At 42.6% G+C, this 263819-nt stretch overlaps 5 protein-coding genes, 2 long non-coding RNA genes and 1 pseudogene across 10 annotated transcripts; 6 read left to right on the top strand and 2 right to left on the bottom strand.

Annotated features, from left to right (window-relative positions):
* Positions 1-25880: 25880 nt before the first annotated feature.
* On the top strand, positions 25881-56366 carry ABHD17C (abhydrolase domain containing 17C, depalmitoylase). The gene is made up of 3 exons (XM_039723158.1): positions 25881-27151; positions 49282-49461; positions 52584-56366. Exons 1-3 carry the CDS (start codon positions 26619-26621, stop codon positions 52801-52803), a joined length of 933 nt encoding a protein of 310 aa, XP_039579092.1. The 5' UTR covers positions 25881-26618; the 3' UTR covers positions 52804-56366.
* A 7531-nt stretch (positions 56367-63897) lies between these two features.
* LOC120509133 (cell migration inducing hyaluronidase 1) lies at positions 63898-162885 on the top strand. 3 transcript variants are annotated; one of them, XM_039723462.1, is made up of 29 exons: positions 63898-64133; positions 114457-114564; positions 117398-117547; positions 118190-118328; positions 119104-119340; positions 119705-119884; positions 123888-123958; positions 124645-124740; positions 125393-125514; positions 127686-127827; positions 128663-128854; positions 136665-136840; positions 137405-137614; positions 142332-142537; positions 144431-144500; positions 145265-145393; positions 146083-146168; positions 148846-148977; positions 150868-150903; positions 150986-151141; positions 152563-152743; positions 153950-154165; positions 155080-155291; positions 155744-155929; positions 156627-156831; positions 157576-157662; positions 157970-158127; positions 158506-158606; positions 159232-159359. In XM_039723462.1, exons 2-29 carry the CDS (start codon positions 114489-114491, stop codon positions 159357-159359), a joined length of 4080 nt encoding a protein of 1359 aa, XP_039579396.1. In that variant the 5' UTR covers positions 63898-64133; positions 114457-114488. The 3 variants fall into 3 exon arrangements, with proteins under 3 accessions (XP_039579396.1, XP_039579394.1, XP_039579395.1); XM_039723460.1 differs by having other exon boundaries at positions 117395-117547; XM_039723461.1 differs by lacking the exon at positions 63898-64133 and having other exon boundaries at positions 114489-114564; positions 117395-117547; positions 159232-162885.
* Positions 64917-107340, top strand: LOC120508927 (annotated as a pseudogene).
* LOC120509134 lies at positions 158626-164294 on the bottom strand. Of its 2 annotated transcripts, XR_005629166.1 has the most exons (4): positions 164161-164294; positions 163340-163536; positions 159437-163006; positions 158626-159333 (listed from the first exon to the last, which is right to left on the bottom strand). It is a non-coding gene; the product is annotated as an uncharacterized LOC120509134 (long non-coding RNA). The 2 variants fall into 2 exon arrangements; XR_005629165.1 differs by having other exon boundaries at positions 158626-160436.
* Positions 164295-169812: 5518 nt separating this feature from the next.
* On the bottom strand, positions 169813-174919 carry MESD (mesoderm development LRP chaperone). Its single transcript, XM_039723596.1, has 3 exons — positions 174698-174919; positions 170905-171137; positions 169813-170213 (listed from the first exon to the last, which is right to left on the bottom strand). Exons 1-3 carry the CDS (start codon positions 174890-174892, stop codon positions 169949-169951), a joined length of 693 nt encoding a protein of 230 aa, XP_039579530.1. The 5' UTR covers positions 174893-174919; the 3' UTR covers positions 169813-169948.
* Positions 174920-184781: 9862 nt separating this feature from the next.
* TLNRD1 (talin rod domain containing 1) lies at positions 184782-186736 on the top strand. The gene has a single exon (XM_039723595.1). It carries the CDS (start codon positions 184899-184901, stop codon positions 185964-185966), a length of 1068 nt encoding a protein of 355 aa, XP_039579529.1. The 5' UTR covers positions 184782-184898; the 3' UTR covers positions 185967-186736.
* An 11844-nt stretch (positions 186737-198580) lies between these two features.
* On the top strand, positions 198581-202264 carry LOC120509203. Its single transcript, XR_005629186.1, has 2 exons — positions 198581-199012; positions 201076-202264. It is a non-coding gene; the product is annotated as an uncharacterized LOC120509203 (long non-coding RNA).
* Positions 202265-245073: 42809 nt separating this feature from the next.
* CFAP161 (cilia and flagella associated protein 161) lies at positions 245074-249494 on the top strand. Its single transcript, XM_039723533.1, has 7 exons — positions 245074-245136; positions 245306-245395; positions 245551-245804; positions 246437-246521; positions 247371-247529; positions 248132-248205; positions 249138-249494. The coding sequence occupies exons 1-7, from the start codon at positions 245074-245076 to the stop codon at positions 249313-249315; spliced, it is 903 nt and encodes a 300-aa protein (XP_039579467.1). The 3' UTR covers positions 249316-249494.
* Positions 249495-263819: the final 14325 nt, after the last annotated feature.

Raw genomic sequence — 263819 nt, 5'->3', positions numbered from 1 at the left:
CTTTAGAGCTAATTCATGGTCTGGGGCAGTATGTATGCACTCCCTGGGGTGGTATCACAGTGGTTTCCTTGTCTACCTTTTGGTCTCATTGTTCAAAGTTAAAAAATACTCGTATCCTTGCCACAAACATTCTGGTGACCTTTTCAGATTGCCTATGTAAGGCACATTTGCCTTTCAGTGTGGGTCTTCATTGCATTTATGTTGTTATTTCTTTGTCTACTTGTTACTTTGTTAGGAGGACATACCTTGCTCATAAATCCAAAAAGCTGGTGACTGTGCCATGGCAGCAGCTGAGGACACTGCTCCAGGGCCTGGCATGGGGTAGGTGGTGTTTCCACAGCTCATACTCCGTTTTTAGGGCTCTGCCTGTGGAGAGCAGGCGTGGGCTCTGCTGGGACCTGGCAGGGAACTGGGGCACTGGGAAGGGATTAATGAGATGCAGCCAGCAGCCCCCCTGCTCTGCTGGGCTCTGCTCACTGTGTGCTCATCCCAGAGACACAGGTTGCTCTGTGAAAATGGGCCATTCGTGCTGTTTTGCTGTGAAAATTGGGTTTTCAATGAAGTGATGTTCTCCTGGCGTTTGCTCAGGTGCTGCTGAGCCTCTCTGGTGAACAGGGATGTGCCAGACCTCGAGCCCCATTTGGGAGTGCAGCCACTTCCATCCTGGCAGCTCTCTGCTGCTGTTCCAGTGCAGTTTAATAGGCTTGCAGTTTAATAGTTGCTTTTAAGAGCATTATCCAAACAGAAAGGCACACACAGAATGGGTGTTGCACCCGTGCCAAGCAGGGCACAGTGTGGTTGGGCTGGAGATCCCTCCTAGCACTCCTTTCACGTGGGTCATCATTAGCTGTGCTCTCACGTGCTAAATCAAGTGTGCTTCTGGGCACTGTGGTGACAGCAGGGTGTGGGAGTGCTGGCAGGTGCTGATTTTGGTGTGGAATCTGGGTTTGGAGATGCTGGATGTGGAATGGAGCCACATCTTTGGTGGCTGATGGTCTCAGCAGGACACCATGGTAGAAATCCATCCAGGCTGGCACGCAGGGATAAAATGCAGCTAAGGCTCACTGTGTTGGTACACTCACCATCCTTGCCTCTATCAGCTGGCACTAATGAATCATAACAACAGGTCTTCATTATGATGATAGAAATACATTTTTCTTTATTTTTCTATGGGAGTATTTCTTAGCCACATTTCTATCAAAATGCCATCATGGTTCAGGAAGTATTACTCATTTAATTTTCCCAGTTTCTCTCTAAGTTGTATATGACAGGGACAAATACAGGATGAATTTTTCCATCCTTTTTTACCAAGTTTCAGCATATTCCTGGTTGAAAATACTTGGCAGCATTTTCTTCAAACTTTGTGGTCTGTCCCAAATAAAATGAAATGGAATCACTTGAGCTGTATTAATGGATTTGGGATCATATCCAGGGGTTGCTAGGGCATCTTTTCATTAGCTCTGGAAAAAATGATCTTCTAATTATAGACTGGCACTAAATACTGATATACAAAATGTGCCATTTGGGACCCAGTTGAAAAAAATGTCACTGCTAGGCTCACCCTGGACAGTGCAGAAGTGCATTAAAATAAAGCTATGGCTTTTGCAGACAAAAGTGTAAGGGCTGTACACACAGAACTGCAATGAGAACTGTGCAGACACAGCCTGGGGACAGAGGACAGCCCCACTGCTGCCTATTAAAAATAGCAAGCACCTCTTTCCAGTTAGGAAGGTGAAGTTTTAAGTACTTGGAACATTTTTGAAAACAAGAAGCAGTGCAAGGTTGAACCACTTTGGTGCACTCTGTCATCCCAGACATGTTTTGGGTGGCTCTCAGAGCCTCCCCAGTCGTTGCCCATCCCTGGCTGGGCTGTGGATGATGACCCTTCCCTTGGAGCTCAGTGCAGTTCTGTGTGTGGCCCTGATGGGAAGAGGCTTCAGTCTACAAAATAAAATAACAGCATAGTTATTTTCCATTTAGCACTGGAATTGCTGGCCTGACAGACCCATTGCCACTGAGGAGCGAGGATTTTGAAGACCAAGAGAAGACACTGCCCTGGCACTCGTAAACACAACACACTGCCTTCCCTGCAGTGCATGTAGCAGGGGGCAAAGGCTGGGTAGTAAAACTACCCACTCAGTGGGGGAGTTTGTCCAGTGGAACTGTCTCAGAAGCAGCCCTCCTCTCTCCTCAGCACCTCCTGGATGTGATGGACCAGGGATACCAAAGCCTGACTCACAGAGGTATTGTAAATGCTGTGGGATTCCATCCTTCACATAAATCATGCTCAAACAAATGTTACGTTGTTTCTGGTTCACATAATTCAGAGCAAAAGTCATCGGGAGGCAACACTGCAGTGCTCCTGCTGCTGAATTAAATTATATTTCATTTTTAAATGGGACTGCTAGTGGATGTATCCCATCCTTCATCCTGCTCCTGCCTTCTCCAGCCACCAAGAGAGTGCAGAGTACTCTGAAAATCTAGAGCTGGTTGAGGTAATTCAGGCTGGTCCCTGGGTGTGAGGGACAGATGGAGTCAGCTTGCTCCAGCACGCTCTGCTCTGGGAAATGGGAGTGACGTGGGGCTCACCTCCATAAGGGTTACCTGGAAACACCAGCTTGTCACCTCCCCAGTGTCCCCTTGGCACAGCTTGCAGAGGTGGCATTGCCTTCCTGGGCCCCCTCCCAGTGCTCTCCAGTATGTGACTGCTCAGCCCACCAGAGCTCCTGCTCAGCTGCTGTTCCAAAATGGAAAAAATTGTGTTAGAGTGAACGAAAGTCTGGGTTTGGACAGTGATTTTGTGCAGTGTCAAGGAGTCATGGCCTCTTCCATACCAAGCCCATGTGTCATCGTGGCTGTCCTGTGTAGTCAGGAGAAGTTCCTGCCTGATGATTTATTTGGTGACGTAGGAAGGGATCTTTGTCATTTTACCCACAAAGCTCAAGCACTGAATGTTTACATCCATACTGATATGGCACGGAAAACTACCAAGCCCTCTAGTGAACAATTTTAATCTAGGAAACCTTGAAAGTAGATGGTTGCAGTCCTGTGAAAAAATTGCAGAATTGATACTTTGGTAACTTGAAGTGCTTATCTTTGTGTTTGTCTGTTTAAAAACTGCATTTGGTGAGGTTGAGGAAAAAAAGTATTCAGTGAAATTTGTGAAATTCCTATGAGAAGTTTTAATTATTAAGAAGCTATAGAGCATTGTGCACTTCCTTCAAGCCATATTGATCCCCCCACTGCACAGAGATGCTTAATCTAATGGAGTTCTGAATTGGAGTTTATTTAGATTCTTCACATATTTTTTGTGACCTCCGTGATTTAAGGTCAGAGACCTCAGCAGGGAATCAATGGAAGTTGTCACTTTAATCATTTTAGTTCTAAAGGTTCATCAAAGTTATGCGAATTGACCTAAATTTTTGGATCCTGCTGAGGGAGTGGGGTTCTGCACTAACCTGCCAAGGCTGACCTGGATATATCAGCTGGTAATGAAATACTGGAGCAAACCCACTGAAGCAACTGTCAATTATATAAATAAGGCTACTAAAAGGCAGAAATCTTAATTCAGTGAAAGGTAACATTTGATATTTATAGATCACTATAGATACACAACACTTCATCGCAGAGCTGTCGAGTCCTGGAAACAGATTTCCTGTGACAGGTTTGTAAAATCCCCATTTTGTCCCTTGCACCACCGTGTCAGTGCAGGGTGGGTGGATTTTTGTACTAATGTTGGTAAGGTGTCAAGGCAATTTTACCAGACTCTTTTTAACACCAAGACTCCAGCGTTGAAAAAGAGAACTTTATGGGCACGGGTGGGAATGTCAGATAACAGATTCCCGTTTTCCTCTTGGTTTTGTGCTTGTTCTCCCATCAGGAGTATGTTTCACAGCCATTTAAAACACTGGAGCTGAGCTTCCAGCAACAAGTCCATTAATAGCTCTGACTTCCAAGAGGTTCTAAAATTGGGTTAAAGATACCCTGAAGGCACAAATTGCTTTGCTGTTTAAGTCTGCCATCCAGAAGAGAAAATGTTTCGCTGAGAAACTAAATGCTGCTTGTCAGATCTGTTGATTCCCTGTCACCTATGAAATTGAGGTAAAAATGGTACTTTTCTCAACTGTGCCCAGAAATGCCACTGAAGTGGTTTGCATCTTCCTCTGTTTCGTCACCAGACTCGGAGCTGGGCATGGAGGAGGAGAAGGTCTGATTGCTGAATCACACAGGTCACGGCAGGGCTTTGCAGGCACAGCCGTGAGTGTGCAGGAGGAGCAGTTTGGACATCTTCTATCAGAGGGTTTGTGAGGAAAGGCTGCCAGATGTCCTGCTGTCTCCATCCTTGGCTGGACAGAGCCTTGGTTGACCAGGTTTCAAGCTGGGAGAGCCCTGCTTTCCCAGGAGGTCCATGTGGTGCTGTGCCTTCAGTGTTCCTGGGATTCAGAGGGGTCACTCCAGCCCTCAGCACAGCCACAGTGTCAGAGAAGCACGAAGACCCAGAGGGGGTTGCTGACCCTGGGCCAGTTAAAAGGTCCATGTGGCCTCCTCAGCCACGCAGGGCTGGCCCAGGGCTGACCATCCACGGCCATGAGACTGTGACCACCTCCTACCCACTGACTCATCCTTTCCCCATATCCCAAGCCCTGAGAAAGTGCTCTGTACCACGTCACCTGTCAGATGTTGTGCTGCTGAGCTGTTCTCACACCATCCTTCTTTAAAGAGCAGACCAGTTCTCCTCCAACATGACTCAAGTTGTTGACAAAAGTCCCCTGAGGTTGCTGACAGAAGCCCAGACAGAGTCTGTCAGCATTGCCAGTCCCTGAATTCTGCAGGCAACTTTTTATTACAGGCCCTGAGACACCGAGAAAGGAGAGACCGTCTTGATGTAGCACAATAGCTGTTGCCTGATTTGGAATGTTGCTTTGCTGGAGAATCTCCAATATCCCATCAAATAAAACCCTTTTTAACAGCAGTCAAGCACAAACACAGCAGTTGCCAGACATGACCAGTGGGAGAAGTAAACAAGGAGGAACTTGAATGGGTAAGATCACAATTTAGGTACCAGCTAAAATGTCCTGTAGGATTAATTCCATGATCATCACCCAGAGCTGTGGATTGGTGTCCATGCAGTTTGTAGGACAGATGTGAAGGCTACCTTGTAACCTTGATGCTGTGGCAAAAGTGTCCTGGATTGATGGAATCTAAGAAGGCAGGCTGTAAGTTCAGTGGTGTCACAGTGTAGGCCCTAGTTCAGTATCATTGAACTATCAATTACATCAATTTAGGTTTTATTTGATTTTTAACCACCTGAGCTAGAACTAGAGCCAGTCATTCCATAGTACTTAAAATCCTGTTGTTGTACAAGCTCCTATTCAGATGTAATATTTGATAGGTTCATCAGCTTTTTGGAATTTGATGGGTTTTAGCCATTAGTATTCCTAAAAGTTGAGCTAAAAGTTAGCGCTGCTGCTTGGTGACTTTTTCACTTCACTAAGGATCTGCAATGCTCTGGGTGTCTCTCCAAGAAGGTTGTGCTCATTGCTGGGAAGAGTGCTCATGGATGATCTCAGTTTGGATCAGGACAGCCTGCACAGGACCATGTCAGGTGCATCATTTCTGACTCAGGGACTGCCTGAGCCACCCCACCAGAGGTGAAGATGCAGAAGCATCTCCAGCCCCTCCCTCCAGAGGGATTTGTGCATTTCTGACCCTGGGGGCACATCAGGGCTCTGATCCTCTCCCACCCCAGGACTAACACGTGGATCTTCAGCATCACACTGATAAGGAGGTGTGATTTTGGGACACTGACATGCACAGGGGTTAGATGGCTCTGTGCACCAAACCAAACCACTGGTGACCCAAAATTGCAACGTGGGAGTTCCTGACTGCTAGGCCCGTGCTCATTCCACTAGACCACACTGCCTCCTGAGAAAATATGTTTTAATGGTATCTGGCCAGCTGTGTAAACATGTCAAGAGACAACCGTGTAAAACAGAACTGCTCCCATTAGGCAAGTTATAGTCTATTTTATTTGTAAGCACAAATCCTAAATCCCTCCTCTAGGATGATATTTTCACAAACAAAAAGTAAGGAAATTAAAAACAAAAGCATTACAGAAAATGTTGATGTCTGGGGCTATGGGTGACATGACCAAGTTCATTTTCCCTGGAACAGTGAGCCTCTTCCTCTCTACCAGACTCTGCTTTCCAGCCTGGTTCTTGATTTGAGAGCTGGTTTTGGGGACAGATGGGTTGGTGTCCATATGGCAGGTAGGAAAGGCACCTCTTTTCACCTTATGAGATTTCCTCAGCTGATGACCACTTACCTCTGCTTTAAAATATATTGCTGTAGGAATCAAAGCTGTCAGTTAATGAGTCTGAGCGCCCTCAATGCTCAGTGTTGTGTTTTCTCATTCTGCCTGTATTATGACAAGACAAAACTGCCTGGTGTAGGACACGGCCAGCCACCCAACAAGTGATCTTTATTCTTTTATTAAATGCCTCTTTTCTGTCTGTGCATTGCAGGATGCAGAAGAACAAGGGGTGTATTTAACACCAATGTGGACCCATCCTCCCAAACGCTGTTGTAGCAGTGTCCAATACAATGAATTTTTGCTGTGTTTTGTTAGAAAAAACAGAGGATGAGTTGCCATTTACTACCACTCTGAGGATAAAAAGCAGTGGGTTTGGGTAAGTAAAGTGCCTCAGAGCCTAAATGAGCTGATTCCTCTGACAAAATGATTCAGTTTGCAGTGGGACTCACATCTTAAGAGGAACACCACTGCTGTACTCACTCCCTTGTTCACTGTTAAGGGTTCTTCTCTTGGCTGTGTAGGTGGCACCAGCATCCCAGGACTCAAATCCCTTCCCTTTGCTCCAGCATGTGGGCACAGCTGCACCAAAAAGAAGTGACATTTCTCACTTCAGACAGTTTGGTTCTGGTTCTTGTGTTAATGCAGTTGCTAAGTGACAGCATTTCCCTGATCCCAGGGCTCCACTCTGCTCTACAGCACAGGAATGCTTTCGCCACAGGAGCAGACTCTGGCTCTCAGCTTTGCTCTTCACATATGTCTCACGTTGTTTCTGCAGTGTTTAGCACTAGTACTTTCTCTGTTCCTCTCCAGCAGTTAGATGCAGAGCCAGGTTCCCCAGGGAGGTGGACCCATGCAGGGCTGGAGATCCAATGTTGTTCCTCTGCTGCTGACTGCATGGTGACAACAGGAAAGAGAAACATTCACCTGCTGTGTCACCTGCAGCAAACTTGTCTGACAGTCTTCAAGGGTCCACTGAGGTTTTCTGGGGCTGCAGTCTGAATGACAGCAGTAAGTAATGAGCCAAGCACTGCAAAAAGCACAGCTCAGCTCAAGCTGGGGCTCTGAGCATTGGTAAGGAATTATTTTATTCTTTATTCAAGGGAACCTGTGTTGGAGCCTGCAATCCCCACTCATGCTATCATGTTGGGCAGTGGATAATAGAAATCAAAAGGCACTCTGTCACAGGGAGAGAAATCACAGATGATTCAGAAATTCCAGGTGTTCTAATGAAGCAGGAATGCCTGGTACAGGCAGGAAGAAAGTTTGAGTGTTGGATGTTAAAGAAAACGCCCGGGTTGGCAGTGCTGAGAGCGGATATTTCTCACAGAGCAAATCATGGGTAGGGAGTTCTCATGACTTATTTCTTATCAGGGTTTCCTGCTGGGACCATTGCTTCAACGATTTCCCCCTTCTTCCTTGCCCTTCCCTTTCCCATCCCCAGCCCTCTCTGGGGTGGATTTCCCTCCAGGGGGTGACCCCACCCGGGGGCTGAGAAAATGCCTCTGTGGATGTGTTGAGTGTGGTACCCGCCCCATGTACAGAGATTGGAGCTGACAGCGATAGCAGTGAGGTGCATTAACCTCTTACCTGGCCTCAGTGCACCAGCAGAGGTGTTCTGCTCCCTGGCTGGGCAGCTCTGGGTCTCTCCCACACTCCAGGAGTGAGGATGAGCTGTGCATGGGAATGGAGCCCTGCACGGAGGGGGAGAGCTGGGGATCCTGCCAGGCTCACCTGGGGATGCTGCAGCAGCCCTGTCCTGAGCAGGCAGCTGTTGGCAGCTGTGTGAGGCTGCAGGTGGGTCCCTCAGACCTGACTTTCTCACACAGGGCTCCTCCACTCTCCCTGCTGCTGAGGCTGGAGGAGGAGATGCCTTGTAAGCTGTCCGAGGTGATGGACTGGCTGAATTCTGCTGACGAGGACTGTGGTGGAGGAGTTTTGTAGAGGCCTCAGCTCAGGGCAGGATTTTAGCAGGTGTTGAGGTCTCCCTGAGGCCAGTTTCCGGCAGGCTGAAAGCAGCCTTTCAGCATTACTGGTGATGACATTGGATGAGAAAACATTTTTTTTTAAACAGTAGTTTCTTCAAAGCAAGATGTGAAAAGCAAAAAGTCCTTCTCAAACTAGAATTTGCTTTTGCACATTCAGATCAGGGCACCAAAACTAATGAAATCCAGGTGTCTTGGCCTGTCCCAGGAATGGGAAAGGGAGGAAAAACCAACCTCAGCAGCCTAAAAGTCTGCAGTTACAGGGAGCTGCTCCAGCACCCAGCGTGCCCCAAACAATAGAAAAGCCCAGGAAGAACATGTGTTTGTGACATGAAAACATGGTGTGTACAGGCAGTGGAGGGGACTAGAGCTGCTGCCACAAAATGAAACAGCTTCCAGGGGCTGAACTTCTTCCAGGATTTGCCAGAAGGGGAGGGAGGGTGCTGAAAGCTGCTTCAGGGCACTCGGGTGCACTAAGCAAAGCCCTGATGAGCCAGAGCCTGGCCTAAAGGCCAGCTGTTGCAAAAGTCATGTAGGTGTTCCAAATCCTGCCTGGATGGGGACAGCCTTTAGGAGCTGAGCTGTGACAAGCTGTGTTACACAACCATCAAAGCAGTTTGGCCTCCTATTGCCCCCCAGTTTCACGTTGTGGTGTGAGGCAGCACTGGTCTGGCTACACTGCCATGGTGTGTTCATCCTGTCCTTCTGTGTCATCATTGTGCAGGAAAAACGTTGGGAATTGCTTGCTGATGGAATTACTTGAGCATGGCAGAAATGAGTCTGACACACGTTCTGATGGACCAAGGTCACCATAAAAATGTGTGCACATGCAGGAACATAGATCTAAAGTAGGTCTGTGTGCATGTGTAAATGTGTACACATATGTCTGGTGTATATAGACACTTGAGCTCCACTTGAGCTGGAAAATACATAAAAGGGTTACAAATAATTGCTCTGATGGGCAAGAGAAGAAAATGTCCCCTTTCCCTGGGTTCCCACAGCCATCCTAGCTCTGCCAAAGACAACGGCAGGAAGCCAAGGGGAAAGAAAGAGATCAGGGGGAGCAGAACCTGGCTGGGCATCCTCTGTTTCACACTGGAAGTACAAAAACTCAGAGGCTTAAGTCTTTTTTCATGAACCTTTCATCTGGACCAAAAGTGCTTGTACAAGCCTTGCTCACTAGCTGTGCCCCTGGGCTTACTTACAGGACTGCAGATTTTATCCAATCCTGCTGACTTTTCTGGGTGGAGATGAAACACTGATTTCCTTTCAGGAAAGCTCATCTCTTCCTGGGAATGGTTAAATAGTGCTGACTGCACGTATACCTCCTGGGAAGAATAAGGGAGGAACAAACCCAGCCAGTTCCAGGTTTTGCAAGTGGTGCAGACATTGGAGAATAATCTTTACTAATGAGGGACTGATAAGCACTTTGTTACAATTATTAATTAAGATGCATGTACTTGACTGATCCCAAGGTCAGGTATTTCTGCCCTGGTGTCCTCGTTTAGTCCAGAGAAGGATGCCAGATCCAGGCAGTCCCAGGTCTGTGTGTGTGTGCAGGATCTGGCTCACACTGATGCTGCCTGCAGGGATGGAAAGCAGTGTTTGGTTTGGGAAGAGCCTCTGCACATCCCTGCATTGTTGTCTGTGCACATCCCTGTGCAAATCCCTGTGCAAATCCCTCTGCACATCCCTCTGCCTGTCCCAGCCAACTCCTCACTGCACCGTCCTGGGCTCAGCTGCCAGGTTTTGATTAATGATTGGTCCAACACCACACAGGTCATCCAGTTCCTGCTGACTCCTGATGGCACAGAGTCCAGCAGACACATGTGCATTATTAACACTGCAAGAGCAAACAGCTCTTCATCATATATGCTTTTGCCAAGATATTAAAGCACAGTTTCCACTTCCTGGCAATTAACTTCATCTTTACCATTCAAGAACAAGAAGCACTCTGTTCCAGATAGGCTGCGCTGTTTGGAAGCTTCTTATTCCAAGTTGAAAACCCCAGGAAATTACTTTGATGAAACAATTTTTCTGTCATTTAAACACAAGAAGATAAAGCATGAAAGGTGGTGCTGCTCAGCTGACTGGGCACAGGGTTGAGTTTCAGATGTTGAGTACAGCACTGGGCTGTGCTGTGGACCTGCCTGCTGTGACCTTGAGTTAAGGTCCTTGTCTCTCTCCCAGCTCTGGTGTTTGTCTCACATGGTTACCTGTGGGAATTACTAAAGGTGGTGGGGTTAAGAGTGAAACCATCCATCAAATGAGGAGCTGTTGGGGAGGAAAAGGAGGCCTGAAAGGGACTGCATTTCCTTCAGCTTTGCTGCTCTCCTTCCAAGTACTCAGTAGCATCCTCCAGGTTAGGGATGGGTACGCTGGGCTTGGAATAGGCTGGGCAGGGTCCACAGATCACTGGTGGTCCTGGCTATAAAGGAAGAGCCAAGCCCTTAGCTGCAGGTCTGTTGGTAGGGCAGGTCTGGTTTATTCACATAGGTGAGTTCAACTGCAAAGGCTTTGCAGCCAGGACTGTTTTCAATGTGATGATTGTGCCCAGAATAACAGGAGCAGGATGTCAGTGGGAGCCCCCAGAGCCACTGCAGTACAAATACTGATCAGTGCCTAACAGATAATGTTTCCTGTCTCCAGCTTTTAAGAGAGCCTCATGGGCCAAGGGACTGGAAATCGTCCTCTCTGTTTTACTGGTTGTGGTCTCCAGTTCAGGCAGGTAGAACAGGGAAGCGCCTGTTCACTGCTCCATCAGCTCTGGATGTTCTCCAGATGCCATTGGGGAGACCTGGTGACTCCTGAGAAAGAAAATATTCTCACAAAGGCTCACTGTAGTGATTACTATCTGTCCCACACCTTGGGAAGCCAGTGCTATCTGTGGCTCTGCCCTGATGAAACTGGGTACCGGATGGATAAGAGCCAGGCCTGGACCAAATAGCCAGGCAGAGCACGGCAAGGGAGGCAGGAGGAAGGAAATGAAGTCAGCCCTGTGATCCTCACCAGATGCACACTCACGCTTTGCTACGAGCTCATTACCCCTGACCATTACCCTGAGGTGCTTCCCTGGTCTGCAGCCAGCAGCTGCCCAACTTGGCACGGACCCAGCCTGCTCCCAGAGGTCTCTTTTGGGCCAGGGCAGCCCCTTCCCAAGGGACCCGTGTGGAGCATGGTGGCTACATGAGTTACACACAGCTATCCCTGCACAGCCAGCCACAGCACGGCGTGGGAGCATGGTGGTCCATTGGCACTGGTGTCATCCTGCTCAGGCTTGTGTGGGGCTGATGGATGGCCAAGGCTGAAAATGTTGGGTGGGTAGTAATCACAGAAAATATTTGCATTGTTTTTCAGGCCATGAAAATCAGGGGGTTTAAAGGATATATTCATGGAGTACAACCAGCAAGTAGTTGCTTAAGACAGCCTGCTGCTGGGACAGGCAAATCATGGCCTCAGGACAAACTGGGAAGAAGATCCTGTTCCCAGCAGTCTGCTGGCAGCAGCCCTGACTCTGTCCTGAGCTCTCCTGCAGGACTGAGGTGACTGTGGGTCCAGTGCCGGCGGCTGTGGCTGAGCAAGGAGGAGGAGAGCTCGGAGAGGCAGCTCCACCGGAGCTTCTGACAGCAGGAGGTGAGGTGAAAGAGTAGGAGCCTGGCCTTTTCGTGACTCAGTAGCACTGATTTGTTCAAAGAAGTAGCAGTTGGAAGGAGAGGGAGCAGAGCAGATACAGCTGTGGGGTAGGAGGCCAAAGGAGAAGCAGGCAAGACAAGGGAAGACCACAGCTAGGAGACACATTCAGCCAAGCCAGCTGCTCATATCGTGTTTTGGGGTTTCTTAATTGATTTTTACACTAACAGACAAGCTGATTTTTTTTGGATGTTTCTCTAGAACTGAGTCATTTCCTGGGGTGGGGGGTGAGAATAAAATGGTGTTTTTCTTGAAGTTTTTAAACAGAGTTTTAGCGTTTGGATTAAGGATTCTTTCTTTGTTTAGTTATTCTCTTTATTTCACTGAAACAGTTAAATTTTAAAAAGCATAAAAACAAAAGCCAGCAGTTGACAACCCCTAAATTTGTGCCAGAGCAGCTCTTTGCTCAGATTGTCCATACCAGGTAGCCCACAGCAGTGTATGGGGTGGAGGCTGAGATGGCCAAAGAGGCCCAGCTCCAGACTGCCTTGTCATCGTGTTCACCCGCAGAGGTTGATGCTTTTTCCAGCTCCTGCACACGTCACGGGTGTTGGTGCCTGTCTGCTCCTCAGCACAGTGACCTTTCTTCTGGTTTACACATCAAAATGGACTGTTTTGGCAGCAGTTTCCAGTTCAGTGTGAGCCACGTGCACTATAGTGGATGTAGGGCAAAGCTGCCTAAAGCCACCAGAGCTTATGTCTTGACCTGGGGAAGCCTAATGTGAAACACTGGTGAGTCTGGATCTTTTTTTGGCCAGAAAGCTGTAAATACAATGTGTTCATTAAATCTTAAATGGACATTTAAGATTGCACTCAAGCTTATTTGATAGAGTTTAGAGCCTAATTAAAATGTAAGAGGCAAATGGGCTACCAGCCTCAGACCAGGTTTATTTTTTTAAATAAACAGGAGTTAACCACCTTGAAGGAGAAGTCACACTATCCACGAAGCTCCAAGCACCAACTTCACTCTGTCCTGTCTTGCCCGTGGACTGGGGACAGGAAAACCATTGGCCAAGGTGAAATGAATAGCAAAACTTCCATTGACATCAGTGGGTCCTGGACTCATGGCGTTTTTTGTTTGTTTGGTACGCATGTCCTATAGTGGTTGGTTCCTGGAATGCTGTGTGCGTGGTCTCTCGATGGAGAAGGAGGCAAACATTCCCTTTCAGAGTTATTGCCTCTACGTCACACAGCTGGCTGCAGAGAGACCATTGCTCTTGGCATAATTTAACTGGAAATCAAACAGAATCACTGCAGTTACCTCATATCCAGAAAGCTTTATCTCACTGCACTGTTTAGCTGGTTATCCTCCCTAAATAGTGTGAAGTGGGAGAAAACAAAAGCTTTTAAATGTGTGCTCATTGAATCCAGCAGGAAACCACAGAAGATATGTTGGGATCATGCACCAGCTTGATCCAACTCTACCCTCAGTTTCTCATGTCTTTCTTTCAATGCTTGCAAGGACCCGTAGCACCACATGATGTGCAGAAACATCTGGAAGTACAGGCTAGCCTGGAGCACTGACCCTTGGAAGTCGACAGGCACATGGTCAGCAGCAGGCAATTGTAAAATACAGCCTGGCCCTTGAAAACAGCTTGATTTCTTATCCTCAACAGATGGTATTAACCCATTCTTATCTAAACTGGTGAGCAGCAGTGATTTAACATTTTAAAACAAAAGGAAGCTAGAGAATACTGATGACTAATTTCCTCCAAACAGCGTCATATGGGTCATCTTCCTTGTGTGTTGTTTGTATTGCTGATTAGCCTTTAGGTAGATATTCATATATCAACTATTATTTTCCGCTGTGAATTGTGGTTTTCTGCCCAGCAGCAAGTCCAGTTTCCAGGGTAATTGGGAAGCCAACTCCTTTCTAACTACGCAAAAGATGAACTGTGTTTCCTGCAACTTTAATGTCTCTAATGTTAGTGGTTGAGTAATAGCCGGACACAACAGTGTCTTCTGTAAGGAAATATGCCAAGAGCTGCTGCTTAGAAGTGAATAAAACTTTTTTTTTCCTTTTTTTTTTCTTTTTTTTAAAAAAAGTGTTTTGAATTATTTGAAGCTGCAAAAACAGCCCTTTTCAATCAAAGCTTATCCTTCACAACAACAGGATGCATTGCTCTATTTAAGCAAGTAATAATATTGTTTTTAGTCACTGGACATGCGTCGCTTCCTGTTGGAAGGATTGCACAGAAAACTAATTTATTGTGTATCAGATCACTAATTTATTGTGCGTTTGGAGAATTTATATACAGAGTTGTTTTTGAATACCATCTGTGTGTAAGAAAATATATCTTTGGAATAAGCCAGTGTGATCTGTCTATTGGCTGTACAACATAAAACAAATTAAGGTAAGCAGCCTCTGAAGGTCTGTGTTGCTCTGTTAGCATTAGCAAAACCATGAGTGTTTGGGGTCTCAATGCTTCTGATTTACAGTCAGAAAAATTCAGTCACTATCTGCTCATTCTAGTTGTACAAGACCTTTCACCTAAAAACTCCCAGTTGCTTAAAAGGCAATTACTGGGAGCAGTGGCAAAATTTTGCCCAAGGACTTCTTCATTGCCCCCTGCTAATGATCTGCTGGGATTCTGCCTCTCCCAGAACATAACCATAGCAGAGTAATTCTGATGTCTGTCATTGCTCCCTTACTTATATTAACAGTGTATTTCATGGCTAACTTCTCATCTTGCAGAGTTGGTTTCTCCATGTTAGGCTGTACTAATGAAGTGAGAACAGATTCTGAGCTCTCACTCTTCCAGGGGAAAAAGCCCAAATTCGACTGAAATTAATGGAGTTGGTCTGCTTTGACCTGGCATAAGGAGGATCCTCGTCTGCCTTCAGGTAAATGCCCTGGGGGTTTTCTTTCAGCCAGGCAAGGCTGCTGACACTGTCCTGGAAGCAATTAACATGTCAATCATCTTTGGGTTTCAGCAGTGCAGTTGCTGTCAGGGTGCTGAAGAAGGGACTGACAGACAATGCCCCCATGCCCCGACCTGAGGGGCTGTAATGAGATCCCAGCATTTCCCTGGCAGGGGAGGACAGGCTGGATCCCTGCCCTGCACAGTCGGTGGGATTCTGGGGAAGGAAATTCATATCAAAGCTGGTGACAACCTTCTGTGTGCATACATAAATCAAGGTTTTGCTGTGCTTTTAAAGAATTATTTTTTTAATCTATCTCTATGTCAGTAGAGGATTTTCAATCAGAAAACTATCAACATCTGCAGATCCAGGCTTTCCTACATCATCTGAAGTCAGACTGAACATCTGTCAGCCCAGCCAATTGTTTTACCATTTTCCTGCTGAGCTATTTGCTGCTGGGAAGGGGAAGGGGGTGTTGAGCCCCCCTCTAACCCCAAGGGCCCAGTTACCTTGTCAGTGTAAATTGGGATCCTCCTTTCAGTGCAGTGGGCTTAGAAATAAAATCCTGATCAGAATGGACCACGCTCTCCCCAGTGCCAACAGCCAAGGGGAAACTGGGTCACACTAAAGAATGCACAGATGGGGGAAAAAAGAGGATCCAGGGAACCTTGTCATTGAACTTCACCTTTATCCTCTGGCCACATGAATTGTGGTCCCTGAATACTTCAGCTCAAGCTGTGTTTAGCTCCTTTATCACTTTATCCCTTTTCCATCCTGTTTGTTCCTTTGGCCAGTTCTTTCACTGTGGTTAATTGACCTGGTTTCACTGATTTCTGTGAAGACTGGCCAAGCCTCCCAAGCTGGAGAAGTGGGTCACTGTCCATCATGTACACTGAGGCTTCAGCAGGAGGTTACCTCAACTCTCTCTTAACAGAGGAGCCTTTTTGCTGACACATGAAGCTGCATTTTCATCAGACTCATGATTGGTTTTTGAAGGAGGAACACCTGGGAGGTGCTGTGAGGAAAAGGAGGGTCTGGTGCATTAACATCTGTGCGAATCATGCTTGTGTTGGTCCAGATAAATTTAACTTGGGACTTACTCTGTTTGAGAAACTTCAGACAGAAAAAAAACCCAACAGACTGTAATTCCCCAATGAGGTGTTTATTGCCAAATGGATGCACTGCATCAAGCATTACAAGAAACAAATGTATCCAAGAGGGAGAAGTAATCTTTCTGTTAGAAATTACTGCAAACAAAACTGCAAATGTTGCCATCACTGTTGAAATTTGAACCATGAGAGTAGAATTCCATACCTCAAAAAAAATTGCATTTTGGATCCCAAAGTGGGAGGCAGAAAGCTTTGTCTTAAAAACCCAAAAATTACAGAAGCCAAAGGATCTATCCTTTAAGCACCCTTTCTTTTTAGATCAGACTACAGTTATGCTTAGATTAGTATTTACTAAGCTAACTGTTCAATTCTAAAAGAACACAGTCCAGAAAAACAGGAAAGTTACTTAGCTGGATGTGGACAATTTTATTCACGTTAATGGAAGTACTGAACTGTTTCTAGTTAAGCACCAGATTAAGTACTTAATCAGAGCTAAAATTCATCCAATTTCTGTAAGAAAAAAAATTCCATTTCAGTGCAACTAAAGCAATGCATTGTATTAGTTTCCCTTTTGAAATATAGACAGTTATTGCAATTTGTGAACACAGATACCTCCCTGGCTGAATCACCAAAATGCCTGGAAATGAACAACAGCATTCAGGTTGCAATATTTGCTGTGAAATGAAAGAACCTGACTTCACCCAAGTACTCCGTTATCCCAGTGCAATGCTACTCCCTGGAGTACAGTTCCAAGTGCTTTTCTTAGTATAGTGTGAATGACTCGGACAAAAGGTTTTTTTCCTCTGTTCTCCCTGAGTGACCAATGCACAGGAAGAGGAAAACGCTGCATTTCACAAGGAACATTTTCCTGTGTCTTACTGAATTGTCACACCTTCCTCCTCTGCTTTCCAGCTCTGCAATACTTGTCCTGCCAGCCAAGAATGGCCTTGCTCAGGCTAAAAAGAGATTGTTGGACCAGCAGATACACAGAACAATGAGCCAGTGTTGGACCACCTCGTGACAGTCCCTGCACTGCAGAAATCACTTCAGGGCCCAGAGGAGGCTGGTCCAGGATGCAGCTCTGTCATCAATGCAATCTCTGAAAGCCTTGCTGATGTGAACCAGGCTGAGAGCTGTGGGAAGGAAGAGTTCATCTCTTGATAACCAGTGCACAAAGATCTGTCAGCCTGATCACAGCTCTGGAGGGTTTCGAGGCATCATCTCTTGTGGCATTTGTGGAATCCAGTCTTTATTACCTGCTGACAAACATGAGCACCAAACTCTTTTTGATACGGATAGAGTGAAAGCAGTGTGATATTCCTGTGTCTTGGGAGAGTAAGAAATGTGTGCTTAGCTATAGGATGGTGCTCATCAAATTGTGACTCACAGAATTGTTCTAATTACACCATCAATCCATATAGGATTAATACATGAAAGCCCAGGCAGGGAAACATATGCTTTGGGGGTTTTATCTTCAGCACAAGCCTCTAATCTTTCCTCAGGAAATTACCATGTATTTTATCAGTGCCTTGGTGTTAATTCTTAAAACCTAAATACTTCAACCAAAAGGAACTGACCATCTACCTTTTTTTCTTTCTTATAAATGTAGTTGTTGTTACCTCATTAACTATTTAGCATCCTGGCAGGTTTGTGCAATAAGCTGAGCTTGGCAGAACCACCAGGGTTGTAGCCCTGAAGGAAAATGTCATAGCTCTCCATCTCTGATACATTTTGTTTAGCAGAGATTTAAAAGCAGCAGTAACAGAACCGTAATAAGATATATTTGGCAAGAAGATACAAAATAACTATTAAGCTGGTTTACATCTGTTCCCTTTTTCATTCATTTTCCCTTCTCTAATTACTTACTTAACATCAATCTGCTATCACAGTAGCTTGGATTATTCTCTTTGGGTCTAGCCTCCACGTCACTGGATTTCATTGCTGCTGCTTCATCGGTAAGTAATGGGTCTCTTTGTACTTACAGACCCGGACTCCTGCAGTCAAAGTGATTAGCAGCACATCTCTTTAAACACCCCTGTCACACAAAGGTGTGGAGAACAACGAGGCTTGCTCTGTATTGCCAGCACTCACATATGTACAGTCGGATAATCACATATAACACAGTGTGAGATTTTGGAAGATGGGGGACAAATCTGTGGAAAGCTTTATATACATCAGAAAAAAACTATCTTTTGAGTAAGCACATATTCCCTGAAGTACCCCATATATATCAGCAGATGTTGCATCACAGGTTCAGCAACAAAAGGGAAAAGTTATTTTTTCATCACACAGTAAATAGTTTTTATGGTTTGTTTTTTATTTTCAGGTACTGTGAGTAAAAAAGAAAATAAATGTTCTCTTTGGAGGAATGTGAGATTTGCTCCTGCCTGTCATGTTTCAAAGCTCAGGAGCAGAGGGCTGGCTCATGGGATGTGGGTTGGGCTAAGGCTGGCACTTTGCCCCACAGCAGTTGCAGCGTAAGGGGCTCCCAGGGAAACCTTCTCAGTCATCCTGGCTGGCCAACAGCCATGGCAGCATTTGTTCTCTCTAGACAAGAAGGGTTCTGAAAATAATATTAAGTGCTTCCTAAAAAGGCTGGGCTGACCTGAGCAAGGCTGTGTGCTCAGCACTGTGTTTGTTTGCAGCCCTGCAGGTGCCGAGTGTGTTGATTGTGTTAGAAGTGGGTAACTGCAACCTGATAAGGACAACTGCCATGGTCTGTGTGTGGGTAGGAATAATCAATTGCAAAGAAATGGAGTAAAGAGCCAACAGAGCAAGCAGGAGTTAGCTGGAAAGGTATGGGAGAGAGAACTGCAGGCTCAATGGGAAACAGCAGTGTCATGCAGCTCTTACTTAAAAAAGAAAAAAAAAAGGCAAACATCACACTGGGGTAGATCAGTGAAAGTGCAGTCTAGAAGCTATGAGCTCATCCTACTATCTACTCACCATGAGTAAGGCCACAGTTGGGTACCATATCCAGCCTGCAGCATTTGAGAATAGTTGTGGGTCAGCTTGAGAGAGATGAAGAACAAGAATGACTCAGAAATTGAAGGAAAAAGTAGAAGGAACTGCAATAATCTGAAGAAATTACAGAATAGAGGCAATGATAAATATGTAAATAACTGCAGTAAAGAGGAAAATAAATTATTCTTAATGTTGATTGTGGGAATGTTGGATGTAATTGTGCTGCTTTTTTAGACATTAGGGACCAAACATAGAAGACTTCTCTAGGAAATTTCCCCCTAGACAATGAACACCAGGTTCTGACGTTTTGAAACCACAGTGACTAAAAGGCAATGTGGAGGAATTGAGTTTGCCCACAAAATTACTCTGAGACAGCACAGAGGACTCTCAGCTCACTGTCTCCCCTTCTTCTCTTCTCAGAATTTGTCCTTGAGCTAAAAGGAAAAATATTTGGTTTTAAGTAATGGTAATAGTTGTAGGCAGTTGGTGAGGACTGAAGCCAGAATGTGTCATTTCTGCTGCCTCCTACCTCTCTTTTCACAGAGAGGAGCATCTCTGCTCATCTGTCTCTAGCCCTGCTGCTTCCACTGGCCCCACGTGCCCAATGCACTCAGCCAGTGCTGCATGTGGAGCATACACTGGTTTACTGCAGCAGTTTTGGTCACTTCAGCTCTTCCCCCCAGATTCACTGTGACAAGGTATCTGTTCAAAGTTTTCTCTATTTGCTTTCAGAACATCAGGGTGAAGAATTGCAGATGAGTGCCACAAAATTGAAGATCATACTTGGGGCAGGCAGCAGTTCTTGATGCTGTGCTGTTGTTGCCATAGAAGGCAGAAAGTGTCACCAGCTCCAGTGACTGGTGAAGTAACCCCCAGCAGCACCACCAAGGAGGGAATGTATTCCACAGATCAGTTCTCTGCTTCCTCATGGCACTGATAAAAGCATGTTAACAGACCAACAGGCTTTATCCAGGATTTCTAGGGAGAATAGGGGAGATAAGAGCTTAAAGAGAAGGAAGGGAGGAGTAGGTAATGCTTGAGAGTTAGGGTGTCTGGTTGTCAGTCTCAAATGATGTTTCAGGTGAAAACCTGTGCCCTACTTTTCAAATTGACATCTCTCAGGAAGTCCAGGAATGGTCTCAGACTAATGGTGGTTTTGGTTTGTATGATTCCAGAAATCCAAGTGATTTTAAAAACAAACAAAAAATCGATAGATCTTTGTAGATTTTAAATAATGACCATTGCCCTTCTGTGCTTGTGCTTTTTAGAAATTAAATTCAAGCTGATTATCATAGGTTTATTCCAGCTGAAGATCATGGTTCAGACTTTGGATATGAAGATTGACAGGCAGTTGAAAGAATCCACATGCTTCAAGAAAGCATTGCTGATTTCTGACACACAGTAGCATGCAGAAGCCAAAAAATGTTTTTCTATTTTAATTACATGACCAGTACTCATGAATGGGAGCCTGAACTCCATCTCCACTGACCTTGAAAATGCCTTGGAGGTTTATGATGAAATGAAGCATATGTTTTCTGATGATTTCTGGAAAGTGAGGAAACACAAAAACCAGTTGGTCTAGTTTAATTTTTTTTCAGGGAACAGTGTGATATACCATCAGAGCTCCCACATGACTGCAGGAGAACTGGCAATTTTCCACTTCAGTTCCTGTAACATACATGGGATTTGGCAGTTGTATGCAAATGCTCAGGTCAGGATTTCATATATGACAACCTCAGCCCTGAATAACTGGACATGGGTAAACCATGCAAACAGCCATTCTGGCTCTTGCTGATAAATCAGATCATCTTAATAGCTGAATTATTGTAGTGAATGAAATGTATGTCTATGCCTCAGTCACATTAATGACTCCGTAATGCTGTAGACATGCACAAATTGACTTTTAATTGATAGCTTGATTATGGGTCTGGCCACAGTGCCACAGAGCTCTGCCTCTGTCCAGATTTTGTTGAGCAGTAACGCCTCAATGCCCAGATTCAGACCTGAATGAAGGCACCACTGACAGGTACAGGTAGAGGTCCTAAGGAGCCTTTGGAATGCACTTGTTACACCCACTCTGAATGCACGGGTGGGAGTGGAGTGTGCATCAGCTGCTCTCTGAAGGTCACCACGACAGCTGGGGCCCAGCTGCAAGGGCTGGGTGAGCATTCTGGATGTATCAGCAAACTAAAAATTCTCACCGTGACATAGGCTGGAAAAATGGTGGACAAGGACAAAGAAAAATACATGTCCATGAAAGTGCTCAGCGGGAGCTAGTTTGTATTTCACGCCAAATATTAGGTGATTGCAAGGTAGGTGGATAAAGTGGGTTTGATATTGTTTTGTACAATTAATATTCATTTTTTTCCCCCCAGTTCTCAGTTTTCTATTGTCTTTTTCTTTTTTTTTTCCTGTCTCTCATGAACTGTCTTCATATCCATGTCTTACTGTTTTTCACACTTCTTTTCCCTAAGGCTTTCACTATGCAGATTTATAACCCCTTTCATTTCCCAGGATACTGCTTACACACAGAGGGTGAAAATCAGCCTTTTCCTGCCGCATTATGTGGCCACCCTCCCTGCCACTCCTGAATGACTCCAGACTGCTATTCCCTCGAGGACTAAACTAGGTTGGGATTTATTAAACCCTTAGTCCCCGGTTTGAATGATATATGGCCTCAGGCAGTAGGCACTAAGGTGAATGCACACTGTTTCTTTGTAAAGGCACAGTAAACCACCACAGAGTGCACTGCCCCAGGCATTCCTAAACTATCTTGTCCTGTGTCAGCAAGATGCCTTAAAGAACTCTCTACAGAGCTTTCATTGCTCCATTCTCCCTCTGCTCCCACCCTGTGCATTTCAATACAGTATGGAAAAGATTTCATCCTTAATTGAAATTCCTTTCATCAGCCTAGATATAGCCTGAACAAAGATACTGACATGAAAAAGCAGTCAAGAACATATCTTTAAAATGTCAATTTGCCAGTGACAGGCATAAAGTGCAGTCACTGCAAATCAAGGCTCTAAACCCTCATTGTATATTATCACATAGCTGCCACTTCTTCCTTCCCCCACCACCCCTCCCATAAGTTTTGATGCTTGTACATCTTTGTTTTCCTTTCCACATTCTTCTCATACTGTATTCACAGCAAATCTGAGGATAGCTGAGTCTTGACTAAAACCCTGCAGACCTAGAAGAAAGCTATTTTAAACTCTGAAGAGTGTCATTTGTCTTAGACTCATATTTCTGAAGAAATTGATCATTCAAGCTCCATGAGTTTTCTATTTTAACCTTTTTTTTTATTCACTCTGGTAAAACAATTGATACATTTTTGTCCATATAGACCTGTAAGTTTAATGCTACATGGGTTTATGTGGCAGAAAATTGCTACAGTCTCACTCAGGTGCAGAAAGAGAAATAAGTAATCCAAGTTCTTTCCACTGGCATGATGTAGGGAAGGATACACCCAACAGAAAAAACCTTTCTGGTATGGGACTACCAAAGGCTGGATTTAGCTTGCTTACCCTGGGTGATTAATTTAGGTGTTATATCTTCAAGTTTTGGCTACAAAGACACCAGAGCCTGGAGAAAAGGAGGCTCAGGAGTGACTTTATTGTTCTCTACAGCTATCTGACAGGAGGTTGTAGCTGGGTGGGGGTTGGCCTTTTCTATCAACTAACAAGTGATAGGACAAGGAAATGGCCTCAAGTTGCACCAGGAGAGGCTCAGATTGGATATTAGAAAAAAAATTTCTTTGCTTGGGTTGGGTTGGGTTGTCAAGCATTGGGACACACTGCCCAGGTTCAGTCACCATCCTTGCAGGTATTTAGTAGATGTGTAGACATGGCATTAAGGGAGATGTTTTAGGGATGGCCTTGGCAGTCCTGGGTTAACGGTTGGACTCTGTGATCTTAAAGGTCTTTTCCAGCCTAAATGACTCTCTGGTCCTCTCACTAGCACCAAAGTGGTCTCCAGTAAATTCTTGATGTCACCATCTGTCACCCATTCATTCTTTTACAGACACATCACCTCCCACTACCCTTGATTCTCTTGTGTTGGGACCGTCTTCCATTCCCAAAGCAAATTAATTTTTCTGTTTTAAACACCGTTAACGGTTGGACTCTGTGATCTTAAAGGTCTTTTCCAGCCTAAATGACTCTCTGATCCTCTCACTAGCACCAGAGTGGTGTGTCTCCAGTAAGTTCTTGATGCCACCATCTGTCACCCATTCATTCTTTTCCAGACATGTCACCTCCCACAACATTTGGTTCTCTTGTGTTTGGGATGGTCTTCCATTCCCAAAGCAAACTAATTTTACTACTACACTTCCTTCAAGCAGACCTTTTTCCAGAAACTGCAAAGAACTTGACAGTGATGTAGCTGATGAGAACACAGCCACGTGTGCTCATTAATGTGCTTCATTATTTGCCCTGCACCTGAGTTAGGTAGATTCCAGTGTGATCTCTTGCCTTGTGTTTCAGCTGACAGAGCCATTGCTTGTCATTGCTGCTACTGCTTTAGCATTTCCTGGAACAGACCTGGGATACACAGTTACTAAATTACATGAGCAGTAATTTGTGCAGGAAATAGGAAAAAATGCTTTGAGGAACTTCCTAGTGTGAGTCTGGTGTTTGTAACCAGTCCTGCAGCAGACGACAGTTGCAGGTGTGCAGGTATGAGTGTTTATCCAGCTGGAACAGCCTCACAGTCGGCCAGCAGCAGCAGGAAGTCAGGCATGGTTAATGTTCAGGATACATAATCTTCACAGAGCTGCTGCCAGGTGTCTTCTTTGGCTTCAGTCTCTCTGTCTTCTGGCCCATTCTTTTGTCTATCCAGTGTTCAGGAAAAGGAAGTGTGGTGCAAAGTGCTCTGCCCTTGAGGCAGGCATGGTGAGGCTACAGGACATGGAAATAACCAAGACATAACCAACTACAATGTGTTCTGTTTATTCTGTTTGCCTTTTTGGTAGCTATTTGAAGATCCTCCCTGCTCCCCTAAGGCATCTTTCCTGGTCCATCAAAAATTACTTATTGGCTGATAGTAAATGTGGTTTGCACAGTCCTATTAGCTCAAGGAGCAAATTCATAACACTTCCCCTTTGATTCAAAGAGGACACTTTAATTCTTTAATTTCACTACTGCGAGCATGACCTAAGGAAGGGCCAGGGTGGCACATGGGAAATATTGTCCTTTTAATTGCCTATTCTGTGGAGTAGTAATCTACTTACAATATAACAACTTCTGCTGTCTGGCTCTGGGCGAGTCATTCAGCCTTTGAAAGGGTTCTGAGTTAGTTTCAGTTGGTGCTGATGCCCAGATTCCAGCTCTTATCTTAGTTTCAGTGTGTGTGCAGGGAGAGGGACATGGAGAGGCAGCTCTTAGCCGCTCTCCTCAGCCAAATCACTTCTCAGGGTATATTCAAGTTTTTCTCAGAGTTCTATCAGTCTTCCCACAGATTATCAATAGTGTGTCTTGTAACAGCTGAGGTGGAGCTTGGGGGCGTTTGTCATCCTCAAGGCATTTCACAGGGTCCTTCATTTACATATTCTGTGTTTTTCTATCACAGTCTGTGGAGTGGGAGTCCCTTTGATCATTTCCTGACCCTGTCTCTGCCACCCAAAGGAACCCAGCATCAAGTAGGTGGGACACGTTTCATTACCCTGCCTGATCTCTGGACCCTGTCACCCTGCCAGTGGGATATGCCTGGGACATGTGTAATTAACTGGGTATTCTGTGTTCTCCGGAGGAACATCCTCTCCGTGCCAGAGGCCACAAGTTCAAGCTGGATGGAGATAACACATTTCTCCCTTTCATTTTCTCACTTAACAGTCAGAATAGACACAATGTGCCGACTGATTTTAGCATTTCTAAAATTTTCATTGTTAGCAAAATAAAGACTGCTGTGGAGGGGGCTGAGCTCATTTTTGACATTCCAGTTCCAAAGACAAAGGACTATCACATATGACCACCTTTCTGTAAACAGGTTAGAGTTGGCAAGTGTTTCCCAATGAAAATGAAAGGGAAGGGCATCTCAGGTTTGTAACTTATGAAATTACCCAGGTCCTGAGTTTTTGAAATTTTGTTCCTCATAGGTAGCACTTAGGGTAATGGCCAAACGTGGGAGATCAGCACAAAGGGGTGAACATGCTCACCACGCCTCAAGTCAGGACACTGGTTGGAAGTGTAAGAATTGCAGGGTAAGTGCAGTTGCACGGGTGCAATTTTCTTTATATTTTCACTTTGGCTTTGTGACTTTTTTTTTTCAGTAAGCATGCAATGCTGGTTAATTAAGGGCTGTAGTTATTCCCTGTGTTACCAACAGAATGTTACACATAAACACCATTTGCCCACAATCTTTGCGCTCTGCTCTCAGGGTCGAAGCACACGTTGGAGATGCAGTACCACTTATCCATGGGGCCTGCCATATGCTCTAAGCAATTTGCTAATTTATTCAGTGAATTATTTGGGATACGGATCATCACCCTCATTTTCTAAGGAAATGAGGCTTCTCCAATCGCACCATTTTAAGTTTTCCGTGCTATCTCTTGAAATTGTGGCAAATCCGGAGATCCTCCAGAGCTTTTGAGCCTGGCGGGCACAGCTCGCTCGGGAGCGCCGGCACTGCGGAGGAGCAGCTCCATTGGCATTGCTGCACAGCTTGGGCAGCATGCTGCCCGAGGAGGAGCGATGCCCAGGGCCCGGCCCCGCTCCGAGGGCTGGCACTGCCCGCGGTGCCACCCGAGCCGGGGGTCCCCTCACGGACCCCTCTGAGGGCGCCAAGCGGCCCCGCCGCGCACGCGCGAGGGTGGGCGGCCGGCGGAGGGCTTGGGGGGGTCCCTTAAAGGGCCCGGCGGCGCCTCCCGCACCTCGGCCGGCGCTGCGGGACCCGCTCCCGCACCTCCGCACCTCCCGGCGCCCCGCCCGAGACCGCTCCGCGCCCGTAACCCGGAAGCGCTGCGGCGGCGCGGAGGGGGAGCCGGGACATGGCCACTGCCCGCTCCTGCCTGCGCGCCGCAGCCGGCATGGCCCTGCCCGCGGCCGCGCGCGGCTGAGCCTCGACCTTGCCTTCCCCTTCTCCTTGGACCCTCCTCATCCTGCTCCTCGCGCTCCTCTTCCTCCTCATCTTCCTCCTCCCGCGGACGCGGCCGGGGCCGGGCCGGGGGCGGTGGCGCTGCGGGGGCCCCTCGCTGCCTGGCGGGGCGTCCCGGGGGCCGGGGCGGAGCGGGCGGAGCCGCGCGCGGTGCGGTGCGGTGTGTGCGGGAAGGTGCTTCCCTGGATCCTGCATGTTCCCTGCGGGAGGCCGGCTCCGGGGCGCCGCACTGAGCCGCGGCATCGGGGAATTCATTTTGTAAATGTGTACGCGTGGCTCATGTGCGGTGAGGGGGCTCTAGGGTCGTGTTTTAGAGAGTTGCATTTGCTGTAGCGTTAGTTGTGGCGGGGGGTGGGGGTTGAGGGCTGGTTGTAGCCCGTCTGTATTTCGTGGGGTTGTGTCTTTGGTTTGTGTAAGCAGTTTCCAGGCTTTGAGGAGCTGCATTGCTGTTGCTGAACTGTAGTTCTTCCAAGGTTGTCATTGTTTGCGTTCTGGGAGGGCAGCTGGTGGCCTCGCAGGAAGGCGGCAGGTCGCGTCGGAGGAGGGCTCTGGGTCGGATCCGTGTGACTTCTTTCCCAGCAGAGGTTTAGCTTTTCTCCGGCGTCTCTGATGCCAGAACAAGGCCCCAGAATGAACGGTTTCTCTCTGGGCGAGCTGTGCTGGCTGTTCTGCTGCCCGCCGTGCCCCAGCCGCATCGCTGCCAAGCTGGCCTTCCTGCCCCCGGAGCCCACGTACACCGTGCTGCAGCCCGAGCAGCAGCAGGAGCCCGGGGCGGCGGCCGCGGCGGGCACCCCCACGGGATCGGGCACCTGCAGCCTGCACCTGAGCGAGAGGGCCGACTGGCAGTATTCCCAGCGGGAACTGGATGCCGTGGAAGTGTTCTTCTCCCGCACGGCCCGAGATAACAGGCTGGGCTGCATGTTCGTTCGCTGTGCCCCCACTGGCCGGTACACGCTGCTCTTCTCGCACGGTAATGCTGTGGACCTGGGCCAGATGTGCAGCTTCTACATTGGCCTTGGCTCCCGCATCAACTGCAACGTCTTCTCCTATGACTACTCTGGCTACGGGGTGAGCACCGGCAAGCCCTCTGAGAAAAACCTGTATGCAGACATTGATGCAGCCTGGCAGGCCCTCAGGACAAGGTAAATGGATATTGGGGACAAGGTATTTCGGTATCTCCCTTTAATCCTAATAAGTCTGCACGGTTAACCTTGCTGGGTGGAAGGGAAGGGCTTGTAAATGGTATCAGTTACTTTGGTGGCCTCACCAGATGTTCCATGAACAGCTACAGTGTGATTTACTGGATGGCTTCATTTGCTAAAATGATGGGCAAACCTTCATCCTCTGTTTTTTTCTGGATTTAGAGGATTATTCAGTTGTAATTTGTGTTAGCCATTGCTTCACCATTGAAAATCTCCATCTTGAGTAGGACATATCGGTTGCAGTTTGAGTTCACAGAGTGCAATAAACCTGTTGTTTGAGACTTGCCTGCCGCTGTCTACACTTAGAGGTAACCCAGGTGAGCCCAAGCTCTGGCTGAATTTGGCAGTAACCTTGGCTAGGGCTTACCAGGAAACTGCTGGTGTTGTGTGACATGTTTGGGGTTTCGTGCAAGCTCCTGCAACACAGACGTCTTTCTCCTGTGGCCTCCCAACAACTGCTATCCAATGCTTATGGTGGGCTGGAAGGAAAAAGCATTGACATCTGGAAGTAGAGCTGGGGCTTCTGCCAGGAGATGCCAAAGTATGTGGCATCCAAAGGGATGGAGCAACAGTAGAAGGTTCTGGCAAGAGGCAGCATGGTGAGTGGAAACAGTGAGCCCTTGGCTCCTAGAAAATCCTGAGCAGAGCTGCTGGCTCTGGCTCCTTGCTACAACTGATGGCCATCCCTGGGCCTCTTGCTTTTGTCCACAGAAACCATGAGCTCCTTTTGCTGTTGCATAAGTGCTTCTTAAAGCATGACCTCACAGAACATGTCCTGAAAGAAAGAGCTTTAAAAAGCTTAAATTGTAGTAGGCCAAGAGAAAAGAGCGATGAACGTTTTTAGTTCTTGGCTCTGGCACTCATAGACAAACTTGGCTTGCATGAAATGCGTATTTAATGTCTATCTTGGGGATATGTGCCAGCTTCAGAAATAGTGACAGGAGTTGTTACTAATTTAGATAATTGGCTTTGCAAGAATCCAGGGATTGGTTAGTTGTGGAGTCCAAATGCCTTTTGACATTGCTCTGCCTAAGTCAAGCGAAGAGCGGGGGGAGAAAGGTGTAGGGAGAAGTTACCCCTCCATAGCATGTGTTCTCTCTGCTTGGAGAACAAACCAGATTCTGGGCTTGTTTTCCAGGACTTTAAAAAAGATTGTTTCCTTGAATATAAATAACATGGTCTTATGTAAAGAAGTGATTTTGATATGGCGTATGCATAATAAATTATTAAGTGCCACTCCAGCACATATGGGTGATGTAAATAAGATTCAAGGGAGGAAAAGTGCTACGTCTAAACCAAGCCTAGGTAAGGTTTGTCCTTCAGTTGCTGTGTTTTCTCTCTTTCACTTGATGTTTAGTTGATGATATTGTTTCATTTAAACCTTCTCAAGCTCTGAAAAAGTGCTTTCACATCTGCCTGGAGGAGCTTCTTCTATGCTGACAGGCATTTAGGATATGGTTATGTTCTACATAGGCCCAGAAACAAGGGGTTCCTTCACTTAAATCTTAAGAAACCTGACCCAGTAGGTGATGCCACCACATGCCAAATTTGCTCTGAGAGGATTTGCCTTCTTCAATAAATGTGTGACTGGACAGGTTTGTAGTTTTCTGTTAGTGTCCCTTCAGTGGTTTATACAAGATCTAGGCTCTGCTTTCCACCTTAAATTGAGGAGTTGAAATTTCCCAGCTCTTACTTTGCCATGTTTGTTAATTCCACATTTTAGTGTACCTTGAGGGTACAGTTAGAGTAGGTAGCATTGGTTAGGTTTTTAGGAGCCAAAAGCCATTGGAATTGAATACCCAGGGAAGCAGTGGCATCACCACCCTTGGAACAGTTCAAAGGGCATGTGAATGTGGCACTTGGGGATGTGGTTTAGTGGAGAACGTGGTGGTGCTGGGTTAATGGTTGGACTTGGTGCTCTTTGAAGTATTTTCCAGTGTTAACAATTTTGTGATTTTTATGATTACAGTATTTTAGGTGCCCAGTAAAGAAGCTGGTCACTGTAAAGTGTAAGCTTCAATAGAAAGTTAATCAAATCTATTAACAGATGACTGTGTTTGTAAGAGGATTGAGCTGAAACCTTTGCCTTTCTGCTGATGAATTCTCCAAGTAACAGTGTGAACTTTACAAGACTGATCATTTGCTAGTCCTCAACCCAAGTGGCTCACAATTAGTGAAATATTCTGCAGCAGAAATAGAAGTATGCCTCTTGAGGTAAAATGTCATGTTGTAGCATTCCTGCTGCAGCAGTTCCTTGGTAGCTCCAGGAGATTGTGTATGCTTTCATTCTTAATGCAAATTCCTGGCGTTTGGCCTCCAGTCATATGGTAGTGAACTGTAATGCAAAGTTAAAAGTGAAGTCTTAAAATAGAGGTTCACTGTGCCATCAAAAGCATTTAGTCATCTGTGCTAAGTTCCGTGGGAAGCTGTTGCTCTTCTGAATCCACCAGATGTTCCACCTGGCAGCAGAAAGGAATCATTAAAATGTTAGAAGTCTGAGACTATTCCTTTTGAATTGTACCTCTGAAGTACCACTGATACTTAGCAATTAATTTACCTGCATGTTTTGCAAGTTGCCTTGAGGAAGGTGGGAATTGACCCTGTGCTTGGTGAAAGCTGTCAAATTTTAGAAACGATGGTGAGCTGGCAGCGATGCCTAAAGTTTTAGCTTTCATATATTTTACATTCTCTGCTGCTTTAGTTTGCAACTCTGAGCTTCATATTAAGTGTTATCAAGTTCCCTTCACAGGGTAGGTAGACAAAACAGTCCTTTTCTATCTTGAGACCAAGGACAACTGTTTCAAGCTCCAGGCCCAAAAAGTATAAACAGCAGTCAATTGAAGAGAGAAAAACATTGAGGATGGAACTTCATAACCTGGGGCTATAATTGGACAATTAACTCCAATGTGCAAATGGGCCAGAACTCAGAAAAGTGTGAGACCCTGTGACCAGTTGTCCATTTTGTGACCATTTTGGGTTCATCTTGGGTGTAGCCCTGGCCAGGCTCTTGTACTGCCCAAGGTGTATCCATTAAGGCCTTTTAATAAATTCCTCCTTTATCCTTTAGCTCTGTCTGGCCTCTGTTCTAGGTCAGCCTTTCAAGGCATCAGTTCATTTTGCCATCACAGTTGCAGATTGTGACTGTATTCTTTCAAGGTCCTGAAACAAGGATCTTGCTATCACACACACGTTTAGAAACCAAACCTTGCATAACAAATGATTATAAAACTGTCTGAAAACTGTGGATGAAAAAACAAAATCATCACATTCTTTTGTTCAGTTTCAATTATCATCCTGTCTTTGTAAAATCAGTCTCAACTATTCTCCATTCTTTTAGTCTTTGTAAAGGAAACTTGTTTTCCCTAATTTAAAGGAATTTAGTATTTCTTCTCATGAATAAATTGTATCTTAAAGGGTAATTTTACTAATTTTGATTTCTGTCTTTCAGCCCAGTAAAGATGTTGACATACAATTTTGTTCCCTTAAAATAAATTTTTATAGATTTTTCTTCAGAGGCTGTAATTGTAGCATTGGTTGTTTTCATTCCACTATCAAGTATTGATCAGTGATTAATTTGGTCTTTTATATGTGGGGTTTTTTTCCACTTGATTAACAAATTTCCATGTGGTATCTTAATATGTCTCAGAATTTTGTGTCTTATTGTTACAGATATTTTTTAAGTGTTTTATTTTAGGCAGGATTTTGTTCTGTTTGTTTCAAAATCAGAACCAAATTGAAGAGACTGTGTATGAGACTGTCTTCTCTCATTGTTCATGTGGTTTTAAGTTGCTGCTTTTTGTTCAGCTGTGTCTCTTATCCTAATATCTGATTGTCTTAATGCAACATCTGTGCAAAATGATTTGATTGTCCTTCTCTTCCCCCCCTTTCCTGCATCCCACATGGGAAGGTTGAACTTTCTAACACTTTTACATTAAGACAATGTACAGTACTTAAAAACAGGATGCACATGTAGGGCTTGGGTTCAGTGCTCAAGCACAAAACCATGGCTGCTTTGTCAAGCACATGCTATTTATATTAAAATCAATTTGTATGTTCACTAAAAATTTGAAGAAGGTTGGTAAAGTCTTTTTTAAATCCCAGTCAAAAGGTGAAGTATTTTAAAATCACAGTCAAAAGAAAGAAAGCTCTGCTGCCTCACTCCCTCTGCTTCTGTAGTAAAGTATCAAATAGCAGAACCTGTTAGTCCATCCTTTGGATCCTGAAAGGAAGTGAAGAAAATGTAATTAATAAATAGCTTAGAAGAGCTGTTCTTGTTGCATTTAACAAGATAGTAAACAAGCTGAATTTGTTTTTCTTGATGCACAATATAAATTAGTATTTTTAAAGCTTGTAATAAATGATAGATATTATTGTAATGTTTAAGTCCTTAATTCTCAAAAAGGTGCATTTGAATTTGTCTTTCAGTCCATAGGAGAGGATTGGTTCACTTTTAGTTTTCCTCGTGCTTCTTGGTCAATATGGTATGATGGAAGGAATTGAATTGTGAAATGGTGTAGTAAAATCCACAGGCCTTGACTGTAAACTCTTTTGCCAAATGTAACGTTAAAAAAATGCACACCAAACTTTCAATTATGCAGGAATTTTATTATTTGTGGTGCTGATCATCAGGAGATTATTGCTGTTTCCTGTGTAGGAGCTGGTGGGGAAGTCTTACATTGAGTAAAATCAGGAACACACCTAATTGGATTGGGCCAGAGTGGTAACTAATCTTCTGAGGTTGTGTCAGTTTAGTTTGTCTCCATTCTTCTGTGATGAGGTGCTTACAGCTTTCCAGGGGAATAACAGCTTCAGGGGTTTTTGGCCTTGCCTAATCAAAGAAGTCAATTTCTACTTTAATTTTCTTTGCAACAGAATCTTGTTTCACTAGCACCATATTTTGTGCATGATCTAAGCCAAGTTCTTTAGGTTGGATGCTTAAAGGTTTTTATCAAAAGTTACCAAATAAATCCTGGCATGTCAAAGGGCAGTGCTTGGCAGAGTCACAATTAATAGTCCTGGAGTAACAGGGTTTCCTTTCTTCTTGGAGCATCACCTGGTAGATTGTTCAGTCATACCAGCTTTTCAATAACGTTGTTACGATGTCTCCAAAGGATTGTTTAAAGCTACTGCCCTCCAAAACTTTACCTGCCATGGCCAATGCTTCAAGAAAGGCTGCATATAACTTTGAACAAAAACAGATGCATGCACAATCCTCTGCTGTCATTGTCTGTGCAATGTGCAGAGATTAATTCAGATGATGAGTGTCCCTGGGACAAATACCAACAACTGTTCAAAACAGGTGCTCTGATGTTCAAAGTTATTCAAAATGTTTACTGAGCTTTGGTGTTGTATTGCGTCTTTTAGTCACTGAAGTAAAAGTAGTTTTGTTAAATATTTCCCTGTTTCTGTCAGGACTACAAGATCAAAGCTTGTTTAAAACGGGGAAAAAAAGGAAACTTTTTGCTGTCAAGAATGTTTTGCAACTGGTGTTATTTGGGAAGTAAAATAAGCTGCCAAGGAGCCTTTGGCTAACAGTACACGCTCTCCTGAGTGTGGATAGTCCTGAAATTCAACTGTCTGAACTGGATATATTGGTTTAACCTGGTTCTCAACATCATCAGAGCATTGAACATAAAAGATTCTTAGAGGAACTTATTGTTAAACCCTCCATGCTGAAGTAACTGTCTGCTTTTTAGCACTAAATTATATGAAGTGCAGAGGAAAGGCAGCTTTTTCTCTGGATACAGAATGTCACCTTTGGAGGCTGAGCTGTGGTTGCCCTGCCATGGCTGTTTGACCTGTGCATGTTGCTGGTAGCTCTTAGATTTGTTCAGTTTGTTCTTCACAGGCGAGTTCGGGCTTTGCTCTGTGGCTTTGCTCTGAAGCCAGGGTCAGTCTCCAGTCCATGACAACCTCAAAACCAAAAAAACTCCAAAATTCACACTTTACCCTGTTACTCTGCTGCTTAGAAACATTCCAAAGTGCTGGGCTAAGTTTACACTGGTTCATTACTCATGAACATAAGTAAAAAGACAAAAGAGAAAAAAGGTAGCAGTGCTGTCCAGGACTGCAGATAGCTGTGGGAATGGACAGGTGGAAACCATTTCAGGGTATGCAAGTGGTTATCTGCTAGCAACTGGCTTTGTGGGAAAAACTGACAGTCAGCAAATGGATATTTCTGTTTCCACACTGAATGAAGAAAACAGGTCCTTTTCAGTTTTCTGGGGTTTTTCAGTCCTGTGATGTTTCCTCATGTGGAGGTAAAGCAGTACAAGGGCAGTGCCAAGTATTGGCTGTTTGGAGTCTCACTGCTGGGACTATGGTCTGAATTTCCTATTTCCTTGTAATATGATGTGCCAATGTGATGATACTAACTTTTCATCCTTGCCCCAGACCCACTTCTAAGTTCCACAGTTCTATTTTCTGTGGTTTTAAGGCCAACAGTCTCAAGATTATGCAGCACTAGTAAAGAAAATGAACAAATAACATAGGGGTTTGTTTTTTCCCCAAAGCTGATAATAAATTTAATTAATAACTGAGAATTATTTCTGCCCTCCTTCAAAATGTAAATTAATTACAAGGCTTCATTGGAAGCAGTTGAAATGAGTCATAAAACAAGGCTCAGATGTCTTGTACCTAACATGCTTGTGTACATATAGACTTGCTTTTCCAAGTGGCCCCTAAGAAGATCAGAAATCTTTTCCTGTGGATTAGGACATAGCTTCAGTTGCCCCTGAATTTGAGAGGAATTAAAGCCACTTGTACAAGATGAGGAACTGAATCTAGGAAAAAAATATTTTTACAATTCTTGAGTGCTGATGGCTCTTAGGTGTCTGAAATGAAGTGATTAAGAGTTGTTTTTTGTCTGACTCTTAAAGCTTGGGTTTGTGTGGCCTAAAATACAAAACTAAACCAATAGACAGTATCTCCCTGTATCTCCCGTGTCAGTTGGTGGTGGATAACTGAGATTGCTGCAGATGAGCACTGGTGAATTGAATGAGCAGTTGCAGTGACCCATTTGCTGCTGCTTCCTCTTGACTGCCCTGCTTTCCAGTTTTTAGATGAATGACTTACACTGGTCTTGCATGCTCAGCCTGACATCTGATGATGAAGCTCAATTTCATTCCTGACTAAAACTGAGTGTTTTGTTGGCAGTGGTTTTTTTCAGTGTGTCAGGTTTTGGGAGCAATGGGAAATGTGGGATTGTAAACCCAGGAAATGCTGTATGAACACAGCAGAATAAAGATGCTTTTAATAGAAGGCTAAGAATGAAGAATGGGATGGATGAATAGTGCACAGTGTCAGCTTAAGGACAGAGGAACATATTTGCATTCTTTATTCCAGGGGCTAATTTGAGAAAAATGTGTTACTGTTATTTGCACATTAAGCTCTACTGCCCACAGACAATCACAGAAAGGTGCAAGCATAGGTCAGTTGTACAATGACAGATTATTATTGTTAATAGCATTATCTGTATCCATATCTTTATATTTGTAACCACTATGTTAGCTTTGCAGAATGAAGGTTTTCCTGTTAGAATTAAACACTGTGGTTGGATTTGCTGACTGTGAGACCAGATAATACAAAGGCACAAAATCGGGTTAAACAGCAGAATCTGGCTCAATGCCCACTCACCTTCCCACCCTTGGTTTCATGTCGCTTGATAAGCACATGCATGTCTTTGGGAAAATCCCTATAATCATCAAATAAATGTGTATCTTCTCAGCTTTCAGAAAGGGGAATTCCATGTGGGTTAACAAATGAAGAATGGTATTGATGTGGAAGATGAGGTTTTAAGTTAGTATACTTGCCTCAAAGTCTAGAGGGAAAAATTTAAATGAGAGGTAATCTCAAAGTATTGCCTCTGGTTTTTATTTTGTATTGTAAATTTGTTAGAACTTCATGTATGCTTTTCTGACAGTAATATTATTTATTGGTGTGGTCTCTTGAAGTTCTTTCTATATGTACCTTCAAGATTAAAATGCTATTTTCAGCTATTGAATAGGAATTGATTGTCACGTTAGACAGTTTGGGCTATGTTTTTAGGAACATTAGTTTTACTGTGCCTTGTTCAGAAAGCCTGCTTACATATGGAAATGTTACTTTAAGAACTTTGACTCATGGGAGCCTTATTTATCAGCCAAGGCATGCTGCTGACTGAGCTGCATAGCTCAGTGTCTGGCAAGTGACCCTTTCCAAGGCATGCAGTGCCAGCTAGAAGCTCTAAGATACTGTTTTTTGTTATTCTTTTTTACAGGATAGTGCCACATTTCTTAAGATCCCAGTCTCTTAGACTACTTAATTTTAACTTTGTGTTATGGCATGGCCATTTCTTTCTGTGTGCAGAACTGTGGAGTAATGGATAATGGGAATCAGCAAATCTGAAAGGTCTGAGGCCAACTTCAACTCTTTTTTTCAGGAAAGCACCCTTTAATAGTATGACTTGAAATGTTTCTCCTGTAATAAGGTTCTTTATAATGGGTTTTGCTCAGATTAGAGAATCTTTCTAAACATTCCTCCTAACTTCTCGTTAGATTTGCTATGAATGTCCTTACAGAGCTGGAAAAATGGTGTTCAACATCAGCAAAGAAGCAAAACCAGCTGGTTATTTTTCCAGTGTGCAGATAAACTGAGATTAGGTTTAGATTATTTTAGCATTATTCCATGCATCTTAATAGTTTTTTATAATAAATTAAACAAGATATTTTGTCAGTTACACTATATATTGCAAGTCTTAATAATATGCAACATATAAAAACCAACAACAATACAAAGTTAACTTCTTGAGCACTTTATAACCAAAATGGTGTATAGAACCATTTATACTTTAAAGGAAAGTTTGAGAAGTTGACTTGCTCCCTTAAGCATTGGACCAGTGGGCAGAATTTAATCATTGTCCCAGCTCTGTATAGTCTTCCCCAACATCTGATGAATTTGTTTAAGTGGGATTTTGGCTGTAGCACAGCCTGGGGAAAGTGGCATCTTTCAAGAAAATGCTTTTGGTTTTGGAGCATGTTGTCCAGGGCAAATTTACAAAAGTCTTTTCCAACATGCTGTTTGTTGTTTAGAACTTCATTTCTCACAAAGGTGTTTGTATGTTTTAAGTGTTGGTTTGGATTATTTCTAAAAGAAGTAGCTAATTTCATATAATATTTACTTTGGAGGTGTTCCCTGGGCAATTCTTACCTTCAGGCAGCTACTTAAGAGCCAGTCAGTTTCCTTCTTCCACTGAGCCTGAAATGTACCTCAACTTGTATATTTAAGTTGTATTGCACATTTTGTTTGTGGAATATTTTGTTGTAGCTCCCTACCGCAAAAAGCTTGTCTTTTGGGCTTTAATGTGTGTTAATGTTACAGAAAAAGTTACTGTTTCAGTGGGGGTACGGCCATCTCATCAAGTTTAACAAACTGTAAAAGTGCCAGCGTTGTGGGAAGAGGTGGGGTAGTGTTTCAGCTGCAGTTTTGCTATTTTTATGTGCAGGGGTTTATGAAGGTGTAACCTTTGCTCACACTGGTTAATAAATACACTGGCACTTAACCATGTGTTGCAGGCAGCACTTTGTGATGCGAGAAGCAGCACCCTTTCAGGAGTCACTACAGCAGTTTAGGATATCAAGTGGGGTTTCAACCTTAAGCCTGTCCAGTGTGCCTTAAAGGTTTTCACTTGCTCTATCTCTGCCAGTTTCCAGCCTTCTGTTTCTCTGATAGCAAAACCGTGTGCCCTCTCCCCTGAACTCTTGCTAATTATTCATGTAATGTGATGTTCACTTCTAAAGACTGCTGTGCATAGGCCCAGTACAATTAGTTCTTTATCCTCTCTTTGAAATTTGTACTAAAAATCAATCTGATAATGCAGAAATGACTGTCTGTAAAGGAATACATGGCACAAAGTTGGCTTTTAGAAAAAGAAATTGTTCTGATTTGTATTTACATTAATAAAAAATGAAGGTGATGGAACATACTTGAAGATAATTTGGATCTGAATTTTTGATAGATCTTGAAAGATAATATTGTCATAAATCCCTGATGTTCATAGAGTTTTGTAGAGAGTGAGTGGGTTGTAAAGTCTCCTCGATTTATTGAGTTATTTTCTATCCTGAGATGAAGGAATCTGGTGCCAACTATCCCACCCTTCCAAACTGGATGTCCTTCTGTCAAAGCTCATCTAAGATCTGTAGATCATTTTGTGTAGAGCAACATATACTATTGACACAAAGAGGATCTGGCACCTTCCATTTATTTCAGGAAATTGCTCTTTCCATCCAAAAATCCCCTTTAATCTTCATAATAAAGAACATAAACCCTAAGTATTGGTACTATTTCTTACCTGGATATAGTTCTAAATTTGTTGCATTTCAGCAGCAGGAGAAATTGCATTAAAGATTATTATTTTCTTTCATCGACTTTCACAACAATTTCTATTTTTCTTTTTAGTACATTAATTTGTGTTTTAATTTGAAATAAAGGTAGCAGTGTTAGCTTAAACTTCCTCATTTAACTACTAGAATTTTGAGGGGCAGAGGAGGATTTAGCAGGCATCATTTGTTGTCTGTTGCTGTTTTTCATCTTTCCACTATTCTTGGTGTTTCTGGGCCATGTGAACCATGTTCTTTCCCGTTCTTCACTGTAGAACTGGCCAGACTTCCTCCTTAAAAATTTTGTAAATTCTCATTTCTTATTCCTATTTTGCCTCTCTCTTGGAAGCTTTATGGTATTAGGAGAAAGGGAAACACTATATCCGTTGGAACTGTAAAATGGAACTGTGCAGAGCTAAATAGGAAAAATGTGTTTTGGGGGAGTAAAGAGTAGTAGCTTGTAACTGGAAGTGCCCATGTTGTGAAATGGTGAACTGCAGAAAACCTACATGGCCAAATGCCAACTTGAGTAGTAACACAGACATTAATACACTTCTTTTCCAAGCACTGTGCTGTTATCTTTTATTTCAAAAATAGAAACGCCAGCACTAGAAGACTTCTTTATGCTGTGTTGGTTTATTGGGAGGCAGTGAAGTGCTGGTGTGGCATGGGCAGGAATTGCTGACATTTTTTCCTGCATAACCAGTTGTTCTGTGGTGATCCTGCCAAGCAGGGAGCCTACATGCTTTACAAGGACTGCATCAGAGACAGAGGCAAATAGGGGCGTGAATAACTTCAGAAGCTGCTTTTCTTCTCATTTTTATTCTTTTTAATTTCAAAGATGCAGCTGCAGATCAGTTTCTACCTTTAGCATCAGCTGAAATAATGACCTTAAGTGATTACATTAACAGTTGTCCTTGATCCACTTTGAGGTACTTCTGTTTCCTGTGACATAGCTGTTAATTGCTTGGTAAGCATCTGTTTTTGAGAGGAAAAAGTTGACTAGCAAGAAATCTTTCACAAAAAGACCTACAAAAGCAATTGGCCGTGTTAACTAGGTGTGTTGGCCAAAAACAAAGTCTCCGAGTGTGCTGTTTGATCATTCCTGAAACCTCTTGATTTACACAATCTGGGCAAAAAGTGTTTTACTCTTTTACTCCCCAGACTCTGATGATCCCAGATAAGACAGCTGGATAAGCTGAACAAGTACATATCACCTGGTTTCAGGACTGAATTTTCTCATCTGAGTTTCAGAAAATTAGTATTTTTCTAGATGTACAGGTGTATTCTTCCCATTTTTAGAATAACATTTGTTGCTTTAAGACAGGTTAAGTTTACTGATGCTTAATGTTTCTGTATATCATTAAATGCAGGTGTATGCGTCTGTAAAAAATTACTTTTTTTTTCAGTTTCTTAGTGAGCACAAGGCAGGTTTTATAAGCCCTTCAACCAAACAAAAGTACACAGAAGAAACTGACTCTGTGCTAAATTTTATTGTACAGAATTCTAAGTAGTATTTACTGGGAGAAGGGAAGAGGGATTTAGCCCCTGGGTTTGTGGTGATAAAGGCTGTGGCTAAGAAATTTGATTTTTAAGCTCTGAACTAGTTATCTGTGGTCTGCTGTTCTGAAACATATGGTACTGTTAATCCTGGTGATTGCTATATATTTTTTTAATCATCTTAGGTTTATATTGACTGTTACTGGGGGTTGAACATTGATTGTGCTGAAAGTTCATTAAAGGAACATGTGCAAGATGAGGATGCTTGGGAAGAAAGGAATAGATGAGTCTGTTTTAAGTCAAGAGTGCCAACATAAAAATGGCACAGAAAATGCCAGAACACTGAGGTTTTCTTGTCTCTGAAAAGATACTGGATGAATCTTTTCAGGTAATAAATTGCTTTCATGAAATGACTGTCATCTCCCATTTGCCACTTATCATTCTTGGTATTTGCTGGAATATTTAATGAATCCACTTGAAAATGGATAATTGAGAGAGACAGGAGAGATGCATCAGGAGAGTTGTGTTTTTCTGTAAGGCTGTGAATTTGGCACTTTTTGAAAGCAGATGTTTAAACATATGCAGATTCACACTGTAACAAAGCTCAGTGTTGTGAGCAAATAAAAAATTGGTATGTGTTTTCTCCCTTTACCATGGGGTGGGGGAAAATAGAGGTTACAGTGTCATTTATCCAAGTAGGACTTTTTCCTATTTATGATTCACAAGACATGTCATTGCAGAGGAAGAGCCTGTTGTTTTGATTCTTAAATCAAAAGAAAATACTGTCTTTCTTCAAGGCTGTGGAAGTGGTTAGAGTAACAGAGAAACACAAAATGTTTCCAGGGAACTGAAGGAGGGCTATCCAAGCAGGATGTATGGCCTGGATAGCACAAACCATGGCACTTCTGCACTGGTGTTCTCTACACAGCCCTTCAGTGTTTGAGATACTGCATTTCTCTGAGAGGAGCTCATTCCTACCTAATAACTGGATTCTTCTACAGTGCTTGAGCATATTAATGTGAGTTTATAAAGGAGAGAGAAATCCTGCTGCCAGCTGAGTCATCTTCATACAATGCTGGCTGCTAAAAGACTCATGTTCTGGGGACAGATGCCTTCATCTGCTCTTGGTTCTTTTTAGGAACATTGGAGCAGTTTGCTGTCATGGATCACTTTTGTATCAGGACCTCTCTGCCATTCTTGTTCTCCATCCTGCCTTTCTGCTCTCTCATCTCTTTTCTCTTGGAGACTCAAATCACTGCCTGAGCTACACTAATGCTTCTGCGTGGAAGAAATGCTGCATCCACTTTGTCTGCTTTGCGTTCCTGCAAGGCCTTATCCATTCCAGCTCCTGTGTAATCCTCTTGGACTCCAGCTCTGGTGCTCTGTGGGAGACACAGCATTCAGATTTGCAGGGGTCTTTGAAGAGCAGTGTGAAAATGTTGGCTGTAATAGGATTTTGGATACGAGCACCTGCTGTTTGTGTAGACAGTTCAATTTTTTCTTTGTTTTCCTGTGTTAGCATTATGGAGGTAACACTTGGATCTTTTTTTTTTTTTTAATACCAGCTTGTGTTTTAGATACAGCTACAGTTGTCTGTAAGTGATGTAACAAAAATGCTGTATCAGTGCTACACATTTCACATTTAATGGCTTGTCAGCTATATAAAATAATCGTAGCACAACCAAGTAATTTAATGCTGTTAATATTTGAGATTGTGAAGATTAGTAAAACCTGGTGATGAAATAGCTTTTACTTAGAGACTGAAACATAAACAAAATTACAATAAACAGATAAAAGAGCATGCAGAAGGAAGGCAAGAACGGAAAAAAGCACAAGCAAAAAACAAACCACAAAACAGAAGCCCCCCACACAAAAGAAAATATTTTGAATTCAAAGAGTGGTGGGATTCATTACCTGAGCAGTTCAAGTTCTATAGATACCAGTTTCTGAGTGCTCTGCTTTGAATTTTTTTCACCTAATCTTCCAAATATTAGTCTCCAAAGTATTAATTCCATCATGAGAAAACCATTTAATGCTGTTATAGCATCCAGGCAACTAACTGCCTTCAGCCAGATTTACAGATATACTTCTAGTTTAAGATCCTTAGGTCAGGAATATATTTTTTTATGAAGTTACAGTGTGTGTGACTAACCAGCTGTACAAACCTTCTGGTGAGACATTTTTGGTGAGCTTTGCAGTTTGATCCATTACAATCTAGGTTTAGTCTTGTTTTGTTCTGTGCTTATACAGTGATAGCTACTTTCAGATCCCACAGCCTGATACATGGAAAGGAAACTTAACTGGAGCCATTTCTTTCTGTCTTGCCTGTCCTGGTTTGTGCACTGGAGCAGTTATTCCCTGCTTTGCGGGCAGCTGGGCTCTAGCTGCTGGAAGGGGAAAAATATCAGAGATGGGTGGAACAGGCAGCAGCTCTGGTCAAAAGCCACTGTGCTCCTCCCAGGAATAATCCCAGCTCATGAGTCAGAGGCTAACCTTGCCTAGGTGCAGCTCATGGCAATTAGTGCCACAGCAGGGTGGCCTCACCTCAGCTGGGCTTCAGGTGTGTAGGGGGAAGGGAAATGCATCCAGGAGTTGGTGTTTGATGTGAAGAGTCCTGGCAAGAGCATGCTTGAGTCACAGGGGCTTCAATAAACACATGGAAATACCAGAAGAAGAAGACAGTGCTCCTGAACAAAAATGGTTTGAGAACTGTGGCAGAGCTGTAAGATTGTTGTCTCCAGGGTTGTAAACCCTCAGTGTCCCAGTGCTGAGCCAAGGCTGGTGAGGAGGGTTATGTGATGGGCTTGGGAGGTGAGCCAAAATGCATTGGCTCACTGTGCAATTTCAGCCTCAGGAATAAGGCAAGGCTCTCCAGTTTGGAAGCAGCTGAAATCGAAGAAACAGCTATGAAAGCACAAAACCTGTGGGAATGGGTAACCAGTATTAGTATTTGTACTCAGGTTTCCTTAGTGTCTCCTGGAGAATCAATTTCTGTGTTAATTGACACACACTTGTTTTAACTGAAGTCTTGACAGTTGAAATAATATGTTAATGTATGTGGATATCTTAAAATCTTGTTTTTCATAACAACCCTTACGAGGTGCACAATTATAGGGAGCAGTTTACCTTATATTTCAGGTTTTGAGTGTAGGATACCTAAAAGTGCAGCCTTTTTGCAACAGTAAAAAATGGTTGAAATTTTAATGTCACATCAAGCATTGTGAGGAGTAATCATTTATCTTAGTTCTGCTGTATTAGAGCATAGGCTATGTGGGCAGTTGCAGTAAAAATGCCCCAGCAGGAGAGAGACAGAAGATACTATAGACTGAACTGCTCTGTGAAAATAGCTGAAGTTTTTCTGCTGTCTCAGTTTATTTAAATGTTCCTCAGAGAATGACTGTATAGGTTTTGCACACCACTTGCAGTGAAGAGTATATACTAGAAGTAGCTGATTGAGTATTTGTGAATTATTTATGCTGTGGTCATAAAGATAGTGCTCAGTAGCCAGCAAAAGTTTCCAGTCTTCTGTATTCCAGGTTTATTTGCTACAGAGCATCTTAATTAAATGCAAAATACTTCATTAGATTTAACTCCAGTACTCTATTTTTAAAACAATAGGAGTAAAAAATTAATTTTATATGCCATTTACCTGTTGTGTCGTGGGACTAAATGGTATGAATCAAGATTGGTCTAAGAAAGCACTTTGGAAGAATCAGGAAAACTACGAGTTCCCATGTTTGTTCAAATTCAAAACTATAATCTTGTGCCAGTGCTGTCTGCAGAACTCCAGTTGATTTTTAAGGGTGCCAAAGCAAAGAAAGTGGGGGGCACTGGGAATTTTTGAATATATCCATGTATTTAGGTCCTATTTCCATTAGCTTCTTGTATTTCAACTTCCAGTGGGTTTGGTCTGTATTTGCCCCTGTGATTAGAGAATAAAACAACCCCCAACATTTAGAAGTGGTTATTTAGGAATTAATTTAGGAAGGTGCATGAGTGTGCACTGAGTTTGGAGTGTGATTCTCCTTTTGTAATGAAGCAGTGCAGTGGTGAAGGTAGGAGTTCAACAGATGCCTGAGCCACATCATTGCTCATTTTTCTTGGATGTTTTTTACAAGAGTCCTTTTTGCTTGTCAGTGGCCTTCTTGCTTTCATCCAATATGAAAGAATTGATGCTTACAGGGCTATGTTATTCTATTACATCAGCATGCCTGTGGCACAAGTTCCTGCTTAAATTTCAGTGCACATTTCATGAAAACTCTATTTCCTGCTTCCCTGCTATCTAGGGAAATAAAAAAAAAATAAACAGCCAAACAAAAGAAACCAACAAACCCCCAGTCAGGCAGAAACAACTGTTCCAAATGTATTTGTTGTTTATACATAAAAGTGCTAGTTCATGTGCTAGACAAATGAGCAATCTCTCCTAAACCAAACACCAAAATCAGTATCCTGGGTTATTGTGGTGGAGAAAAGTTATGTTATAAATACAGTTGAGTCCTCAGTACAAGAGAAAACAAAGGAGGTTTTACTTTTTAGTTCCTTAAAAACATAAATAGATCTGCAAACACAGACTGCCTATTTTTTGCCTGGGGGAAAAGGAACTTCCTGGTAAGGGTGAAGCTGGGAGGGGAAAAAGAGGGGTGTGGATTTACTGTTTGAGAGCACATGGCTTGCTTTGAGTCCTGAGCAGTTTTACTTTATTCAGAGAAGGTGTTTCCCACTTTGAAACATGATAACTTCAGGAGCTGATGTTCGAGGCAGGTGAACAAAAGGTGACTTAAGGCTGTATTTCAAAAAGGAACAATTTTTAGACAAGCTAGTATTATTTGGATTTAAAAAAAAGTCATCCAACTGTCACCCCAAAGCCACTCAGTGCAGATTAGCATAATTCAGTTAATTTAAAATCTAATCTCATGACAGTTTGTACTGGAGAATGCAATGAAATACCATTTGCCTTTACCTGCCCTGGTTGTTCAGGGCACACTTGCAGTGGTTTCAGCTCCCAGTGATACTCAATATCCTTGTCAGGACTTGGTTGAACTGTGAGCACAGTTCTCAGTGTTTGATAACAGATCACTGATTGTCACAGGGCAGTAATCAAGAACCACTTGCAGTGATTTCATGCTTTGGTATAATTAAGTTACTGCAGGGCAAATGGTCATCCTCAGAAGTGCCTAGAAGTTGCTGATACTTCATCCATTTATTATTGATATGAAAAAAGGAGCTGGTACATCACTGGATTAGTGCTGCAGTCACAGAGTCCAGCAAGCCTGCAGGAGTGTGATATTTGCTAATAACCTCCAAAATTGCCTGTAAGAGGGCATTTTCAGGGGTCAAAGGTTCATTCTGTAATTCCACTATCAGCTTATATTGGTTAGCACTGGTGTTTCTCCATGGCATAATCAAATGACTCTCTGGTGTGGTAGTAAAAGTAATAGTGATCTAAAGCTGTGGTGGAGTCCTTGATTAAATTTCTCTGCCAGCCATTTAAATTATTTTAAGGGAACACATTTGTGGAATTACTTGTGACAGTGTGCAGGAACATAGGCCAGAAAAATTGGTCTCTTTCTTTTGCAGCTTCATAAGCCAGAGTAGAACCCAGGTTTGGCTCTCAGCTCCATGAAAATGTGAAGTGAAATAGAGTGTGGTGTACCTGAACTTGAATTACATAGCACTTGTAGGCCTGGAGAGGAAGAAGGTAGAGAAGGAGGAAATCTCTTGATTTAAAAGAGTCAGTGTCAGTAAAACAGTGAAGAATTTAGACCTGTGTTTGTGTGAATTCAAGGAAACTGGAGAAACTGGCACAGGGACACTTTTTGTGTGCCAGGGTTTCCTGTGAATCCTGAAATCTGATTTTTCTCATTTGACATTTGTTACGGTTAACTCAAAAAATCCTTAATCTAATGCCTTCCTCTCAATTTCATGTTGGCATTTAGACTGAAAATCTGCTGTAATTTCTCTGGTATTTTGCCTGACATGCTGGAGTGGTACTTGCTGAAGCACAATGCAAAATGCAGTGGTTTGTTCTGATACTGTAAATTTTTGCAATAATCATTATTGACTAAGTTGCTAGTGTTGATTTTATTTTAATGTAAAAATCACACAACATAAAATCATAGTCATTTTATGCAATCTGCTATGTGACTTGCTTAATGGAGGATTTTTGTTTTTCTTTCTAGCCCCAAAATTAGATTTTTAGATTCATACAGAATTAAATAGACACTTATTTATGAAAATATACATGGATATCTTATGGAAGTGTATAATGATGCTAGGAAATACCTATCTGTGGTTCTTAACAAGTGATCTAATTTTCTCTGGATTATAAACTTAGAGATAATGCATTTTGGAAAGATGATAAATAGTATTTTGAGACAAATGGGTTTATGCAAACAGAAGGAAATAGACTTGAATAGATTATGAAGAGCTGAGTACATGTATGTTCTAGTAAAGCTACTCTAAAAGTCACCATTTCCTCCAAATTGGAGCATGATTTGTGTTGTTCCTGATTTATGCTGGATTTTCTTTGTGTCTTGAAAATTATTTATTTAATTGGTGTTTGCTGGAGAAGGGAGTGCCCAGTTTCAGACTCAGTCCCCTTGTGAGAATGCAGGAGCTGCTTACCTCATTTTCCTGGCCTTGTAAATTTATGTATTTTGTGTGTTGTAAGAAAGAACTCACCCATCAGTCCCTGCCTTAGTTCAGCAGCAGTTAAACACTGAGTCTCAACAGCATTACAGAGTGGGGTTTGTGCCATCCAAGTACTCTGCATAGACAGTTTCTGAAAATTAATTTCTCGCTGTTGCTGTATACAGGCTGCTCTCTATTCTTTCCTGTTCAGGTAATGGATAATGGGACAGAAAATATTAAAATGCAAACTGAAAATGCAAAGTGAGGTTGACTTCATGGACTCAGTAAGCCTGGCAAGAGGACTGGCCTCACTAATGAATATGTATTTGGCACTTTTGAAGACTGGCAGCCTTGACCGTGAACATTGCAGGGCTTCAGCTGTGACACTCTGGAGTCCCCGCAGCAGCATTCCACTGGCACTCTGCACTGAGCAAGGAGAGAGTAAAAATAGCAATGGTAAACTTTCCAGCTCCATGGCTCAAAGCTGGAGCCCTAGGGGCAGCAGGGATTCGGTATCTTAGGCTCATAATTAAAGATGTTTGAGATAATACATGGTTTGCACATAGTGCTGTCATCCAGAAAGTCTGAGGTACTTCGCATGGCAGGTGATGCCATCATTGGTGTTGTATGAGGAAACTGAGGAGGGACTGAGCCACAGCCATACAGCCAAGCAGGGCAGCTAGAATAGTGTCTCATCCTCCTTTGCTGTGCTCTCTGTCAGCAATATTCCCAGTCCCTGTATCCCACTGATCTGCTGGCATGACTGAGGTCTCTTATTACTCTGGGATAAGTAGAAGAGTCTGGGGTGTGGATTCTTAATAACCAGCTTCTGTGCACGTAATTCATGCTAGCATGGGGAGACCAGAATTGCTGGTCAACCTCATTTGTATTTACTAAGGCAGAAACACAGGGTTAGAAAAAACCCCCAAACTACTGTTGTTATAGACTGTGGGGTGTTTTGGGGCCTTAGCTAGACCTGGCCTGAAGCTCTAGGTGTGGGCAGCTTACTGCTTGTGAGGGTTATTGTGGAGGTTTCTGCACACACAAATGGAGTGTGTAAGCCACAGTGTACTTGTGGGTTATTGAGATCTCAACAGGTTGGAGAACTTTGAGCTTTGCCACCTGTGTTTGTGGGTAAGGGGGAGCAAAAATGCTTGTATCATTTATACAGCAGTAGTTGCTGTTCTGGAGTTCCATTTGGGAAAAAAAAGTATGCCTGCCCCTTTTTTGTCTCTTTTTTCCCCCTTTGTCAAAGCAGGGTTTTGCATATGCCCATGGTAACTGAGCTGTTTCCTGCTTTGGCTTTGCTGAAGGCTGATTTCCACTTTGCTGTGTTGCCCTGCTTGTTTGGAACTCTCTGATGGGGTTCCACAGGAGAACGGCCCAAGCATATCCAGAAATTTTCCTTGGCTCTCCTGCTCTGTCGGATAGAGCTCTGTTTCCACAGAGACCAAAGCTTGTGTGTTTCAAGGAAGTTATTTTTAGGGGCTGCTGTGTAGTTGGTGGAAAGACTTTCTTCCTTAATAGGAGAGCAGACTGTAACAGGATTCCTCTTTTTCCAGAGTGTGTCTTGCCTTTTTCTACCATATTCTTTCCCTTTTTCTGTGTCACGCAATTTCCCTTTCACTGCTGCCTTCTTACCCATGTCTGCTCTTCCCTTTTCCCTTTCACTTTCTGTATCACTGCTCCTGTTGTGCAAGGTTCTAACACAAGGAAGTTTGCAGAGAGTGAGGGAGGGACCCAGCCTCTGCTTGAAGAACGTTGTGTTTTAAAGATAAAGCCCCGAGGTGGGTTGGTACCTGGGCTTGCTGAGTCACCACTGGGCAGTGTTTGTGAGAACACAGAGGAGCACGGAGCCAAGCCTGGCCTCAGCTCTGAGGACCTTGCACAGCTCAATTATTCACGGCCTTCACTCATGAGTTGTCCTGTGTCCTTTGGCCTCAGGATAAATAAATATTACATGTAGCTGTTTCTGCTGATGTAAGTAAGCTCCATGTCTCGCTTGCTGAGTGGTGACCTAATGGTAAAGGGCTTAAAAAGATAAATCTGTTACAGTAACTCTCCTGTCTTGAAAAGGGGAACTGTCCCTAAATAAAACAGCCCCAGAGATTCTTTTAGTTGTCAGTCAGTAGGAATGTAAAGCAGAAAAGACATTTGCTCAAAGGATAGGCTAAAAGTGCACTAATACCCTTTAACAATGATTAATTTTGTCCAGATTGTCACATTTCCTTTCTGTGGAGTTGGATACTGAATAGTTGTAGTGATGAAGGGCTACTTTAAGTTCAGACGTATCTCTGGGCTTTTTAAATGATGCTGTAGCCTGTATCTGATGTTATTTGGCATACTCTGAAACAGATTTTTCTTTGGAGTACCTACTGTCACAACAGCAAGTTTCTCCCCTTACAATATGAGATGTTTTAAGAAACAAAATAACATCAAAAGGAGTGAGTCTAAAGCTGATAAGTGTTAGAGAAAATTGCCATACTCAGGCAATTGGATGTGTTGAATTCTCTTGCCACCCTATGCTTTCCTGTTATCCTGTGATTCTCATTCAAACATCTGTTTCCACATTCTGCTTATATTGTAAACCTTTTAGAAAGGAAATTTCACATTTATTGTGATACTGCAGTTCAGGATGGCATTGCAAAACCTATCAGCATTAATTCATTCCATGTCCACTGAAATGCCATGTAGGTGATCATGTTCCAGTCCTGTTGTCTTGTGTATCCCTGATGCTGTTGCATTTCTGCCTGTCTTTAATGTGATGCAACAGCTGGCAGATGGGCTGGATGCATGTGGTGCCTTTGGGGTGCATGCCTCCAGCCCTCCCCACCCAGCAGCTGGAACAAAGTCTGTGATGCCAAGATTTCCTTCCAAGGTCCTTTTAACCGAGTCAGCCAGGCTCTGCTGTGTGCTGGACCATGTCTAACACCAAGGGAGAAAAAAAATCTGCTAAAAAAGCTGCACGTCTCTTTAAAAACATCAGGCTGTGGCTGTGGTGTCAGACTGCCAGCATCAGCTGCTGCTTGGTTACCAAGAGGATAAAATTTTACTCCTGAGAGATATTTTTATACAGTTGCTTATTCATATAACAGTAGATGCCAAAAGCACCCTTATGCTCAGCAGTATAAAAATATTAAGAAAATTTCAGTTTCACAGAGGCTACAATCCAGTCTAGTTATACTTCATCATGAAGCCAGCCCTGACAGCCTGTAATTGGATGATTAGTACTGGATTATTCTTAATTTTAATTATTAATTGATATTTCTTCTACTGTCATTTTAATTTTCTCTTTTGGCACATACCAGCTGCTTGTAAGTTGAGTATTCTTCAGGCCTGCTATACACTTGCAAGCAGCTTTGTAAGGAAATTGAAACCTTCCAGGTGTACATGGGGTATAGCCTAAACTGCAGGGTTTGCTTTTCATTGTCACAGCAGTGACTACAGCACTGTAGATGGTGTAGACTGTCAGAAAGACATGTTTTACACAGATTATTTTCTACTAGAAATGTGTTCCTTTCTGGACGTTCAGTATGTTGTGTTTTGGCTTTTTTTGATTTAAAGGCATCTTTCTTTTCTCTGCAGGTATGGTGTCAGCCCTGAGAACATTATCCTGTATGGCCAGAGCATTGGTACTGTCCCTACAGTAGACCTGGCATCTCGGTACGAGTGTGCGGCTGTGATCCTCCATTCTCCCCTCATGTCTGGCTTACGGGTGGCTTTTCCTGACACCAGGAAAACCTATTGCTTTGATGCTTTCCCGAGGTATGTGTCACTGCTGCAAGGGGGGTTCTCTATCACCATGCTCTGTAGGTGTTTACAAGGGACTGGTGGTGTAAGTAAATACTGAGACTTGTATTTGTTCCTCCCTGGTGGGGATCTTGTAGGATCCTGAAGTTGTGACCAAAACAAAGTCCCTGTCCTATCTTTTACAAGATACTAAGCTTGTTTTAAGAAGCTCTAGAAAATTATATACAACTGGTTTTCAGACAAAACTAAGTCTAGTTTTCACAGGAAAAACAATTGCAACAGACCTGGAGTACCCAACTGTTTGGGAATAGTAGAGGTCATGGGAGCAGCAGATATTCTAGGAATCTTTTAGAACTTCTCATTTGGTCCATCCAGTTTAAGTTATGGAAGAATATGAGAGGGGAAGCCAGTCTCTCATATCTCATGGCAGGGGAAAGCACGAGTAAAAAGCTTAGTGGTCCATGGAAGGGAGAAGATAAAGCAGACACTCACTGAAGTCTTGGTCAAAACTTGGCTTTACTTCAGAAAGTCATGCTTGTGATAAGTATAGTAAGGAATATTCATTGCATTTATTTTATTTTTTGTTTGTTTTATTTTGGTTACAACAGATTAAAATTAGCAGCTGTGGGAGGCCATAGGTAAAAATCCATATGCCAGAACAGCTAGAAGGAGCAGTGATGAAGTAATAGTGGCTCTCACAGTTCCCATGTTTAGAATCCTTTCAAACATATTATTAGTTAATTAATTAACTTGTTGGAGGTGCAGACTGAATTTGAAGTACTTATACTCCAGCTCATTCATCATCCTCAAACCTGAAATCCAATATTTACAAATGCTTCTGCAAGAGAGGAAAAAACAAAGCCTTAAACATAGCTCTGATTACAGAAGTAACAGTGATTAGCTGTTCCAAGCCAAATCAAATAACAGTTTTAAAAAGAAAAGTGGGAAGGGGAACAGTGACAGCAGATGTGCTGTAGCACTTGAGTATTTTGTTCTTGCCCTCCTGAGCTGTTCATTGCTGTCAGTCTGACTTCCCTGGTACTGGGAGCAGTGAAAATAAACAGCAGTGCTCAACTGTCTGTCTTCACAGTGGGAAACAAAATAGTTCTGTGTGCACCTACAGTGAGTTGCTATTATGTGCATTTTATGTTGGGACTCCATGAGAATTTGGTCTCTGTAGATTTTTCTAGCTGCAGAGCTGTGTGGCTGAGAATACTAAGTAAGGCTAATGTGCAGTTTAAATACTGCTTTGTGAGTCGCTGACTTGGCAATGGGACTCCTTCCAATTTTCTGCAAAATATAAATATTATCTGGATTAATGATCTGTGAATATATGTGAAAAAAAATTTCATTATATGAATACTGAAGTGAAAGGGGTTTCCTACAATAAATGAGAATTTAGTGTCTAGCCACAAAAATTATGCATGAACATCTCTGTAGCTGTAGCTGATAGATCTACTATACCAGATCTTTCATGGGCTTAAAACTTCAGTTTATACAGCATATTGGTTGTAAAGTATTTACATTTGGCTATGATACTAATTTTGGGATGAAAATTGTGGGGGAAAACAAAATCTGCATTATTCTAATGCCTCTTTTATGTTGGGATTTATTTTTTTATTCAGCATAGTTGCACACAGCTGAAGTTCCACACAGAAAAAGTGAAATAAGGCTGCATTTTAATTTTTAGTAGTACCTTAAATGGCACGAAATCTGGGGGTTTTTTTGAGAAGTATAGAAACAGAGACAGAAATGTGTTTACACTCAGCTGTTCACTGGAATACCAATGGCAGTTCTTTAGAATGCTAAATATTGAGCTTTGTAAGTGTGAGGCTTAGTGCTTCAGTTTACATCTTTTTAGTTAACTTTAAATTTTCATAAAACTTTTTTGAACCTGTTTTTAAGTCAGGATATGCTGATATCTGTATTTTTAAAGTAATTTTAAGAAGTCTTGATCATTTTGTAAGATCAATGGTCATACCAAAATTGCATGCCTTCTTGTTCTTCAGTAGCAGGAAAATCCAAACACCTTTTATTAGCTACCATAAAGAAACAGATTTGTCCTCCCATAAAACTGAGTAGTACCAGCACTCATTTATCCACATTCCTCCATTTGTTGATGGAAGTGGAGCAGGTAGGAAGCTGAGAGTTCATTAGCACGTGGTGTCTCTACACAGGTTTGGAATCACTGATAACTACCAGCATGAAATGGCTGGCTGCAAATAAAAGCTGGAGCCTGTGTGAGGAGAGTCAAAGAAAGCTGCTCTTCATTGCTTGCAAGTTCATGTGCTACCAGGATGCTTCATAATTGGGGTTTTCTGGCCTGACCTCTTCAGTGGGAAGGTGCCTTTGTCACTCTCCCTTCTCTTAGAACCCATTTTCCTGTCACAGGTAGTCTCAGGCTATATTGGTCAGCTAAAGGTAGCTGGACAAAAGGAAAAATATTACTCTAAAGCCACTTTGCAGTCACAGCTGGCAAAGAGGCTGGTTGCATAAAGGAAAATCCTGTGTGATTTCTGTGGTTTGCAGTTAAATATCCCTGTGTAATGCAATGCTCTTCTCCCACAGTTTTCTATTTCATTGTTTGAACTTAAACAATCAAAGAACAGATTGTTTTCCTTTAACTGAATCTGCCTAATTTGAGGGTTCAGAGACAGGTTTAAGTTCCATGAGCCAAAGCCATTTTTTTGGTTAATAAAATCTTATGACTGAAATGTATTTAATTAGTTCCTAAGCTGTTAAATTGGAAGGTGATAATGTGTCACGTGAGAAGAGTCCATGCTTGCAGAATGTCCCATGGAATCTTACTTGCCTCACAGTGCATTGTGTGATAGATACAGTAGCTCTTTTGGTGGGGGATTTTTGTGTGCCAAACTTCATTTGCATGCTGCCCACTCAAACTTGTTGCTGTTATCACTGGTGGGATGGTGGTGAAGGCACTGCAAGCTCCTTTTTCACACTTGTGTTTTGGGAATGAGCCTTGTCCCATTTCACTTGTGGAGGATTCCAGTGGTCTGCAGCCATTTGAAAACATGCCGTGGTAACAGGGTTGTGTGTCAACAGTTAAGCTTGCTTTCTCTAATGATGTGAAACTGAAAGCCCCAAACTGAGCTGTGTCTTTCTTTTCCTTCCCCCAGCATTGACAAGATCTCTAAAGTGACCTCTCCTGTGCTGGTCATCCACGGTACGGAAGATGAGGTGATCGATTTCTCCCATGGCCTGGCCATGTACGAGCGATGCCCACGAGCAGTAGAGCCCCTCTGGGTGGAAGGGGCTGGGCATAATGACATAGAGCTTTATGCACAGTACTTAGAGAGACTAAAACAGTTCATATCTCATGAACTTCCCAACTCCTGAAGAAGCCTACCTGATTTTACCTCAGTTACTGTGAACGGAAGAAATTACCTGGTTTTGCACATGCTTTAACTGGATAGCTGTAATAGCTTTATACTATGAAGAAATACCCTGTCTTGAGGGTGTTCTAATCAAACATCTGATGAAATTTGTCTTTTCTATCTGGAAATGATTCTACTAATGCACACAAATATGGTCAACTACTGTAATTCCAACAATTTTTAGCTTCATTGCCCTGAAGGAAGTGGGAATCCTAGCTGCTTATGGGGACACTTTTTACATAGTGCTGTATTAATCGAAGATCAGTTTTCTCTGTCTCACTTCAGATCATTTATAATTCTGTCCTACAAAGACTTTTTCCCCATTGTGTTCTCGGAGTGGAGAACACAACTGTTATGAGCTACAGCTTGTTCTGAACAATCATGGGTTCAATCTAAGGGAGTACTTTCTCTGTGAAGTTTCTAGCTGTGGTATTGTAACTGGAAAGTTATTGTGATGAAGTTCCCCCTCCTCCCTTCTAGTGTTCTTTTGTTAACTTACTGATCTTCCCAAGTAAATTATTTAAATATACTTTCACCTGAAAATAAACAAACTACTATATGGGGCTAAACTCTGTAATGACCTCTCCATTAGTTGTATAAACATAACTGGAATATTCTTAAAGGATCTAGGGACAAAACTGCTTTTGTTTAAAAATAAATGTGTAAATTTACTACTAGAAAACTCATTTTAATATTCAGATTGTCTGAATAATAGCCATAACAGACATTTCCTTCTGTAAAGCATTCCTGTAGACTTTTTAAAAGTACTGTACATATTTGAATTTACATTGTGCATAGATTCTTAATTGGTAGTTTTAATTTAAGTCTAGTTACAATAAACTGCGAAATTCTGGTTTGTATATGATTGAATACATTTTGTTAAAATATGTTTTTATCCCTATATTATTTTGCTATTAAAGTTTTATAAAGTTTCCAGGACAAAAAAAAATAGAATTTACACATTTATGTTTTGATGAATTATGTAACTAAATTTTCATTGAGCTGATCTTTTTAGTTTAGAAGTAATTTGATTCTTTGACACTGGAATCGCACAGATTATGCATCAGAAATGCAAAACACTTAAAAATTGTTACACTGCTAGGATAGGTCTAATTTTTCCAAATTTAAAGGCCTTAAATGTACTGTAAGCCTCAGATTGTTGTATAAATTGATTGCGATTGATTGCAGTTTGTGTCCTGTTGCTAGAGAGCAACACAGTGATTGTAATGGAATAAAGGATGCATGGATTAGAGCTTGCTCAAGTTTGGAATCTTATTTGGTGCATAATTTTCATACATGAGGAAGGTGTAAAAACATTACTTGATAGAGTAAGCTGGGTATGTAAATCAAATGTGCAAGAGGTTATGTTTAAATGGTGTTCAGCTGGTTCTAAGAAATGAAAAATCATGATTCATTGCTTGGAAGAAATATTCGAACATAGTTGTTATGAACTCCTATTACAGGCCTGCAGTTAATTTCAGTGCTGCAAGTGTGCATTGTCTTTTATTATTGCCTTGGCCCTATTACTGCAAAAGGGGAAGAACTCGTATTTTCACTTGCAGTGAAATGAGGACTTGCATCCTGGGCCACATCACCGGGATCCTTAGACTGGATTTGGGCATCAGTGTTGTCTAGTTGTGACTGTCAACTGTCCCAAGCAGCAGGGACCCCAGAAGTTCTCTTGGTGACTTTGCCAGCCAAAATTGTCAGGTTTTGCCTAATCACCACCTCAAGCTCAGCATTTCCCTCCTGTATTTTAAATACATATTCAGATACTTGTCTGATTTTATATATATTTATTGTACCTTCATAACTCCACAGTGGTTTTCTTCCATTCCTACATGTGTTGTTCTTGGGACTGTATCCCTTTGGAAACCAAGCTGCTGTGTGTGGTACAGGTGTTCAAGGTAATGTTGGAAGGGTCAGCCTGTCCCTGTAGTGACTTGGGGATTTTTATCTAATTAGCTGTGTTTTTTTGGTGCCCACATTGAGCTTTGTGTTGCTCTGAAACCTCAGCCTGCAATGTTTCTTCTTGTGACTGTAGCTACCCTTTAACAAACTGATATTTCTAACCTTTTCCCTATAAATTGATTTTTTGATTACTACTTTTCCAACTTCTGAAGTAATTTTGTGAATTGTCTTTGCATTTGCTATTTGCTTTGTTTTTTGCCAGTATTCCTCTGTTAATGGTAACCCTGAATATGAATTCAACGTGGTTATTTATGTCCCATGGTCTCTGCAGTTGCAGGCACAGCTCATGATGTCCTGGCTGAACATGGATTTCCACTTGTACTATCTTTTATTTGCCTGAATTCCTTCTTAACTAATTCTCAGAGGGGCCTCAGTCTTCTGGCATATGCATTGTCTGGTTTGGTTTGTGAAGTTCATCTGCATTAAACTAACACAGATGTTTTGCTCTTAATTAAAATGTTAATGACTTATCATTGATCCACTGGTATGGATCTTCTTCCCTCTCTTTTAATTCAGTAATTTGTTTACCTGTTACTTCCCTTAAATAATTTTCTTTGTAGCCCTTTTCTCATCCAATATTTCTTAGATTAATTCTGATTTTTTTTGTAATTTTCTGATGTATGCTCTGCACAAAATAAATGCTAATAGTGAGCTACTTTGTATTGTAAACTTTTATCAAAGTTTCAAACATTTCAAAACTCTGCTGGTCAACCTTGGAACTTGTAGTTGAAAAAATGTGGCAAAGTCATGAAGATGCAGTTTCATCCATGACAGTGAATTTCAAGTCCTCATTATTTTAAAGAAAAAAATGTTTAAAATTTTTTAAAAAATAGTTTAATTTTTAAACTGTAGGAAAGGGGATGATGTGAGGTTATGAAAAACAAATTTTGGGCTTAAAAAAATAGTCTGTCCCAGCAAACTGCTAACATGCTGTAATTTAAATGTATAATGCGAGCCTTTACAAGAACTTGTTATGCATATTTTAGAGCTATCAAGGTGTCACTGTAAAAATGGCTCTGTGTGCCTGGATAAATTATGCAACGGGTCTCCCAAAGGTGTGAGCGATCACTAACATTTTGTTGTTGATGGGGATGCTCTGTCCATTTTTCCTGTGTGAGTGACCATTTTTGTTCATGTAGTGCAGCCACAGGTGATGTACAGCTTGTTTACAGAAAGGTAAGGTGTGGTACCTCTGTTCACTATCAGTAGTTGTCTCGTGTTTGTACTTTGGAAAAGCCAGAGGAGAATATTTGTTACAGCTTCAAAGGTGTGGTTTTCCAAGGACTCTGATATGTATCCTTCTAAAATTGATGTAACTGTTACAAATTTAACTTGTGCTCACCTGGAGGCCTGTTCCTTGTGTCGCCTCTGCTGCGGTTTTGTTCCTCGTTCTTCCTTGTCACTCCTGTAACTTGTGCCAGCTCTGCTCGGGCTGCTGACCCTGGAACTCTAAATACCCCAACCTGTATTTATGCTTAGCATTGTACACATCTATGAACTCTGTATTGCATTTGCTTTTTCTAAATGGTGCTAAACATAGAAGTAGAGACCCAATGTACTTGTTTCCTCTGGTTATTCGTTCAGCCGGAAAACTTGATTGTTCTCACTCGGAAAACACTTTCTTCCCCAGGTTTATTCCTGTGAAAGCAAATGAATTATCTCAGTTAAGGCCATTCAACTAATTTCTGTTATGTCCTTCTATGTGGAACTCTCCAGACGTTGTAGCTCTGAAATTCAGCTCCAATGCAGTCATTTGTACTCCAGCAGTGGGTAAGGGTGGGGTGGCTCTTTGATGGTGGGCACTCCGCTGTTGGGAATGAGGTCAGGCACAGAAACTCCCTGCTGGGTCTGTGTTGCTTTCCAAGTCCAGTGGTAATACTGAGGTCAGATGGGTGTGAATTTCAAAGCAGGAGGTTGCACTTGGGTCTCATAGCTTGGGTACAAGAGTAAAAAGCAGGATCTGGTCCTTGCAGCAGGCGAGTGAGCCCTGCTCCTTTGACTCTGCCATTTTGCAGATGAGTTTCTGCAGAAATCAAATTAATTTTGCAGAAAGTGTAGGGGTAACATGCCTGCTGTCTTAAAATAAACTCCAAGAAGACCCCTACACCATTAGTAGGTCAATTATAAATTACCTTCTGGTTCCTGGAAGGGTAAAGGTGCTTTGGTCTGGGTTTCCTTGGGCCCAATGCTGGGAGCACATCATGTTGCTCCTGGAGTAAAACCGTGTGCTGGCTGTCCCTGCGGGCTGCGCTCCCCTGCGTGGGACAGGGCTGTGCTTCCCTGGCTCCAGAGGCCAGAGCATCCCTGCTGTCCCGGGCCGTGCCCGGGCTGGGCCTGCCCCAGCCCTTGTTGTGTCCTGGGGGATCCCCCAGCCCTGGCTCTGCACCCAGCGGAGTTCGGGCTGCGCTGGGCGAGGCTGCCCGGCAGGGGTGAGGAGGGGCTTGGCGGGGCCGCCCTGCTGCTGCTGCTGCTGCAGATGGTGGTGGTGGTGATAGTGATGGTGGTGGCAATGGTGATGGTGGTGGTGGTGATGTGGTGATAGTGATGGTGGTGGTGGTGGGCACTGCCTGTGAGCGGCCAGGGCTGCCGGGCAGGCGGAGGGCGAAGGCGCTGCCACAGCCCTGTGTTCCAAGCACCTTGCCTGGAGCCTGGAGCAGCTCCTGCAGCCCCAGCAGGGCAGGGTCCCTGCTGCCAGCCCAGGCTGTCCCGGGAGAGGAGGAGGCGCGGAGCTGCTGGACCCGAGCCTTGCTGTATCAGGAGAAGCAGCAGAAGGAACACATGCCTCTGGATTACACTTGGACCTCAAGACAAACATAGGTGGCTTGGTTTGCTGTGCCTCTGGAGGTGACTGCATGCAGTGGGTCTTTCGTTTATTTTCTCCTTTTGTTTCTAAGCCTTGTTACTTTAAGAGCTGCTTTAAACTGAGAAGACATCGATCCATAGTTTTGCTTCTCCTAAATGACATTTTTCATGGCAGTTTGTTCTTGGAACTTGCAGACCTGCTAAAAGATTTAACATTACTTACATTTCAAGTGACTCCACTGCAGCAGTGCTATTAGGAATGCTTTGGATCTGCCCTTTGGATCTTTCCTTTTGCTTCAGAACAGGACCAGAGGGATGGCAGCAGTGCCTAATGTCCTCCTCTGCATGGACCATCTGTAAATTATAACTGCTAGGACTAAGCTAAATAACACAGTTATACTCCAGGGATGAGTTATATCCATGAATGTGCATTTTGATACATGAAATTCCAAAATATTAATAGAACACTTAACTAATAACTAATTTAATTAAAACAGGCAAGAAATGCCCTGGACCCTAAATCATAACTTCTTGAAGTTGATAACTTTAATCTTGAATCAAATAAATAACAAACCTAAAGCTTCTCAAACATGCTGATCTGGGATGCTCCTCTAGGAAATAGAAAAACAGTCTAAAATTTTTTGTTGTCTGCTTAGAAATGAAAGCGAAGGCTTCAGGCACATTCCAGGGCTCCCAGGACATGACCTCCAGCCTTCAGCAGTGTGCTGTGACATTAAAACATTCACCATTTCAAACACTCTTGGCAGTATGCTGCTGAGTTTTGGGTTCCTTGTCCCTTTTAATTACCAGAGCTTTCTTTTGTGTTTGCAGCCCTACTTATTGTGAAGCCCCAGCCTACTTATGTTGCATGTAATTGCTTTATTGATCCATTCCCCAAGTGTAAATTGAACTTTGGGCTCAGCCTGGAGGAAGGAGAGCTGGATAGGGGCGCTGCTTTAGAAGAAAATTTAAGCTCCATAGAGTCCCAGTTGTCCCTTACAGCACCTTTTTATCAAGAGGATGAAATTGCTGTGGCCTTTGAGCAGCCACAGCTTCACCTGGGTACACCAGACTAATGGCTTTAATCAGCAGCAGAGACAAGGAGCAGCTAGAAAGCAAAACAGAGCCTTTAAACCCAACTTACATCTGTTGGAAAAATAAAGTCCGTGCTGGACCTTGGGACTGGACAAAAGTGCAAATGGCTCAGCGGGAATGTAAAAGTTTCCTTCCTTAATCAAATATAAAAAAAGTCTTTAACAAGAATAACAACATGAACAATTTTTTAAAATGTTTTTCAGAAAATTAATATGTAATAGTAAATTTTCTTTTGGTGATTGGGTTAAGCCTTTTTTTTGGTGGGGGGTGGGGAAATCCTTGCAGTCTCTGAATGTTTCTATGAATAATGAAGATAGCTTTCCTGAGCATTAAATAAAAGAGTACTTTAAATGAAACAATAAATACAACCATTATTACATTTTATTACCTAAAACCAATTTATCATACATCTCTTGATATGGCCTGTTGAAACATTCAGTATTTGTCAAAGTGGTGCAGTGATCTGTAGCCAGAGCTGCAGCAGAACATCCATAAATGTAGTTTTGTACACATATATTTTGAGGAAACAAACTCTCTGGGATTCTTTGCTGTTTATGTGTAATAGGTTCACTGTATTTATAATTATTTCAGAGCATAGCCCGAATCCCAGAAGTTCTCTGTGGGAGATGGATTATGAAAGGCTGTTGCCCAGTAAGAAAACCCTTCCTGGGACTGTGGGCTCTTACAAACCCTCCAGCCTGTTCAGAAGCAGCTCTCTCCTGAGTTATCACAGGAGAAGTTTGCTAAGTCAGACCCTGGGCCAGAAGCCACAAGAAAAGCACTTGTCCAGTGAAGTATTCTTAAACCCTTCAGATATATTTTAATGGATACCTTCGGACCTAGCTTGGAATCTCTCTTGGTTTTGCAACTGTGATCAAAATTCACATCAGTGCCCTTAAGGTGATCCAGCACAAGGTGAAGCTGTTCTTGCTATACAAGATGCTCCAGCTCCTTGGGAATGTGGGAGTGTTGTCTCAAGGCCAGCAGCCCAAGACCTCTCTGATCCAGAAGCAAATTATTAAACCAAGAAAAATGCCAATAAAGCCCAAAGAGGAACAAACTGGCAGGTACACAAGGAGGAGATGTGGGTTTGGTATCTCAAACACTTTCTGGTGCTGGCTGACAGGAACGGCAGGGCAGGTGCGGGGTGGGCACTGCTGGGTGCCAGGTTTGGGTGGGTCCTGTGCCCTGCCAGGAACTGCACTCAGTGCTTGGGCTGAGAGACAGCCGGGCTCGGGGAGCTCAGTGCCCAACAGGAACAGTGAAGGATGGGCAGGGACAGTGAGTGGAGGATGGGCAGGGTGGCTGGAGGATGGGCAGGGTGGCTGGAAGATGGGCAGGGTGGCTGGAAGATGGGCAGGAGCAGTGAAGGATTGCCAGGACCGCTGGAGGATGGGCAGGAGCAGTGGAGGATGGGCAGGGTGGCTGGAAGATGGGCAGGAGCAGTGCAGGATGGGCAGGGTCACTGGAGGATGTGCAGGAGCAGTGCAGGACAGGCAGGGTCTCTGAAGGATGGGCAGGAGCAGTAAAAGATGGGCAGGGTCTCTGCAGGATGGTCAGGGTCTCTGGAAGATGGGCAGGAGCAGTGAAGGCCGGGCAGGGTCTGTGCAGGCCGGGCAGGGTCTCTGGAAGATGGGCAGGGTCTGTGCAGGCCGGGCAGGGTCTCTGCAGGACTGGTGGGGTCTCTGAAGGATGGGCAGGGTCTGTGCAGGCCGGGCAGGGTCTCTGGAAGATGGGCAGGGTCCCTGGAGGATGGGCAGGAGCAGTAAAAGATGGGCAGGGTCTCTGCAGGATGGTCAGGGTCTCTGGAAGATGGGCAGGGTCCCTGGAGGATGGGCAGGAGCAGTAAAAGATGGGCAGGGTCTCTGGAGGATGGGCAGGGTCTCTGCAAGCCGGGCGCTCTAAAGGATGGGCAGGGTCTGTGCAGGCCGGGCGGGGTCTCTGCAGGCCGGGCAGGGTCTCTGGAAGATGGACAGGGTCTGTGCAGGCCGGGCAGGGTCTCTGGAAGATGGGCAGGAGCAGTGTAGGATGGGCAGGGTCTCTGTGGCCGGGCGGGGTCTCTGGAAGATGGGCAGGAGCAGTGTAGGATGGGCAGGGTCTGTGCAGGCCGGGCGGGGTCTCTGTGACCGGGCGGAGCAGTGTAGGATGGGCAGGGTCTCTGTGACCGGGCAGGGTCGCTCCGGCCGCGCCGCGGGGCAGCGGCTGTGCAAGGGCGCCGCCTCCCGGCCGCCCGCGGCTCTGCAGGGACGGTCGGGTCCCGTGTCCCCCCGTGTCACCCCCTCGTGTCCCCCTCGTGTCCCCCCGTGTGTCTCCCGTGTCCCCCGTGTCCCTCCCCCATGCACCTGTGTGTCCCCCCGTGTCCGTGTCCCTGGGGGCTCCGGGCTCGCACAGGGGGCCGAGCTGCCGCTGGCCCTGCGGCGAGCCCCCCGCTGCCGGAGTTATCCCGCGGCCTCCCGGGCTCCGTGGGAACGGGGCGCTGCCCAGGGGATGCTGCCTCCGCTCCTCCTTCCTTTCTCGAAGGAAACAGGAAACCGCCCAGCGAGGGAGTGTGCCCGGGAAAAAATCACACAGGAGGAACCTCCCTGCGCTCGTGTGCCAGAGCTGAGTCCCTGGGCAGGGATGTCCGTGCCCTGCGAGTCAATTCCCGCAGGCCGCTCACTCAGATCAGCTTGGTTCTCTGCCCTGGCCTTACCAGGGAAGTCTCAGCCGTCGATATTTGGTATTGAACACTCAGCTGTGTTTGTAGGCGAAGCATCACAAGCACTGCGACACGGGATGCCCGAGGCTGTCTCGTCGCTGGCAGCCCATTACAGAAAATTACCCATTTTTGTTTGTTAGGAGGGTAAACTGCAGTTTATAACCCACAATAGCACTCGGAGGAGGGCTCGGCTTGGTTATTTTTGTGAGGAAGAGTTACACCAGGCGTGTGTTGGAGGCAGTGAGCATTAGTCACGATTTCTCATTTGCAGGTGTGAGGTTGTTTGGGAGTGTTCTCACGCTGAGGATGCATCCTGTAACAGAGGGCTGTGGTGTAAACTTCATCCCGGTGCTGCTGCAAAGCAGAAATCAGCTTGGAAAAATGAAATCTAAAGAGTAAAAGGGAGAGTTTAACTGCCAAGCACCCCTCTACAGATTGTAATGGGGGCTTCTGTGCTTACTTTAAAAAGAGACAGCAATTTTTAGAAAACAGGGTGATATATTCAGTTCCTTTTATTCTGAAATTTTCTTCCTCAGGCCAGTGAAAACTTAATATGGGGTGAAATGGCACTGAAATCTTTCATCTGAGATTAGTTCTCGCAAAAAAAAAAAAATATATATATTTCAAACAAGTCTATTTCTGGCTACAAAAGGAAAAAATGTCTTTAATGGACTTAAACAGCACTCACACCTTCAAGATTTTAGTTGCTTTTTGGAAAATTCCCAGGTAAGCAGGAGTGACTTTGGATTTGCTGATTGCTCTGTAAGGCCTGCACAAAGCTTAGCAATAACCAAGTGCTTTCCATTTACCTCTACTATTACTATGTTAGATTATTGATGCCCTTTATTTAGACTGCAAGTTTGTGAAGTCTTTTGCATGAAGTAAATATTTTAAATAAGAGTCTATGAGATTTCTAGGACCCTGGCAGATGTAAAATACTCAGGTCCTCTTTGAATTTTGCACTTCTACCAATGTTGAGTTCAGAGAATTTAGTGTGTTTTAAGACAAAATACTCTTATTTGCCTTGCCTTGCTTGAAACTTCCACCAGTAGATATTTTTTTCTTAAATAACTGAGTGAAGCCTCCTATACTTCTGGTAACAGCTCTGTGTTCCCATGACCTGCATTCATATGTGCCATATTCAGATAAGGAGGAGGCACAAGGCTGACTAATGCTGCTTTTTTGGAAGGAAAATGACAAAAGCTATTTGTGACAGGAATAGAAGTGCCAGCACTGAATGACAGATGAACAGCTGGTAGCAAAGGTGGCAGCTCTAGCATTTCCCTGTATTTATGGGGAATTGAAACAAGGGAGTGTTATCTGGATTGCTTTTTCTGGTCTGGATGCTTATCCCCAGATTGAGAAATTCTCTGGGTCCCAGGACCGGGCATAGGAGAGTGGATCGGTTTTGTTTAGCACAAGTGAATGTTGCTCCCTCACTGGAGCTGCTGCCTGGAGCATGGGGCATGGCTGTGCCCCTCACCCACCCCTCTGCTTCCAGTCTGTTCCCATATTTTGCCTGACAGCACTTGCTCCTTATTAACATGACTATAGCATCTTTGTGCCCTCTGTCAGAAGAAATCCTGCACCAGAATAAATTTCAGAGGTGACAGATTGGAACAGTTTGACCAGATGATGGCACAAATGTCTCTGAGACCGACAGCACCTGTGGCTCTGCACCTCTTTGGCTTTGGCCCTGGGCAGCAGCAGTGGCTGGAACCTTTGCCTGCCCACTTCTGGCTGGTCCTCTCAGGATGTTGGGCTCTGGAGTGGAGGTGAGGGATTACAACCCTGGGGGAGAGAGGCTGTGGCTGCACTAAAGCAGATACCTGTGTTTATGTGTCATCCAGAAGCTCAGTTGTGCTGGATTTCAGAGTCTATGAAAAAAAAAAGTGATGTTTGGGTTCATGGAAAACAAACCAGTTTGTTGGTGTGATTGTCAGTGCCAGGTGAGCCAGGTGTCAGGTGTGACAAGTGCCACGGCCACAGAGACTGGAACCTTCCAAGCCAGGAAGGCAGTCCCACCTCATGGGGTTTTGTCTGTGTCTTGTCCGAGCAGTTTCTGAGCCTCTTCCTCTCACTGCTGACTGTGAGTACAGGTTGATGGGGGGGTGAAGTGGCCAATACCTCTCTGCTCACTCACTGTCAGGGGAGTTTTGTAGCTGCTGGGTTACAGTGCCATCCCTAGATCTGCCAGACACAGGACAGTAGAGGCTGAAACACCCCCACGGGAAGGTGCCAGAGGGGTCAGCTGCCTCCCAAGAAGGACCAAGGCATGCCAAGCCCCGTTTTAGGACATCGGGAGCTGGGGACTGCTGTTCCTAGCCCTCTGCCCTTGGAGAGGCAGCTGGGACCCAGCCGCATCCTCTGCACGGGGCTCAGCGGGTCTGCACAGCCCCGCGGGGAGCCCGGCGAGGAGCCCGCTGCCCCCGGAGCTCGGGAAAACCTTTCCTGCGGGCAGCGGGGCATCAGGCGCCGGTCGTAGATATACGTCCAGGCTGGAGGGAACGTCCCCGGCTGGGAGGAGCCAGCGGCTGAGCCGCTGTAAACAGTGCGGGCACCGCCAGCGGTTGGGAGATGGATATAAAAAGGGAGGCGGAGGGGAGGCAGCCGGAGCGGCGGAGCGGGAGCTGCCTGCGCCTGCCTGCCCCTGTCCTGCCTGCCCCGCCCGAGAGGCAGCTCCGAGAGGCTGCGGGCAGAGTCCACGGTCGGCGCTGTCGGGACAGGTAAGCGTCTGCGGCGAACTTTGGGAGCCGGCGGTGCCGCTCGTCGGGGTTTGCGCCGCGCCGGCTCCCTCTGCCCGCGCTGCGGAGCGCTGCTCGCCGCCTCGGGCTGCGCCCAGGGGAACGGGGCTCTGCTTTCGCCCTTGCGACGTTAAGTGAAGGGGAGAAAGGAGAAAAAAAAAACACCAAAAACAAAAACAAACACCAACGAAACCAAATCACATCAAATTGTGCCTTTTGGCGGCTCCGTGCAAAGTCGCGGCGCACGTGTTCGGCCGGGGGCGGCCCGGGCTGCAGGTAGCGCTGCGGGACAGCCCGGCACCGCGGGGAGCCCCGGGGAGCGACGGCTCCTCCTGCCCTCCGACACGGACCAGACCCGGACCCGGAGAACGGGGCTCTGCTTTCGCCCTTGCGACGTTAAGTGAAGGGGGAAAAGGAGAAAAAAACCCCACCAAAAACAAAAACAAACACCAACGAAACCAAATCACATCAAATTGTGCCTTTTGGCGGCTCCGTGCAAAGTCGCGGCGCACGTGTTCGGCCGGGGGCGGCCCGGGCTGCAGGTAGCGCTGCGGGACAGCCCGGCACCGCGGGGAGCCCCGGGGAGCGACAGCTCCTCCTGCCCTCCGACCCGGACCAGACCCGGACCCGGACCCGGACCCGGACCCGGTGCCGGTGCCGCCGCGGGACGCGCCGTGGAGCAGCGATGGCCGCAGCATCAGGTCGGTACCGCGCCCCCCGCGCCCCTCGCCCCGCCGCCCCCGCCGCCGCTGCCGCCGCCCGTTTCTTGCAGGGCCCTGCCGGGATGCCGCCCCGCTCCTCGCCCCGTGGAGACCCGGCTCCGACACCTGCCGCGGCCCGGCCGTGCGCCTCGAGGGCTCCCTCCTCATCGCCGCGGAGGAAAGCGGGGCCCCGGAGCCCGGGCGCTGCGGGGATGTCCCGGCCGCGCTGCCGGCCCCTCCGCTCCCCTCGCCATCCAGGACGGCTGATGTTCGCCGACCGCCCCCACGGGCCGCCCGTCACCCCGCGGGCCCGCTGCATCCTCATCCCCGCCGGCGGGGAGCTGCACACCGGCTCGGAGCGCGGCCCCTACGGCTCACGGGCCACCGGCTCGCTGCACGGGCGAGCCGCCGAGGGGGCGGCCGCGGACGGCTGCGGGCAGAAGTTCGTGGGCGTGGGTCGCGGCGGCATTCCGGAGCCGCACGGCTGCCGGGCTCTGCTGGACAGGACGCTGCATCCCGGCTCCTGCTCCCCCGAGAGGCGCCGGGGCTCAGCCCGCTCCTCCTGGACGGCGGCACGGCGCGGCTGCTGCCCGGGGCGCTCACAGCCACCCGCGGCCGGGCTCAGCGCTTCCCTGGCCCCGCAGCCCCCCGGCAGAGTGCCCTGGGAACTCGGCCTGGGCAGCCTCACGCCGGAGAAGCGGCTGCTGCTGCGGGAGCGCCTGGGCAGCAGCGGCATCGCCCGGCGGCGCTGCAGGTGAGGCGGGGGCGGGAGCGGAGCCACCATGGACAGCTCCGCGCTGCCGGGGGCTCGGCCCGACCCAGGGGCGGAGCGGGGCTCGGCCGGGCGGGGGGCGGCGGGCACCGGGGGCAAGATGCGCAGGCTACCCCGGGGATGCGGTGGGTACCCGGGGAAAAGATGCACCGGGCCACCCGTGCCACAGGGAGGGGAGCTGGGCCATGCTGCGCGCTCCCTCCTGCCCCAGTTCCCCGCGGGGTGGAGGGCTCGGAATGTCACCGGTTTGCTGCTTCCCTCCCTCCTTCAGGTAGTCCCGGGCGCTGGTGGGGATTCGCAAAGCGGATCAGCTTTCCAGAGCAGAAGATAAGCAGGAGTATCACGGGAATGGAGCAACAGGGTTGGCCATCGCCCAAAGAGATTTCCTCACATACGACGGCACCTGTTTTACTGTTACTGCTTTCAGTGGATGGATAAAAGGTTCAGTCTTCCCTGAGAATTGTTCCTCTCCTGTTGCTTTGCTCTGCTTTTCCTGTGGCTGCTGTGAATCTGAACAGTTCAATGATAATCACACCATAGTCTTTGGCTCATGTGGATGTTGACCAAGCTAACATAAGTACATTCTCAAAGTAATATTTTAGCTTTCTACAATTTCTTTGACATATTTAATGGCTAGAGCACTTCTATCATGCAAAGGGTTATCTAGATCAAAATTAAATCAGTATGCTCTTCATCTAATTGCATGATTCTGCCACTTGCAGCTGTAAAAATAATTGATTGCTTCATTTTTCAGGTGTGCCTCATAAGGGATTTAAAGTGGAAGTGTCCAAAGGAATAATTCTTCATGTGGTGGATGAGGTTACAAGTTGGTTACCTGGTGACCTGGTATCATCACTGCCAGTACAGATTATTTTATGCATCAGGCTGAAGAGTTTAATCACTTTCCTGACCCAAGGAAAAAAGGTTAAATGAAAATTGATGGTATGAAATATTTTTATCAGGGTACTCATTTGTGCTAAATATTTACATTGTCTTTTCTTTTACATTTTTCTACATTTACTTGTCTTTTTAAGTAGTTTTTGTCCCATAAACACAAGGGTGCATGTGAGAGCTGAAGGCCCTAATTTTATATCAGGGCTTGAAAGTTTTACCAGAGGCAGCAGTCCTTTGTAGCAGTCTCTGGGATCAGATACTAAAAACTGACAGGTCCCCAGAGTTGGTGATCTTTAAATGAAAGGTGTGCACTTGCCCAGAACAATTAAATAATAAAAATGTTATGTTCCTCCTGACTAAAAGGTTTTCTGGTTTCCACAGGCAACCCACTTTGTCTTCACATTGGAGAAGTCATAGATGGTGTTGATATAAAGCAGAGGTTGGTTTTCTGACCAGAAATATACTTATTCAAGGAGAAATGGAAGACTCCTGTTATGGACAATATCAACACCAGTTTTTCTCTTTTTGATACATTCGGAGGGCACATTAAAGTGAGTAATTCTTAATACATTTGCTCATAGGTGGTTTCAGATAGTTCCTTCCCTGGTTTGTAAACAAATGATATAAAGCATCAAATTACCACTCTGTGTGTGTGTGTGGGAAAAAGTATATTTGTCTATGAAAAAGGGGGAAATTTGTTAGCCTGTCTTGCAAAACTAGACTCACAATGAGATATTTTCTTCACTATGTCTTCAAAACCATGCCTTTCTAGGGGACTCCCTTTGAGAGGATTCTTTGGCAGCATTGCAGTCCGTAGGGCCCGTGCAAAGCTAGTTCATGAGATGCCACTGAAGGAATTGTGGCTCCTGCAGAGCAAACCTGCTGCCTCCCTGGCTCAGAGAAGTGCTGGGTCTCTCCCTGTTGTGCTTTGCCTCCTCTTGGCTGTCTCACACGTCCTGGGTGCAGTCCTGCTGTTGCAGCAGCTTTGTGTAAAGTTGCTCCTGCACCAGGTGCTGGAAACTGAGGAGCTGTGCAGGTCTGGGCTAAAATCACTCCACAGGAGAAGCTGCCAGGAAATAGAGCCTGGTGGCACACGCTCCCCGTTTCTGCAGTTGGCAGGAGCCCCGTGTCTGTCACTGCTATTGCTAAACTCTGCACATGCTGCTTGGCAGCTGCTCCTTGGCAGCCCGTGCCCGTAGGTGTGCAGCTGCTGGCACACGGCTCTGCAGGTCCTGAGCTGCTCTGGGTGGAAACTGGGAGCTCACACTTCCTCCTGGGACCAGACCCTGTTTCACTCGGCAAAAATATTGCCTAATGAGAGAGAAAAAAAAGCCCAAACCTGTTTTTCTCTTTGTGTGTGTTTCTATTGTAACGTCTTACCTGGATCTACATTTGTCTCAACAGATCCTAAGGAATTTTAGCTCTGTTCACATGTCAGGAGTGGAACTAAAAAAACATGGGGCAACAAATCCTGGGCAGTTACCCTGTGCATTTTCACCTGGCTGAGGATGTGGATGAGTGAGGAGGATATGAACACCCAGCATTCCTTGATAACCTGGCTATCACCACTGCTTCTCAGGGTGGAACTCATGGCCTTCTGGTAGGAGACATTTCATTAGTAACAAGTTCAGTTCTTCAGGACTAAATAGAAAGAGCCATCTGTGATGCAAAGAGAAATCAGAATATTGAAATAAGGCATCTTTTTCACAAGAAATGTCCTGACTTTGCCTTTGAGTTAGGATTGTTCCTCTGGTAGTGCAGCTGTTTGAAATAAATGTCAGGTTCTCAGCACAGCCTAATTAATATTATCAGATCAGATACAGTGTGATTAGATACAGGGAAATCTTTGCCATAGTAATTCTGGACAGTTTGTGATAATGGGAACTTTCATTTAAAATTAAAGCAGTGAAGTATAAATCGAGCTGACTGAAGCAATGGACTTTTAATTTGTAATGAGATAAAAAAGACAGGGCTTGTTCAAGTCAGGGTAACATGAAATATATCCCAAAATGTTCATGTGACAAAGGGAATGAAATATGAACAGAACAGACCCAATGGTCACTTCAGTTCCAGGAAAGTCCTCAGGAACTTGGCTTTGACCTGGATCCTCACAAGGGCATTCTGAACTTAGACAAAAAGGTCACAACAAAAGCGATACGTGTCTCAGCTGGAAAAGAGATTCCTGCTCCAGTCCCAACATGCCCAGTTGCTGTGTGCTCCGCAGGACCCTGAGTGATACTTTGGTGGCTGTGAGCATTTCCTCATTCACTGGGTGGGTGCCAGGGCTGTCACTCCCTGACCTCCTGCTTTTCCTGACAACTTTTTCTCAGTCCTATAAGGACTGAAAAAGCTGTGTAAGACACAAAGTAGAGATGTGCTCCATGTATGAAAGGGTCCCCTGAAATAATGTATTCATGAAAATGCAATACAGAACCTGTACAACAGAGGAGCACTCTTCATGTATCCTGAACTTCATTTATATTGTTCAGATCACTCAAAATTTTTGATTTCCTTCTCATATTTGTGATTTTTCTCTGACTGTAGAGCCTAATTCTGTACAGAGTCCTTAGGTAGATAGGAGGCTTGTCCAGTATGCGGAGATGTAGTTTAGCTTTCTTTCTTCCCCTTGGATATTAAATCTCTGGAATTGAAGTAATGTGTCTGGGATGAAAAAAAAAGCCTTATGGTAATACTGGTCCTTAGAAGAATGGTCTTGCTCTTTATCAGAAGGGAGGTACTCAAGGGTTTATCTGCATGTGTGGGGTGCAATAGAGCAATCAATAATCCAAGTGAGATCCAGCCCTGGTGACCCTGAGGGCTTGGAGTACTTGACTCAGTGAGAAGATTTTACAGTAAAGATTAAATATGCGATTCTTTGAAAGACTCACGTGGCTTTGATCTATAGTCATTAAAATGAAGAGAAGTTAAGTTAAAATGTAATAAACAGCCTTGCTTTAAAAGAATTTAAAATAATGTGCAGTTGCAGAGAACAGCATGTTTATCAGAGCAAGGCAGTTAAATAACACAGACAGACACCTGCTTCAGCATCAGATCATGAAATTCCAGCCCTTGGGGCAGAGATAACCAGAGAGGAGGTTTCCCCCCTCCCATCCTGAGGTTTTAGAGGATGTAATTCTAGATGCGCATTGCCAGGGTGGTTTGTGCTCCATTGTGTGTGGGTCATGCAGACCTGTCTGCACTCCCTTGTCCATCTGCTGCTCTGTGCCAGGCTGTGCTGCTTTGCATGCCAGCAGCAGCTTGGGTTCCTAGGGAGGCTGGGAGCAGGCTGGGATGTGCCCAGTGCAGGGCACACGTCAGGCGTGTGCAGGCTGCTGGGGTCTGCCATGGCTGACCTTGCAGTGCATAAAGGTCACCAATATTGTGTTCCTGGACTATTTATAATTCAGTGTTTGGAGGTGTCTTAATCATCTGGTGCTGGCCTCAGCAGCGAGGCTGCAGCTTGTGCAGCTTGTGCTGGGGACAGTGTTTTGTGCTGGCACATACAGTAAAATGTCACTGTGACAGTGCTGCAGGTGGGTGCCTTTCCAGGTCTGGGTTTTCTGTCAGTGATGTGCTGGAATTGAACAGGTACTGAACAGGGTTTTGTTCTGATGGCATGGACCCTTATCTCTGAGTACAAATGTTAAAAGATCTTAAAACCACATTAGTCCTGGTCATGAGAGTGGTCACTAGGGTTTCGTGTGTGTAACTTTTCAGGGCTGCCATGCAAGCCTGAAGCTGGGACTGATCATATCAATTGAAGCTAAAATCTGGTGTTGGATACAAGTTTCATGCAGCCCTCTGAAACACAATTAGCTGAACTGCAGCTAAATGCAGAAGAATGAAACCCTACAGTTGAAATGCTGTATAAAACAATGAGCAGTTTGTTGCTGCAGTTTTCTGTCCAAAGCTAGTCTTCCATGGCCTCCTTCTGCCCTTCATTTGGGAGGGTGGAAGTGGCCAGGCTTACTGATCTTAGCAGGCTGGCAGGGACACTTGCATTTTTGTCTAAATCCATTTCCTATCTGTGTTTCCAAGCCTCAGCTGGCTGGGAGGGACATGCTCAGTGTCAGTTCTCTGTCACCCTCCCTGTGGCTCGCTCCAAGGTGCTGTACCCATGTGTAGGGTCCTGGAGGATTTCCAACACTCAGCCAGGAGGAACTGGGTACCTGTGTGCCTCATTTTGTTGTGCCTCATGTGTAACTCTCTTTTGGACACCTCACTGAGGCAAGAAGCAGTTTGAGGGGTGACTGCCAGGAAAACAATGAAATCCAGCAGAGCTGTACCTATGGGGACTATAGTGTTTGTGACTCCAGATGTTATGTACAGTTGCAGCCCATCAAGGGGAAATTACAGGATATGATTCCACGAAATGGATTTATTTCAAGTCTCTCTCTGTATACAAAAATAACCAAGTAGGTTAATATTAGTTAATCTTGCAGTCTTGCACAGACATAACTGACGTCAACAGGAATTTTGATTGCCTGAGGAGGGAATATAAATGCTGACAGGGATCATTTGAGTACAAAGTTAAGGTTTCTGCAAGATTTAGTAACAAATAGCTGGTATTTTAACTAGCCTGATTTAGTATTTACATTTAAAAGAAGGATTTCTGAATTTATCTTCATAAGGCTGTACATCAAAGGAGGCTTGTGCTAAGCCCTTTTGGTCAAATTAGGGTTTAATGCAATATCCCTGAGCATGTCAATTAATATTAAATAGACTGAAATAGTAAAATACCATCTCTGCCCAAGATGATCACTACAGGAAAGAAGTGGCCCTGCACCTTCTGAGTATAGAGGAGAAAGAACGTGAATCTCGTTAACATAAATTACTTTGCATGGTGCATTTTAAAGAATATCTTATTTAATTTTGGCAATGTTGCAGTCATAAAAATTCCTAGATTAACCATGCTGATTTGTTGGTTTATCATGTGAGACACACTTATCTTTATGCATCTTTATGTAGATATTTACTCTATGACAATCACATATTCTCTCTGAGAGCTGAGGGTATTTTTAAATCCAGTATTCTGCAATTTTCCCTTAATTATGCATGTAATCTTCCTCAGAGTAGTTTTAAGACCAATCCACAGTGATGCACACTGCCTGTAGTTCCAGTCAGCTCCAGGACTGATGGAGGCACCTCTCAGTGACGGGGTTAGCAGTGTTTTCATACATGATCTTTATTACTTACTTTCAAAAGATGTTATCCAATGAAATAAGACAACAGATGCTTTTATAGTTATATCTTGCTTCTGTTTGTACCACTCCTGATCTTCCCTCTGAAGAAACACTCCTTACTGGGACAAACATCAACATTATATCTCCTTAATCTTCTTCTTAATGGGCCACTTGTGGCTTGCAAGAATATGTGGGTTGTTTTTTCATGTAGTAGCTTCATAAATTCATAGAGAATTCTTAACTCCTGCCATTGCCCCTAAAGTTTCAAAAAAAAAAAAAAAAAAAAAGACCAGAAGTTTCACTTTTCAGATATTTTCCAAAGCTTCTTAACTTAAAAATAAAAATCCCAACCCTGGATTTCCTTCAGCTGCATTGAACAGAGCATGGATTTTGTGTTAATGTTCACATATAATTTACAATAGGTTCAGCATGTGGCTCCATAAATGACCATGTCTGACATTACTAGATGGTTTATTTTCCTTAAAGAGTGTCATTAAAAGGTTGTGTGGAGTTTTAAAGTCAATAGGAGAGTTGTGGCTCAAGTCCAGGGCAGTGCTATGAAAATGTATCCCTTCCTGTTTGGTAACTGCTTAGGATCATTTTGATTTTGATTTTTCAGGGCTGTCAGCACATTCTGGATTGCAAATCCAAACAACAACTTAATAGAGAATGCAGTGGCTGGGGCTCAGGTAAAACCATTTAATGGCAGAGCTATGCTTTGCCTCCACTTCCCAAATATTCTACACTTGTTTATTGATGTCAAGAGAAATAAGTTTTTAGTAAGACATAGAATTTGGATATGTATTTTTGCAACATTTGTTAAGAACAAATATTTGCCTACACTTCTCCACTGATTTCTCTTACAATTATGCCAGGAAATAGTGTGTAATATCTCTTTGAAAATATTGATTTTTATTAGTAGTTAACAGTTAAATTCTCAATAAAATGTTACATTTTTCTATGTGAACACATACTCTCTCCTTATTATTATCTCTTAGGTTTACCCAAAACATATTTGTATTTTATATACCTGTACAGACCAGACTGTTTCTAATAAACCACCTGAATTTCACCGACAATAAATCATTTTTAAAACCCTTGTGTGTGCCCTGGGGACCTACTGTGCATGCCAAAGGCTAAGCTGGGAGGTGTAGGAGTTACGGGCTGCTGTGTGTCCCACAGGTTGGACAGGCTCAGGTTAGAAATCTGGGAGCACAGTGAGAAAAGCTAAAGTGCCAGGGCAGCCTGTGTCCCTGACTGCAGTGCCCCATTCCTCACACCTCCCTTTGTCTTTCAGGATGTTGGGATATGGTGCCTCTTCCACCGGGTCCCCACCAGACAGTCTGAGGGAAAACATCCAGAGGGACAGGCTGAATGCACCCCTGGGAGTGTTTTACAGCAGAGCCCACTCCAGCTCCAAGGCAAGTGATGGTTTTTATCTTCCTGTCAATATAACAGCATGGCATTGACTGTGTGTGCTGCTCTAGGATGCTGGTGGGTCTCTCACATTTTGATAAAGGTCTTTTTAACACTGTATCAAGACACAATCTACTTTTGGGGGCCCTGTTTGTTCTGAATATTAAAAAGGGAGCTGAGGGGAGTAGAGGTCCCATTCCAGGAGCTTCAGTTGGGTGGCTGTGTTAGAGGGAATGTGTCCAGGCTATGACCACACCTGCTTCTAAGTGAGATTTAAGGACAGACAGGCAGGATTCTCAGCACTGCTGTTGACCACAGTGATGCCAGGATGTAAGGGATGAGGGAAAGTAATTTGTGCCAACAACTGCTCATCACCTCTGGAAAATGAGACCAAAAATGCAAAGGTAGTTCCAAGAAAAACACTTTCCCCCAAATATACTGTAAGACATAAAAAGCATTTTAAACTTATTTCTCAATATTCTCAATAGAAATTGGTTTTGTTTGCTGTGCTTTGTATATTTTACCTCTTGGTCCATGGCAGCTGCTGCTCTAGCCCAAAGCCTGCAAGTTGGCTGCAGCAGCTCATGTTCTCTTTTGACTGTCGGGGGACTCGTCACTCGTTCTTTAAAGCCTTAATCCTTAACAACACTCTTTTTCCAAAAAGTTATCAAGAGCTTGGCAGGGTCCCTTATTGCTTTCTGCGAGGGAGGGAGAGTGGGAGTTCAGAGCCTTGCTTTGGGTCAGCAGAGAGCCCAAGATGCTGATGCAGAACATATGGCAGGGCAGGCTCTGTCCTGGCTCCAGCCTGCTGCATCCTGTGCTAAAGTCCTGCTGAGCAGTGCCAGGGGACACCGAAAGGGAAAGGCAAGGGAGAGCCCTGGCTGCTGCTGTGCCTGCACGCACTGGCTGCCCAGTTCATTGATAAAATCTGTGATCTTTGGTCCCTGTTGAGAGATCTGCTAAAGTAATTGGAGGCGTGTGCGTTTCCAGGCTGGTCTGTTTATTGGAAAAGGAGTAAAGACAAGGAGAGGCTGAAGATCCCAGGGAGCATCTCACTGTCCATAATGCCAGGTGAGCACACGCTGCATGGCTCTTGTTTTGGATAGTTGTACTGCAGCTTGGCTCCTGCATTGCATTTAGCAGATCATTAATGCCTCATTATGGCTGGAGCATCTGAAAAAAACCACAAGCTTTCTCTGATGTGCAGAGGCAACTATTCCATAGCTGTGCACTGGATTGTTTGTGTTATTGCTGGCCAAAAAGGACACCCATGCACTTGGGGTTGTGAGGGCTAAGCAGTGAAGCATGTGGAAGGGGATCCAGATCCCATTAGTGCATTAGTGGGTTTGTAAACTCTAATATTTATCACTAATTGCTTAGAAGAACTCACATCTGAAAGGCGATGTAAGAGGCTGCTGAGACTGGTCTGGGATTAATGAGGAAAATGAGTAGCCTCAAAGGTTTTTGTCAGCTGCCTTTTGCAGAGTGGAAGCAGGAAAATTAAGGCCATTTTCTGCCTCACTGCAGTCCTATGGGTCTGCGTGAGGAAGCTGAGAGAAATCAGCTGCTGCCCCTGCAGGTCAAGCCTTGGCTTTTTCTCTCCTCCATCATACCCTATCAATATGATGTTGCCATAATGCTGAAGGGATGACTGTGTGTCCCTTGTCACACCCCTGCCAGGGCCACCCCCTCAGGCACCAAAGAGACACGTGCCTTTGTACCCCAGTGGAAGAAGTAGGAGGTGAAGGTAGAAAAAGTAATGGTAATTTTCCCCCAAACATAGCACAAATCTACCATTAACAGCCACTGTGGTAAGAAATAGCCTGGGAGCAATTTAGATGCACCCAGTTCCCAGGGAGAATCTTTTTGCTTTTGGCAGCTTCTCTTTCAGCAGCCACAGAAGCATCTGGGGGTTTGGGCTGTACACTCAGGGAGAGCAGCTCCAATTACTCTGTTAGCTTTGCTGAATGAGATTCCTGAAAGTGGCTAATTGATTTTCCAGCACCAACAGAGGGATTCTCAATGGGGCCTGTAAGGACATCTACAAAAGGATCTGAGTGACTTGGGAAAAATGTTTTCTGTGCCTCTACACCACATTGAATCAAATTAAGGAGTAGCTGTGGGCCCACTGGTGTCTAGTGAGAAATCACCTGTTCACTTCACCTGGGCCAGAATTTCATCCTTATGAATGTTTCTTGTTTTCTGCTTTACACCAAAGCTCAAAAGTGAAATCAGGCTAATATCCTGACTCTGATTCAGGACATATCACCTCTTTACACCTATCATGCCAGTAACTGGAAGACAAAAAAGATCTACAGGGCATTACTGCCTCTGTCTGAAGTTGATTCCTGTGTCCCTTGTGCTGCATTAACTAAGATTCTTTCTTCAGGTTTTGCCCACATCAAGATACTGATCCTGAAAAGCCACGAGTTCCTGCCATTGCTGATCTTATTGCTCTTAAAAATAATGACCACAGGACCTGGGCCAGGGGTGATGACATTTTCTGCAGCTCAGGGTAGGTTACTGTTTATCATTCCCCTCACAACAGGCATAAATAGGTCTGTAGGTCAAATTCACTGCAAATATTCCTCATCATTTACACCCTTGTGTTTCCTTTGTCCCAGGTTTTCAGACAATGGAATTGGACTCACTCTGGCAAGGTAATTTCTTAAAATGGGTCTTCTATCCATTTTTTCCTCCAGTGTAACATGCTCAAGAATGGAAACTGAGACATTCCTCTGCTAATTACTGTAAGACAGGAGAAAAGCTTACATTTCCCCTCTGGACCACATCAACTCTTCCCTGGGCAGCTATAAATACAAGGGGAAATTTGGCCTTTCATTTTTTTTTGCCTCAGCATGCCTGGGGAATACACGATAATTGCTGAATATTTCCTGCTGAACAGGAGGTCCTGGACAGGAGGTCCTGGTGCTCAAGCACAAAGCCACCTTGTCACCAACTTGCTGGTTTCTAAGCATACTTTAGAGCAGGCTGTTATAGAGCTGCATGCACCTTTTTCCAAATTAAAGACACAAATTCTACTGTGGTAGGATGTGTCTGTGGTGTAATTAAAAGTGTTAGTAAATTAATTGGTGTGCTGCATATTTACATGGTGTTTCTTTGCCTGCAGTGATGGGACTTTCCCAACAGACAGCAGCTCCAGCCTGGAGGTTACATGTTCCACTTTTGTTGGAGAAAGCAGCAACTTTGGCTCCCAGGGAGGCCAAAACAGCTACTGGGGAAAAGGGGCAAATGGAGAACACAGAACACAGCCCAGAAACAAGTGAGTTATTCTTCTGCCATTTCTTCTTGGCGTTAGCTTAAGGTAGAGGAAAAGCCCCAGGAATTAATGTGGCTACCAATGAGTAATTTATACCAGGTGCTTAAATTATTGTTCAGGCCAGAAATAATAAGCATCCAAATAAACTGACTCTTCAGGCCAACAGCTTGAGAGCATTCTTGACTGAATGTGTTTGAATTAGTTTTCTCCTTGGTTTATTAGTCAGTGGAGAATGGATTAGAGAATCTGATTTATGCCAAATGGCTCTTGTGTGGTGCTTCAGTGGTGCACACCAAGGTGCTTGTGTTTAAATCTCCTAGGACATTTCCTATCCATGGATTCCAGATTTATGATGGGTCTGTCAGGATGGGAAGATGCACTTTCAAGAAGTTCACCCTGACTGTTCACAGATACTCAAGTGCCATAAGGTTCTTCATGAAAAATCCCTGGCAGATGAGCCCTCAGAACAATGTGTCACAGATCCTGATGGAGAAAAGTGTGAGTGAGAGAAGCAGAAATGTTTGCTGTTAGATGTGATAGGTTTTGAAGTTTTTAGCAGTGGTGAGAGATCTATCCTGGAGCAGGATTTCCAAGCAGAGGTGTTACATTGGTGCACGCCACCAATTAATTTTGAAACCCTTTTCTTCTTAGTAAGGAAGGTTATTTATAAGCAAGTAAAATTTGATATCTTATGCCTGGGCAGACATACACAAAGGAATCTGCACTGGAGAAAGGTTTCACCTTATAATCAGAACACCCAGAACAGCCTTAGGTAGTGCAGCATTGCCAGCTGCTGAGGACCTGGCAAGGACCTGGTCTCAGAGGCTGAGAGGGTCACACAGAAGATATCAGGAGCCAATAAGCTGCAAAACAATTCTACAGAAATAGCAAATGCACTGAGAAGCAAAGCCATGACCCAGTTTCTGAGATCAGCTGTGAAATTCCTGCTGTGCACAACAGGGACTTCCCTTGAGCTGTGACAACAAAATGGGGCTCTGTATCTCTGCCTTGGCAGAAGCTGGAGAATGCTGAGCAATTCCAGTCCTTGTCCTGGATTCCTGTAGGGTTCATGACCCTGGACACTTGGCTTTGGAAATGATGGATTGCACCTGGCTCTCTCCAGGAATCATGACCTCCTTGGCTTTTTTCAAACAAGGTCTATAGTTGTTAGGATGTCCATGAACTGTAGTAACTTTGGCTTGAGGTTTGGCTTTACCTTGAGGAAAATTTCCATTGCTCTGAGATTGACCAACATCACTCCCTCTGGCAAGCAGAGAGTTTATCTGTCCCCTCTCTGGTACACTTCACACCAATAACCAGGGGGTATTTAATGAAAGGATGTTGATTGCAGTCACTTGACTGCTCCACTGGGTAAAAAACATGGTCTCTGTGCATTTCTGTGAGAAGATCTTAATTTCCTTGGATGCTTTATGGACCTTTGGAACAAGAATAAGGGGTAATTTGCTGTTCCTTCTTCATGTGTTCCCTTGGGGAAATGGTTATAAGATGGTCATGGGGAACATTAACAAGAAAATCAAGATGAAACAGGGGAGGGGAGCTTAGAGAAAAAATGTTTGATCAGTGAAGTGGAAGAGAGTGGAAAATTTCCTCCAGTAAAGGCTGTAGGACTGTCCACCAGAATACAGGTGATATCTAGATATCTGTGCACATTGGCAAAGGGTTGATTATACCTTGAATGGCTGAAACTGCAACTCTTTAATGCAGTTACAACATTTGAGGCCAATGAGCCTGCTGAATATGCAGCATTGTCTGTTTGGCCTCAATAATTATTTACTATTTGTATATTTCCAAGAAAATATCAACTTCTGAAGCTGGTACTTTGCCAACTTAAAAACCATGTATGTTTGTAAGCACCTGCATCCCAGCAGTTTTCACTTTGATTCTATTTTATCTGGATTGAACCCAGCTGTGCTACATCTGATTTTATACTTGTAGAATCACAGCCAGTTTATTTTTTGTTGTTGCTGCTCATTGCTATATGGGGTAATATATCTTTGCCTAGTTAAGATAGAGCCTGTCAACCATTTTAATTAATTTTCCATCTTCAGGCTTCTTAGTTTTATTAGCCATTTTATTAGTTTTTAAAGGATGGCTAAGTACTAATTCCCTAAAGTACAATCATTTTACTGTTGTTCTTTAAGAAGAAATTAAGCATTACTGCAAGTTGTACAGTGATGACAAAACTATTAGTCATGCTGAAGGATAATTGTATAATTAATCAGACTAATCAGCAGATTTGTTAGACAACAAAATAATAAAGCCAGTCAGGTCTTGTTTAATTCCAGCATAAAAATAACAGTGAAGCAGAACAGAAGACCTAAATGCTACACTCCACACAAAGGATTCTAATTGTCTATCCACTGACAAAGCTGAATCTCACATATTATCTATGCATTTATCCATTGCAATATTATTGCTGGGCTGGTTTGTTTGTTTTGAGAAGAGCGCTTTTAAAAAGCTATTTCAAAGCAGTGGGAGCAGCAGTTGGCTGTAACCCAGCTGAGGGGTGACTGATGCTGTGGCCTCCTCTATCTCTGTCGGTCAGCAGGATCTGGAGAGCTCAAGATGCCCCAGCCTAGAACCAAGCCATGTCCACACACTGGTGCTTAATAAGACCTGACATATTTCTTTTTAGTGATAAAACAGCCACCCATTGATCCCTCTGTCCCTCTGGGGCACAGAGTGAGGTGAGGAGCAGGAACAACCACCTGCAACAGGTGCAGGACCCCCACATTGCCCCAGCTCACATCCACTGCTAAATGTCCCTCTGGTCACCGTGTCCCTGCCGCCAGGAGTTTAGGGTGGGCTCCATCCTATCCCACTCCTACCTGTGCCAACCCTACCTCATCTCAGGAATTGCTTCTGCCAAAGGAATCCCCGTGGTCTGTGTTGGGTGGGTTTGTGGTGCCCAGGGGAGCACAGGGGCTGTACTGACCCCTGGCCATGGACTAGCAACAGCCATGGGATTGCAGTCCAGCCTGGCTGAGGGATGGGCACCTCCTAATGTTGACTTTGCTATGTTTAGCCTGTGTTGTTTTAGTGCTGGGTTTCTGTGTCAAAGCACACATTTGCAAACAGCTCATGATGGGAAAAAGAAAAGCAGACATTTAGTTGAAGTCTGTTATTTCCTGAAATAGAGAGGAGAAAAAAACCAGTCCCAACCCTAAAGAGACTCCTGACCAAAGGGAACTTGGCAGGTACAAGGTTTGCATCACTCCAGCAGAGGAAAAGCCATGGGGACAGAGACCTTGGGTGGTAAATGAGAGGAAGATTCCCACTGGATGGAAATGGTTTTATTAAAATGATAGCAGTGATACAGTGAGATCTTTTGTTGGCAGCTTGGGCAAACACTTGAATGAATTAGTGATCTTTTGTTGGCAGCTTGGGCAAACACTTGAATGTTACAAGAAGTCACTAATTAATACAATGATTTCCAGCACCTTATTATTTTTTAACATAGAAAGTGCAGTCGTCAGGGTTCCCTGCAGGTGTGTTAGGTGTGCTGCCTTTGGGCAGGTTGAGTTAGCACATTCTTAAGAGATTACCAACAGAACACTGCCAGGCCTCAGACAGGTAACTCAAGTATCCTTTATACCGTGTCACTCAGAGGTGGCCACACCCAGTGAAAATTAGGTGTCTGAATAGCAGAGTGCTATCCAGACATGACCTGTCTCTGCACCTTCTTCTAGCTCCTTCCTGGCTCCATGTGAGCAAACCTGAGGAGCAGAGTCTTTGTTCCTGTGTGTTCACTTAGGAAAAACTGCACACTGCCACAGCTGTAACTGCAAACTCAGTTGCACTCCTGTCCCACAGTGTACCAAAGTAAGGTAACCTTGAGGCTTATACAAGAAGTGACTGCTCATTAAAATTTCCACTTTAATTCTGACTTTCAGACTTTTTAGAGGAGAACGTTAGAGATAAGAACAAAATTAGCACCCAAACTGTCTGCTGCTGGATGGAAGCACTGAGAGTGTTGATCAAATGTAAGATGTACTGGCTGTGCCTTCCTCTGGTTTGAAGTGCAGCTGGCTTTGTTCTCCTCCCCAGTGCAGTGCCTGTTTTCATATGCAGCTCCAGAAGTGCCACCACTGAGTATTTGTAATGGAGCTTTGAGCTGCTGCACAGTGTTTACATTTTTTAATATCTCATCTTTTATAAATTAAAACTCAAGAGAAAAAGAAAACAACCAACATCTTTTGGGATCCTCCTAGGCCAAGGCCAAGTAGCCTTTTGGGGAAAACTTCCTGTGGTGCAGCGAGAAAAGTTCTGAAAACCTCAGAAATGCACCTTAAATTTCCAAGTGTTTGAGCCTCCTTTAAAGGAGACTGCCTCAAGTATTTGTTTATGAGATTCATACTCAGACAAGAAGGTGGCAGAAAATGGTTCTAGGCTTTAATTTCATTTTAAAGGAATAAAGACTTTTATTCTGCAAGCAGTTGTTGCTGCAGGGGTTGGGTTTTTTAAGGCGATGGACTTCCCATCCAACTCAGAGTCACAATAACTCTCCTATTCTCCTAAGCCCTTCTGTTTATTATTGTTAAAATAAAGCCTTTAAAACCCTTAATAAACTTTCAGCCTAGTTCTGCTGACCCGAATTCTTACTCATGTGCACAGTCCAGTTGAAATGAGTTGGGCTAAATGGAACAAATGACACTCCTTTGGGTTGGCACAATCCCATGGTTATTCCTGCTGTCTGCTTTTATATTCATTGCTGCCGGATTCATTCACAGTGCTTGACCTGGAGTAATTATTTTCTTGATTACTTCGGAACTTAATCTTCACACCCTGTAATAGTTTCATCTGCAGACGTTAAAATATTCCATGCTTTTTTTTGCTGAACATCTGCAGTTTCCTTGCTTTGATGTATTTTCATATCAGGACAGATATTTTTACTTAGCTACTGAAAAATCTTGAGAGCAGAGCTATGCACAATGAGGATAATGCTTCTTCCTGTTATTTCTCTTTCTTAAAAAAATGAAAAAAAAATCATGGAATATATTAGAATGTGCATGAGATCCAATTCTGAGAATTTAAAACTGTGATAAGTTTATGGGAGTTTAGGAAGAATAATTAGAAAAAAAATGGCACTGACAGAACCACTTAAAAGGGACATTGAAAAGATATGAGAAAATTCCCAAAATAGCTAGGGGTTTTTTTTCCTTTATTAACAGCTGTGATGTTCCTCAGTAAATTTCATAATCATCCAGTATTTTCCTACATTCTCAGTCATCCTCTTCTTTTGCCACTGTTCAGTTTATTACTGTGGGATTTCAAGCAACACGTGGTGGTGTGGGTGCACTTCAAAGAACCAAAAGTCTAATTTTTGTGGAAATATCTCCTGGGATTGAGAAATGAGAGGGAGAACCAACATGGCTGGCATATTTTCTAAACAGAAGAGGCAAAACAAAACTCTGCTCAGACAATGGATCTTCCTAGTTCCAACTCTATCACTGTCAAAACAGAGTTTTGCAAAGCTGAGTCCTCACTTTGAGCTAAGCAGTGATTTTTCACCTTATTTTCTCCCCTAGGTTGGACTGAAAGTGTTTTTTGGCAGACCAGGCCAGTGGTTTGGAAACAATGACAATGGAAATGTGCATCTTCCATGGTGTGGATGGCTGGGTGACAGGGCACCCAGACACTCCGGAGGCAGAGCAGAGGAGCCCCTGCTGCCGGAATGGGCTGATCTCTCCTGGGAGCTCACAGGTAACAGGACAGCCCAGCCAGCACCAGACACTCTGGTGAGGGGGAGGCAGTGAAGCTGCTCAGCACTTCTCACACCAAGGGTGACCAATAAATCTGGTATGGTTTTGCTGCAAGCTGAAATCCAGCTGGGGGAAAGTTTGGTGTTTTCTTGTTCCAGGCATTTGTCCACACTGCCATGGGGCTCTAGTGGGCTGTTCTGGTGAATCAGGTTTCAGCCATGGAAGGTGTTGCTTCTCTGGTACATCCTGCTTGTGTTCAGGGTGGTTGAGATGCAAACTCACACCAAATTCTCATTTCCCATGCAGAAATCACAGGCTGAGAGATGGCCTTAGACCTTGCCAGCAGACAATGCCACAGTCAAACACAGAGTATGTGACTCCTTAAGCTAAAAGAGCTGGATGCATTTGCTGTAGTTGCACAGCAGAGAGCAGGAGTTGCTATTTAAGTATCTAAACACTGGAATAAAAAACCCTGGTGTGTTTTGGCTGGGCAGAAGCAGGATTGGGCTCCTATGAAACAGATCCTTTGAAATAGGGTTTTGTCCTTGGCACTTAGTTTGGCTCTGTGTCTCTAGAGCATAATTGTCCCTGCTCTGGCAACCTAACAGTTAAATTCAGAGTTGCAAACAAGTAGACATTTATATTTTTATTTCTATTAATATCCTCCTGGTTATGGCACTCTACATGGTGAGACAGTTTTTCCACCATAGAAAATTTCCTTGGCTAGGTTTAGGCAAGCATAAACATTTACTTCTCTGGGATCCATTACTTACCAGCATTTTTCAACTAATAAGCATCCAGCAGGATGAGTAAAGGTCACATTAAATGCCTCACTTTATGGGTTTTGGGGAGGGAAATATATGTATGTGCAGGGTAGAAGAAATTGGTCTCGTGCCGCAGGGTTTGATTAATTTGAAGAGGATAACTCTTAGAATATTTCAGCCTCACTCTGATTCTCAGCACCCTTTCTAACTGATGGCTTGTTTCTCTGCTAAATTCTGAGTGTCATACTTCAGAGCAAAAGCCCAAAAGAGTGAATCCAATTATGGAGAAAGATGGTTTGCTTTGATCTTAACAACTTTATTACAAAATTTGTTTTCTGTTCCTTTTCATGTAGCTCTGGTAGACAAGAACTTGTGTTCTCCCCTAGTGCAAGCAGGTGAAAATATCCTTTCAGCTGAAGGAAAGAGTGACTCCTGTGTTACTGCTGAATGGAGCCCAAGATAGTCAGTCTAGGGATGGGCTACTTGGCATGGAAAACTGAGATCCAAGTCCTTCAGCTAACATTGCAGGCAAATCCTTTCTGAGCTAAGTGCCTGGAGTACAGTTAATTCCTTTCTGCTTGGTTTCTTTCATTCCCATTTCATGCTCCTCTTCTCCTGGATGTAATTCGCCCAAGAAAGGAAACGCCTGGGGAAAAACAATTCCTCTGGCAGTGCTTCTAGATCCAAAAATCCTGGGGATGGGCTTTCCTGAGGCTGTTTTAATCTGGCAGCTCAGGCTGACATTCCCACCCTCTGTGGCTGGTTCATGGTGCTTCCTCCTCAGTGTCTCCAAGGAGCATCAATTCTCATTCCCCTGTGGTGTCCAGGGGCTTCCTTCAGCAGGGAGCACTCAGTAACGCCTTAGTTTGGTTTGGGGAGCACCTTAAAATCAAGAAATTCACTAAGCAAGAGCTAGCAGGTCTTCCAATCCTCCCTGTTTGGTTCTGGAGTCTGCAGGGTTGTTGCTGTCCAAACAGGACCAACCTTTAATGACAGCTCTTTAATGACAGCTGAAACTCTCATGCTGTAATGTAAATAAAGCAAGGCTTATTTGAAGGAGGAACACTAAACAGAGGGAAAGTCACAGGGAAATCACAGGAGCTGTCAGCACCACATCTTCTGGCAGTCTCTGAGTCACTCAGACTTCATCATCGGGGCACCAAGGCCCTTGGTGTGCCATCAACCTGATTTTCAGCTGTTGCAAAGGCCAGTAAAGGAAGAAAAATGTAGGGAGAGGCTTCACAGTTCTCCCCATGGAGGCGTGTGAGATTTCCAGTGGCATGGAACTGGAGACTCCTTGACACCTGCAGTACTTGTTACAATGTACATGAGATTCCTAAACCTTTCCTGATTTATATATAAATTCTAAGACAAGTGGCTTGGTTTCCACTGGGCAGTTGAAGCTGTGCATTTACTGTTTTCCTGCAGACTTCACAGCAGCACATCAGGGGAGGCTGTGAAACTTCTCTTTTTTGGTATTAGTCTTTATTAAAATAAGCAGAGTTTTTGGCAGTATGTGCTGTTTTCTTTTATAAGCTCAAAAAGGTGTTAGAGAGTCATAAGAGACTGCCACACAGCCAAATTAGTGTCAGTGTTGAATTAAAAAAAATTCATGCCTTGCAATTCTAAAATACTGTAGGAAATGCTGTTGATTTTACACCTGTTCACTCAGTCACTCCTTCACAGCCCTTGGCTGAAATAAAAATTATTCCATTTTTGTTAACTCTGTTCTTGCAGTGAATGTTTGCACTTGTGCTGATCCTTCATCTCTGGGTTTCACACCTTCAGCTGGTTCTGTGGGCTCAGTGCTTCTGTGGCTACCTTTGATGCTCTTTAAATGTAAAGCAAGCAAGAGATGCAGGAGGTAGTGAGCAGTGGTTTTCCAGCCACAGGAAAATGCAGCTCCAGGATATCTGTGGTGCTTGAGGATTATCAGCACCTCACACTGGGAAATAGGAAAAGCCTGTGAGGTGTTTTTCAGTTCATGGTGTCTGTATTTGGATAAAGAGGTTTAGTTTGAGTCTCTGATGCACATCAGTTGAAAATCAAAGTAGTTTTTCCAACGCCAGTGCCAGAATCAGCAGCGTGACTTAGAGAAAGAAAGCTACATTTTTTTTTTCTTCAAGAATTTTAAAGCCTTCACTTGGAAATTTCATCAAGAAAATGTTTTTCCCTAAGATATTAACATTGTTTTGAACAGTCAGTCAACCAGAAAGGGAGAAGGTATGTTTTGATCTTCTCATTTTTAAGGTTTTTTTCCCCAACATGACAGCTGACAGCATGAGAGGACAAAAACAAGAGTAATGAAACAAGAAAGCAAGAAAACCTTTCCTCAGAAATCAAGATTGTAATTTCCAATACTTGGCATTTTGCTTATCTTCATACTCGCTCTCTCAGTTGAATAGCAGATCCCCCTGAATTGTAAAGAACTTATCTTCTCAGTTTCACAATCTACTTGGGAAAATTGCTGTGTAAGCGTGGGGGAATCTGACACATCTCTTCAGCATGAAGTATCAAGTAGCTAAAATAACAACTATGTCCATTAAACCACCCATGCAATTAGAAGGCTCACATTTTATAATGTTTTAACCAGCTCTTCTTCTCCTGCCACATTAATCTGTCACCATTTCTCTTATTTTAAAATCTCTTTGTGACCTATTTCTTTTAAAGATTTTGGTAGAAGTAACCAAAAATTATGGAGGTGGTTCTAAGGAAGATGGATTTTTCATTCTAGAAAGTGGATGAATTTTTCATTCCTGCTGACTGAGTGATGTTCCACATGGGCAAAACAGTCTCTTCACACAGGATCTAAATTTCTTCATCAGGGCTGTTACCTCCTTTAGTAAGAAACATGTTTAAAGATCTATTAGATATACTTTTGTATTTCTAGGGGAGGGGAAATCACACTCTTGCTGCTTTGCAGCCCTGGAGAGCATTCACTCAGTGGCCACTGTCACTGCAGGAGACCAAATGACACTCTACAAGTCATTTACAAGTAAATTTACAAACGTTTCTACAATGCATATGTGGCATTTTCCTTGCTCTGGTTATGACCATTTCATTCTCCAAACAGCTGTCATCACTAACCTTAATGTCAGACCTGTGACTTGGTCCCTACACACCTGGAGGAAAATGCTACCAACAAGTCTCTGACCTCCTTTCCTCATCACCTCATTGAAGCATTCTGTAAACTGTTCCAGCACTTCTTTGGATTCATTCATAATAGCAAGCAGCTTAAGCCATGCATAGCTCTCTCACTCCTTTTTTTTTTCTTCTTCTTTTTTTCCTTTTTTTTTTTTTAATCTTTACACAAATAGCTTGAAGCACATAGGAATCTTTTGTTCTTGGTAACCTGTAATCTAGGAATCTTTGGGGCTCATTGAATGCATCTCATTCCTTTCTTGGCTTTTCATTGGTGCATTTAATTTTGTAGTAAGTGCAATATAAGTGTTCATTCCAACTGGTTTTCATTAGAAAATGCTGTTTGGATTGAGAACAATTAATATACTGATTTCAGGTCGGAATGTACCTGATGGATCCCCTGCTCTGACCTCAGCACTACCCCATCCTGATGGGGCCAAGTGAGATTGAAATGAGGGTTATTGTTCTGTGTGTTATTGGCTTTCCAACCATGGTTTGAATGTGAATGCAAAATAGATCTTTCTACTTGGTTTCCTAGATAAAAAAAGGCTTTTTTACCAGACTGTAAAATAATTTAGTCTTTCTTGATCCATCAAGAATGAGCAAATGTGTTACTGCCCAGAGATGTTGTTTGGAGTGAATTACTTGATCAATAGTTTCAGCCATCAGGAAAAATTTATGTTAGTGTCATTCTGCGATCCACTTTAATCTTCCAGTATCTGCAGATACCCCTCAGAATAGCTTCTCATCACTGAAGTGTAATGGTGTGAAAGGAGGAGTGGACTGAGTATCTGAGAAACTTTCACAACCACTTTTGGACTGTTCCTTTGGCATGAGATCCAAATGTTTAATTTAATCATTCAGCATGAGGCTGCTGGATCCAGGGATGAGAGGAGGGATAGGCAAAAGTGGTCCATCTATTGGAGATCCTTAAGAGCTGAAAATCAACACTAGGAGCAGGCATGATCCTTCAAAGCATGAAACTGGAGCTAGGGCTGAACTCACTTGAATCCCTAACTAAAATAACACAAACCCACGTACAAACCAAGAAGAGATAGCTGGTTTTGCAGAGCTTTCAGTTTCTGGAGACAAGAGGAGGATAAGCAGATCTGGAGATGTGAGTGCCCTGCATTAGCAGGCAGATATCCTGATAGATGGAATCTTAACCTCTCTGCTAGTCTTGGCTGCACTCGTATTCTTGCGAAATTAAAATCTGATAAGAAACTACTGCTTCCATTTAGATCTACCTCAAAGACACAAATTGAGTTTAAAAATAATTTTGATGGATGGATGCTCATGTAGAAGCTTAGACATTTGTGAGCTACCATGGATTTCTATGTTGGATGTTTTAAGTTCTTGATGCAAAGAGTGTTATTCTACACTGTAGGAGAGTGAAGGCAGCAGGATTATAGATGTCCTCATCTGTCCTTTGTGCATCTGAAACCCTTCAGGGAACATGACAAGCTGCCTGAAACAGCCCTGCATGCAGAGACAGATTTGTATGAGTAGCTGTGCATCTTCTTTTTGCACTGGAATTTCACATGGTGGAAAGCAGGGCAGTGTCATGCATTCAGCCTTAAAAATGATGTTTGCTTCACAAATTTGCCTTTGAGTGATGGCAGGGCAGAAAAAGCACACAGCTGGATTGTGGTTTTGTAGTGTTCTCTAGAGTTGAGCTCCAGGTCAGAGGCATCTCTTGGTTGGTCCCTGCAAGAGAGCTTTGCTGAAGCCTTGGACTTTGGTATTTAGTCTATAAGGTCATACAGTCAGGACATCAAGTTTTAGCCCCCAGAATTTCAGCCTAGTCTGCTACTTGAGAGCCAGGATGTGGAGTCTATTAGATAACTGGGCCTAGTCCAAATCCCATTGAAATAACTTCAGTTTTCTGTATTTTCAATGGAATAAGCCTGTTTTTAAAGTGCAGTTATTTGAATTCATAAAAAAAGAGTTACTTTGTGATGCTTCCTTGATTACCCTTCTCCCTAAAGATTTTGAATAATGAACATATTTATGGCACAGCACATCTCATATCTCACTTCATGGTGTCCCCATGGATGGCTGCAGATGCTATTTCTGGTTTACCTTTTTATTTGAACTGGAAACGTTTCAGTGACTTTCCAAATGTCCTGAACTCTTCACTGGCAGAAATCATTTACAGGCAATGATGATCAAATGCACATGTTATGGCTGCGTCTGGCTGGTTTAATAGACATGTTTGTCATTTTCCTTTCACCCTCAGCTTTGCATCCAGGCCAGATGCCCCAAGAACCTGACCTTGCCCACTGCCAGAGCAGCATTCCCTTCCCATCCCCTGTGGCTGCGAGGCGTGAGCGGGGAGCCGTGTGCCAGCAGTGCCAGCCTGTTGTCATGCTCCAGCAGGATTAAATCCTCCAGTGGGATGGCAGAGCACCTGAAAACATCATCCTGGACCCCAGCAACTTCAACAGGTACTGCCCTATTGATAGAAAATGTTCTGTTTTCCAAAGGTCTGCAGCCTTTTGACGGTCTCAGCAACTTCTGAGTGTGGAAGCAAGGTTTTAAAGCTTGACACTAACTGATGCACAGAGATGCTTCTGCTTTCACTCTAGTCCAGCTTTTTTGATGTGCAGAGAGGTTTCTCTTTCCAGAAAGTTTTGAAATAGAATCCAAGTAAGTCCTGGCCTGCTGTCCCTGAAATCCCTCCAGAAGAGCTCTGGCTCTGGTTCATTTATTTGTACTAGTCGCTGCACACATAATTTATCTCCCATATATATAAAGTGCAGAAATGCATCAGAATGTGCACAAAACTTTGCATCTTCTGTAACCCAAACAGCACTGGAATTATTGTGTTTTTCTAACTAAAGGTTTAAAATGCTAGGTCTCAGCACAGCAAGATTGCAGGCTATGCTGTATTTATTTCCCATGTTGTCTTTGCATTGTATAAAGACAGGGTACATCCACTTTAGATGCTGCTTTTTCCCTTGCAATTTTCTTCATTTTGCTTAATTTCATTTATGGTTTTTAGTGCTGTTCTTACTTTAGTGAAATTACTTGTGCTTTGCACTGGTTCCACTGTTAGGAGAGAGTCCTGCACCCCAGCCAGCTCAGCAGGGGTGGGCACTGCCATGGTGCACAGAGGAGATGCTGCATGGGATGAGCACCACGAGACAGCCTGGCCATCACCTTGGCCTCTGCAGTCTGAGTCCTCAGTTATTGTTAAAAACACAGGTATAAAAACAGAGGTTTGCGAGTGAAACCTGATGTGGTTACACACAACAGAGGCTCAGGTTGCCACAGCAGGTTTGAGATAGTTGGCATGAAAGAAGGCAGAGGCACCGGGGACATGAAGCAGCACGTTCTGCTGGTAAACCTGGAGGGCTCCCAAGTCCCTCCAGTATTATCCAAACCCCACACCCATCTGCTGCTCTCTGGCAGAGTGTCCCTGCTGTGGCTTTGGGTAGGACAGTTTTGGCCAAAATTTGAGCTTTATTTAGTTCTCCTGACCTTTGGAGCTGAAAAAAAATGTAAAGATCTTGTCCTTTGATGCCATTATGAAGGCCCATGGGAATGCTCCTGAGAAGGGCAGTGTTTCCTCTTTACACATGCCCATTCCAGAGTGACACACACCTGGGCCTCCTGATCCTGTAGGGGCATGACTGATCCTGCATGCTCAGTGTCTGGACACTCCTGTCACAGGGGAAGTATTGGAATTAAATCACTCTTTTTTCCCTGCATTAATACATCTTTGTGCACTTCAAGGAAGAGGAAAACCTACTAGTTGCTCATGGACAACCTGAGTTTTGCAATTTTTATCTGTCTTAAATGGTGAGCTGTCTCCTTGCTATTGCTGAGCTAAATCCTCTACCAAGTCACTGATGGCCAGCTCACACTTGCCAGAGCTTTGGCCCACAATTTTCAGGCATGAATTTAAATTTGAAGGCAGCACCAGGGCTTTGGTAAAGTCTTGTTAAAGCATCCATTTAACTACATTTTAGTATTAAAAACCACAATGTGGTTGTGGTTCCTTTTGTCTTGTACAAAACCAGTTATTTGAACTGGGCAAAGGTTTGTAGAGTTTTCTGACCCAGAAATTGTTGGCAAGGTAGCTGTTTTGGAGAATCATAAGCAAGAAATAAACTGTAACAAGGGAAAACCACAATTTGACTTCATTTCATTTAGAGCATCTTGCTAAGAAATAATTGGGAATGAATAGTGTGGCTGCTCTGTCTACACCTCAAGTATGCTGGATGCTCACTAATGTGGGACTTAAGGCTGATGAAATAGTGAAATCTCCAGACTGCATGGAAAAACATGGAGAAATGAAATTTCCGTGGAAGGGTGAAGGAACTAAGGAGAAAAAGTAGTTTTAGGAGTTTGAAGGAAAGCAAGTGCCTGCCTAAGCAATTTCATGTATGACCTCTACTAAGCTTTGTATTCCAATGATTTCTGGAATGAAAGAAATCTGAGATTGTGGAGCCCAGAGTAATCAGAAATAGAAAAACAGACTTTTACCTGTCTCAAGTGGCTTTATGTTTTATCTGCTCTTTTAAAGTTCAAAATACTGCATAACCTCCAAAAAATGTTCTCTTAATATAGTAGCATCTGTGCCAAACATGAGATGCAAATGAAATCACATTTGGATGAACTTTAACAGCAATCTTCTAGGGTTAATAATTTCAGGAATAACCAGAGTGAACAGTTAAAGTGTTTTCAGCCCAGTCACTGTAAGATGATGGGTGGCTTATCCAGGATGCTGCCTTTGCAGGCTGCCCTCACACTTCCAGAGTGATCTGCACTGGGCTGGCTAAAGGAAGGTCAGAAGGGAAATAAAGAATTTGACAGGGAGATGTGTACCAGGATTTGGATCTCATTAATGTTGCATACTCACATGGTGAACACTTTCCCTGCATCTGAGAAATGGTAGAAAGACCCAGCAGATCTTGTGCCAGTCCAGACATCTGTTGAAGGCTGGAACACCCAGATTCCTGGGGTGGGCAGGAGCTGGTGGGGATGGATTCACATGACTCAGCTGAAATTGGCAGCGCTGTGAGCTGTGCATCCTGTCCAGTGAGCTCAGAGGCACCGCTTGGGTTTGCTCAGGGAGGAGGACACCAGTTACAGCACAGCCAGCAGATCTTTATCCTTGTTGTACCCTTCCTTCCTTCCTTCCTTCCTTCCTTCCTTCCTTCCTTCCTTCCTTCCTTCCTTCCTTCCTTCCTTCCTTCCTTCCTTCCTTCCTTCCTTCCTTCCTTCCTTCCTTCCTTCCTTCCTTCCTTCCTTCCTTCCTTCCTTCCTTCCTTCCTCCCTCCCTCCCTTCCTCCCTCCCTTCCTTCCTCCCTCCCTCCCTCCCTCTGCAGTACTTCCTCTGCCTCCCACTGATTCAAACCAAGTTTAGAGTGATCCTTCAGTTTCTTGGCCTCCATCAAACTAGAATTCCAGTGTCTCCATGTGCTGCAAAGAGGCTGCTCCTCGCCTCCCAGGGAGAGATGGGTGGTTTGTGTCTGTCAGGGGATCTGTGTCTCTCACTGACTGACGGGCACACACAAAGCCCTGGTGGAGACCTGCAGGTTGTGTTTTCAGGCTGCTGGGGAACATTGCAGGCTCAGCAGAAATGCCTGATTAAGCTACAGATAAGAGTTGTGTGTCTCATGCCTGGGAGTTTCTGTGTGAGGATGAGCAGGAGGATGGGTATTGATGCTGCTGGAAAGGGGTGGTGTAGGGCAAGTAACTCTGAATGTTTTGGCAAGTGAACAGGAGAGCACAGGCTGGAATTTTAATGCCTAGCAATGAAGTGTGCTCCAGAATCAGCCCAGATCTGCTGAGGGTTTCTTTCAGGGAAGAAAAAATGTGTGCAAAACCTTTATGTACTCTCAGATCCCTTCTCCATGGGTTTAGTCTTTTTGTTGGAGTGGTTTCCATGACTTCACCCTCTCCAAGCTGTTTGTATTTTTCCTTTCCTTTTGTTGAGTTGATTGATTTTTTTTTTTTTTGGGGGGGGGGGGGGGGGAGGGAGGTGTGTTTGCTGTGAGGTTTTTGGGGTTGTTTTTTTGTGGGGGGAGGGGAGTGTTGGTATTTTTTCCTGCTTCACAGAAATTTGGGAATTATCTGTAGGACTTATTAAGGGCTTTCCTCAAAATTATTGTCCTGAAACACAAAGGTCCATAGAGAACATCAGGCTTGTTACAAGATGGAGGAGAGGCTGGTAAGCCTGGAGGAGAGGAGGGAAAACATTATTTGGTTGCTAGTAAGTGCCTTCTTTTGGGTGCTGGAGAGCAGTACAAAGATTGGCATTTCATACAGTAATCAAAGTCAGAAATTTAATCCTTCAATTTAATGACCCAGGCATTGTGCCTGTGCAAATTTTCTAAGCAAAGGCAAATACTATTATCAAAGGCACAGGGCTGTTCAGTAAGTCAGCCAGGCTTCTTTGTGCTATCAGCACATCTAAAGATAAGAATTATATCTCCTCAAAGCACATATCTGAAGCATAGTGTAATAAGTCATGTTGTTGAGGCAGCCTGAAAGCAGTGGCAGTTAGATGAAGCATTCCTTGCTTTTAATGAGAACAGGGAAATACCTTCACACGTGGTCTGCTGAGGCTCAGAGGGAAGGGGTTCCCCTTGTTAGGGCTCTCTGCCGTGGTTTGACAGGGAGAATTCAGGGAAATGTGCTTGGAGGTGGACAGTGAGGGGTGTAGTGTTCTTTGGTGCCTTGATGAAGCAGTTGGATCCTTATGAGAGTCTCATAAAAAACCCCAAAAAACCTAACAGGGAGGGGAGGGCCCATAAAAAAAAAAACAAAAAAACAAAAAAACAAAACAAAACCAAAAACAGGGAGGGGAGGGCTAAATTTCTTGTCAACAGCAAACAAAAGGGCAGATGCCCATGTGAGTGCCCAGGCATGTGCTCAGCCTTTCTCCTGCTGTGGTGTTTGTGCAGGGATGGGCACAGGCTCACTGCTCAACTCCTCTATTTCATGGGCTGAAAACCTGTGCAGGGGCTTGTTATCATGTTCACTAGAGAACAATCTTAATTATCTGAAAATTCAAGAGTCCAGAATGAGCTTGTGTCTAAACTTTTCTTTAAAAATCCTGGACCTTTTTGACCTTGGGTGACAAAAAGCCTCCAGGTGGCTGCAACCCGTCCAGGGATGGAGATTTCAGTGCAGGGAAACTTCCACAGCCCAAGTATGCACTCAGACTCTGGGGGACTCATTAGATTTGTATTTGCCAAGGCTGTGTAGGTAGATCTTTTCCTATGGCTTATTATTCAATGCCAGTCTGATTCATACTTTCAGCTACTTGTCATTTTTGCGATTAAATTCCTTAGCGGTGATAAGGTCTGCAGAAAAACAAAGATAACAAGACAAGGCTAGAATGTGCTTGTTGCAGTCTTGCCCAGAGATATTTTAGAGATATTTCCTAAATTGTTTCATTTTCAGATTAGCTTTTCCTCTTGCTCCCCAGATTGATAAATGCTCAGGAAGGCATAAATAGTGTTTCAAAGTGGAGCTCACAACTTAAGGCTGTGAATGCTTTCTTGTTCTTGTACATACACAAGTTCTGACCCCTCCATCCTCTAGATCTGGATGCAATACAAGGAACACCACCACTACTTCCAATAATAATAAAGTAAAGTGCTACTTGGGTTTCATAACCTGCCCCTCCTGATAGCATCTGTGATTCAGAGTTAATCATCCACACAACACAGAAGTCAGCAGATCTATTTGAATTCCCTCCTATTTAAATCTTAAACTACCCACAGATCAACCCATGAATGAAAGCCACAAGATTTATATACATTTGTTTTTATAATTGGAAAGAAGCTAGAGCACCTGCCAGAACACCAGGCTGCAGATTGCACCACTCAGTGCAATCTGTGCTGGCATTGCCATGCCCAAGCCATCCTAAAGCCCTGAAGTTTTCCCTCCTCTCCTGCTTCCTAGCTGTCCTCTGCAGCTGGGATTAACAAGGTGACTCTGAGGAGACACATCCTTCCTGATTTGATCACATTACAGCAGGAATTAGAGCAATCTGAGCATCAGACAGTCCCAGGGGGCTGTGGCAAAGCAGGCTGCTTGTCACTTTGCAGCTTGGCATATGAAACCTGAGGGGTTTTCCCTGCTTTTACTCTTCTCCTGGCCCAGGGAGTGGGGCTTGGGGGTCTTGAGGGAGCATCTCCTGACCTGATGTGCATCCAAAGCCCAGCAGCAGGAAAATACAAAATACACAATAGTCTGTGATAGAGAACTTGGGAAGACATTAAAGAGATAGGAATTGAACTGGCTAGTGATTCCTCCATGAAACATGTAGGGTGGGAAAAGAGATGATAAAATGATGTACTGTGTTTAAATGCAGGAAGTTCTTATTTTTGCTTGAATACATTTGTCTGCAAGCCAAATGCTGTCTGAGGCAGACCTTGGTTTCATGAGGATCAGCAGATCTGTACCTCAGGGCAGGATCCCTCCTGTAATTTGCTGAGCTTCACAAAACCAAAAAAAATTTCTTTTTGCCTAAGGAGATGTAGATAAAAGAAATTTATATTGAGTTATGGCTTATGCTTTTGAATTTTAATGACATTTCCTAAATAGCAGTATTTAGGAAAGGCATTTAAATCCCAACACACCTGACTCCAGTTAGCTAAACACACACCTGACTTGTTACAATCCCTGCAAAAAGCAGTCCTCCAGAAGGGGCTATCCTCAGTAGCAAGGCCCTGGGAACATTGGCTGGCTCTTCACCCAAAGCCATGTTTGCATTGTGCAGGTTGGGTGTGTTTACTGGGCTTGAGCTGAAGGCAGAAAACTTTAAAAAAAGCCAAAATCGAAGAAAGTGAGTGGAATCTAAGTGAGTGACAGCTGCAGGGAGGTGGTGGGGATTGAGGGTTCAAGGAAAACAGCTTGAGCTGGGAGAAAGGGGCAGAGACATGGGCAGACCCTTGGCAGCCCCTTCTCTGCTCCTCTCAGCACCAGGGAGAAGTGTGGGCAGCTCTCACTCCTCTTTCCTCACCAGGGCTGCTGATTGAAGATGAGGTGGCTGTCCTGAAAGCAGGTTTTGTGCCAGAGGAGATTCAGCCAAGTGCTGGGCAAGTTGTTGGGAGGTTGGGAGAAATTTTGTGAGAGAAAAACCAGCTGTATCCTGAGTGAGAGCAAGAAGCACTGACCTCCTGTGATTTATTCTTGGGATGGGTTGGAGGCTAAATAGGGGCTGTGAGTTTTTTATGGTCCTTTGAAGTTTAAACTCCAATCTGTAAGAGACAAACTTACCAAAGCAGCATGTGGGGATTTCTGCTTGGTTCCCATATTATGAACAGGAAAATTTGAAATTCCCAGTTCTCTCACTTCCTTTGAAAGTTCAGCTCACGTAGATGTTGACCAAAATGTCAGAGGGGTTGTTTTTAAATAGGAGTAATAACAGTTGGGGGAGACTGACTCACTGGATGGAACTCTCTTGTTTTTTCAAGCCCAAGGAAAAAAATATGTAATTTTCAGTTGTACTCTATGGCATTCCCTCGTTAGTTTACCCCAGATTTTCATCAGTGAGGTCAGGATTTGGACTGTGCCCTTCCATGTTCATCAGCTATGTGACACACCATGTCAATAAACATGGTAGGGCTGTTTTATAGAAAAACAGTCATCAGCTTAGAGGTTCCCCATGACTAAAATACAGCCAGGATTGACATCCAGGATAACCAGAAACCCCAGCTTTAGATGATACCCATTTGCCCAGGACTCACTGCACCTCACACAGTCAATATTGTGTGCTGCTCACAATACTGAACAAGTGTTATTCATCCTCTCCCAGGCAGTCAGAGCCCCAGACTTGCACTTTTTGTACCTTTATTCCAGCCAAATCCCATCTCCAAGTTACGTGACTCGCTTTACATGCCCCCACTCATGGAAGTCTCCCCTCCTTTGCTGCTTGATCACATTTCTCTGCATGTCTTTGCTTCTGAGAGTTCAGGGTTGAGCTGGAGGAGTGTTCTGAGGGCTGTAAATGAGGTATGGATGTGTGTACGTGCAGATCTCTATCTGCCACATGTCCAAGAACAGGAAACCTCCTGCCTGCTTTCTTGCCTTTCCCTTGTCCTTTTAATGCTTTTGCTTATCCCTGGAAGCCTTCTCACTGCCAAAACAGAACACTTTTTAAACACTTTGTCTGATGTTTTTGCTTTACCTGAAAGAGCCAGAACTGCAAATGCCAATATCTTGGTGAAAAAACCCAAAAAACTTCTTGGGTTTGTTTTGTCCAACCATTTCCAAAAGAAAACAAGCAGGATAAACACAATGGTAAAATTGCATGAAGTGCACTGTGGGGATTGTTGAATGACAGTAACAGAGGGGCAGAAATGTCAGGTTTTATCGAGTCTGCTGTCAGCAGATCCTCAAAAATTTTCAAAGTAATATTTGAAACAGTTGCGACCCACTAAACACTGACTTTTTGTGAGTGTATATTAAGCTTTCCTCCTTCAAAGACCAAAGTTTTTGGTAAAAATATAAAAAAAGTTTGCGTGATTAGAAACACGAATGAAAAAAGAAAGAAGAATGTTCCTTATCTATAAAATGAAATGAACCTTTTCACTAGAAAAGGTTGTGAACACAATTAATTAGTTTTGGGGTGCAAATACCTTAAATAGCTCAAGTTATTTTTCTACACATATTAGTATGACTTTTATTTAAACTGGAAAGTTAGGCTTTCTACCTAAAAAATATTTTAATTTGTTTTTCTTGTAAGAAACTCCTAAGAATGAAAGTAGAAGACAAAAAAGTTGTCCTGTATATTGCTCCACTGGCATTTTATTTATCAAGTCTGACTTCCATCCCTTGTGTTTTAAGTGTGTTTGTCTCCTTTGTTTGTGCTGGTTTTTAAGCACAAAAGCATCTAATGCTACGTATGATCTTTCAAGTAGGGCTCTGAAATTACTTTGAATTTGTAGTTCTGGAGAGTTTACACTGGGTTTTGTACAAGCTGAAGAAACAGAACTGAAGTGCAGAACTGAATAGTAAACTGTTAAATACCACTAATTTAAAGAGAAAATAGCCCCCTTAATCTTTCCAGTATTTACATAGAGGATAAGTTCTAATACCTTCGATTCTCACAACTCTTCCCAAGCCCTTTGTGGTAGGAAAGCAGTTATTTCCATCTCTTCCTCCACAAACTCCAAAGTAGGTGCTTTTCATTTGATCTTTTCAATCCTGGTGTAATTTCATTGCTTCATTCAGCCTGCTCATGTGCACCCTGGACTGTAGCACTCCTGTTCCCAAATGACCTGGCAACTCAAGATGGTCACAGCTGTGGTTTTCTCATTTTTAAAAAATTCTTTCACCCTCTAGTTTCCTTTTCCAATGCCTTTCTCATTCCTCAGGGAGGTGGCAGTCAGTGTAGTACAGCACCAAAGCTGGTTCCCAGCATCTGGGGGAGTGACAAGCTCTTTTTGTGACGGTGACTTCAGGGGATGAAATGTGTTAAGGCAATGCAAATCACCCTTATGAAACAGCCAAATGTCCTGGGACTCCATCCTAAAATATTCCACAAATATGGCTCTGGTGCATTTCTTTCATTTCCTCTAGTTGGAGGCCAGATCATCTGAAAATATATCCATTTTTGAGCTGTGCTGTGTTATGACACAGCTGGAGCTGGTTAGAATCTAGAGGGCAGTATCTGGCTTAAGCTGATGGGTCTTTGTGTGGCTTTGATTTATTATTTTAGGACAGCCTGTCCCCTCTTCCATCCTGTAGATAGCTTTGTTTTGTTTTGATGAAAAAAACAGAAAAAGGCTGAAACAGCTTTCCTTGATTGCTGTCCATGTGTGAAGCAGAGGAAAGGTCCAGGCATGCAGACCCCCTGATTTCACCACAAGGAACTGCTTTCCCCTCATTTATCCTCTGCAGGCAGGGATGGGTGGTGGGTCACTTCAGGGAATCCTCCGGAAAAATTCTGGCTTCCTGATCTTTGTAGAATGCAGAGAGGCAGGTGATGAAGGTGGTGCTTCCTTTCTCTAAGCCAAATTTATATTTTCCATTTTACCAGGAATGCAGGTAGTTCAAAGAACACATTTAAATCCTGGAAGGTTTCGGTGACACAAGGAAAGCAAACCATGGTTCAGGCATCTTGGTGTTACATGCTGAGACACTTCAGAGGGGAGAAAGGAGAAAAAAACCCCAAAAAGGTAATTATCTTGGTGTTTAGTTTTTCTTTTCAAGTGTGAACTTCATGTGGCTTTCTGCATTGCACAGCACAAGTGCCTCTCACAGACAGGAATGGGTGCTGGGGTCTTTTGTGGGAGATTCTTTCTATCAATATAAGAATTGTTCTGTATCTGCAGCTTTGGCTCTGAGGCTTGTACCAAAGGTTTCTAGTTTGGAGCCTTTTTTTCTTCTGAAAGAGGGTGGAAATAGGAATCACAGGACGAAGGAAAGACATAGGGGGGAATTATTTTCTAAATGTGTAAGCTGAAATTTGGCGGATGAGGAGTTAAAAGATGATTTAACTTTATCCTTAGTTATTCTAAACTGACACTGAAGAAACAGCCAGGGAGAAAATGGAAACCATAATAATAAACTTCACTGTAAAGTGGAGGAAGCAGGTCTCTTTAGACTGTGGCTCTGGTTCAAGCTGGAGATTACTTTCTAATTCCTGAACCTGTGCCCCTGGTGAATGTCTGCTGGATGCTGGTTCCCTCTCCTGCAGCAGCTCGGGGTGAGCTGGCTGCCTCAGGAGACAGAGTGGGTATGTGACTGCTTGTACCTCAGCCTTACAGGGCAAGGAAGGGAAAATCCCTGGTTTTAAGCCATCCTGGCACCTGACTCAAAGTTCTCAGGGGTCAGCCGGGGTCCCTGGATCAGACCTCAGTAATAAGCAGCCGTTGTTTCCAGACAAAGCAAAAAAATCTGATTTTCTTTGGCTTTGAGGATTTGTTGTGTTTTTTTAGAGCAGAAAGAGAACCTCAAAGGACATTTCTTTGTTTTTCCCTGAAGTCTGTACTCTTGGCTGCAGACCATCTCTCTTGTGCTCAAGCCCTTAAGTGCATTTTTTTCCCTTTGCCCCTGCCTGCCCTTTTGGCCACAGAGAAGACTGGCTGTGTGTCACCCTCTGCCATCCCAGGGAAGCTGTTTCCCAGGTGCTGGCAGGTGTCCCAGAGGGACAGGGACAGTGTCCAGCCATGGAACTGGTGAGAGGCTCTCCCACCCAACAGAGCCCCGGGGCGAGCCCTGCTGTGCCCTGGGTGGGCAGCAAGCCCTCGGGGTCTTTTCCTTACCCCAGCACCTCCTTTCTCTTTCTCACAGTTAAAATTCAGGTCTGTCTGCCTTGCATGTTCTTCTCCCTGATTTCAGGCCAAAAAGGGTTTCCAGGCTGGAGTACCTGGGTCTGTGTCTGTACCTGAGCTGAGGCTGGCAGTGCTGCTCAGAAAAGGGCTGATTTCAGGCTGGACTGGGCTCCTTGTGCATCCCTGCTGCTTTGACTGCAGCAGGTGTGGGCACGGTGTAAATATTTGTTTAAACCCATTGTACCCCAAAGGGCCATGAGAAAGACCAACACTGAGACAGTTTGTGAAGCTTCAACCTCTTCACATGCCCACAAAAAGAGATTTCTAAAATAATCCCATTCTAAAACTCAGATTTTGTGAAAAAAGGTGAGCACTGAAGCACATCTCTTATTTTGGAGGCATGAAGACTCCTGAAACTCTTGCACTGCCTTTGTGAGACTTGAGGACACCTTTGGTTAAAAAAACATGTTATGAAACTGTGTTTCTCAGTCAGCTAAAATTGTTAGGCAGGAAAAAAGTGTTTTGTGGTTTAACCATGAGTCCCATGATGCTTCACCTGACTAAGCAGCTACTTCAGGAATCAGTCCACAAATGCCAGATTTGAAAATAAGATGGGATATATTTATTCATTCAGCCATAACACATGAGCAATCGAATCCCGGAATGCCTTCCCTGCTAACCAGGCTCCTTGATGATGGCCAGGTCTCTCTCATCACAGGAATTGTGAAACACCAATTTGGTAATTAATCCTCCTTTTTTTTAAAAAAAAAAAAAAAAAAAAAAGGTTGCCCAAATTCTGTAAACATGTTGTTTACTACTAAATAGCAGGAAGAATGGTGACACGTGTGGGTCTGTGGGGGAAGAGCCGTGAGCTGCCAGCAGCCATCTGGAGCTGGCACATGCAGACTGATGGGTCTAACCTGACTGAATTCTGGCAGTATCAGCACTTTGGTTCTCTCTTTAGTTCAGCAGTTATTTTTTTAGCCTTTCAGAGTCCAGAAGTTATGGTATTGGCTTTTTTCTTTTCCTGTTGTTGTTTTTTAGACTATTTCATAATGAGTGGGATGTTTCCCCTTCTTTTTTTAACCCCACATGCTGGATCCTTGGAAAGGAACCAAGCTTACTCATTCTCTCTCCCAGACAAATAGAAACAAATATTTAGTTTTAAAAGAGATAGAAGGAAGAATTCCTGTAAAGCTCATGTATCTTTTTGATCCTGGAGCTGAACTGAGCTGTTTATATAATTTCCTCAGCCTGAATTGCAGAGTGGACCGGATTGAACGCATACTTGGAACAGTTAGAAATAAAAATGAACTCCAAAGGCCAGAAGCCCTGGCTGCCTTGGAGCTTCTGTCATGCATGCTTTGGGCTGAGCTGCTGCTGGTGACTCCAGGCAAACCTGTGTCCCTCTGCACAACAGCCTCAGCACAGCTCTGCTCCTTCTCCGGTGGGATGTCACCGTGCCTGGGGGCAGGCACGTGGGTGCACATTCATGGCACCTCTCCCCCTCATTTCTTCCTTTTAAACCAGAACCAAAAGACTCTTGGGAGGGCTTATTTTAGATGATTTTGATTTCCAAAGACATTGCTGCTGTGTTTCAAACCAGGAAGTAATTCTGGTTAACAGGAATAACTGAAAAACTAGAAGGCAGCTTTGCTGCTTATTTTGTGTAAATTCACACCACTCCAAATCCTGCAGAACTGTCTCAGGCTCGTACAGATCTGCACTTGATTTTATAGCCAGGCAAAATGTGTGAAATCCATGCTCAACTCGCTTCCTGCCAGGGTGTTTATCAGAGGATCCCTCAAACTGGAACGAGCCTTTTAAAAATACTGATAATGAGCACTTAAATGTGAATCAGGATCACAATTTGAGTAAAGGATTCTTACTTTTGGGGTCATGTACATCTGGGCATTGATATCCAGTGTACTTTTGCTGATCAAAAACAGTTAGCAAGCCAATTTCTAAGGTTGTCTGTGGTGTAATTGCAGGTTGCTATCACCAGCACACCCTCAGTTGAGTACATAAGGATCCAGATCCAGTCTCTTGGCCGGGCAGGCGTACAAAACCACTTTACATCTGCATTCATTAAGGTATTTTGTGTTTTTCTGCATTTGAAGTAGTGGTTAAGTAGGGGAAGCTTTATCTCCAAGGAAAGTTACTGCAGAATCTTGCTGAGCCTTGGCAGAAGGAAATGGGAAGTTCCCTTGGAAGGGGCAAGTACATTGTTCTCCCTTACAATTAACTCAATTAAAGTCACTGGGAGCTGTATTCTATTCAGATGAGGATTTGAACTCTTAGGGGGGGAAAAAAAGGCCTTTTATCACCTCAGAAGAAGAATTAACACCACTGCTCTAATGTAGAGGAAGGGGAGGAAAAAGCAAACTGGAAGCCATTGTTTACAAAGGATGTGGGGGAAAAAACAAGTTTGTTTTTCTGATTTTCTCTGCTGGCATTGCACTAAAAGATAAAAATAACTATATTTCACTACTAAAGAGGTTTGGAACTGTCAGATTGTCCCTGCACATGCCTTATATATCTGTCTAGACAGAGAAGGGTGACTGAAATAATTCTTGCAAGGACATTGCCAAGGCTTACACGCCTGCGTGCTACTGAATTCTAATTAACACTAACAACTGCCAAGCAAAGCTGGTACAGCATCCTCAAGGAATATGAGCAGCCAAGGTTTCTTGCTAGTCAAAAATTTATTCAAAGCCATTAGCAAGCAGGTGTTAGTGAGGCAGCATCCTCCCTGTGGTGAAGCACAGACACCTGTGTGTGCAGCACTCGTGGGACAGGTGTGGAATTCCCAAAGCTTCTTTGTCTTTTCTAAGGCTTTAATGCAAAGTTGTTTTTCTAAGGAAGCTTTTATTGCAACACATGTAGTTCTAGCTGAGGTAAAAGTTGGTATAGGCAAACTGTAAAGGTTAGTGCCTAAAGGGGGATTCTTACTATAAATCTTGAAAGGCACAGAACATTTGGAAAATGAAGAAGGATGTGTTTTGTTCTTGTTTTGCTGAATGAAATGCAAAAGTCAGAGATGTTTTAAATTTCTGCTCCAAGCTTCCCCAAAGGCTGAGTGAGCTGGCTATGGTGTGCTGGCTCCTCCAGGGGTCTGCAGTGTGCAGATGGGACAGGACAGCACAGGACACACATCAAGCTGCCCCGTGCAGTGGCTCACCTCCAGGTCTGTTTGCTGGGGTGGTTGCTCTCTGCTGTGCTTGCATCCAGACTTTCACACACTTCCCACACTTAGGATGGTCAGACAGCCACGACAGGCAAAAGATTTTGTCCGTGTTTGCTGTTTCTCACTCCCTTTTGCCTACCCATGGCCTGGACATTCATGTTTCCCTTACCCTTGACCCCATATTGCATTCAGCATCCTCTGACATCTTGCAGAAGTCATTTTTTAACACTTGGCTCCCACATTTAGTCTGGCCTTATATTCCCTGGAGACATGCATGTTTCAGATTGACGGGATGTGAACTTCCTGGTGCCTGCAGGCTTTGGAAAGCTGTGTACACTGCAGCCTTGTGTACCCTGGGTTCAGTGCTCTGACAGCCTGACCTGGCTGTGCTGTTGCTCTCCTTGGTGGAGGTTCTGTTCCCTCAGGATGGGCTGTCCCCAAGATGTTGGGAGCATGCACCAGTGCCAGGCTGCTCAGAGAGCTTTTGGCTTTCTAAAGGTAAAAATCATGGCACATCTTGAGATGTGTAACCTGGGGAAGGAGTCCTTGCTGTAGGAAAGGAGAAGAGCAAGAGCTATTTCTGCTACAATTTCGAGGCACTGGGACAGGCCTTCCAAGAAGGATTAGTTTGGTTTGGATATTTACATTTTCAGGGAAAACAACAACAAAAAAAAGCATGTGTAGTTTCTGTTCCCCTGTCTGCTGTCTCAGCACCTCTGCCTTGCTCCATGGGCAAATCTGCTTTGCCCAGTGACAGTAATTTTCCCCACATGAAAGGAAACTGTATTAAGGCTGAACTAAGCATTTTACTCTCAGGATTCTTGGCTTCCTATATGTGTCTTACTAATCCACAGAAGATGCTGATGACCTCATTGCTCATGGTTTTGTACCCCTTTGAGAAGGGGTTTTGCTTCCTCCTTCCACTGACCAACAATCAATGATGTCACTTCATCCGTAGCAATGATACATTTAAAATTATAGGTATTTTTAAAATGTAGATATTTTCCTTGTTCGTAACTCCCTTATGGAGGAGCAGGATCATAGCTTAAGGCTCCTCAGCCTGCCCCCATATAACCTACCTCTGCTTTTCTCATTGCAGGTAAGTGGCACAGTGCTCCTGTTCACCAGCACTGGGATATTCTCCGTGGTGCTGGATGCATGCCCAGGAGCAGTCGTGGCAGGCAGCACTTTGACACAGTTACCAGTGAAAACCCTGCCCTAGCAGTAACTGAGTTCAAACAGCCATAAAAAAGAGGTAAGGAAACTGCTGAGATTCCACTTCGTGTAGCAACCTGTGGCTGACATACGAAGAAAGGAAAATGATGTCATTTCACAACCAAGTTTGTGCTCTGAAGAAATCTGACACAAATTAAAATGTACAAATCCCAAGCATCAGCCAGATAAGAGGAGCAGCATTTCTCTCCTAGGATTGTATAGATCAGAGCAGACAGAAACAGGTTTTCTAGAAAACTGGCAATTTCTTCTAAATAAGCCATTTTCCAGCATGGAGAGATAAGGTCCTTGCAATGACACTTGCAATCCTATGCACCATCCCCGTGCCCAGCCACTTCCTGGCAGCCAGTGATTCAGTTTTCCATTTTGGAAACAAGTCCATTTCTGTTTATTCTTACTGATTGTTTTTGCCTCTTGTGACAGATGAAAACCATAGGTGTGCCAGATTTTCCAGTGGGACTTTTCCTGGGGGAGCCAATGACCAGTCCTGCCTGCCTGCTGGCTCTCCTGCCTTGCGTGGGTCCTGGCAGTGGTCTGGACCATCTCTGTTTGTGTCTGTCCCACATTCCTTGTGGTTTTATGTGTTGCCACATAAACATGGAACAGCAGAGATGGATAGATATATTCTTGGCTGCTGGCAGGAGCAGGTCAAGTAGCCAGAAAACAGATTTTCAGTCCAAGGCATTTCTGAGCAGTTCATGGCCAAAGATTTGAACGCTCCTGAGTTATTACATCTGCATTTCTGCACATGAGTGTGTGCTTGTACCAGATGTGCATGAAGGAACATATCTCCATGCAGTGTCTGTACATTCAGTTTGTTTTCCTGGTGAGATTTTGCAGTGAGGCATTCAGCTGAATGTGACCACTGCAATTCCCTGCAGGTACAACTCACTGGGGGCTGAGGGCACAACCAAAGGCAGGTTGAAGATTGATTGAGAATCAGGGCCAGGATGTAGATGGTTTCAGAGTCTCAGCACTCCCATAAGGGAGGAATGCACTCACAGTCATTTGGGCTTGCTTTGATTCCATGTGAAGCACAGGTTTAATCTAGGACCATTTGAATGGAGGTTTAAATTTGGGAGAGTTTACATGGGATTAAAATTAAGGGGATTTAGGTGTTCTTAAAGTTAAGCATGCTAATACATACTTTTCTGTATTGGAGATTAAAGGTCCTGAAGATCCTTAATGAAGGAACATTTTGCAATCATGCACTAATTACTGTTCTTCTTTTCAGATCACTTGTCCTTGTGTGTTCTAGAAATACCACAGACATGCTGGGCATGTCTGAAATGTCAGTTTTTGTCAGGTTAGGTTCAGCAAAGTCTATTATCTTCCACAAGGGAGGTAAATGTATTTATTCTATCATGTTTCTTTGGCCTTTTATTGCTTTTCATGTTTCTTTGGCTTTTAATTAGGTTGGAAAGCACAGAAGAATTAGTGGTGTCTATCCCATCCAAAAATATACATGCAGATATACAGTGCTTATCAATATACTTCCCATCACAATATGCCAGTGTAACCCAGTGCAAACCTCTTGGCTTAGGGATGGCGAGAAAGAGGACAGTTATTTCAGGATTTTGGCTCCACTTTGCCAGTGAGAAGTTGCATGAAAAACAATCATAACCTGAAAAGCTGATGAAAAAGAAAACAGTCTGCAGTGAAATGAGAGCTACTTATTGTTTTGGATAGAAGGATGGTGAAATCAACAGTTTGGGAGAGTCCTTAGTATAATTTTTCCTTGTATTGCTGCAAGAAATCCATTGGTATCATTGGTCCAGAAAATCCATGCTGGAAAACTAGAGGCTATTGAGTCCAGGTTTGGATGAATAATGTGAGTGATAAGGAAATCAAGAAAAAGCCACCTAACTTGAGGCAGATTTCAGGCCCTCACACAGAGATCAGATGGAAAATTGACTGTATTTCCAGCTTGTTATTTTTTGAGGTGGAGGAGGGAGAGTGGGTTGCAGGGGGTTGGGGACCTTTTCCCCACTGCTTTACTGAAATTCATATCAATTTCTGGTTGAAATTTCAAAGCTCATTGCTATGACCATTCCAGGGGAGGCAGGGATTTCATTTCAGTGCATGTTTGATTCCTGAGAAGCTGCTTCTTTCATCCTTTAAAAAGCAAAAGTTTGAGGTTTTCTTTTTTGTTTTTGTCCTGAAACTTTATTGTTTCATTCTTTCATCAAAGCCCTGAATACTTTTGAAAGGAATTTTTTTATTAAAAAGGAATATTTTTTTTTGTTTGTTTTGCCAAACTTTGTTCCCTGGACCACCTGTGCCAGCCTCTTGGCTGTTTTGGGAGCTTGGTTCAGCTTCCTGCCCCGACTGCCTCCAGGGGCACAAAAAGCAGCAGGCAGGGCCAGCACCACCCTGGGGACACTCGGGCTGGGCTCTTGTCCTGTCCCTGCCACTCTGGTGGCATGCTGGTGACTGGCAGTGGCTCCGGGCTGCTGCTGGCTGATCACAAGCTGCCCCTGCTTTGCCTTTCCTGAGGGCAAGGGTGCTCACCCGTGTGCCTGCCCTGATTTCCAGTCTGGGGAATCATGCTCTGCTGTCTGCTCCACGAGCTTCCCCCTGCTGCTTCAGGTATTTGGACTATTTGACTCCACAGCTCCAGGACTGCTCCGTGCTGGGGGGGGCTGCATTTCAGGGCAGGCTGGAGCATTTCTCCCTAGCACACATTGCTTCTGCCAAGGATAATGCAAAAAAACCCCAATCCTCCTGACCCCAGCGGGATCGGGATTTAGGGTCTTGTTTCCTGGTTTTGCAAAACCTTATTTAAATTAGAAGTGTTTACAGGAATAGTCTGGATCCAGCCAGCTGCAAATAGCCTTGGGAGTCTTTGCAATGAAAAACATAATATAAACACAAGACATTATTATTAAAATGGAAGAATACATAATGCCTTTGTACATTGGGACAGCAGAGGACCAGAGCAGAGTTGACATGAGGGATAGTTAAGGCATAACAGGATGCAACAGATGTAAACTAATAAAAGAAGGATTCAAAGTGTCTAACCATTTTCAGGTAGTTAAATAAGAAAAAGTGCCAATATTATTTAAAAATAAAGAGTAGAAGAATATTCCTGCCAACTGACATATGGGTACCTGGCTTAGCCTGTTGAAATACCAGCAGATCCATGAGGCAGCAAGTTTACAGCTTCAGTGAGGCTCACTTCCACTTCCATCCACTTTCTCTCTCCTGTATGTTCTGTAATTTTAATTCAAGAAATCAAAGAAGGGCTAAGAAATGTCCATGATGTGTGGAGGGATCCCAAGCTGTGCTGCTGGTAAGTGAACTGCCACACCCAGAGGGTCACTTGTCTCCTTGTCTCTGTTTTTCAGGGAGTTTTGCCAGGCTTGGCTATAAAGGACAAGCCAAACCATCCTGGATTAAAGTCTTTAATCATTCTAAGAAAGCTGCTTCTCTTCAGCACTATGTTCCCTTGAAGCTGAAAAAATATCAGTGTCCTGATAATACTGTTGAGCCACTAAAATTTGTTTTTTTCTCAGACCTGCTTGGAGCACATCTCTGCAAAGGCTGGGGTGCCCTGGGGCACTGCTGGGGAGCACCAGCCAGGCAGAGCCCAGCAGCACCACCACCAAAACCTGCTGTTCTTACATGACTGTACCAAACTGATGGTGTTCACTTGTATATTTTATAACCAATAAATATATTCTCACCTTACCCACTGTGGTAGAGCTTTATTTTTCAATCAGTGCCTTACAGAGCAGAACAGGAGCAGTCTGTGGGCTGCCCTTCCCCAGGGGAAGCATTTGTGATTTGGTATCAAAAGGTAAGTTTTAAAGGCAAGAGCTGCTCTGTGGTAACTGTGGGACAAATGAAATTTGGCGTGGAAATTTAGCAATTCCAGGGAAACATGAACTTAAGCAAAAGCAGGGAATTTTCCCTTAATTCCTGCTTTTATCCATTAATGTCTGCTTTTTAAAAAAGGTGTCCATCTGCAGTGACATCTCAGGTGACTCAGCAACCTCTGCTTGGTCAGTGTGCTGTCATCTCGTGACAACGTCTTCTAATCAAACTGATCACAACCACAACAAAGAGTTATAAATGTGTTTCTGTCTGAAGCTAATGACTAGTCAAATGATGTTTGTCTAACTGATGTGAACACTTAATTAAGGACCTACAGGAATAAAACCCAGGATAAAATATGTGCTGCTTAGGATGAAGTCTTGTGTTCCTTTCAGGCCATGCTTGTGTTGACTTTTGGCTCCCATTGAGGACTGAAATATTGTCAGTATTATTGGCTAATTCTCTTTGCTTTACGTTTATGCTGCAGCTGTTTGAAGTAAAGACAAAAAATAGAGATTTATATGCAAAGTGAGAAAAAATTGGTGACCTCACTGACTTCAACTATGCACAAAGTGACCCTGAAATGATGAAAGAGTCACTTGGGTTTGAACATGGTGCTACTTGGTGACAACAGTGAAGGGACAGGTGATGTCAGACCATCCCTGTCACTGAATAATGTGGGCTGTTCAAGCAGGTAGGTGAAGGTTGTGTAACTGATGTCCTGTTGTTTCTTTGGCATTCTCAGAAATGGCCAAACAAGTTGCTACAGGGAAAGGTCAGTGTTTTGTTGGCCAGACTTCTGCTCCCTGGTGAGTGAGTTGCTCTGGCATCCACGCCAGAGCAGCTGACTTGTGCCTCTGAGTGGGGACTGGATGCCTTGGATGGGACACTTGCCTCCACCACACCCATTCTGCCATGCTCCTTGGATGTGGGCTGACAGGACACCCAGAAGGTTTACAGGCAGAAAAGGAAACTGTGGCTCCATCCCCACACCAGTGGGAGAGGTGAGAGCTGGGTTTGGCTGGGGAAGAGGTCCTGGCTTGCCAGAAAGTGTGAAGAAATCAGTGATGCTGCTCAGTAAAGGTAAGAAAAATCATGATGCATGGGACATCTTGGGAATGAGAAGGGTACAATAGCCTGAGCAGCTTGAACTGACCCTCTAGGGAGATCCCTGAAGTCCTTTGGGTCTCCTATTAATACCTAATTGTTGAGATTTCTGATGCTGTACAGGGGAAAGAAGCAAGATGTTTTTGGCTCATAAGCATAAGCCCAGCACTGGAACAAGTACTTACAGAGCAAGCTTTTAGCTTCTTGGAGATTTATTTGATAATCTGTGACATGTCCAGACCCTGGATCCCAATAAAACTTTGCAGAGCTCTAACCCCAGGCTGAGACTAAACAATTGGCAAAGGAAGAGCCTGGTGAAGGAAGGAGAGGAATGTGCCTAAACCTCTGAAAAATCTCTATTCCTCCTCCCGCCCCAGAAGGAGAGCAAATGGCAAATGTCCTGGAGAGGAAGGCGTGGAGTCGTGGCGAGCCAGATGCAAACAGTGAAGTACCACAAAAGCAAAAAGAAAAATATTTACATCCTGATGCAGTTATTTGGGTAGTTAAAAGCAGCAGTTTGAAGAGGATTCGGGATGCTGTGATCCTCTTCAGCCACAGCACTCACTTTCCTTACCTTGGGAGGGAAAAGAGCCCTCTAACCAGGGACGCTCTGCAGAGGGTACTGTTCCTCCAGGGACTGCTGGGACATTCAAGGGGATGTTTTCAAAGCCTGCTGCTAACTTGGCGCTCACCAGGAGCCCGTGTGAATGAAGCTGTGGGGTAAGTGCTGCATGGGTGCTGTGTTGCAAGGAGGCTGCCCTATTCCTCCTGGGATTTCCTGAGGATATCCACCCGTGTGCTGGAGTGCACAGGGGCTGTGTGTGTCCTCGTGGACTTGCAGCTAATCCAGGTGTGTCCAGCACATCCCGTGCCTTCAGGGTGTGTGGCCATTCTGGTCATCCCCAGAGCATTTCTGCAGTGGCTCTGGCACCCCCTGGAAGCACGAGTTTGGCTGGCAGCAGGCACAGCAGGGTCAGGTCACCCTGAGCCTCAGCAAACGGGGCTCAGCCTCCCTCTCTGCTTTGGTGCTTTGAAAACTTCATGTGCTGGAGGAGGGTTTAATTCAGTGAAATGCTGAGCACTTCGAAAGCATGTGAAATTGGGAGGCAGTCAGCCTCGGATGGGTGGAGTGATGGGAATTGCAAATGATTTTGTTTAAACGGAGCCAAAAATTGCTTCCTTTCCTCTTCAAAGTCTGCAAGCCTCTGAAAAAAAAAAAAAAAGAAAAAAAAAGAGTAAATTCTCAAAAAAGGTATAGCTTTAAAACCCCTACCTTCCCCCTTTTATTTCTGTCTCAAAATAGCTTGCTAATATTACAACAAATTAGCAAACACCTTCTTTTTCATTAATTTATTCATTGCAAAAATTTCCTCCAGCTCCTGCTCCTCATTCAGAATCTATTTTTATGGACATCAGGAAGCAAGGAATTTGCAGTGATGTTTATACAGAATATGTGAGCAGAACCTTCTTGTTGGGAAAGTTATTAGATAAATTTATAAGAAACCAAAGTTCACTGGGAAAACAGTCAGAATGTTGCTTTTGACTCCAGTATTGATTCACTGAGAATTAAACTCTGTTCCTGAGTTTAATCCTCCTCCTCTTGCTAGTAAAAACGAGCAGCTGATGTGTGGGTGGCAAGCACAAGGAAAAGATGTGGAGCAGAGGCAGCTATGCTCTGCCATGCGCTGGGACTGAGCAGCATTTCCATTAGCAATCCCCAGAAATTCGTGTGTTTATTTTCTGAAGGCTTCAGCTGTGCCTGCGGCTGGGTGTGTGAAAATCCCCTCTGTATGTCACTGTAGCAAGGGCTGGCATGTTCTCAGGTCAGGAAAGCAAACACGCACCTCAAATCCATCTTCCCAGCCGGGGCTAAAATGCAGAATTCCCTGAGCAGGGCGAGGGGACCTGCTGCCATGCAGTGTCAGCAAGAAGGGAGCAGAGGCGTTAATTCAACAGCTCCTCCCGCTCTCAGGATCAGCTTCCAAATCGATGTTGGCCTCCCTGCATATGCATGAGCAAAGATGCAGCAAGGCTTGAGACCCCGACAGCAAACTGCTGCAGCCTCAGCATCAGCGGTGGCCGTGGGAGGGTCTGGGCTTGGTTCACCATGGCCCTGGCACAGACCCCTCAGGGCCTCTGAGAACATCTACCTTGCAGAGGGGCCCCTGGAGCACTTTAGTGTCTGCTGAGAGCTCACTCCCCATCAAGTAAAAGGCTCCTTTTCCTGTGAGCATTCCCTGTTCCCTGAGGATGGTGCTGGATTCCCGCTTTGCCCCCATGCAGTTGGTCTCTTTCACTGGGCAGTAGCAGCAACAGAAGCCACATGGTTTGCTGCCCCTGTTTGACATCTTTTTCAGGACAGATCAGGTAGCTGCTGCTTTTTTCCAGTCCTTGCCTCATTTTTAATGGTTTGTGAATGATCCCATTGTGCCCTGCTTGACATACTGGAAGGAGCTGTCTCCAGCAGATGCTGAAGGTGCATCCTCCAAAGAGTGTCAAGCCAATCTTAAAAATCTTTTTAAAAATCTTAAAAAGCACATCTAAACACCCAGTATTGGGAGTAACTTTAAAATATTTTGTTGTTAAAATATTTATTTGTTAAAATATAGGTTTGGGTGGTTGGTGCAGAGCTGTGCAAGGGGGCGAGTCACGGTGTGTGTTTCTGAATTACTCTGGAGAGCTCCTCTCTGACCCTTCAGATTCAGGGTGTCTGTGTGACCCCACCACGACACCTGTGAGGATCCAGCTTCCTCAGAGCATTTCTTCACCGTTTTGTTCTCAGAATTGTCCTCAGTGTGTTGCCTCCAGCACTGAACCCGTGGGAAGGGCGGTGCAGAGGGATTCCTCTCTGCTCTGTGCTTTCTAGTACAGCATCGCTGCTGACACCTGTGGCAGCAGCCAGCTGAGGACTAATGGTTTCCTGCATCTACTTTTAGCATTGTCTGCTGCTATTGTTCACTTTTTGGAAAGGTTCAGCAGCTGGGAATCATTTCAGAGAGTCTGCCTTGCCAGATCCAAGGATATGAGTCCCACTTGCCATTGCCAGGCAGCTTTTAATGGCTAGATATAAAAGCTTTTCTCACCCAAGAGAGAAGTCCCAGATGGTATTTGAGAAAGGCTGGAGATGTGAGGCTTAAGCAGGCACTTGCACGGCCCTTGTGCTCCGGGAGCCCGAGTCTGCAGGGAGATTTGTTGACACTGGTGGTTACATCAGAGCTGGAGCTTGCTCAAGGATGTGTGGCTGTATCCCCTTGGCTCCCAGCGCTGCCTGGCAGGAGATAACTGCTCCTGAGCTGGTCCAGCACCACAGGGAACAGGGGAGTCACTATCTCTTCCTCCTCTTATACTGAACAATCAAACCAGACATGCCACTGCTTGCGCCCAGCATTTGGGAAAGATGCTGAATGGAGAGGCTCAGAAGGAAAATTCCTGAGATTATCCTCCAAGCAGCATTTTTCCAGCCCCGTGTTAGTCAGAGCTGAATCAGAGGAGTCAGATCCTCTTGGCCCTCTTGGCTCCCAGCCTTTCCAACCCAAGTGCCAGTTAATACTAACACTGCAATGAACTCGGGCTCGCTGTGAGCCGAATCAAACACCCTACCTCAGTCACAAAATAAGCAGGACATTCTTTGGACCGGGGGAGATCAGACACTGTGAAAACATTGGAGCCCTGGCACACAGCTGATGCCTCTGAAAATGACATGTCTTCCCAGTGTCTGATTGCTTGTTTTGAGCTCTGCTGATGAAGATGGATGCAATCAGGGAAGCAGTCCCTGGTGAGCAACAGGGGATATAAAATCAGAAGCCATTTTCCACAACCTGATGGTAAGTACTGTGCAGTTCCTGGCTCTAAAGAAAGCAAAGGCTGAGAAATTTGTTGATGTAGTTTCCTACTAGTTTGCTACAGGTCTGTGTCAGAGGTAAGGTTTCAAAAAATCTCCTTTGAGCTTTTAATGGGCGAGAACAAAAACATTTCTTTGCTGCCTACACAGCAATAGGAGAACAAATGCATGCCACTGTCAAAAAAACAGTCCCTTCTTTTTATTCCTGTGAAACCTTATATCATCTGAGTATGTTTTATGACCAAAACCTCACTGGTTGGAATCTGGCTTTATGGAGCACTAACAGTTGTGTCCACACTCTGAGAAATGCTGTTTATCTGCAGTGACCATCCTGTGGTATTACCTCTTGTTTAGTTCTTCCTCAACCATTCCAGCAGAGCCTAACGACTGGGTCTGCAGATCAGGCTGGGTAATAATCACTAATAAATCCTGGCATTTTAATGGTGACTGCTGTACCTTGGGTGCACCTCTAATAATGTTTCTTTGAAAGAGCTCTGGCTTATCCAAAGTTGATGGTTGATGCTGTTAAAATGTCAGACACGTGCAGCCTGGTTCTGGCACAAATCCCATGGCGACGGCGCTGCTCTCTGATAATGCAGATCATTCAAAGTTATAGCATTGCTAAGTGCATTCCTCTCTTCCACTGCTCTGTAACAGCATTTCAGCACCTGATAGACTCTACCAAGCCCTGAGCCTATGCTCTTTCCAGAGCTCAGGGCTGTCAAATACACTATACCAAAGCAAACAAACATTTCCCTGGCAAAATATTTCCTGTAAAATCTGCTCCTAGTGCTATTTTTACTGCAATCATTGGATTACATGTGTTTTGAACCTATCATTGTACTTTGAGCTGTGGCACCTTTGTGAACAGTACAGATGTGTTTTACATATAAGATTTTCTCCAGAATAAATCCTGGCTTCTTCCATTCTTTTTCTTATGTTTTTGTTGTTGTTTTTGTTGTTTTTTATACAAGTGACATGGAACATAACATTTATTTTTGCCCTAAAGAAATTGGAGTACCCTGGAATTGTTTTTCAGTGGGTTTTTTTTTTGTGTTGAACTAAACTGTATGATGCATACATTTATCCTGTTTCATCAGTGAGATGTGACATGACAGCTACAAATAAATGTCTTTGATATTCCCCAGACACTGGCTTATATGATAAAACCTAAAGACTCCAAGGACTGCATGTGAATTTTAAACAGTGCCTTATGAATACAGAAGTGGGTGTCCTTGCCTCCCTGTGAATACACATGTCAATAAATTGTCATGAGCCTGGGGCAGAGCTGCAGAATCAATCACTGGAGACCAGAGAAATTCACATTAATTCTAACTTTGACTTTCATGACACTGCTTGTTTGTTTTTGCTGGGGGTTGGCTACGGAAGAAACAAAAACAACATTAGGTAGACTGGTTTCAAAAGCAGCTTTTGGTTTTGCAAGAAAATTCTGAGCTGGCACACTAAATAGACAATATTTTCTTAGATCTGAAATCTAAGAAAGTGCATGCTTCAGGTTGGAAGTGTGAGTATGGTTTATCTGGGGGTTACACAAAACACCGATGCTAAAAATGTGTGCATATTTCGGGGGAGAGAGGTGCCACTGAAAGGTTACTCCATGAAAATTTGTCACTCTGCAAACGCCTTCTCTGTTGTGTTTCATTACTTTCTAGCACATGTGAATATTCAGCCCTAGAGTCCTGACATTGGATGTGTTTATGCCACATTCCTGAGGCGTTTTTGGTTACAGCTGGTGGCTGCTTTCTGAGTGTCTATTTGGATTCCCAAGTGGGTTGATCCTAAACCAAACAAAGGGTGAGGAGCTGCCCATGGCTCCTTGCTCTGTTCAGGCTGGTCCTGAATCAGTGCAAAGGTGTTTTCAGCCATTGAGCTGAACGGGAGTGGAGGTGGTCTGGAATAAAACTGGATTTAATTTTTTTTTTTTCAGTGAATGAGCTGAGGAAAAAAAAAAGTGACATTTTCTTGATATTCTTTTTTCACAGTTATCCATACAGAGAACTGAAAATCCTGAAGAATGGCTCTACCTACCTCCAAGTGTCTGGCTGGAAGTTTGGGGTTCTTTCTGTTCATAGCATCTTCAGTAAGCACAGGTAAGTTTTCTTGCCATGGGGAATAAGGGTATGGTTTGTAATGCTAATTTTAATAGGTTTAAATTGATCAGCCTTTGTATCAAAAGAGTCAAGGACAGAGTGAAAAAACTCAGGAGAAAAGCAGTTTTCTGGTGTGCCAATATATACAGTCAAGGGCAGCTTGAGTGGCAAAGACTGAAATTTCTGAGCAGGTGAAAGTACCCTCAGACTCTGCCACACATTCTTAAACCAAACAAAAACCCAACAAACTGCCACAAAAAAAATAGCAAAAGAAACCTCAGGTCTAATAGCTGTGGCTGAGGGAGGTGAAGGCGAGCAGTCTCCTGCATTCCTCAAGCCCAGATGTGGAGAGCAAAAAGCTCTGGCCTGGGACATCCCTGTCCCTTGGGTTTTGTCTCTTCCAAGCTGTTGTTTTTACTAAGCATTTTAGGGAAGGAGGAAAAGGGAGCTTGATTTCCATATTCTATACAGATCTAATTTGGAGGTTTGTATTTGTTTGGAACAAAGAGACCATATGTCTTGCCCCAAACACTGCAGCTGCATGAAGCAAGCTCTCATTGTCATGCTCAGGCCCTTTTGGTCAAGAAGCAAACATTCAGTTAATTCCTTGTGCTGGGTAGAATTTGCACTTTTATTTCAAAAATGACAATGAAGGCAGTAATCAAGCTGTCAAGGTAACTGGAGCAGCTGGCAGAAGATGCTCAGCCTGATGGTGTCATTGGCACAGCAGATGCTGGTGATGTGCAAAGTTCCTGCTACAAACTGGCTAATGAAACTGGGAATTTGGGTCCTCTGCTTATGGTTTGTTGGCTTTTGCTGTTTGTCATCCCAAACACCAACTTAAATTCCTCTTGATTTCCCCTTAGGCTTCCCTGTGTGCCTCTCTGTTTCAAAACAATGAATTTGGGGCACAAGTCATTTTTTAAGACTGCAGGAAACTCCTTGCATAGTAGCATCTTCAAGTAAATGGAAAAATGAACAAGACTTTTATCCTTTACATTTGAATTGATTAATTAAGGTATAATAGATAAATTATACCTTTACATTTGAATTTATTCTCTTGGTTTTATTTCACTTCTCATCATGAGCAAATTTTTTCTATTATCCTTATTCTCAGGGAAATAACAGATTTTTTTTTAATTGCTGTTAGTGTGTATTGCAGTAATATTTGAACATCTATTTACAATGCAAGTCCTATCCCCTGTCTGAAATATTTATCTTCTCTAACTTTTATTAATTGTGTGTGGCTTCTGGTAGGAACCCAGAAACACCTCCTCATTTTTCTCAATTACTGTAAATCAGAGAGAGTGCCTCTGACATTATTAACACAATTCCAGCTTCCAGCTGGCACAGTGGTATCAAAATCAGGTCCTGGATGTTTATCTGTATCCGACTTGCTGCCTGGTAGATTATTGGCCCTTTTTGATTTACTTCATATAGATAGGAAAAGTTTGCAGAGAGACAGGTCTATGCAGCCCACAGGAAACATCCCTCATTCACCTTGAGAACAGATATTTATTGGGGCTCTGGAGACTTTAAAGCCATGGCTGGTCCAATTCTTTAGTTTTCTTAAGATATAAGCTGGTGGAGGAATGTGAGTGGAAACTGAATGCAGATGGACAGATTTTGTTTTTGTTGCAGTGGAATTACAGATGTCCTTCAAGTTCCACAGTGGCAGCACAAAACAACTGCCTGTCGACTGCACCAGTAGCAGGAAATGTTTCCTTGCTTGGATTCACATCATTGTCCTTTCCATTACCTGGAGGCATTATTACCTGTGGGGCAAAACCCACCCAACTTTACCAAGTTTCAGAGACATAACCCTACTGAGGTCAAGGTTTATCCCATGCCCATCATCACTGATTTGCTGGTCGTGTAGTTTTCTCCGTGGTTTTTGGTTTAAGGGATAAAAATTGTAGAGCTGGTGAGAACTCCCAGCCCTTTCTGAAGGCAAAGGGCTCATTGTTCAAACTTCCACTGACCTCAGCTTCCTAGGATTAGAAAGGGTTCTACCCTCAGAAAATATGCATCACACAGGAGACTCACTCACAGTTTTGTTGATTACAGTGAGACATGAGGCTCACATATCAGCTGAGGTGGTACCAGGGAAATATTTTATCTGAAATAAATAGTTGCAACATGAGACTCTTGCATGTGGTATGAGAGCTGTTCAGACTAACACGTCATGGCAGCCCATCATCAAATTTGTGTGTGGAGACTGCAGATGTGTGATCCCAAAGTGAATGAATCCTTATTGCTTCTGCCTGGAAAACTTTACAAACCCAGACACCCTTATGAGATTCCTGTTGCTCTCTGTTACTGGATTACTGGTAATTGCTTGGTGTTTCCATGTTAGTTTGATCTCTTTTTCTTTCTGTCTCCAGTGAAAATTTACAGTGAAAACATATTTTAACATTTTTATATTAAACAAAGCAGGTTTTGGGGGGCATTTTTAAAGATAGCAGTTGTTTTATCCTTTTATCAACACCTTCCCTGGGCTTTGTGTCTAGATGATATGAACAGAGCTAAATGTGACTGCAGGAAGGCTCAGTGCAAGTCCCTTTTCAGTAATTTTCTAGAAACTGCATCCCCTGCAAGGCTCCTTTGCAGTAGGTTTTTCCATTCTTCCAGAAAACCATACAGCTTAAGCTGCTGTTTGTTTTCTTTTGGTCGTGACCCACATGTACCCTGCTGCACTGAGGCACTGCTGTGCTCCAGGGAGTCAGCCAAGAGGCTGATGCTGGAGGACACTGTAAAGATGCCCAGGTGCAGAGCTTCCTGTCTCGCTCCAAACAAACACTGATTGTCCTCCCTCTCCATCTTTGCCCAGCAGAAGCAGCTGTCACATGTCCTGACAGAGAGCCTGAGTTAGAAATCTGGAACCCGGGTCACAGCGAAGAAAACCGCGTTGAAATCCGCAACGGCAGGAAGCTGCTGCTCTCTTCTTCTGCCACTGTCCACTCCATCCACATCACTGATGGAGGTAAAACCTGCTGCTGCCAGGGCTGGCTGCACTCTGCTCTCCACTGGGACTGCTTAAATCACTGCGGATCCTGCTGGGAGAGCTTCTTGCTGAGGAGTGGGTGGTGACTGGGCAAAAACAGCTTTACCCCAATACAGGGCTGGGTGGCAGCTGAGGTGCTGAGACTCTTTAGCCATTGTTACCAGCCTCATTTCTGACCTGTCTGGAGAATTTACACAAGTAGCTTAGTGTAATGATCAGCTCTACTTCTGTGATTTGCTTCAAAAACATTATTTTTACCAAAGCACTGGCCTGATAGCATCATACTGCAGTAGTTGTGTTATCAGGGCCTCAGGACAGGGCAGGTGCTCATGTCCCTCTTTGTCTCCAAGGACAGAGCCATAGTGTTGCTGGCTTTCATTCATCTTAACTCTAAACTTCTGTCTCTGTCTCTTCCATGTAAATCTTATTTACACTCATCAAGAACTGGGCTGAATAAAAACCAATGTTTTCAGGATTTGTATTGAGAGCTGTTTTGGGGTGTATGAACAGAATTTTTTAAAAACTGAGATTACAGCCCAGCATTGGGTTTAGCACAATGATACCACAACCTCACATGAGCTGCAGGGGGATAAAGCAAATGTCATAACCTTCTCTGCTTAGGAAAACTGGTCATCAAGGACGATGTGCAGCCCATCATCCTGCGTACAAGACACATACTCATTGAAAATGATGGAGAGCTACACATTGGCAGTGAGCTGTGCCCTTACCAAGGCAATGTGGTTATCATCTTATATGGGCGGTATGTATGCACGGTAAAATACTACCTCAGAACCTTCTGGCAACTCTCTTCCACATCAGGGAATGAAAATGTTCCTTAAAATTACATGTTCTCAGATATACTTATCATCAGTGCTCTGTGGAAGTTCAGTAACTTTTTAAACAACTTAAATGGCCTACAAAAATTGATGCAAGTTTGGGATTTTTTCTCTTCTACTGGGATATGAACACTGGGGTGTTTGGGCATGCTAGAGAATCAGCATGCACCTTCCCAAACTCAAACTGATTTTCCAGAATAGGCTTAAAACCTGAGGAGTTATTTTTGTCTGAAAATTCTCCTCTCTAAACATTCTTTCTTTCTGTATGGGAGTTGTGAGTGAAGGATAATAGGCTTGTCTTGCAGATTGGTACAGGATCTCTTAAAATTTCAAGGATGCTAAATTAATATTTAATAACCACTGGACCTCTTAGCTCCTGGTTAGGGTCTTGCCTGCCTCCAGAATTCAAAAACACAGATGTGCCATTCAGTCTGGGCTCCAGGCCTCCTCTGGCCTGGATATAATGCATGTAGCATGTATAAGCTATGTTCCAGAGTGCTTTTGGTCTTTGATAGCTGCCACTATTTTTAAAAATAATTTCTGTACAACGTGGGCAGCTCCTGATTCTTGGAATACTTGAAAGAAATGCACAGCACACCATGGGCCTTCTCTCCTTGGGTCATGGCAGCACAAGGAGAGAGGTTCCTTGACTCAGATGCAAACCCAAACCTGGTCCCTTTTCCTCCCTTCCTGCCTTAGAGCGGATGACGGCAGCCAGCCAAACCCTTACTTTGGACAGAAGTACCTTGGAGTCAGCAAAGGTGGCACTCTTGAGATCCACGGGAAGAAAAAGCTGTCCTGGACTTTCTTAAACAAGACTCTCCATCCTGGTGGCATGGAAGAAGGTGGATATTACTTCGAGAGGAGCTGGGGCCACCGGGGTGTCATTGTCCACGTCATTGACCCAAAGACAGGGGCAGTTGTCCACTCAGACCGGTGAGTGACCTTTTGGCTGCCTGGATGTGAGGCTGGGGACAGCATCTCAGCAGGCTCAAACACACACATTTCAGCATCTTCTTCAAATGGGTGTAACTGCATGAATGTACAATTCCTCCTAGACCAGCCATCTCCAAAACCAGAGAGTGAGCTGTGTTATACCTTGCAGTTTTTCAATTAGAGTTTAATCAGTTTGGTTTAACAGAACCCTCCAACACACCCTGCTAGACAAGTGCTTTTGCAGCAGGGTAATACTACAGTGAGCAATACAAAAGAGTACTTTCTTTATAGTACTTGCTTTTCAGTACCTAAAGGCGTGGTGAATGCTGCGGTAAATGTTTATGGGTGTTTTTGATCATTTCAGGTTCGATACCTACAGAGCAAAGGAGGAAAGTGTCCGCCTGGCTCAGTACTTGGGCAGAGTTGCAAATGGCATGATCCTGTCAGTCGCAGTGAATGATGAAGGATCCAGAAACTTGGATGACTTGGCCAGGAAAGCAATGACCAAACTGGGCAGCAAGCATTTCCTCCACCTTGGGTTTAGGTATGTGCCAGTCCTGCCAGTTCTCCCAGCACAGAGGCTTTATTATGTTCCTGAGATGTCCAAATAGTTCCACTCTTTCAAAGTCACAAAGTTCTTTCACATGGGGAAAAAAAAAGTAAAAAAAGAGGGAAACTTCTCAATGTGCAGTTTTAGCAGTTAATTAGATAGTTTCAGATGCACTCAGAGTCTATATTGGGTATTTTTATTAGCAGATTGAGGAATAGCATATGATTCACATTAAAAAAGATGGTTTTCCAAGATATTGTTCCCACAGGTTGCTTATTCCAATTTATTTTCAAGCCATCCCCCAAAGATTTAAGAAGCATATTTACACACACACAGAGGATTAGATGGGCTGAGCATTAAGGAGGGTACAATAATTGCTGTGTAGCCCTGGCTACATCCATACAGACACACATACAGCACATTCCTCAGCTTGTCCAGTACAGGTCTGGGGACTTGTGCAGCACAGAAATTTAGCAAACACGGATTTATGGTGTGGACTGTAAATACTTCTGTGGCCAAAACAGTGTCTGTGTTGACACACAGACTGTTGAGAGTACTTGCTATTTACCCAACTGTAGCCATTATATTTTTTGTGTTTATCTGAATTTATGTAGGCTTTTTTTATGAGGCACTAAGAGGGTGTCTGCAGAACACACACACACACACAAAATCTGCCTTGTAGGGAGAAGTGTTTCAATACAGCAGTTTGTGGAAAGAGACATCTGTCAGCTGGGCACACACAGATGGAGCAAGATCTGGGATGGTTGATGAAGGGGCTGTGTCAAAAGTTACAGGGCCTCCTGGGCACCAGACAACACATTTCAAAGAATAAACAAGGAAGGCAAAAATGGTCTCCAAAACCAGGCTATCTCCATCAGTGCAATCCTTGCTCTCAAATTTAGACCCATATTAGAGCCCAGTAGCCTGCTGGGTGTTTTTTTCAAATGCTGGAATTAGGGAAACAGAACATGGTTTTTGAACATTATGCTTTTTTCCCCAATGATGCTACAGGAAGGAATTGATGGTTTTTGCATATGTTTATAAAAGTAAATCACACTTGATTTTTTTAGGCTGCTGTGGTGTTTCAGTGCAAGATTCTCAAATTTTGCCATCAATGTTTATAATGGGAATACCCATTATGGTTTTTGCATATGTTTATAAAAGTAAATCACACTTGATTTTTTTAGGCTGCTGTGGTGTTTCAGTGCAAGATTCTCAAATTTTGCCATCAATGTTTATAACGGGAATACCACAGAAATTAATCCATGGAAGTGTGACTTTCAGTGTTGTTGTTGTTTGTGGTCAAAAGGCTAATCCTTGCCATGCTGTTATCTGAAATGCCACAAAACTGCATTCCATGAATTATAGAGACATGTGGATAAATAATAAGGGAGTAATTGGTCAACACTGTTTTCCACCAGCATACTGGTGTGTGGAAAAATATCTGGTGCATTATTTAAAAGAACATATTTTTAGGAGTGTTCTCAGAGTTTAAGTTCATCAATTCTCAAAAACCACATTGTCTGGATGGCAGCTGGGGCCAGACTTAGAAAGGCAGTTTGATGGCACAGTGGAACACAGGCAGCCTTAGGTTTATCCAAGCTTTTCCTCTAAAGCAAATTGAACTTCCACTTCAATATAACAAGATTTAGGTATAGTGGTTTACATTTCAGATACATCTATAACTATGAATAAGGATGTATGCACTTGACAGGTGCTTTTGGAAATTTTTTTTTAGTATCTCAGAAAAAATTGTTTGGAATGAGAAAATTACACATGTGTATCCACATTTTACCCTCTGTGGCCATGGCAGGCTCTGACTGAGGAGAGCAGATGGATTTTTGTTTCTAACACGCCTGCCACCACTCACTGCCCAGCACTGGGGTTTGCTGGCTGGTCCTGCTGAATCCTGGCTGTCAAATCTTCTCAGCTGCTGACAATTGCTGGGGCTGGCCATGGGCATCCCTGAGAGAAGACTGTAATTCAGTTGTAGATTTTGTTGGTTTCTGGCAGGGGTGTTGGTGGGGGTTAATGGGCAAATTCCTGCCCATCTCCACTTGCTCAGTATTCAACCAGATTGTAAAGTTGTGCAACTCCCCCTTGCTGTAGCAGATCCGATGCACAAGGCTGATTTATTAAGAAATGTTTCTGTGCTCCTGGAATCTCTTTTAATTGCCTGTTTGCTGAGTCCAGAACATTAGGAATGAAAGGAAAATCTTGCATTCCTCTCCTATTGTTTTCCTTCTGAAAAGTGTGTTTACTCTTTCAGCGTGAGCCATTTTTTTCCCCTTTTACTAATAAATGAAGAGAAAGCCTTTTTGCACTTGATGACATAGTTATTCTCTTTGGAATTCCACACAAATATCTCCTGCTTGGCTCTGGACTTCCTGGTCGCTTCATTTTATACAGCCCAAACAGATTGCATGTGTCCTTATGTGTCAGGGTTTAACGACTTGAAAACTATTTTTAGTGGTAAAATAACTGGGAGAAACAAGTATTTTAACACATGAAATGGGGCCAGACCTTGAGCTGCAAAAGTGAATAACTCCTTACCTTTAAATTTTTTTTTGAGATTATTTTTGAGATTATTGTTTCAAATTTGGTTTACCAAAATAATAATAATAATAATAACAAAACAAAAAAAAAATCTACCCTGACTGCTGAGTGATAAAGTGTCCTTCCTGCTCCCATCCCCCTTCTCTCCCTGGATGGAGATCAGAGCCTGTCAGTGCCTTCGGCAATTGGCACCAAGGCAAATTTTCCAGCAGGAGCATCTGGCTCGCTGGCAGGCAGTGGTGCTGGCAGCTCCCACCGAGCCTGGCCAGGGCTGGGGCTGAGGACAGGCTGCTGGGACAGTGTCCCCTTGGGCAGCCCTGTCCCCTGGGGCCATGGCACGGCATGGGCTGCACCAGCGCTCGCCCTGAGCCTGCCCCTGCTGCCCCCAGAGCAGCAAAGCCCAGCAAAGCCCAGCTCGTGATCCGGGTGAGCTTCAGTGGCTCTCTGTCAATGGCTGTATGTGTTTTATTCCAGAGTTCCAAACCAGAGTGGTTTGGAACTTCACTTGCACCAATGTAAAGTGACCTGCAAGACTTTTGATGCAAGTGAAATGACCAGATATTTATAACTATAGAGACATGACCTAATCCATGGGAGTTTTTGGTAATTCAGCACAGTCTTCCTGCACCCTAAAAGCATATTTTTTATTCTCTTACTCATTATGAGCAGATATGCCTGAACTACTCCTACTTTGAAGATAAAAGCCTTCCCTGACCCCTCCTAACTGGGTTCACCCCCAAGGCTGGGAGGCACTTCAGTCCCTGTCTCTATTGCTTTCTCATCCTCCAGGGTGGCTCATAGCTATTGAATCCACCTGATCAAAAACCATCAGATGATAATGAACTGAATTCCAACATGGGATCAGATTTGGACAGACAGTTCAGAGCTGTAAACCTTTATCTGTGTTCAGTGTTCAATGTTCAAAGAAGGAAACTAGATATGCAGAGACTAAGCAATTTTTACTGTCCTTTGCCAGCCAGTCTGTCTATTAGAAATTCTCATGGCTCATTCCAAAGACAATTGTCATATACAAGGTTTCAGCATGAGCTAAATTTATTTAAGCAGAAGTGGCTTCTTTTCATATTCTTCAGTGTACACACATGTACACACACACAGAGGATTTATTTTCAGGCTCCCCAAGGAGGTGCCAGTGTTTCTTGGGTCTGTCATACACAAGCTTCTTTAAACACTCATTTAAAAAACAAACACACTTGTTACAGGCATGTTTTAAGTGGGGATTGTCTTCAAATTTGCTTCTCTTCTGATATATTTACTGAAGAAATATAGTGTTGAGATAATATTAATTTTAACTACATGGCCTGTGACACTAATGAGACTGTTTTGGATGTGGTGCCTCTGAGAAATTTAGGAACATTGGGCTATAAGAAATATGCATCTCATACTTGACATTACTTGATCATTTCTCATTTTCATTTTCCAGGCACCCATGGAGTTTTATTACCATTAAAGGAAATCCCTCCTCTTCTGTTGAAGACCACATTGAATATCAAGGTATTTAATGCACAAAATGCTGTCTTGACGTGATGTCTGGGAGTTATTGGAGTTATAGCTCAGATTAATTTGGCCAATGGTGTTTTTACTTCCCACTGCATTACATCGAAGCCATGAGCAATTGGTGGTTTGACACATTTAATTGAATGCTCTCCAAACCTTTAGATAAAAGGTGAGATCCTGCCCCAGTGTAAATCCATGTAACTTCACTGAGCTCAGACACTGCCTCTCTTAAGACACAAATCTGTGGAACAGACCTAGTTCACACCAGCTGAAAATTTAATCAGTGTATCCTGAATTAGTAGCCTCAAGTCCTCGTGTGAAACCATTTTCTTGCAAGCTGAACACTGTCGAGTCTCTGTCTTCTCATGACATGAATAACACAGCTTGCTACAACACTAAATAGAAATAACAATATATGACAAATAATTCTGGGCTTTATTCTCTCTTGATTTTTGAAAGTTTTTCTTCCTCATTATCCATAAAGTTGCAAAAGTGTTTGAAGCCTCCTTGCAAGATTTGTAAATTTTTCTGGAAGTTGTGCAGGACTAATTTTGAATAATGTAGTCAAAGTATGCAAATACACACAGAGACAATTATTTTTAGTTCTTACTCTTGTCAACTGCATTCAATGATTTTTCCAATTGATTTCAATGATTTTACCAATGTTTTGGTTTTTTTAACAGGTCACAAAGGCTCAGCTGTGGCCAAAGTATTCAAACTATTCAAAGCTGAGAATGGAGAACATTTTAACGTCTCTTCAACGAGCGAGTGGGTTCAAGGTGAGGGGTCTGTGGGCTTTTTCACTCGGTGCTAGACAGCTGAAAAATAGGGTGAATCATTATTTTTCCTGCAATCCTTTTCCATTTGGGAAGAGTGCACTTGCTAGCTGCTATTTATGTCATCAGTAAGCCAATTAATGAACTCTCACAGATTCTTTCCCCAGTTGTCTCTAGGACCCTCTGAATAACTGGGATCCTTTTTCCTTTTCTGCACTGGGTATGAAATTCTATCTCCTATGGTCTCAGAGATCACACACAACCTCTTCTTTTCACTGCACAGTCATCGTGTCCATGTTTCAGACAACACACAGTAGCTGGTGCAACTTGATCTGAAGATCAGAGAAGGCAGCTAAGGCAGACACAGATCCAAAATCTGTATCTATTAATAATGCTTATCTATCTGTATCTATTAATAATGCTTACAGTGCACACGCCAATTATGAAGCTTTTAATAACTCTGCTCTCCCCTGGCTGGTTGCACTTCACAGCATCATTAAAAGTGGCTGACAGGCTGGCAGGAAGAGGCATGAATCAGATCATCAGTGAAGAAACTTGTGAATGATATCCGAGATCATCTTATGCTTTGTGCATTTTTGCTGCACTCATTAAGCTTGACTTTCAAATGACAATACTTGTTTGCACTTGTCTCCAGATGTAGAATGGACAGAGTGGTTTGAGAAGCCTGACAAAGCGAGATCTAAGGACATGGAGAAGCTGTCTGACTTCAAAGCTGCTCATCCTGACAAAATCTGCAGGCAGCCCATTGACATCCAGGTAGGCAGGCTTACCACTCACTTTAGAGGGGCAAGTCTTCTTTGGACTGGCACTGAACCCCCAAAATCACTGTGCTTGTCAGTAATTTTTGTTTCTAAACAAAATACACCAATTATTTTACCACTCTAATACATAACCAACAAGATCTTGTATACAGGCTCGTATTGTTCTGGGCCAAATTTGATAGAATTGAGTTCCTTTCAGTAAATTCCAGCTCCTGGCATGAAAAGCTGTACAGATGGGTCACAGACAGCACAGATGCTATCATGAAATATGTGATTCCCTGCTGGAAGATTAAAAGGAGCAACCACATGAAAATTTCAAAGGTTTTAAATTGTCCTGGAATGGACCCTAACCTAAAAAATTAATCACAAAATGCAACAAGATAATGCAACTACCGGCTGTAGCAGGTTGTCAAAAATATTGGTGAGCTTTCAGCCATTTCTTGGAACCAATTGTTTCAACTCTGTGGAAAGAAATTTGAATTCTGTTTGGAGCTAAGCACTATAATTATACCATTGGGCCAGCATGCTGAGGACCACTGATACCTTTTCTGACACTGCAGAAAACCTCTTTAAGGACAAAAAAGCCTAGCAAGACATGAGGGTATTTTAAAAAATATGTTAACCATATACTTTTTATGTCTACCTATAGCAGAAGCATTGCCTAGAAAAAGACAATAAAATCCTTCCCATCTGTGTGAGGCTGAGCCTGGGGTTCCTGTGTGCTCTGAGCCAGTGGAGTTGTTCTCATTCACAAGAATGTGGCTATTGAAGTAAATGGGAATGCTGACTGTATGAGTGAAAGTTTCCAGGGCTAGATGTTATAAAGGATCTCTCTTGAACAGAAAGGAAAAAACTGCCCTATAATTTTCTGCCAGGTCTTACCAAATCCACATTCATTTCTGCTTCCATATACGTGTATTAGAAGTGACAACTTAGTTCAGAACAGGGGTCAGATGTTCCTTACAATACATCCACTTCTAGAATGCGTGTTAAAACAGAAAGAAGAAAGATATTCTTTGCTCTAGAAACAAACCTTTTTTTCCCCTCTTCTGTGAAATAAGTTGTGTTTTGGTATTTTTTCCCTTGTATATTAAAAGTGAAACATTTTTCAGTTTATCCTGCAGATCTTAGGGCAAATCCTTAGGTAGTGTAATCTGGTACTGCTCATTGCTTTTATAAAGCTACACTGATTTATAGCAGCTGGCCTGCCCCAGCTCTGGAACATGGGAGAAAATTGAAGATATGATGATAATAACAGCAGAGCAGCACAGCCAGAGGCACATTCCTGCAGCTGACGGTGCTAATCCCACACATGGCAGCAGGGTGGATTCATTAATAAGGAAAGCCTGCATGAGTGAGACAATCAGGATCAGACCCTTCATTGAAAGATAGCTTTTCTGCTGGTGCCTTGCCAAAATGCACATGGTATTTGGATTGCCCCATGCAATGCACCACATTTTTGTGAAAGGGTCAAGAGAAATGCAAGCTCTAAGAGACAGAATGTGAAATTTGACATGACCCTGAGATGTTGCCCCAGCAGGAACAGCAGAGAGGTTTCATATCTCACTGCTTCTTGGCATGATACAGCCTTTTTTCTCAAGGCAGCTCTACAGGCTGGTACTTGCCTGTGAGAAAGGGCCACTTTCTCCTTGTTTCTTTTGGAACAGGCAGCAGTGTTGCAGCACCCTTAGGGATTTTTTTGAGAGACTGATCCATGCAGTGAAGAAATAAAACCCCTAGCCCCTGTCTTCTTCAAGGTTCAGACAGACCCTAGCTACAAGCAATGGAATGAGCGCAGTGCAGAGGCTTGGAGCCATGAGTTCATCTGGGTGCAAGCATCTGTGTTCAACGTTTCCATCTGCCCTCAAACCAGTGGCAAGAGAAAATCTAGGGCACCGAGGCAGCTGTTTGTGAAGCTCACAAACTCCTCCCAAAGCAGCCCAAGGTCTCAGCACAGACACAGGAAAAGGCGTGCACCTCAGCAGTGGCTGTGCGTGAGCAGCAGCTGGAAACGCCGCCTGGAGAGCCCAGCCACAGGGCTTTGCTAGGCAGTGGTTGTGCCATCACCCAAAACAAAGCAAAGGCCTCTTCTGATGGCTCAGATGTTTTGGTGAAATCCCTTCACCTCACAGCAGCCCCTGAGCTGTATTTCCACCCTCGTTCCAGGCGATGACGCTTGACGGAGCGGATTTAACCACGGAGGTTTTCTACAAGAGCGGCCACGATTACCAATTCCTGTGCCATGGCAAGGACCAGACCGGCCAGGGCTGCCACAACTACAGAGTCAGGTTCCTGTGTGGCAAATCTGGTATGTGCCCCCTCGCTGAAAGCCAGAACTGAGAACAGCAGAAATCCCGTCCTCCCATGACCAGCTCCTTCCTGGTGTCACAAAATTGTCTGTAATTTTTCCAAGCTAAAGCTTTGGGCTGGGCTAGGACACGAACTCAGATAGAATGGCTGAAGATTTATCTCAGGAAAAATTACTGAGAATTTTTATATAACAGAATAACAGAAGCAGCAAGGTGGTTTTTCAAAAACCCATCAAGGCTGTGAGAAATATTTGGCAAGTTCTTTCATGTAAATTCCTTGTCTTTTGCAAAAACATTTTGGGATGACATAGGATTAGTCAATCAGAACTTGTGAAGACAACAGGGTTTGAAACTATCATTTTGTAGTTAATCATTCCAACACTGATGTCCTTACCCTGGTCATTAAACAGGTCATTAGGATTTTTGGTGCTGGCAGGAAAAGAAGGGTGGCACATGTTTTGCTGGAAAAAAACATCATTAGGTTAAAGACCACTTGGCTGTTGTAAACAACAGCACCCAGTGCCCACAAAGAGCTGCTGCTAAGTGGGTGTGGTGAGAATGAGCCAGTAAGAGCTACATTTAAATTTATCCTGGGGTTAGTGGAAAATCCACCTGCCTGCAACTAAAGAAAAATACTTTCCTGTTTTCTTGCTTGCCGAGCCAAAGCCAGTAAAAAAACATGTTTGAAGGAGTTAACTTTTTTTTTCTTTTTAACATGAAAAAATAATAATTTTCAGTGGTGCACCAAGGAGAGGTGGGGGGAAGAAAAAAGAAGGAGCAAGCTTTTTCTGATGGGATTGACTGAATTTCCCACCCTTCATTTTGGGTTTTCAGTGAAGCCGAAGCTCACGGTAACTGTTGACACCAACGTGAACAGCACGATCCTGAATCTGGCAGATGATGTGAGCTCATGGAGACCTGGGGACAGGCTGGTGGTGGCAAGCACTGACTACTCCATGTACCAGGCAGAGGAGTTCCAAGTGCTGCCCTGCAGAAGCTGCAGACCCACCCAGGTCAAGGTGGCAGGTGAGGTGCTTCATCTTATCACTCCAGTGTTGCAGATCACAAATTCTGTCATTTTCACTGAGATAACTCCAAGAACTGAAAAATGTTGAAAGACACCTGAATTTGATGGCTGGTTGTTAGATGCTTTTGAGATATGTAGCTTTCATCCTTGAAAACAATCTAACTTGATTTTGGTTCATTTCTGCCTGCTCTTTTCATAGCTGATCCATTTTTGTCCCCAGGCATGCTGTTGAGTGGGTGAATTTACTTAAGCGGAGCAGATACAGGTTATGTATCTGAGATTTGCAATAACTGCATTTGAAATACCACTTCCTAGAAAGCAGATGAGCACAGCTGATGGGAAGAGGGAACTAGGGCAGGAGCAGACCATGAGACACTGTAAGGCTATGAAGTAATTTCCAGCTGGCTGCTTTCCTAAGTTCTATTTAACAAGAACTGTAATCTTACATTTTAGAAATACTGTTTTGTATTTTTACTACTGAAGCTACTGTTTCCCGTTTACTGTGTCTCCAGAGAGTATTGCTGTGAGGTGATGTATTAGCCAAACATTTCTGGCAGCCAGTGAGTTGTCCTGAGCCCCTGCACAGGGGAGATGGAGTGGCAGGGTGCTGCCAGAACCAGCCTGAGAAGGAGGAGTGGGAGCCTTTGTAAAGCCCCAGCATTGCTCTCTTGTAGGTGACCTGCTCAAATGCAAAACAAATTGCTTTTGATTAATAGATTTTGTAGTCCAATGATTGTGGGATGGCCTCTGGACACAGAATCCAATTAACAAGCATAACTATGATGAAGCACAGACTATTACCAGGATGAGCATAAAACTGAAATCCAGAGTGGGAGATTTAATCTTCACTTGAGTATGTGAAGTTGTCTTTCCCTTCTAGAACCTTGTTTTGGCACACTGATAAGCAGAGCATGGAAAAAGCACATGAACTGCCCCTTATCTGAATAGATGAGGATGACTTTGCTTCTATAATTTACAAAAGCAAACATTATTTTACAGTGTAGAAGTCTGTAGTAGATGAGGCTGTTTTTCAGAGGCAGCATCTGCCTGGTGGTAAATGATGCATGTCAATTTATCTTTGTTTACACACTGGCTGTTGCTCTAGGCAGAGGTCTTGTCTGCATTTACAGTAAGACCTTTCTGAGAAACCATGAGGGCACTTGGAACATCCAATGCACCAGGGAGTTCTCTTGGTTCTCTGAAATGAACCACTTCAACATTATCTCTGATGCAACTTCTTTTGGAAGGTACCAATAACTTCCTTTGGCAGCTGCCTCCCCACAGAGCTTTGGCCATCCATTGTTGGAGATGTGCATTAGGCCAAGAAAAATGTTATTCACAGTTTGAATGTATCATAATCTTATGACTTCAAATGTCTAGTGCTTTCAAAGAAGGTGCATTTCCAAGCGGAATATTTTTCTTGAGCAACTTTTGAGCTGTTGGAGTCAGACTGGTATGATACAAGTCACATCATGAAGATGGTCTTGGAAGATTGCCAGTAGAAATAAAGATGGTGTAGGAGTCCTGGGCTTCCCATAATCTGATGGATCTGTGGAATTCATGTAGTTGCATTCATCCTCTGCAACAGTGGCAGCTAAGTTAGTTTAAGGAAACAAATAATGGATTAAAAACAACAAAAAAGTTCATGTGAATTTCAAATGAAGAAGCAGTGGAAACACTTGTTAAAGCAATTGTGCTCTTGGTCTCCAGTTTCTCTTTAGGAGAATTAGGACATTCCTTTTATTACCACAAATTACATGAATACCAGGGCCAAAGTCTCTCCTCTCTTATATCCAGGCAACTCTATTGACGTCAATGGGATTTCACTGATTTATAAATCAAGGGAAAATTTAGTCCACTTATAAAAATCACTTCCAACTTTCTTGTAACAAAAACACATCCTCACTAGAAAACAAAATAATCTGCCTGAGTCTAAGCTCAGTCTAGATGAAATAAAAGCTGGCAAGGCTGAGCTGTCCCCTGCCTTTAGGGGCCAGGAGGTCCCAGAGCTGCTCTGGCCATGGTGTAACTTCAGCCACTGCCCTGTGCCATGATGGGTCTTTATTAGCCAGAATAAGGATCATTAATGGCCCCTGGACTCAGCACAGGTGAGCAGCCCTGGCACAGCCTGGCCTTGTGTGTCTGGCCAGGTTTGTAATCGATGAAGAACATTCATCGTAAATATCTGCCTCCCTTTTGCTATGGAGGTAGGCAAGATTGCTTTGCTCCTTCTGAGAAAAGCCTTCCACACGTACATTTATACAGAGGATGTCAGAGGGATGTCATTTGTAATAAGTGAAAAGGCTTAATTTTCCTAAGAGGTTTAGTTTAGAAGCTGAGAACTCCAAAAGTTTGCCCTTTGAAAGACAAATGATAAAACCATTCCTCCCCATGATGATTTATTTCCCTTTTAATCTTGATTTTTTTTCCTTTCCATTTATTTTTAAAATGAAACCTAAATGTCAGATCTGAACTACTTAAGAGTCTCTTTGTTATAAAAAAGGCAGAAAGCCTCTGTTTTGTGGACAGCCAGTTTGGTGTGGCAGCCACTTGGCATACCAAGGTTTAATATAATTTATGCTCTCATAATTTAATAGTATTTTAATAGACATGGTTTAGCATATTGTGCCAAAAAAGTCAAACTCATTAGTTAGCTCATGTCCTATTTATATTTGATACTTCCTGCTGAAATTCATATTTTCTTTACTGGCTAGAAGTGGATTGATTAGAGCTTTTCAAAACAAATTAAGGGAGTTCATACTCAATTGCCGTCAGGTTCTAGGAGGATTTAGTTATTTAACTATGGACATCTGCAAATCTCAGTGTAGAAAGTGAGGGAGAACACACAGGCTCTGATCTTTTGCACTTTTTACTGGAGTAACTGTCCTGACATACAAACTGTGGCTCCCATGGGTAAGTGTGGTTTGCATGAGGACCCAGATCTGCAGGTCCTGCTCCCAGTCAAATGGTCACTCACTTAAATGGAGCTTTTCCCTCCTCTTGCTTTCTTTGTTTAACTCTTTTTTTTTTTTTGCTTGTCATTTTTTGTGCCTAGATTATTTTCACTGTGGGAACAGATTAAAACTGTTTGATCTTCCAACTTCACAAGGTTTGGGGAGGGACAGAAGTGCAGGGCAAAGGGAGGGAGGGAGGAAGGAAGGAAGGGTTGTGTTGTTATGATAGAACTGGATAGTAGGAAAGACCTAGTATTTTGTCTAGTTTCTCTGGGAAACAAGTCTTATCTTCATCTTGGTTGCTCTGTATGAAGTTTCTACAAATGCTGATAAGTTTCACCATGGAACAGAAATGAAGTGTTCTCTTGTGCTCCTATATGCTCTTGATAAAGGATGAAAAAACTATTCGTGCCTGGCATAATTGCTCCAGTTATCCCACATACTGGTGAACCTATGAATTCAAGCACACATCTCTTAAATCCTGCTTATTGGGTTGCAAATATTAGAGAGATAAGGAGTTTACTGTGATCTTGTTCTTGCAGAGAACTTTGAATTCAAAGTATAAACACGTAGTTGTCTCACAAATTCGCAGTCAGCATTCATCTGTGTTGTAAGGATGGGAGAATTTACTCCACTATCAAAATTCAGATATTTTTAGAGATTTAGGGTGTTCTGCTTAGAAGTTGGCATCATTTTGGCTGGAACTTGATAAAAGCTCTTTTTTTTTAAGGCAATCCTGGTGCTTGAGGGCAGGGCAGGGAATCTTTTGAAATGGGCATTTCTAACAGTCTTTCAGAGCTCCTTCTACCTTGGGGCATTGCCTGGGAGCTGAGCTGACAGAATCTCATTCAGGTTTACATAGATATTAAGGAGGGTAGAGGTTGTGCCTGATTGCTGTTATGTCTATTTGCTGAAAACTTAATTATCCATGTAAAAGTTGTGAATTGGAGGAATATTTGTTGATTAGGACATCAGGTTGTGCTGTGTGACTCAAGGAACCAGCCAGCTCACCCAAACCATGCTGAGTTACAGGCCTGTGGCTTAGGGATGCAACAGCAAACCCCAGCAAGATAATTCAGAATAATGAGGATTTGAAAGGTGCCAGTGTGAACATTTGTTTGTTATTAAATATAAGCAATAGGGGCATTACCACCAGTGATGACAAGTGCTTGGCAAAAATGATAAATCTGTCAGATCTGGGCTGGCATCTGCAATGAGATGAACTGACTTTAAAAATGCCATGAAGGATTTGCTGTCACTGGATCATGTGGGTTGAACAGACAAATTGTGTTCAGCATTTGCCTTAAAAACTTGATTAGGAAACATCAAAAGACCATGAGGTACTGGGTCTTATCCCTACAGAGCCCAAAGGAGAAGAAAAGACACTTTAGAGGAAAAAAACCCCATAAAACTTCAGGAGAATCTCAGCTTTTCTTTATCTTCACCAAATCCAGACCTTCAAGTGCTGGTTTCACTTCTCAAAGGGAGATTTAGCACTTTGGGCCATTCAGAGCCAAGGGATTTAGGAATGCATGAGTGTACCTGGGAGGGTTTTCTGAAACATCTAACTCACCAGATCTGAGCATTCTTCCACATTTGCAGAAGTTGAAATAGTTTTAAAATCCCACCCTTCCCAGGTTTGATAAGGCCCAAGACCCAGGTTTTATGGCTGGGTTCACATGTGGCAGGTTTTCCTTTGTACCATTTGCATTGAATTGCTTTGTTGACATAAGCATGCCCTTGTTAAGTGGATCATCTATGTTTATTTTAATGTATATTTCCTTTTAATAATTACCTTATCCTTACCAACAACTGACTTCAATAGTCACTGCCTTGAGTAATAAGCACAGGAATGTGTTCATATTTTGCTGAATCAAGACTTCCACCAGGCAAGCCCACGTATTAAGGAAGTTTTCCCTGTAAAATTACGTTGTGCTAACTGAAGGCACTGCTATGACACATGCAGCAGCAAAGCCAGGGAGCTTTTCCTACGGGTCTGCTGTGGGGAGATGTGATCTGTGTCACTGCAAGGCTGTGTTTGGTTTAGATTACAGTATGGCACAAGGCTGGCAGGGCAGTCTCTATCCATGAGGGACGGAGCAATCCCTCACCCAAAAGAGGAGAAGGTGAATCAGTGGCCTCAGGGCTTGTTAGTGGTTGGGAAATCACAGCACTGCCTTGGATGCTGAAGCAGCAACAAAATCCTCCCACTTTCAAAGCACAGGGTTGCCTTTTTAGTACCAAACCACTTCAGTGCCCATTTGCAAACCCCTGGCTGGGGTTTGCCCATGGTCAGTGCTCAGGGTCTCAGATATCCTGGCTGCTCCCTGGGAAGGCTCCACGTGCCAGCTCTGAGCAGCAGCCAAACCTAAACTTGTAGCTCTGCAGAGCGAGACGCTGCCATCCTCGTGTGAACTCCCTGAACTCACCACAGAGCAGACTCTTGTGGGTTTTTTTCTGCCCACCACCGAACATGCCCCAGGCAGCTCCCTGGCAGTGCCACGTGTCTGCAAATGCCCCTCACAGTGCTCCAGGTCCCATGGGAAGTGCCCGATGTTGTAGTGCTGGTTCCCAGCAGTCATTTACAGCACACAAGGGCTCCCATGCCAGCCTCTGTCTCCCAAAAGCTTCTTTCAGCCCCGTTGCTGCAGGGAGCTTGAATTTCTGTCTGCCTTGAGAAGTGGTTTGTTTTTCAAAACTCTATTAAAGGAGCTATTATTCAAAATCCGCTTTTACTTTGGAAGGGGATTGCTTTCCGTCTCTCCTTTTATCTCCAAACATGTCAAATCAGCAAAAGCATAGAGTGAAAAACATGCACCCAAGAAGTTATATTTAGAAACTGGTTAGTCCGTATTTAACATTCCTGTCAGTGCTTACCCTGTTTTGCATGTCTGGACTGGTGTTAAATTAAATTAAATACATGCAAGCATGACATTTATTATTCTAGAGCTCAGCACAGGAATAACAAAACTGCCTATCTAATTTCACTGCCACAAATCCTGGAGATGTGGCTTCAAATAGTATGTTCTTATGATTATCTAAAATCCTTCCTGCATTTCAGTAAATCAAGGAGAGGTCAGCTCTGGGGAAAACTGAAAAATAACAGCTTAAAAAAGGTTCCATAAGGAGAAACTGTTCTCCTTTGCAGACTCACTCAAGGCTCCAGCATGGGGTATTCCCATGTGGAGGGTACTTGCTGCAGTGGCTTTTTTCGTGTATATGAATAAAGGAAGCAAAGCTGCTGTTTTTTGGATGGGTTGAGTCTGGTTTTGGCCACACACCTGATGAGGCTCACTGCCTGCAGGGCAACAACACAGGCATGGGGAAGTCAGGACTTTCTAGGAAGACGATTGAAAAAGTGGGTGAGGTGCAAACCCAGGGTCCCTTTCAGCCCTTCATTTCTGAGATGAGCATGCAGCTCTTTGGCCATCACCACTCTCCTAGTAAACAGAGAGTGTTTTTCACAAGACCAGATTGTTTTGAAGGCAGAGGTGCACAGGCAGAAGGCACATGCTGTGGTGTGAACCCTGTCCCACAACGCAACAGTGGGAGAGCAGGGTGGAGCACTCACCCTTCCCAAACCCCAGTATTGCCATCAAACTACACTGCTTGCAGCTTCAGGAGAAGAGGCAGTGAATGGTGTTTGCTTATCTTTTTTATACATTCATAGCATCATGTTTTGGTTAAAAATAATATTGTTTCAGTGTTGAAAATCCTCCCCTTGACTTGGCACTTCTGCTTAAGCATAAAGTGCTGTGCAGCAATAGCCAGGCTTCAGGCTTGCCATTTGTTTCTAATTAAGGATTTGAACGATTCAATGGAAATTAAATATATGCAAGTGTAGCATTCCTCAAAGTTCAGTGTTTACTTAAAGAGTTTATTACTTATTTTTACTGGAATAATACAGAATGGAGTCAGTAAGGTGAACCTTTTCCCAGCTGACTTTTCTCTGCAAAAACCTGTGGAAGGAAGGAGGTAGTAGGAATATGTTTGAATGAAATTACAACAAAGAGATACTTTGCTTTCTAGACATCCCCACTGCCTGGACTTCCCCCCTTTCTGGTCAAGCCAGGGAAAGTTTTTCTGTGCTTTTAACCCCTCCATGGTGAAGGGTGTATGTGGAAGATGTTATGAGCAACTTGGCTTGGCAAAGAGAGGTGTGGCTTGGGGTAGATGGAAGATCCCATTGACTCTGCCTGCACTAGGGCAGGAGGAGGCCTGGGGAGCAAGTTGGAGATGTGAGGGTGGATCTAAAATGGAGAGGTTTAGGAGGCCAGGGAGTCAGAGATTTTACAGCCCACAGACTTGGTGAGGAGCTGTGATTGTCCCAAGCAACAATTCCTACAAGGCTTTCTGCCCACTCTGCTCCTTGCTTGCATCAACAGCCATGGTGTTAGCAGGATCTGCCTGATGCTTGCCCAAGAGTAGTGCTGTGGGATCTGAGCAGCTCCCTGTGTCTCACTATGGGAAATGCTGTGCTAACCTTAGTGATTTAGACTTTTCAGCAGCTGCATCATCAGGGCTTTTTTGTTTGGATGTTCATACACAGCTGCTTGTAATTCAGAGTACACAGTTCCTTTTCAAGGTAGGAAATGTGTTTTATCTAACAGACTGTTGGTTCAACTCTCTGGATAAACGAAGCTAAGACCAAAAATCCCACTTCCTCCATTGCAAATATCTCACCAAGACCTTGGGTGTCACCTGTGCTCCAGCCTTCCCTCCTTTGAGGTGGCAGCCAACAGTTTGTGCTGACTCGGTTGCTCCTTTCATTAGTGTGCCAGCCCCACCACAGGAAGCCCTGGGGAAGCCAGCAGCATTGGCAGAGTAACCCTGAGACTGGATCTGGTTCCTTTAGGGAAAGCCACGTACCTGCACATGGGCGAGGTGGTCGACGGCGTGGACATGCGGGCGGAGGTGGGGCTGCTGAGCCGCAACGTCGCGGTCATGGGCGAGATGGAGCAGCAGTGCTACGAGTACAGCAGCAAGCTGTGCTCCTTCTTTGATTTCGACACCTTTGGGGGACACATCAAGGTGAGCCTGGAGCCCTTTGCTTGTCCTTTCCTCCTTCCAGCCACGCCTTCACGTAGCGAGGAAGCCACGATGCAGGAAGGGAAAATTCCTCATCAGCCACTGAGCAAACAAGCTCTCCCCAGGGTGCAGCAGATCCACCCTCTGGCTGCTGCCTGTCCTTTGGCTTTGAAGTGCATGTCATGCCCCTGCAGACATTGAGGCTGGTGATCAATGCACCTGAGATAAAGTCTCCACATTCCAATCCCAATTTTTCCTAGATTTTGGTGGTGCTTAGCCCAGGAAGTTTGATTTTAACCCAGCTGGCTAAATCCCATGGAAAATGATAAATATAAATTGCTTTCCTTCTACAATAAAATGTGTCGATGGCTGTAGTGGGGAAATCAAAGAGCAGCTCTGGTCTGCTTAGCCACCATGGCCCCCTCTCCCTCACCCTGCAGGCACACACTCCCCTCCATACAGTAAATCCTTCAGCAGATACAATGCAGCCCTTCCTATGCCTGAGTTCCCCCTCCTTGCCCTCAACAGATTTTTGTGTTTCTTGACTGCTGTCCTTTTGCTCTCCAGATTGGTCTTGATTTTAAGGCTACCCACATTGAAGGTCTGGAACTGAAATACATGGGCCAGCAGACAATGGGGCATTACCCCATTCATTTCCATATGGCTGGAGACGTGGATGAGAAAGGAGGCTACAACCCTCCAACCTATGTGAAGGACACCTCCATCCACAACACCTTCTCCCGCTGTGTCACAGTCCATGGATCCAATGGCTTACTGGTAAGAAGTTCCAGTGTCTGCCTCAGAGATGAAGACAGCAGGGAAAAAACTTCCTCATGGCATGAATGCACCTTAATTATTGCAAAATGATGTGTTTTATCGTTAAAGCCAATGCCTGACTCTTCCCACCCTGGATGTACAAGGAGTATCTCAGCCTGCCAGTGTGGCACTGGGGGCTGTGTGTGACTCAGAGTGGGCAGAGCACTCTGCAGTGTCTGCAGACCAGCCCATCCCTAATGAGTGGTTGGATCTTTCAGCAGACACAGAGTTTGCTATTTAAAGAGGATAATCAGAAGCTTTAAGTGTGCCTCATCTTTCCTGTAATAAAGGTTTGGGCTTGCAATGCCAGTCATAGCATTAAGCACTCATGGAGCTGTGATTTGTTAGAGTTGCACTCCATAGCAAGAAATCCTTTAGGATAAATCTCTAGAATGACTGATGGTTACCAGACAAGTTACAGCACACCAGAGATGTCAAGAACATGTTCAGATTCTCCCAGATCTAGGGATGCCTTTGTTTATGGGGTAAGCAAGCTGGGCCTGTTGTTTGTGAACAGAAAAGGACTTGTGGGTGATGTGATGGTTGGAGGCTGTCTTGGGCATAGTGATCACAAAATTATAGCAGTTTTCTATTCTAGGAGAAGTAAGGAGGGGGGTCAGCAGAACGGCTGCCCTGGATTTCCAGAGGGCAGAGTTTGGCCTTTTTGGGAACCTGGTTGACAGAGTCCCTTGAGAGGCAGGTCCTGAAGGGCAGAAGAGTCCAGGGGGACTGGATGATCTTCAAGAAGCAAATCTCAAAGGTGCAGGATTTCTCTAGGCAAAGGACTCTCACCCATTCAGTGAAATGGCAAGAAAGAAAGTATGCCAAGCCCTGAAGAAGAGAATTTGTACTGTCAAGAGCCCTGATGCTATATATAACAGAATTCTAAGTGGAAACATAATTGGCAGTTGTAACCTGCGTGGTCACTGTGCATTAGGAGTTCATACCTCTAGAAGTGCCAACGTTGGAAGGGAGAGTCCCAGGCATAATTAAAATGCACAGAAGTTGAACAAAGGGCACTTAAATTGCAGTTCCAGAAGTAGACCAGCTTTTATCTGCTATTTATGAATCTGAGGTTTTGGGTTTGACCTCTGTCCTTCTAAGTTTATAACATGATCTTGAAAACCTACCAAATGAACATGGCTTCTGAAATGAAGAGACATTTTACTGTAAGAATTATATAAATCATTCAGGGTCATGTGGCATTTGCCCAATCTGAAGCTGCCAGTACAGGGGTTTAGAACACAGTTAATGTGCAGAGTGGCAGGGCAGCATTGCAGGTTTCATTTGTCACACTGTGATGGGCTGTCACCAGTGGCACCATCAACACATCCTCTGGCTGCGCAGAGGATGCACAGCTGCTGAAGAGCTGCAGCTTCTTCTGGATTTAATGTGAGATCTTCATTCCCTGTTTCCGAACCGAATACCTGGCATTTTTCTTATCAGTCAGATGGATGGGTTCATGCCGAGAATTTGGAAATAGTTCTGTCTCTTGTACTTCCTCTGGGCAACAACTGTGCCATGGGAGAGCCATGGCAGAGGACTCTATGTGCTCAAGCATTTCCAGCTGAGGTGACAAAGTGAAATTTAGACAGGCTGATTAGCTGATGAAAGCAACTTGATTCTCTTGTTGTTATTGAACAACCACAATTCCCTAAATGATCATACTTTGCCTCTGTCATGAGGCACCCAATTGAAATCTCGTAATTTAGGACATTATTTAGTCAATATAATCCCTCTGGATTTTAGTTTATCAAAATATGTGAATATGAAGCTCTACCTATACTTGTTTTGTTTTGTTTTTTTTTTTTAACCTCATCGTTATTGCTGGTGGCTGAAAAGAAAGTCTCAGTGAACTAAAGCAATCTGATAAATTTTGTTCAGTTGCATCATAGAAAACATGCTCCAAAAGTTGCATCACTTAGGTGTTGTTTCATGGCTCTGATACACATCTGCAGTCAGCAGCTCTGTGCCTTGATTCATCAGGTGATCCCACCACAATCTTCTCATCTGCTTTCTGACTCTAATTTCCTTCTTTTCCTCTTCCTTCTCCCCCAGATATATTCAAAGACACCCACATGGGTTTCTGATGACTACAGTAGTTATTGTATACATTTCCCAGTTGCCTATTATTTTTTTACTTGGGCAGCACCAGCTGTTTCTACATGCAGGAACACCATTCATGCAAACAGAGATGAGCTCTGTCTTTCCCCAGGTAACATCAATTCCCTTTGAGATTAGGTAGATCCAAAGTGTACTATGCTGAGGGAAAATTTGCCTTAGTGATGTGCACACTTTGGAAATAACCATAAAAATTCCAGCTGGATTATTAAACCTCAGCACAGCACAGCACTGAATGATGTCCTTAGCACTGAGCTGCTGATTTCAGAGCTGCTTCTTGCATGAGTGTTGTAGAGTACCTGTGTAAATGTTTTAAAATGGGAGAGGGGCATCAGGTTTTTTTTACTGTCATGAAAACAGGCAGGTAATTTACATACAGGCTCTCCTGCTTGCTTTGCTGTCACTTTTCTCATGTCACTTCAGAGATACTCATAGATTCTGAAAAGTCTAGGAGAAAAGAGTATCCAGTTATTTCTGATGACAGGTATTTTTCTGTGTGTCTGCACAGTCTGTCAGAAGTAGCTGTCTCAACATTAGCTCACCTCATTGATGGGTTATTCTGCACTTGCATGTAAATTCATATTAGCTGAGAGGCATAGAGTGTCCTTCTGGAAACAAGGCTGTAGAAATTAGTTTCTCACCATAATTGTTGTTTTAAAATGCAATAGTTACCCAATGTTTTCTGCAATATATTGGCCAAAAAAAACACCTAGTTACAAAACTGCAATCCTAGGGACGGAACTTTGCTCTGATTCCCACTCTCCATTGGATCCCTGTGTGCAAGGTAAAGTAGAAGCAGCCAGTGGGGAAGGAAATTAAATGGTAAAGTCTGGCAAGATCCAGGGGAGACCTGAACTTCATGGAATAAGAGGTTGTGCTATCTAACAGCTTCAGTGGTGTCTGCTTTTACTAATCCAGCTATACTTCACAGCAATTGTTTTGCCAGGAAGGGCATTATCTGGCTCTAAATTGCTCATGGTTAATGTAAGATTATGGACTATTAACAAGGTTTTAATCAAAGAAATAATTAAATACATTAGAAGAGTGATTTTGGAACAAGCATCTCATTTTCCATGCAAGCATTTCAGCAGTGGGCTTGTGCATGAAAAAGGCACAGGGGCAAGTCATCATAACAAGGCTGGGATAGTTCATTCTTCTGAGGGGGTACTGTTTAGTATATATGTTTTACACCTAAATAAAGAAGGCTAAGCCTTGCAAAATCTATAATTTATTAGACATGGGAAGTTAGCAGTGAATTTCAGTGAGGAAGCTTAATGGAACGTACCATTTTGCAGATCATTTTAGCAGTGTTTCATTTACTGCGATGACTTGTGCTCAGAGATTTGAGTATTTACACTGGAACATGGATGCTACATAATAGAAGTCTGTGTGGTTGTAAGCCAGTAATAGATTTGGCAAGGAAATTGTTTGTTCTCATGTGAAAACATATTTGTAATAATTTCAACATTAATACTGGGATTTTATTTGAAATTGGTGCTCCTTGCCTCAGGAATGAGGTGTGAAGATGACAAAGTCTCAAGCCTGTTTACAAAAGCAATTCAAGCACTTGAATGCCCCTGCACTTGGTCTCTCAGTGACACCATGATGAACAGGTCTTCTATCAGGGTTAATACTGTCCTTTGTCCCCTGGCAATTCCTGTTTCATCAGAAGCATTTAGAGGAACGCTTCTGTGGCAGGTTAACCTTTGCTAGGGAGGTTTCCTGAGCCCAAGGTGATTGATGAGTGGGGGCTGATGGGAACAGGAAGGAAAGAGCCCAGGAGATCCAGACCTTGCCCTGGTCAATGGAGACCTGAAATTAATTTTCTATATCCCAGATATAGCCACTGACAATTGATTTGCTGGACACAATTGCTGCATGTCCAAGGGCTGTTGCTTCCCATCTTGTCCCCTCCTGAGGCTTCAAATTCACACTCCTGCTCTCAGATCTTCCAGTGGTGTGAGGGCTGTTTTGGATGTACCAACATCCAAACCAAAACCAGAGCAGCATTGATTAACACCAGCTGATTTGTCTCAGGGTCAAGCAAAGCTTCTGTCAACAACTTGAAGAAAAAGATCAGGTTAAACCCAAAACAAGCCAGCCTGTCTGGAAAACAAATTTCTGCCTCTCTGATAGCCTGGAAAAACATTTTTTCATCTCAGCTGCATTTTTGAGTTGCATTTTATGTAGCTGCCCATGTAACTCCACATGGCTCATCTGAATGAGCCCAGATGTGATTTGAATGTCTAATTCCTCTCCTCATCCCCCACCCTGTGTTTTTTCCAGCCTCATGCTAAGACAGTCTCTGATTTCTCATGCAAACAAAGGAATGGAATGAGCATTTCCTAGGTGATGACAAATTCTAATTAAGTGTTAGCGTTATTGCATTGACTATAAGGTCTTAGGGGCTGAGAGGAATCTTGCTTTTGGTTTTGGTTATAGATCCTGAGTTCAAAAGGGAACTGAGGCTCCTAAGTGCCATCAACTAAAGTTTGCTCTAATTGTGCGGTGTCTGAAGCATAAAACCTCAACACTGACCCTTGTTCTGTCCGTGCAGGTGAAGGACGTGGTGGGTTATGATGCTCTGGGCCACTGTTTTTTTACGGAGGATGGCCCAGAGGAGCGCAACACGTTTGACCACTGCCTGGGGCTGCTGGTGAAGCCCAGCACTCTGCTCCCCTCCGACCGCGACAGCAGGATGTGCAAGCTCATCACAGAGGGAGCTTACCCAGGCTACATCCCTAAGCCCAGGCAGGACTGTAGGTGAGTGGGAGCCTTCCTCTTCTCTTCCTTCTCCTTGCAGGACTTGGCCATAACAGAGAGCATTCTGTGTATGGGATTATGTAGATATCTGTAGGGGTTTGGGCTGTTTGCCCCAAATTTGGGAGAGCAGTTTCCTTGGGGTCTTTATCCTTGTGCTATTCAGATGCCTACAGACCTAGGGTGTACTTTTAACTTTTTGTATAAAGTCCATTGAGATGGTTTCCACCTAAAATATTGTAAATCTTTCTTTCAAATTGTGCACCCCTGCCTTGTGCTTTGTAGGGTCTTGGACCATCATTTTGGTGATGGCTCAGCAAAATGTAGCTGAGTACAGAATGGGCCTTGTTCTGACATTCATGCTCATCTCAAATGGCAGCTGATTTTGAAAAGATTTCAGTATCACCCATTTTATCCTCAGAACAAGCTGAGCTTTTGTTCAAACAAAGGTATTTTTAACTTTTTAGTCTGGCAAGGGAGAGAGAGGAATTAATGCAATGCTCTTTTTCACATCTGTGTTTGTTTATAAAATACCCCTAATGTCCCTGTTCTTAAAATAAGGGTTAATTAGCCAATGTGTTCATTTTCCACTGATAATTTGTTTAATAGTCATAGGGACATATTTTGTGCGTAATTTTGAAGACTGTTGCATGAATGAGTGCTTTCTAATGGAAAGGTGTTAAGGTACTTTGATCTGCCCTGTCTTCCTTTATAAAAGAATTCAAGATCTGGTCAGAAAAACAGCTCAGCTTGTTTTGTACTGGGCTCATCCAGCCTGGAAGTGCATGAGTACACCAACACTAATCCCAGTGCAGAGACAGGGGATGAGCACCAGCTGTGGCTCCATCAGCTTGGGAGAGGCAGGCAGGGAGCTGCTGCTAGGAATTCAAACAACAGGATTGTGCCAAATGACACCATAACCTGCCCAATCCATGAGGCTCTGAAGAGCAGATTAGGCTGAAAGACAGGTCACTGTGGAAATACACTGTCCTTGCCCTTGCCTACACAGCAGGAGGTGGTCTATAAATAATCCACATTTGTTTATTTCTAGGCCAGTCCCACACCCAAAATAGAAAAATTTTGCTGTTTTCATGATAAATTCAGACAAACGGAAATGCATCAGCAAAATCAGTTGGCCTAAAGCCCTTGTGAAGTCCCTCAGGCAAGATTAAAATAGACATAAGAGTTCCACAGGTTCATGTCCTGCAGAAGGGCAAATCTCACCCAGCAAGTTTAGGGGACAGTCTGCTGGCTGTAAGTGCTGGGTGTTTCCTGTGCGTGTTGGTTAACAAATTCTGGATGTCACAGGATGGACAGTGATGGATGGATTGATCTGTCCTCCTTGATGGGAATCTTTCAATTGAGAGTCTTTTATGTGCAGTAGAAAAATGGAATGCTTCTGTCCCAAAAGAAGTGTGCAGGAGGGTGGGAGCAAATAAAGTTAATCAATCACAGCAGCTCTTGGAACAGGCAGATACGGGGGTACACCTGGAAAGCCCTTAGCAGGCAATTCATTGGGTTCCCTGATTAAACGAGTCTCTAATGAACCCAAGGGATTATGTGGGGGCAAAGTTCTTTTCTGTGACTTGTGCAACAACATATTTATTTATCATAAAACCTGACTGACATCTGACAGCTTCATAGCAGGCTTGGAATTGTAGTTGAAATTCCTCATTTAATACATGGTGTTTTAAAAGATAAGGCCATGTTCTCTGTCAAACCACAGAGGACACGAGGTATGAGAAGAAAAAGGAAAAACACATTCCTCTTGCCCCTAGGCAGGGCCCCTTATCTGGGGAGATATCAGCCCTGTCTGCACTGGGGGAGTTTATGGGTGACTCTGCTGTGTGCTCAACGTGTCATGTTCGTGTTATTCTTTGTTTTTCTGACCTGCAGTGCTGTATCCACCTTCTGGATAGCCAACCCACACAACAACCTCATAAACTGTGCAGCTGCTGGATCTGAAGTGAGTGCACAAGCTTCTTATTTGGTAACAGCTCTGGCCAGTGACAGCCCTGCAAGGCTGAGGGAGGCTCTCACTGGAATAAAACCTGCTTTTGTGTCACAGACATTTTTGAAGCTGCTTGATTGAGACACATATTAATGTGGCTGGTGCCACCAATAAAAATAATGGTTTTACTTTTGCTCCAAACTTCTTGTCACTTGCTGTTTCTAGAGCTGGATTTAACAAAATTCCACAGTGTGCAGCCTGAATAAATTAAATAAATGTGACTGTGGAGTCACAGAGAAGCCTTTGGCAATGATATTGTTGATTGTGGTACAGTAATGGTGCTCCAAAATTTCAGTCAGCCCAAATGCTAATTCCACAGTCATTTTTGGTTACATCAAGATCTTTATTGTCCTGAGAAGACATAAAACCAAGAAAACCAAGCGTAAACCAGAGAGATGTGGTCTTTCCAAAGCTTTCAAATCTTGGGTAGCTATATTAGGACTCAGTGATCAATTTTTAGGCAACTAAATAAAAATTATTTGATTTTTAAATTTGGAAAGCCTCGCTTATGCTCGAGTATTGATGCCAAAACTTAACCTGAGGCACCCTGAAGATCAGAAGGCTGAATATCAGTGCTCATGTGCATTAAACTCTTTGCTGCAGAGCATTACACGGGTCAGTGGCTGTGATTTGTCCTGAAATCTCCTGGCGTGTGTCTTGTGGCTCTCCTGGGGCTAGTGCAGACCAGCAAAGTCTCAGATGTCCCTTCTCTCTCTCAGGAAACAGGCTTTTGGTTTGTCCTGCACCACGTGCCCACTGGCCCCTCGGCAGGCATGTATTCCCCTGGCTACTCCGAGCACATGCCGATGGGGAAATTCTCCAACAACCGCGCGCATTCCAACTACCGGGTGAGTCTGCACGCAACGGGAACGCTGCCTCGGAACAAACCCCATCCCTCACTCCAGCTTCCCAGGCCTGCGAGCTATTAGTGCCTGTGCCTCCTGTGTCCCTCGGAGCTCTGCACGCTTGTTTGTGTCTGAATAAGGCAGCTCGCGGGAGCGCTCGGAGCCGGCCGGCACCTGCTCCGCTTGGCGCTTGGGCATCCAGAGCTCTCCCCTCTGCTGGGGCTGCTTCCCTGCCTCTGTGCTCCTGAAATACTGCCTCCAGGAGCATCTGCTGGCAGCCTGTCTAATTATACACCTCAGCTGCCAATGCTGGCAATTACCTGAACAGCTTCTAGAGGGATAAATACGGCCGCTGTGTCTAATTGCTGTCTCTGCTTGTTTGCTCCTTAGCGTGTCATGTTGTGGGGCTGTGTGTTACTGAGGGCTTTAGGCTGAAGCAAAAGGTTTAGGGGTATGGGAATACATGCAGTTATGAGAAAAGTGCAGCTTTGGGAATTTGCAGCCATTTTGGGGGGTATATGCCAGTCTGGATAGTCCTGGAAGCCCTCGGTTTCACATGCTATTAACAGAAGGTGTTCTGAGCATCATGTGGGTGAGTTTGGCTTAGAACAATTGGGGGTAGAGTCTGGAGATGGAAAGAGCTGTAAAATTTATAAATATGCTGTGATAATTACATTTCTGTTTTCCTTTAGGCTGGAATGATCATCGATAATGGCGTGAAAACCACCCCAGCCTCTGCCAAGGACAAAAGACCTATCCTGACACTGATTTCTGGGAGGTAAAGTGTTTTGCATAGTTTGATTTGGAAAAGACTTCTCTAAAACACTGACTGAAAGCTATGAAATTGCTCCAGGGAAGCTCACCAAAATCATTGCAATGCCTTTGGGGTGTCTCTTTTTGAGGAAAGGTCTCACTTAAATACATCTTGCCATTTCTGACTTCATCTTAATTTTCCTTTGTAAGGGACCCTCAACACCCACACTCTTCTGGTTTCATCCTCGTTCTTTATCTCTGAGCTGAGCTGGTGTAGATATTACATCTGCTGTAGGGTGTTCCATTGATTTTTGAATTTTTTAGATAAGGAAGAAAAATCACTGCCTGGTCAACAGTCCCTCTGGGCAGAAGTTGCTGCAAGAGTTTCTTAGGAATAAGAAATTTGAGTATTTCTTGGGAATGCTATTAATTTTGTTCAATCTTTTAGAACCTGCTTAAACAGGGAGTGCTTATATAATGGAGCTCATGCTTTGATTTCAGATTTCAGTCTAGTCCCAAGTCTGACACTGCAGTAACAATCACAATTAAATACACAGAGCAATCCTTCATTTCTGCTGCTGTGCACAGCCTCTCTGTGGTGTAATGGAGCAATTTAAAAATAATGGAAACCTCTCTCTAGACTGTATCATATCAGCAGACCTACTGTGGTCTGGTGGCTTCTGAGATCCCACTCTTTCCCCAGAGCTGTCCCCAGGGGAGGCTGATGAAAGGGCTGCACTTGCACCCTTGTATCTCATTACAGGTTGAGTCTGGCTCTTAGTTACCAATCCCCAGAATGCAAAAGGACTTAAATGCTCTCAAATTTCATAGTGTCTTTCCTAACAGACCAATTGCCTCCAGTTGTACCCTAACATACATTCCCCTACAACTGCATTTCTTGACAGAAGAAACCATGTGAGGAAGAGAAACCTGCTGAAAGCCTCTGCTCAGCAGGGGAGAATGACAACTCTGTCTCCTTCTCATCTCTGGGGTGTGGGTTACCCAGACTACAGTAGTCATGCACTGGGCGAGCATTACAGGGGTGGGATCCATCTTCCTTCCCAGGAGAGCCCAGCCAGGAGCTCAGATATCAGTTATTCACATCATCCCAGTGCCCTGGCTAGCAGCTGATGCTAAAAGATGTTCAAAAGTGAATGTTATTTACATTATTTAAATGCTCAGTTAGTTGAACCGATTAATTAAATGGTAAAAGTAGCTGCTAAAAAAAATATTAAGAGGAGGCTGCTCTTGGGAGCCTGATGCTGCTTTTCCATGCAGCTGGACACGTGCCTTGGGGAAGTGCCTGCTGCCACAGGCGCAGTTAGTGGTTAGAAAAGGCAATTTCTCCCTTGCCATACAAGGGCAAGAATGGCCCTTGGAAGCCAAACAATTCATAATGCACTCATGGCTGTGCTCGGGGATTACCCAGCAGCATAAACTGCAGCTCAGATTATTTTTTCCATTTTCCACCTTTCACGTGTCAAGACTGAGCTGAATAAATGACTAAAGTTGGGCTGGCTGGAGCAAACTGTGAGCTGGTCTGGACAGTGACAGAGTTGGAGAGATTATTCTGCATTCAGTAACAGCATTAAATGTCCAAGTCAAATTCTGGACACTGTAGTGTTCCTCCAGTTATCATGGATGTGAATGAAATTGGAATCCATCTCAAAATATCTGTACTTAACAATGCCTGGGGAATTCATAAGAGCTGATACTAAATCTGTCTCTGAAAGTAAATTCACAGTGATGAAGCTGCCAAAGCAATATTCATTTATTGGAACCCTATCAGCCTGATGCTCAGTTTTAGATTGATATGATGGCTTATTAAGCAAAGCAAAGTGCTATTGAATATCTGTTAGCAATTTGACAGCTTGGCCTCGCTATCCATGGTGAGGAATGAATTTTAATCTCTGGACCATCCGTTGCTGGCACTGAGTTGGATATTCATCTGTCAGGTTTTCTAAGCTGTGTAGTGTGATGGAGGATGCTCCTCCAGGAGCAGAGAGGAGCCTCAGGACGGGGTAAATGACAGCCAAGCTCAGCAGCACCTTGCTCAGATCCTGTGGTCCAAGCAGTGGCTGTCAGGGAGCAGCTGAGGGCACACATGGCTGCAGTTTCTGCTTCTGTCTGCTTTTTTTCACCAAATCAAGCCAATATTTCATCATACTGAGACCTTCAGGGTTACTAAATCTTGTACGTGTGTCCTGTGTAGTGGGAGTAGTGAAGGACATACTCTCAGCCCCTCTCCAAGATTTTTAAATTCCTTTCCACAGCAAGAAAAATTTGGCAGTGGTACTCATGGCCACAGTATAGGCAGAGTTAGGAGATAAGAATGCTCAAAAGGGAAAACAAAAGGATATTTATCTAAATAACAGGAACATGCTAAAGGATAGCAGTAAGAGATTAAAAAAAAAAATCTGGAACTTTTGGGAGCAATAATAAACTTTTCATGCTTTCAGCAATGTGTCAGCAATACAATACCAGAAAGGTGAAAGGAAACTTGGAGCAGGTCTTTACAACTGCCTTGCCTGGACTTTCCTTCCCTTGGCAGCTGGGCTTGGCCATCACAGCAGACACGCTACGTGGATGGAGTGTGGTCCCAAAGCTGTTCTGAGTTACCACAAAGCAGATGTTTAGCAGGGCCATGCAGGCAGCAAGGCCACCTTCCCTCGCCAACCTTTCCTCTCTCCTTCTGGTTGCAGGTACAGCCCACACAAGGATGCTGATCCTTTGAAGCCCAGGGAACCTGCAATAATTGAGGGCTTTATTGCCTACAAGAATCAGGACCACGGGGCCTGGCTGCGAGGTGGAGATGTGTGGCTGGACAACTGCCAGTGAGTTTTGCCTTATTTCAACTCTCAGAGTTCAGCCTGGTGTTTATGGCAAGCATAGCTGTGGTTCAGACTATTTATATCGCTTTGCACCTTTCATATGGCCAAGATTAAAATGAAGATGAAATGTTAAGCCGGCACAGGCATTATTTTACACAAACAAAACCTGCTTTGTCTGAGCCGAGCATCCCTCAGGTTGTTTCTCTGTGTGATGCTGACCAGCAACAAATTGTCACAATACACACACAGAGATACACAGATGCAAATAACTAAAAATAAAACCTAATTTTTTAAATATTAAAGATGAGGTGGTTTGAAAAGAAAACAGTGAAATGCACCACTTTTCCTGGCTAAGCCAGTCACAGATCAGTTTTATGTGGTTCAGTGTAATGCTGAATAAGCAGGTACTGATGAAGCAGACATAAAACTATGCATCACAGCAGCAAGGGAGAGAGTCTGGGCAAGTGTGTGTTGTGCTCTTTGAAGGCCATTTCCTGCCCTGGCCAGAGCTGATATTTGTTTTGCACTTGAAAACAGATGATCTGCTGCAGTTTCTGTTTCTGAGCCAGGCTCATGATTTCAATCCTAGCGAAGAGGAGAAAAAGGAAAAAGCCCCTTTAGGAGGGATATTGTGATAACCCTGGTGGGAATGGCTGCCATGCTGATATCTGGTGTCCAATTCCCAGCCAGAGCTGCCTTACCTTCCAGTGACCCAAACCTCTTAAAGCAACCAGTGGGATAAGCTGGCAGTAGTGCTGGTGAGATTGGGGCTGTAGCAGAACACCCAGAAATGTCATATTGAGCAATACAGTTCGTGTTTCTTATGACCCACAAGAACCCACTCTGCTCCACAACCAGCAAGTGTTCTCCTCACAGCTTCCAGTCAGGTCACGGGGACATTTGCATTGCTGAATATCCTTTGCTGGAGCAAAGGCAGGGTGCTAAGTCACCAAATGCTTTATGAGTTTCCAGCAGCAAATCTCTGAGTGTGTGTGAATTGGAGGAAGCAGCCATCAAATTGTAATTGTCTTTATAGCCAGAGTAATTTCCTTTTCTATGGCTAGAATCTAATTTATGTATCCCATTAACAGGGACGGCGTTAATGTGGCCTGCAGGGAAGCGAGGAGGTGATAGGGTGGGAAGGGCTGCCACCTACAGACAGCAGCACAGTGAGGGGATCTGCTCCCAAACCACTGCCAGGATCAGTGACAGATGTGGGAGGTGATGCTGGTGTGAAGTCACCATCAAGACTGACTCGAACTGTCAATTAATTATAGCATTTCTCTAAGCAGCAGTCAAGGATCAACATCTGTTATTTCTCTTACCTTGAAATTTCAGCAAAATAGAAAGATATTCTGATTTTTTAAAATTATTATTTTTAATAAGGAAGCTCTGATCTCTGTATTCCTGTTGAGGAAAGAGAAGCCAAGCTGCTCTTTTTTTATTACCTTGCAAAGCTCTTTTATGGAAGCAGTTTGTGAAACATGAAGACAGGGAAGCACAGTGTGTAAGGCAAAGCACCATTAAATAATAAAATCTGGTTGGAGTGGGAGATAAGTGTGATTCTTTTATCTACCAGAGAAAAGCATGTGATCATTAGACAAAGGGATAAAGCTTTATCAGGCAAGTAAACTAAGGCTAGTAATCACCATCTTAACCCCAGCTGGAACAATCAGGTGTGTGTCTGCTGCTTCATGTGATCTGCAAATTCTGCAAGATGTGCCAAAAGAGATCTTCTAAAACTGGAATGGGAACAAGTCTGGAAAAACCCGAGTTCCCCCTGAGCACAGTAATTAAACCCTGCTGTTCCCCACTAGTTTCCTTGCTGTAGTTTGACATGACGAACCAGAGCAGCCCCAAATCTCTTCTGAAGCATCTCTCTCCTCTTGGCAGGTTTGCTGACAATGGCATTGGGCTGACCTTGGCGAGGTAAGTGTGGCAGGGCTGTGTGGCAGCCTGGGCACGGGGCTGGCTGTCTGCAGCCCTCTCACCTCCAGCCCTTTCTTCCCAGCGGCGGGACCTTCCCTCACGACGACGGCTCCAAGCAGGAGATCAAGAACAGCCTGTTTGTGGGTGAGAGTGGAAACATGGGCACTGAGACGATGGACAATGAGATCTGGGGGCCTGGAGGGCTGGATCACCGGGGAAGGACGCTGCCCATCGGCCCGTAAGTTCAGCTCAGCACATCAAAGCACTCACAGTTCCCACTCCCAGCCCAAATCCAGCCCACTGTGGTTTCCTCAGCGCTGTTCGGTTTAATAACCATTACACAGAAAGGATTTAATTTCATGTTTCCCAGTCCCAGAGTCCTCACTGTGCAGCTGCTGCTGGCAGGTACATCCTTGCAGGCTGCCAAGACAGATCAAGCTCCTCTTTCCTTCCCCCTTCCCTTTGCAAGGAGAGGACAGCAAGAGTACTCTGTGCTAGCAGGGCACCTCTGTCCGTGTGATCAGCAGTGCTGAGCAGTGAACTGAGCTCCATCAGCTGCCAGGAAGGCTCACAGAAGCCCCTTCCTGGGCTTGCATGTGCTCATGTGTGTGCTCAGTGCTGCTGTTAGTGTTGCTCCTGCAAAGGACTTTGATGCCTTTGTTAAGGAGTTTTGAAATGGCCAGTGAACTAGACCTTAGTCCTACAGGTTAGTTTCCAAATGCAATGCTTTTGCTTTCTAAAACCAAAATTATCCTAACAGTAGCTCCTCAGTAAGCAAACAGCTCAGCTGATGCTCTTCTGCCATATTGCAGGCTTCAATTTTGCTGTCAGCAGTTATTATATACCAATAATGAAAACCCATTCTGCCATGACTCTTCTAATATCCTTTACACATCTGTGGACATATCTCATCTTAGATGTTGTATGCAGAAACACAGAACAAATGCACTTGATCAGGCAGGAATTCTCTAACGGAACATATGAGGAAGGGATCAAATTTATTTATCATAAGTGAAATTTGAAATTTCTTATCTTAGCCTCTTAAAGACCTTAAGTATCTTGTTAATTTAATTGGTGTGTGAAAATGGTGTCTTCTTTACCTTGCAGCTGATATCAGAAAAGGCTGGTAAAGATTAATTAATCTGCCCTGTCAACTCCTCATAGCTCTATAGATTGTAGGACCTTTCCTTGTTTTCAAAAACATTTTTTTATTGCAGTTGATTTGCAATGCTTCTCTCCAAATCCCTTTGAAAGATATGGTAGGACTTCTTTTAGCCCTGCCATTACTCAGCCCAAGGAGTCTGCACAGCTCTGCTGAGTTTCAGGTTTCACTGCTGCAGAACTCATTTCTGATGGCAAACACGAATTTATTCATCTTTAGGTCAGTCCTTTGGCATTGCTGTTACTTCCTTCCCTGGAGAAGTACAGGCTAAATAAAGATGATCTGTTCAACACGAGAGAACTTGAGCTGAACTTGCAAGGATAAGAGAGCTGAGAAGAAGGGAAATCCCTTCTCTTCCAAAGCAGGAACCTAGGAGTCATCCTACGGCCTGCAAGACGTGAAAGCAGCCACGAAACAAGCGCTGTGGGACCGTGCGTGTCTAGAATGCATCTCCTCCTGGTGCTAACGCGCCATGACCGAGTCTCTCTGTATTTCAGGGATTTCCCCATCCGAGGGATTCAGTTCTACGACGGGCCCATCAACGTCCAGAACTGCACGTTCCGCAAGTTCGCGGCGCTGGACGGGCGGCACACGAGTGCCCTCGCCTTCCGCCTCAACAACGCCTGGCAGAGCTGCCCCAACAACAACGTCACCGCCATCCGCTTCGAGGATGTCCCCGTGAGTCACCCTCCCCAGACAGCCCCCGTGCCTTTTGCCCCGTGGGCAAAAAGGAGAAAAGCTCGCTGGTTGTCTTTGCCAGAAGTCTAACAGCGAAAAGAAAGAGGAAATGTGATGGGTGCAGTAATAAGAAGATCCAGTTGTCTGTCAGGTTTGCAGCAAAACAGATGCAGGGAACACTTAAAAAAAATTAAAATTTCCATTTCTGTACAGCTCAGAAACTGAAGAATCGGCCCCCTTTTACTTTCAACAGTGGTATAATATTAAAGCAACAGAAGGAAGTCTGTTCTGGAAGGCCTGACTGACCTAGAAGCAGAAAATACTGATTTTGGGGAACAGCCAGTGAAACTGAGCTGATGCAGGATAATTCTGCAGCCCTGCACACCAGGGTAATTCCAGACTCCAGTTCTGCAGACATAAATGAGAGCAGAGTCCAGCCAAAGGGGGTTTGCCAAATTTTGAATTACAGTATGAACCTCTGGGTGCTGGTCTGAACCCGTCCTGGGGCCTGTTCTTTTGAGTTATTTTTGTATTTGCCTGCACGAATACGTGCTAACTGTTTCGCTGAGGTTCACCTTTAGCAGCTGTTAAATCCAGCTGCCAAACATTACAAACAAATAAATAAATAAAGTGGTTGGGCTGAAATGATTTGTGTTGCCTAATTTTCAAAAAATTAGCAGGCTTGCTCACAGGTCAGGAAAAGTGCTGATCAGTGCCAAATATGATGGGAAAGGCAAAATTCCCCTAAAAGTGTTGGTTGGTCACTCTCACATTGCACAAGGCAGTCTGGTGACATGACATTTATTTATGCTGGATAAAAATATCAGTCAGAAGTTGTCCGAGCAGCCATTTCCCAGGGCTGACTGTTTCCCACATTGGTATGACTTCATGTGGCTTGGAACTTTGAAACTGTGTTAGCAAACAATGAGTGAAGTGGCTCTCATGAAATCATCCCATCTCCTGAACCTTTCTCCAGAATTTTAAGACAAACCTTCCTACTGGTGGAGCTGAAATTGTGTTTTTTTAGCCTTTCCCCCATGGTCAGCAGGGAAATGTGTGTCTGCTCTGCCTGACCAGTCAAACACACCTTTTAAGTCAGAAAATGGGTAATTTGAGCCGTTGTAGTGACCAAGGACATCCTTTTCTTGTACTCTAAGTGATGAATTCCTTTCTGGAGATGTAAATTTGTTCCACTGTTTTCTTTAGATTACTTCAAGAGTCTTCTTTGGAGAACCTGGCCCGTGGTTCAATGATCTGGATATGGATGGTGACAAAACATCAGTTTTTCATGATGTAGATGGTTCTGTGTCAGAATACCCAGGCTCATACCTGATCAAAGAAGACAACTGGTTAATCAAGCACCCTGACTGCATTGATGTGCCCGACTGGAGAGGCTCCATCTGCAGTGGGCACTTTGCACAGGTAAGGTGCTCACCTTGCAGTATCATTATCACTCTGGTTTGTTCAAAATTTCTTGGCACTTTAAAGCTTGACCTGTAGAAATGGACTTCCTTCAGAGTGCTGTGTTTATTTATCAGCATGTCTGCACAGGTGGCTTTGAACATGAGAAATACTGTGGTGTATTTTCTGAAACCTTGGCCTTGGCTTCTGACAGCTCCAACAACTTGTGCTTGAACCCTCCTGAGAGCTCTGTGGGCATTCACAGATTAATATTCATAAATCCATGGGCTGTCAGCTAGTTATTTTTCCCTGATTTATGGAGGGAAGTGTTGCCCACAGTGTTATGGGAAATGTGCTGATGAGTCGAAATTAGATTTCAGCTTTCATGGTCTTTCATCCTGTGTGTGACCACCAAACCATTCTTCCCACCACAGGAGCCCTGAGTGCTGCTGCCATGAGAGTCCTCACTCTCCTCTGCTGAGAGGGCCTGGCTTTGTCTTGTGTGTTGCAACAGTTGGGGTTTTTTTGTGTGTAGTGCCCCTACAGCCAATTTCTAACCACTGAACTGGGTTTCAGACTTCTGAAATCCAGACAGAAGGATCCTTGTTCAGCACAAGTCAGATGTCTGAGGTAGATACTGTCCTGCTGCTGAGGGTTGCAGGATGCTGTAGAATATCTCAGCCCTGCTGCAGCCTCTGGCACATGCACTTGAACTCAGTGGATGAGGAAATGAGCCTTTTTTTTTCCTGAAAACCATTTGCTTTGTTGAAATGGAAGCCTTAGAAATTGAACATAAGTGCACAGCCCACAGGTTCCTGCCCAGCACACAGGACTTGCTCCAGCTCACATCTATTGAGTATCTGAACATTTTACTGTAGTTCATTAAACCCTTGGTGATATTTTTTTTTGTTTGGTTGGGGTTTTTTTCCATCTAGATGTACATCCAAGCCTACAAGCCAGCCAACCTGAAAATGAAAATAATAAAAAATGACTACCACAATCACCCACTCTACTTGGAAGGGGCTTTGAGCAAAAGCACTCATTACCAGCAGTATCAGCCAGTTGTAACTCTGAGGAAAGGCTACACCATCCACTGGGACAAGACAGCCCCTGAAGAGCTGGCCATATGGCTCATCAACTTCAACAAGTGAGTGAACTGGATCCCAGCATTCCAGTACAGTCATGTAACTGCACATTTCTAATGGGTGAGGTCATCACCTCATGAGCTCTTCCAGAATGAACATGCCTGTTACAGGAAGTCCATTGAGTTCATCTTTTCACGAGCCATCTCAGGTTCCTGTTTCCTCCCCCAGGAAGCTCTGTAAGATAACACAGTTCATTTTTGGAGCTTCAGAGCTAATTCATTCCTGGTGCATGGAAATCACAGGTGTAGAAGTCAGGAGCAGATCTGCCCTAATTGCTTAACTAACCCATGGTTGTTATGTCTAATTTATGTTGCATTAATCCATTCTAAACCATGAAAATTTTAACTGGACAGGAAAAAACTTATTGTAAATTATTTTGTTTGGCTTCTAGCATGCCCAGGAAAAGAATAGTTATGCTATAACTTGTTACAATGTGGTCCTTTGCTATTTTTAGGAATGACTGGATCCAAGTAGGGTTTTGCTATCCTAAAGGGACGACATTTTCCATTCTCTCAGACATCCACAACCGTCTCTTGAAGAAAACATACAAAACTGGCACCTTCTACAGAACCTCCCAGATGGAGAAACTGGAGCACAGATACCCCACCAAAGGGTACTACTACTGGGATGAGGACACTGGGTAAGACAGCAGGCCTTGCTGCTTTGGACACTGCTTTGGGAATGCTGCTGGAGCTGTGAGCTGTTTGCCTAATGCCGTTAGCGGGGATCGCAACCAAACCAGGAAGGTTTTCTGGGAATGTGACCAGTGTTTAATTTTCCTGGGACTCCCAGACCTGCCACTCATTCACAGCCTCTGCTGCACTGCCAATTACTCTGGGAAAGGCTTTTTCCAAGTGAATACAAATTAGAAAAGTTAAAAAAAAAAGGAGAAAGACAAAAGCAAAGTGCCGACCACAAAACTTAACTGAAGACATGCACAGCCCTTATTGTTTTGAACAAAAACTATTTATAAACACCATGACAGGGAGGCAGAGGAACTAAGTGCAAAGCCTGTTATTTTAAAGGATTAAAATAATGGGAAAGAAAGACCTAAAATACAGAGCATGTGTTTCTACATATGTATCACCATGGAATAGGGCTCAGAAGATGTTCAGGTGCTATCTGATTTCTCTTTTTTACTTTCCATAATACTCCCTAAACAATTTCTGGGATGAGTGTTCCCTGTTATTTGCATATGGGATGTTGGGCCCTATAAAACACAGGGCCAAGGGCTGCAATGAAAATTATTGCAAACCGTAGGAAAGAGCCCACCAAAACAATATGTTTTTGCATAAAATGTTTGAAGGACACTATTTATTTTTTTTTCCTGCCTGCAGGTTGCTGTTTCTGAAACTCAAAGCTCAAAATGAGAAGGAGAAGTTTGCTTTCTGCTCTGTAAAGGGCTGTGAGAGAATAAGAATCAAAGCTGTGATCCCAAAGACAGCTGGTGTCAGCGACTGTGAAGCCACAGCCTACCCCAAGTACATTGAGACACCAATAGTGGAAGTGCCAATGCCAAAGAAGCTCTCCAGTGCACAATTGGTAAAGCAGCTGATTTCTTATCACAGAATCATTGCTCGTGTAAATCTGGCACGTACTGAGCCCACAGATATAGAAAAACTTCGTGCCAGGGTCAGCATATGCTGTGCCTGATTTTCTGAAATGGTTCAGGCAGGTGAAATAATATGAAACAGATTCTTGGAATGTGTGGAGAGCCATTGCAAGCTGTATACTTGTTCTTTTGGGGTTCTGATGTGATGTGCTGTTCTTGAAAGCACAGGGTGGAAACTAATGAGCTGGAGACAGGTTGGTCTAGCAGATGTGATTTTGGAGCCTCCAGCTCCTCCAGGCTGTAAGAACAACAGTGGCAGACAGGGGACTGAATAGTAGAGTTGAATTATTGTCATTTATATAATGCATAACACAATCTCCAGTATGCAGTCTGGTTCTGGGGGAGGAATTGGAGTATTTATCTGTTATTTGGGTTTTTTCACTCATTGCCCTTGAAACAGGAATACACAGCAAAGCCTTGGAGAATTATGTGTCAGTTCTGCAAAGTAAGAATCACTCTGCCATTCAGTGAAACAGCTTAACTGGTGACAGGATGAGCAGAGAGGTTACCATTGTGCCCAGTTTCATTAAGAATTTAATTTGGCAGGTCAGTGCTTATTAGGTAGCTTCCTTGTTGATTGAATTTCAGGGTTTGAAATGTTTTCAATGAAAATGCAGCATTCAGGTAATGGCCCTTCTCACTAGAAAATTTATGGGTTTTTATTTTGCAAACAGAAGACCAAGGACCACCTAATTGAAGTGAAGATAGAAACCTACAAGAAACAGTACTTCCACCTGAAGGATGACTTTGCATACATTGAGGTGAGCAAATCCTCTCAATGAACTTAATGGGGTGCAATTCTACACCACTTGCTTTATCTTCATGGAAAACTTGCTTACAGAGTTACCATGGAGAGTTAAATTTGGGTAATTTCTGCTTTGTATTTCGGGGAAAAAAAAAAGGGCAGTATCTTATCCTGATAGGCAGGATAGCAGGATCTGAGACCTGGAATTCTGCCCTTTGAAGCAAACAGCAGTCCCGTGACTCAAGACTATCAGTACTTCTTACAGGTGGTTGTTTGCAATTGTGTTACTGTGAGAGATTAAGAATGCTTTTCCCCCTGCCCAGGTTGATGGTGTCAGGTTTTTCCTCACTGAAGAGGGTATCCAGCTGGTTGTGATTGATGGACACCATGGAAAAGTTGTTGATCGAGTAACATTCAAAAACTCCATTCTACAAGGAATCCCAGCACAGATAGAGAATTATGTCAAGAACATCAAAGATCAGTGAGTAAATAATCTGTTCTCACTAAGGAGCAATGTACAAAAATGCTGCATAACACTCATCTTTTTTCTTGGATTTTATCACCCAAGATGGGCCAGACTCCCAACAGCAGAACAATACACCCAAGGTATTTTTGTGCCTGATGACTCCAAAAGAGCCCAAATGTGTGCAGGACATGCAGGCAGCAGCAGGATGCACACTGATTCAGGGACTGATTGAGCCCCAGATAATGTGCAGGGCTGCATGTGATTAATAAACTGCAGAGCTACATTTATGTTGTGGGTTATAGACAAACTGCAGACTTAAATTCACAAACAAGGAAGGAAGGAAGGTGCTCTGACTCTTCTTCACCCATTTACACACCTCTTTGTTTCCTTCAGCTCCATAGTGCTGATGACATCTAAAGGAAGATTCATTTCAAGAGGACCGTGGACTAAAGTACTGGAGAAACTTGGAGCAGGAGAGGGTTTTAGGTTAAAAGGTAACCAGTTTTTAAAAACTCATTTCTAACCTCCCATTACTCCAGTAAAGGGACACTTTTTCTGCTTCTGAACTTTGCCTTGCTTGTTTCTATCAGCATGTGCTCAAACATCCTGAAACCAGTAATTTATTTATTCAGAAAGGTTGTGTTCACTGCAGCTTTGGGTAACATGCTCTATTTAAACTGCAAAAAGGAAAAAACACACTGGCCATTTTTCTTAGAAATAAATAATTCAGGGGATTTGATTTTCCAGATTAAGTTTAGATTAAAAGACCTTTTAATAATAGAAATAGTGAGCCTTTTTACCCACTAAATGCCCCAAACCAGGATTTTTTATTTGTCTGAACTTGTTTTTAGCTGGCTTTCTCTTGAAACATTCTGACTTGATGGCACAAAGCATGTTGATTTCAGAGCATCACATATGGCATTAGAATACAGCTCCACATGCACATTGCTGCAATCAGCTCTACCAGCTTTTGGCATGATTCCATCTGTGTGTGTGTGTGTGTTACATACATGGCTCTTGTGCACCTGCAGCCCTCCAGCCATGAGGTGTAGCCATGCACACAGGAGGGTTTCTGGTGCAGTCCTGGCACACTCTAAGTACATTTGTTCTGATTTGCAGAAAAAATGGCTTTTGTCGGCTTCAAAGGCAGCTTCCGCCCCGTCTGGGTGAAGCTGGTCACGAACGAGGACTCAGCCAAAATCTACCAAGCACTGCCAATTCCTGTGGTGAAGAAAATGAAGTTGTGAGGACACCCTGCTGTGCCTGCTGGCCGCCAGCACCGCTCCGTGGGATGGACAGACGGACAGACAGACAGACTACTGACCGCTCTGCGCAGGCCTCGCCCGCCCGCGCCGCCGGCGTAGCATTTTGTTGTTGTTGTTGCTGTTCAAAAAGAGATCTCACTGTAAGTAGCTAGAGGGGCCAGGTGTGAGAGCAGAGCCTCCTGCTGTGGCCAGCAGCGAGTGCTGGGGCCGCCAGGCCGGGCTGGCTCGGGCGCTGAGGCCGGCCCTGGCGGCACCGAGCCAGGCCTGGGCTGTTTCTGCAGGAGCTGCTTCTGCCAGCGCTCCTGGGACACACTGGTGTTCGTGCTGCCTCTGGAAGGGGAGCTCTTGGTCTGAAAACCGTCAAGGATTGTTGCTTCCACCATCTTCTAAGTTGACTTTTCCTTTTCTGTAGCGTAACTAGCTGCTCACGCAGACTGGAATGCCAGTTCAAAGACTGGTTGATAATCTGGTGGAGAAAGAGTGGATTTGAGTGATTTCCTGGGTGCTGGGAAGTGTAACTGAACAGTAAGCATTTCCCCTAAAGCTTCTGTGAGGTTTGGTCAAGCTCTTTGGGGTGTGTGTTGCACATGCAGCCCGCGGCACATAGTTGGGGAAGAAATGACAGAAGGAGTGGACAAAACATGCCAGCAGAGACTGATGGAACCACCTATTCCTGCTTCCTCAGAAAACCACATTTTTCCTATGGATCACGGAGTTTTAATAGTGGCTGTGCAAACAGGAAATTTTCCTCCAACAAGCAGCTGCAGGCTAGAAGGAGAGCAATGTCAATTAGCACATGTATTTTCTCAGCCTTTCCCATTCAGCCTTTCCCTCTGTATAATGACATGCAGAATCAGTTTATGGTTGCCAGCTAATACAATCCCAGTTCAAGGCTTCCAATTTTTGACTAGGAATACTGGGACTTACCTTATTCAGCATCAAATAGGGTGAGCTGCCCTCACCTTTCCCAGGACATCAGGGGAAACAGGATCAGACTGCTCTGCTGTGTGTTGCTTTCTGATCCTGTCTTCAGGCTAAAGATATTATGTCTTGGTCCTCCTGTAAGAGTTACATGAGAGCTGGATGAGGTCTTTCCAGGAGGCTGAAGAATTAAAGTGGGAATCCCAATGCACTAGTTGGATGTCTTGTACCTCCTTTCCCCCTGCTTCAATCAAAGACCTGGGTAATGATGGCAGATCAGAGTGGATCAGGACTTTACAGGGGCATCTCTTGAAGATGGGATGTTAACATTACCTTGTAATACACTGAAAGCATTTCTAGTGTTCAGTGATATTTCTGTCAGTTGCCCCAAAATACCACACAGGCGTTTCTGGAGGCTGTAGCTGTTGTAAGAAATCTGAGGGCAGGGGGAAAATGTGAAAGACATCATGACAAGCTTTTAAAAAATGTCAGTCTTGCCAGCAAGACTTTGGTTTATTTCCCCACTTTATCTCTGCCTGTCCCCACTGCCACATAAATTATTCCAATTGCTGATGGCTACTTTGTTTATTAATTAGGTTTTTCTTTTTCCCCACAGTATCAAAAATGTTACCTTGAAGTTAGACTAAAAAGCAAGGATTTTGTTTGTCATTCCAAAGGCTGTGCAGATACTGGTTTAGATAAGTTGCTCTGAATGTCAAAGCAAGCATGAACAAAATTTAGATATACTGTAGGTTGCATTCCACTCAAGCCTCTCCTGGGTTTTGAAACTGGAAATGTTCTTTTCAGACTTGCTACAAAATTGTTTTGAATTCACTGAATGTCATGTGTATTGTATTATAAAGAAAAAATTTAAAAAAAGAAAAAAAAGGAAAAAGAAAAAGAGCCAAGCATTCCCTCCCAGCTTCCCAACAAGAGTCTGGTAATGAATGTTCCTTAGGCATTTGTGCTGTTTGCAGAGTGAATGGGCAACATTTGTAAAAGGCAAATAAGGTGGGTTGTTTATTCTCCAAAATTCTTATGATAGTTTGGGGATTTCACAAATTATTCCATGAAAGAGTCAGTCTCACTGGTGTTTCAACCATGATCATCCAAAACATTTATCTGATGTCCTGTGATGGCCACAACAGTGCCAGATCCATGAAGCCAAGGGAAGAGACTAACAGGAATTCCCCATGGTCTGTCAGTTTGGGTTGTCTAAACCTTTTCCCTGCCCTGAGCCAGTGCTGTTGGTGGCAGCAGTTTTGGTGGAACACATTTGCTTCCAGGAGATGGACCAAAGCAGGAATATTTCCTTCATGAGCACATAGCAGATGGTGGGCAGGAAAGTGGGATGTGTCTGGAGTGGGATTTGGCTTTCTACAAGCCCCAGTGCTGGGGTTGCCCTCTGCAGTGCTCCACTGCCCATGGCCATTTCCCCTCTCCTGCTCCCTCTAAGAGTGTAAACACCCTGGAGCATCCCACCAGGTGGGTCTGTCCCCAAACTGCTTTGTTCAGCTTCTAGGAGCACGTTACCTTTGTGCTGAAATGTAGCTTCTGATTTTGCTGTTTTGGGAATTCTCAGGGTGAAAGCATATGACTTGGCTCTAGGAAAAAAACCTTTTTCTTTTCCTTTCTTAAAAGATCTCACCTTCTTAAGAGAGAAACCTTAATCAGCTTGTCCTGTGATGCTGAGCCTGGCACATGGGGCCTGTTTTGGATCTGGGGAGGGTCTCCTGCTGTGAATACCCACAGGAATCACTGCAGGCTGGCAGCCCCAGGGACAGCAGAGCATCCTGGCTGCGTGCAGGGAAATGCCCAAGGCTCCTGGTGACCTGCACGGCCTGGAGCCATCCGTGTGTCCTCTGGAGGCAGAATGGAGCCTGCTGCCATGGCCAGTCAGCAAGAGCCCCGTGCCAAGTGATTCCTGTTCAGCCCCTGACTGTTCTAGAAACTCTTTTCAAAGAGTGCACACTCTGACCAGTGAATTCCCCAACTGCTCGTCCTCTGTACAGCCCCTGCAGGAGCTGCAGTGACCCTCTCTGTAAGGTTTGATTCCTGCAGATGTTTCCATGTTTGCCTACACAGTTGCCATTGGTGGAGTGGGGTTTTTTTGGTTGCATTTTGTTTGTTTGTCTCTTTGTTTGTTCGGATGTTTGGGTTTTATTGCCTCTGTTCAACTGCTTGTTTTACCTGTCGCCGAAACAGCTGGTCCTTTTTCGGAGTTAGAGGTTTGTACATTTTCTTATAGACTTTCCAATGAAAAAAAAAAAAGATATATTTTCTATTAATTTATTACAATGGCACTAAGACAACTAAATTGCAGACATATGAAGCATTTTTACTGGAGTTGAGCATTGTCCAGTTTGTTAAGGAGGTTGGCAATGTGTCTTTTCTGATAATCTGCTTTGCACTTGAAAGCTCTCTATGTCCACAGACCGTGGTGGTGCATTGACTGTCGGGTTATGATGACAAGAGCTCTTGGGACGTCGTTTCCAAAAGATTGTGGCTTACAACTGAAATAACACGTAGTTGTTTGGAGTACACAATGTTTATCAAAATAAATATTCAGTGCAAATTTCTTATTTTATTTTTGTCTCCCTACTTATTTCAAAAGAGAAAAACTCCTGCGATCACTGCTGTGCCACTGCTGCCCTGTGTGTGTGCACATGTGTATCTGTGTGTTTGGGATGGATGAGTGGATCTGTCACCTATGATTGAAAAGCATAAAAATATAGTATAATTTAATATATTTCATAAAATATAACATGATTTAATATTTAGATTATATATTACAAAGATAATATAAATTATTAAAAGAGTATTACAGACTAGAAGAGAATGGAATTGTTTATCTTGGAAAAGACCCCTAAGGTCATTGAGTCCAACAGTCATAAGCAAGCATTCCAAAGTCCACTATCCAGAAATGCCACATTTCTCATATATAACATTATAATTTATTTTATATGTATGATATATAATATAATATAATATAATATAATATAATATAATATAATATAATATAATATAATATAAATTTTTACCCGGAGAGGCCGTTCCCTGTCCGCGGGCGCCCTCTCGCGGCCCCGGCCGGGCGCGGCTCCCGGCTCTCCCGTCCCGGCCGAGCCGTGAAATTCCTGCGAGTCTCTCCCGGGCATCAAGTTCCAAACGGCGCTGTCCCAGCTCCTGCTGCCAGCTGCGAGGTGTGGGATGCCTGACAGAGTTTTGATTCTCCCCAGCCCTGTGGAGCACGGGACTCTGTCTGTCCGTGTCGCCAGGCTCAGCGCTGTGCGTGCAGCGCTTGCGGCCTTTGGCAGCAGCCGGGCCCGTCGCCCATGCAGGCGCTGAAGCCGCTGCGGTGAGTCCCAGCCTGGCACAGCGATCCCGCAGCTCTCTCAGGGCTGTTCTGCCATTCCCCTTCTGAGCAAAGGATGGGAGAGGGATGTGCACAAAGCAGGGCTGCAGGCACACCGTTCCTCCTTTGCAGAACACCGTCAGGAGCTGCTCCTGCGCTGCTCCCTCAGCGCGGGGCCGAACCCGGCCCGTGCTCCCTGAACACCACCAAAACCCCAGCGAGAGCTGCAGCGCCCTGCGAGCGGATCTGCCCGCAATTTCCGAGGGTGAGGCTCAGCTGGAGCCTCTCAGCACTGTCAGGACATGGTAAGGGGCCTGTGACAAGGGAACAGCGACAGGATTCAACAGGAGGGAGCCCCCGACAAATAATTCTCCCTCTTCCTTTGCCAGAAGGTGGAATGTGAGATCACAGTGAAATTCCCAGCCCCACCAGAGCCCCATCTCCTCTCCTCCTGTGTTAGCGTAGGATGAGCAGTACAGGATAATGTTTCTAAAAGCACAGATACCTCACCTGGAAGCAAAGGGCCTGCCAGCTGATAGCAGCACCTGAGGAAATGAATGCAGCTCATTTATTTCTGCTTTCCTGTAGAAAGCTCCAGTGCTACAGCTCCGTCTCTTGGACATGGACTGCTCTCATTACAAATCTAAAGTTGATTTTCTCATCCCAGAAAGTGAGGCTGTCCTGGCTTATCACTACTGCCAGAAATAACAACATGGGTGAAATAATTTCAGGCCTTAGTTGGGTTATCTGAGCACTGAGCGATGTGGCTTAAATGGTGATGTTATGTGGGAACAGAAGCTGAGAGGAGTGGTGATAAAAAGGAAAGTGGTCTTGCCTTCATTAGGTTACACAGCTCATTAATTCACAACAAACTACCTGGTACCCACATTAAAGGCAAGACAGTTGTTTTTTTCAAGATCTTGTGCTCAACTGCTGTCTTAAATGCCAAATCATTTGCATGTCTGTGCTTCCATTAAGGTCCTGGCAACTGCATCCTATTATAAGTGCAATTATCTAAAGTCCAGGCAGTGATTAACATGCTGCACAGCACCTGAAAGACAGCAGCTGACTGTCAGGGGCTGGCAAGGCACAGGGTATGGCTGTGGATACAACTGGCAGGATGAATAATAAAATACTCATACAAAAGTCTCATGTGATTTCAAATATGTACTATTTTGGACACTTCTGAAATACCATTTTAGATGGGGGGGTGAAAACGACTAATTTCTAAATTTCTTTTGCAAAAATAAGTTGAGTGAAATGGAAGGACAAGTTAAAATATACAAGATGGCCTGCAGGCATGAATCTCAGAAGCAATATCAATGGTCACATAAATACACCTATTAAACATTTTTGCTTATTTTTTATATTGACTCAGCAAGTGCTCAACCATGATCTTGTTTTCAGCACACCCTTGCACTACAATTATTCAGGTACCTTACCAGAGAAAAAACTTTATAAGCAACAGCAACATCCAGGTCACTTCATGGTGCTGTTCAATCCTTGCACCTTGGAAGCAAATTCCAGGGCCTTGCTGTTCACCTCTTTCCAATGCACACAGAGCCCTGATGACATCTAACTCTGCCAACAATTAAGGCAGCCGAGGTAATTTAAATATTAATGATTTAATGAGTGCTCAGTGCTGTGGACAGTGCCTCCCACAGAACTGGTGGGCAGGGTGCCAGCACCAAAGTCCAGCCTCTGCTCAGACACAACTGATAATTGCCTTTAAAAGCAGCAGATGTTACAGGCAGTAAAGATGGGCCCACAGGTTTCTTTTAGAGTTAATAAATTATCTAAGGAAAAAAAAGTTTGGGTTATAAACTCCATGAATTAGAGCATTGCAGTTGCTCTTCTGTAAAAAACAAGGGTGTCTCCTGTCTCACTTCAACACAGTACAATTCTGGAATAAGAAAGAAAAAAGGTTCTGTTTCTGAGAAGCTGTAGCCTTTGCCCATAAGACAGGGAAGAGGCTGAAGCTCCTTTAACTGTCCCATCTTCCCCTTCCAAAACACCAATGTCTATGTAATAATAATAATAATAATAATAATAATAATAATAATAATAATAATAATAATAATAATAATAATAATTAATAATAATAATAACAACAACAATAACATATAACACCAATTAAAAATAATTAATGATTACCATTATTACTGTTAATTAAATGATGGCTAACAGGTCTGGTTTTCCTATCACAGAGACAGTTGATGTAGTGCCACTGGTGACCCAGCCACTATCAGCACAGGTCTGTTAGGCAGCATCACACCAAAAAGGAACAAAGCATTTCCCATCTGTCCCTGGCTAAAGCCTGGCACCGTGCAATGCCTGATTGTTGTGTGTTACAGCAGCTTTTTAAATGCTAATCAAAAACTGCTCTGCACAGAGCTCTCCTGTTCCATGTCCAGCCCCCTCCACCACCTGACTACTGCAGGAGAAAAAAATACCATCATCCAAAAATCCAGGTGGAGGGATTTTCCTTCTTTTCCTTTCTGGCAATTTGGTACTACCTGAATTCAGTGGGATTTGTCCTGTTAAAAGGGCACAGTATAAAAGATAAAAAATAGTGATATTCAAAAATAGTTCATTTTATCCCAGAGTAAGAATTATCAAATAGCAGGGTATCAATGGACCTAGCAGGATGAAAATCTTAATAAAGAAAAATATGACAGTACCAATGAATTAGGCATTTTAAAACCAGAGGCATCCCCTCTATTGAGGCACAAGTTCTTTGAATTTCTATAAATATCTGATGCAATTAAAAGAAAAAAAAACTCTGGAAAAGGCAGTGTTACTCCCTGATTAAAAAAGGAAATGAGCCACAGATAAAAGAATGGAAATAATTTATAAGCTTTACCAGAAACCCATCGAGAACAGTAGCCAAATATCACATAAAAGTTGGTTGTTCCATGGCTTTACAAAATGGTGTTTTAATTTATGATTTCCTTTTTGGGACAAAATTCGGAGTTCAGGAACAGTGACAGAAAGATTTTCTTGGAAGTCAAGGCTGATCTGACTGTTCAGAGAAATGCTTTGACCACTCTAAGTTAAGATCAGAAAAACCTGTAGTAGTTTGTGCCAGAACAATTTAAAGAAAAAACCCCAAATCAACAAAACTCAGAATATTTTCTGCAGTATTTTATTACATAAAAAGTTGATTGTCCATAGGAAATTTTTCACAAAGTGCAACCACATCCTGTGTAGCATCACTGACAAACTTTTTTCTGAGTAGGACAGCTGGGTTAAAAAAATTTAACAGTAGCTCAGAAAAGTTAGGTATAGCACTAGAAGAGAGAAGCCACTATGCTGGGAGGAGAAAGGCAGCAGATGTTTTGCTGTCATGAAAACAGATGATTTTCCATGTACCTCTGTATAGAACTGAAAAAAAAAAGGAAATAGTAAGAGCTATAACTACCACCCTAGTGGTTGAAATTAGTTTTAAAGGAGGTATCTCAATGTTCTGTATGTGGAACCAAAAAATCTGTTATTGAAAGCCTGATAAGCCTCCAAAGGAGACTCCATCTTCTGAGGTACTCACAGAGCATTCCTGGACTTGTATAAAATTTTGAGGATATTTATTTTTATATATTCATGTGTGTGATAGGGTTTGTGTGATAGGGTTTAAGCTTCTTAAGTCATCACCAAACATTTAGTTATGTACCACTGTCCCAGGACAAGTGCAACTGTCTCAAAGACTTTACCACTTTTAAAAGGCAATTCAGGTTATTCTTGAGTAATGAACTGTAATAGCAGAGAAAGATTGCCTGGGGTAAAGCAGCTCCTGCCAGACTGCCATATTACACTTACTGGTATATTTCAGTATTTGTTTAGCGTAAAGAATGAAAAAGAGAGAAGAAAAATGGAAGAGTAAAATAAATTTATTTTGTGAAGGCAGCATTTTGTGTTTTATATAAAAAAGCAACTGCCAAGTCATCACACAGATTAAAAACCTAGAAAAAAAAACAAACACAAAAAAACCCCAAGCACTCTGAAATTTGATTAAGCTATGTGGCACAAGACTCACCTGCATTTGGCATGGGCAACTGACCCAGAAACAACCAACCAAAAAGAAAAAAAAAAAGAGTCAATTGTCTGGTTCAATTTCAATAAACCTCCTTTTAACTACAAAGGGGAAAGACCCAATCTACTGTAAATGTAGATTTATGAATGACTAAAGTATCTATACTCAAAAGTTGGGCTATAGCTATAGTGTAGTAATTGTTTCTCCACCAGTCTCAAACCCAACCTGATCAAAAAGGAAATAACATTAGGAGGAATACAAAACTGCACTTCCATGTCTTTCTGATCAAAATCTGAATTGTCACCTCTATACCATAACTTTGAAAAGCAAAAACTCATTAATATTTCATTTTTATAGTTTCATCTGACTTCTGTTCTTCCCTTGAGATGAGAAGCAATATTGGTTACAAAGGGTGGTGCTAACCCAGAATATGTGACCAAATGATAAATTAGTTGTGCACAAAAATTGACTGCACATCTCAACTATCAAAGTACCACTAAGACTCTTCTCAACTCTGCTGCACATCTGCATTAGTAGTAGAATATAAAAAGTAATAGCTAATCCTGAAGAAACAAATTTTAATTTTCCACTCAAACAGGTACAGGCCTGTTTAATGAAGTGTAGCTGCAAAGGTTTCTTTAATCTAAATTCATACAAATATAATTAAAATTAAATAAAATGAATCAACTGGAACCCTTATCAACATCATTTAGTCCTTACATACAGAAACCAAAGATGAGTTAGTCTGCCTCTTGAATACATAACCAAATGCAGATCTATTTAAAAGGTTTTACTACTCTTCAAAACAATAAGTTTAGTGACATATTTTATTTTAGAACAAGGACTCAGTTACAGTTTCATACTTTTGATACCGAAGTATTCCACAAGATCAACCATTATGGTTCAATTAGGACCTTTTATCCAAGACACTTGGATTTTAGCACCCTAAAGAAAAAGTAACACCATACCAGTATTGAATGAAGACAGCTGGTACTGTGCTCATCCTCTGTAATAAAATGATGTGGACCACACTACTCGGTGCCTTTTGTCCCTAACTGGTTGTAAGGCAGAAGGGAAACAATTCTAAGCAAAGCATTTGACTGAATACAATCTGAGTAATAACAAAACCTCCCCAATTATATAAAGTATTGGCTCCCATGTGAACAGCTTCATAGTATTCAAATCAAATGTTCATTTACAATCAACCACGTCAGTCAGGAATCTGTACCAAGAGAAAAACCCACCAAAATCTAACCAGATCAGTGTTAGTGAGTGATATGTCTGACTCAAAGTTTAACTCTGTGCTCTAACTAGTGCTTTTTCAAATATTTAAACAAAGCATTAAATCAGTACACCAAATTAACTTCAGAGTTAAAAGCTTTTCCTTCCAGCTCTCTGCCTGAGTAACGGGACACACAGACCAGGTGCTTCCACAGGCACAGTCCTTCAGCAGCAGGAGCAACCTGAGTGCCCTGGATTCATCTTCACTTTTCACCCTGACACTGCTCATGCAGGTGCTACCATTCCATTCATTTCTGCAGGGCACAGAGTGTCCCTCCTGTACACATCTGCAGTGCATGAGCAGAGCTCCTACCCAGCGTCCACCACACTCCTAGGCACAGATTTCCTGGGACACAACGGGTTGAGTTTATTTTAAAGAAACAGGCAGTCTAACCAAACATGTCCTAAACCCTGTAATTTCAGGCATCTTTGGCCACTATTCTTTGCTACTTTGGGCAGGTTTGTGCCAACTATGTCTATCAAACCATCTTCCAAGAGAATCTTTTCACACTGCACTTGGCTCTCAGCAGCTGTGAATCCATGATTTGTACACATCTTGGGATGGACACAGCTACTACAGATGAAAGAATCTTTTCACACTGCACTTGGCTCTCAGCAGCTGTGAATCCATGATTTGAACACCCAAGAGGGACACAGCTACTACAGATGACCATCAGTGTATTCTGAGACCATAATTCTTCTTTTCCACTTAAATTAAATTTGCAATGTTAGACACACAGATTTGTAAGCTAGTTTTAAACAACAACAAAAGCATAAAAAAATTACAAACTAAAGCAGTCAAATGCTGCCATGAAGCATTACCTTTCCTGTAACTAAACAAATGATCAACGGCAATGAGTAAACCGGTGAATTTGAACACAAATTTGAGCTTCAGTAGTCTCTGCTTCCTTCCTCCCCAAAACCCAGGACTCATCAGCAGATTCCCTTCAGGGAGCAGCAGAGCAGGATTCAGTCTGGGTACCGTGGCTGTCATAGCTCCTCTCTCTGGTTGGTTGCTCGGTTGTCCTCTTTGGCACCGTTCGATTTCTTCTCTGTGTCTTTTTTCTTCTTGGCTTTTTCAGGTTTTGTTTTGTTTTTCACTTTCTCATTTCCATCTGCTCCTTTGCCAGGATAAACCTGACCTTCCAGAGTAACATCTGCACACCTTTCCTGATTGACCAGGAAGTCTTTGATCTCCCAGGCATAGCCACCATCCCGCAGCATGAAGATGGCCCGATTGGAGCCAACAATAAACCTACAGGAAAAATCCAAATTTTTTTCAGTTAATTCTGCTTTTCAAATACATTTGCTCAGAGAGCCTCCATGACTGAGGCACATGTTTAAGAGCAAGAAGCTGGTCTAGCTGTTGCCTGGGGATGGGGACAAGCGAACAATATTCTAGGACATTTAATAAAATGTATGCAGTAGATCAATAAGTAACCAAGGAAGTAAGAATAAGGAAACAAATTTAGAACTAATTTGGCACTACGTAAAATCCACTAAAAAGCATTAAATTTGCTTTATACACTTATTGCAACCCTTCTCACTCGGCCTCAATAAAGAGCACAACATTCTTCTGTTTCAAAATGATGCTCTCTCTCAGAGAAAAAGAGTCACATTTAACAGGGGAACAGAAAGCCTTTTGTGGTGACAAGTCTTCAGAGTGTGATGTTTTCCATCAAGCACATAAAGGCAAACTACTGCAGCTAGAACTGATAAATAGCTGAACCATAGTGAGATAAAAAGAATTAGGGCTACACACACACATAGTGCATAAGCTTGAAGAGGTTTGTGCACCACACCACAAGTTTTGTCACAAGTGACAAAGAAACAGAAATAGTAATGGATGACGGAGGTAGAGAACAGCAGATGAACAGCTGAAAAGGTTTTCAGGAAGAAAGGGTTCTGCAATGGCAAGAACTTTATGCTTCTGCACAAGAGCTCACCTTTGCACATCGTAGTTTGCGTTGAAGAGGCTGCCCTGCCACAAGCTGGTGATTTCTTCTGTCTCCTTTTCTGTTGGATTTCCCGACACTGTGACAAACATCATCAAAGTCTTCCCCTTCTTTGTCAGCTTCAGGATGCTTTCAGGCTTGCCTGGATCTATTTTTGAGAAATCTATTGGTGCTGGAGGCCTCTTGTGTTCAGGAAGATCTCCCTCTTCAATGTCGTCATCTTTCTGTTTTGAAAACGACAAGGAAGCTTTAATCTCAGCTGTTCCACAAACATATTTTGGATCTTTTTTTTTTATCTTTTTGTTTAGAGAATAACTTTGATAAAATATTTTTAGCTGAATAATGGAGATTGTGACACCAAAAGAAATAGTGACTGTTGTTTCAGGACACTTCACCAAGAGTGCTCTTTCCACTTATAACCCTCCCCTGAAAATGATGAACATTTTCATATTGACAAGTGGAATCTCATCACACACTGAGAAATATTTCAGCCTTAAGGCTAATTCAATACAATTCCACCTATGAAACTCATAAAATGCTTCACAGTTTCACTAATATTATGCATGCAAGATGAAATGGGAAAGTTGCAATAAAAAGCCTCATACACACATATATGAAAAAACATTAATCTGATACTGCTTTCAAAGGTCAAAACTCACTTCTGGGAATCATGTGATAGCTTGAGAATTTAAGTTCCCTTACTTTGTGTCTTGAAACAATTAAACCCACAGAATTCACATCTTCTGTGTGCTTATGCCATAGAAAGACTTTGATTAAAGGTTTCATGACTTTTCTAATGCACAGATGCAGCTCACAGCCTGACAACATAATCACCCAGAGTAAATCACTCCCACAAAGAAGGAAAAAATTAACCTCTTGATGTCTCTGCTGAGGCTGACAGCCATTTCAATATTTGGAAAGGCACAATCAAAGTGCTGCCCTTAAAACAGCTCACAAATGTGAGCAGAATATGGTGACAATTTACATGAAGCCAGTACCTGATTTCTGTAACAGTAGACTTTAAAGTTTATGCACTACAGAACAGAAGCTGTAGGAGGCTTAGATTTTATCCTTTCTTTTCTTATTAATTATGCCTTTGTTTCAATTTTGCAAGTCTGAAACGTGCTTCAAGTAGTACACACACCTTGAAATTTCTGAAATGAGTGAACTGGGAGGAAAGGAGAGCCCAAGAAAGTCCCTGCCCTCACTAAGTGGGAACATTATCTTACAGGAGGCCAGAGAATGGTCAAATTGGTAAAGTACAGTGAAAATACAAAATCTCACATGACTGACTGAAAAACATTCTCCACGATCAAAAGAAGCTTAAGTCTGTCTTGACTAGAGCAAAGCCAGCTTATTCCAGTTTTGAAAGAAAAAGGCAGAAGGAAACATTTCCAAATACTTTGTATGAAATACAGAAACTGACTTTGGATTTAGTGACAACATAAACTACTAACATGTATTACCTATTTTTTCCCCTAACTATTCAACTAAATGCTCCTGAAGTTGTTTTCTTTCACTTTGAATGGAAATACATTCAGCATTATCAACTCAGCATTATCAAGTCACCCCAGGACACAGACTCACTTAAACAGTAACATGAGGTTCCAGAGGAAAAGCATTCCATAGACACAGGAAAAACTGTATATTCGTTCACTTGCTCCTCCCCTCAGCTCCCATTTTCAGAAATTTCTCATAAATGCTCTGCATTTTGAGTTTTTGAAACATTAGTAATATATCTCACTTAATTGCTTTGCCTGTTCAGTGATCAGAGTCAAGCCTGAGAAACCCTGAGCTTGTACCAGTAATAAACTGTTTAAAGCACTTGACATTTCAATCACTAAGAGTCCTCCAGCCCAGATTCTCAGTCCTGTGTCCAGCTCCCCAGGACTCCAGGCTTCAGGAGAATCCCTTTCCATGAGGAAAATCCCTCAGTGGTTTCTCCAAGCTCTAGTTGTGCAACTGAGCTGCTGAAGCACTCTGCCTCTTTGCCCATCCTTGTTTTCCACCCGATCAGCAGGCAGTCATGCACATGGTGCAAGGGGCAGCAGAGAGGTGGCTGCTCCTGCTGGGAAAGCTGCTGGAGCCACACTCAGGCTTGTGGCTGAACCCAGCATGTCATAACCACCATCTTCCAATGGTTTCAGGCTAATTGGTAGGGAAAGAAAGAAAGAAAGAAATCTTTGGAGTAATTTCATTCAGTTGACAGTAATGACATTTGATCCTGTACAGTGTATGCCCTGTGTCCCTCACTCCCAAGCGCAGTTCCTGCTCTTACCCGAATTCACAGTGGCCCCTTTGTTTCTCATCCCACTCCATCAAGTGCACTCGTGCCCTTTCTCCTGCTCCACCACCCCCTCAAGCCTCTCATGTTCGCCGTGTGTCCTGACTCCCACCAGGCAAAAAGCCCTGCAGCTGACCATCCCAGGAGAGCAAACAACCCCAAACTGCTGTGCCCTGTGTGCCTCTCCCCAGGGACACCCCCAGCCCCAGCAGTGACTGCCCAGCTGCTCTGCCACATCTGCATTTGTGCAGCACACTGTGACCTGGGTCAGGGACCTGCTCCAGCTGAAAAGGAAAAACCCTCCAGAGCCTCCTGACCTGCCCACCAGGGCTGGAGCAGAATATACAGCCAAGAGTTACAGCAGCATTAACTGGAGTCTCCCCTTCAGCCATCTCATTGAAAAGAGATGCTCAAACCTTTTAAGGTTTTTTTTTTTTTTGCTACAAATACAAATTTGGTTCAAGTTAGGCAATATTAAGCCTTGATTTTTTTGGAAGCTGGGCCTGCTGGGTCCTTGGCTGATACCACTAACAGAAAAGTGAACTTTGAGCCTGTTATTAATTTTATTTAAAATTTTAACTCAAATTTCTAAGAACCTCCCTTCCTAAAGGGATATATGGAGTAACAATCTATGGAATGAACAAGTCCATGACCTGCCAACCAGGACCAAGGCAGGCATCCATACTTCCAGTTACTTTATCTATAATTTACATATAAATCACACTTCTCCACCTTGACTTACAACTGCATAAAACATAAGTTTTCTCTCTATGATTTCTTTCAGGTTTTTTTGCAAAATATTCCAGGAAAAAGCCTCACGGGAAAGAATAAATGACAGTGAGGAGTGCTCTGGCATTTATCGGAAGATGACGGAACATAACGTAGTGAAAAGAACCTATCAGTGGCATGACAACCACATGGAGAAGAGAGTGATGGGAAACCGCCAAGGAAAGTTAAGGCAGCGGGCTGATAAGGATGAAGACGATGAGAGAGAGCTGGAATTAGAAGCTGTTACTATGAGGAAAGATAGGAAAGAAACACCAAACCAAAACAACATATCTATCCTGTAAACGTGAAATTAAATTCCTTCTGGTATCCGCCCCTCGGTCACACAATGTGTATCGCTCAATAATTCGAAAAAATCAGACTTTTCAGCCAGACGAGGCTGGCAGGCACCGAGCTGGGTGCTGGGGCTCTGGGAAGGCGGGACCGGCCAGCCGGGCAGGGCAGGCTGAGGGCCGCTCGCCCCGCTTTGAAACCCCCACACACGGACCCAGAGCCTCGGAGGAAGGACACGGCACCGGCCACCCTTCACAAGGCCAGGGGATCCCTCCCTCCCGGTCCCGACCAGGCCCGGCGATCCGCCCCTGCCGGGACCGGGCAGAGCGGCCGCTGCCCCCGGAGCTGCCCCGGCCCAGCCCGGCCCCGCCGCCCCCGGCAGCCGCGGCGCTCCCTCCGCGTGCTGCGGGCGGACACCGCCGGCCCCGGCGCCTGCCGCACCTCCCACTGCTCCAGCAGCCGGGCCATGTCCGCGTCGTTGTAGTCCCGAATGTCCTTCTTCTTGGGCGGCCGCTTCCCCTCGGAGCCGCCGGTCGCGGCCGCCGCGCTCAGACACAGCGCCAGGGCCAGCAGCGCCCAGCCCGCGGCCGCCGCCATCTTCTGCCGCCCTCGGGAAGGCGGCCCCGGCCGCCTCATGGGCGGGGGCAGCGGAGGGCCGGAGGCGGAGCTGGAACAGGAGCGGAGCGGGACGGATCGGGCCGGGAGGAGGAGCTGGAAGGCAGCGGGGCGCGGTGGATGAGGCCGGGAGGCGGAGCTGCCGGGCGGATCGGGCCGGGCTGGGCGCGGCCCGGTGCCCGGAGCGGCCGGGGCTGACGGGCGCTGCCGGCTCGCCCCGCGCCTCCCGGGGTGTCGCTGTCCCCGCACGAAGCCCCGCTCCCCGGTGCGGTCCTGCAGGGCCCGGGCAGGGAGTGAACGCTGGGCACTGAGAGGATAAAACGAGTAAATAAACGACGGGCCCAGCGCCTGGCATCTAAACTATGTGGATGCCTTTTTTTTTTTTTTTTAAACAGGATGAAGAGTATCTGGGTTTGCTGATTTGTGTGATGGGAACTGGGCTCACTGTATGAGTCTTCTGATTTTGACTGCTGTCTCAGCAATATTAGGTTTCTAAAAGAAAACTATTAAAATTCATGCTGTTTGCTACTAAAATACAACTCCAGAACATCTGACCACCACAACAAAGTAAGAGATACGGCTTTTTCTTTGTACAGGCTGTTTTTCCATTATCTAAACCAAATTACATGCATGGATGTCTGCACAGCCTTATTTCACTCCAATCTTCATTTTTTCCTCATGATAGCATTTTAATTACAAATAGCACAATCTCCACTTCCACCTTTCGCCCTGGATTCCAGCAAGTTTAAACTTGGGAATTCAAGGAAGCGTCACTGTTATTGCTAGTGGTAGATATTAATTGCAGTCAGGCTGATTAGTGAAGAGGCTGCTTTTCCATTTCAGCATTGAAGATAGACCAGGTTCGGAGAAGAGGAACTAATTCTGTTGAGAGAACTCTTCAACCCCAATTCTGTTACTGTATCATAGAATGCTGTAACCATAGAATGGTTTGCGTTGGAAGGAGCTTTAAAGATCATTAGTTTGAACCCCACATGATCCAGTTCTGGCTGTGTAATGAACCAGCAACCCACTGCCTTTATGGGCAAGGTGTGCAGATAGAAAACAAAAGCAGCCAGGAGGCAGAGGTGTGGGTCTGGGGGGCTCTCCAAAGCCTGAGCTGGCTCTAGAAGTGAGCAGACACTTCAGGGCCACGTAGCTGGTGAGCACCAGGGAGACACAGCACCTGAAGGAGCAGCTTGCCAAGCACATGGACCATGAGAAACAGAAGAGGAGGATGTGGGATCCAAGATTTCAGCACCCCCAGAAACAAACCAGCCTGGGCTGCATCCTCCATGTGTTTTATAACATTTCACACACGCTGCCAGCGCCTGAGGAACAGGAAGCAGCCCAGAGCTATTCGTGGAGCTTGTTAAATGCACATAACTGAAACAGGGTTTAGACAAGTTCTTCTCACTGAGCTGTCCAATACCAGAGCCACTAATGAGCACATTTGCTCGGTGATCTCTCATTAAATATAATGAAGATCAGGTATACTATATCAGATTGCTGTGATTAATGAGGTTTTACTAAAATAGGTTTCTGCTAACTTTTGTTAGTACTGGATCGTGCATACATTCACTGGGAAAAAATAGATTCTATCTTGGAATGCTGGACTTGCAGTGTAAAATGTTTTCATTGAATTTCTACTAGGAAATATTTTCTTCAATAATGTTTTTCTTGTTAGAACAAACCAAGCCAACTTACTTTGTTTAATATCTGAGACTACATTCAGATATGGATCTCAAAAGTAACCTGATTCTCTTTGGTAGGTGAACAAGTTGTTCAGTATACCCAGGACTGCACCAACAACACTATGCATTTCATTGTCGTGCCAATAAAAGCTTTAATTTGAAAAGGAGATAATTTTCATGCTTGGCTCTGACTTTGCAACTACCTCTGTTCAGGCAAAGTTCTGTGTCTGGGAAGACTCGTTCAAGTCTGCTGCTTGTGGGGTCAGCTGCAGGACAAACACCTGTGCAGCCCCTGCTCTCTGCTCTTCCTCTTTCCCATGCAAGAAACAAACGCAGTGCAGCACATACCACCGACAGCAGCAAATTAAATTGCATTCTCTTTTTATTGAAGCACACTGTGTTTTGATCAGAGCATCTAATGAATCATGCCAATATGCTTTTCACAGCTTAAGCATTTTCACATTTCTGAACAGTTTTTATAGTCCTAGCAGCTAACACTATTAGGATTGCAATACAGAATACCAGATAATACATGGCTACTTTCATTGTACATTGCAAGGGTAAGGTGGTAAATACTTTACCTTGTAGCTAGAAGTCCCATCTAGTCATGCCAGGGAAGGTCTCAAGCAGTGACTGTCATTTTTGCTTCTGCAACACTCAAGTTTAATTAGTATTACCTTTAATTATAAAGCTATATCTTAACAGAAAGCAAATCTACCTTCCCTTGTAAACTATTTCCACTATTGAGCAGGGCTGGGTCAAGCTGTATATGAGAGGATTCAGGATGTTCTAAATTTCTGTTAATGAAGTTTTAGATTATCTCTTTTTTTCCATTTTTGGAACTATATTTGTACAAAATGTATTTTCCACACCATTCTTCCTTATGAGTTGGGAGAAGAATGTGAATTTTTAACTGCAGAAAGCTCTCTCAAGTCTTAGCTGGTGGTGGAGTTTTATGTGCAATTTTCTGTTTTTAAAGTGGATTCCTATTTCTCACATTTTACTTTTCTTTGCAAATACAGTGCAGTAGAATCTTAAAGCTTATGCCTTGACAATCCTTGGAATTAAACCTTAGAAAGAACAGAGAACTTGACTTCATTAAGGAAATGGCAGTGCCTGTCTTCTTGGAAGGACATACAGACAAGACAGAAGATCAGCCCTAAGGATGCAGAAGGGAGAATGAACATGCAAGAGCTGCCTGCTATCAGCACTCACTGTGTCTGGAAGAATCATTTCATTTCAAGAACTCTACTGGCACAGAAGGATGTTTAGCAGAAGTCCACATGAATTAAGTGTTGTGCAAGGCAGCCTTGTAGTGGTAATTTTGGATGCAAGTTTTGAGAAACCCAGCATTCAGCATATTCTTCCCTGTTTAAAAGCACTATCATACATTTTACAGAACGTCAGGCTATTATGAGTTATTTGCAGTAAAACATTCAAAATTATTGTTTTCATAGGTCAAATTATCTCAAGTACCTTAAATGTTCCCCTGCAGAGAGAATCTAATGCCCGAGCTCTCATGCACAGACAGTGCATTTGTTAATCCAACCCTCTGAATTTGCTCACAGGCAGAATTAAACCTGAAGAATCAGACCTGAACATGTTATCTTTAAAAACAAGAAAATGTCTAAGATAAAAAGCAAGCACAGCAAGCAGAATATGCTGTCATCTAGAGCATGAACATTTGAATGAATCAGAATAATTTCAGTCCTCAATTTAATTTCATGCATAAGACAAGCACACTTACTTGCCACCTATTAAGAGAACACAAATTTTGTTCCACAGCTAGTCAGCTCTTGAATTCCTGCATCCAATTTGAAAAACTAAGTCTTTATTTCAAAATTTTCCCAGAACAGGGATTAACTATGATGATTCGGACATGAAATTCTAATTCAGGTACTAAACTTGAAATTCAGATTCTGACTTGAGTTTTGAACATAAAAATAAAATTTTACCCCAAATTTGTGTTATCCTGTGCACATGCATTTTATAAATTAAAATTCACTGATGGGATGGAGACGCCTGATAAATGACATCACAGCTTTGTGTCACTACCTACCTGCTCAGGGCTGGGGAGGGGGTATGATGTCTGACTGTCTACTCAACTGCATTAAAGCTATACAGTGTGATCCTTAAATTCAGAAACAGCACAGAATGTTCCTCTTAGCACTCATCTTACTGCAGGATTTGCTACAAATCTGTGCTGGTTAAAACCATGTACTGGTTACACAATTTAAAGTTACCCTATTAAGAAAAGAATTACATTAAATCAATGTCAAAGAAGATTTACACAGTTCCCATAAGAATTCCATTTATAGTCTAATTTTCAGAATCTAAATGAAATTAATTTTGTAGTCCCAATTTCATTTTAGGTTTACAGGTCAGTTTTGGCACCTACATCTAATGTAAGTAATACATTACATGAACTTCAGGTGAATTAGAGGTGCTAGGCTTAAATTATTAATGATCAGCAGCCCTGCTCACAGAACACAGAGAGAGGCACAATGAGAGCAGTGTAGGATCAGAGACTCCTGTGAAAACATCTATTAAATTTCTCTCACAATACATTAAAAGAGGGCAGGGAGGGGAGAAACCCAAACCCTTCTGTAGAGTATCACAGCTGCAGGACAGAACATACGACCAGAAGTGCAATTCAGGAAGGGTGGGCCCTTGCACATTTTGTTCAAAATACCATGTTCTCCTTTGATCTCAAAAAAACCCAGACGTAAGTCTAAGGGAGGGTCTTGGATTCCTGTTTATGCTGGACCACTCTAACCAACAGCATTTGCCATTCTTGCACTGAGTGCTCCTGAATTTCAAGGCTACAAACTTGCCTCTGGCCCTTCTCACCTGCTCCAGGGAGGGAGAAGGGACACATGGAACCTTCTCAACCAGCCTCAAAACACATGAGGTGCAGGAGGGATGTCTGTGTAAGTAGATGGCAGGCAAGAACAAGAAGCAAAAACAAGAAGCAAAAAGCCATTATTGACTGTATTCACATAAAATATGGCACAGCTGTCCATTCAGTACAAGAGGAGTTTTGTAGCTGCATCTTCCTTTTCATAAAAGTGTGTCTCTTTTCCATGTTGATGTATTAAATATCCATGGTAACACCAGGGGACAAGCAATCAATTATATACAGCAAGTGGTGAAAACAGAGCAATAAATAATGAATAAAAGGACAACAAAAGAAAAACCTCTCTTGCTGTATTACCTTTCAGTTGAGAAACAGAAACTGACCAGCATCCCACTACTGGGATATTTACATTAATGTTGTCTACATAATGAATTTGTTCTTACCTTTGATACTGTGTTTTTGACTATGCCATATTAAACAAAGAACACAAACCACCACATCAGAACAGGAAGGTTAATGAAACCTGTATGTGAAAGTCCACCCACTATCCTAAAACCTATTTATTTATAGACAAAAGAAAAAAAAACTTGTGACTGTGTTTGCACTTTGCTGTCTCAAGTGCCTAGTTAACTGCTCCTCCAGATCTGTGTTTCTGGCTACAGCAGACCAGTCCTCAGGTTGCATCCCAGTGCATCGACCATGGCTACCTCTGCAGACCCGAGACAGACCCAGACCTCACAGTTTTAGTCTCTCATGAAGTAATGGCTGTAAGTACTGACCACAAAACACTTACTCAGCACCAAAGCATTTAAGACAAAATAGATCTTTGAACAATAAGCTGGTCATTTTGGAAACTTGCCTTTCCTTCTGTGTGACTTACACTGCTGCAGAGATAAGGCCCATCTTCATCCACCCTCTTCTGCAATCTCTGCCCTGGTATTGAAGTATTTCTTCCACCAGTCCCTGCCAACTTTATCCTCCTATGATTTTTAGTTTACAGCCTGACAAAGCAGCTGCATCCCTCAGAACTGGAGCTATCATTCCTGTAATTACCACCTCATGGGTTTAGTCACATACAGCTGACACAGGGGAACCACTGAATTACCTTTTATTCCTTCATCAGCTAGCTCCCTATTAGGTTAGATCAATACATCTGTACAGGAAAGTGATACAAAGAAGTACAACCCACCATATAGAAACTTCCTCTCCCCCACCTGGCCACATACAGTGCTCATGAAATTATTACAACTTGGTATTCTTCAGCTATTACTCAACAGTGGCTACACTGGCAAAAATCAATTCCTCCTTCACAATAAAATATTTTACTAAGCAATAAAAGGGCCAAGTCCTTTCAGACAATTCAGTAAAGAAGACTTTAGCCTCCAGTTTCTGTTGTACTAAGCACAATGCAAAATAAAGATCAATGTGACAAAAGAAGAGCTCATACAAGTAAGCCAATCTTCTGTACACTACTAAGCCACATTAAAAAGCCTTTTAATCCCTTGTATCTGACAATGCCTGCTGGTTTGAGCCCCAGAGAGTTAATTCATTCAGACTCTGCCAGTGAAATCTTTATAAAGCCAAACATGGCCACAGGAATTTCACCTCGTCCAAGTTTTTACCCCAATTCAGTGAGCTGCCCAAGTCCTGTGGATCACCTCTGCACTGAAATAAATGGGTGTGAACACATTCTCCTTGAAAGAGATGTGCAGAAGATTTAGGAAGGAAATACCCACCCCAAACATCACTGGGTACAAGTCTCCTCCTCAACCACAGAGCTGCATGTACTGGCAGTTTAAAGCATGTTAAAAAAGCTTGCTCAGGTTACCAGCCCAAAAGAATCCACCTCCAAGGCTGCCTTTTAGAATGAGACTGCATATTCATGGGAAACACAGACTAAGAGGGAATCCACTAGGCCAGGTGTACCGAGGCAGCAATCCTAGTCTGTACGATGAATCTAACAGGGACCTGCTCCAGGAAAAGCCACTTACATGGTAAAAATTACTAATGAAGGTGGTATTTTCTACATTATTATTTCAAAAAACAAAAGCCAAGTCACTATTCCCCAAACATTTAATATGAAGAAAAACTAAACACCCAGGGCTACTATGGGAGGACAATGGCATTTGGCAAGCCTTCCTTGGACACTGTCCACATGCAACACCTACTACAGCACAAAAATTACCCGTTTTCCCCCTGGCTAATACCAAGGCAGATAAGGACTGGATCAGTCTTGTAGATGGGTTATAAGAGCTAGAAAAAAAAAATTGCTTTATACTGTAGCAGTTACTAAGAGCTTTGGTCAGGAACTGCCAGGGTTAAGGCCCAGCTGGGTTTCTGTGGAGGGAGACTGGTGGAGGAGGCACTGCAGGACCTGTCCAAACCAAGGATCTCTCCCCTTTGTCCTTGGAGAATGGCACAAATCACACGGAGCATCATGGCAGGCAGCAGCATCTAAAAATGGAAAAGATTATTAGGTCATGTAACACCTCTTCTAGCCAGGGATGAGACCTACGTTTTCTAAAATGAAATCTATCAAACCCTAATTAAATATAGTCAATCCTCATTAAAAATAAACTAGGTTAATATTTATGAGAGACATTCCTTGTGCTGCATACTATCTCACCTCATTTAAGGATGTATCTGGAAATACTTTGAAATACAGTTCAGCTGGCTTCTTCTGCCCATTGATTTTTATTTTTCAGAGTACTCTGAAATCATTCCTATTTATACTTTTGAAAACAAGTCGCTGGCAGTAAGCCAAAATTGTTTAGGCCCAAATCATGACCTTCCTTGAAACTGCTATAATCTGACTCAAGTAAACAGAATTTCCCTCACACTGTTTTTGTGAGGAGGGATGGGTGGAGAACTGCCCTATTTTTGACACACCCATAGACGAGCATCTATCCCTTTCCTCAATCCTGGCTTTATGGCAAGGGCTTCCCCTGCCCCCAAATATGCACACCCTGTTAACCCCCCACTTTTACATCTGTGTTCACCCTGCTCACATCCTGCTCTACAAGGAGAAAGCCAAAGGTTCTTCTAGCTAATGACTAAGAATATGTACAAAAAAACTTGTCTGAATCTCTTTAAATGTATGGAATCCATTTGGTGGGCTCTATTTGTGCCAGGATATCGCTGGAGCTGACCTGCAGCTGCAAGTGAGAAATCTGGTCCAATTTCCATTTATTTCAAGGTCACTTACAGCCCTGCAGCAGTAGGAATGTAGCAGGATATTAACTGTGAATTGGGACAAATGTACTTCTGGAGCTCTGTAACCTGCTAAATGCATTGCAAACGCCTAGAATTAGGTGGCTGACTTAAATAAGAGAATTCTGATTTAAAGGTGGAAAATAGTATTATTTAGCTGCAGCTTAAGGTATAGCAAAATACGTAATAAATGTAAAATGTGGTTTCAGCATGGGCTTTGATTAGTCAGAATTATATCAATGCAGATACTGTGAACAGGACAGAATCTGATGTGTGCCTCAGGTTTACTGAGCATAACATCTTGCCTTTGACAAGAACCATCTCAAAAAGTTCTCGGTGTGCTGCAGAGTAGAAACAGATCAGAGGAAGTCTTTGTAGAGCTTTCAGCACACAGCAGTGTCAGTAAGCTTTCATTTTCCCTGCTGAAATCTAATAAACAGTAACCACTGTTCAAAAACAGCGACAGAAACGGGAGAGCAACAGACCAAACTCGTCTTCATTGGTTTAAAATCTGGGTCAAGGCCTGTGCTGAGAGCAGTATTTTGTGTGAGAAAGCCGCAGCAATGCCCATCCCGCGTTGTCGGCGCTGCCGGCGGCCAGGCCGGGCCGGGCACCCGGAGCCCCGTGGGGCGGGCCCGCGCTCCGAGCCGCCCGCCTCGGGCTCCGCCACTCGCTGCAGGCACAGAACGGCTTCTGCCAGCCGGACCGGGACAGCCCGACACGGCCCGGCAGCCCCGAGCGGAACGCCGCACTCACCTGGCGGGCTGCCCGGGGCAGGGCCGGGCGGGAGCGGCGGCCGGGCCGCCTGTGCCCCGGCGTGAGGCGGCTCCTCGCTCTGCGCGCTCCGGCTGCTCCCAGCGCCGCCGCGCACCCGGGCCGCGCTCTCCGGCCGGCCGCTGTCCGGCTGCCTCTCGCCTTCCTCCCAGCGGCCTCTCCCTCCGGCAGCCCCGCTGTTTGTTTATCGCGGAGCCCCTCCGGAGCCCCGCGCGGCGGGGACGGGGCAGCGGCGGCGGCGGGCGGGCGGTGCCGGCGCTGCTGCCCCCTCCGCCTGGGAGGAGCGAGCGGCGGCGGCCGCGGAGCGGCGGCGGGGGGAGGGCAGGATTTAAACGAAGGGCGGTGACACCGCACAAAAGATTTCGATAGGCTCAAGTGAGGTTACAGCAAAGGCAGCGGGGCGGGGGAGCTCCCCCGGAGCCGTGCAGCGTCTGGCTGGCAGCGCCGTCGCAGCCGCCGCTTCCCAGTAGTTTGTCTGAAAGCCTGAGAAAGGGAATTTAAACGAAGATTTCCTACCCCTCTTTTTTTTTTTTTTTTTTCTTTTTTTTTTTTTTCTCCCTGGGAGTTGGCCGCTCAGCCAGGGAAGATGGCAGGAGGAGCGCAAGGCCGGGCGGGTCGCAGCATCCGCGGCTGCAGCCCGCGGCCACCACCCTTGTTTGCGGGAAGAGCCTAAGTTGGTGCGGCGGCGCCACCGCGGGAGCCGGCGAGGAGGGCCCGGGGCGCAGGGCATGGACGGCGGCGGCGGGGAGCGAGCGCGCAGCGGCCGCGTGAATGATCGCGGCAGGAAGGAGTGAGGCAGCGGCAAAGGAAGGGGAACGGATCCGCCCGCCCGCCCCAGCACCCGGATCCGGTGGAGCATTTTTTTTTTTACCCCCTCCTCTCTTTTTTTTTTATTTTTTTTCTTTCTTTTCTTCCCCCGCCGGGGCCGCGGCGGGCGCCGGGGGCGGCACATGGTGCGCAGCCGCCGCCCCTCCGGCCCCTGCGAGCTGCGCCCCGACCGGAGGCGCCGGGGGCGCGGTAGCAACTTGGAGGGCTGCGCCCCTGCCCCGACTCCGCGCGGCGAGGGAGCGTCCCTGAGGTATTGCGTCTGGTAAAGGGAACTTCGCGCAGGATCCCGCGGCCGGCGAGCCGGACGAGACGGTGGAAGGAAGGCGAGGCAGCGTGCGAGAAGGAAAGGAGAAAAAAAATTACGTATTTTTAGCTGAAGGATGCCAGACCGGGGCCCGGGGGCGCCCGGCGAGCGCCGCCCCGCCGCGGGAGCGCCGTAGGAGCGGGGGCTGGCGCCGGAGCGGGGCGGGCGCCCCGGCCGAGCTCGCTCCCCGAGCGGCGGCAGCCCCGGCGCCCAGAGCCTTTTCTTGCCTCCCGGCGATTAATGGAATGATGTTGCGGAAAAGGCAGAGCGATCCTGCCGGGCTCAGTCGGGACTGCTCGGGCGGCGGCGGCGGAGGCGGCGGCAGCGGGGTAGCGAGCGGCATGCGAGTGCCCCCCCGGCGCTATGGCTAGCGGTGGCTCCGGCAAGTCCAGCAGCGAGCTCTCCGGCGGCGGCATCCCCAGCAGCAGCTCCCTGCAGAGGAAGAAGCTCATCTCTATCTGCGACCACTGCAAGATCAAGATGCAACTGGTGGCCGATCTGCTTCTGCTGTCGAGCGAGACCAGGCCGGTGAACACCGAGAGTCTGTCTGTCTTCGGTGAGTCCTTTGAGAAGTGCAGGGACACGATCATTGCCAGGACCAAAGGACTCTCCATCTTGACCCATGACGTCCAGAGCCAGCTCAACATGGGACGCTTCGGGGAGGTGGGAGAAAGCCTGATGGAGATGGGGGAGCTGGTGGTCTCCCTGACCGAGTGCTCTGCCCACGCTGCCTACCTGGCTGCAGTGGAGACTCCAGGGGCCCAGCCTGCCATGCCTGGCTTGGTGGATCGCTACAAGGTGACCCGATGTAGGCATGAGGTGGAGCACGGCTGCGGGGTCTTGAAGACCACCCCTTTGGCAGATATGAGCCCTCAGCTCCTGCTGGAGGTTTCTCAGAACATGTCCAAGAACTTGAAATTCCTGACAGACGCCTGCGTGCTGGCCAGTGAGAAATCCAAGGATAAATTTGCTAAGGAGCAGTTCAAACTCAGTGTCAAATGTATGAGCACCAGCGCCTCTGCCCTCTTGGCCTGTGTCAAGGAGGTCAAGACCTCGCCCAGCGAGCTGACCAGGAACCGGTGCGTCTTGTTCAGTGGACCTTTGGTGCAGTCTGTCTATGCTCTGGTGGGCTTTGCCACTGAGCCCCAGTTTTTGGGTAAAGCTGCCACCATTAATCCAGAGGGCAAAGCTGTGCAAACTGCCATCCTAGGAGGAGCCATGAGTGTGGTATCTGCTTGTGTGCTCCTGACCCAATGCCTCAGGGATATAGCCCAACACCCCGAAAGTAGCACCAAAATGAGCGATTACAGGGAACGGTTGAGGAACTCAGCTTGCGCCGTCTCGGATGGTTGCAACCTGCTATCTCAGGCACTAAGAGAAAGATCTTCACCCAGGACTTTACCGCCAGTGAACTCCAATTCTGTGAATTAACCCCCACATCTTCTGTTTAGATCCCAGTCATTGCTAAAGGAAAATAATATCCCACCTCCTCACCCCTTTTTTGTATACCAAAGAATTTGCTTGGATGAGCCCAATCCTTTGATTTCGTGTGGTGAAGAAGCAGAACGTATTCAAACTATATGTACTAATAAAGGTAGCCAGTTTTGGCTTCTTTTTATTTTACTTTAAAGTTAAGCAAGTATCTCCAGATAAATTTTCCTTTATTCAACAAGGTCTTCACACAAGTGGTAAAACTGTTTCAAAGTTTTTTATATTTGGGGAGGTGGGGGTATCTTAGAAAAAGGAGAAAAAAAAGAGCTTTAATCGCGCTGGGTGCGGTTTTTAAAGTTTGTCTTGTCTTGTCTTCCGAAATTTCCCTTCTAAATTTTGCTGTTCGGTTGTGCAGGAAAAAGGTTACCTCAGTTCTAACTCATTTAAAGAAATGAAAAAAACCCAACAACACATAGATGATGGATGTAGCTACTATTTTGTTTGTTTCTGTTTTGTATGACTTTTTTTATTTTGCATCAAGTGTTAGGTTAGAAGTGCATTTGGTGTGTAGGAGTGGAAGGACTGGAGGTTGTGATTATGTTTTCCATGTGTTGATTTCCAAACTGGGGGAAAAGCTACTGTGAGTGTTTAAACAAACAAACAAAATTACACTATAACAAAAGTGATTTTTAATTTTTTTCCAATGTCAGTTTTTATCTTGCATGTACTGGAGTATTTATTTCATCTATTAAAATGTTATGTTTCTCAGATGCTTTTCTGTGAATCTTTTAATACTTGAATAATTGAACAACTAGGCCTGTTTGTATTGTATGTCATTTCCCCCAGGGAATGGGTGGTACAAACCTAACTGTAAGTTCTAGACAGCAGCATACAGGCTTCAATTCAGTTCTTTTATTTTCATAAATGCTGTCCCTCTCCCAGTACTACCCCTACACACAGAGCTACTCCAGTTGTGTCTGTGGGCAGCTGGGCAGTGCTGCATGCACTGGGATAGCTGTGCACTGGGGCTGCTCTGCAGAGCACTGGTGATTGCTGCAGCAGGCACAGCCTGGCTTTGTTTGTCTTTATCAGCAGGCGGTGTTACCTTTTGAGAAGGTTTTGTATTTTAATTCTTGCAGGTGTTGTGGGCCATCTGTGTGTTAAATCTATGAGTTTCAGTGTGATTTCTTATAAAACTTTGCTGGTCAGCCTGGCGTGTGCCATATATCTTCTTGGGATTTTGGAGGTTGGTTGGAGTGGTGCTTTAATTCCTCAGAGGTTTGTGTTGGAGCTCCTCAGTAGAGATTTCTGTCACAGCAGTTTGAGTTTGATGTTGCAGATTACAGGAGACCATGGCTAACTTTTGAGGTGCAGCCGACCTCCAGTTGAATTCTTGGGAGGTGTGAGTGCCTACTGCAGTAGTTCCCAAAGCTGCAATGATGAATGTTGTCAGCCTGGTCTTTGTGGCCCTGTGAGATCTGTTGCCTTCTATATATTCTGTTAAATAGAAGAGCAAGTCTCCTGGAAAGGAGGTTTTGTTTCTCTGTCCTGCTCCATTGCATAATTGTGGGGTTTTTTATAGGTCTGCAGATTGAATCTTGTTGAAGGCTATTGGCACCTTAAAAGTGTTACTGTGGCTTAAACCTCAACAAATACTGTCCTATTTATTCCTCTGAAGAAGGAAACCTTTGGGCTTTGGGTATGGAATGGACCTGGAGTAGTGAAAGGTCTTTGTTTTATAGCATTATTGTTTCTCTTGCATATAATGCTTTTACTTAAGTGGAGTGAACCATCTGTTGGAGGAGATAAAAGCTGCATCCGTATCTTCAGGGTTAGAGAGCAATAATTCCTTAAGTACAGTGGACCTCTGTGTTAGATTTGCTTATATTTAAACAGAACTTTTCTGACTTCAGTGAATTGTATGAACAATTCTTTGCCATACTCAGCCCGGGCTGCACTCCTGCAGGGTGTGATGTTCTCACCATGCAGTGTGTGCTGCAGAGGCACGGCTGCCCACAGCTACGTGGTGAAGTGTAGAAGTCCTCTCACTGTTCTTTAATAAATAAATCTGTGCACACAGTGTTCTGGCTTTGACTGGGATGCCTCCACAGGTATTTGCTGAGAGGCTCTCAGGTGTGCACTCACCAGGTTCTCCCAGGGTATGGCAGGACAGCTGTAGGAGTCGGGAGGGCCTCGCAGGAGGCCAAGGCCATCTCCAGGGATGTGCTGTCCCTCCGCTCTGCTGTCCTTCGTATCTCCCTCCCTCGCGTGTCTCCGTGGGAGCCGAGGCGCCTCCCAAGCGACTGTTCCTCCTTTTCTTTTCCGCCGAGGCTGTGGGGAAGGAGGAAAAGGGGCAGCGCTCAGGATGTGCTATCTCCTGCGGCAGGCAGGAGGTGAGGAACGCGCCCCACCCTTCCTGAGCGCGGATCCCGCTGGGGCAGGATCGGTGCGGGACGTGCGCGGATGGTGCTGGGCTGGGGTTGTGTTCCAGGGTGCCAGGACGAGGGAAGAGATGGGAATCTGGACTCCCTGTTTCAGAAGGCTGATTTATTATATATTATATTAAAATTTAATATAATTTAAACTATACTAAAAGAACAGAGAGAAGGATCCATCAGAAGGCTGGAAAGGACAGAAGAGGAATGATGATAAAAGCCCGTGACTCTCAGATAACCTAAAGCAGCTGCATCTTGGATTGGTTATTAAGTAGAAACAACTCACCTGAACCAGTCCAAGATGCACCTGTTGGTAAACACTGTCCAGACCACGTTTCACAGCCATCAGATAGTTGTTTATGTTTCTTTTCTGAGGCTTCTCAGCTAGAATAGGAGAAAAATCCTAGCAAAGGATTTTTCATAAAATATCATAACTACATTGGGAGGTGGCAGGGGACAGGTACAGTGAGCATCCTTGGCCCCAGGGCTTTGCAGGTGCTGTGACTCCTCCTGCCACACACAAACCAGACAATTCTGAAGGGCAGCTCTGCAGCACGTCTGACGCCCCAGGGCTTTGCAGGTGCTGTGACTCCTCCTGCCACACACAAACCAGACAGTTCTGAAGGGCAGCTCTGCAGCATGTCTGACAAAAAAAAAAAAAAAGTAATGTCCCGCTGGCTCTTTTGATGTTTCTACGTGTTAGTTTTTGGTGCTGCTGAACTAATTAGATGCTTTTTGATTCATTTATATATTATTGAGATTATATGGATCACAGTAGAGCCTCCTTATTACCTCTGCATATGAAAGGCACTGTATTATTAACAATGATAATGCTGATTTTTGTTGTGGTAAGATCTTGTTTGAAGTGGTTTAGTGCAATTTTTGCTTTAACAAGGTTACTGTAGATTCTTCCCTTTCTTACTATATTTTTAAGTGAGGTACATGCATACATATATAACTAAGTATGTATCTTGTTCTTTTTTAATACTGAAAAAAACCAGAGTGCCTTAGGTCTCCCTTTGCATTTGAGCTGTGTGAGTTCAGGAAGAATTCAGTTTTATAAATAAACTGGGAAATGTAGCCAAGCCATGATTTTTTAACAGGCTGATAAAAAAATACATATACACAAATAGTAAATTCACCAAAGTAACTTCCTGTAACATTTGAAAACAATAGTATTTTAACAGTTCAAAATGTTCAATCATTTCTTTTGAGAGTACAGCTCGCACAAAGGGAGGCACACACTGCACCCTGGCCTCAGCTCAACACTATCTGTCAAAATCTGTGCTACTCATGTAATTAGCACAGCAAAGTTAAAAAAAAAAAAAGTTTTTATGCCAACAAGCACAACTTGCACATTGTGGCATTTTTCTGAACTGAAAAAATGGGGTCCCACTACTAAGTGTGAATATATGTTATCTATTTTAAATGCTGTAATGCCACATTTATAAAAACTTAATGTATATTGTGATAATTTATTTGGAATTTGTTCCTATAGAATATTAATTCTGACACAAGGTATTAGTTCATTAGGTAGATTCACGTTGTTTGCTTACTTTGTACTCTCTGGGCCAGAAAAAATGCAAAATGGATGAGTTTTCAGGGTGCACTTGCAAGGCCCATGGAGGTCAGTGATTATCACTTGGCACCATACTTAGGCCCCTGTTCCCAAATCTTCCACACCATTTAAGTTAGCAGGTACTGTGACTAATTAATCATGGGTTTACACAAGCGTGAGATGTTTTCTGATGTGCAGCCTTGAAGGAAAAAAAAAGTTTTAGGGTGCTTATATCACATATGTCATAGACTACTCTAATAGTGCATTTAATAAAATGGTTAACTTATTTCTAAAGACATTATGCAATGCACATTTGTAGCCAAAAACAACGCTATCCCCACCACAAGAGAAGTAAGCTTGTTTTTAAAATGTAATAATTTTTTAACAGGGAAGAAGCTGCCACCTTTGTATTGTCTGTAAATTTGATACTATCTTGTGGCTGCTGCTTCAGCATAGGGAAGGTCATTATTGATGTAATAATACAGCAGCTGAGTTTGAGATCAGAGCAATGTGTTTTCTGATTCTAAAAAAAGTAAGTTCTGTAAGGCAACCAGTAAACCAGCAGCAAAATGCTATTGGAAAGCAAGTTCACTGTTTAAGGGAACTTGCAAATGTAAAGCCATGTTATTTTTCAAAACTAAGAAAAAAAGAAAAAAAAAAAGACCCTGGGTCAGATAATTCCCTTCACTTTTTACCACAGGAAATGATCAAAGTAGCAGAAAATCTGCTCTTTTTGGCCAAACTTCTGTCAGAGACAGAAGGGGTCCAGCCAACACATGGTGTATGCAGCCTTGCAGCAACAAGGGATGTGGCTGATGGGAAAGGAGGTGGGACCAGAGGAAATCTGTAGGGCAATACCTCTTATTAAACCCACAGGAATTTTCCTATTCTAGATAAAACAGCGGCTGATCCAATAAAGCAAATCTCAGCCAGCACAGCCTTTCTCCTGGGGCTGTCGGGAGGCTGGGAGGGTTTGGGATGCTCTGTGTCCAGCAGCTGTGCTGCTGTAGGAACCGGAGGTCTCCGCAGAGATGGAAGAAGCACAGGCACAACGTGTACCTGCCAGAAGAGTTTGGTGGGAAACGGAGGGGCTGGGTTTTATCTTTCTTTGCTTTCTTCCCTATCGGGCTCTCTCCAGACTTCACAAGCAGAAGCAGATGGTAGGGGCCAGTACATTTTACTTCTTTGTTCTTGCTGCCTGTGAAAGGTGCCAGATGGGCAACGATAAAGATAGAAATTCTCTTCCTGTAGCCCAGGGATAGCGGAAAACGCAGAGCTTCAAGGCTGCCCTATCCTCACAGGATCACCATAACATGTTTTTTTGGGCCCACTGTTTCACTCTTTGATTCTTTGCCAAGAAACTGACAGAAAATCCCAATGGCAACTTGACAGGGGCATTGAGGACCAGTTAAATATTTCCCATATGACACCAAACCACCATCAGGTTTGGATCACTCCCAAATGATCCAAAAAGTGGATGGGCTAGGTATGAAGTGCAAGGCCAGATCCTACATATGAATAACTCAGAAAATTAAATACTGTATACTCTGAGGTGTTTACTTACTTGGGAATTAGAATTACCATATTTTCTATATGTAAAACTAGTTCAAAAGTGTATTTAATTTACATAATTAGCAACAGTACTCAGAACCATCTTCTTAATGAAGACAGACATCTATAGACATGAAGGGCCTTTTCCATGACTTTAATTAAATACTGATGTTTTCCAAAGTATGTTCAAATATTAAGGGTTGTTTTTTGTGTGGCAAAGTAAGGAATTACATATTGATTTTCATTAATCTGAATATTTTCCTAGAGCTGGTTTTATTGTGCTTGAGTCCTTTGAACCTAAGAGGGTTTTTTATTTTGTTTTTTTAAAACCATGCAGAGTATGATGCTCTATTCCAACAAGTCAAAAGCAGCATTTCAAGATTAATGCAGAGATTCCTGGGGTCTTTTGTCAGCTTGCCAGGCTCTTGTTCCTGTTCTAACGTAATTCTTTATAATTTCCTTTTATGTTAATAAAGACTTCTTGTGGCTGTAAAAGTTGAAGTTGTCTCACTCCATAGACAGCCTGGTTCTTATGTAGATACTATTTAGATTATTTAGAAATCCTGCTGGTTGCCAGATGGAGCTCTTCTGGGTTTTATGTTAAATACTTGGAAAGCTAAATAGCTTGATTTTCCTCTCCTCCCTCCCTCAATAAAATAAATACTTGAAAAGTGATTACTAACAACTTGCTTAAATTCAATTTAAAAATAAAATTATTTTCAGCTGAAGTGACTGGAAGTACAAGATGGCTCAGAGTAGTTGGGTTTATGGTCTGACTTACCTACCAAGATCTTCAACCAGCAGGTTTTCTCCAGTTTTGTTTGGGCAGCAGGAACCTGAACTTCAGTCTGAGGATAGAGAACACAGCCCTGAAGCCTGTTGGGCACTGGCACTGATGAACTTCTGTTTCACACTGAATGCACACCAGGTGCTCCCCAGGTCATGGGAAGCACTGGGAGTCAATGTCCCACTAACCATAATTCTGTTGTTCTCAACTTACAAAATGCCAAGAGAGCAATTCTGGCCCTCAGGGTTATGGTTTTAAGCACAGAGTAAGAAATTACATTTTCCCAGTCAATTTTTTCAGTATGTATTGATTCTGTCGGGTTGACACTACCTATAGGAAGTCTCTCAATTGGCTGTTCAGGTGCACTTTGGCCCCTGTTTGCATTCTGACCATGCACACAATGGGAAAATGTGAGAAAAGTCATCTTGATATGTGCAGAGTGACAAATTATAGGCCCTGCAGCACTTCTGAATTGGTGTGCAGTTAATGCTCTGGTCTTATTTAAATGCTTCAAATTTAGTCAATGTTTAAAAATTTACTTTCTGTTTAAAAATTTACTATGAAATCAATCTGTTCTGGCTGTATTAGATTCATAGTTCAAAAACTTTATCCTCTTTCATCATCTTAAAGTAGTCATTGGTCTAAAACTCTTCAATCTCTGGGTCTGGCTTAAAAAACAAACTGAGCCCTGTATTTCAGTTTTAGTACTTTTGAAAGCTTTAAAGCTAATGAGTTGACCTATTTTTAAATTACAGAGCATGGAAAAATAATGGGTGTATTCTTTCTCATGCTGAAATGAGCTATTGTTTCTCTGCTCATAATTAAAAACTCACTTTTTAGAAACTCAGATAGGTCCTAGGCATTGCAAGAAAGTCTGTAAGTGAAACTGCCTGCATGAAATTTCCTTAATACTGAGTATAGACATGGATTCATTCAGGGTCTGTAATCTTGTCTTGTGACGGGCAGAGAGGAGTTTGTCCCTGTACATGGAGCTGGTAACATGTGAGTGGGCTGGAGAGCAGTTGTTGAAGTGAGTCCTGCATGCTCCAGAGACACCAGCACTATCTCTGGAACTCCAGATAGGTGCTGCTGCCTGGGCAGGTTGTGATGCTCTCAAGAAATTACAGTGAAATATAGGGCTGAGAAAAGCTATGAGCAAGACAGGCTCAAAGGGATGACACAACCTGGGGTTTTTAAGGGGGAAAAAAGGGAAAATATTTGGTCAGAACTATTGGAGTATTTAGGGGCTTAACTCCCACTGATTTTCAGTGGGATGTGTATGTCTGGATGTTTTGTTTGCCTTGTAATTTGTGATGAACTTTGAATGTCTGTGGGTTTAAAATTAATTTAGGATGTTGGGTAGACAGTGAAACTCTGGGAAGCTAGAGAATTTGCAGTTGCAGTACCAGCATGGGCCATAATTGTGTCCTGCCATCCTGACCCTTCTGCAAGGGTTACAGGCTCTTCTTATCCTTGCAGACACCCTGGCTGGCATCAGCCCAGAGGCCCAGCTCTGCCTCATGTGTCTTTCATGGCTGCCAGATGCCAGCATTGTGCATCTTACTTTCACAGCAGAACCACAGATTTCATCTCTGTCCCTCCACCCAGTGCTCCTGGTGCAATACCCAGATGTGGAAAAGAGATCCCTTTGTACTCTGTGCACATTATCCCTGCAGAGTGTGAGGACAGATCCTGGTAACCAAGGGCCAGATGGCTTTAGGAACATACCTGTTCTCTCTGGATGTGATTCCAACCACCTCCATGCCACGGACATCCTTTCAAAACGTGTCTTGAAGAGTTGCCCCAGATCTGTGTTCCCTGGGTCTGCATTTCACACATCTTGTCAGCTGTAATGCTCCTCAGAAGGAAGGGTAATCTGCTTTAGGTATTTAAGAGGTGATTTGAGTTGGGGGGAGGCAGGGGAGCTGGATAGTAGGTTAGTGGCCAGCTTACCCTTAAGGTGCCCTTTTGGGCTTTTGTATGGCATTTTCTGCTTCTATTTTACCTAATTCTGCTGTTTTCTAACCTTGTGTATTGCGTTGATTTGTTGCTTTGAGTTCAGCAAGACAGAGGAGGCATCTGAATTTACACTGCTCTGTAATATGTATTTATTGAAGAATCTTCTATAACTTTCTATGACTTTCCCTGAGGCTTCTTTTCTTATCTTGCCATAAGTGTTTTGTTTATGAAAATGACCTTAGGTTTCTCTCCAGCTGAAGAAAATTACACCAAGGGAAACCCTTTGGTTTTTGGTGTATTTATCCAATTCCTTACCTATCTTCCTTTTACGGAGAGTTTCAAGATAATTAGATGAAAATTACTTTTATTGAGAAAGTAATTTTACTCCTAAATATCAAAGTCATAGTCTGAAACTTGTGAGCATTTTCTTTTGTATGTGATTAAACTCACATCTGTTCATTGGGTAGAACAGAGGAAGAGACATGCTTTTCTCTCTTGGTATGTAAGACAACAAAAGACCAAATGTTCTTCTTTGGTTCACTTTCATGACTGTACTGTAGTACACAGAAATGTCTGGCTGCATCAGCAGTGCTGGTTTGGGCACTGAGTGTCCTTTGATTACAGGCCCAGCACTTTGCAGACACTTGTATTGGGGAAAAAAGAAAAATATGGTAAAGGACCATGTTAGTACATTGTATTGTTCTGTATTAGGTTTGGTTTTGTTTAAAACAAGAAAGCTCAAATCAGAATTATGTGCCAATTCTTTATAAGATCCCACTCATTTGGCAAAGGAATTGCATTAATTACCTCTTGTTTTCTGTACTGTGTCATTACAGAAGAGAGAGCACATGGTGCACTTGTGAATGAAATAATTCACTCACATCTTTGAAGCCTTTGCTGTATTTTTCCATTTTCCTTTGAAAATAATGGTTGTTTGTAGAAGACTTTCCCTGGATGATAAGTACACTTTGCAAATGTACAGTGGTGATCAGGAAGAAGCTTGAGTAAAACAGACTTCTAAAATCCAGTAAATCTGATAGAAACATTATTAAAAAAGAGTCAAAGTACTTTTTAAAAGCTTTTCCCAAAGGTATATTACCTTAGCCATAGTTTTTCCTGGGTTGGTGTTACAGTAGTTTGCTGTTACTGTGGACATCTGCTCCCCATGAGATGATTTTAGAAGATGGACAGGTTTCACTTAGGGAAGATGCAGTTGCTCACTGGGTTTGGATCCTTTTTAAGACTGTGATCTCTGAGATGTTGCAGGCTCTTCCTTGTGAGACTGCATTTTACTGAAGTGATCTGGAGTTTCCATTAATCACTGATGTCCAAGGAAAATCACTCCTGTCAAGAGAACAGAGCATAAAGAATGTTCACAGTGCAGCTGTAGGAAAATGCTGTAAGATGGACACTTCTCTTTCAATAACTCTGAATTAGCCCTTCTACCTCAGGACTATTAATTCCAAAATATAAAGAACTTCAGCTGCCCAAAAAATTTATAGCCTGCATGATTCACTAAAGGTTTCCTTCATATTTTGTTCTTTTCAAAGTCCATTTATTAAAAATAACAGGTTAAATGTTGGAGGGTTTGTGCCAAAAAATTGTAGGTTTTATCTATCAATGGGGACAAAGCAAACTGCTTTGGTTTTCAGAAGTGGCCTGCAAAACAGTATTTCTTTTACTCATTCAGATGTTCTGTAACTAAGTTATTCTACTTCTTACATCGTGCCAAAATAGATTTTTACTGTTGATTTGCATTGACGTCCTACAGTTTTATTTTAGAGAAGTGCTCAGCTTGTTAATGTGCTTCAGTGATAGGGACTATATCAGAACTAAATAATCCTGGTTAGTGACAGAGTGAAATGATGTTAAATTTATTTCTAAGGGGAAAAGCTAGCACTGTGCTGAAGTCAGACTGATGATAATTTCAACCTAGTAATTTTAAATGCTGCTGTATCTGTAGTAGTGTTTTAGGACTCCTGTAAGCCTCAAGCATATTATTTTCAAACTGTTTAATTTGACCACTCCAGAAAGTTCAGAATTCTCAGACCATTTTTTAGGGGGGGAATTATAGCCCTTTAGAATGTGCTTAGCAAAATGTTCCTAGTTAGGTCTAGTTTGCAGAGTGAGTCCTACCTGCCAATATGGAACTGGGATGTACAGGTTTAACACGGTCTGACAGAGGCTGTTGTAATGTTAGTGAAGAACTGCATTACCTGAGGTTTGGGTATTTTGATTTTTCAAAGAAACACAGAATATTTTATTATTTATGAGCAAACTTTTAAATTAGTTTTTATGAGATGAAAGCCCCAGAAGTGTTTTATTAAATATCTCACCCCTCTGTAGTTCTTGTCAAATAGTTCCATTGCTTATCTACTTATTTAATTATTTTTTTTATACACAGCACAGTACCCTGTGCAAATATGAAGCATTGATGTTGGCAGCAAATTAACTTCTGTTTTCAGAGGGGACAGAGTTTATACCATGATTCTCTTCACTGGATAAATCCTTTGTGTCTAGCATCTCCAGAGAGAAAGCAGATCTACCAAATTACTACTAAATACTCATTAAATACTAACTAATTATTAAATTGCTAAAAATCTACATCAGAACAAGCAGCTAGTTGAGGGACTATATAAGCAGGGACCTATATGGAAATATATTTGGTAATAAGGTAAATGCTTGTCATCATTGTGCCCTGCCAGTGATTTTTCGTCTCTGCATGGGAAAGAAGGTGGAAACTTGTTTGGTCAAACAGTACAGCTCAGTTCTCAGGGAATAAAAAAGCCCTTGCAGAGCTGGCTTGGATGAGCTAATAAATAGGGAGCTGTAGCTTGCTGATAACTGAGGGATTTGTGGAGCACATGGAGTCACAGGAACTGTTAAGGGCAGTTGGGCCAAGTCTGCTCACAGTGAACCTTTCTTCTTCATCAGAACAAAAGCTCTGTTGTCTATCCCAAGCTGTTGTGTATCTGCACCTTTTCTAGAAGCACAGATAAAAAGCAATGCACCTGTTTCCCATGAGATATGTCCCAACAGTCATCACTTTTTTGTGGCTGTCTTGGTCCTGAGCATGGCACTATGTAATACTGTCCAGTGATGATTTTTTTTCTTCCTTTTTACACTGTCACTCACATATTCCTTAGTGCACATCATCAGACTAGAAGCCATAATTCACCTCCGTTTCTATTTCTTCTCTAATGCTTCCAAAAATCTCTTTTACTGAGTTCTAAAAACAGCTGGAGCTGCAACATCACTCCATTTTAAGCTCTGCATTGTGTTAGCCATTACCCTGGTTCCACACACTGCTTGGGTGGAGCCATCAGTTAAAATTCCCAACACGGCCAGGAATTCCAGCTTTGTGTAAGTGGTGGTGACTTTCTACTTTTTAACTACATTACACTAAAAAAGAGGATTTTTCCCAGAGCAATTTACCAAGAGGGGGAAAATGGAAATACTGTTTGAGGATGACCTTCCACCCCGGTGATCTGGGGGTGACCTTGGCTGACGTTTGTTATTGCACAGCTTTCCTGCAGTAGTCGAGTGCTTTGTCACTGCTACTAAACAGAAAACTCCTGAGCTCACTAAACAGTTTGTGAGGGGTTTGGGAAATGGCAGAAGGATTTATGAATGCAACTGCAGAACAAAGTATTCTTCAAGTTTACCTGAAACAAACGTGGGTCCTTTTTGAGCAGATTAGAATGTGTTGGTTCTAACAGTTTCTTCAATCTGAAGTGCTATTCCTGACCTCAAGATCCTGAGAAAAGGAGAGATAAAAAAAGAAGGGAATTTGCAGCACTTCAGCATGGGAGCAGAAAAAGTGTTGTTTTGATTGTCTCCAAAAGAGAGGCAGTGCTGCAATTCTGTTTCGTTTTCGTCCACAGAACTTGAAAAGATTTTTCCTAGAAATGTGTAATGGGACTGTCAGAAAACAGACCCCTCCCCTTCCCAGTCGTTTCCTGCTGAAGTCATTTAAGGCCTCACAACTTTCATCTGTGTAGGCACTGAGAGCTCATGGGCCAAGATTTTTATTTTTTTTTTTTCCAAAGGGAACACTAGTAAAACTGCAGCACTTTTTAAAAAGTCGTTGGGAACAAAAGTTGGAAGTTTCTCTGCGTGTGAAGCTGGCTCTCCACTTAATCAGTTTCTCATTTCCGTTCTGTTTCCGCCAGCCCCAGTGAAGTGGCTGTAGGTGTTTTTCTTGTTTTAGGTATTGCTAAAAGCATGTGTGAGAGCTGCCCAAAGGGGCGGAGGGGGAAGTTGCTCCTTACTTCACTTCTGGGACTGTCTGTTCAGGGCTTTACACAGGAGGCGACTTGGAAAGGCTTGTGAATTCCATTTACTGTGCCCTCAGACCTGATGATCACAGTAGGCTGAGCACACAAAACCTGCTCTGCTGGCAACAGCCCTTGTGCAGTAGCTATTTAGTAAAAAAAAAAATCCCTTTGTGGAACTGGCAGATAGCCTGCATTTGCAAAGATGGGAATTTTTGTTGGTTATATATACAGTGTTTAATACAATGATCAAGGCAATGTGCTCTTAGAAGAAACCATTCCTACTCTGAATAAATGGATGCTACTCAGCATGCATTTTCTGGCTGGACTGAATTCAAGCCTCCCATTCTGAAATGGATAGCTTTTTTGGATCGCATTCACTTGTCTCCCAGACAAATCTGTAGTGTGGATTTGTTCCTTAGATGAATGATACACATTTCATCCGGTTTCTTTCAAGCTGAACTCCGCCTGGCACAAGAATGGTAAATGTTTTTTTCTTTCTCCTTCTGTTTAGAAGACTATGTTGTATTGTGAAAGATGAACTTCATTCCCAAGAGAGATGAACTGCATTCAGAGGTGGATTTACTGGTACATGTTTGTAATGCTACAGTAGTGCCACAGGCACCTCATCAGACAAACATGCACTGGGTAGTCTTGAGCCTTAGTCATACTGCAGGTATCAGCTCTTCTGTAAAGCTTTAATTGGAAGTTATGTGTCCTTAAAGCCTGGAGGAGTCTTCTCTCTAGGGAGTGAATTCCCCTATCTTGTTTTACTATTAGTCTTTGGGGGTAGTACAGTATACAAGTATGATATACAAGTATTTCAGCCTTTGAGCATGATGGGCTTCCTGATGTTAGCTGGCTGTTATAAATTACACATGCATTGAAGAGAAGAAAATGCTAGTATTTAAGTAGGCCACCAGCATGCTGTTAATGCAATCCACTGCATTCATATGACATTTAAAGTGTGTATTTGCATTTGCTATGAAACTGTGCATACCTAATGTGTAATTTTTGGGGCTTTCCTTGATCCAGTGGATAAAGAAGCTCTGTGAGTTGAGTACAGCCTAAAGAACAAACTTACTGCTTTGAATTAAACTCCTGATGAGGTCCCAGGATCATATTTGGGACTACTGCTGAGCTAATCAGTACAGTTGGAGAGAAACTGAAGTTCACTCCCAGCATCTCTTATCCTGCAGTGCTAGCAAGCCCTGAGCATAACCTGTCCCAGTCACCTCCCCACATCCCATCTGCCCCTGTGAAGAGACCATAAGTTTGAGGCCAGCTAGACAAGATGTTCTGTGGCCTTTTTGGTAAGGGCTGATGAGGCCTGAAGTGAGAACATGGCACTTTTAGATATTCTGGATTCAGGTTGTCTGCAAGGGCCACCTGGAAAGGAGAAATTAGGTTGTGGCTCAAGACCTGTTTCTAGGAGTGGCCTTCTCAGGTACAATTTAAGCAAACCTGCTTAATTTGCTATGGTTCTGTTTGTGCTGAAAGCTTATCCAGCCTTTCCTGAGGCTTTAGATCTTTACCTGCTTGCTAAGCTATTCTTGTTTGTATGTCTTATTACTGGAATTATTCTTGTTGCTTAATTACAGTGTCAGCAATTCTTGTTGTCATACTGAGAATAAGATTTGAAGTGAATCCAAAGACTGTGGAGTTTGTGGAGCTGTATGAGGGGGAGGAACTGGCACATGCTTTCTAAGATTTGAAACTATTAACCATATATTCAAGGAAATGGCATCTGAAATGTCCTCATTTCAGGTGATAACTAATAATTTTAAACAAGTGCAGCTTTTTATTTTTATTATAACTTATTCTGTCAAGAGGCTAAGACTAGCCAACCCTAGCCAACTAGCCAACTCGTTTGTGAGTTAGCAATGGTAATTAGAAATCCTGGTCTACTTTACTGTTGTATCTACATACCCTGGTAAAGATTGATAACAGGAAGGTTGTCACTCAGAAGCCATTCTGCCAAAATGTCTGTCTGCTGTTTGGGCCCTTGTGTAACGAATGGTGCCAGTCACCACAAGTCACCGGGGTGACCTAATGACCAGTCACCACTACTCACCACCTAGTCCCAGGGCAGCAGCATTTTTATACAGAATTCCTTTCTGTGAAAGCCCTTCTAAGAATCAGCAGAACAGCTGGCTCAGTAACTGAGGCATACAATGCACAGGGGTGACAAAAAACTGTACAAGCAATGTAAGTCTTCCTTGTGAGGAATAGAACAGTCAGAGCTGCTGGCAGAAAGTGCTGAGAGTGTCACTGGCTGCCTAGGTTAGGGGAGGATGGGGTGTGTCCAGTGAGGGGGACAGTGTTTGTTTAGGTTTTTCCTCCTGGGACTACTTTAGTATTTCAAGCACGTTTGGGAACTTTCTTTTCCCCCAGTGGTCTGAGATGTGAACTGGACAGTGTGTACGGATCTGAGAGAATAAGACTTAGCAGTGCTTCAGAAAAAGCAGTTGCATATCCTATAATGACAGCTTTGTTTCTGGGTCCCTGTGTAGACTCAGTTTTTGTTTGCTGACTTTTCTTTCAGCTTAAAATACACAAGAAGATGCCTGTTGGGGCTGAAAAACCCTGAAGATAGACAAAGCTGTAGAGTAAAATGGAGCTGAAGCCAGCCTTGTCTGGGGAGTCCCTGTGTGTGCTGTATCAGAGGAACAGCTGGGGTCTGCTACTGACACCATTATGAAACTCACATTACTTTCCACCTGACTGTATGCTTAGTGTGAGTGCCCTGTCCAGCAAAATGGAGAGCTGATGCTTGTCTCCTTTTTACTCAGTGTCTGTGGGAAGGTCACTTAGAGCAGCATTTGCCTGAGTCACTTTGTCACAAGCCCTTTCAAAAGGCATTTGCTGTACATAAACTGCTCCAAGATGAGGAGCAGGCACAAAGGGACATACTTATACAAGTTTCTACTCAGAGATAGAAACATAAAGACACATAGCTTTGAAGGAAAAGGCCAAGACCCTGAAAATAACTGGCCAGGATAATGGAAATTGTTAAAAGAATGATTGGGAGCAGCCACAACCATTTCCAGAATCACTACATTCATCAAGCTGAAAAATGAGCCTGGTGGTAGCAGTACATCCAGACAGCCAAGGACTCCAAGGAATACTGGTAATCCATCCCTCTGCCTGGTTGGAATCTTGTCTGGCTGAGGAAGCCACAGGTGCAGGGGAGCTCTGTGTGCAACCTGGGATGGTGATGTTGACTTGGCTCATCCAGAGCCACTCCAGAGCTGCCCTCCAGTGCCTGTGTGTGCTGCCAGGGTGGCTGGGTGTGTGCCAGCAATTAGGTACCCCAGGAGTCTCTGGAAAGTGATCACAGGCTTGTGCAGCTCTCCCTGCAGCACAGCTTTCCCCAGCAGAGTACGATGGCTGTAACATGGGAGGGAGCTTGGCTCTACGCATGCTGAGCACCCTTATCTCTCAAGTGCCCTAACTAACATAATTAGATTAAGCTAAGAGGAATTGGGCCTAATCTAGTTTCTGTCTTAGATTCTGCCACTCCTTTTCAGACCCAGAGAAAGGACTTTGAGTCCAAAAGCCTGCCTGTTCTTTCCAATTATATTAACTGGCCTAAAAAAAGATTTTTTTGTTTATGTTTTTTCTACAAACTCTGTTTCGCTCTTGCTACAATACAATTGTTAGTTCCATCCTGGAATGATTGGCATGTATGTAAATTGGAATAAAAGAGTCTGATTTGAACTGTTAACTAAGTTAAAAAAAACCCCAACAAGCAAAGCTATGCATTAGTGTAAGAAAGCTGTCATTAAAGGGGAAGTGTTTTTTAATATAATTAAAAGTCAAATGTTATGGTTACCATAATATTAAGTCATTCTCCCCACAATTCACCTGTCCTTTTAATTAGGACAAAACTTTCTCCATACAGCATCTACTTTATTTTTAGATGAAACTGAAGGTATTTAATGTCTAGCTCATTTTAAAAACTACTAGCAAGATGGAGCAAACAGACAGTGGCATTACAACAAAACCCACCCTTTTTTTTCATTTTTAACTTTTCTGTGGTACTTATATTATGTTATTATTTCTTTTTTACACTGACCAGCATCCTCATATAAAACTGCAAAGACTTGATGTGCTAACAGTGAACACTAGAATAATTGAAACTATCCTAGATGTCCCCTTGCAGTACATCAGCCCTGTGAAGTGAGGTGTGTGTCACCTGCATTAGCAAAGTAAAGGTGCCAGGGACAGGGACATCCTCTCTCTTCTCCTATTTAAGTAAATATTTAAAAGACAAAAAACCTCCTCTCCAGTATGGAACTGAAATGTACTACAGAATGATTCACATCAAATAAATAAATGCTTTTCAGTTGCAATCATTCCCTATTGAGTTGAAGTGGTATTATGCTGTTTTAATCTCATCAGTTCCAGAAAGCACTCACAAATGAAAAGAAGCGATTTTAACACTGTAGGAGGGGGAACAGCAGTTTGTGCAGAGCATCCAGCCAAAGGAAAAGGAATAATTTTACAATGACTGACCTCAATTCTATGCCAGTTTACAAATTCCACTACAATTAATTTCATTATAATTTCTCCACTTCATTCCTGAAAAATTAACCCTGCATAGTAATCCATCATTTTTTAACCTATCCACAGTTTCCACACTTTTTGCCACAGAAGAATTTAAAACACTTATAACCCTTTCCCAGTTCCATCTGATTGCCACTCCCACCCACCTTCACAGGGAAATTCAACTTCTGCTGCCATCTGCAACAAAAATCAACTTTAGAGGGTATCAACAAACATAGGCAACAACCTTTTGAAATGGTCCTTTTGGGCTCCAATGCACACACAGGAACACTCCCTGCCTAATGCTGAAACACAACCACCTCTTTGGTGAGCAGCATAAGTAATATGACAGCTTGTAGCAACACTAAATAATCATCTACTTAGCCTCGAGCAAAAATTGAAGCAGTGGGAATGTATAACATTTAAATCAGCATTTGTTGGGGAAACATTTCTCTTGTGGCACAAAAACCTTATTGACTGCAAACATCCAGAAATTTCATAGTGCAGCACCTCAAGCTGGTAAATTCAGCAAAAATTACTTCACTACTCTTGTATCTTGTTTATAGTACCTGTGTACTTTTGGAAAGATCTCTTCTTACAAACACCAGACATCTTTAGGAAAATTTTTCTTTTGTACAACAGGAAGCTCCAGTCCTGCAAAATGATAATATTCTGATGAGATTATAGGCAGAGACAGTGCAATCAATAGTCATGACACTAATTTGTCATGTACAGCCAAATGTTCTGCTTGAATGAATCCCTCCCTCTCTAGACTCAGCTCTGTACTGCAGACACTTGGTTTGAGGACTGAATTGTTCTTTCCTTTAGTACTTCAGTACTCCTGGAGAGCTGAGGTGTGATGCTCCCCTTCATGTGGAATGACATCTAATTTCCCAAGGTGTCCATTGGTTTTAACAGGATCATTTGGTACTAGACATACCATGGAGATGTTACAGATAGCATTTCTGAGGCTTGTCTGTGCTGAAAAATAGTTCTGCCAAGGACTTTGCTCATTAAAAGAGCAGTGAAAAGCAAATCTTGGTAACACCTGAGTGCATTTAAGTTAGTGTGCTTAATAAGTATGCTTAAATAACAGCAAAAAATATGTAGGTGATTTTCCTATGCTATTGGTAGTAACACAAAGGTGTATTTCTAGCTTCATTTAAAGTTCAGTTTTTCATTAGTTTTGGAATGTTTTTAATACAGAAAAACAAACAAAAAAAATCTCTATTTTCCCAGTGGTGCTCATTACAGATGCAGACTTGTCAAATTGCCACTACACTGCAGAAAGGTACACAAATCAAAAGCCTTCATATACTGGAAATTTTAACAGTTTGGCAAGCAGAATATACAATTCATATCGTTAAGAACAGAGAGTAGGCACCAAAAGAACGGAAATCTTGTTGGTTTGAGGGCTTGTAATTACAAGAACATTGTCTTGAAACATTATTCATAGATACTGCCAGGTTATCCGAATTCAGTCCTACGACCATAGCTGCCTTCTTCTTGGAAAAAATATATGCTAAGCCATTGTAGTTAACTAAAAAAATTTTGTTGTTAGTTTGAAAACTGCACAGAACTAATTGCAATTATAAAATTTTAGATCAAACTGTTTAATTCTGTAACAATATATATATATATATATATATATATATATATATATATAATTAGCAGTGTTGAAAAGGCTAACCAGATCCATTTTGATAGCAGCCAACTTCTCCCTAGTAAATATGCTCCACCTTTCTACTAGGAAGCAGCAGATGAATTCTTGCAATTCTCTTTGTAACCCTGATCCAAATCCTTCTGAAGCCAGTGGAATGATTTATATTAAAACAGCTTAATAGATCTTAGTTTGTCTCACTGAGATGAGCGCTTATTTCATCTTGGTATTTCAGGGCTTCCAAACTCAACTGTACAGTTTGTCAAGAGCTGGTTTTTTTGAGATATTATATTAAAAAGAGTACTACTGGGTAGCAACAGACATTTGTTACTGGTCCATGGCAAGACACCAAATTGTATCAATGCTGAGAATATAATTTCAATAAATTTTGAGAGACAAAGTCATACTGACCGCACAAAATGTCCTTAGGTGACACCCATAATGAAGAAGTCACTTTTGATAGGCAGTTCTTGCTCTTGCAGGTGTACTCTCATAAGGCTGGGAAAGTCTTTATTTTTGGGGGTTTCCATGGTAATGCTGGCAGACCTAAATGGAAACAAAAATATTTAAAAGGAGATGTTAAAAAAAAGCATTATTCCAACGTGACTGAAGTTTGTATTTTTCTAAGAGTAGATAGCAGAAACATTGTATATGGGTTTAAAAATTCTATATAAATTAAATCCCAAAACAAATTCAGACACATTTTTACAAACTTTTTTGGGTTTGGCATCATAAAAGACTCTTTAGAGGCAGCCTTTTAAGAATCTGCAAAAGCAAAGTAACTCTTTTCATGTTTTGCCTGAACCAGGCAGCCATTTTCTACAACCTTGAATTTCCATACAATCAAAAACATCTTTGCAAGGGTGCAAATGCTTGCTCCAAGAGTACATAACACAGAAGCCCAAGCAGGTTTAATTGATTTTTAGAAATAGCCTTTAGGCACTTGGAATGATTGAAGTGAAACCTAGGCTGCCATCCTAAAAAGAAGCCTGCAACACTGGAGAGATTTTTGGATTTACTTTTTGCTGCTGGCAGTGAAACCTTGTGAGTGACAGGGCAGAGCTCAGCAAGTGCTCCCTGCCATGCCCTGCCATCCTCCTGCCCCTGGGATGGAGGAAGGCTGCAGGAGGAAGGCTCTGGGGCTGGGACCAGCTCTGCACTGTCCCCTCCAGAGAAGAGCCAAGAGCACACAGTTCCAGGAGGAAGGCTCTGGGGCTGGGACCATCTCTGCACTGTTCCCTCCAGGGAAGAGCCAAGAACACACGTGGGAGGGCAGTCCTGGCACGGCCTCAGCAAGGCTGTGGAGGTGGCACAGGTCCCCAGAGACCTCAGGAAGGACAAGGGAAGCCACAGCAGGCTGGGACTCCACAAGTATAAACCAGAACCTGTCACAGCAGGCTGGGAAGGAACTTGTTGTGTGAGCCTGTGCCTGTGTTCCCTTTGCCTGGAAGGCTCACACTCAGCTGGCCCAGCACTCAGGCAGTGCAAGGACCTGCTGGCACTGCTATTTATACACCCTGCTTGAAAAAAAAAACACTTGAAAGTGCCTCTGCTATAAGGTCTTACTTGTAAAAAAAACCCTAAGCAATTCTGCATCTGTGAAACCTTCCAAAAATTGCTTTCCTCAGTGTGGAAGCCGGATATATATTTGTTGAATTAGGCTCTTGATTAGGTAGGACACAAAGGGCTTTCTCCCCCTGCAATACTTCCTGCCCAACAACAGAGTTCCCCCTGCTAACCCTGTGAACATTTCGTAGGGAACATTATTTTTTTGTTATTTTTATTTATTTCCACCAAGATTTAATTCCACTGTAGAAATTAATTCCACTGAGCCCTTTTCTTCCCCATTTCCCCGCTCCCATTTTAATTTCAGGGTTTTTTCCAGGCCAAATTTCTTCCCACTTACTTGGTCTGGTCTTTTCATTAAAATAAGTTCTTCCAATGGCCCCCAATCATTTGCCCTTCCTGTCCATTCTTGGTTTTGCCAAAACTGTTAGTTCACAACAGGAAACCAATAGCTTGTGCTATCAGGAGACATTTCCTTCACAGCACAAAATGTCTGAATAATAATTTCAAGAAAGGCTTCACCCATTTCCTGTGAGTGGAGGGAAGTTTGCCTATCCCAGTCCCTCAGAGCTCTTTGTTTCCATCCCTTCATGATGTAATGCTTTCTACATACATTCAGTGCTGCCCTTACCAGCACTGAATTCAATGTCCTGTGTAAAGTTTTGATACAGCTCTTCAGCAATAAAACACGTTAACATTTACAAATACTAAAAAGTTAAGCTCTAGTTTATACTTGTGGAGTCTCTTTCAAAAAACAAACACAACTTTTGGTGTCTGGAAAATAGCTATAATGAAAACACAGAGGCTAAATACAGTCTGGTTTATAAAATGTGTTACTTGCAGGCTATTTAGTACTACAGCTCTAACTACTGAGTATCCTCCCAGCAGGTAGGAGAGCCCACCTGGGATAATTTACAGAAATAATGCAGATAGATAAACTTAATCATCAATTAAGCACTGCTTAGTTTCATCCCTATATAACAAAACAGGCTTTGACCAAATAGTGAAGAGTGACTGATATTTTAAAGTGATATTATACATCAAAGCCTTATTATAAGGGCAATGCTAACTTGCAAAAAGGGGAATATCAAGCAATACATGTTAGCTCTTCAGTGCTGAAATATTTAGGATGCATATTTTTCGGCAACAAGTGTGTCAAGCTATTCTTTATCTAAAAAAGTAGACATAGAAAATGCTATATGGGAGCTATTTTTTCCCATTGAGCCCTACTATGGTGCTCCTAAACTTATCTTTGTTAAATTATGCAAACTGGAATCAGACTATATATTTAAGTTTCTACTTTGTTTTTTTTTTTAAACAAGCTTTATAAGGACTTGCAATTATGATTTTTTGTTACATCATATGATTTATTTTCCACTGTTGGAGAAAGCAAGAAAGCTTAAAAGGAGAATTTGTCAAAGAGTTTGAGAATCTTAAAAATAGCTCATGTCACACTTGTTTTTATAGTGCAGTCTTAATTACAGCATTTTCTGTTACACAAAAACCATAATAAATCTCCCCATTATTCTGAAGACAATAAAATTTTTATTACATTTGTGTCCTCTCTGTCATTTGAAATGTTCAAGTCAACATGCAGTTCTACATCTCTTATTCTAATTCAGTTGTTCCCAACAGAAGACTGAACTGTTTGTTTTCATCCCTTCCTTAACCAGCACTGCCTGCACATCCTGCTGCCTGTCTCCTCAGCTGGGATGCTGCAGGAGGCAGGCACCTTCCTCCTCACAGATTCTAGTCATGTCTGTGTTAGGTAAATAAACTGATTTAACACCTCTGCACAAAGAGCTGTGTTTAAGAGCAGCAGCTTTGTGTTTAAATGTCTCTTGCTTGAAAGGCTGGAATGTAATTTTCTTGCTGCAGACTGGCAGAACCTTTGCATTTTGTATTTTCCAGTCCATTTCCAAAAGTGCATTTGTCAGTTATGGACCCTGGCAGCAGATTTCACCCACCCTGACCACCTTCAGCCCTCACTTTCCCCATCAGTGACTGTAAGATGAGAGACACTGTGATTTTCTTTCTATTTGTTTCAGAGGTACTATAAAGATGAATTCTGTTTCATTTCACTTTGGGGCTGAGGAAAGCGTTTCCCTCTCAATGTCTGGGACAGATCAGAAAAGTGTTTCTGAAGGAAAAAACATTCTGTAAGATCTAGTTCAGTCCTTTATCCAATTGTTCAACCTTAAATATGAATATCTTGTTGCAAACCTCCCTTGATACCTCAAGACTGCATACCTCGCTGCATTTTGCTCTTCTTTCTTTCCCTTCCCAATTTTGAATCCCTTTTCATTGAGCCCTTAAAGTATGACATTAAATTACCTTTAATTGTGCCTTAAAACCTCAAGTGGTTTTTCATTCAGCAGTTTGTAAGGCCAGATCTGGAAACCCTTTCTTTGTTCTGGCCATCTGCCTCCAAAGCAGAGTAGCAGGTGAGCTGGGGAAAAAGCAATGCAAACACCACTGCCCAAAGACACCAGCTCCTGTAAGACTGGACATGCTGAATGTGTCTAACTGTGCCTAATAGCAGGAAAAGCTAATGGCAGTGTTATTCTGTTAACTGTTAGAAAAATACCAATGCCAAGGTATAACCATGCATACTTAACAAAAAATCAGGCCAATCGTGAGAGAAAGCTTCCTGTCAATCCCACGTTTTAATACTACAGAAAGATCTTTTATAGCAACTGTGGGAACACATTGTCCTTTTCAGCTTGTAAAACTACATTTGCAAAGCTCTCTGAAAAATGTCTGTGGGCAATACCACAAACTGTCAAGAAGTGACATCTTTCTTCCTATTATTAACTTGTATAATACTGTATGTACTCGAGTAAACTTCACTAAAAATCCAACATGAATGGGAGTTTGTGCAGAGTATTTCTGTTTTGCTGTGGAATCCATCACAGAACTCTGTACATCCATCAAAACACATGAGAAAATGAATGCTTAATCCTAATTCTCTAGTTGGTGAGCTGAGACCTGAAATAACTAGGCTACTTGATAAAGGCTGCACAGAGAAAGATGCAGCTCACAGTCTGTTAGCCACTACAGGGGCTGCAACTGCACAGGCCAGCTTTTGGGACACATCACACAGAGCTAGTGTGCAGAAGGTCCTAGAATTCTCTATAGAATACATATCAAAAGGGTCAGAGCTGTCTAGTGCCCTCACTGCAGCTGCAGTGATGCTGTCTGACATGGCTGCAGGGAAGGGAGCAGAGGTTCAGAACAACCCCAGCAAGCCAGGAGCTGGGAATGATCAAATATCCCTGCTAAACTCACAGAGCTACAGAAGGAGCTAATAGTTGACATTTTAACACTGGAATTTTCAGGCAAGTGAAATAATAATTTTATCAGAATAGTGATATCAACATTGTCTCATATATAAATCTTGGCTTAAAAACCCTGGTAGACAACAGAGCAGTCATGGAAACTAGATACCTTTAAAATCCATGTCCCTTAAATAGGTTAAATCCCTCTAACACCTTTCATGGCAACATTTCTTCTGCTTGGACCTTAGGCTCTCATTATGTTTGACATTTTATTTCCACTATTGAGTTGTCTTTTCCTTGTTTTCGCTCACTCACGGGGCATACTGGCCAGCCTACAAAAAAAGTAATTTCAATGTTTTAAACTAGACTAATATATTTAGACTGTATCCTCTCTGACACAGAGGACTGTAATGCAGCCAGCTGTTCATTGTTACTATGTTAAATAAAGTAGAACTCCCCTGTGGTATTCCATATGCTAACAAATGATGTAATGAAATTCTGGTCATGTGAAAATTCTATCATTATACCACCCAGCATCCCCCATGAGCATTCAGAGGCAAACAGACTTCCCTGAAAAGCACCATTAACACATCCTTTTTACAATACAGAACTGCAATTGGTTTAACCTGATGTGCTGCTTGTTTTCTGTTGCTACATGCCCCAGTAGTACAAGTACACTTTTCTCTGTATTGGTCAAAAGGTGCACAAGACAAAGACAGAAAACTTTGTTAGCATGATGTTAACGTTGTTAACTTCTGTAAACACAGGGTGTGAGGAGCTGATTGCAAGAAATGTGATCTACAAGTGGCAGGTGGGACTGCTCAGGTGGGCAAAGATAGAGAAGGAGAGAGAGAAAGCCATGCAGGGAGAGAAGGAAGGTGTACCCTCTAAGAGACCTTGGTGAAGTCACTTGAACAAGTTTGTTCTTTCTCCATCCCTGCCTCCCTCTCTCCCTGTCTCAATAAATGTTGTACCATTTCAGTGATCTGGTTTCTAACACAAGCCCACACACGGTTGTAGGATCACAGCTAAAGAAATCAAGAAATGCTGAGTGGGAGTGAGACCAAATGCCAACTGTTAAAGTTTTACATCAACACTGAAACCACTTTCATAGAGCTGTGCCTGAAAGTGTGAAAAAAGAAGCAAGGATAAGAATGAAGGAGAGGAAGTAGATGAGCTTTATCTTAGAAAATGTGGCTACAATTTAGAAATAGAAACAGAAACCTCAATAGAAATTTTAACCTTGATTTAGGTGATTCTGAGTCACCTCTGTGACTTACATGAACCAGGGTGTCAAGAGGTACAGCTCAAATGGGCTGGAGGCAGCTGAGGAAGTAGGAAAGGAGATAAAAGCAAACACAATGTTTTTACCAGGGGAATTTTCAGACACAAGAAACCAAATAATAGCAAAGAAATTTAAACTTTTAGAAGCTGCGGGTGAGTGATCAGTTCTTCAAAGTAAAATCAATATGTGGGGTACCATCCAGCCAGTCACATGCTGCACAGGAGACTTGGTTGTGGCACTATGTCCCTTAAATCAGCCAATCAGCTACGGAAATGGGGCACTGCAATACAACCCTGAACTCCCTGGAGATGTACAGAGCCATAGCCCTGTCAATTCTGTATTTATACTATATTTGAACCATGTGTCTCTTGCCCTCTTCAGAGCCCACAGAACCCACTTTTGGTGGTCAGCAGATGCTGTGTGGAAAGCAGTGAGGTGCAAAGGGGAAGGTTGTGGGCTAGCAGGGGAGCTGGGGAGAAAAGACTGAGAGCAGCCATTCCTAGTAAGCTCTGGGGCTTCCAGGGCAATCCTGCACAATGCTGGGCTTTTTGATCACCAGAACAGGATCTCTAGAGCAAGAACAGGAGCACTGCATCATACCTGATTGTTGGATGGCAGTCTCTTTTATCAGAAATGAAGATATTGGGAGATCCCCAACTCTTCCCATTGCATGACGATAATTCAGCACTGCTACCAACAGTGAGGCCTGATTTCTCTGGTGGGAAGGAATGAGTTTGTGAGTTTGTCAAAAGGAAAGGCAAAAATAACCTGAAGCATTTACAGAGACTAAAAAGTTTGAAATTAGAAGAAATCCTGAGCATGTATGAAGACAGCACAGCTTTGTGCCCCACAAGGCAGAAGTGTTTGAGAGTTACCTCCATCCTCCTGCAGCAGGCAGTGGGGCTGTACAGCCCAGAGTGTGGCCACACAGAAATATCAGCACATGACAATTAGCCTTATGCAAAGCCACTGGCACAGCTGCTCAGGCTCTGGAGGAAACTTGCTTGTAGCCCAAACAGGTATCTCTACTGAGCAATGCAGACATACCCCAGGAGCCACTATAAACAGGTTAAAGCAGCCTGATGCATCTCTGACAGCACTGGGATATGTTTCTTTCCATGATTCACAAAGGACAGGCAGGAACAATAAGTCAGGAAACATGAGTCCCACATAAGCTTGGCCTGATTAAGGTTTTCAGAGGAGGGATAAAGTCTCATCTGCGCTTGAGCCTGGCTAGGCTGCAGTTTTGTCTTGGTGTTTATCTGTTCTTTCCTAGAGAATTCAAGGCTAAAATGTCAGCAGGCTTTCACTAGCAAGGATGGGGAGGAGGAAGAACACCATATGGCACTTCCCAAACGTGCTCACGTGCCTTTCACATGTTTACATTTCTTGACCATGGTCTGAGTCCAACCACAAGGTAACCTTGAACCTTGAAAACTAAATACAGCCCTGCCAGTACAGCTGGAACAGGTGAGAGAGCCAGATAACACTGAGAGAGCTTAATCCATAGTCTTGAGAAAAGAAAGAAAAAAAATTACTCCTCAAAATCTGTGCTGCTAGAGCCACCCTTCTTGCTACACTGACAACTTTTTATTCTGGAAATAGCAGTGCAGTATGTTCACCACCACATATCATGGACCTGAATGAAAAATCCAACAGTTTTATTGCCTAAATAGTGCACAGAATAAGGACACCTTAAGGACAGAGACAGATTGCTGACTCACCCACCCTTGCTTCCAGCTGAGCAATAGCCTTGGGGAACTGTGCAGCAGAAAAGCCATTGTACAGATCTGCTCCTACTTGTATTCTGCCTGAAGAAAATTGATAAATACTCCCTTCCTGGACCCTGGATGGTGTTTGTGAGCAGGGCTAAAGCTGTGCAGCTCCCACAGAGCCCCAGGAGAGTTGCTGACCCACCTGTAGCACCTGGGGGAATACTGTGTTTGAATTCTCTCCAGGGGATACAACTGTGGGGCTGTGGGCTGTGATCCAGGCTCTGAGCCTTCCTGAAGCAGTTTTATTTCTGCAACATGGTTAGTGATGTAAATGAATTGGCTGTGAAACACCAATAAAACAATTCTTAATTCTTAACGTGGCCTCAGACTGTTGAATCATAAAATACATGTTATATAATATTTATTTTCTTTTAAAATTAACTTTAAAAAAAACCCCAAATAAACAAAACCCATCTCCCCACTTCCTCTGGAAGATAGATGATATTTTGTGAAGTATTTTAGCAGAAGACACAGATTATTGTATTTATTGGTGACATCATAAAGAATTAAAGTAAAAAAGAGAAAAAATAAAGCTATTACAAAGAGGTCAAATTCCAGCTATTTGTCTGGAGTAAGGTTCAGTTTTGAAGTATTTTTTCAAAAGAGATTTTATAGTTACAATTTATAATGAGGTTAATTTGATACTGAATATGCTAATCATTGGTTTGATACCCTTGACACCACAAATGTATTGCTTCCCTTGGTGTGATAGTGTTATTTATCATCTTTCTTTTGCTACTCTGTCAAAAGAATAATTTCAATTTCAGTCAGAGGCTCTGACTTTCATATTCATCGAAGATTTTGCTGTTCCATTATCTTAACACTGGAAAAAAAACATCTCTGGATGAATCACAACAATTGGAGTTGGTAAGGATGGAAAATAGGATGCTGCCTTCTGAACAGTATCCATTCAGGATTGCTGTGCATAGGCTGGGAGTCTTTCCAGAGAGCATGAATTCCACCTCATCTAAGTTGTTGGTCAGTTTGTTTGGGATTTTTTTAATTACTTATTTTTTCTGTGAATTTTCTGTTTTTGATAGAACAACTCTCAGGAAGTAATGAGTTTAAATGTTTTCAGAATTTGCAGGTTTTCATCCCCTGACTTTGAAGCCCATATGAACTCTGCAAGGCAAAAAAAAGTCAAAATAATGGTTTGCCTTCCACCTGTAGGCCACTGAGCTGAATCATGCTGAGTGTTCAGCAGCATACTCGAGTGGTGCTTACACCTTCAAACATTTCCTAACTTAGAGTTGTTAACAACATCCAAACTCCTCTTCTGTCCAGCCCTACACAGCCCAAGTCCTCCAGCAGAGCTTAAAAAGAGTGAGAATGGAGAGAGCAGCAGCCCTAGCACTGATGTTTACTATTCAATTAATTAACTCTGTCAGTGTTAGTCACTGCACATCCAACTCAGGGAATGGAAACATGCAGGGGGGACAATACAACAGAAAAAAAATCACTAAAAAATGAACCCATTTCAATATGAATTGGGCAGAAAATAAAATGAAGATTTCAATCCAAAACCTGTGTGCTCTGCCCACAACTCAAAACTGACAAAACCACCCCGCAATATTGTGGTTTCCATGTTTGTTCTGCAACCCAACACACACAGAGGCATTGCCATGGAGCAAGTCCTGTGAACACTGAGGGTGAACAGTCCTCCTTCCCTCCTCGGTGTATGTTCCTTCCTGCAAGGCTTCACCACTGCACAATTTCCCTCTTTTCTCATCCTTCCCAACTCACAGGAACCTGTGACCACCCATGAATTAGCCTTCATCCCTTCCACGCACCCCTTTTCAAAGGCCTGGTGAAACACATGGGTGTACATGGAGGAACTGCTTTCCTCTTGGGTGTTTCACTGTCTGGACCAAAGTGTTCTGAGCTGCTGCTTCTTAATCTGTGAGAAAATAGTTAATGCAATACAATGGCTACCTCCACCTTAAAGCCCGTGTTTTCCAAAACCACAAACTGATTTCATGGCAGCCAAATTCCCTATTTTTAAAATATATATATATATATATGTATATTTATAGATTTATATGTTCATTACAGTATATTTATACTCACTAAATGGATAACTAATGAATCTACTGTTTTATACACAGAAGATGTTGGTGTAGGCCAGTTTGGATGCAGGATGGAGTTGCATACAGAACTCCATTAATTTTGTTGAGAAGAAAAAACATCAAAAACATCTCTGCTGCATAGTTAAACACACTTCTGAACTCTGCCTAACCAATTACTTTTGTACATTGGCTTGAAAGTACAGCTGCAAGCTGTACAAAGGAAATGACGACAGGATATAAAGGACTAGGGAATATTCAATATTTACTAAACAAAGATCTTACTTTGAGCATGTGTTCAGTCATACCATAAGTATTTGACAGAAACAGCTCTCTGTGCCTGGATAGTTCAGACAGTCATTGCTGTCATTTTGCAGTGCACATACAATAGCTCACTTTGCATTAAAGGTACGTGCAATAGCTGACCTTGTCCTCCCGCCTTAAGTTATGAATTCAAGCCAGAAAGGCTCTGGCAAGCCAAAAGGCACTGATAAATATCAGAACAAAACCTGGAACCCTGAAAGACCATGAACATTTTGAGAAATTAATTTCGTACCTTAGTTGTTCAAAGGAACTCTCTTCAAAGGAAGAATTTCCAAGCTCTGACTTGAAGACAGGTTAAAATCACACAAAGTTGTTGAAAGGGATTTTACGACTTTATCTGACTTCTTGGGTGACTAGAGAGCAGTTCAGAACATTTTTAATATTACCAGATGAGAGTTGTTCCTTTAACACAATGTGTTACGTCTTCTCCTTGGGAACTGAAGAAAAGGGCTATTGTAAAACATGATTATTTATGAACTGTGTTATGGTGTTTGCCAGATGACTGTGCAAGGGGCCCCCATCTAATCAGGCTGTACAGAGCTTAGGCACTGCAGTGACAGCCTGCCACATTTTGGGAGCCTTTAGTCTGCAGAGGCAACAGAGGCAAAAGGCTGGAGCTGATCACCCTGCTGGAGATGGCCAACAGTGATTAAATACTTGTCCAGCTTCAGAGACTGAGATCTGCCATAAAGCAGGAAACAAGCTCAGATCTCCTGAGGCCCATGGCTGCACCCCTGATGTGCTGTGACTCCCAGTTAACTCATGGTTGATTAATAATAATTAGGATTTCAGTTAGGAGGGATCATCCATCTCCCCTGCCCTTCACATTTTCTAGGACTGCTTAAGTGGTCACATTTTACTGGCACTCTTTTTTGTAGAAATTATTTTTGAGGTCCAGATATTGAAGCATCTGCAGACATCTTGGTTCACAAAAGATGATAAAAGACATGAGAGAAAACCCATGACTCCCTGCCACTCATCTGAGCCACTGTAAGCAAGCAGCAATCCCAGTTCTGATAAGATTTATATGAAAAGACCTTTGCTTTGTCAGCTATAAATTTGGGAAAACTGTGATCTTTTTGCAGTAGTCCTTGACAAGAATAAGGGCTATAGTCTAAGCATAAATTATTTGCTAACTCCTTCAAAGTACACTCTGTTGGAGGGGGGGATGCTCTGGTGGTCCCACATTTATGATGGACTTGCAGATTTTCTGCTCTCATTTTATCAGGATCCTCTGCCATCATTGCATTTCCTGAATTTTCTCGTTATTGATTTACCTTTTTTCAGGTGCTGCTTATGCAGCAATTTAAGCAAAGTGTTAAGTAAACTGGATCAGTGTAAAAGTAGTTTTTTCTTTCTTCTTAGCTGCTAACATGGGTATGAGACTGAAGACAATCAGAGAGACAAAAGAATAGTGGCAAGTCTAGCTTTTTGCACCTTTTGAACATCTTTGTAATGCACCTTGTTCTCCTTTTACCTTCACAGTTCAGTAGTGAACTCTGAAAGAGATCTCCCTGTTCAAGTAAAGCCTGCAGCAAAGACAGCAGTTAAGTTTTACACCCCTGCACTTCCCATTCATTCCAGAAACACTACAGCCTTCTCTGAGTTGGTTGCAGATTTTCCTTCCTCCCCCACTCCCGCCCAACTGGAAGTTGCTGGAGCAAAAAGTTGTAATATTTCGTTTCCTTGCAAGTTTTTTAGTGCTGCTTTTCTCTGGAAGGGATTTGATCTTTTCCTGCTTTGATTAGAAGATGACCCAGATGGGAAAGCACAGTTATTTTGTGCTATCAGCAGAATTATAATTTGTTCAAGTTGACAACCCACTAGATTCTCACTAGGTGAGGATTTATTGTAGGAGGCCTTAAGGTATAGAAAGCAACAAAAATAGCTGTACAGCATGTGGCTAGCAAGCCTTACCAGAGTCATTTGCTTCAGGTATTCTTGACATTTCTGTGCAAGGAGCCCAATCACTGCTCTGCAGTTAACTTTCTTTTTTATGATCTCGTTTTTCCTTCTAGCTGTGAAAAGGAAAGAGTTTTGCTCAATCCTACCAGCTTGTTCCAAAGTCAGGGGACACTACATTCAGTATTGAACAGCACAACAACATGTCAGGAAAAATAAATGAAATGGCTTTGTGGTGTCAGTTTGGGAAGAAATGAGATGAAATATTTTTTCCATGTGTTGAATGAGCCCAGACAAAATCTGTCTAGATACTAGACTCACTGCAACCTGCTTGTAGCATTTTTGGAGGAATGACCAGTCTATTTTATGGCAGACACTCAACCATGCTACACACTCTGAAAAATACTCCCTTTTCTCAGAATAAAATTCCTTCATAGTTAGATAAAACAGAGTGGAAGTTATTTGGTAGACTCTTCTGGAATAGCAGAACACATTAGCTGTGATTCTATACAGCACTCATGTTTTTTTTTCTTCATTTCTAACTTCTCTTGAATCAGAACTAAATGAATAAATCCCAATAAAAGGAGAATTCAAAAAATTAAGTGCTTGTTCCAGGTGACCTCATATGTTGGAGAGCAAGTTCTGGGTAACTGTGGGTTACTGGAAGTCTATTCTGGCTGGAAATATATGTGATTTTTTTTTCTAGGATGAAGCTAGCTTAGCTTCTGCTAAGCTGATTCCAGGTAAATACTTATTATTTAAGCCTTAAATTTTCAGTTCACAGAAAGTTCAGATTGTTACTCTCTAATCAGAAACATCAAAACCGAACCACAAATACACAACAAAAACCCCAACACTCCCCCCAAACAACAAGAACACACACATACAAAAGAGCACCTTAAAACCAAATGACTACGAAGTGCAAGTTATACCAGGGAGGATGAAATGTGTAAAATGTGTAAAATGTGTCTTTTTTCTGTCTTTGACCTTCCCATGTTCTCGTGAATTTCATTTACTATTAAAGCTCTATCAAATAGGAACAACAGCATTTTCTGTAACTTGCAGCCAGTAAGTCTCATTTTAATCACTGAAAATATCACATTGCCCAGCTTAAGGACAGCAAATTGAGCACAAAGAAGAAACTTTCTGGATAAACTTTATATGCAGTCTCACTGTGTCCTTGGGGACAAAACCAATATTTTAAAGAATTTTTTAACTGCCAAGAATTCTTGATTTTTCATTCACCGCTTCTAAAATATAAGTAAATTAACACTCATAAAACTGCTTATTCCATGGCTACATTCTAGAAAGACTGTTTATTCACAGCAATTACTAAAAGCACCACCCATTCTCGCTGTATCTCTCAGCCACAATCACTGGTGTCAGATGTGTTTTTACTAACGAGACTGTGGAACTGGTAAGCAGAGAGCTTTCCCACCCTTCCCTTCTCCCAAGCATTTGACAAGCTGCAGTTTCAGGGTGGCCACACCCTGCTTGTTATTGTTAAATTCAAATATTAAAGGTGGGTTCTTTTATATTTTTCCTTAGCCTTTCACCTCTGTTTAAAATAGAGTGCATTCAGGGGACATCTGTGTTACTGGCAACACCATCACATGAAGGAGCTTTCTATAAATAGCATCACTACTAAATAAACAGCTGAAGCACAGCACTCACCAGCACAGTGAAGTCAGGATTGTATTGTTTATTCTTAGTAGATCTGATGGCTGATGAATAAAGCATACATTTGTTTTCATTTTGAAATAATATGGTGAAAGTGCAAATAAAATTGAAAAGTAAGAGTCACAATATGCATTGCCAAAATTTCTAAATTTCTTAGGACACACTGGCAAAATGACTGATATCTGCATTCAAAAAAGGCTCCTGAATTTTTACACTCACAGTGTTTAGAGGTCATTTTTGAAAGTGTCATTTCTCATCTCTCTTATTTCTGTGTTTTTCAGCTGTAAAATGGGGTTAATAACACTTAACTAGTTCACAAAAGTATTATGATGGTGAAAATATTCAAGTGAGTAAAATGCATTAAGTTTCTCGTCTGAATGAGTCACAAGAATACAGAAATTATTTCAATTTGAGATGTTTGGCATGTGAAGGAGCAAGGTAAATACCAAATCATTTTCTCCTGTTCTCACAACTGAAAAAAATCACAAACTTCATAAAACAGAGACCAGACATTCAAAGAGCTATGGAAAAATCTATCCAAATATACATTCAGAGCTTTATGTAGACATATCTCACACCAGTCCTAAATTTTTCTGTTAAGGATTGTTCAAGGACTTGTCAAATCTGTGATTTGCTGGTGAAATTCACTAAATTACTTGCTATCTAAATTACTACTTTCAAATACACTAACTAGGTAAACCAAATTTGGTTGTTTATGCTTTCCAAAGTAGACCCAAAATACTGACCAGTTTTCTTAACTTTTTCTTTCCAAATCACTCAACATCTCTTAGAATAAATTCACACAGAAAAGCCTAAGAAAGAATAATCAGGAATGAATAAAGAACAAAACAAGAAATATCTTTTTGCCACTGTGTAGATACATTACTTGCCCATACCCTATAGTACCATGTGCAGCTCTGGTTGCTCTTCTTCTGAATCAATCATTGGGAATAATGCCATGTGTCATTACATGGAAGTGATATTTGTATTATTTTTCAGGACTGATTGACTAAGATCTTAGGTATTTTTATTGAGACGCAGCATTAAAATATTGAATGCTGAAATCAATAAGGTTGGAGGAATAAAATTGCGAAGTAAAACAAATCAGAATTAAATGTACATTTCCACTGCAGAGCTCCCATGAGTTGGTATATGAGCCTTAGGAGAGGAGTAGGCAGGTTGGGTCTCACAGAGACTTGTTTTCTTTGGCTGGCAAACAGCTAATAATTTTTTAACTTGGCTCTTGTTTCATATATCACATTCTATGTGACTGCCCTCATGTTCCCCTCTTTCAAGTATTCTGAGTTTCCTTCATATAGAGCAAGGTCTTCTAATTCAACATCAGTTTTTCACCTAGAATAAGAATGCAATCTGCTGTGTAGTATATTAAAGGGAAACCAAATATTTTTGGTGACAACTCAACACCTAAGGGCTCAAGCTGACCTTACACTAATGATTGTTATCCTATCCTGTATTCCCCAAGCCATATGGATTTTTGATTACAGTGCAACCACAGACTTGCATAATAGGCCAGTCACTACAGTAAAACACCAGTAATGACACAATCAGAAGTGTAATTTGTGCTGCTCAGCCATCAGTTAGAATCTATAGGGAGCTGCAGTGCCCCAGGGGAGAAGGGTGAGGCAGACACTGTCTCTTCCAGAGCAGCCTCACAGGACTGAGCACAGCAAAGCTTGCACCCTCTCTTTTAAGTTAAGCTGATTGACTGTCAGCTTGTTCTCTGGCATGAATGCAAGAACAGATTAAGAGGCACTCAACAAAATGACCCTTCAGGAGCAAAATTTGATGGGTTACCTCAGGCTGGGAGTACAGCTCCAGCTGTGATTGACTTTTGCAAACTTCTCTGGGGTGCTGGACTGTGGTGAGAAGCTGGTTCTCCTTACCTTCTCCCAGAACTGGGCATTTTCCAGCATGCCAGTCTTCTGAGGAACTTCAGTGGGGTAAATCTGCAGTGTCAGCTGTGAAAAGAAGGTGACAATTATTTTACAATTTGCTTTTCCAATTACAACTACCCTCTGATTCTTCTGAGCCCCTGCTTTGCTGGCCCTGGGCACCTGGACCCATTCAGGCTGAGGACAGCCCACTGTCCTAAGAAGAGCACTGCTCCCTTGGGAGCTCATTTGTTCAGACCCACAGAATTATTTTCAAATTTCACTCCTGATAGCCACCCACTCAATAAAAATCAGCCCATCTACCCCAAAAATTCCCAATTCATTTGTGAAATACCTTTACCACTCCATCCAGGTTTCACATGGTATTTCAGTGGCTGACCTGGATTTGCAAGCCATGTCTTAATAGCTTTGCACCTACCACTCCTATGATTAAAAACAGTAATAAGGCTGTAACTATGTCATAAAAGCAGCCTGATTAGATAAGCTAAAACACTGTGGATGTAGAAAACATAAACCATATTTCAATTACAGCTACGTGTGTGTTCCAAGGCACATGCTGAATACCTCAGATACATCCTGGCTAAATAAGCTAACACTCCTGGACTGTTGGGTAACCAAGAGATTCCACAACATTTCTTGAGATACATTATGAAGTGTAAGGCTTTAGTCAATGGTATCACATGAGAACAAAAAGGAATATGGGCAACACTTAAAAAAAAAATCAGCATTTCAGTTTTAGGAGAAATCCACTAAGTTACACATTTCATGAATGTAGAACTGTCATGATTTACAAGTATACAGTAGAAATCAAGATATTTAAAAGAGCAATTTTAACTTCTCAAACTATATTTAGTGTTCATAAAGATTGCTACAGTTTATGGACCTGTTTCTTCCATCAGTTGAATTCATATTACTTTCAAATAATGGCCCCCTTTTCTTAGTTTTAATAATCCTGGGTTTCTACTAACTGAACTTCCATTGAAACAGAGCAGTCTCTAAAAACTAGAGTGGCACAGATAGTTATTTGCATTAAAATTTTCATTTTCCCACTTTGCTTCTTTACACAAAGACTTCTCTTGATTCATTTTTTATTTCTCTTGATTTATTTTTTATTTGCAGGCTATGCCTGCATTTTCATTGATTTTATTTTGTTGGGTTTTTTTTTCTCTTAGTATCTCTGAAATGTAATGAAAACATGCTGCATTAGAAGGATACTTGAAATAACATAACAGGATTGTTAATCTCAAACATAAACACATGACTTTTTCTACAGTTATTTGATACCTCCTTCTTTTCTAAAAAAAATCCTTAAAAAAATCATACTCACAGAGTACCTACGAGTGGCTGTCTCTGTCAGCCAGTAGCTTTATTTTAAATTGTAATGTCTGAAAACTTGACAACAGAATTACCTGGTTGTGTATATACAGAATGGTCATTCATCAGTTAATTTATTTAATCATACACACACAAAACTACACACATATTTTAGGATTGTTAACTACTTGTTAACTGCATATAACTGCTGCTACAGTGTCATGCCAACAAAAATTAATGTCAAAAAATTCAGTTGACAAGCTTAGAATCTTCACACAGTTTTCTTTAGCACAATGTACAGATGTTGCAGCAAGTTCTTCATGCCAAGTGCACCTTGATGGTGGGAATTAGATGTTCAGTGCACTGTTCAGGAGGCTGACTGCACAACCTGCATTCATAAAGAACAGTATTGGTGCTTTTTCATAGCACTTTGAGGGTTTATAGGTTAAAGTAATGAAATGCAGTTTTTGTTGTGAAGCAAGAACAAAATATTCTACTCAGCATATATTTATATTTCTTGACTAAAGATAACAAAGTCAGATCAACATTCAACTACTCTCCTTTTACAATGCCAGAATTTTATGTCCGACTTTAAGAGAGGTTGCCCAAACTCTTACAGATCTGATTCCATACAGGAAACATAAAAATTGCAAGAGGAATCAAATGATTGCTTGACAGGGCAGTCAGGTCACAAAACAAAATGCAACAGGAGAACCTTGCCTTTAATAGCACTCCCAGATCAGTCAGGCTGCAATCACACTTAGCATCAGAGGAAAAGTGCACTGATGACAACATTATGCTCAGGACAAACTTATTTAACCTACTTATACAAGTCTGTATTTGACACTCTGTTCTAGCAGAGAGCACATTAATCATGTGTATCTGACACCATTCATGAAGATCCTCAGTTGACATCTATTACCAGTGCATTACATTTACTTTATGGCTTACAACTTGGAAAGGAGTAAACTGCCTTTGCTGATGTTATGCAGCTATTTCTGCAGTTTTACTTTTGGATTGACCCCAAAACTTTCACAGCAGCAAATCCCAAAATACTTACAATCAAGTACTAGCTCATCTGGGAACTACTGAAAAACATTATTTCAAATAAAAGCACACAGAGCTCAGCTAATGTTTGTCAGTCTATCAAAATCAAACAAAAAAGAACTCTCAGAAGAATGACATAACAGTAGTTTCAATATTAAACATCACAGCACATTTGGTTTTGTTACCTCTTTTGTTTCTAATACAAGAAAAGGCAAACTCACTGTACCATACCTAAAAAGCCTCTTTTCTCTCCCATCTAAATCCAACAGCAGGTGAATGGGGTTTTTGGAGAGACGAGCAGAGAGGAAGTGAAAGCAGCCACAGCCTCGTTCACCAACCTCACTATGGGAATGGACAAGAGCCACTTCTCCTTAAACAAGGTGATTCCCTCAGAAAATCTGGCATCTCACAGCTGACCTGCAGGCAGCCAAGTTAAACACCTGCATGCCAGACAAAACCAGCTGTCTGTCCATCTCTGCCAGCCACCTGCTCAGCATACCTGCTCCAGTGGGCTCAGATCTTTTGGCAAATACCCAATCCAAACACAAGGTTGTTTGGTGTTTTCCTTCCTTTTCCCTGCTTTTCCTTAGAACTTTAATTTTCAAAGCATCCATTGATTAACTACACTGATACAACTACCTTTACTATCACCAGCAGCTGAACATCACCTCCATTTCAGTTGATGACTGTGGAGATATAGGTAACACACACACTAAATGAGTGACTATTAAATTTCTGTGGCCTTCATTACTCATAGACACATAAACACTGTTACTCAAGGTTATGACAAAAAGAAATAAAAATGAAGGGTAAGGTTATGTTTTGACACAGTGAATTTATCTAAGGATTCAAGAAGGGATTCTATAAGGGAAAATATAAATTTCTTTTGGCTGTCCAGCACTTAAAAATAAGTTAGCTACTATGGAGCATACACAAATTTAACATACAGACACAGAATGGATAGACAAAAGGGATTGTTTGGGTGTAGGACTCAGGAAGGAAAAAATATTTAAGTTGCCTTTCATTTCATCTTTGGTAGCTCCATAGTTACACACACAGCTGCTATTAACAGTATAGAGTCTGAATTTGTGTCAAGGGAAGAAATGCCACCCCACCCTCCCTTCTCAGCACAGAGGTTCTCAAATCCATCCTCACAGAATGAATTTTTCACAACTATTAATAAGATATAGGTGAGTTTGCTGTTTACATGTGTAACAGGAGCTGCAGAAAACTCTCACCAAAGTCCCACAAAACCAAACTTTGCAAGCAGTCTCTGCAATCAGGCCTGAACATGGTATTCCATTCGTTCTAAACAACAGGATTTATTCTTCCCTTCCTTGACCACTTTCTCCTTAGTTTCCAGGTTAGTTGCTCCATCTGTTTTGGAAAGCATTTTGACATCTGACAGGATGAAGGGTGTCACTTAGAAAGACTAATTATAATATATAAAGTCTAACTATAATAATTTTAACCTCTTTTATCTCTCATCCTGCTCCCTCCTGTGTTAGTATTTTGAAGGAGGAGGACACGTTAAGTTTGTACAGAAAGTGTGCTGTGTCTGAATAGGAATGACTGTGCATGCACCTTTGGAAAGCTCCCAACAGCATTGCTCTTTATTTGCTGGGTGCTGGGAAGCTTCTCCACACAGTGAGCTCTTGGTTCACTCTTTGTTCACATGGACTATCTGTCTATTTTCAGACTGGTAGAGCTGAACCTGTGCTACACAGGCTGTGCCTGATCAGGGAGGCTAATACAAACCAGCAGGACACTTCCAGCATTGTGCTCATTCCCTTTATATGATGTCACCCTACTGCTGTCCAGGGAGGGGGGGAGGTGAATGGATTGACAACTTACTGTTCTAAAATTTATAGGTAAATTACCTAAACTAATTGAAAATTCTTAATTTCAGTATATTTTCCTATGAAAAACACTTTAAAAGAGGTAAGACAGAACTTTCTCACTCCTTTCCTAGCTTGGAATCACTTGCTGTAAGGTTTGTGGGTATCCACGAACTACAATTTAAAAATGGAAGTATACTTTTAAGTAAGGTGATGTCAAAAAGATTTTGGAAGTGAATTATGGTATTACTTAATTCTACAGTACCTGCAGTGTCTTCCTCTGGCTCCTCCTCTCTCCAAGAATGCCCTACTAAAAAGTGTCACCTTAGGTCCTGGAAGAGACAATGTTTCATGGCTACTTACAACCAATCCTGCTCATAAAAACACAGTATAAATTTCATGTTCAGGCTGGTTCTAAATGCTGATGGTTTAGCAGCTGCACAACATATCAGTGTGGAAAGGCATCGGCCGTTCCAATGTGACCTGTGCCCCAAGTACCAAAATCTATGATGAATTTTATATTCCTTTATGGCTATCTAACCTTGGATATAGAATCCTTTGTTTTCTTCCTTTTATTATTGTTGGTATTTTTTTTAATTAAAATACTTGTGGTTTAAAACATATTAATATACTTTATAGGAAATTATTTTTCTTAGTGGTACAGAACTGCATTGCTTGCTTAACTATGGACTGATCACATTGAATTTGAGCTGGCAGAACTCCTAACAGTAAGGTGCTTCTGGGAAGTTCTGATGCCTTTAACTACATCCAAGCCAGAGGTAAAAAAAATGAACTATTTTCAATTTGGACTCAAAAGCAAAACTATGTTTTTGAATTCACATCGATTATCAAAAATATGGGATGGAAAATGGTTCAGAGTAGGAGGCTACATCTCAAGCTCCTTTCTATTTTTAAGTTGTGTTTGCCCTATTTGCTGCTGTCAGAATGGCAAGAACTCAAACAGAATACTCACATCGAGGTCACAGCTCACCCCTCTAACTACTGATTTGTGTGAGGGAACGCAAAGAATTTAATACAAGCTGCAAATTGTTCCATTTCCCTTAATTATTTTCCCTGTGTCAGATACAGTTCTTTGGTGGGTGTTTGTTTTTGCAACCATAGTGATGAGATATATTTGCTGGCTGCAGTCAAAATAATTCCAAACATTTATCTACTGGCAGCATTTTTTATCCCGAAAATCCAGACATTTGCCTGCTTTACACCCAAAGGGTAGGAATTTGGAAGCTATACTCCCAAAATAACTCTTACATTATTTTTAAAAACTAGAGCAAGAGTTTTGAGGTTATTTCATATATTCCCACAAAAAATCATGGCCACTGCTCACACCAGCATAGAGCTGCATCCGTTTGAATTTTTCTTACTCCTTTCTTGAGAAAAATCCCCAGATGATCTCATTTAAATCATAAATATAAATATTCTTCAGAGCAACTTCCCTTATAACATGTGTGCAATAAATCACTTTTCCCACAGTGCTGCTCTGCTACTACTCCTCTTGGTGGGAAAATCTCACAGTATATGATTTGACAAACTGCTGACAAAGCCAGCTTCATTTCAGAACCATAGAGGAATCAAACGCTCACCAGGAGATCGTAGTTAACAGGCAGAAGTGTATTTAAAAGCATGTGTGTACATGCATATAAATACACATTGGCTAGTTGACTTCACTGACCTTGCATGCAAGCAATGATTTTGACAGATCCATACTGGTGACAGCTCTGAAGAACAGGGTTTAACCCCCTGTGATTAGTTTGGAGGCTCCTATTACAGTTTTTGCTGGAGTATTGAGTGCTAGCAGGATAGTGACCTTTTCAGCTGCTGAAGTCAAAATCCATAAAGGACTGTGAATTGGAGCCTTCAGCAACTGCTGCTCACAGGACAGTAAAAACTGAATTTTACGGCTGCTTGTTCTGCTAACCCAGGCTGGGTGTCTCAGGGCAAGAACACTGCCCAGCTGCCACCCCTCCCACTGGCCTGACAGCATCTAGGAGAACAGGCAGAGAGCTGCAGGCAGGAGTCTCTTTAGTTATGCCAGCATGAATTGGCAGAGTTTGGGATTCCAAGCACGTAGTCACATGAGCAGGCCTTATTCTCAGAGCTGGAATAGCCCCATTGATTCAGTGTATCCAAAGCAATTGGATTATGAAACAAAAGTAAATTCTGTCCTCCTGTTTTCTTTACATCACTTCCTCTTTGCATGTGCTACCTTCATTTCTGTTTTCAAAAAGAGACCATGGGTGCAATATAACTACGCTTAGAGTGTAATCAGCCAGTTAATAGTGCTGAGAAGCTGTGGGCTGTGGAGAGCTGAATATGCTGGTAAAAAAGGAAGGAGATACTTGATTTGGGAAAACATCAGTGGTTAATACTGTTTCAAGTAATTCTGGGCAAGTACCCATCTATTTGAACTCAAAAATTGTCACAGAGCAGTGGTTATTTTGCCAACACTTTCCAGGAGGTGCTCTAAGACATTATTGGAAGTAGCAGATGACTAAAGATTCAAATGTTGTCTCAAATTACAAAATGACATCGACTGCTGAAAGGTAACTAAGACATAATCTTCCTTGCATAACCTGGAATCAGCAAAATACTCCTTGTCTCTGGCACACAGTTTGAATTCAAACCAAGGGAAGAGATGATTTCAGGTTCCCTGACTGAAATCATGCTTTCCAACATATTCACTTTCTGTCATGAAGAAAGTGCTGCACAATGACTCTAAAGAAGCCTTTGTGCAGGACTGAGTGTAACAGTACAGCACTGTAATTTGTTTCCTTTTCATTAATGAAGATGTATAAGACATGAAGTAGTGATCACTGACTTTTCATAATTTCTGTTAGAGGTGGCATCTTCTGTCCCCAATTTGAGCAGGAGTTGAGATGACAGTCAGAGCAGTTGACGTCCTCTAGGATGGGTGTTGCTAGAGAATATTATTGTTTAAAAATAGTTTCTAAACAAAATGTTGTAGGAGGATAAAAGTTCAGTTGAAGTTGGGCAGTGGCCAGCCTGGGTTCACGGAGTAATTGCTAATTGTGTAAGCTCTGCCCAATGCTCTGTTTACCAAGGATGTTTTGCCCATTTTAGCAGAGGTGGGGCTCATTTCCTTAACAGACACAGAACAGAGCTGCAGTCTGCTCTGTATCCTGCTTGACAGAGCATGCTCAGATCCTTAGGCATTCATAAAATGTAAAAGTAACTTCTCCCTCTCCCTACTAAATAGTGAGCTCACATAAAAGGATCAGGATGTCTCTCACATTCAATATTTACCTTTTCCTGCTTGTATATTTCAGAAACATTCACAGTCAAGTTCAAACCAGTGCTTGTCCCAGTTAATCCTTGCTGTCAGACTGGTTTAAATGCAGCATTCCCAGTATTCCATTTTGGTCATCAGGGCATGAACAGCAATCTAAGAAACTGAATGCACAGTCCCTGCCTTGAGTTTGTTCAGTAACTTCTCACAATTACCAGCAGTACAGCAACACATGTGGTTGCTGACATGAGCAAACCTCAGTCCTGACTGCAGTCAGAGGAAAGCTAAAATTTATTTAGTACCAAAAGTTGCTGTGGATAACAAGCTCTATGGTGGATATTAGTGCATTCATAGAAGTGATTTACCTCAAATAACAGCCAGCAGCTGCAGAACCACAGAGTATAAAGGCATCAGTTTTTTTGTTAATGAGCTCTTGTCTCCTTCATTATAAAATTAACCCAAGCCCGAATCAAATAAAGAAGTTTTTAAAATAACCTAAAACTTAAAGCATGTGGTATGTAATTGAAGGAATGGTTTTAGAATGCTCAAACGTCTCTGCCAAGCATTCAGAAACTACAGCCACAACACTTCTGTAAATCAATGCCAGGTCAGAGGATTATAATTATAATTTGCTATGATTATTCTTCTCATGCCACATTACACTGGTAATTGCTGCTGCAGCTGCAGTTAGGGCACCCACTTGTACCTTCTTATGCTGTAAACACCACATTCTTAGAAATTTTTCAGATGTTGAGGTATTTATATAGCCCCATGCTAAATCAAACACACTTGAACAAGTATCCTGAGCCTGTTGCATGGAACTGGGTAGGCAGTGGATGGCCCACGTGGAGCTGCATAGCTGCATTACACGTAATGGTGCTGCAGTTAATTATGTCTGCAACAGCAGTCTGAACTCTGGATTCCTCAGCCTTAGCCAAGTTACACCTAGAACATAGAGAACCTTGTATGCCTCTGTTTGTTTAACAGCAGTGTGATCCACATACCTCACCCTTATAAACAAGGAGAAAAGAGTTGGATGTGTGAGTCTTTCACTTTTAACAATGACACGGCGCTGGAGAAGGCAACAGATACCAAATAAAGCAATTCCTCGCACCCTGTCCCAAATCTGAGTCATAGCCCTTGGGACCTCAGGACCTCTGAATAGTATTTCCTTTGCCTGTTGTCTTTAGCTTGTTAGCACACCCATCTGACTGAAGGAGACTGCTACTGATTGTGTACCACCTCCAGCAGTAAGTCAGGGTGGGTCCTGGGGGGAAGGATGTTTGAAGTGCTTTGGAACAGAAAGCCTGCAGCCAGAACTTTAAGGAATATTGTTCCCCAGGGTTTAAACTCGCTGAACTGCATGTCAGTGCTTGAGAATGCAGCGTACCCGCTGAACAGAGAGGACATCCAATGGGGCAAAATTTGTAGAAAATCAGAAAAAAAATCCTACCTTCCAGGAAAAGTTGCATTCTCAGAATTGATATTCACAGCTTTCAGTATAGCCATGGCAAGTTCTATTTACAAAAGGCAACATGATTTGTGTTTCAGCCAGAATCACTGCACATACTGATATTACACTTTTGTTTCCATTCTTTTCTATTCCTGCATGTTGCAGCCCCACAATTCCCCAATTCCCTACAGCAGGGCTTGGCTGCCATACTTTGCAAGATTTCATGGACAGTGAAAACTACATGCTTATTATAAAATACTTCAGTGCTTCTGGTTTGTGTTGGAATTATCAAGACTACTCATATTAGATCCACAGGGGGCTTCTGTGCTACTGCCCAAAAAACATCTGACTTACTGCAAATGCACTCTGTGTCTGCTCTGAAACTGTAACATGGACATATCTGGAATCTCCAAACTGCACAGTGTCTCTGCCTAAGCTACTGAACATCCATAAATCCTGGACAAATGTAGAAACCGCACAAATTCCTCCAACAAAGAAATTTCCAGATGGCAAAAGAAGATATGCACAAGGAAATCAGACCAATCAGACCTTAATTCAGAGATGCCTTTGCTTTCCCTTGTCAAGAAGGATGTGTGCACACAGTCTCCTCTTTTTCTATTCCAGTCTTCTGATCCTTCAGTGCAGAAGTCAGTGTTTCAAAGGTGTCACGTGACACACAAAAATGCCATTTAGTTGAAAAGTCCTTACCTAATTAGCTTAGCAAGTATTAAAAAAGAATGTTTGCTATAAATAGGGCAAACAAGAAGCACACATACCGACACAAAGACCTCTCCATGCTCTTTCACTACCTACTGCTTTGCCTTTAACAATGAAGTATTTTCCAGTTACCTAAATAAACACTTCTATTTACCTTCTCAGATAAATCAGGGCTGTACTTCATAGTGTAGTTTCACAAGAACCTGAGAAAAACAAAAAAAACCAAAAAAGGGTAAGATTTTGTTTCCGTTCTCTTTTATGCCATTCCTCCCTTCTTTGTTGTCCCACTTGCCCAAACCACAGCACTAATCACCTATTTTCATTCATCAACTCCACTTATTAACTCAAAAAGTCCTGCTCTTTTCCTGCAGGGTGAACAGGTTAAAGTGGACTCTCTCAAGGGCTAGATAACACACAGAAAGTGCTGGGTGTGTTAGCTGGGAGCAAAAGAACAAGATTATCCTTTCAGCAGTGGTAAACTACTAGATCAGCTCACCTTGTCTCCTGAAACCACAGGCTTGGAGGTTGAGTTTGCCTCAACACCTGGAGCCCCGCAGATAATCCACTAAACCCGGCGTCTTTGCTGGGCAAAAACGTGCTCAGCCAACAGGATTGTGCTGCTCTCTGCACCCAGAGAGCTCACCAGCAACCCAGGGCTGCCTGTTCTGCCACTGAAGGAGGAGAACTCCTTCTTCATAGCGCCTCTTGTCCAGAGCTCCAGACACGGCTGCATTTACAGCACAAGCATCAGTGGGGACTGCTCTGTTGGGAGATATATGAAGGGAAAAGGAGAAAGAGAGAAGGAACTGAAGGAGAAACCAAGTGCATTTACTATTCTCTGCTTGCTTTCTTTGTTATTCACACACTTTCCCAGACCAGAGGTTAATTCCTTTTGCATGCTCACAAAATTTGATTTAATTGTTTGAAGTGTTTTTTTTTTTTTTTTTTACACATGGAGTCACATTTGGTGAGGTAAATCCTTTCAGATGTCAGAATCTCTTGTATTTTAGTTAAATGGAAAGCAAAACTGTCTCCCAAAACTTTGTTGAAATTAAATATATGGAAATAGAGATTTTCTTTCAGCAGAATTTAGGGGGGAAATCTGCTTTGGACCATAGCCATGTAATATATTGGTACAAAATAAGATCCAGTTTATTACAAAATGTTGGAGCAAGTTTTAGTACCTCTAATGTCACTTTAGAAGTATCACAGTATAAACTTGTGGTTCGTGCAGAAACATCAGTTACACTAGTATACATTGCTGACTGCCTTATTTCTGAAGCTTATAATTTCTAAAATTATGTTCCATAATTAAACCAAACAATTCTATAATATAAGAGCATTACTTTAATGAAAACCAGTTATGTATCAGTCTTCAGCTTAATTTGCTCTTCACAGACTCCAGAAATAAAGGGATTAACTGTTGCAAATCCTCCCGGTACTTTACATTTAATCACAAGCAGTTTATGATAATTTATTCCACATGTCTGATGCAACTGAAAAAAATTTGCAAATAAAGCTTGCTGATGCCTGCAGGAAGTGAGCTTTCATTCTGTTCTAATATTAGCAGCAGCCTGCACCAGTGCAAGATGGAGCACTCCCTCCATACCCCCAGTGCTCTCAGCCATCATTTTCTGCACACACAAAACCAATGAGTGTTTGACAGTGATTGGGCTGAGGAGCATCTGCCACATCAGCACTGAAAGACGATCAAGAACTGAAAAAGAAACTTTACTGACGTTTCAATCCAATGGTAGAAGAATGTCAGAATCAATTTCCTGCTTTTTTCATAATTGAAATAAGGTCTCAAAGTGAAGAAATACTTTTAATTATGGCATATGTTTTCCTGTCTTGATATTGCACATAGTGCAATTATAGTGCATCCCCATAGTGATGGTTTGTTTTTCCATTTTATTTAAATCTGCTAGATGCTTGAAAATCATAACTTTCTTCTTATACCAGGATGCTGCAAGAGAGGAATTGCTTTGTAGTGTACTGTCACTGATTACTGGCCAAAGTACCCCTGGTATAGCATCCAGGGGCTCACAGCTCCTGCTGAATTTCAGAGCAATGAGATCCTCTGGACTCACTAGCTCTATCCTGACTCTGGATGAGGCCAGGGCACCTGGCTCTCCCTCAATTTACAGTTCAGAATGAACCAGGAAACCTACTATTGGCACACACAACTTCTAATTTGGGAAAAGAAAATACTGTCTGGCAAGCTTTGCAAGGCTGCTGACCCTGGGCTGCTGGAACAGGGCAAATCACGCTGCTCTGTGCTGCATCCTGAGCTAATCAGTCCTTCCTCGGCTTGCACAAATCCTTTCAAACTGGTCTGTGTGAAGAGGAATCTGTGTAAAAGATCCACCACTTCTCTCATCATTTTATATCCAGCTTTAGGTGTATAATTTTGGCATTTGATGTAATTATTTTCTGGGCTTTTGAACTCCCATGTCAAAGCACAACATGGAAGCAGAGTTTTTTTGGACCTTTAGGATTCTATTAGGCAAACTAGCACTCTCCAGGAAATAGTGGCATGAAAATGCCTGTCTAGAAGCTGCCTCCATGGCCTCCAGCTCTTATTTCTACAAAAAAAAAATTACAGTAAAATGAATATTTAGACTGCAGAGAGAGGTGTTTAGGTTTAGATATTAATTCAGTTGACGTAAAAATGACTATTTTTCATTCATCCATATTTTAGAAAGAGTTTCAAGGCTGGCTCTCCCTGGACACCCCCCTTTCCCCCCACCCCTGGAACATTTGTTCTCTATCTTCCTTACCAGAGTTCTTCCCTAAAGGCTGTAAACCTAATTATGAGAGGACTAAAGAAATTGATTATTTTCCCAGTAGCACCATGCCTTCAGTCACCATGTGTATATCATCAAGCCAGATTTTGGTTTCTTAGCTTGCTGTTTTTTTAAAGCCACTTTCTGGCCTGCAGAGACCAGCAGGGCTAAGCAACAAAAGCCATCTTGGCACAAAAACTACCACTGACCTTGAAATCCAGATTATTAATTCACTTCGAGCACTTGTTGCAAAGCATTATTTCTTCATATTGTATAACATCTTGCTATATGAGGTGGTAGGATCCAAGCTAGAAAAATTCACAGAAATCCTGCATTATTAAATGTCTTCAATCATTAATAAGTAAATCACTTTCTTGAAACTAATTTAGAAGAACAAAGCAGGTTTAAAAGGCTAGAAGTGCTTGTGCCACTGGGTAACAAAACATCAATTCTGAAAAATTTAAAACATAGGTCAATTTTCTTTTTACAAATATGGCAAGAAGAAAACCAGGCAATTAAGATTTAACAATCAGAAATTTGCTCAGACACATTACACACCCAGAAGATTTGGAAATAAGGTTTAAAAGAGTCATTAACTTTCATTAGAAGTAAGAAAGAATAAGACCTGGTTGGTGTGGCATCTCTGTATGATTCATTTGGCTTTGAAAACGAGAAGCATTGTTACACATCTGACTGGGAATATTATAGTTTAACAGCTCTGAATGCTGGGTAGAAATAGAGGCTTTGTGCCCCGTGCAATCAGATTAGGTAGCATTTTATTTAAGTTTTAAAAATAAAATCCCTGCTATTTTTGTCACCAGGGAAAGTTCTCAGACATGTAAATCACTAAAACTGGCCCACATGTTTCAGCAGAATTCATGCCATGTTTACAAGAAAATTTAAAACAAGGAAATCCTTCCCAGATACAAAGGCTCTTTCTGCCTATTGTTTTCCCCAGATTTAAGCCCTGCTTCCTGTTGAATACCAGAGCTTTTAATGTTAATTAATGTGTCAGTTTTTATGGGCATTTTCAAGAGTTCAAATGGTAACATGTTAATCATTTTAGCAATTCTTTGCTCTCAAGCAGCTCCTGTTTTCTCCAAAATCCAAAATATCCAATAGAAATTACGTGAGCAAACATACAATTTTGTCATATGAATGATGATCTTTGAACACATTTCAGGAAAAAGTGTGTGCTGTTCTGAACAGCATTAAAAATAGCTTCTGTGCAGACATTGATTTCTGCCCAGTGGTATTTGTTCTGTGTAAATGAATCACCTTCACAGCATAAAATTTGAAGGAAAATGATGAGTGGGGAATGAGTGATGTGTATGGGAATCTCAGGGATGACACACTTCCATTGTGTCTTTGCAGTGTAAATCTTTCCATCTGTAAGGTTACAAAACAGTTCAGTTCAGGATTTTAGGGCAGGTTTGCTATGTCCTTCCCTAAATCTATGGTTGGGTGAGGATTCAGAAATCTTTCCACAGGAGACTTTCTGCTAAAGAATAAATCCAGTTTGTAAAACCAAAAGTAGGTGGTTTCTTTTCTACTAGAAAGTACTAAAGTACAGTTTTGGAGTAATTCTTAGAATAAAAGATAAAAATCGATTTGAATGATTGCTAATTTGTCAACATATGTTAGGTCTGCATTAGTAATTTAGGCACAACAGGAATGTATCAGTACATCAAAACAATTTATTCTCAGGCCTTTATGCTTACACAATGTACTTTTCTAGGTTGTCTCTTTGGACGAGATTTAGTCCTGCCCCCAGATTAAATGTCTCCCACATGCAGAGTTGTACATCAGCCAAAGGAAGTCACTGGTACAGACTGCAATAATATCGAAGAGAGAGGTATAGCTAATACAATATTAACACTGTCCTCAGTAAAAAATGAGTCTAATTAGGGTGAAATGGTATTTTATTGACTAAGAAAACAGGCATGAATCCTAAATTCCTTTCAGACAAAGGCATGATGACACATTTGGCATTAATTACATTGTGGTGCCATAACACTTATTTGCAGGACTGACTGCCACTGAAAAACATTTTCCTGTTCCTATCTTCAGCAAATTTCTAGAAATAATCAGTGTAACAAGCAGAACAAATCAATTTCCAAGGGTCAAAGTACTTTGGCATATCTACTGCTAAAACCAAAAAAGCACTGAGGTACTATTTGCTCTTGACCACATTGAGAAAAATCATTCTGTCTCACTGCCTCCTCTTCCTTCCTGAAGTTCCAGCCTTGTTCTCCATTGTATCCACAAGGTTGCTGGAATTATCATTTGGTTTGCCTGACACTGATCATGTTTCATTCCCTCCTTGAATCTCATTTACAGATTTCAACTCCCCCTTCCAAACTTCCTGTCTTTACCCTTCATGTCTAAACAGCATCACCTCCAGTGCCTGCCCTGACTCTGGATCCTTGTGCTGCCCAGAGAGCTGAGGTAAAAACTGCACCTCAGTACTTTTTTAAAATAAAATATACAAATATGTTATTCAGGATACTACTGTGGCAAAGCCTGAGGATTAGGACAACAGAGAAATACATGAGAATAACTTGCTGCTGAAAAGAATGGTAAGGCCACCAAAAAACTCCATCTGCTACCAACAAGCTGCTTCTAGTGACAAGCATGAAAACACTACAGATAAGAGTCTGGGCAATAAGTGCTACCATAAGGATGTTTTTAATTTCAGTGCTTTGAATTGCCTTTTTCCCTTTTTGCACTACTGACCCGTCATAAGTATATAAGCAATCTTACTCCAGTTAAACAGAAGATATCTGGACAGCTCTGGATATCACCTATCCACACTGCACTGAAATGCCTGTCTTAAACCATTCACTAATTATGAATTCTACTTGAAGAAAATTGTCCTTAAAACTTTTTTTCTCAGAAGTTAATTTCTCTTTCCAAGCCTGAAAATAATCCTAGTGCTGAAAATGGTAAAACAGAAGAAGTAAATTTATTACACCTGGCAAAAAAAAAAAAAGGAAAATTTTCCTGGCCTGTCTCAACAATCATTGTAATATTTGCCAACAAAAATAAGTAAAGTGAATCTTTTCAAATGTCTCCCAGGAATATCATGTGCTATTCAGAGTACCCATCACCCTGGTTTTCTCCAAGATGTGAGGAACTCTGAAGCACGAGCTGGAAGTTTTTACAGCTCTAAGAGCTGACATTATAATGCACAGATGACAATCCAGAACTGGTCCTCTATGCTGCCCAACCTCAGTTTAAAAACATCAAAACCACAGAATCATAGAATGGTTTGGGTTGGAAGGGGACCCTGGAAGGCTTCTGTTTTCCAGGCTGAACAATTCCAGTTCTCTCAGCCTTTCCTCATAGGACAGGTCTCTTTGCTTTCATCCTCTCCTGGAGAGAACATTCACTGGAGTTTGGTAGAGATGCATTCTGGACCACAGAAACAGCTATAAGGATGATATATTCCAATTTCAGTTCTTTGAAGTAAACACAGCTATGCACTATAAGCAGATTATGGTTGCATTTATCTGCCATTACAGTGAGAAGGATATCATAGTGAAATATCTGCTTTAGTACTGCCTGAAAAAAAATCTAGTTCAATTTTTGTTACATTTGATAACCTTTGCTGGGATTAGCAGTTCATCAGCTGGACACAGGCTAACAAAGGAATAAATTAAATGAGTTCATGCCAGGATATGTGAAACAATGAGAACAGTGAACCTTAGCAGAAAATTAAGCATGCTAAATTAGCATGCAAATACAAACCTCTTACAGGAGCAGCAGAAGTTATTAAAGCAGCAAAGCTGTCCTCCAACTTTCCAAATTTAACTAGGATCGTGCAGGACTCATAACAGCACAAAAGATGCCATACAATAAAAATTAAGAAGCACCTGATATTGCCATTCTTCCAGCATATTCTCCTGCTGTAGGGAACAGAATTATGCCTCATGATGCTACAGACTGAAGCTCAATACTTTTATCAGCTTAGGCTATGAGTTTGCAATAGCCAGGGCTATTTCTAACAATTTGTTTTGCATTTCTAACAATTTGGTGACATTTCACAGAGAGAAGAATCAGCCATTCTCAGCTGCAACAATTTCTTCTGTCAGATACATATTTATTCCGTTTGTTTGCTTTCTCCTATTTTTTTAATCCCTTGGCAAGACTTCACACACATTTCTGAGGAGGGAAAACAGATTTAAAAATCATTACTATAAGTCAATGCAGACTGTATAACAGAAAGACTTTTACCAAAATAGGAAAGCATATAATCTTGTTATGAATAAAACTAGCCAAACTTCACAAAATCATGCCAGGTACCTGCAACATGGAAAGGCCACATCTAATTTCCACAAATCATTGCTACTTTTAGTCCCTCATGCTTCATAAAATGGAAGATGAAACAACAGAAGATCCTTGCTACAGAAATAGTGTTATAAAAGCACTCCCAAATAAGATACACTTATAAAAAATATGTAAGAAGCCATAGGATTTTCAACGTAACTTTCAAAGCAGATCAAGGTGCTGCCCTTCAATTATATTGTCGTGTGCATTTTACTCAGGATTTAACAAACAAACACAAGAGAAGAAAAAAGACAAGTGGTTACAAAAAATAATGGGAAAATTAACACACAATATCTATGATACTCAGAAAGTTCCCAGAAAATTCCACAGGAATTAATATCAGCAAAAATACCTACAACAGTAGAGTCTCATCAGAAGTGCTTATGAATTCCCAAAGGACCAAACAGCCCTGATTCTATGAACTAGAGGATTGGGGAAAAAACCCAAAAAACAAAATGAATGAAGAAAACACAGGAATTAATATCAGCAAAAATACCTACAACAGTAGAGTCTCATCAGAAGTGCTTATGAATTCCCAAAGGACCAAACAGCCCTGATTCTATGAACTAGAGGATTGGGAAAACAAAAAAAACCCAAAATGAATGAAGAAAACTTGAGAGGTAGCAAAAGTGAACAGAATTTGAGAGGTGCAGGACCATGAAAGATAAGAGAGCAGGAGAAGGAAAAAATGCTTATTCTAAAGCTTCTAGAATGCAGCTGTCTACAGCTGCCTCACAAGGGGCAGAGGAGGGGCTGGCACTGCTCTCTGCTCTCTGGTGACAGTGACAGGACCTGAGGGAGCAGCGTGAGGCTGAGTCAGGGGAGACTCAGGTTGAATATAAGGGAGAAGGTGGTTGGGCAGCCCACCAGAGGGTGGCTGGGCACAGAACAGCCTACCCAGGGAACTGGTCACAGCACCAAGCCTGACAGAGCTCAATAAACACTTGGACAACACCTTTGGGCACATGGTGTGATTTTGGAGTGCAGGGCCAGGAGCTGGACTCAGTTATCCCAGTGGAACTCTTCCAACTCAGGATATTTTGATTTTATCATTCCTTCTCTGCTGTAATGTCACCATCGCATTCCTTATCAACCAGAACCCCATGGTCAGCTTTGACTCTTTCTTCATGCTCCAGGTCTGAAAGAATCAGGAGAATGCCACTTATTCCTCCATCCAGCCACTAAGAGGCAAACTTCTCTCTCTCCTTACAGCCAATCTTCAGTTCTGCTGGTCTCCCAGGGTTAATTCACCTTTCTCCTTTCTGAATTTATTCTTTATTTTCCTAAGTCATATGATATACAAGTGGCCCAAATTTCCACATGAAATTTCTTTGCTAATGTAACCAGTTTCCTGATGTTTCTTATTTTATATTTTGACTAATATTTTGACATAAAATCCTGCATTGTCGCACTAATTGCACATTTGCACTCTTAAGCCTTGGAACTTGAGCCCCTGCATGAACATCTCCATTCAGAATTTTGTTATCTCAAAGTTGACTCTACTGAATCATTTCCATACCCTGTTACATCATGGGAAATCAAGCAAGTCTTCTGGAAGACACCATTGCTGCTTTAAGTTCTGCCAAAGACTGCTGCCAGGATCAACAGAGATTAAAAAAGTTCTTTGTGGATTTAGTGATTGTTCTCCACAGAGAACTCTATCACCATATGAATTTTTTCAAGAGAGAGAACAGTTTTTGATGCCAAAAGACTACACAAAATGGAGATATAAATGCAAATGCATTTCCTCTTTGATAATCATCTTATGCAAATATCAGTCCACTTACATGAGTGGTGTACCCTACAAGAAGAAAATCTAAGCTTTTCTCTTATTGAATATAATTAATTCGTTTTTATATCACTGATTTCTTCTTTAATTTCTTGTTTGCCGTAGCTACTACCGCTTAAGATTGCTCAAATGCTGTATTTGGGGTTTCTCTTTCCATGTGAAAGCCCTAGCTAAAAAGCTAAATAACCTTGACATTTATTTGATATTGCTTGCTCCTCAGTAACTCCTATCAAGATGATAGGGAGTATCATAAACTTTCTTAGGGAGTAAGATAGGAACAAATTGTATGGATTATGAGGACTCTATGCATTCTTTTGTGTGTCTGCTTCCTCCCTCCAAGATGGATTCTCTAAAGTTTAAATAACAGCAATGCTTATGGTCTGGTGATCTTCATAATTAGTTCTGATATATTGTTAAAAATATTTTCGGCTGATAGAAGCAGGGAGAAGGGAAAGCTTGTCTTTGGTTACCTTAAGGAACATAACACATTTTAAACACAATTTATTCTGAACTTTATCCGAGAGTTTCCTACACCTATGAGGTGCCAGTGCAATTCCAAGCTGCTTCCAGGATCTCCCCTGACTAAGAGGGGAGCACAGATCCCCCCAGTGCCCTGTGTGATCATAGAGACCCCAGGGGAGCAGCACAAAAATACTATTCCTGCACACAGACCAGACACTCTGCCTCCTTTGTAAAGAGCTCAGTCCTTGCTTTTACACTAATCCATTTTACTTGTTTGTTTTTAGGAGGCTTCAGTTAAAATTCAGATTAAAAATGGCCTATTCTGTATCATTCCAGTCCACTGAAAAGTACATATAGGAGGACTCTTTCTAATAATTAAAAGTTATTTCAGCAAGAAAGTTATTTCTCTGCAGAACAGGTGTTCATGGAATGAGTGGTCTAGCTTTTCAGTTTGGACTAGCAAATAAACTTTGTATATTGTACATTACAATGACCATTTTAGCAATTTTCTTATTTATTCCATTATTTGTGCTCCATCCATTTGTTTCATCCAGTTTCTCTCCCACAGCTCAAATAAAAGCCACCAGCTAAGCAGCACTAATTTACAAGCCCATTGTTACACAGAAATGCCAAAATCTTCTGAGTCTCAAATTAGAACAGTTGCCAGGGTCTTCAGACATATAAAATATTTTCTGTAGGCCGTGATGTCTGACATAAATACACTGCCAGAGTAGGGTCAGCCAATTCAAAACCATAAATAGCAGAATAGTGGCAGAAAATGTTAAAAACAATTACAATACACATGTTCTTTCCCCCTCAGGACAAAAGAGTCTCATCACGTTCCTTTTTGCTCTGCCAGAAATATTTAACTGATTCATGCTTTGTGGCATAAATACATAAATCAGTTTCTGTTCCTGTTTCTAGACAGCTCATTTTATGTAACACAGATTCATGTGAACCAAAGTGTCCTGATCTCTTTAATTTCCTTATCTCTAAACCTTAACTACCACAAATAAGCTTTTAATGGGGGCCAGTGGGATACAGTTTCTAGCAAACAAATTCAGGAAAGGTTTGAAGATAGACTGACCCATATCTCCAGTGTTATTTGTGTACATCATTACTTTGCTTCAAGACTGGAGCCTATATTTCCACCATGGAAAATGAAGGAAACAGACCAGTCTCTTTTTAAACACTAACTTCACAGGGAAGGAAAATCCAAAAGGAGGGAAGTGACATCACTTGTGTGAAGTGACATCACAGGGCAAGGATTGATCCAATAGGCAATTCACAATAAAGGACAGGAATCATGCTGCAGGCAAGGCTAAAAAGGGAAGCGAAGACAGCCCTGAGCACTACCTATAGATAGCCCTAAAGTGGAACTAACAGAATGATCTGGGTCACGAGAGGTCAGGCAGAAATGTTGCCTTCCAGTTTCAGGAGCAGTTTGTCCACGTTGGCAGGACTTTATGCCTGAACAACCCACACAGTCAAAGTCAGCTTAAGTCATGGAGCTCAGGGATATATTTTTTTTCTCTACAGATAATCATGCCATTGCTTTTTACATGCAAAAATTGCTAACAGAAGGCAAATTTCAAAATCTCAAAAATGAGTATTTATGGAAACTAAAGTTTAAACGGATCAGTAACCACGAGTGATCTGATTTCCACCCATTATAATAGGACCACACCTGAGCCACAGTGATTTTGTGTCAGTGCCTGTTCTGAGGACAGAACTCTGCAGTTCAGCACATGCAATGCACTCCATACCTTGGAACATCACAAGTCCCTTCAAGCAGGTCTCAAACAAGCAGTTCTTAAGAGAAGTCAGCTGAGACATTTTCCCAGCATGAGACATGTCCAGTCTCATTGTTCTGGTCAGACCCCTTAGAGAAATACTCCACAGCATGGAAAATAAGCATTTTTAAATTGCCCAAGGGTAGACATACATAATGCACAGTCCTGTGAAGAGATAAATGTAAGAAGCAATGGAGATTTGTTAATGGTGCTTCTGCTCACAATAAATGATTTATTGCTGATGAAAGTATTTTAGCTGATTCAGAGTTAATACAGATCTCTGAAAAATACAGTGTTATTTCTTGGAGACACTTTAAAATTTCTAGATTCTTTTAATAAATTACTGTTTCTGGAATGACAATCTTTTTCTGAGAGATATAGAACTCTAGTGGTTTTTCAAGTCCATCTGCTTTATGGAATTCAGCCAGGCAGAGGAGAAAATCTTCAAAGACCTGGAAGTCAGTCAGGATGGAACAGCTCAATTTGAAGAGAAAATATTCATTATACAATTTCTCTAAAGGGAAAGCTCTGTACAAATATAAATTAGAAACTAGTAGAAAACACCATGGAGATGTGGATAAATCAATCCAAACTAACTGGCAAGTGTTATTATTATTATTATTATTATTATTATTATCATCATCATCAGTCGTAGACACATTACAAATTATCCCCTTCCCCTTGCCTCCTTCTCCAGCAGAATCTTTTGGTTAGAAAACACCAAATTAACAATAATATCAATTTTGGATGCTTTAACCAAATCCCATATAGGGTAAATTTACACTCGTGTACCTGTATCAGCAAATATAGCACACAAGAATCCTGCTCCTTTTCCTTGTAAAAGGTAGAATGAAAGGTCAGATTAATGGATTGCTACATTTCAGAAAATAATGTACCATGAACAGGTTCACTGCTTCCCAGCAAAAATCATTACAGGAAAACTCCACGCTGAATTCACAGCCAAAATGGGAGGCATTCCCACAAGTGGCAACACAACAATCCTTAAATCATATCACATGAACTACTTCATTCCTTTTGTTCTGTGAACAGAAGTGTTTGAGGTACAGGTTAGACTAAGAAAGTGTAGTTATACCATTAACAAATAGATTAATCACTTTAATAGCCAGAAACCTAATTACAGCAAAGAAAACTGATTCATAGCATGTGTCAGAATAATGCTAGTGTAAAATAACAACATGAAAGGAGACAAATTGTCCCAGAGAACATTTTACTCTTGTGCAGTATTATTTAGTCGGTATTCTTAATCAAATTTGGCATACTCACAATTTTCAAAAGGAAAAAGAAAACAGGAAAAAAACCCCATAGACACACTCCCAAGGCAGAAAAGGCAGGTTAAAAACATTCCCAGCCAACACGTGTGTGATTTGATTACTTAGTTTTAGTATTTTTTGCTCTTCTCTAAGTAAGATCACATTCATCTTTCATGAAGTTAATATCATTCAGACCCTGTCCTTTAGTCAGATTGGACCACACATGATAATTTGCGCTGCTGATATTTACCAATGCGTTTATAATTTCAAGTATTGAAAACATTTCTGACAAGCTTGAGGCAATTAAAAGTCAAACCAGCCCAGCCTTTTATGCAAACTAATGGCTTAGACAGCTCTCTGTGCTAATTGGGGTCTTCTCAACCATCTAGTTATCTTTCATTAAACAAACAAAAAGAGAAGATAAAAAGGATAAAAGATCTGCAACTCCAGACAGTAGAACAGTCTCTGAAAGTAGCTGGCTAAAATTTTACTTGACAATGACTTTAAAAACAAACAAAAAGAAAAACAAACCAAACAAAAAAAAACCCAAAAAAACCAAAAAAAAACAACCAAAAAACCAAACACACAAAAACCTGCAATATTATTATATTCAGTAAATCACACAGACCTTTAATTCTGGTCAATTTATATTCTGGCATGACTTGACACACAAAACATAGATAAATTCTTTCACAAGCACAGCTTTTCTTCACACCATTTAATAAAGCAAACAACTGTTAGGAGTAAACACAGATTTTATCTCAGAAGGAAACTGAGCTGAATTGAATAGGCCTGTAACCTTTCCTGCAGGGAAGATGTTCAATTTTCAAACATCGTTATAGGGAGCTCTTTTTGTTTGTTTACAGGAAATACTACGTAATCAGAAATTGAATCCTTCCAGGTGACAAGGATACTCAGCATAATCCTGCTAAAAGATGTTTGAAGATATTTCTGTACACAGTTATATTTTAGCACAGATACTTCTCTCTGCAGAAGTGTGTAAATAAATAAGTACAGACAGTGCATAAGGCTACAAAACCACGGAAGCTTGCTGTGAATTCTGTATATTAACTAATTAGCTACAGCAAGACAGTGCACCCGCAATTAATGACACAGCTAAGCATAATATATGATTTTATACAATGATTTATTACTGAATATTGATTTAAGTTTTTAATTCTGAAACAAGAAAAAGGTGTTTGGCTTGCAGCATTCAGCTAAGATGAACAAAGTTTCTTCCTTATTTTAATTACACAGTTTCAGCGTTGCTGACAACAGAGCACGGTGTAGCGAAGTGTCACTTACCAGAACTGAACACTGAGTGGTGCTATTTGAACAAAAATGGATAGAATTTGGTCCTTAAAAGTTTGGGATGTGCTAAATAACTTTATGAGTAATAACTTCTTGGGTTAAAAAACAACCAGGAAAGAGCCGAGTTTCATGTGAATTACTGTCAAAACTGCCTGATGATGAGATGTAGCCCAGCTGTCCACGCAAAAAACAATTTTCTTTTAATCTTTGTAAGTTGTCCTGCATTGAAACCTTACAACAGCAAGCTTGTAAGAAAGCCGTGACAGTGGTAAAGGGATTAAATGTGTTGTGCAAGGATCTACACCTTCTCTGAAGATCACTGGCGAAGCCTATCTGGGAAAGAAACACAGGGCACGGTGTTTATTGTCACTTAGCTTAACTTGCCACGTAGATTTCAAACCAAGAAAATAACAAAGCACAACATTTACAATGAAAACATCCACTCCCTCCAAACACGAGGAAGTTTTCCACAGCGAGGGCGGTGCAACACCGGCACAGGCTGCCCAGGGAGGCGAGGCCCATCATTCCGGAATGCTCGGTCAGGCTGGATGGGGCTGGGGAAGGTGAAGGTGTCTCTGACCACGGCAGGGGAGGGCGGAAACGAGATGATTTCAAGGGTGATTTTAAGGGTTCCTTTCAGCCCAAACTGTTGTATGATTGACAGCATTCACCAGCAGCGCAGCGATAAGGAGCTGATTCGTTGTGTTATACTGCTGCAGCCAGGCTGCTCGGGTGAGCTCCAGACCGGGAACTGCTCCACCGGCAGGACAGGCGGGCACGGGAACAAGCTGCCAGGGCAGCGCTGGAGTCACCGCGCCCGGGGGCACTTAAAAGACGCGTGCACTTGGGGACACACACGGGAGGGCCTGGCAGTGTTGCATTTACAGCGGGACGGGACGATTTGCCCGCTCTAAACACTCTTTTGCCCGGTCAAACACTCCGTGACCCCACGGCCCCTCACGGCCCCGCTCCGCCCTCAGCGCCGTTCAGGCCCCGCCCCTGGCCCCGCCCTGTCTGCCGTGGGATGGCCAATCACAGCCCCGCCTTTCCCAGGCCGGCCAATCGCCGCCCCGCACTTCCCGGGCTGGCCAATCTGGCCCCGCCCCCGCCCTGGCTAGCCAATCGCGGCACGGCACGGTCGCTATGGCGACGCGGGACGCATCCCGGCCCGGCCATGGCTTCCTACCGCCTCGGGGTCCGCATCGGGAACTGGCTGGAGGACGAGATCGCGCAGCAGGTACCGCCATCCCCGGCACCTCCATCCCCAGGCACCTCCTTCCCTGGCACCACCATCCCGGGTACTGCCATGCCCGGGCACCACCGCCTCCCCCGCTCCCTAAATCCACTTTAAACCCGAGACTGTGGATGCTGGATAAAATATATCCTCCCCTCTCCTTTGCCAACAGGACCTCCTGAGGGATTTTATCCGTAAGAGAGAGAAAGGACAACTTTTAGTGCAGAGATTAGCCAGACTTCAAGAGAGTATTTTCAAGAAGGTAATTTTTAAAGAGGGTTGTGTCCACCTCCCCATGACCCCCACAAAGTGGCATAACTCCTATTAATGTTCTGCCTACACTATGAATGCTAGGGAAATTATATATTAAAATACTTCTGATGTTAGGTTCAGACAATTCTGTAAATTCTAATTTAGGTAGAGCTGTCAGTATCTTCTGATGGATTTGTTCACTTTGGAGACACCGTGTTGCTTATGAACCCAGACTGCAAACCCTCGGATCTGGGAGGGACCTCGCAGGAGAGGGACCCCGAAATGCGTGGTGATGTCACCCTGGCTGTTGACATGGAAGAAGTGTCCCTGTACTCAGACGAGCCCCTGCAGATCTCACGTGGACTTAGTGCAGTCAAGAGGGTGGACCCCATAGGTCGAAATGCTTTCTGTATTGTAAGGTCTGCTATTTTATTCTGAGTTGTTTTCAATTTTTATTTTAGCTTTAGGCATCTTGTTTTGAGAAATATGCAACAAAGCTTGCTAATATACAGAGGAATATTAATAAATTTAATTTAGTTAAGAAAGAGTTTTCAGTCATGCATTAAGCTGGATTCTATGCTGCATATTACTCTGACTAATTCCAATGAACTCTAAATCAGCTTAGGTGTGAAGACAGAATCAAGTTCACTGTATCATTTGGTAAATTCTATCATTTGGTTTTTATTCCAGTTGCAGACAAAACATGTCCAAATATCAGTAGTATTAATATTCACTCTCCTGAAAGCAGAAATATGTCATTGCTTTTGCTTTCCATGAAGTGGGCATGGTTCTGTTCTAAAAAACCCAGCATATTCTCTGTCTCAAATATATATTTAATTGTTGCTGTTTGTTGGAGAAGAAACAGAAGAACAGGGTCCAGCTCTGTAATCAAAGCCTTAGGTTAAGATATTTTACCTATTTTAAAACGCAAACAGTACAAAATATTGTCAAAAAGCAACATCTAACTGTAGATGAAAACACACAAAAAACCTAAACAATAGCAAAACTAATGATTTGAATGTACCTTTTTCCCTTTTTACAATTTTTACAGTGTGGATGGAAGTGCAGTGGGTGAACCACTTCGATATGGGCAAAACTTTCTTCTTGGGACAAAAGGAGGGGTTTCTGACAAACTGGTAAGGCAACAAAGTTACACATGGCAGTGGTAGCATGTACTGATAATGTGCATTGGATCCCTCTCTAAGAACAGATATATAAGGCTGTACCCTTAGTTTTACAGAACAGGCTCAGAATCATGCATAGATATAAGTAATACCTAATTAGAAAGTTTATGCTACTTGCCTGAGGTCAGGTGTGCAGAGCAAGGGGGCTGTTAGCCAGAATGGCTGAACAAAGGAAATCTGAAAAGGAAAGAGAAAAGAAATCACAATTAAATTGTGAATCATGAAAGAATTCTTCAAGGAGATTTTAGGGTTTTTTACTTTGAACAACTCACTTAGGTATTGGAGTTGATGATCCTCGTGGGTCCCTTTCAACTCTGAATATTCTGTGAAACTCCAAAATGAGAAGATTTCCTTTCTTATGAAGATAATCTATAGTAGGAATATAAAGTGATGCACTATTCTATCATTCTGAGGAAGCAGACTTCTATTAAATGGTAACATTCTTTCCCTCTGCAAATTAAAAGCACATAAGGCATTACACATATGTATGCATTCAAAATAAATCACCACAACTTTGAAAATGTTTTCCTTGTCAACAATCACTTTGGTGAGATAAAAATATTTGGAATGTAAATTCAATTTTAAATTTATATTCACAAATCTGCATATAGAATAACTACTTAATGAGTTTATCAACGGTATAGAACCTATCCCATGGGTTTTGCCTGCATAGTTTTAGCTGGGAAGACTGATCTGTCAGGAGCCAAGAGAAAAGTTCTTTTGTTCAAAAGTATGTTTCAAAATTACACATCTTCTTTCTTTTACATTAATACTGTCCTTAATATATATTTTTATTTACAGTTTTATCTGGCAAGTGACCACAAAACATTTAGAGATTTTGCTAAAAAATCTCGCCTTCAGAAAGTGTTTCTGACAGCTGAGCTTTCCTATTTGACCTTCTGGCAAGCAAAGTCCTTGGATCCACAACTGCGCCTTGAACATGAAGGATTTCCAGTTCCTGTAAGAAACTAAAACTGTAGGAAATGTTATGAAAATTTAATTGAAACAGGTGGACTACTGAGAAAAAAATGTTATGTCGATTTTACTAACATGTGAGTTATGCCAGTTCTAACCTCTAGTTGTAGGAAGGGGGAGAGGAAATGAACAGTCTAATTAGGAATCTGCTTATAAAGATATTTGTTTCTATTGTTCATTTTGTGGTTGACTTGTTCAGGTTTTTGCATTACTTACCTGTTTTTAAGGCCTTTTGAGACAGTAAATTCCATTTCCAGTATTTGGAGATGTGATTAACTAACCGGTCCTATACATTAAGTGTCTAATAAAATTCTCAAAGCATCTGAATAAGTGACTGATTTTCCAAATGTTTTAAACCTTTTGTAAATACAGTATTTTCCTGTACCAGATAACTGCCAGGCTTTCTGAAGTGCTGGCATACACACAAATACAATTGTTCCTACACAGCCTTGAGCTAAGACTCATTTACATGAATAAGCTCACTAATAAACACAGTCAAAATTAACTAATTGTTAAAGACAGTCTTTATTCACAGTATTGGTTTAAAAATGTTTGTCAAGTGTCTTTCCTTGCTCTTTTTTTTCCAGGCAGAAACTAAGATTATTATTACTCATTGCTACACCAATCGCAACTTAGCCGTTCCAAGGACCTTCTGTGTGTGGTAAGAGTAACTTACAACTGGCAGGGGAGTGCACAGTGATGGGCCAACAGCAAGAATTACTGTGGGGAGCAAGACAGGTGCTTTAAGAACACACTGAGGAAATGGAAAATAATGGAAAGTGCCATTCTCCTTTCCCCTATGTTACTTCTTGGCTGCAACGTGTGCTGCTGTGTTGCTGCAGACAGTTGGATCAGTCTTAGTTGTTTGGATTTTTTTTTCATTTTTCATTATCATATCATGCTTTTAGTGTTCCCTAGTTTCTTGGTGGTTCTCTATGAATATCTTGAGCAATGTCAGTTGTTTGGGTTACTTTTGAAGGAAAAAAAGGATATACTAAGAAGTGTAGGGAACAAGGGAATTAAATAAAACCATAGTGCATAAAATTCTAAATGCTTATGTCCATCCGAATCAATGTCTCGACAAATCAGAGTTAATCTTTCAATTCAGTTAATACACATGCATTAAATTAATATTGATTAGGCACCAATGTTTCCCATTCACTTCTTAGCAAGACCTGGCTGAGGATTTATGTTAGGTTTTTGAGGATTAAAGGTCAGAAAGTTTGAGGCTGAAGAAGTTAATAAGTAGCCAGAATCTTCCTCAGTCAGAGAGAGGTGGGGATGAAGGCCTAACCAGCTTTTACAAATCAAGTTGGTGTATTAGGGCCTTATTCTGCTGGGGTTCCTTTTAGCTCTGAGGCCAGAAAGGTGGCATTTATTTTGGATTTAAAAATCCTAAATTATTCATAGGAAACAAAGTGGGTTTCTTTGTGTTTCTTATAAGGGTCTGGTCTTTCAAAGTGCATACTGATATTTCTGAGTATACCAAGAGAAAAATGAGAAAATCTCAAACAATTCACAAGTAATGAAGATTTGCTGTATTTGTATATATGTTCATTCTCCCTGCCTATCCCATCTCTTTTGACTTTGCAGGTCTTGTTTTGGAAGAGAATTTGAAGTAATTTGTCACAATTATCTGGACTCCCGCAAAGTTGAAGAAGATAAGAATTACTGGGAGATAATTACAGGAAATCCTGGTCCTGAAGATGGTACAATGCCTGAAAGACCCAAAGCTCTCCCAGAAGGGTATGAGAATAAATTAGTTTCATGAATAGACAAAGGATATAAAACCCCAAGACCACATCCAGGAGAGGTTGATGAGACTGATTATTGTTTCTTTCTGTTTGTATTTTAGTTTTAGAGATTTTTATTTTAAAAATGGAAATTAAAGTCTGCCATTAGTAATATTGCATAATCTCATGAACTCATCAAGGTTATAATGGGAAAAAAGCTCTTAAATGATGAACAACACATAAAAAAATGTAAATCAGGAAAGGCTCCTTTTCCCATTTTCACATTCACTGATGACAAAAGTTGTCAGAACCCAGGAAACCTAATAGATTTTCATTAAATTACTGGCTCTCAGAGTGTATTTAAGCAATTCTTTCAAAGCCAAACCAGTGTCACAATTTTTAAAAGGGTGAGTGAACAGTTTCCAAAACACTGAAAACCAAACACACGCAAAGTTATCATGGGATGCTTTGACATTTAAAGTTCATCTGACAGAAAGCTGGTTGTTGAGTTTGTTCCACCCTACATCTAGCACAATATTGCCAGTTATTAAATTACAAGTGAGACTTTTTAATCTTGAGTTTAACTTCTAATTCATGGATATAAATTGAGTTTTTAATGTTTTTTCATGTATTCTAAACTCTTTAATATCAAGTAATCAAGAACATGAGCACAGTGATCATGGGATGCTTTGACATTTAAAGTTCATCTGACAGAAAGCTGGTTGTTGAGTTTGTTCCACCCTACATCTAGCACAATATTGCCAGTTATTAAATTACAAGTGAGACTTTTTAATCTTGAGTTTAACTTCTAATTCATGGATATATATTGAGGTTTTTTATGTTTTTCCATGTATTCTAAACCCTTTAATATCAAGTAATCAAGAACTTGAGCACAGTGACACAGACTAGAGACTTAGAAAAGCCTTTTCCATGCATCACCATGTTCCATTTACCTCACCCACAGCACTTTTCACTACATAGTAATTTCTAAAAAGTTTGAGAGTAAGGTAAAATCATCAAAGAAAATTAGGCACCCACAAGTTTCATGATAGTAAATGCCAAAGCAGAAAACAAATATGACAAGCTGTAAGTTTATCCAGTAAGAAAAAAATTGTAGTCTATGTTCCTGCCTAATTAGATAACAGAGTATCCACACACACACACAAAAAAAAAAAAAGGCTTTTGAGGGTAGAAATTTCAGCTGAAGCTCACATTTTCTTAAAACCAAAATCAAACAAGTGTAAAATGCAAATACCAGAAAAACAGAGGTCATTACTGCATAGATTTACCTGTCTATATATTGAAGCTTAAAAAGCATCCCAGAGATAATGGCATTCCATTATATCTAGTTAGTTAAATATATATTTATTTCATCTCCTCTTTCTGCACAAAGTAAGTGACAACCTGAGTAAAATACTACAACAATCTCTGTTCATAAATGATTCCAAAGATATTCAGTGATCATAAAGGTCAGTTAAAACTTTCTAAATTTTTCAAAACAAACCCAGTAAACTTTCACAAAAGAAGGGGTTGGTCCAAACATATCTTTAAACTGTATTCCCAAATAATCTATTTCAAACCCACAGGCAAGGTTTACAAAGCTTTACCTTTATTCAGTATAAATTAAGTCAGCAGACTGCAGCCTCAGCTAGCTGGCATTTGGCATACAGGATCTCAGAGCAGCAGGCAGCTCATGCTGCTGTGACATGCAGGTTTGCTTTGAGGGACTGTACTGCAGAGGACACTTTAGCATCACACTCCTTGTGTGCAAACATTTACCTGTTATAGATGGGCTGTTATAGAGGAAATTATCTTCAGGGACTTTTTTCACTTTTTCCTTTCATTCACTATGTAAGGATAATTACCATGATGTGTGATGTTTTTCTAGAGGGACTGGTAATAGTCCAACATTCAGAGGTTAAAATTTGCACATTTTTACAATGGATTGACATAAATCTGCTTAGATTTTGTAGATATTAACATTTAGTAGATAATTTTTTGTAGATATTTAAGTTTAGCAAGACTTAAACTGCATGAATGCACTTCAGTGTTTCTAATTTGGCCATTGTGGACTTTTACTGGTATTAGATGCAGATATTTCAACTCTAAGTCTCTTCACTCTGGGTCAAATGTAGGAAACAAGGAGAGGCCTTAAACCAAAACCATTTCTGAAAGGAAGCTTCGTGTGAACTCATGCAGGAATGAGGACTGTGTGGGCGGGGTGCCTGGGCTGGCTGATGTTTTGGGTAGGAGTGTTTGTGTGTGTGAGTGGAAGGAAAGCAATGCACCCTGTACAAAAACAAGTTTTGCAAAGACTTAGAGGAAAACCAAAGAGATAAACATATACAAAAATGAGTAAAAAAGCAGGTAGTGTTGGAATTTGGTGCTGATTAGTTTGGTGTGTTTTAATCATTTTGTGATTTCTGGAAAGGATTTCTTGAGCTGAAAATAAGCAGGATTGAATCAATATTCCTGATCCCATTAGCAGTGTTAAACCCACAGATTTGTGCATAGCTCTTATATTATATCATACATATTTATAATGCATCTAATTCACAATAACAAATACAGCTACTTACCTGTTTCCAAGTTTTTTTAAAAGCTGTTTTTTCACTTTTTAATATTGTCCACACGATGGCATCACATGTTTCTAAACAGCACAATTCCTGCCATTACTGTAAAACAGCCCGAGATGTTTAAATCCAAATGAGTCCCTGAAACAGTGCCACAGAAGGAAACCGAGTTAAAACAGACTTGAATTCTAGGCTAGAATAATGTTATATCATGTTTTTGGAAAATAAAGTTAAGCACAAAGGTAGACAGAGCAATGCAGGACATTTTGTATTGCATACAAGCAACTTCTGCATATTTTTATAGGGGTACTGCAATTGTTTACCAATTTACGGAAATTAAAATTATTTCAATTTTCACAACAGACTGACATATTTGATTCTGTAGGTATTAAACTAGGAAATAATCTGGCTGTGTAGAGTCCACTGCAGGATTTGTAATTTATCCATTTGCTGATAAACCTGGGATTTATAATAAAGAATTATGGGATTGAATATTAGTGGAGAATATGAATCCTGCTATTGCCAGTTAGAGTCACAATATTTCTGGTGGATAAGGCAATGGAGACCTGAACCACACCCCAGGCCTGACTATTGTGTTGCTTTTCCTTGTCCTAATACTGTGTATCATGAAATAAGGGCAGTGATGTTTCCCTCCTTTGCAATGCAGTTTGCTTTTTGGAGGTGTATGGCACAGTCATGTATTTAAAAAGCTTTCAATGCTTCTTCCAAATTCCACCCAATATGGATAGCTCCACAAAGTACATTGTGGGAGCATAAAAGTCACTTTGCCTCCATTCCAGACAGCTCAAAAGCTGTTAGCATGAAGCTGATCCTGAGCTATTAGTCCTTGCTGAGGGCCAGAGTGCATTAGTCCAAATTTAGTGCAGTGTTACAATAGCTTTTCACAGACCTGAGGCACAGAGAGTGCTCATATCTGCACGTTTTGCTGTGCAGTTGGGTGTTAGCAGCACAATATTGAAGTAAAGAGGAGAATTCAGAGTCAGCAAAGAAAAGCTGACTGGTTAACTCACACTTAACACTGGAAAATGAAAATCCAGTTTAAATATGCCTTTTCACTTCCCTCCCTTTCACATTCTTCCCCAGCTCATATTTCACATCACATCACTTCTCTGCCATGTTGTCTAGCCCAAATGTACTGATTTACTGTGGTTATAAAGTGCTCTTCTAGCACTCAGCAGAAGTTCTTGGCCTCACACCTAATCACATCAGTATCTTCAGAGCTGTTTTTCAGTTCAGTGATTGTCACGAAGTATTGTTTTAGCTCAGACAGCTGATAGAGGAGGAAGCCATATGCAGGTTTAGTAACTGAATAAAACATCTGAGGGGGAAAAAAAGGCACAGAGAACATTACAATAAAATTCTACACATCAGTGGAAGAAAATATCCAAGTACTGGAAAATTTGGTGGAGTGGGCAGGTAAGCGGGTGATTTTGTTAACATCTGTGCCCACTCACCCATAATTAATATTGCACGTCTGTTGTAATTTGAGTGGGGTGGGTGTGAAATGATCTTTTAAAACCATAGCTGTTGTTTTAGAAACACTTAAGACTTCAATGTATGAAAATTAAACTAAGGAAGCCACAAAATTTAAAAAAAAATCAAATGTGATATGCAAAATACATTAAATACAGGTGAAAATTATGAAATCTCTGTGTTTGTCAGCTACACTTCTAACTATATTCTGTTTTAGACTTTGTCCCAGGTCTTGTATCCACTCTCTGCCTGACCTGCCTTGTTTCCTTGCCCGAGCACAGCACAGAGGGGCAAGCCTTGCTCTGTCAGCTCCCCCCTTCATGCTGGTTTGACTTTGCTCTGCAAGCTGTAAAAGGGAGTCTAATCCTCAACACTCAATTCTCCTGGCAAAGAAGAGGAGTGGGAAAATCTGTCACCTTGCTGGATGTGTGCTGTGTCAGCAGGGATATGAGCAGCCATAAGGATATAAATTGCAGGATTTGCATGATAAATTAGCATTACTGACAAGAAGAAGGACAACTTGGCATAAAGACACAGGGAGACCCTTCCACTTTGGGGTTTTGGGGGATTTTTTTGGTCAACAGTGTGTGCAGAGGGTATGTAATGAAACAATTGACACTTTTCTTCCTCTTTTTTTTTTTTCCACTGCTGGGTTTGTACAAGGCAACATTCACTGAACAGAAGAAAATTGTCAGTATGGTACTAGAAAGTATTTCTACAACTGAGGCACCTTCTCTTGAGAAATTTTTATATTTTCTGGCAAGGAGGACGCCAAGTACAGCAGAATAGGCACAAACATTTAAAAATGCCTGGTGACATTAATACCCACATTCAGTGATGAAATTAATTCATACACATGAATCTCTGCTCTAAGTTTATACAAGAAACTCAGAGAGCTAATTTCCCAACATCTGTTAAATGCTGCTTCATACAATATGTCAAAACAAAACTAAACAGACCATCCAGTTAGAAGCCAGCTAGAATATATGTTTCTATAATGCTAGTCTTGTTTTAATTATGGCCTCCTTGGGGCAGGGACCATATCTTCATCTTCGTCATTTTTTCCCAAATACAAAGAACTACAGCAGAGAAGCTCAGTAAGTAACAGCATAGAGCTGTTATTAAAAGCATTTGTAAGATGACAAGAAACTGAAGTAAAGCTGGTGCAAATAACCAGAGATATGGGCATATGAAATCTGCACATAAAGTAGTGCCAAGTAGCAGGCTCTTAGTGTGGGGTATGAAAATTCAGCTGCCCAAGAAATTCTGATGTTAGTTGGAGTTGCTAGGAGAACATCCCACAAACCACAATGCTGTCCCTGTGGGTCTGACAAACCCACAGAGGGGGATAGAATTATCCATGGTAGTATTTATTTTTATGCATATATTTAGTTTTTTAATTATATGGCATACAAGTAAAAAAATACCTACCCAACTCTTAGCACAAGTCCCATGCACAACAGAGAAACCAGTCCTGAGAGACTGAAGAGCTGTTTCTTCAGTTTGTTCACATTAAAATTGTCAGGAATTATGTTGCACATACCCTTGGAGATCTTGGTCTAAGAAGATAATTTTCCAAAATTGTGTTTAGATGTTCCTGTAAACATTAGTGGTACAATTTATAAAGATATTAAATTCCATAGCAAAATGAAAGCAAGAAACTAGTGAATAAGCAGAGCACTGAACTGAAGTTTGAACTACCTGTCTTTTATATTGAAATCTCTTATAACTCCTGAAATGCTAATAACTGTGGATTATTGTTTTAGGGTCTTTAAAAGATCAAACAGAGAGGTTTGTGAAATCCATGGCAGACAGAGATTTCTATCCTTCCTCCCTGGTTTCCTACTGCTCCTCTTGCCTGGACTTTCTGCCTCTTCCATATCCTGAAGAAACAACTGAGCAGTTGTTTGGGGAAAAGTTTAAGGTTCATCGGCTTTTCCAGTCTTTTTGCTGACAATTTTGGCAGCATCAGTTTAGCCAGAACACCCAAGATGTATTATAGTCTCAAAAATAACCAGTGAATGTAACTGTGCCATGAAAATAAACACATATAGAGAAATATAAATGAATTCCTGCTATATACACATACACAGTCTGGGAACTTTTATGCTAGCATGGAAATCACATCCAGTTCAGCATATGCAGAAAAAAAAAATTTCCTCATGAAAGGGAATTAACTGATTTCTTTTGAAGCCACCTGAAGTAATTAGTTCTTTCAGTGTAAACTATAGTGGTCAGGGACATATTCAGGTCTGATTATGAATGGCTCCATGGCATCACGTGATGACCCTGAATAACAATCTAGCTATTGTTTCACCATGCACCCTTTAGCCTTTCTGTCTTCATTCCCCTTTCTGCTTTCTCAGGTTCCACTCACAGTCTTACAGAGAAACTAAAAATTTGCCTAAAAATGGCATAGGATATAGAGCTGTGCTCTTTGGTCATCCCAAGCCAGTCAGGGTGATAATTCTCTCCAGAGCATATTGAGCAGAGGACCTAGATCACTTTGTGGTCAATAATTCATAATTACAACAAAAGCAACTTTTAACCTTGTTGGCATAATTTCTGTGATAAGCTCCCAATTTATTTTACTGTGTTTTGTGAATTTGCTGCCAAAATGGCAGCTGAAATTTACTTTTAAGACTTATCAAAACACCAGCTTTGGATCAAATCAGGAATTCTGCCAGAAGTCACCATATTGTAAGAAATGTTTATGACCAATAAAACACTTTTAGTTCTTGAATCAAACTAACTTACATTAATAATTTAGTCAGGTTGCTGTGGTATTAGTTGAATACATTTCAGGAGTCTCAAGCAGGCACAGTTGAAACCATCAGCATTCAAACTCTTGGACAGAATGGGCAGCTTGAAAGGCAGCTAAAGAATGCCTCCTGCTTTGTTGCCTTGGAAAGGGAAGCCAATCAGGATAAAAGGGAAGGGCTGAGTATGAAACTGCAAATCTTAGAGTCTTAATGCAGCTAGCTCTGGCCTGGCAAGCCCTTGAAGAAAGCAGTCAGCCATGGTAATCACCCAGAGAGCCACCCACAGCTGCATGGCATTACAAATTCTTCTTTATCCCTGCTGTGATGTAGAATGTCTAATAGATAATAATTAAAAATATGGGGGCTGGGCTAATTTCTTACATAGATGGTAACTTGCTGTAGCTCAGGTAAGGAGCAGTAGTTAATTTTGTCTTTTATTTTTATGGCAACACCGTGTACTCAGTGATCATGGTAGAAGTAAAAAACAGAGACCAGCCAAGCCAAAAATCCCCTCTGCTTCAGCTTTGTATCTCCAGCCACTGTTTCAAAGGAAGATAAACCTGTTTCCATTTCCCTATCACAGGTAATGGTGTTCTGCTCTGCACTTCCTCATGTGTCTATCATGTGCCCTCCCTTCCTTCATTTACTATATCTGTGCATCACTACCCCTACAGGGCATAGCTATTTCATAAAGGTAGTAATAAGCAGATTGTGGATGTTTATTAGGTGCTAATAAGAAAAACAAAGAAATATAACAAAGATAATTTTTTCATTATTTTTAAATATGTTGGCATTCCAAAGTTTTCCATTAAATATATCTGCATATACTTGCTCTCAAATGGCAACAAATTCCACAGATTGAATTAATCAAATTAATAATTTTGATTAAGTTATCAATTTATCCAGACACACGTTCTCTGGATCTTGTATTTTTTTTTCTCCACGTTTGTTTTTCAGAAACAAATTACAATTTGTTTAAAAGGAATGCATGTAGCTATCTCAATAATTACATGACCCCTGTATGGCATCACATGAATGACCTTTGATACAACATAACTTATTGTTCTCATTGCTTGTTGAAAATTTTGGTGCTTCCAGAAGTACTTGAAATTCAACATTTTTATCTGCCCCTTGCTAATTAATATCTAACCATATATCAACTGATTGTGCCATGTTGGGCGGTTATGGAATTTTGTCTGTAAGTGCTAACTGATTTTAAACAGTGCCACACTTTGGGACTACTGAATGGTTTCTTCTGAACACTGGGCTTTATACAGCACTCAGAAACACCAACACAAATTCCTGCTTCCTATGAAATTAGCTTAACAAGGATTTGGGGAGTAACCATTTGCACTCCACGGATGATGTGTGTGACCTTTTCATCCAAGCAATTATTTCTGAGAACAGAATGTTCATTCATCATGGAAAGAATTGAGGCAAAGTCAATTTATACCACACATTTGGCCTGCTACATGACACAACCATTTGCTGTTTGGTTTTAGAAGTTAAGTACTACATAAAATCCAGCAACTGGTGAAGGTTTTTTGATTAGCCCATGTAACCTAAAACGATCTTAGGTGTTCTGCAATAATATCAGGTTATTGTTATAACAAAATATGTCAGAATTGGTATATATACCTACTAATAATTTTTCAAGTATATTTGAAGGTATTCTACCAAAGAGAACTTTGTATAACACCAGGGTAGGTCAGCAATTTTTTGCAAATGAGAAGTGTAATTAAGTGAGAACAGTCCTCCTATGCAACTGTCATGAAGAGAGCATTCATCACCTGGAATTCTATGTGCTTCAACATACAGCATGTTTGGTAAGTTTCCTGAGGGTGGGACAGTGAACTTGAAACTGAAATGATAAGCAATAAAGGAGTTCTTAAGGAGTTCAGAAACAATCCATGAAACCAAATTTACAGAGAAAGAGAACAACACAAACTAAAGCTCTTCAAAAAATATTTAAATTTGAAGAACTACCTCTCCCTGCAGAGAATCCACTGTGATATTAAGCTTCTACAGGTGAACCTAGGTTATTTTCGCCACAGAAATAAAAAATTATCATTACAATTTACTAGACAAATATAGCCACAGTTATATTGTTCAAAATCAGTCTACAAAGTTTTGTGTTGATACGTTTGTCCCTTGTTCATTGAAGCTAAAAAGTTTGCTTGAAAGAGCATTTTAGAGATCAAAGAGGATTCACGTTTGCCACAGTTAAAAACAGTTTGTCTCATACAGTTCCTGTTACTGCAAAAATATACTGGTATGATAAAGCCACTGGTTATGGAATAAAAGTGTATTGGGTTTAAGTCTCACATTTCATTAACCTGCGTATCATTGGATGTTGAGTACAATCAGGACAACACATAGTGAGTTACAATTAATAGCTTCACTTAGGTAAAGAAAACAAACCATTAGTGAGGTGAATTCCTTTCACCTGATCCTGCCAATTAGTACATTGCATTCTTCCAGTCATTAATGCAAAATATGAATGAGTGAGCAGGCTTTTGAAAAAAGAGCTAAACAGAAATGTAGCTCCCAAAATTGATTAGGAGGGTATTAAACGTTGAGATGAGACCAGATCAGATCAGCCACTTATCCAAAACCAGTATATCACTGCTGTGATAAATTGCACAGAGAAGAAAAAACATTCCAGGAAGTTCTAATTACCTTAGTGATGAACTTCTATGTAACCATATTTGTGATTCAAATGCATCTGCCTTCATGTTCCCGTGATCGGAATTCTGCCTCATGCCGGTATGTACACGGACTGCAAAGACATCACACTGCAACAATCTGCTGGAAGAAAAGAAAACAAATTCTTTAGTCTCTTACTGCAAAACACAGTCCTTTGACTTGTCATAATGGTTTTCTGAACTCTTCCCACCTTGCTGCCATCTGTGCTAAAATGAGTGGATGCCAGAATTGGACACAGAGTGCTCATTTAATGCTTTATTCAGTACTAAGGATCCTGTTCTTTCTTGATGCTTTTTGGCATATGCATCCATTTTCAAGGCTGCATCCAAGACCTCAGTGAGGGTGGGTGGCCTGGGGGTAGCTGGAGAAAAGAGTTACATCCTCAAACCCCACTCCAGTTCCCATTTCTCTTTGCGTGAGCAGTTTGAGAGCAGAACAAGCTGTTCCACTGCGGCCAAGGAGGCAGGGAGGGGAAGATGGAGAGGTGACATTTGGTGCACAGAAGAGCAGGCTTGAGCTCAGTAGTTAGACTAAGAGCACCTGGGAGCAGCTTTTCTGAATTCAGCTGTGAGAGGATTATCCCACACTGCTCTGGAGAGACTGAAAGAGACTTTTCTGGCAAAATGAGGTTTTGACTTCCTCTGTCCTGCCATTCTGCTCTTCTAGAACTAATTCTAAACTCTAGCTTTGTCTTTAGCTATTTTGGCTGTACTTGTCCCTATAGAGTTTCAACAGCCAATTATGATTAAAATCTTTTAAAAAGACATTAGAATAATGGATAAAAGTATAATATTAGGGGTATAACCTAGTTGTTTATTTTAAATATCATAAAATGTCTAAGGGTAAAGAATAGCAGAGGACTAAGAAATATATTTTGACTCAGAAAGATGTGAAGACTAAATAAAAAAATACAAGTCAATGGTTATTTTGAACTGGGAAGTATATTAACAAGTAGAGATCCTAAGACCTACACCAAAAATGGGGTTAATTTAATGTATTTGCTACTCATCTGGAAAGGAAGCATTCAGTAGCAGAGACAGCATAACTGGGAATTATGTGATCATTTAAAAAAGCCATGACTTAAAAAAAGCCCCAAGAGCAAACAAAACAAAACAAAAGCCTAAAAGAAAGGACCAAAAAAAGATGGTAGCTGAAATTCAGTGTAGGCAAGCATGAGGTAATGTGTACTAAAAGGAACAACTTGAACTACTCATATACACTTGATGGTTTGCAAAATCACTCAAGAAAAAGATCTAGGCGTTACTGCAGACAGCTTAATGGAAACTTCTACTCAGGGCACACTAGTGGTCAAAAAAAGCAAACAAAATGTCAAGCTATATTAAAGATGGATTGAAGAATAATACTGGAAAGAACAACAGTGCCACCAAATACATCAACAAAGTATTCTTCATTTTAAGATTAGGTTATTTTGCTTTCATTATATGAAAAGAAATGGGAATCGCCTAGAAAAAGAAATTAAATGAGATTTAGGGGCATTGATAAAGTACAAAGTGAAAGATATTTAAACGGTATCAAAATTATGACATCCTTCAAATTAAGATTTTTTTTTTCTAAAGAACTGCTCTATTTCTCAGTCCCTGAGTTTGCAAAAAATGTTAGCAGGAGCATATCTGTCCCTTTGTCATATCTACTGAGATAAGTAACATACAGACTGTGGATGAGCTTCTTTTGAGCACGAGGCTTAAATGTCATTTCTGTGCTGCTTCCTTTCTACAACGGAAAGGGTCAGCTCCTCACAGAACCTCCCTGCTCTGCTAAACCCAGTGTGCAGAGCCCAATCCAGTGCTGGGTTTTACCCAGCTTAGGCTTACCTGATGCCTATACCCAGCACCTTGTGTTCAGTTTTTACCCACTTGCTCAAATCCAGCCTAGCATCCTAACTGAATTCTTTCCTCCTTTAATTCCTTCCTTCCCCTCAGTCCCTGCATTTACATCCTCAAATTACCCTCTGCTGCTTCCAGTCTCACACCAGTTACCCCCTGCTCTCCCTGTGGCTTTTTTGCCCGTTTCTACAGTGGAAAGGGTCAGCTCCTCACAGAACCTCCCTGCTCTGCTAAACCCTGTGGCTTTTTTGCCCACTTTCCCCTCCTGCAGGCACACTCCCAGCTTGATTCCACCAGTGTGTGCTGTCAGGATTATCAGCTCTGTCAGACCCCCAGGAATTTCCTCCCTGCAGTATCCACAGGAACTTCCCAGACTCTGCAAACCCATGGCAGAAGCCCGTGGTGCTGTTAATGTTATCAGTTACTATTCACAGTAAACATGAAAAACTGCAATCTGAGGTTAATTCACAGCAGATGAGCACCCCCTTCCACCCCCTACACACACCACCCACCTTGGGGCTTTATCGTGCCCCAGTGCATAAATTGCTTAGATATTAATTAAGGAAGGAGATTTCTCTCCTAATTATGTGACATGCCAAGTTGAAAGCTGGCCTCTGGATTAAGGACAATGATATACACCAACCTCTGTGGTTCTTTGGGTAGAGTGCCTGCTATAAATAGATGTTAGAATTGTAAATTTAACATTGTTTAGTCTGAGGATTAGTGAGGAAAATGGGAAACTCTTTTGCTCAGTAGTAGCAGGGTGTGGAGTGTTGTTTTCTGCCCAGGATTATTTTTATTTTTATTACTAAACTCTTGAGAGCCTAGAGATGTCACAAAGTCCTTTTGCTGTTCTGGGCTGTGAAACCAGGAGAGGAAAATATGAACTTACACAGTTTTATATAACTTACAAATGTGTTTAGCATTCTGACAGTGAAGGCAGTCAGAAAATTTAACTGTTTCCTTTGTGAACTTTATTTTGTTTGTCTGGAAGTTTGACCTGTTACAGAGCAGGGGCAAGACATTTTCCTACATAAGCAAAATAATGTCTAATTACAATAAAAAGGGGAGGAAGAAAGAAAAACTGAAGTTATGCTGTGAAATGGCACTATTACCTCTCTAACAGGAAGCATATGGAATAGTAGCATGCACATCGGTCTGAGAGCCAGGAATAAATCAGTCTAGACATGCTGATTCCAGCTGTGGTCCTGAAACAAGCTGTTAGGGCTAGAACCTGATTAATTCTAATGTCCATCTGGAGAGGATGATGAATGAAGGCAGAGTAACTGTCCCATCAGAGCTGTTGGGAGAACAAGGGTTACCCGCTGTAATCCCTTCTGTCTAACAGGGGCTGGATCCACAGGCAGTATCAAAAATCAGGGTGGTACATCCTATGGAAGAGTGCCTTATCACATAGCCCCATTCTCTGCCTTATAGAAAAAGAAGCAGAGGAAATGTCTTAATTTAATCCTTTTTTCCCACTTAGTATTCTCATTTATTGTTCTGCTTGTGCTTTCCCCATTGTGGTTATTATTAATGTGGTTAACTAATATTTGTAGGCACCCAGAAGATGGAAAGCCTATATATTATCTATTTAGGGTAATTACCTCACTAAAGGACCTAAATAAATATTGATACAATTTCAGAGAGCAAGGCACTCAGTAAAATACCTCCTCTCCGTCCTGCCTCTGCTTAAAACAATGACTCCATCTCAATTGATCTCATATGAATAAATAACATTTGCACCTCCTTTGCTATTATCTTATTTTCTCACAGCAAGAGGATCCTAGTTTGTCTGTTTGTTGTAGCCTAAATTCTACCATCCTCAGACAAAACTCTTCCCTCCACTACACAGACTGTATTCACCAAAGAAAAACCTCCCAAAGCCCTTACAGACCTTATGAAAGACGTTTTCACTCACTTGGGTTAAATGAGCACTGTGTGTTTTCTTTCTTCCTCTTTTTTTTTTTTTTTCCTGGGGGTGGTGTAAAAAGTAATAAATGAATCATTTCAACTTTGGGCGAGAAGTTTAGGTGTTGTATTTGTACCATGCAACTACATAAACACAGAAGGAGCCAGTTAACCAATGAATTGCAGGAATGAGAAGCAGTGAGATGATCTAAAACGTTTTAACACATTTTCCATATACTGGCGCTCGGATTAGTTGTGTTTTGCTTTCTTACAACAGACACAAGTCAGTAAAAGTCCAAAAGGAAAGTCTGAGGTTTTATATTTCTGTTTGTGGTACAGGAAAAGGGTTACGATCTCAGTGGTTGATTCAGTGAAATAACATCTCTTTTATACACATCTGCCTAGCAAGTAGGGCGGTAGTTGGAAATACCCAATCTAAAGCATTAAAGATTTGCTGGCAAATAGCAAGGCATTTTCTGCAGAGGAAAAGTTGTTATATTGAGTAGTCACTTTGAATGCTTAGGAGTTACAGTCAAATATCCAAACACTGTGGAGTTACACTGCATTTATTATTTTCTCAAGTATGTAACACACTGGGAATGGACTCTGCTGCGTATTTCATATCCAAGAAGGCATGATAATAGCAGATTTAAATAAGAAGATACTTGGCAATGTCAATGGTAAGTGATATTTTTATAGCAAATTATTTAGGCATCATGCAGTCTGCTCTTTTTACATGTAAGTATGTATTATTTTCAACTGCTTTAATTTCAGAATTTGAAAGAGAGGAATAAGCAGATAAGAAGTATGTCACAAATTACATTTTTATCTGTCTATTCACTGTTATCACTGCATTGTCTTTAAATTCTTTGAGAAATTTGGAGCAAATTATTACTGTTCAATGATCAGTATTATGAATTAAACAAAGAACCTCTTCATGGAGTACCTTAATTTAGGGCACTTCTGGTGTCCTGTAAAATATTTCTCCTCTTTCTCTTGATGTATATAAAAGCCTGCAGAGTGGACCAGAGACCTTTGTGAGTTCACAGCTTTCCTCAGTTTTGAAGGCCCTTATATACCTGCAATATTATAAGAGGCAGAAAAGAAACAAAATCACATCAAGATCAAATGATTTGTTATGCAGAAACATTTTTAAAACTACAAAATATCTCATTAGCAATTAAATTTCATAAAAAAGATTAATTAATTTCAAAACCAGATGGAAAGGAGAGGATATAGGGGTTTTAATTAA

The sequence above is a fragment of the Passer montanus genome, unplaced genomic scaffold (assembly GCF_014805655.1).
Source record: "Passer montanus isolate IOZ18808 unplaced genomic scaffold, ASM1480565v1 scaffold5, whole genome shotgun sequence".
Classification (NCBI taxonomy): Eukaryota; Metazoa; Chordata; class Aves; order Passeriformes; family Passeridae; genus Passer; species Passer montanus.
Note: the sequence above shows the minus strand (reverse complement) of the source record. Positions and strands in the feature narration are given on the sequence as shown.

Bases quoted from the DNA above. Each gene is read 5' to 3' on its own strand.
- ABHD17C (XM_039723158.1), top strand. From the start codon at position 26,619: ATGCCAGAACAAGGCCCCAGAATGAACGGTTTCTCTCTGGGCGAGCTG. The intron at 27,152-49,281 runs GTAAATGGATAT...TTTTCTCTGCAG, and splicing joins TGGCAGGCCCTCAGGACAAG to GTATGGTGTCAGCCCTGAGA. The intron at 49,462-52,583 runs GTATGTGTCACT...TCCTTCCCCCAG, and splicing joins TGCTTTGATGCTTTCCCGAG to CATTGACAAGATCTCTAAAG.
- LOC120509133 (XM_039723461.1), top strand. From the start codon at position 114,489: ATGGCTCTACCTACCTCCAAGTGTCTGGCTGGAAGTTTGGGGTTCTTT. The intron at 136,841-137,404 runs GTGAGCCTGGAG...TTTGCTCTCCAG, and splicing joins CCTTTGGGGGACACATCAAG to ATTGGTCTTGATTTTAAGGC. The intron at 154,166-155,079 runs GTAAGGTGCTCA...TTTTCCATCTAG, and splicing joins GCAGTGGGCACTTTGCACAG to ATGTACATCCAAGCCTACAA.
- MESD (XM_039723596.1), bottom strand. From the start codon at position 174,892: ATGAGGCGGCCGGGGCCGCCTTCCCGAGGGCGGCAGAAGATGGCGGCG. The intron at 171,138-174,697 runs GTGCGGCAGGCG...TTTTCAAAACAG, and splicing joins GGCTGCTGGAGCAGTGGGAG to AAAGATGACGACATTGAAGA. The intron at 170,214-170,904 runs GTGAGCTCTTGT...TTTTTCCTGTAG, and splicing joins GCAAACTACGATGTGCAAAG to GTTTATTGTTGGCTCCAATC.
- TLNRD1 (XM_039723595.1), top strand. From the start codon at position 184,899: ATGGCTAGCGGTGGCTCCGGCAAGTCCAGCAGCGAGCTCTCCGGCGGC.
- CFAP161 (XM_039723533.1), top strand. From the start codon at position 245,074: ATGGCTTCCTACCGCCTCGGGGTCCGCATCGGGAACTGGCTGGAGGAC. The intron at 245,137-245,305 runs GTACCGCCATCC...CTTTGCCAACAG, and splicing joins AGGACGAGATCGCGCAGCAG to GACCTCCTGAGGGATTTTAT. The intron at 248,206-249,137 runs GTAAGAGTAACT...TTGACTTTGCAG, and splicing joins CCAAGGACCTTCTGTGTGTG to GTCTTGTTTTGGAAGAGAAT.